The following is a 278,689-nucleotide window of genomic DNA, read 5'->3' on the forward strand; positions in this document are numbered from 1 at the left end:
ATAATAACATGTATAATTTATTCATAAAAAATAAATATTTTTTACGAAAACAGTTGATAAAAGATTCAAAGAGAAATAAATATGACTAGTTTATTTTCTTATGAAAATATCTAATATACTCATATTCATCCAATATTTTATTCAACTTTAAAACTATTTAAATTATTTTATTTAACCAACCAACATAAGTAGAGTAATAATAAATTCTAAAAATGTTATTTATATTATATTATGACACGTTTAAATACAATAAAATAAATGTTATTTTTAATAGTATCACATATAATATTGTTATATTGTATTAGAAAAATTTGGTTTTAAAGATAATTCTAGTTCATATGGTATTGATTTTCTACCCAGTACCCATTATAAAATGTACAGTATTTTAATGTATGTTTTAAACATGATATTTACTTACAGTTCTTACAAAGTAAATTTGAAAAAACAAATAATTTATTTAAAAAAACATTCTTAGTATTATTTTTGTATAATTGATGAATAATGTGTTTACCTAAGGTTTTTTTAACATATTATAATATAGTTATATGAATTGGATGCTTTGTTTTTCGACCATAAACAAATATTCGATGTGAATTATACATATAATTATATAATTTATATTACCCCAAAAACTAAAAAGTAAGTACGTACGTAGATATTCTATTAGTAAATCATGTCGTAATAATATTATAGCCAATGGAACCTATTTGAATTGAAATAATTTATATTATAAATTGGATAAATTATCTTAGTTCATATGCGCCCTGAATATTAGTCTAAAAATCTAAACAAAGGAAAATTGTGCAACATTTCAATTTGTTAGGTACGTACCAAACTACAAAATCTAAAATAATATTATAACAATTATATATAAATAACTATTTATGAAAGTAGGTAGTATATATAATAATTAATAACATTATACCTACTTATATATATATTGAACTTTTTATATATTACAAATTTACAAGATACATAGGCAAATTTATTTTTATTTGTACGAATACACAATGAAGAAATTTTAGTTTTTTTAAGAATATACAAGCAATTTTAGAAGACAATTTTTTTTCACCACCGTCACCAGATAAATAGTTAAAAAAAAGTTTTTTGTATTTTCACTATAGAATTTTTTAATGAAAAAATACTTACTTTATAAATTCATAAATTATGTATAAAATATTCAAATTTTAGGTAAGGTACCTTATCATTAAGCTTTTATTATTTTTAAATTTTCGTATGCATACATTTGATTAATATAGTTACCTATATTTGAAATTAGGATGTTAAATAAAAAGGAAAATACAAATTAATTATTCAAAGCTGAGTTTATGACTAAAAAATAAAGAAAAGCGTGCAATACAATGGAAATAATAAAAAACTTGAAAATAATTGTTAATTATTACAACGATCTTTATAATTTATATTGATAAATATAATTATAAAATATTGACATAATAATTATAAAAGCATAGTCGTTTAGGTACTATTTAAGAGGGTATCTCCGTTGCTTCATATTTGAAAATACATCTACAGCTTTATATAAATCTACGCATTTAGCTTCTTTTTTCTCTAACGATTTAACCATAGAACAATAGTTAACAATACTAAATTATACTAAAGAAAGTAAAGATACTCAATAATATAATAATAGTAATAACCAATAACCAATAACCAATAACCAAAAACCATAGACAGTCATAGATAATAAAGAAAATAATTATTTTTTTAGCTATGTACCTATATAGAAAGATATTTTTATTTACGCATAAACTTTAGAGGATGTTGCACCCACATGTTGTCTTTATCTTCCACATGTACTACATAGGCAAAACGCACTTACATGGTTTGAGTAGAACTCACTCAATTTTGGTTATAGATTAAAATGATTAAATATACTTATAGTTATAATAAAATTGAATTGTGACAATATTTCGTGCGTTTTTTTCATTATCCCCAATATAACGTTCATTATATCGTTTAGAAATAGCGAAAATGTCAACATTTTTAAATGACTTTTAACTATTTTAAATTAAAATTTTTTTTTTTAAAACTGCCCTCAAAAATATTGTCACAAATCAATTTTACAATAAGTACTCGTACTCTAGAATCAAAGTTGAGCGAGTTCTACTCAGACCGCGTAAACGCGTTTTGTCCATGCCGTGCGTTCGGGTGTACGGGAGACAACACGCCATGTGGGTTCGACGTCTTCTTATATAATGTATATTATTTATCAGTAATTATTTACCCAAGGTGGATAAAGTGATACTGTTATAAAATTTAATAACACAATATTTTACGTAATATTATTTATGATTAGCAGTGAATAGTAATGCATGCACAATTAAAGATTGGTAAACTGAAGGCCAAGGTAGTAAGGCTATAGTATCAATTAACGCCTAGGCCAGTTGTAGATAAAAAATTTTCAGGGTAGGTATGGATCCTCACACCCTGTTCGCCCTTCCCACCAAAATGGTGCCCTTACAATTACAATGCACCAACGGTTAACGACCTTATATATAGTATAATGCGTATAATGTTTAGTAGTTTAGTACCTGTATATAAATAATATATTGTGTGATACAGAATGATTATTTGAACGTACCTAAGACCATAATTATTTCGTAAATTAATAACTTTTTTCAATTTTTTCTTCAACATTGACTGATGGCAACATTACATGCTGGATACGCTCATAAAAGCGTATCAGGTCATCAGGATATAATGTTTTATTTTTATTTTAGGCACAAATGTCCACAACGGTCGGGACAACCTTTTATAATGGGCATTATTGTTATACATATAAACAATATTTATTTAAAATTATTGTTCAAATTTCAAACAAAAATGTTGTGTTGTATAAGTTTGATACATATGTCATATTATTATTCTAGATTAATAGACTATAGTTATTACTTTTTAGTTTATTACCTAATGAAAACATAGAAGTATTAAAATAATTGTTATTTGATCTTTCTTTTATTACGCCAAAAAACATTTTAAAAAGTATAAATAGAAACTACAATTTACAAGACATTTTATCTTAATGTTTAGTGTTATACAATAATGCAATATATAATATAATACGATTTTAACTTTTAATATTTAATTTAAAATTGGCTAGTATGCTTTCTGAAATTTGATATACAAATAAGTAATGTTTTTATTAAAAATAAAAGTAAAATTATTATAATATCCATTTATGTCTATAATCTTTTAAATTAATATGTCAAAAAACATTATTTTATAAAAATTTATTTTAAAAGGTTGTTTCTCCATATAAGATGAAACTATCATTATTGAAAATGTATTACTTATTAAATTTTATTCGTGCAAAATTGATACCTATAGGACCATATATTGAATATTTTCTAATTAAAAACTGCACCAATGAACTATAATAATATACTGTTATTATTAAGAGCGTTCATTAGCCCGAACGTGATGTTTATTCCGGCACGGAGTTTACGAAGAAACAATTTTCATTCTCGTTGCCGGAAACTCGTTGGTGGTTAATTCTATTTAACAGTATTCAATATATTTTCTTAACACTGCCACTCATGCAAACAATACAAAATAGAAATAAAAATATGTAATAGGTAGATATTTTATTTAAAAGACTTTCTCATATTATCCAAAATAAATGATAGCTAATGTATTATAGTATAATTTATTAAAGTTATGCATTTTAATCGTTATAGAAAATGTATATTAAAAGTATTTATTTATAAATAAGTACTTAATAAAATATACTTTAGCCTAATAAATACCTCCTTTTGTCAATTTATGTCAATAGAATATTTTTTTGTTTTTCAGCTAAAAAGCATGACAATACAGTTCAAGGGTTCCTATTTGCTTCTGAGTTGTTTTAACAGCTGTTGAAAGAAGATGAAAAAACATTTTACTTGAAAAACAAACATTCCACTATTACTTATATTATCATATTCCATACACGAATTAAAAGTTTTTAAATATTTATATTTCCAAATTTTAAGTTATTTGCCTATACTATGGTCTACAAACCTTTTCACATAGTTCTACGGTACATCGGTGTTGAATTATAAGCGTTATGTGATATTTATAGCAATGTTCAACCTCCTAAATTAAGAAAATATAAATATTAATAAAATAATATCTGAACTATCATTTTAAATGGTTACCAAATTACCAGTTTTCTTCGTTCAATATTGAGTTTTCATATATAATTATTTATCAATTAATTAAAATATAACATATCCATTTGTTATAGTGTCCTACTCAATAATGTGAGGTAAATACACTTAAAACCTATCATACAGTAGACAACGCTCCATTTTTTTCATATAAACATTTGAAATAATTTTAAATTGCATATGAAAATAATACTTCCTTGGTTAAAAATGTAAAAATGTATCACTAATATTCAATATTATAAAATTTATAATATTGAAAATTTGTGTTACAACATTAAATATATGAGTAAGTTGTAAGTACCAATAGATATATTAGATAATTATTTTTATAATTTTATATATTTGTTAGCTATCACTTTCATATTCCTAATTTACATTGCTTTCATTTCATTATAATATGAATTGTTTGATTAGTATTTGCTTACAATTTAAGCATCAGGTACATGTTGTCTTAAACGCCTTTACATTATGAAAATATATTCTTCAGTTTAAAAATAAACCGTGACAAATAATATTGGGTTATTTTTGAATGATTTTATTCATAAATATTATGTAGGTAAAGTGTATTATTTTGAAAAAGGAAAAAGTCTATTGAAAACTGTTTATAGGAGAAAAATTAGTGAACTAATAAGTAATAATACCTACAAATTAAATCGTTGGTATGGAATGAATTGGAAATAATATAAAAATAATAATTTTTGTTGTTTTCAATAGCTTCTTAATATATTTTTTCAATAATTGTATAAATCTTTTAAGAGCCTAGTTAGTGGAATATCTTGAGATATTTTTGATAGTTTTACTACTCATATATAATATAATTAATAAATAATTGTAAAATTATATTGTAAAGGTATTTTTCAATTATTAAAATGATTAATTCAGCATTAATACACACAGTTTATACACCATGTCACCATTATGTACACCACTGATATGTGCATTAACAAATTAATAATGACAGTGACATGAATATTTATAATGTATATTAATTTAAAAATATATATTCATTATTACAACAAAGTAACAAGAATACCTATTATGTAAAAAAATTTATGATTGTAATATGTTCTGAGTGTTTCTGAAGAAAAAGGACGCGTATATCATCATTATTTTTAAGCAGTATTTATTGTCCACTTTTAAAAATTAGTTTCTTTAAAATGCCACCAAATTCTCAAACACATGTGTCTAAAATGACTAAAAACATGTTTATTGTTACTGAAATTGGCATTTTTCATACTGATTGGATCATATATTATATAACATAAGAACTTATGAAAAATGTAAATTAAAATATCATTGCACTATGTGGTAGTTATTTTTAACAATAATATATTTTTTATTATTATGTGTGCTGTAGAATGTACATGTGAATGTTAATGATAATAAAAAAACCCTTATTTATATAAATACATTCATTAAGCAAGCTTTACGCCATTTTTTTTTTAAATAATGAATTTATTCAAATTTTGATTTTTGGAATTTTAGGTATATACAGGACTATATTTTAAAATATTTTATACCATTTGAGGAATGTTACATAGTATAAATATTAAATATATATATTATAATAGTAATAAAATAAATTCAATATTTTTGGAACAAATTATTATTATACGTATATGTATAATGTGTATAAATAATAATAATAAGATATATACACTAAACAATTATAAAATAATAGATGATGTCACAATCATAAAAGTAATGAATTCACTATAAAAACTAACAAAGCTACCGGTCATAACAACATAATACATGAAATACTAAAAACATTATCTTTTATTTCCCATGCAATATTTCTTAATACATTAAAAACTATCAACCTGCTCTAACCCTCAATTTTTTTTTTTTTTTAAGGGAATTATCTTAGTATGGAAAATTATAAAAGCGATATTACTTAATAGTTAATACGTCAAATCTTGCAAAGATTTTTGAGAAAATAATAAAATCAAATTCATAGGATCATCTTGAATCTAAAAATCTTATATCACCTAAATTTTAAAGTTTTAAACCGAAACGAGGAACTGACTATAAGCAATATTGCCAAAGTGGATGGTTCAATTTGTAGTGCCTAGTCCTGGTGCACTATATCAAAATAAAAAAAATGTGTTTCAATATATTAAGACCTAAAAAAAGCGCTTAACACTGTCAAACATAATGTATTATTATCAATATTAGAAAACATCAGAAAAAAAAAATTGACCTTAAAATTGATTGACTCTTATTTATCTCACACAATCACACAGACATACAATACAACTTACAAATGGGACAGTATAAGCATAGTGGAATATTCAATATATCAAATATGAACTCTTACAAGGCACTGTACTATCTCCATTACTATTAAATTATAATACTATTACATTACACTTTAATGTGTATATAAATGAAAACACATTACTAACACTAAAAAGGAGAACTTATTTGCTGTGCTAATATAGCACAGCTTTAATTTTAATAGGTGAGACCTGGGAAGAAATTTTCAAAAATCCAAACTGATATTAAATATATACTTTGTGACTATAAACATAGTTTATTTTTAAATATATAAAAAAAAAATTATTTTACCACCCTATCAACAAAGATTTTGCTAATATATATTATTTATTATATAATATTTTACTACATACCTATTATTACATTCAACTGATTGCACAAACCAAAATTCACATTCCTGCAATAATAAATTAAAAATAAATTTTACTTTCAAATATTTATGTACAGAAATATCACATAATCTAAAACGGATAGAGCTCATCAATTCTTTGTTTACAGAAATAAGGAAATTATCTTACATTTTTAAAATACTTAGATCTATTTAAAACAAATATCAACACGAAACAGTTAGGTATTATAGTAGAATCAACATTGACTTATGATGTAATTGTATGGGGCGTGGCAAATAAAAGTAATTTAAATAAATTACAAATTACACAATATAATATTCTAAGAATAATTTTAAACAAAATCTGTGACAATCGTGTTAAAACTGTACAAGAAATTAAATAACAATTGAATAATATAAACCTACTCTAACAGAAAAAACAGTCCCTTTTTTAATAAAAAATAACTTATTAAAACCCATTTCTTATAATTTTTGCACCTAAAGCAAATTTATAAATATTATTGCACCCAAAGTACAAAAAGCCACGACTCGATGTTTTTTTTTATACATTAATTTTTGAATTGGTATAATATATACCTACCTTATGATAATTATGTATAATTATAGAAATTATTATTTCATATTTAAACCAAATTGAATAAATTGACTCATACAACACGCTGCTGAGTATTCACCTTTATTTTAAATTTCAAAATTTAATTTTTTTCAACAATATTCCAACCGTTTTATATTTTTAAGTGTTATATATCTTAGTTATAGTCTAAATTAAATTAATGAATATATAAATAAAACTTGTAATAACTATGACCCATAGGCTCCCACACAAGCTTGCTCAATGGGGCTCATTATACTACAATGTATTATATTATGTAATACTTTGTAAATAAATAATAATAACCCTAATGTAATACTATTATAATAAAATAATTTTAAAACTAAAATCAACAAAAAAAGCATACCATAAATTATTTGTTGATATTATAGGTTGATATCGATGTTGATATAGACCATCTACGTTCGGAATCACTTTTTATATACGATGATATATTCCTATTATTGAATACAAATTTAACATTTTTGAAAATAAATTTTTTAAATTTATTGTAGTGATCCATTCTACACCTATTGTACTATTCATACTATACCCACTTGCTCAACTTTTTTATTTATTAATATTTATTAATTTATCAAGTTAATAGAATTTTTTATGCATAAATAAAATTATTAAATAAGTTATAGTCTTAGAAATTTATCATCATTAATACATTTGTACATTTTAACTAGGTATCACAAAATTCTAATTAAAACTATGGTGCCTGATATTTCAATAAAAAAGATTTTTTTCCAATTTCTTCTTCGAAATTATATAGTACCTAACTGGGATTATGAGCTGGCTTAATGTTTTTAAACACACTATATACTAAACTGCAACAGCTGATAGATAATAGTTATTTTTGTTTTCATATTAATATGTCTTCACTTAAACTTTAATCATAAGACAATGTTACAATAAATAGCGGAAGTATGTGTTGTTTATGTATTAAAACTAATAAAGTTAATGTATTAAAAAATTCTATTTATTACGGCGCTTGCAGGTATCTAGGTATCAGATATTATGTACCTACCTACCTAATTAATACAAATTCATATCTAACACATGTATACGTCAAAACAATACTTTAAGAAAGTTTTTAATTTTAAAATTCATTAACAAAATTAAACTTTGGTAAAACTAATAATACCAATGTATTTATGAGGTTTCGGTTTATTTTATAATTAAGATTTTAATTAAATTTCATACCATAGGTACTAGTTTTTAAATCGAATGAATGATTTTTCATTATTATCAATTTAAAAATCAACTAACAAAATTTAAAATAAATATAAGTAAATGTTTAAACAAAAATAGGCATGTTTTAAAAAAAATAGTTTTTGACACACATAAAAAAATAAAGGTAAATAAATCATCAGAATACAGAATATGGATAGTATGAGCACTCGTCACGTTTCGCTTGCTTCATATATTTTACGACTAAATGTACTTATGAAAGAAAATATATTACAGTATAATGTAGAGACTGAATAGAGTAGGTATTTAATATTATATATACATACGATTTGGAGGTATTTCGATTTTCTCAAAAATTTAGATGTCTAGTCATTGTTTATCGTAAGCTATAAAAGCCCCCTCATGTCTAAACTCGACATGATATTTAATTGATATAAATGTTGGCCAAAGATTGTGATCCAATGCGATCTTATTAACCCCGAAGGTCCGATTTCGACTACGGAATACCAAACAGAACAGTTAGAAATCAATTCCTTTTTTTTTTTTTGTTATACGAATTCGTTGATTTATTTTTAGTGTTTTATTAGTATATATCATTGTATTTACGTAACTTAAAATTCTCATTAAAATTGTCCACTTGGGAATGTATTTTATATATTATTATTATTGTGTTTTTTACTTATTTTTATTTTCCAGTAGAAAATTGTCAGTCATTAAAAAAAATTCTAAATAATACTGAGTTGTTTGATGAGATATTTATAACTTATTACTCAATTGAAATTGTATTCCGATTTTAAATTAGTTGGTAAGTACTGCTTTAGAACAACAATTAAGACAAAATATCCATTTAACAAGTATTTAGATATTTAGTATCTAATATTAATATAATTTAATTTACAATGTCAATTTACTTTTATTTTCATGAGATCTATATTTTCTTATAAATACATAATTTATTTGGTAATTTTTAACTACTTACCATAAAAATAGAAACAACCTTATGTTTTTTTCATAAATATATTGTCAAACTAATGGAATAATTTATTCACACTGGTTCAGGTAGTTAAATGATAGGCAGCCGATTACTGTTAGTTTTCTTATAATCCAGTTTCGTACCAAAAGTTTTAACGTATAACTAAAGAGACATATTATATATAATAAGAACTAACAGTATATAATAATTTTATTAAGTTTAAAATATTCTAATCAACAGAAATAATTTATAAAATCTATATACCTAAGTATAATAAATAATAATATTGTATGATAATTCTATACGTTTTTAGGATTGAAAATCTAATTAAACCGTTAAAAAGTTAGAAATAAATATTAATTAAATACATTTAATTGGTGATGACGATAAGCAAATTTAAATATAATATAATTTATCTATTCTAATTGACAGTGTATATTAACTTGGCTCTGTTAAGTCTACGGGGCTTGAGAGATTGAGATGTAAATCGATAAAATAAAAAAAAAAGAGAAGAGAGAGATAATTTCAATGACAAGAGATTTTTTATACACATCTATAAAGTAAACCTAAAATCTAGAATTATCGATGAATTTTTAAACTACTATGTATAGTCTCTCACATTAACTCCTTAAAATAATTCTACGAATCCTGATTTTTAACGAGGGATTTTATTTACACACTCTTCATCTCCGTCTATGACTAAATTATAAAAATCTATGAAAACGTCCATAACTGCATAATAAATACTATTAAAGTATTATATTATTATATTTTTATAGATTTATTTTTATTACATAATATGGTTTGAATTCGATATTATGTATTATATTGTATTATATTATATTATAAATGTCTTTCTGTAAATGTAATTGTTACACAAGCTACTGTTTAAGTAATAGTTTTGTTTATCATTTTACAAAACATCTATAAATTATAAAAGGACATAGGTAGTACTATATACGTAAAATGTAATATAATAATGGATTATTAATTCTCTTGTTGCTTGAAATCATGTTGGTTTAGACGTTTAGTTATCATACAAGTCATTATTATTTATTACTATAATATTTAAATTTTTCATTTTTTTATATAGCTAATATTGATGATAATATATTTTATTTATTTGTATTGGATCCTTTATAGATAGGTAGTTATATAATGTTTACTATGCATGCTTAGTGCTCACTGCCCATTTTTCTTTCAATTATATGAATTTATTCAAATTCAAATTTTTATATTCTTATATTTTTAAATCATATCTATATAAAAAACATATATTTTCAATTACTTAAATTAGTTATACTATTATAAGAGTTCTATAATAGTACAAACTTATAGTTTTTCAAATGCTAATCATCCATTATACTATTATTTTCAAAGAATATAATGTTACTGAAAATATTTATTTATCTAAATTGGAATTTTAATTCAAAGTTCTTGAGTTATGCAATTCTATGGATAATAATAATTGATCTAGAAAATATAAGGACTGTGATGCTTTTAAAATTGTTCAAATAAAATTTTATATACTTTTAAAAAATGCCCAAATATAGTAAGTACTTGTTAAAATATTACATAACATGATAACATAATTTATGTCTTATGTAAAACCGTTATTAAAGAATATTATTCTTAACGCATGTATCTAAATAATATAGAATAATTTCTCATGGAAATTTTGATTTAGTTACGTTATTAACATTATCTAAAAAAAAAATTATTAGTTTATAGTAAAGAAAAGGTGCCTCACATTGTTTTGAAAAGAGAAGTTTGTGTCGACACAAGTTACTCTTTAAATATGGTTTAAAAAAATATCAACTCAAAAATATGGTTACGTTAAGTAAATATAGCCCTAAAGTATACTTTAATGGCCAAAAATTATATCGTGAATAAATGCAGTATTAATGGGTAAAAAAGGGTGAGCATGCTTGGTAATATATTATATAGGAATACTTATACCTAAGTATACCTGTATTTTGAATAATAATTTAAAAGAAAAATATAAAACTATTTTATCTTATTATTTATTCCGAAATATTATTTAATTATTTCCTGCAAAAATATTACTAAATCAGAGTAAAAATCTTTATTAAGTTTTTGGTTGTTGAATTTCAATCAGAACACTTATAAACTTATTGAGCCGTACGAAGACCAGGTACTATAAACATTAAAAGTTCAATTATTCTTGTGTTATACTTAAGCTACCTTACCAAAATATAAATATAAAACCCAAACTCTAATATTTAATGTAAACATTGGTGAAAACAAACATTTAATATCGTGTAAACAGAATATAAGTGAATTGATACTTTTAATATACAACAATAAAAAATCTTTTCTTTAATAAAAGAAAATAAATGACACACCTTTAGTGAGTTAGAAATACTTATTAAAACATTATGAAGTATAGATGTCACATTTCTCAATTCGAATCCATCTACATAAGTACCAGTTATATTACTTACATAGTTTAATATTTCAATACTTCTATTATTGTAATAATCTCAATATTTTTTTAGGAATAGTTATCTAAAATATTCAAAAATAACATTATACTTATAATAGCTATAATAGTAACGGCTATAGCTCATAAGCGCAAAATATGACCCAAAAGCGCAAAAGTAAATATCCCATACACACAAAAAAAATATTACTTTTTTAACAACCCATAAATGCAAATCAATTTTTTAAAAATGAAGTATATTTTACTAGAATAGTAGTTATTATTAATATTTAATTAAAGATTTACAGTGATATTGGAAAAATAAATAAAAAAAAAAAATTATAATTTTGAGTGTTATTTTATAATTGTTAATTTATGAAGATAATTGTAACATGTAAAAACCTTAAAATTAAATTTGAATTTTGAAGACAACAGTTTTCATGTATTCCAATCTGGAACTTTTTTTCTGTATACAAGTTCTATTTTATATTTTAGTGATGACTTTAGATTTGTTGCAAACGTCATCGTAATTTGTTACAATAAAACATAGACAAATGTAATAACCGTCGTTGCAATCTATCGTGAAATGAGTAAAATACTGTATCAGGTAATACATTTTTTGTGCTTTTATCCTACTACCAATGTACAAAAGCACAAATTCTTTTTACGCTTTTGCGTTATCGAAAATAAAGGTCAGTTTGCGTTATTAAGTATCACCGATAGTAGCGTCTAAGTTAAATTTACAAACTTATGGACCATTTATTCAACTCAAATAATTTCTTACCAAAAAGAATAAAGAAGAAAAACACAGACTCAGTATAAAATTAACACATTCTTTACTCGGCTCAGAATTAAATAATAAGCGAATACCTTTTACACGACATTTAATCCCAATGTTTCGGATATGTCAAAAGGATAGGCGTGTTATCATATTAAATTTAAAAGTGAAAGCTGTCGTATTTAAAAGATATTTCTAAAACGAGACAAGGCATTCTATTTATAAAGTTTTCAATAAACATTTATACAAACAAATACAATCTAACATATTTTTTAGTCGTTGTCACAACTTAAAATTATACAGAAAATTAATTTTATTATATTTTTATATTTTTTAATATGTTTAAAGTACTTTAAACATCATTTAATTATTTCATTGACATTATTTTCAAAAATATTTAACTATATGTAATATGTATATGAGATTCTCTTAAAAATGTTGTTCTTATATTTTCACTACTAAAAAAAAGGGTGATCAATTGGGTAACGCTCTGCCAGGTATCGAGTGGATCTCGGACATACAGTAGGTTATTATAATAGCTATGTCAAATTTGAATGCAATGATAGATATCATTGTATACCGAAAACGATTCTGAACTGAGATGATTTGTCAGCTTACACACAAAAAAAAAACACATTATTGTAAACTCAAATATTCATCACTTCATCAGGAAATCTAAAATATAATACAGACTACTTCTATAGGTTATTATTTTTTTTTTTACTAGCTTTTAGTTATATTATTACAGCTCAACAATTATAAACAAAAAAAACAACATATATAGATAATAATAAAATATTTAGAACCAAGCGAAGAGTTAAAAACAGCGAATATCTTCTATAGGTTATTATTATCATTAATAATAACAATATTATATGTTCCTTTTATATGGACTATAGTACTATACTATTATTTTATTAATTTTTATGATTATACGTTACGTATATTATATGTGTGTATATTATCATCTGGGTTGATTATGACCAAAATTAAAAATATTAATTTAAATTTTTAGACGGATTCCAATTTATGAGTGTTTAAAATATTTGCAACACACAATTCTCAATCAATATGTATTAACTATAATGTAAATCGTTATAGGAAATTAAATGGTCCAATACCTGTTTTAAAAGTATAGTTTAAGTGCAGTCAGTGTATAAGAGAGTGCATATAATATATTAGCAGTTATATGTATGTGCGTATGTATTTTTACATTAAATTTATACATTTTTTTCAAGAACATTTCTTTACTAACATTAAGTCAACAATAAGAATTTTCTACTTTTTAAAATAAAAATTTGAAATATACATTAAGTTTATGATTTAAAATATTATAAGATTCTTTCAACGTCAGCACGTAATCAACGTCAACAATTCAATTCTGGTTTATTTTGCTAAAGGTCAAAGAAAATATTGAGGGACCAACAAAGATAATATAATCATGTTCATCATACACAAAAAAAAGAAAGAAAATTGAATTACAAGTAGTAGTGTACAAGACTTTGGCACATTTCATCTGTCATTATCAGGTTTTTTTCTTTACATTTTCTTTGACTTCGTTATTTTATAATAATAATAGAAACATGAAAATAATAATATAATACATTTTATTCAATATATGACTGTAATAAAAGACAAAACCATTGAAATCGTTAAAGTACTTTTGATTAATGCATCTTACAGGTGGAAAATTCTTTTAACTTGTTGGTGTTGACAACGTTTTAATACCTAAACTTATTAAAGTACGAAAAAGTAAAAGGAATAACGTACATTATATAAAAAAAATCTTTACTCTTATACAATTTAATCCTCGAATAGTGGTTTTATAATACGATATTCTATGATTATTATGTATAATTAATTTAACTTTGCGTAGTATAATATTAAAAAAGTGGATTATGGTCGACTCCAAAAATTAATTAATATAATTTTATTATAAATATCAAACTCTTTGAATCAGCTGGTATGATAGAATAAATGAATAATATATAATTTAGTTAAATAACTTCATATTGCATTTTATAGTTATTTACATTAATAACAGCCTAAGTATTGAATTCAAAATAAAATTATTCATACAGTTATTTAAGTCTTATATTTGTAATTTACAAATATAAATTATAAGTTATTATATTTATTACAAATCAAAGTTCAAAATATTATATCAAGGAAACACCTATCAAAACTTTCCTAAATTATAACTGTTTGAGTATATAGGTACTCGTACATCAATATTTTATAGAAAAAATTAAAACAATTAAAAATTCCAATTGATTCTAAATAGCTTAACATTAATTTAAATATTTTGAACATTTATAAATCTACAGTTAATTTTTTTTGAATTATTATTAAATAACAAAAGTTATTTGTAGGTAAATCATTGTTATATATGTTTTAATATCCTATTTTGTAAACATTTGAACTTCAATTGCTCATAAAAATGTATGTGGTTTTACGTAAAACCATTTTTTTTTTGAATTTCAGTAATAAATACTATGAAAATCTTATATCAAATGTTGAGGCTTTAGGCGATAAAAAAAGTGAACTAATACCCATAATTTGTATATTTTATTAAAAAAAACACACACACACTTCATTGTTAAATATTCATCGCTATACTCTTAATTTAAAAAGTATAAAACTTATAATTTATTTGAAAATTAAAGTAATTTTTGTAAAACAAATCTATCCTTATAATATGTACTTACCAATCATAATATAGATGTGGAAATTTGAACATTTTTATTTACAGAATATTTTAATTACATTATTCCTCTTTTATCATTGAAATTGTATTAAGTATATATTTTATTATTGTTTATATCTGCTTGGTAAATTTGATAAAATTAGGATAATATTAATGGTTATTTAGGTATAGTTCTGTTTAAACACCTACGGTCCTTTTTTTACTGACAATTGATTATTAATTTATTTAAAGGTATCAAGATACTTGAATTCTATCAATAAATAACGTTCAATAGTTTTCATTCATGGATGTTTCAATTGTTTATCAAAATTAATATTTTCAGTTTACATACTTCAAGGCATAATGTATAATAATAATAAAAAAAAAAAATGAGGTATAAGTGGCAAATTTAATGTATTTATAGTTAAATTTTATTTGAATTTATAGAAAAATTATATAGGTACTTGTATCAGTTTACCTATCAATTTAATAAAAACTAAATTATTTTTACCAACATATATTAGTTGTAATATTGTTTAATTTATTCTCAGGTAAAAATTTCCTATGTAAGATTTGTAAATATTATATTATATGACATATGTTATATCATAATATAATTTACATACTTACTGATTAATTCAAAAATAACGTACCTATACATAATAGTATTTAATTAGTTTATTTAATTTTTAATTACTATGACTTTTGTTACAGTGCAATATTGCAATTTAGTAACTATATACTATGTAAAATGTGCCCTATTATTGCACCTAAGTTACCTAACCTTGGATTTCTGGCTGTTTGCCATCTTATCTTAAGTTGTCAAAATAGGCACGTATTTTATTCATATCTATTGAAATATTTGAGTAATAAGGATTATTTTTCATAAAAAATGAAATACCATTTTTCTTCACTATTTATTTTACTCCACACATTTTTTTTTTTTTTGAACCATAATTATATTTATTTTTTACTAAATTTTATAAATATATATTAATTTTTGAATTTTTGAATTATTTAATATTTTTATTTTATGTACGAAATTATGCAAATTATTAGATTTGTGTTATTATGTACAAATATATTAATTATAATACGTCTAGTATTAATAATGTATCGGTAATTCAAAGATTGACAAAAATGTGTATACCTTATGTATTTTAATTATTTTGACCTTATATAGTTCTAAATTATTATAAAAATAAATATTTTATCATAGTTTCATTACAATGTTACAATGTTTGATGGTTTTACCCTTATATAAAAGAGATATAATAAAATTTTTGATAGAGAATGATAGGTACTTATACTGATTAATAAGATGGCAGTAACAGTTAAAGAAAATTAACAGTGATAGAGAAATACGGTATCTCATTTTTGGAAGAAAATGACTATGATCGTATCAGCTATACAACTTTGGTTATAATAAGAGTCTTTTAAAATACTTATTTATAATAATATAATAGTTTTCTGGTAATATCAAACAATAGATATATGAAATGTTAACCTAGTATACCTATTATACTTAGAAATCTATTTAAATCGTTATAACATCGGCTTTGAAACTAGAAATTATATTATCTAATTATTATAATGTAATATTAAGAATATATTATAATAAACATTAAAGATACACATTGCTCAATATTAGACATGTTTTAGTGTCATACTACATTAAAACTTTGATTAGTACCTATGTCAAAATAATGAGGTCATACTGAAACATATATTCATTCGAATTTGTTTTATATTACGTGCAATTTTTTTTTTTTGTTTTATAAAGAAATCGATTTAATGTCATGGTTCAGTAATGCATAAGTAATCTTATAGTAATTAACTATACATATATGCTTCAAAATGTTTTTCAATACTGCAGTCTGTCTGTGAATTAATTACTGGGTATAAGTACCTATATATAGTATATACTCACATGTTTAATTATCTGACCCTCTTTCTTTCACAGTTGACCTTCTACCATAGATTATATTATTTTTGTAAAGTATATTATGGTTCTAATATAAATAATAATAGACTCAAATTCCTCATACCTAAAACTGTCTTTTACTTTTTTTTCTTTCACGAATTATTTGCAATGCTACTAATCTCGATTTTAAAAACATTATATATTTATTAACGTGGCCATTTTGATGTACAAAGAAGTATTCAGGTGGTATCAGCAACAACAAATCCCTATATTTTCTCATTTCAATACATCGTGAAACCGTATCGAATACTTATTTGAAACTGTTATTGCTGATAAGATTTAAAGTATTAAAGACGATTGTTATTTACTCTTTCCATATCCATTTGAATTACATAAACTGCACAGTCATGGCTTAGAATTAATAACAATAAACAATAATGATTGCGGATATACTCTTACGAAGTACGAACTATTACAATTTAGTATTTGGTACTTTTCTAGAAAATTACAATGAAAGTGCTTTAATTCAAACAACTAATATTTTCTTTGAACCATCAAAATGTCTAAATTATATATCATTATACTTACCAGATGAATACAAGGTGATTCATTTAAAGGTACAATCATTATCTCGAAAAGAAACAAAGATTTCGGAAATATTTTATTTTACGTAATTTGAAGTAATTACAAAACAACAATTTGTTTACCATTTACTTTTAATAAAAATATAAAATATTTATTTTATTCATAAAATATCATAATATGTAATCAATAACAGGGGTGGTCAATTTTAATATACTTGTGATCGACGTCTGAGTTTTTCTAGGTTGTCTCGATCAAAAAAAGTGTTCAATAATTAAAAATATATTTTGTTGTAGTCTGTTAATTTTCAATTTTTTTATTTATTTTGAATATTGATAAAATTGGATTTAATAATTTTACATAACATGTATTTTAATTGATAACGGAATATTTAAATCAATTTCTAATGAACAGTTAATTAGGTAGGTATAATAGTATTTAAAGTTTTAAGTAATTAACTATTTTATATTTTTGACATCGAAATACTCCCATAAAATTGTTGTTCAAAATATGAAATAAAAAAATATATCCTCATTTAAAAAATAATAACTTAATTAATGATAAAAAAAAAAACAATAAAAATCTAATAATTAAATATTTAGTGTCTTTTATTAAAAAAATAATTTTATATACTATATATTTTGATCTACCAGATTCCTGTCTACTCTTCAAAATGTAGATTATTATTTGAATACTTAATGGACTTAATTCAACTTTTAAAATATTAACATAAATTACCTATTTCAGATTTTAAGTATTTCTTAATTAATTTTAAGTAATTTTTATAATAAAATGAATAGAGTTATATTATTATTATGTATAGTAGCTATGCTACTTACTATACTACCAATCGTTATTTTCAAAGTGTATATTTTAAAAATATTACCAAAAAAAGCTAAGCATAATGCGATACTTTGTAACAACAGTATGATTCTTTTAGCGACTATAAAACTCATTACCTCAGTAAAATTTGTTTAGATAGTTTAATATCTACAAACAGATATCACGTTTGTTGATCACGTGTTAATCGATATTTTTCAAGTTTTTTTCAAAAAAAATTTTAATTCAATCATTCTATGTATGCCTATACTGTATATCTATACAACAATAATTGGAAAATTGTTGCAAGCGCTTTAAAGTATAATAAACCTATTATATTACATAAAAATTGTATATTGTAACTAATATTATTATATTTTTTATACGAAAGTATAAGTAATATTTTATGTATTTATATTTTATACTGAATTAATTTTTTTTTAGTTTTCACCCAAATTTTTATTTTTTCCTGTATTATTTATGTGAAAAATATGAAATATATTACATTCCTGAAAGTAATCAGTATTTTTTAATATCAAAACAATAATTTGAAATCTATACTTTAACTATTCTCATAATTGGGATTGTATACGTATAAACTATAAATTACAAGTTTTACAAATATACTTATAAATGTATAACAGTAATGAAGTAATAATTTTAGAACTATTTGTTCATTGGTGTTATGTATAGAAATTCTATGTAATAAATTAAAATTCAAAAAGCATTTGCCTACACAATATTACTCAAAGAGAAAATTATTCTAAAAGTATAAAAAAATACATTTTTCTGTGATGCATTTCACACTACACTAATCATTGATAATAACTATGGTAAAATGTGTCTAATTTTCTCCTAAAATATAAATGTAATAAAAGTATATTGTTATTAAAAGAAACTAACAAATGAACTTAATAACATAATATGTTAATACATAAATAAGAAAAACTTATAAGTATTATTCATTGTATAATATGATAATTTACGGTTATTATGAGTAATTTATTAAAATATTTATATGCGCGTTTTATAAAAACAATAATTACAGTTATAATATAATCGTATGATAAAATAATTTAATTATACTCTGCACAGTATTTTTTTAGACTATAATTAAAATGCATTTATAGTTTTCATTGATTTCAATGTCTCTTTAGCTAATATTATAAGGATCCGAGGCCAAACTATTGCAAAACCATGACGCGTCATGCCATTTTTTGATAATTTTGAACGGGAAAACCACGTGAGAGAAAAAATTTCATTCGTATTCTCATACTTTCAATGTTGGCAATTCGGAGGTCATATTAGGCACTAGACATTTTACGAATTTTCTGTAATTTATGTATCTTTCTGACATATCTATAATAGTTGCAGATTATTATACAATATATAATATAAATAAAACATCATTCATATTATTATACATTGTCATTTGTTTATTATCTTTATAGAATATTTAAACTGGTGTTATGTTTAGTATTTAATCATTAAATATTTTATTTGAAAAGAAAATATTAAACGCGATTAAATTTCAAACAAATAAAAATTGAGCGAAGAAAATATAATTACTCCTATTGATTTGTTTGATTGTAATTATTATTATTATTTTTAACTTGAAGAGTTGAATAATAAGTACAAAAAAATAACAGTTATATTAATGTTATAATGAATTAGTTGTTTCATAAAAACTGAATATCTTAAATTTGTTTGTATAATTAATTGTTGAATAACGCCAAAAACCTTATGTAAGTATAAAGACAGTATAGTTCACATACACAACTTATGCCATGCTATTACACCTATAAATATTGTGTCATAATAATTACAACGCACTAAGATTTTCATAAATATATCTATTATTCATTACACTGCTATTATTATATCACAATATTATAGTATCATAAATTGTTATTGTAATTTCTATTGGCTAATATATACGTCAACTTGAGAATTTTAGTATAATACCACGGTAATTTTAATTTATAACCTGCCTAAGTGTAACTATATAGTACCTATATGCACATCGTACAACGCTATTTATTTTGTATCTTTAGGACAATGAATAGATAATTAAAGGATCGTATCAAATGATTATTGTTTACCACCACGGTAGTTTATAATTACAATTCTGGTACATTCTGTCAATTTTGACGATGTCATTACCTATGTAATAATTTATCAATCAAAACAACGACGCACGATATACTCAATGTTTATACGATTAGATTATAATATTATATTATATTAGGTACCTATGGTAATTTATGTTCCCCAAATTCATCATCTGGATTCTGTAATCCTATGTTATATGTATTTGGAACTTGATGAAAAACCGATTTTCGAAATGCATAAACATATACTCCTTAATTTACCATAATTAATACATTTCTATATACGTACTGTATATACCTATTTACTTTGGATTTAACATTTAAAAAAATTCTATACTAAAAGTATGTAGCTTTTACTTACATAATACTAACATAAAAAATAGTTAAAATATTAATTTATATTAATGTAGTTCAATAATTCGATTTAAATATGAATAATATGATTTATTTCAATGTTATTAAATTTAATAAATATATTTTATCGAAACAGTAATTAGGAATATTTAAAGTACCTATACGTTATTTTAACTATAACAATTTTCGTATAATATATTCATTACAATAATTACCTAACTTACATTATTTGATTAAATTAAAATAATTAGAATTAAATTATGAACCTATAATATTATATATCATTATTCTATAATACTACTATAATTATATCATATTTATTGTTTAATTGAAAATATTTCAAAATAATAAACTTAAATGTGTAAGTAATTTTATTTATTCATTTTGATTATTCTGCAAAAATTACAAAATTGTGATGTATGCGCCTAAATAAAAATAATAAGTAATACTAAAATACTAAGAGATGTCGAAGCAGATAAGCACATCTCAATGTAGTTGTAAGTTTAATTCAATTGAAAACTAGATGCATATCAGACTTTAAAGTTAAGAGAATTATAATCAATAAATAAATTCTGAATTTCTTAAAAATTGAGTAAAGAATTATTTTTAAACAAATTAATTATTATTTACTGTTATCATTATATTTTATATATATATTATAAGTGATAAATTGTTAAAAAAATTCTTATAATACTTATCCATATTTTATTTTAGATTCTCAGCGGCGAGATGAATGTATTGATTTTACAATAATGTTTTTTTGTGTCTATGCACATGATAAGTAGTCGATAAAATGTTTCAATTTTCACTTTGAGGGTGTTTTTGTATAGCAAGCTTGATCTAGTTTTTACTTAAGAGAATTAAAAAAATTAAAAAATTCTCAGTACTTTTTTCATAATCAAGAAAAACAAACAAAAAAAAAAAAAATAGAATTTTTACACAAATCAATATCATTATTAAAATAATTGTTTTTTAACCATAGTTACCAAAATTTAGACAATCTTCACTCACAATCGTTTTTCATAATATATTAATATACAATGAATTATCATTGAATTCAAATTCAACAAAATCCATTATAGTGATGTATTCAATAACGAGTTCTACTACACACCTATAATGTACGGTAAAGCAGTATCCACCTTTCTTAAAATTTATCATGACTTATATACAAACAATTTTTAAAATGTTTCTTAGCAATGCAATTTCACATTTAAAATTATTATAGGTAGATTTTTGTTTTATTATGTTCTACGAATAAGAAATAACCGTTAAGTAAAAAGTCTGTAATATAAAGTTTGTATAAATTGTATTTCTGGCAGTAATCGATTTTTTTCGCTGTTATTCTCATTGACGGATACCTTCCGGATACATTTTCACGTTACTATGGAGTTATTGTGTTACATATTTTATGACGTAATTAAACAGTCCTGGTTTCCTCAAGTATTGGACAATATTTCTCTTGTTTGAAAAATAAATTAAAATATTTTCATAAAAAATATCTTGTTATTATATTAGCATTAAATTTCTATTATTTTTATACTTATATACATATAAATATAGATATTTTCTCTTAAAAATAATTTCAATAGATATTTTTCTGTTCATATTATTTTAGTTGGATACTAAATACATTCATCTAATTTAAATATAATATTATACGTATGTGGTATGTCGTATATTTATGTATAGGTTATAAATATTTCTAAAAAACATGATATGTACATTTTTCAAAAGATTTTTTAAATAATTAATCACGTAAGATATAAACGACTAATAATATAAATAAAAAGTTGAGGAATTGTTTAAATAAGAATAAACAAATTGAATATATACTTGAGATATTTTATTTAATATGATTATACATTTAGCAGTTAATGAATAGGAAATATCTATCATAGGTATTATTATATTATTATTGTAGGTTATTATAATATCAAAATATTAAACTTGCGTGAAATTACGTAAACAATGATTTAGATTACTAAACTTCTGAATTCTAACTTAATTAAAGTGAATCAAGTAAAAATTAAAAATATATATTGATTTAAACTTCAAATAATAAATGTGTATACAAATGGTTTTGATTTTATAAACAAAAATCAAGTGATAATTGTCTCTAAAGTATTATGTTTGAAAAAGTTTTGCTTCTTAATCTATGGGAGCACAGTATTCAAAAGTTAAAAATATATTTTGCAATACTATAAGATCTTTTATTAAAATCTCTAAATTAATTTTGGTTTACTTTGTTTCTAATAACCGAAATTCTAAAAATGACATTAACTTAAAAGATACAAAGTTTTAGTCGTCGAGAAGACGGTAAAGTTATAACATTTATTACATATTAATTATTGAATGATTTGACAAAGACAATCTTCAAGTGTAAGGATTAAACCTGTCCAACATCGGCCTCGACCTCAAAAGACAAAAATGCATGTACATGATTTGAAATAATTTTAAATTTCCCAACATGGCGCAAGTTCTACATTTGTTATAGTTATATTATTAATAACATTTTTTCTTTAATTCGTCAAAATATACGTTTATGACAGTTAAATATTTTTCGTGCGTCATTATTTGTGAATTCATTGTGAGTGTAATAGCTTGTATTTTGTAGTCCTGCCGATTGGCCAGCCGGAAATATTTGGGGTATGCGCGTCCCAATAAAATAAGCGAACAAGCGCTCAACAAGTGCCGCGGAGTGTGCGTGAGTAGGTGTTAGTTCCGGAGCTATAAGAGACTGCATTCGGATATCCCGTCGTCTTTTACCATCGCGCACTTCGACTACTCGCGTTCGGTACAAGCTCGATCGTTGTTGATCAACACTAAACCAAAGGTAAGTGAACTTTTATTTTATACATACACATTAAATATTCATAAATAAATTTCTGTACGGTTCATATACATGAAATACTTAATAAATTTTTTTCTGTGTGTAAAAGATAATTAACTATGATATTTAATATTATTATTTCGCGTGTAGTATATCACTAAAAAAATAAAACTTTTTTGTTGATAGCAAAAATATTTTTTTTTATAAACATTTATACAAAATATTTTCGATTTCCATTAATTTTAAATTAATATAATTTAAGTGTTTATTTTTGAATAATATAAATTTTTACACACTTTTTGCGCTTTTGACAATTGATTTTAAATAGTTTAATTTAAAAATAAATCTAATAAAAATTCCTTCTTCTTCATGATGGGAAATTATAAAAATTCTAAGTGTAATAAGTCTAGTTCCTTCGTGACTATCGATAATACGTTTTCCATATAATTATACTATTCTATCATTGTTTATTAGTTTATTAAATTTGGAAAACTAATTTATAATATTATATCTTATTTATTATACATAATTCCATACTATTTATTCGTTACATTTATTCACATTTTATTGTAAATATTTTAAAACAATGTACTATAGTATGATTATTTAATAAAAAATAATTAGTAAATTTATTTTAGAATGTATATAGACGGATTAAAAATATTATAAGATTTATTAAATTTGAGTAATGTTAAATGTGATTGTTATTCTCAAAGTTCAAAGCTCAAAAAAATATACTTTTATTAATTTCTTAATATATACATAAATAAATTGTTATTGAAAAAATACAATTTAATAACTATTAATGTATAAATTAATTTTAATTAGTTATATTATTTTAATAATAATCAATAAATTTATAAACAACTGATGATCAAAAATGAATATGATAATACAAAATATTAAATTAAATTTCGTGATTTTATTATTATTTTTTTTCAATGAATTAATACAATAAAAGTTAACTCGAAAATAAATTACGTTCAGTAGCATATTGATTAAAAATATGTCATGCTTTTGAGACTTTAATGTTTAAATCCAAAATAGTATTTAATTTGCGTTAAATTTAAATTAAAGATTTGTGAATTTTGATATTTAGGTCGATAATAATAATGTGCTAGTTAAGTATTATAAAGTCTGATAGCTGTAAAACCCGCATGAGACAGGTGGCATAATATCATAACGTCATACGTATATAGCCATAAACCCGTGTAATTTACTATAAAACTAAACTTATAAACAACTAAACAAAATCGTTATATTATCATAATGTTCAAATTAAAAAAAAAAACATAGTTAGGTATATACAATATTTTTCTACTTATAGTAGTAATAATTAAAAATGAATGAAACAGTTCTCTTAAATTAGATAGTTTTTTTACCTTATACGATGTTATTTTGTGTGTACGAAATTTGAACGATAAAACGTCGCTTACTTTCTCTGAATCTTACGTCATTATTAGCCATGTCTATCCGAATTTTAATTCAAACTTCATTCAATGTTAAAGTTACACTTAAAAATTATTTCTAAGTAATATTTATATCCAGAATATCAAATTTATCGACAGTCATTAAACCCATTATAACAATATGTCTTTGAAGATTTCAATGGTTTAAGATAGTTGGCCTAGTTTCATATGTGTTTATGAAACAGCTCTAGTCAAGGGCGCCCGCAGGAAATATTTCTAGGGAAATAACTGGAAAGACGAAGGACGATGATTTGTTTATTATTCAAAGAATTTTATGTATGGATATATAGAATGAATGACCTTTACCTTTATCTTATTAACAAGAATGATGCGTGTCAAAAATGTGTTTTGTGTTTTCCCCAACTCTCTTAAAATCAGAACGCACGTTTTCATTTAGAATAAACTATTGCAGTATTGCATAAAATAATTTTAAAAAGATTTAATTAATTTATATAAAAATTATTTATATCTAATTATATTCAAAAGCTGCATATTAATATCAAATTTGATTGAAAACATTATTATAATGGTATATTGTATTAATTTTATGCATTTTCATTTTTTTCATTTGTACCTCTAAAACAATAATATAAGATATTAATTAAAGTTTAACAAAAGTTAGTGTATATTTCATACATTGTGTTAGAAATAATACATTTTATACATTTCAATTAAAAAGGCAGTTGTAACTAATACAAGCCACTAATACAGTAAAATGATTATTCAAGTATAGCTTTCATTAAAATATATAGATGATACTTATGCATTTCAATAGTTATTTGTTTAAATATATAGATAATTATAAAATACAGTATATGATAACAATCTTAAATTAGTTACGTAAATGATTTCGTAACAAATTTTTAGAATTCTCATTAAAATCTAAAAATTGATATTTAATATTATTTTTATGGTAATTATTAATTATTTATAACACAAAGAAATATTTCAATATATATTTTTGTTAAAAATAATCAAGCTAAATTAGTAATAATTTGCTTTGGAAAAAAAATTAAAAAGAGCAGCTCTATTCTTAATCCCATAAACATTATCAGAAAGATAAAATCATATATATTTGGGATTATATCATTTTATAGTTTGTTTAATATTATATAATTACGTTTTACCTCGAATATTTATATTCGTTTAATAATAGCTATGTCAATTACCGTTCAAAGAGTATTTAACATTTAACATAAATGTTTAATGTTTAATATAACCATGAACTTTTCGAAGTAGTATTCTGTTGTTTTCTAAAACGGTTGTCAGTGTCACTTACTAAAATTGACTATAAATAATAATAAAAAGATCGAAACACGTTCAACCATAAGAATTTAATAAAAATCTAGTTGACATATAAACGCAGTCAATGTCTGAAAAATAATCTAGTATCCAGCTTTTTAAAGTCAGTGTATATTTTTTGTGTATTATATTATTATATTTTAGAAAATAGTAGGACTTTTATCAGATTTTACGAAAATCTATCTTTACAAAAATATTGATTAAAATTGTTTTTGATATTTTATTCATTTATTACTCAATTGTCAACACAATATTATAATAAATGGTATATATTATGTACCTACCTACAAAATATTGAAAATAGATTAAAAATCTCAATACAATAAGAAAATATAGTGTTTATTGTAAATGAATGTATATTTTGTTTAAAAATTAGAGATTCAAATAAAATGTGAATTTATAATTGTAATATAAATTACCCTCAAAGTAATAATAAAAAATCATAAATATATATTATTCATAGTTATGTACTACATAATAATGATTTCATATTACATAATCGTTAAGATGTTTAACTAAATAATATAGCTATAAAAATAAATAAATAGTAAAATTACAATAGTTCAATAGATATAGGTGATTAAAATTAAATTAACTAAAATATAAATGAAGTAACAGATTAAAAAAAAAAATATTTTTATATTTTAATCCACTCAAAAATTTTTAATCGATGTCATACAATTGTAATAAAAACTAGTTGAACTTTTTAAAACTAAATATCGACACATGATTTACATTGGAACTAAACTATTAAGTTTACACTTTAAATATTTCAAACACATTACTAAACTTCAAAAGTATTACATTAAACTTAAAGAAACATCATGTTGGGTGCGTAGTTAAAGTTTAAAAGTGTTCTTATTTTCCCACTTCATAGCTACATAAACGTTATACTGATTACTTTTCAAAAGTATTGCAATATATGATGGTCGATTTTGCATGTTTTAAACGAAAAATGTATTCATCATATTGAACATATCGTTGTAGGTATAATAGGTATATATTGTACATAAAAAATAATAGTAAATTTAAAAATATGTAAAATAAGTTGTTCTTTATTGGTATTTTGAAAGTGTTAAGTTATAATACGTACCTACTATATACAATATACTTAAATATTTCTATTTTAAAACTCTCTAAATGCACAAAAACTAAAATACAGTTTTTATTAGTTTTCCACTATGAAAATATCAAATTATAAAATATCTAGCTTTTATTACTTGTAATTGCCAAATAACAGACTGTATTTATATTTTTAAATTCACATAAATTTGTAATGTAGAAAATAGACTCAATACTACATTTTTTTTTTTTTTGTTATTATAAAATTCCAAATTTACTTTTTATGTGTAAATAAACATTCGTCTACACGAGATTATAATAGGCCACTACAAATACGTTTTTAAGCTATATGAAGTAATCATTTGTCGGTTCTGTCAAAACTAAGTCATACAATACATGACAATTGACGATTGACAAGTAAATAGGTACAATACATACACTTTAACATATTGTTTGTCGATATGACAATATTAAATAAAGACATTATTTTTATACGTATATGTTATGGTTTGTTACATTATATTATACTAAGTATCAGTCACCATCAATCAGTTAATAGTATAAGTAGTATTATTAGTAGTAAATAAATAGACATTTTTCCATTTCAATAATGTCAAATTAAATATAATTAGTAAATTAGGTGGTGAAATATTGATTAGTAGTTAGTTTTAAATAAATTTGCTTATAAAAAACAGATAAAATAATATTAACAACAGAAATCTAAGATGGCTTGTAAATCATAGTGTGTATTTTTTAGATCTATAAATAATATATGTATGTAAAATATAACTTTAAAAAATTGAAAAATATAAAGGTTCTTATTTTATGCTTAGAGCCAGTAGCCAAAGTTCATTTCAAATTATGTTGCGAAATCATCATTTTTCCTCTTGTTCATTGTTATTCATAATATATGCACCTATGATTAATAATATAATATTAGTACTCGCTAAGTTTTCAATCATTATTAATTATTAATTATAATAATAAAGCTGTTACGTTTTAAAAATGTTTATATTAAGTATTCATTTATAATTACGAGTATTAATTCCCACGTTCGTTTTATAATTTGAACACGTGAGTTATCAATAGGTTAAAAATTAAAACCTTTAAGTTCATTCTACCGATCTTGTTAACGTCGAATTGTAGTTCGCTGTTGATTATTTTACTTAATTGTTTTATATTATTTTACATATTTATGGTATGTTATTTAGGTTTTGCGTATTTTATTCTTCTTATATGAAACATTTGAAATTATTGTTCAAGTATGGTCGTATGATTTTTAATTGATAACATGTAATTCATTATTTATTTTTCTAACACAATACGAGTATTCATATTGATTTGTTTTCATAAAAAATACAATGATTTTATTAAGCCTTTCAACTATAAATAATGTTTTTTCTCTAACCAATTTTAAATATAAATGAATAAAAAAAATTATAATTTGATGTATGTGATTGATTTTAATCATGAAGACCATGTTATGTTTGTAAAATTAAACAATGTTCTACGTTCCACATATTTTGCCTTTTAATTGTTGAACAAGTTAATCTATACAACATGTATATATTTCATCTCCCATTTTGCATAAAAAAAAAAAAAGAGAAAGACTTAATCCTTTGTAATCCCTAATCTCATCAAAAATTATAAAATATAAAATGCATCCAGAAAAATAACTCGATATGTTTTATGCAGTTTACAAAAAAAAATATATTATATTATAACATCTTTACCTATACAGAAAAAAATCAAATTTTATTCTTTTTTTATTATATACAATAAAAGTTTTAAAATGTGTTAAAGTTAGCCTTTACATAATTTAGTTTAAAAGATTTACCTATTTTTTTTTTTTTTGTTAGATTTATTTATAGGTACTTTTTGAATAACAAAACTTAAAACTTTTAAACTAAAATAGATTTTTATTTTGCTGTAACTTATCGTCATAAATATATAAATATATATATATATATAAATAGATAATTAATAGATAGATACATATACAATAAATAATAGTGCTCTACGCCTCTATATGTTTATTGGTTACATTAAATATTTTAACATTTAGGTAATACGGTCATTGGATAAATTACTATCATAAAATATTGGTAATTATTTGTTAATAATAGACTTTTTTTTATTTTTATTATTATTTTTTTTTTTTATGAATGAACATCGTTTTACTAGGTAATGGTAAATAACATATTGTACTAAACTGACTAGTGACTATGTAACATTTATTCTAGTACATAAAACCATTAAACAAAAATTCTATAATTTATTATCAACATTATTAGTTGTACGATAGATACATTATTATAGTTAGATTAATGTTTTATTTTATTTTATATCCTATTAAAACATTTAAAACCGTTATTTCACTTATTTTAGTAAACTACTAAAAGTAGTTTTTTTACTAAAACTTTAATTCCACGTCATCTAATTAAAATGTGTACAAATCACAAACTAAAAATACCTTTCAAGTGAGCCACTGGAGTACCTACCTACCTAGTTAGTGCTTTTGGATTAGTTTTTTTTTTTAAATAACATTTGTAAGCAGATCATATTTCTTAGTGAAAGCAATATTTCAATCAAAAGTTTTGTTTTTACTTTTTAGTCTGTACATTATATAAATTAATTATATTATAAAATACAAACTGTTTAAAAAAAATATTTTTAAATAGTTTCAAAATATATTATATCATACATGATACATATCAAAATTATACATAAAAATCTATCGAAATATTTTTTTTCAAATAAATCTAGGTATGCATTTCGATTACTAAAATGTCAGTACTTACATTAATTTTAATTTTTAAATATTTTCTTAATAGGTTTTGCATTAATATAATTTTATAAAATAATAAATCTTCATAAAATTCAGTTAATTAAATTTAATTCTGATGTTAGAAAATTTAATTTACAACAAATAATATATACTTATGTACAATATACATCATAGTCATTATACCTTAATTAAAGCTTTTATATCGGACATCTTAAATTCGCAAAAATTTTAATAATGAATATTGTTTAGTATCATATTTTATACATAATGACAATTTCTTTTATATTTATCGTTTAGTTGTTTAATAAATCACGTTATAAACATTTTAAATATCAATCAAGTTAATAATTGAAAAAATACATACTTATTTATGACATTCATGTGAAAAAAATTACGTGGCTTATTATAAATTTTAAATAAAATAGTAAAAATAATAAAAGAATTATAGTTATAATTGCATTATACTTTATATTTTAATAATTAAGTGGATAAATAAATAATTAATACATGAAATAATAATAATAATAAATATTACCTAAAAAATTTAAAAGGCAATACCTAAGTAGCTAAAAAACACGAACGTGCAATAAAAAATTTAACTATGATAATACTAATTTCCGACATCTGTTTAATGCTCACACTTTAAAATCAATTTTTAAAATGTTAGATTTGTATTTTTTTATCTTATAATATTCTAATGAAAAACTATTATTTTATTATCATTAACAATTAACTTATAGTGTGGCTTTTGAATTTTTTTTAGAATAAAAATGTATATTGTTAATATTTTGTAGTGCTTATGTTATTCTAATTAAAATGGTAAACTACATTGTATAATTTATTATTAAATAAAAAATAATCAGACAATTTGTTTAGCTTCAAGTGATAATTATAATTGTAACATGATGTATAGTGCTTATGTTTAATATTTTCAAAAGTTTTCTTTGATAAAAGCCATTCAATGAATCTGACACTCATTCCGTGTTCTTAAATTTCAATTACAATGTGTTGTTTTTTATTATCAAGTGTGTTTCTTCTTCAAGTATTAACTATATTAAATATTTAATTTCATGATTACAAATTTTCGAAGCACATTTATTTAAAAAAACGTACAACTTAATATTATATTGAATCCATGCTTTTTATTTTATTTTTTATTGCCTTTAATTTATTAAAATTATATACATTGTATTATTTTGTGTTAAAAAACTTTTAAAACATTATTATTAAGGGTAATACAGATGTTTTCATATAGAATCAAAATCACTAAGTATTAGGCTTTAAAATATAATTTAATTTTACAATTATTGGTGAATAATTTAACATAATATAAACAATTAATTTTATGCCCAACTATAGTTTATTATTAAAATATTGAATTTATATTAACATGTAGTTTTTGTTAACCATCAGCATAATTTATGGTAACGTTGTACTAATATTTCAAAACTAGTATTACATCCTTAACAAGTTAATTAATATTTAATTAAAATATATTAAGATATTAGTTAGATATAAGGAAATATAATGTATTTATGTATTAAATATATTATACCTATGTCCTATAGGTATATCGTTATTATAAATGGTTTTAAAAATGTACTATAAATTTCGAATAAAACAAAATGATATTTACTTTGATACTAATTATCTATAACAAAAATTTTATTTGATTGATTTTTATAAAAATGTTTTTCTTTTTACGTTTTCAAAGTTAAAAATTTTAGACGTTAAATGTATTCTATTTCAAGACTTTTAAATATGAAAATTATACACTTATAAGTTATAATACTATTTCAAATTTAAATTGCTTTAAAAAAAGTTGAAATCATGATTATAATAATATTATGGATACATATTAAGATGAGAAAGAAGATTTATTTTTAAAATTATTTTATGATCATACCTCTCAGAAAATAAAAATATACGCACGACTGTACTTGAACGATTTTGTTGCTATTCTGTCGTAACCGTACTTTCACGATCAATCATCTAACCAATTTTCAGCTGAAAGAAATTCCACCAACGTTCTTTACAATGTTATTTTTTTTATTATTTACATCAAAACGAACAGACAAATTTAAATTATTTCGGTCATAATACAAAATATAATATAATATTCACATATTAAAAAAATGTTTTAAATTTATTCATAAAAAAATCCCAGGAGTAAATAAATGTAACATACATATAGTTTTGTAATAGTATTTTTTTTATTATTGCAATAAAAATATTGTACTTATTTAAATAAGCAGTGAATAAAGCCAACCGGAAGAATATTTAAATGATAAATCATCTTGATTAAATAAATCACATATTAATATTTTATACATAATTATTATTTCAATTTCAAACAATTTCAATTGTAGAAAATTAAATTTTTTAAAACCAAATAAACTGAATAATATTCAATACGTTAATTGTACACTTTTATAAGTAATAATTTTGATATTGATAGTCTGAGAAAGTCTCATTAGTACTATTTCAAAAGAAAGTAGTATAGGCTGATGGCCAAATATTTAATTTCCTATTAATTTAGTAGTTGAACATTATTTAACAAAAAGTGATATTATCGAATCATGTAGTGTAGATTGTTAAGTTTATTGGTATTGCATAGTTAGAAAGTTGAACAATAATGTATATTGTATAGGTATAGATTGGATAATTGTTTTTCTTTTGTTATTTTTAAAACAATTGTAAAATCGAAATCATTGATTCGTCTTAAACTAAATACATATTGATATAATATTTTTAACTTTTTTTTTTAAGTTAAAAATTATTTGACTTTAAATTTTAAGTGAAACAAGAATATAATATTGGTTTGGCAATGAGTGTCTCATAAAATTATTAATATTAACTAGTATTACCTATTGTTTTCAGTGAACACTTCTTCATTTACAAAGAGTTCTAACAAAATATTATGTTACTGTCGATTTATAATATAATCTAGTTAGTTCTTTGAGAATAAAATATTTTAATTTCTTGAAATAGCTTCTATACTTCTATAGGTATAAAGAATACTAATAAAGTGACAACTAGAAATATTTTGAAAATTTTTTATCATGTGCAGTTTTAACTAAATTATTATTTCTTTAAGAATATTTCACTATACATTATGTTATTGATTATTCTATACATTCAACAATTATTATTATTTATTTCAAACTATAGGATAACGATTGCATCTCTTCGAGCTTTTATAATAATATTATGTAAGTTGGTCATCATTATTATATTTTTTTATTTTTTTATTATTTGTGATTTAATCTTAAACACTTGATAAAACAGTTAATACTTTTCGTATAAAAGAATATCTTCGTTTTGTTTTTATTATTCAGTGAAATTTGTTGGAGTAATTTTAGTTTAGTATCTTAAACGTATTTAAATCTGTACGTGTCTTTTCGATCAAAATATTTTGACCACTCCAGATATTTTAAAGTAGTATTTTCTTTTATAATATTAAATATATATTTAATACCTACAGTACCCATTGTTCTTATAACTTTTGAATTTGTTTTAAAGATAGTTATCGTTATTAAGACTGTAACAGCAAATTATGTTTTATTCAGTTTTTATACCAGAATTAAAAATAATAACTGCTGAATAAATTATAATCTTTTAAATAAAATACACTTTACTATTATATTATATTACAAAAAGCACATGGTCACTATAGCAGCATATAGTCTAATTTTGAAAATAGCTAAATTAGACCTATAATATGAATTCCCGACCAATAAAACCGACCGCAAATTTAATCAAATACTATTACAAAGCATGAAGGAACCTATCGGGACTAGTGTGGGTTCTATCTATGAGAGAGACTATAAAAACTCGTAAAGTAATGAGGGTGAAAATCCAAATTGTATGAATAGGTATCTATATTTCTTTATATATAATTTTGTGGTTTTACTAATTTACTAGAAATACAATTAATTAAAAAATATTAAAATAATAATATTTAAAATATCATCAATAATAATATTAAAGATAAAATTTCAGCTATATAATTTTTTTTGATTTATTATTATTTAAACAATTTTAAGCCCCCATATTTTTAACTCCCGTCAGTTATTATTAAGTTCTGAGTTTTTGATATCCTAAAATTTTCAATCATTCACATAAAGCTTATAGGGATAATAGAATATAATATAATAACATTTTTCGCTAATCTTAGATAGAATTGATAGAACACACTATACAAAATTAATTTTACAACAAAATATATTTTGTAGTAATTGTGACATCTTTAATATTTAATCAGTGCTATTAGGAAAAAAATAACAAATTATTCTCAAAACTTAATTTTATACATTTGAAATATTCTGTATAAATAACAATTTAAAAGTACTTATTAATATATTTTATTTTTTGGATTAAATCTAACCGTATTATATCTAAATGTTATCGTATAACAACAATAACTAACTTAACCACATTATCACAATATGCAAAGATTAATTGGATAATATGTACATTATATAAAATATAATAATTATTGAATAAAAACTAAATCATTTTAGACTATTTTTCTAATACTAAAAGAAAATGTTTATGATTATAATCAAAAAGTGTTAGATATATTTTTAGTATAAAAACTTAAAAATATTTTATTTTTATAGACTTTTAGCACATTATAAAAACATCATCTAAAGTGATAATTTAATATGGTAATAAATTATTAGAAAATAAATCATATAGATAATTTAAATGAATAAAATCGTATTATTTCTGATATTTTTCAAGATAATTTTAACTTTACTATAACAATATAATATGTTTTTATGCCCGAGGATATACACAAGTATCGTGATTATTCAAAACCAGCTAGTTTAAAACAATCAAATTAATCGTTATAAATTCTCAGTAAGAAAAAAATTTGTTATTTTATCATAGATCTCATAGATTTATTAATTATTTTAAATTATATTTAAATATTTGACAAATTTGTTTAACATCAAAATAAGTACATTTTCTTCCATATAGTTGTAATTTTTTTCTCAAATACTATCTTTAAAAAAAAAATGTTTAATCAAAACTACAGTTTATCTAATTGTAACGGGATTTAAGGAATTATCAGTATAAAGAGCTTATGCGGGTACAGGATGTCAATATATCATATCGGTATATGTAGAGGTTGAATTTATACATGTCACCGCCATTGTCAGAACCCAGTAAATCAAACGTAAATGTTAAATCCTCTGGTGACAAAAAATAAATGTCTATTTGGGAATATTGTCACCAATTTTATCTTTCTCCTCATCAGGCCTTAGTATAATATATGAACTTTCTAAATTCACATTATCGAGTAGTAGGTATTTTAGTACACACTTTTACATTTACAATTTAAAACAATAATATCATATAATGATCATAATTGTATAAAATGAATATTTTGTAATTTATTAATCACTTATTAAAAACATTTTAAATTAATTTAAAAAAAAAAAAACATAATTTATCTCAATATAAACTATATTCACACGTCATTTCATCATTTAAAGTAAACAATTTAATTTGAATCTAATTATTCCATAGAGAAAGAAATTAAATTGTTCTTATACAGCTATCATGCTTATGGTTTTTTGTATACAATTATTTATTATTGAACTAAAATAAAATAATCTATTGTAATGACTTAGTAATTGACAAGGACAATTTGAAACCTATAATCCTACATTAAAGCACAACGAGCTTTTCAATTTAATTAAAGATTTAATCAAATAATAATAAAACCTAACAAATATAGTAGTTAAGTTATTTTTAAAAAATAATTATTTATTTTGACATGTGTCAAGAATAATAAATACTCAACTTATATTAAAGAAGTAAAGATATTAATTCCATGCGTGAGAGGACTGAGAACATTCAAATAAAAGATATAAGATTCAAATGTATAACCATAAAGTAAGATTATACTGAACACTCATATTATATTAAATGTAATACATTAAATATGGTTGTAAAAAAAAGAAAAGAAAATTATTTTATTGGTAAAAAATAATTCTTGACAGTTATTAAAATATGAAAATAAGCATTATGACAAGTGACAAATAATTATTATTATATCTAATAAATACAACTCAATAAATATCATATATCATAATAATCATAAACATATTATATATATAGGTACTATCATGTTTCAAAAAGTTTTGCTTTGTAATTTGTATTATTTTAAATAAATACGATTTAACAGTTTTATTAAACTCAATTTCATGTAAAACTCACTATTCAAAAAAAAATAATATTATTTTAACAATAATAGAGAGTTATCACTCCAGAACGCAAACATTTAAATGATTTTAAAATTATATACTGATCAGAATTAGGTAAAATTAAATAGTCCGAGAGACAATACATACATATTTATACAATAGTAAGTATACCATACATGGCTTATTCTCGTGCTGATGATAGATAGTAAAAATATAATCGATGTAAAATCTTCGTCGCCGAAATACCTGAATGGTTTGAGGAAAGTGATAGATGCAAAAGCGACTCGGATATGTGTATTACAAACAAAACGAGAGGAGAAAAATAAAATACTCATTATATACCCATCTATAATATTGGTTTAGTGAACGTCAAAAAACCTACAGTCGTGTACGAATAACGTAAACGACATTGTTATAATATATTCGTCTACAAAAACAAACAAAATATTATGCAAAGCATATAGTTTTATTTTAAAGGATCGTACTTCATATATCGATAAATTATACACTGCATGATCAATGATTTTATTTCACTTATCTTACCCAATGCAGTACAGAACTCGAATTTTTATAAACTTTATTATAATTGTTTTTCGTAGAAAGAAAAAATGTCTACGTACAGGACGATGCTGACTAGCGCACTTGTGCTACTAGTTGTGGCTAGCGTAAGCGAGTGCCGGATAAACAACCTACCCACGCGGTGTATGCCAGGGCTGCTGGAGGATGCGCCGCCAAAGGTGCGAGAAGCGTGTTTGACTTTGTCCACCATCCGTACACTTTCAAACGCCATCGAAACATTTATCCAAGATAAACAATATCCGGTGCCTATGCCTTGTGAGTAAACTTATAAAGCGTATATATCCAACACACTATGTATATATAATGATAATGTACTTCACTTTAAGTGCGTATAGAATATTACCATATTAAGTAGTAAAGTATATACCTACGTTAAAAAGAAAAAAAAGTTAAAAATTAATCGCTATAATTATTACATCAATCGAATAATTAACAACTATAAGACTAAAAACCAAATCGGAAATGCGCTTTTTTGGGGGTGTTTTTTAATGACTAGAAAGAAAATTTCCAGTAATGGAACTTCGTTGCACATTTTTTAATTTTATAATGTTAAAACTATAACGTAATGAGTTCGACATGCATAAATTAAAAACACCACCAACTATAAAAAAAACTATAAAAACAGCATTTTGTTTTTACTTTTCCTATATTATAAAAATCCATAATTTCATGTATTGCTTTACATAACTATTATGTATTATGACGTTACATTGTACATTTATATTTATTATTTCACTCTTCTAAAATAAACAATTCATGTATGATATATTTAATATTATCTAAGCGTTAATAATTGTAAACCTAAAGCGTGTGCGTCTTATATAGATATTATTATTATGTTGTAAGATACAACTTTATTTTCCTATTTGCATACAAAAAGAATTTATCTAATCTCTAAAAATATCCTAATAAAACGTACGATATTTCTACATATAATATAAATAATATATATATATATAAATAATTTTACACCAAAGGAACAACTTCTCTTAACAAATATCTTAGCAGCCAATTATTCGAAAATTGTAATTAAACTCTATTTAAATACAGATACAGAAAATTAACTAATCTATTGATAATAAGTATAGCTGAAAAATCATTTGTTTATTTTATATACATGTTATTATACATACTACGTACATTGTTAACAATAATACTCAGGTGATTTTTTTTTCACAGACACCAGAATGTCTGATGGATTGGTTGATACAGCTATGCAAAATGATAAGCGCCAAGATTTGGACCACGTATTCCTCAGATTCGGTCGCAGAAGACGTTAAATGCGACGTCTTTTTAAAATATGCTTAAGATAACTTCCTTCTTCTTCTCTTAGATCCTAAACAACTTTATTATATTTGTGTGTCATATATAATAAAAATATATAGTTATTGCAAATAAAAACGTAGACTACTATCTACACCATAAAAAAGAAAACTATACTTTAAGGTTAACATTTCATCATTTGTTTGTATTTATATTTTATTTATTACTCGCGTAAATTGTTTTGATTTACATAGCATACCCAGCAATGTAGAATTTTAGTACCTATATCAATAAGTTCAAAATTATTGTGAACACATTTTTTAAGACTTAATTTATTTTTATTTTTAATGTATTATTTGTTTACCTACCTCGTTAGGATTGAATATCTGCTCATGTTTACTTAAAATAACATACTAGTCTGCTGTATTTTATTTATTTGTTTATTTATTTTAGTAAGAAAACATCTTAAAATGTTATATATATATTATTATTCTATAATTAATAATATTAATAGGCCTTATTTGGTACACTATATAGATTGAATTACTGTTAACCATAATTATTATTACGATTATTATTATTATAAAACTATACAAATATATTTAAATATAAATATAAATAAATAAAATTACTTAAAAAAACTATACACAATTACTTTTTTTCTACATTATATTTTTCTCCATTCCATTATAGCATAAAATTGAAAATATTGAAAGTTTTACGCAAGCAAATACAAATCATCTTGTTTTCCTTCATAAAATACTGTTCATGACAGATGGAATGAACTATTATCTTATAGACAATCCTACAAAATAATTGATTTTGGATATGAATAAACTTCATTTATTTAGATGAATACATTCTTATGATTAAAACATATTATTTATGTTGTATTACTTTGTAAAATATTTTAGAAGGATCAGAACAAAAATCGTTTTAAGGTACGTAATTTACATTTAGGAGAACACGGTAATTACAAGTAATTATCAAATAATATAAAAATTTGGTATATAATATAGTATTAACAATATTTTAATAGAATAATTATGTGATCGGGTGATTATAAATGAAAATCCAAACTTGTAACACATGCCTATTAAAATGTTTCATAGGAGTATACTTTGTATGATTAAATTAATTATTAATTATCATTGATTTGCTTGGATAATCAAAAATGTTCTAAAACTTGTTATAAAAAACTACATCGGTTAAATATTATATTTCTGAAATTATATTTTCCTTGTCCAAGAAACGTATATCTATAACATACATATACCTATATACATAATATACACAATATGTAGGTGTATAGATAGAAATGTTAACTAGATATTATTTTTATCTCGCGACGATTATGGTTAGACAGGAGATGATGGCAAATGTGTTGCTAAAATTTTCAGATGGTTACTCATCCGAGAACTATATAGAAATTTACCTATAATAATATATATATATATAGATATATGTGTGCCTATATTATAGATATATTTATGCATTCTGAGCGTAGATTTGTTCAGAGATATACGTTGAAATTCTTTTCCAGTGAGTTAATGGTATAAATTAACAGCCCCTAAAAAAAATACTTAAAATCTCTTGTATAATTATCATTTCAATTGATATTTAACTATACAAGTAATATCAAAACTTATTTACAAGGAGATGGAGTATAATCCATCAATCGCCAACCGTCTACCGTCCTCATGTCCTGTCACTAGGTGCAGATTTAAAAGAGGACTGAAATAATAATAAAATGTATATGCGTATAGTATCTATTTTACCTATAATATTAAGTAGAATTCTATAGTATTGGATAAAAAAATAATTATTAAAATTACAATAGAATTATTTACTAAAATCAAATATAATACTATTGTACGCAGTTAGAAAATTAGCTAAATAATTCCACATAATAAGATATTTGAGTTTATTTATGTAGTTTATTTAATTATAATAAAAAAAAAATTAACTATTTTAAAAATAAACTTATCGATGTAAATATATTATAATATAGTGCTTACGTCATATTTATATTATAATATAGTTATATCCAAGTAGTTTAAACATCGTTAAGAATTAGGGTGGAAAAATATCATAGGTATATTCTATAGTAAAAGCAGTAAATGGTTTTTCAATTCAATAGTACATATCGTATTGAACATTTCACAACGTCAATCATTCCAAAATAATTGATTTTGTTATCATTTGTATACAGGTTTTTCGAGTTTACTGAATTCATCGTGACATTATACCAACAAATATAGTATTATACCCGTCGGCCATTGGTGATTGTATTGATACAAAATTGATTTAAAAAGTATTTTATTTTCAATAAATTAATAAGTAATAAATTTTTACAATTTACATCATGAGTTAAGTAAAACAACAATATTAATTATGCCTTATAAAGTTATAAATTTAGATCCATTAGTAAAACATAGAAAATTTGCTTTCAGCAGAAGAAATTTTGTATTTTCAGCTTATATTATTGTGAATTTACTTATGATTAAACTAAAAGTTAAAGCATTATCTATGTTTGTATGTTAAACTTATTATGATATTGACATTTTTCTACGATACATGAGTATTTTTAAACTATAATATTTTACATATAGGTAGGCACCTCTATACACTATTCATAAAATCATAATTTAAATAAAAATTGAAGTATCGTAAAATCACACATAACGTTACAAAAATTAAATTTGATAATCAATAAATTTACTGTGTAGATAATAAAGATTACATCACAATAAAATGGTTCTGATTAACACGATTTTGCTACCTATGTTGAGCATGTGTTAAAGAGATAAATTAAATAGTATGCTATTATCCTCTTCAAATTTTAAATATGATATTATTTCTATAAAAAAAGTTATATATCTACTATAAAAATATTATTTAATTTTACTAAATATAAAATTCTATAACAGTTACTTCGTTTAGTTTAAATTTTATATCTATCTATATACTTGTGTGATTACTTAGTCGGTAAATAATATAAAATAAGCGTCTTATTTCATAAGTATAGTAACTAAGTAGGTACCTTTATATAAGCTTTAATACTTTTAATTTATAAGGTTTTATTTTTTTTTATTATTAGTAGTATAAATATCAAAAGGAAAACGTACATGGGTGGTATAGAATAATGCACCTAATTAATAATTCTGGGATGCTGCTATACTTGGTGACTTCCCCAATTATGGCTCCTGATTCCTTCCCTAAAATGTACTTATTGTATGTATTGTATATTTTATACAGATTATTTATTTTCGTATTTTAAATAATAAAAAAAAAACTATTCTTATGATGTAAAAGTGATTTGAGCACAGTAGTATTTTAATTACATGTATTATAAAAAAAAAAATTAAAAAATAATAACAATTGATAATATTATGTGTCGCATTAAATCATTAAAATATGTATTATGTACCAGACGATTATATTCTTTCAGTCTATATTAATTTATTATGTATTATAAGTGATCAATATGCTGTACATTTTGATAATCTCTATTCTCTAATACTAGGATTTATTAACCAATGGACATTTTTCCGGCTTTCTAAAAATAATTCATGTTATATCTATATGCATTAATATATTGCATAATATTATATTTTTGCTTCCGAAATTCGACGTAGCGATTGTTTACATTATTCTCTACCACGTTCGAAAAACATTTACCCCACGCTTGTGAACGTTTACACTGGGGTTTTTTTATACTGGCACGTAAATCAGTTTGCTTTCCAAGTCTGTATATTATAATATTTTCAATATTTCGATAAAATTATTATTTTATTATTTTATCATAACAACGTTTTGAGGAAAATATTGTATATATTTTTTCTCTTTTGGAAAAATATCTTTAGCCCTTCTTTGCGTTCGCGCGCAAACCACGGCAATTGAAACCATGACGTATAATCTAAAGGTGTAATATATAAAATTGTTCAAATTCATCTACGTATTAATACACTATAGTACCACGATGATACACAAAAAATATTATTTTCTAGTATAGTATTAAATAATTTGTTTAAATGTAAGTATGTACACGTGTCTTTGTCGAGTACCTACCTATCATAAAATAAAGAACAGGGATCTACTTATGACGCATAATATTATAAACACTTTACGATATTATATTGCATAAATAATAAATATAGTTACTAACATAAATATAAATGAAATTACGTGGCAATAAAGAAAATATTTGTTTATTATACATATTGTTTTATACTTAGTTTACCTGCTTTTATTCTCGTATTATTACAATATTGTTTAAAAAAATATATGGTAATTTCATGTAAACTTTCTACAGCATTGTTACATATAAATATAATATATAGGTATTATGTTAGAATATTTTTCTAAAACTAGAAAAATACCTACCCAATATCCATTTAACTTTATTTATGTAAAATTACATCGATTTTCAATGTATTTAAGATAAACGATGTATATAAGACTTACCACACTTTTAAAACCGTATAATTCCTCGTAAGTATTATCCTATTTATTAGTACCCGTGTGAAAAGTTTTTATTAATTAATTATTAAAAAAAGTATATATATATTAAGAATTTATAATAATATTATAAACTTGTAACGGTTTTAGAAACTCGATATTTAAGAGTTATAATATCTATATTAATAATATCTGATATTTACATTATTCATCACATTTAACATGTTTATAAACATTTATATTACATAGTCTCTATACAAAAATAAAAGTATTTGATTGGTACCCAATAACATAATATTATGGTGTATATAATATATTTGTATTTACGTCTTATAACTGTGTAAGTATTTTATATTGTTGACCACATATCAATTCACAGTTTACTGCTTTAGCCTTTACAGTTTGGTAAACAAAGAAAATTAATTAAAAATAAAAATAAATTAAAAGTACTGTAATGTTCTCACACTTGCAAATAATAAGTGTTCTATTTCGTTAAACACACTTCAGCACTGACAGTTTAATAATATTTATCCAGCCAATGATAATAATTGATGTAGGTTAACTACCGCTCATACACGTGCAAAACATTTATACACTGACGTTTTATTTGTATTATTTCAACATTCGACCACATATATACCTATAAGTGTCAAAGTATTATCTCGGGAAAACGATTGTAATCTAAAATAGATAGTATCAATTGTACAACATAGGTACAATATTTGTATTTGTATTAAGTATAAATGATTAAGGAACTTTAATTTAAAAAATATACGAGTAGGTAAGTATTAAAAAATTAAAAAATATAAAAATAGTATCTACCATTATGTGAATAATAGACATTTATTCGTTTAATATTAACACGTATTTTGAGATTTATTTTTCATTATTAAATTGTTATTAGACACACACAATCAAAGCACACTATCATAAAAATAAAATAAAAGCTAGAGATCATCAAATATATTCCATTAAATATTGTAACATTTAAAATGCCTACAAACATATTAAATTTTATCACCGAATTTCTAAATTCCCTTACCGTTTCACCATACCTAATTAAAAATAAAATGATTAAAAATCTGAATAGGCATTACTAGTAATAATAAAAAAAACTAATGACTCATTATTTATTTATTTAGTAAGTGACATTGAACATTTATATTTATTGTAGTAAGTAAATTATATTAAAATTCATAATATTTAAAATTGCGAAAGTTTAAGATACATAATTCATTTGGTTTACCTATCGTAAATTAATTAAACCTTGGCATGATCATCGACCAAAATAATCATTAGTAGGTAAGTACCTAAATAATAATAATAACCTACATCTTGAAAAAAATCTTAGTATAGTTATTTAATATTCTAATCCGTTAAAAATAAAATTCAAGGCGGATAACAATTTATCTAACTTTAATAATAATTGACAATGCACAATTAGTTTATATCTTCCAGTTTGACACTATTAGTATAACTAGTAAAGTACAATCGAACTATATTGTAAAAAATAATTTACACTAGTAAATAAATTATCAAACTCTAAAATGTCTCCATACATCAATCATTTGTGCAAATTTAATGTAACATTTATAAGTACTTATTATAAAAAATCGTTATGAAAATAAGTTTTTACAAAAAACTTTTTAACAAAATTAGTTATGTTGTACACTTTTGCCTATCAGTTATTAAATATTAAATTGTGGTTCACTGCATAGCAGGTCGTACAGAAAACTATTCAAAAGTAACATTATGACTATTACTCTTACTGTGCCTGAGCCGAATTGAGAATGAATAACAGTTAAAGAGCGTTATTCGACAGCTTGTAGCTAAACGAAAGACATTTTTTCTGATCATGAATTGTAGTTTACAATTAACATAAGGATAAATTAAAATTGGGACACATAAAAATCGAAGTAAAACAAATGGCGAGAATTCATCAGAATTGAAAAATGACTAAATCAATATTTTACAGGAATCCAAAATTTTTATTGAAAAAGGCATTTTTCTAGGAATTTACTTTGTATAAAATAAAGAATAAAGAATCAATCAAAGTGGGTTTCCTTCACACAGTAGGTATTGTTATCTAAAGCGGAAGAGTCGATGAACAGAATTACAATAATTGCCAATTACACAAAAACATCATACATTCATACTTATACACTACTATTGAATTTTTGTTTCTATCTTGTTACTAATTTATTTTTATGAATTTTATAGATTCTGATATAACTTTTTTATGTCCCTGGTATTGTCGTTTTCTGTTAATACATTTTTCAAACGTTATTTTTCATAAACTCGTCTTTACCGAAAATTATGATTAATTTTGGTAGAACTGATGATTTCTATAAAAAAAAATAACAGAACTCGAAGATATTTAATTTTCTTGGTCTAAAATTTGAAAAACCCTAAAATTTTAAACTCTGAAAGATATAAACATTAATTTATTAATTTATTATAGTGGTGTGGATTTTTTTTTTTGCTATAGATATTATAAATTTAAAAAAATAATAATTAATAATGATAAGTGATCAAATAGTTAATATATTGTATGGATTTAAACTTCAATCAACAAATATAATACAACTTATACAAAATAACTAATTGTAATAATTTTACGTCAATGTTCAATAATCATAATTTTAAAAAGCGTAGGTATTACATAACATTTATTATTCTGTTATAACTTATATTGTTTCAAAATAAATATTATTTCAATCATTTAATTAAATTAAATTAAATATGTTGTCGATTCGTTTATAATAATATTGTCTACATAAAAATACTTACAATTTAAAATAATTACTATTTTACTAATATATACCTATTAATTTGGCTTTATGATATTATTTTGTTTTCTTAACAATAATTACAAATTAATTAACACAAATATTGAAATACAGAAAAATTAATTATATCATTATAGTTGCCAAAACTAAAGATTATTTACCGAAATATTTTGTTGATTGGAAAACAGCATGGTACCAAAGTGGAAGGTAACAAATAATACTACTCATCAATTATTTGTACAAATAATACAAAGGGCCATTTATAACTTAAATAACTAGTTTATTACTGTTTACACAATTTTAAAATCTGATCTGAGCGATGAATGTATTGATTTTATAATTATGTGGGTGTGAATATGATTTTTTAGTCTTGAGATATTTTATAGCAAAAAAAATGCTTCTATCTTCAATTTTATTATGAGTTATTTCTCAGATTTGTCGTAGAAAATTGAATTTAGTTTCTACTACTGTTATCGAGTTTAAAATAAAAATACTAATCATAGAAAAATAGAATACTTACATTTTTTTGATAAATCTATTTTTTTCAATTCAAAAATAAATAATTGTAAAAAATAAACATTTGACTAAACATTTATTTGTGTATTTTCTATGCTTTATAATTTACAAAATATTTAGCTTTTTGGTGCTATTAAAGACATTTTAAATTGTCGACTTAAGTTAATTTACGCTTTGTCTTGATAAAATATGTTAAAAAACACTAAAAAATGTACGCTAGGTTGTTTCTAAATTCTTACTATCATTAAAATTCATCCAAAATACATAATACACAAAATGTGTATTCATTATGAAAGCTTAAATTTTGACGAAATTCGATAAATATATTAAAGAATTCTAACAATTTTAGTTAGTTTATTTTATTGTAATTAAAAACACATTATTCGTACAAACTTAAAACTTTTTCTATAATGTTATGCAATGAATATGTACCATCTTCAGAGCTGGATTTAGGGAGATACACAGGTCCGGCCCTTACAAGATCCAATATATATAGGTAAAAGGCCTCCCACAAAATAAGTATCTTTATTACTGATAAATGTCGTCGTACGTTGTTTATTTTTAATTTCTCTAGTTATCTGGCAAATAATATAACAATAATAATATTTTATTTGTCTATAAGCTTAACAAGTGTAGCCTTAAGTGTGTGATTAAATCAATCATTAGAATTTAGAATATTAGATTGAGATTGGTTATTTTCTACTATTTCTGCTTGATTATAAATAAGATTACTTAACAACAGTCAACTGCAGTGTCGGGTAATGCATCGTAAATCGTAATAATTCTTTTTATTTCAAAACTAGAATTGTTCCGTGTGGGCTGTATTAATTATTACACTACATTCAAAACATAGTTTTTATTAAATTTACCAGCAAAGATATTGTCCAATGTCTAAAAATAATGTTTTGTTAGTTACTATTTATGTTTTTAAAGTTTTTTTTTCTATAACAATGATTTATATAAACCGGATAGTACTATACTTCCATCAACCTTATCACTAGTAGCTACCTACAATAACACATTTTTTCTCCTAAAACTTGTGTAAAACATTGCATAGTGACAAGCGGTGGTTAGATCATATAATCTAAAGATTTGGAAGTATCTCTGGAGAACGAATTACTTCAGTTGAATAGTTTGGTTAATTTACTTCAAAAAGATTGCAGAAAAGAAGAATCGTGGTAATTATTTATGTTCAGGATACTCTAAGAAGACAATCTAAAAGTTACCTTTCCAAATATAGACATTTTTCTGTGTATGTACTAGAATACTAGATGTTAATAGTGTTAAAAATAGTGGAGAACACTTATTTTAGATTCTGAATGGAGTGATGAATGTATTGATTTTAAAATGATATATGTTTTTTTTTTTGTGTCTGTGTACAACATAACTAGTCGAAATAATGCTTCAATTTCAAACTTCGGGGGTGGTTTCCGATGGAAAAGTTGATATCCTTGGTGCATTATAGAAGTAAAACGTAAACATTTTCCAACAGTTTTCAAAAAAATCGAGAAAAACAAAAAAAAAAAATGACGGAAAAACGGGAATTTTTAGGCAAAACCAGTTTTCGACCGAATCGATTTTTTTATATGGTTGTAATTCAAAAACTAATCACTGTAAATACTTGAAATTTTCACCAAATGTTTATGTTAGTGTTATCTAATGTTAACCCCTAATGTACAGCAGAGCGGTACCCACTTGCCGACTTTTTTTTAAATGAAACTTATAAAAAATAGATTGAGAACTACTATGATCCAAGGTCGTCTATTCAACTTAATCATTTTAAGCATCGAAAATTATATGCACAGGTCCTTGGAGTTTCAAGATACCATTATACAATTTTCTATTAAGAAGTCGAGAATAGTATTTGTTATAAATAACTTATATATAATATTTTTATTTTATTTTTATATTTATACATTATAAAATAACGTTGTACCTTGAATGGACATACTAAATATTATATACCTATCAAATTTTTAATTTAAAATAATCTGAAGAGTGTATTTTAGTTTTAATAATAAATCATTCAATGGTTTTTATATACTGAAAAAAGAGTTGATTTTTAAGGTGACTTATATTTACTTTAATTTTATTAACATTTTCAGTCTGTATAAAGCACGGTCTTATATACCTTATACATAAGATCGTGGTATAAAGTAAATTAAATAATTAAAATTTATGTGATAAGAAAATAATGACGTGATAATCTTGAGTGAAAGAATTATCCATTCGTAGCATAATTTTCAAGTATAATGTTTAAAGCATATAAGTCAACTAAAAAAATTGTTGGCTGTCAGTCTTTACCTTATATGAACCCTGGGGTACCCACAACCCTAAATCCGGCGTTGACTATTTTATATTAAAACACCTATCAAGACCGAAGAAATTGAATAAAAAATAAATTACTCAGAATAATAAATTTTTCGTATGCCATGATTTATCATTGAATTCAAATTAAATTAATCCATAATAAGATAGTAGTACTCAAAAAACCTAATAATAGTATACAGCAATCAAAATTTCTCATTATTATTTATTTTATTTTAAATTTTAATAATAGAAGATTATGATCACACGGCGTCTTGAATAGGCTATTTAGCTACTTCACTATCGTGTGTATCTATGTACAAATACTAGCTGAATAACATTTCCCGACTTCACCCATATGTATTTTTTTTTTTTTTTTTGCTTTTATTGTATAATACATATTGGCGGTGAATAATTATTATTAATTAATCCACTTAAACGCAACATTTTTTAAAATCCTTTCTTATTGCATGGTTAATGTATTAGAGGAACCACTATTTCAAATTTCAAGTTTATATGTTATGTAGTTTTTGAGATACAACGATCAGCGAGTGAGTGGAACTTGATTTATATATATTTATATATATATATATATATATATATATAGAGAGAGAGAGAGAGATTTTTATTTATTCGATACCACTATATTTTCTACCAGAATAGCCCAATTATACCTATGCAAATTTGTATTGATTACTATGACTTCCTAATAATCATACAAAACTGGAAAAAATTTAAAAATATTCCATTGAAATGTAAGTCTCTGTTTTTATTTCTTGATTATTTATAAAAAAAATATTGATGATTTTATAGCAATTGTTGCATAAAAATATTCCAGTTTTTCATCTTTTTATTTGTTGATTTCTTTCAATATTATTAAGAAAAGTAATTAACTAAAATGATTTAAGTACTATTATAAAAAAATAAAAGCACCGGGATTTTTATATTTTTGTCTCTCTTAAAATAAATACTAACTATTTTACTATATTAATCAAATTTTTAATTTGTTACCCAAAACTATACTCAAAAGTTAAGCAATTTATTTTTCACTCCAAAACCTGATGATGGACACACAAATTTTAAAAAGTTAATTATATAAATCATTTTTAAAACCAATACTCATGTATAATACAATTAATGCAAGGTTGATAATCAATAATATTTAGAGTAATATACAAAATAAATTACCAACATTATTATACATAATATTATATAATATTATATATATTAATACATCTATTCAATATTTTGATATTATATTTGTTCTTAATTTTATGATATCCAATAATCTTATTCATATAAATCAAAAACATTATTTTACACTAAAAAAAAAAAATTAAATGTCAAAATATTAATTAAAATATATTTTACATTTTGAGAGAAGTATCTTATAGTTTTGACATTCTTAAAATTTTTTAGAAGAATATTTACAAAAATAAAAATGAAAAATGAAGTACATAATATCAACAAATAATAAATAATTACTATAAAAACAAGAGATTCTATCTATTATTTTAAAAATCTATAATAATTTTTTAATAATTTACTTAAATTGGCAATGCAAACATTATTAACTAAAAATAAATTTTAAGAATATTACAAATAGTTTTTTTAATTAAGTACATATTATCTCTATTAAATTATTATTGTCAACTATATAAACATAAAGTAATTATTATATTTAGTAATAATTACAATTATTTAAAACAGATCATTATGAATTGAAAATATTAATGATTCATAAAAATCTATGTACAAGTATACAACCATAATCTAATAAATAATAACTAATCTAATAACTAATCTTCATTAAAGTATGATACTTCAACAACATCACCTCCAACATTTAAAAGACATTGCCCCTAAAAATTAAATGTGTTAAGTATTAATTATTTATTTTTTCTTGAATAATTAGTAATGATCAATATCTATAATATTGAGTTATAGAAAAGTTATAGTTATGTAAAAACTCAAGTATCAAGTATTCTTCTTTTTTAGCCAATGTGGAGATAATTAAATTGATATTTTAAAGTAGTATTATACAACTTACTTGATTTTTATGAGGATTATTAAGCAAAATACATTCATTCATAAAGTAAGCAACCATTGCATTTCCGCCAAGTGCAGTTACATGTGCACGTACTATTGCCATTACTTCGGCAACAAAACAATGAACAAAGCCACTTAGACCCCCACTCTAAATTGTAAATAAATTAGAAACAACAAATTAAATTACTTAATTATGTATCTATCATGGCAAAATAGATAGGTATGATCATATCGGTACGTGTTCTCCTCTGATCCAGCGCACCATGCCTACTTCTGTTCTTGTGAACAAATTTCAATAATCCAGTAATATGAACGACCAATGAGATGCGAAGAACTAAGTAATAGATGGGGTCCGGTGAAGGGAATGCGTATTAGTAAATATGTGATCATACCTATCTATTTTGTCATGGTATCTATTTACCTCTCTAATGCATGTGCTTTCACGTATGAAAAAAAAATTTAAATTTCCTAAATATCGTTCGATCTTGGCACCAGGTATATAAGTCATGGGTGTAATGTCCACACCATATCTATCTTTTGGAGCAGCCTGTAATTATATTACATATATATTATTAAAAATAAATGTATAAAACTAATCAAAAAGTAAACATATTAGTGTATTAAATATATTTTAGGAAATTTTAACTTACATGTGTAGACAGTCTATTTGGACGAGGTGCTCGTTCAAATTTTCTTACTTTTTTTTCCCCGTGACTTAATGAAACATCTTCCTCTAATTTAAATATAAGTTCTTCTATATAAAACAATTGATAAAATTAAAGTTTAATCTTATAAATAATATTGTATATGTACATATATGATAAAGTAAATACATTGATTAAGCTAATAAAAAAAAAGTATAACAATAATTAACTGTTTAATGACTGGTCTAATTAATTATAAACATACCAGTTTTTAGCTCAAAATCTTTTAAAGGTAATTGTCTTCTTTTTAAAATTTGTTTGGCAGTTGTTTTGTCAGATTCGCCAAGACCTAATGCCATACCTAAAATCAATATTCAACAAATATTTAATTAATAAAAATTGTTTAATTTGTCTGACGGCACAATTTTTCATCTCATAACCTCAATTTTTTTTTATATAATACCCAAATACCAAAAGTATTTAAAGAAACCAACCTTTTCAATTTGTGGATTACATTCAAAATTTATATTTATACTGAGGACTGCACAAACTGGTTCATTTTGATAAGATATACAATAGATATATTACTATATATAATTATATTATAGTATAATAATATTAATTATACTTATCAAATTTATGGCTAAAATATTCTATAATCTAATATATTTATTTATATTAAAATTAAAAATTGTAAGATATTTTATTTTTATTTATACCTATAGAAATGTCTAATTTTATAAAATAGTCACGAGACAGTTGGAATACTTCTGCAGCCTGTATCTGGACAGTGGGCTGCAGTTTGGGCATGCCTGATTTAACCAAACTAGGACACAATGCTTTTGGTTAGGAAAAAGAAGAATAAAATATCTGAAAAATTGAAATCAGAACTACTACTTACAACTTAAATTTATGATACGAGTAACAATAGATGGAATTTATATTAATCAAGACAGATTATAAATAAATTAACACCAGGAAGCTACCTAAAACTTTAATAGCGATAGATAATATTTGCTAGTCAATGAAAAAATAAAGACAACTAACCAACAATTGATATTTGCAATTCATCAGGTTCAGGAATATCAATCTTAAATGATAGTTTTCCCAGTCCACATGGTGTCATCCTTCTCAGTTTGAAAAATAGTCCCTAAAAATTATAAATATACAATATATTATATTATAATACAAATATTTTTCTATTGCTTTGTATAGCAAGTATGACTTACTTGAAGCATTCGTTGAAGTTGTTTGTCAAAGTTACCATTAGTGTAATGTGCTTTAGATCTCCAAACTTGAGTAAACATTTGGAGATTACATACAGGTTCCATAGGGAAAACTTCTGAACCAGTTCCAGGAAGAACATCAGTATTGGACAGCAAAAATGAACCTGGAGGAGTTGGCTCTAACAATTGAGATACTACATCTAAATCCTCTGCATCATCCATCTAAAAATAAAATTGAGTAGACTTATTATTTGATATCTTAAAAAAAAATATGGTTAAGATAATTTATACTTCTAAAATACACGTGTCTCTATTTCCATAACTTAAGTTTATATCAGGTAAAGTAGTTTTTCCGGTACTGTTAGAAGACATATTTTCAGATTCATCTTCCTATGAATAAAATAATAATAATAACATTTTATTGTATAATAGTATACACTAATATTACTTTTTGATTAAGATGATAGTGTTGTCTATTATTAACCACAGCATCGTTTAATAACTTTTGAGCTCGTAATACTTGTTGTTGATCTGGGTGAGCCCAAGATTTACCAGCTTTTACTAATGGTAATGGCGGTTCAGGCAAACAAGTAATATACATAGCAGTACCAGTAGCATGCAAAGAAACCACTCGTTCACCAAGACATACTTGAATCTAAACAAATAAAGAATTATTAACCAATCAAAATAATTACAATTTATTTACTTTGAGTCCAAAAATGGCATTCATTCCTTTCACTCGTAACTTATTCAATAACTGACTATGTAGTTCATACTCGAGAAATGGTAAACCATCTGATATTTCTTTAGCATTCATCTCTCCTTTTAGTTCACGTTTATTACGACAAACAAACGTTTGCAATAGAGTTCCAGTACCTCGAATAGTAAGTCTTTCCATAGGTTCCAATGAAGATAAAAGTATATGTGGTACTTTATATCGTCTATATATACAAAACTAGTTAAACAGAAAAAGATTCAAAAAAAATCTTAGTTTAAATTTCTTACTTGCACGTTGAACAATACTTCATATTCATGGAAAATGGCACACTATGCTCATTATATGGTATGTGACACATAGAACATGGTAAAGAATCTAATTTTTCATGGCTATTACTTGAAGAGTGTTTATGAGTTCTGCTGTTACACGACTAAAAACAAATGATTCTAATAAATTAATTAAATAATTGTAACAATATAAAATCATGAAATTCTTGAGAGGACGATACACCCGCATATATTGTCTCTGTCCTACATACACATTATTATAAAGTAATATGGTATAAGTATATGTATTATTATTATTTAATATAATAAATACAATATTTTCAGTTAATAATATATCGATCTTCTATAATGCTAAAAGTAAATAAAATTACTTTAATAGCTATATTAAACAATAATTATCACTGGGCAATATATGTAGACTGATAGACCGTTTCCGCTCAGAATCGTTTTTCATATTCAATGACTTAGGTATCATTAAATTCAAATTAAACATAAAACATAACTATAAAAATGACCCACTCGACACCTAATAAACAGCAAAGCGGTACTCACTTACCTACTTTCTTTATTTTAATAATAGACTTTAATTTAGTAGTTATGTTCAAAAGTAAACATTTATGAACTCACATATGTACTTGAGATTGAAGGTTCTGGTATATCTGCAAGAGGTACATTAGGATAAATTCCAGAAAAATATCCACCTGGATTTACTGATGGCATAAGGTTTACAACTGCAGCTGTTCCCATTGCACTCAATACACAAACATCATCACTATAAAAAAATCATAAAAATATATTATAATTAATATTTATGTACAATCTTACATAGTATATACTATATAATATACCATATTGAAGTATGTTCTGAATAACCCAAAATTACATTACAAGACAGAGCTCTTGCATGGGATCTCATTTCAAGTCTTAATTCACTCCACCAAGAGTCTCTACTTTCTGGTTCTTCCATGTTGGACATGCGTTCAAGTAGTTTAACTGATTTAGCATTTACCATACCACCTAAATATTTTTTTTGTTAAATTAATTTATATTTATACGACATAATTGTAAAGATTTAATTTAAAACAATTCATTTACCTAAATGAACAACAAAACCAGGAGGATATTTGGTCATTGTGAGAAATGGATATTCCATTCCATCCAAAGTATCTTTGCTTAAAATTGAGCGATGAAACATTGTGTGTCCATGTGATCGATGTGAACTAACTGTTGAACTTCCACTTCCTGCCAAACTGTTACCTTAAATGTATTCAATTATTGTTAATATAAGTAATACACAATAAATATATACTATGTTGTAAATAATGTAATTATATGTGCTTCACAATTTTAAAAAGTATGACAGTTTGATATTCATATATAAAATTATAATTGTTCTGGTTATACTAATACTATATTAATGAAATATACAATAATTCTGTGTTATTCTTTAAATTGTAATATATATATATAAAATAAAATCATTTAGTATGATTAAATTTTTAACAATATTTTGTAAATAATACTATACTATAAGATCATTTAATTTTATACTTTTAATTCTAAAATCTAAATGATAGTGTGGATACCTCTACTATAGATTTTTTTCAATGTAATTGTAATAATGTTTATGTGTGTAGACAGATTTCTTCTAGTAAAAAAAGTTTTAAATATTATAACTATGGAAGATAATGTAAAAAATTATGTTAATAGTATGTTTTATTTTATGCATGCATGTTGCAACCCTCCACCCCCACAAACTAAATAAAATCCTTGCCACCATACCTATTGTAGCATATTTATTTGTTTAATATTAGCTAAGATTTTGTGAAGTTACGAATGTACATTTCACCATGATAAAGAGCAAAGAACAGACTGCAAACCATATTATAGAATAAAAATCGGGATATGGTAATATACTAATTTACTTTTACAAATCCCTTATACAAACAATACATTTCTTAAGAAAAAAATTATTTTTTTAGAATATACTTAATACATTATTAAATAATTAACCAAATCGTGTTTAGAGAAGTAGCATTTATGTAAATATTTTATTTTATACTTTGTATAAAAAATGGTTATTGGTCATGATAATCAACTTTAAAGATTAACAAATACTTAATTTTAAACATATTGAAATCAGATGATAATCTTACTGAATGGTACAGAAAAATGGGTTAAAAATAGTAACTTGAAAATATATTCTAGGAAAAACATTTTTTAATATACCACTGATGAATAGTGCAAAATGTAGAAGTGTGTACACAACATATTATTGTTCTTACCTGAAAACTAAAAATGTACTCGTGACTGAAAAAAATTATTTTATATAATATTTATTATATTTTAATTTATTAGTAAGTACCTACTACATCTGAATAATAAAATTATAAAAAGTTGAGAATTTTATTTGGAATTAAATTAAAAAAGAATAAAATATAAACTGAAAATTTCACACATACTAAAGTTATCAAATGTCATCTTTATCTCAAGATAGAAAAAATAAATAAAAATATATTAATGACAAACAAATAAAATATTATAATAGGTAAAAAAATATATTAATATTCCATTGTTTTAAAAAACGAATAGAATATATATCATAGTAAATTAATAACTATAAATCTAGTTTAACACTTAACATCTTAAATATAATGACTTTAAAAAAATTCCGAAAATCATAAACTTTTGTTAATAAAGTAAAATAACTATCTATTAACACAATTGTATTCATGACTATAAGTTATAAGTTATAACATATCTAGGAAATATACATATACACATAAATTACCTTTCGGTGCAGTATTGATTTCTGAGTCTGATGACCTTCGATGCATTGGAAGGTGTGTGACTTTGCTAGGTGACTCGGCTGTTTCAATGTTCCTGTCATCACAGTTAAAAGCATGCGAAGAACACTCGGATGCAGTTATATTATCAGAGAAAACAGGACAAACATTTTCTTCGAGTTTTATTAAGCTGGGTTCTTTGTTAATTATACATTCTACATCAGAATTAGAAACCAATGGCAAAGGCGGCGTGTTGTGTAAAATTGTACTCTGTGAATTACTAAAACTACTAGAGTTATAAGGTGACACGCTTCTGGATGCACATACATTTGTTAAACGATTACTTAGTACACTCGGTTTAATGTTGCTTAAATGGACAATTTTAGAAATCGGAGGCGTATTGGGTCTGTCTGTACATACTATTCTTGATAATGGAGGAGTATTTGGCTTTTGAAATAAAGATTCTGAATTTGTGCTCACAATATCAATTGAATCTGAACCAATGGAGTCTGAAGAGTCTGAGTAATAAGTAGGGTTATCAGATATACAAGGAGATGAATCTCGTACATTAAGTTTTGATACTTCAAACCCGATAGCCATTTCTGATTCTGCTGTAGAATCAGAAATCGAATTTAATGAACTTGAAGAAGGTAAAATTAAATCAGGTACTGATTTTTCACCCCGATCGTTAGGGTGAAACAAATATTCTAAAGACAATTTAGAACAATTTGTATCGATACTAGGTTGTCTGGTTAATTGACTACGTGAATTGTAAGGTTGAGTTTCTTCAGATTCTGAAGGTAAGTCAAATGATGAATTAAAATCCAAAGTAGCTTGTGCTAAGAATGCTAAAGCAGAATTACAAGTATTATAATGCCTATCATGATCTGATGATGAACTAGCAGATTCTACTGAAGTAGAGTATATTTGTTTTTTTTTGTTTTTTTGTTGAGAATTTTGGAAAGTAATAGCTTTTAAAAATCTATTTTGTCTTTTAAATGTTGATGTACGCATATCTTCTTGATCAAATAAGCTTTTCATACTAGACAATTCAGCAAAATCCACAGTGTTTGATTTTAGAATTTGAGGAGACATTTTACGGATAGAATAGGTTTTTTTGTTTTTGTTATTAAATGAACTAGTATGGTTAGTATTATCAGATTGTACAAATGAGTTATGAAAATCCAAACTTCAAACAAATAAAAACAAAAATGCAAATAGTTAATATTTTTTTGAAAATATTTACTTACAATTACCTAATACTTATTTAGTATTATACTATATTTCTTTCAGCTACATAAATGTATGAAAAAAATATATACATTGATATTTTAACCAGTCACGAGGTGACAAAATCTCAAATTCTGGTGACAATTTTGTAAACAAAACTGCCTACCAGCTACCCAGACTCAATATATTATTTTTAACTAACATTTGTAATAAGGTAGGCTCAACCACATCGATTAAACACTGATTCTAAATAAATACTTATGTTTTAACATATTCTTAAATTAATCATTCAGTTAAAAGGTAACTGTTTTCGATTTATCGAGGATCAGTAACATATCAATATAGATATAAAAAAATATATAAATATAAAAGTACTCAAGATTTGTATATCTATTATTTTTTAAAATCAAATATAAAATAATAAACATAATTAGATATGAATATCGTAATATTTGAAGAAAATATTTAAGTTATTTATTAATTATTTAATAATAATTTAAAAACAATTTACTTACTCGTCAATTGTTGGTTGTAAATTTAAATTTACTGATGGTAATGTCAAATGTCTTACTAATGTAACTGCAGTTCCAATACCACGAACAACAATTCCAGATTCTCCTTCTAAATCGAAATATTGATTATAGCTAAAAAAATATATATATATGTATTAAATTATTTTGAAAATTGTATAAGACATTTATTATGTTTACACAAATTTACATAATAAACATGACGTATTAAAAGTGAATAACTTATTTTAATAAAGTAGAACAAAGTTAGGGTTTATTTTTAATTGTCTTTATCATTTGAAAAGCAATACATTATCTTTGTGCTGTAGATAATAAAACTCTATTGCATTAGGTAACAATTTGAGGTAGTTTCATTTTGTGCAAATTAAAAAAGGGTAAAAAAAAATACCCACAAAATTCAGCCTTAGAGTTAAAAACTAATATTTTATTTTTAATAAGGCTGACATTTTAGAATATTTATTGTATTTTTAACATGGTACTAGATAAAATAACTAACCCAATTACAGCATTTGCTCCAAGCTCTAAAACCTTTAAACCTATACGTCTCTGGACTTCATTAGAAAGCTTTAAAAATATGGTTTGTCGTGCTTCATTAGTAGCACGAGGTGTACGAATTTTATCAAGCCACTGATATTCAGGATCATCTTCAACTACTAACTCTTCAACAAATCCATGCACCCATTCTGTATGTGCTGTTATTCCTGCTCCAGCTATTAAATAATAAAAATTAATTTAAAATTAATACCATAAATATATTAATATTATTCACCAATATGTACTTACAATAAAAAAATTGAATTCCACATGAAGATTGACGAAATCTATTAAAGTCTGAAAATAGTTCTACTTTTATAATGATATGTACTTCGCCTCGAATACCATGCATTGTATCAAAAACAGGAAACCATCCAGATACCACAGATCCTCCTAAAACAACACAGTATGTTAAGGAAAAATGTTTTATGCACTATAAGTATCAAGAATATGTATAATTTATACCTGTAGTCTGACTCTGGTTTGAAATTAAAGTATCAGATAAAATTTGTTGACCTGATAATTGAACAACTGTCGGCTGGGGCAAAAGTAATGGATTTAAATTAAAGTATACTTTTCCAATTGCATCATTAGCTGAATAAGTATCATGATCCATAATTCTAATTTGGAGAGGTTCATCCTGAAGTTCTATATCATCTAACTAATATCAAAAATAGATTCATGTTAATATATTTTTTGAACAAAGAATTTATAATTACATACAACTTACTTCAAATTTATACCAGTCAGAATTCCATTGAGGATTTAATGACTTCCTACAAACATCAGTCTTGTATGTTGTACTTCCAAGTTTTACTTCAACATAAGCATCAGTAGTATCACTTGACCGATCCATGACTGGCAAATTTCGGCCAGCCAATACACGTACTTTTACTTTTCCTGGCATCTTCTTAATACTAGTAATAGCTTATAGCATATCACTAATGGACAAATACATTATACATAATACACAAAATATGTTTTATAAATTAAATTAAATGTTACCTAACATTCACAACACTTATTGGCTATTAGACAAATTTAAATTAAAAAAGATTTATTGAATTTTAATGATTTTAGTTATTAAATGTGAAGAATCATTAACATCAAGATTTTAAATTACAAACGTAAAAAATATGTTTACCTATCCGCACTAGAAAAAAAACTGTTAATTTCTTTAGGCACTTATAACATAGATGTACATACTTAAAAATTAAGGTATATAATATCTTACAAAAGCTTATGTCTACTAGGATATATTTTATGGGACCTCTTTAACATATATATATTTTGAACTGATGTTATGAATTATAAGAATGTGATAGTAAATTTCAGATAAGATACTAATAAAACCACCTACAATGGATAACACATAATGATTAAAGTTGTATAAAATAGAATACAGTGTCTTAATAGGTTTATTGTCATCAATGCCGGCAGAAGGCATATGCGACCTGTACAACCGCACAGGGCGGCAAATACATTTTTTTGGTATTTTAGGGATGGCATTGTTTATAAATAAAAATTATAAATTATATAAGGGTGGCGTATTATAAGTAATTGGTACAGGGCAGCAAAAAACATAGCGCTGGCACTAATTGTCATTGATATATTTATTAATATTAATGACTAAAATGTTTGATAAAATTAGATTTCTAAACAAGGAGATATGTTGCAGGGTATATTTTAATCACCTAACATGGCCAGTCTCCCAGTCGATAGATTTATAAAGTAACCTAGGAATCGTTATTTGTTGCTGTCAAAACATAACTTTTACAGTAGTCAGAAAATGTTATTTCTAAAATCAAATAGCAGTAAATTACTCATAAAATGTAAATCAAATAATCATTACCTTCTATAAGTTATTAATGACACGCTTTACAATTGAGGTCAACTCTAGATGTAAATTAAGTGTTGAAATTAACATATAAGTAAATTAGATTATACCATAAACAATTTAAAAATATCAACATTTAAAACGACGTATAAAATAAAAATCATAATAGGGATAAATCGAACATTAATAAATTAATTGAACATTTTGAACCGGTTTAAACTTCAAAAAACAAACTGATAAAAGATAACAGAATAAACAGCTGTTCCTTAACATTTTTTAACATCTTTTATTCAACTAGACACCGGTCCAGTCCGGTACACCGTACACGGACTTCTATACTAAACATTACTATATACCTACCTATATAAAAAAAAAACTATAACTTTATAACTGTTACTTGTTAGTTGTTACTTCATACTTGTAACTTGTTAGTAGTTAGTTTGTTAGATAGTAAAGAAGCGCGCGCACTGGCATAGTATAACATACTACGTAGGTACTTTCAATCACAATTCACTAATTCAATTAATCCACAGAATTACAGAATATATAAATATAAAATAAAATAGATGACACTTGTCAGTTTCTAGCTTTTTACCTCTTGTTTATATTGTTAATACTAAATATATTTTAGTATTTAATATAATGTTGTGATTCTAAGCATAAAGTATAAATTAAGATAATAAATTATTGTTCTTGAGCTTTGGTTTCTAGTCTATTTTATTATTAAATATTAATATTATTTATGACTTAGTTCACACTTAGTGAATATAGCTTCTATTATAGTAGAGATCTGCAATTCATGTTTTTAGTTTAAGATACTATCGTAATACTTAAACCATGGTCTGTTTATTGTAAAATTTATTTAAAAAATAAAATACTTCATTTATATATATAATATATATATATATATATTATACTTACATTATAATATGTACTTATGAAGTAAGTACCTACATACCTACCTAATACTAAATATTTACATTAAGAGTTGTTTTCAATTAATAAGAACTAAAAAGTTTGAAGTATCAAGTCAATAATGGTTGCTAAAAACTGAATCAATCCATTCGATTACCACCGTTTTCAAAGAGTTCAATATAAACAATTTTGAATTTTCTAGGTTTGAGCTTGCGGGTCGTGCAAATTCGTGACCATAAATCCATAAGTATTCAGTATGTGATTAGTTGATACTTTGACTACTAATTGTACATAAAAGTTAGTCTTAGTTCATGGTTAAAAGTATCAATCTACGTAGCATCAATAACTACAAAACAAAAATAATTTAAAGTTTTATTTTAATATTTAAAATTAGTGAAACATTATTTTTATAAACTACATTTTCCCATACTTATTACAATGTACTATTTTAATCGTTAAATCGTAATTCATATACAAATACGATCTAAAACTTAAGAGACCAAGAAGTAAGAAGTAAGCATTTTAAGAACGCGCGAATTTTAAAACATTCTAATTATATTGTCGCAATGTCGTTATGAACTTCATAGGTATGAAGTTACGACATATAAAACATCACTCATAAAATAAAGATATTAGATAGGTACAACCGGGAGAATACATATTTCAGTACCTAATTGATTTTAGTTTATGTTGTCTTGATATTTTCATTTTTCAATTCTTCCATAGTTACATTAATAATTATCGTGTTATTCTGTTTCCGTGTTTCAAGTCTCATAATTACATACTCGAGGTCACGTACTTAGTTACGTCGCATGATCTTATGTAATTAATCATTATTCATTAGATCATTATTACTTATTAATACGAACGTTTTAACCTGAGAGTTAAGGAATATTTTGGAACGTGTTTAAAAAATAATTTTTTCAAAATGGTAAAGGCAGTTTGTGTTTTAAATGGTGAAAATGTCAAGGGTACCATTTTTTTTTCACAAACTGTAAGTACACAACCATAAAAATATTATACCTAGGTCCCTATAACAGTTGTTTACGTTATTTATTAATTTATTTTTATTTTTAGGATGAGAAATCTCCTGTAGAAATAACTGGTGAAGTAACTGGACTATCTAAGGGCCGCCATGGATTTCATATACACGAATTTGGCGATAACACTAATGGTAAATTAAATAATATATTAACTATTCAAAAATTGACCAAAATTTCTAAATATTAATCTTTTAATTTAGCTTGTTATGTGTTTAATTATTTACTTATTGTTAATTTAAATGGGCTAAAAATCCAATACATGTTATACAAATGACATGTGTTATAATCATAAAGCAAAACTAAGAAATAGTAGATTTAAAGAACAAGTAAAAATTATAAATTACCAATAATATCTAGTAGAAGAATTACCAAAAGACTCAATAGAGTTAAAATAAAATAAATCAATTTGGGAATCATTAGCTAATAAGTGCATCTATTTAAAGAAGCATTTATGGTATAGTTCAGTGCAAATTATTTTTTTAATGTATAAGTAGACTTAATTTGTCGTTAAGCCTAAAAATATATACAATAAATTAAGCAATTCTGGACAGTCTATCTAACCATTGGACATTGACCAATCTAAATAAGAATTTTAATAATTTTAATATTAATCATACACGTTTTTTCGAAAATCAAGACTGCTCATATTTAGTGAGTCTAATAATGGCTTATATTGTGAATGTGATTGACGTGAAATACTACATTTGTAGAACATAAAACAAAGGAAACAATTCTAAATAGCTTCGTGGAATTGTATATGAACATTATCAGAAGATGAACTGGACTATAGAATTATATTCAAGAGTGGAGTATACTAGTAAGAAGTATAAAGTTTTTAAGGTAATTCAGTTTGAAAAATCATTACATGACGTCCTGATAATAAATCTAAGATTGGATGATGATTTTTTTTAAATAAATAATACCTGTTAAAAGATAAATTTGTATCATACATAACACCTAGAATCATGATTTTTTACTACACAATAAAGTAGAATTAAATTTTAATAACAGTTAAGGAGAATTGAAACACGTGACCTAAAAAAAGATATATTTTAGCACTTTTTAATGTTTAACAATAAATGGTTTTGCTTACACCAAATTGATAAGGTATTTAAGTTATCTTGTAAGTGAATCTAATATTCTAATATCACCATATTGTTACTGACAAGATGTTTTTAGACCAAAGTTATGCTAAAGAAGTGGGGGCAAAGAAAGCAAAGTCTTAAGACATAGATATTTTTATGGGTATTAAGTTAATTGATTTTATGTTTTTTTGTTGTTTATTTATTTGTAAGAAACCATTTATTTAACTCGTTGATCGTTACATTATTAAGTATGCAAATCAATCGAGATTCTAATGTTCGAGTTTTTACAGTCTAAAAGTTTTCTGCCAAATTTAAATAAGAAAATAAGGAATGTTATTAAATATGACATAAAAAAATTGGGAATTACCAATGATATAAATTATAAAATAATTAAAAGTTTTATTTCTTTTATCTTAGAAATATCTATTCAACAAAACTTTGAAGTCTTCAAATAGTTATTATTGGTTTCTGATTTGTCATGTACCTACTCATTTGTGTTATTTTTTTTTCTAATTTATAATATAGAAAATACTATACAGTAGTGACACTTCCATATAAAAAAGTTTCGTGGGTAACAAAAACAAATTGTATTTAAAGGAATTCGTTAAATAGAATTAATACATGATAAACAATGAAGACCATGCTTCTCTAAAGTAATTAGTTACATGGAAGTTTCAAAGCATTATGATTATATTATGTTAACCTATGAGTATAATTATCGACCTATACCCATTAATAAATAATACATTTATGTATTTAAATAATTCTTATTTTACCCGTAATATATAAACATAATCAATTCTTAATTTAATTAATAATTGATATAATATTATGTTGTTTTTTAGGTTGTATGAGCTCGGGTCCACATTTTAATCCTTTTGGAAAAACCCATGGAGCTCCTGATGATGATGTGAGACATGTTGGAGATTTAGGTAATATAGAAGCTCCTGGTTCATCTGTGACAAAAGTAAATTTCAATGACCCAATCATATCGCTTACAGGACCTCTTAACATCATAGGTCGTACTTTAGTAGTAAGTATTTTTTTTAAATATATAATTTAAAATTATATAATAAGCATTAGTTATTAATTCCAATAATAATAATTCATTGGAATTAGGAAATAAAAACATTTGTATACCTAATTGTTTTAAAATTATAATATTTTAGTATTTTATGATTGTTTGATTATAACTAATTTCTTTATTTAAAATAATTATATTATATAATATTTATTATGCACACTTATTAATTTTAATGTATATGACAATTATAACTCCTCTGTGGTCATATGATATTCAAATCTGGGGCCAAACTAAGCTCTCTAACATAAAGTCAATCCAAACCTTCCAATTCATATAAACAAACCACTGGAACTCCATAACCAACAATTATCTACAAATACTAACAGTTAATAAAGTAGCAATCCATCATTACAAAAAATGTTATTTCAAATTATACTCAAACCTAAAGCTACTAGTCTCTTGTATGTCATCAATCACCATTCCTAGAAACCCACTAAAAAAACTTAAAAGAAAATGGCCTAGAGATGTCCTTATATAGTGTCGGCCTAGCCCAGGCAGCTAGAAGGCGATCGCCTCCGAGGCCGCGACCTGTATTTCTCAAGAAATAAATGAAATTATTTACCAAAATTTACCTACTATACATATATAGCCCAGTGGTATGTGTTTGGATCCATTAAATAATTTTATAATAATAATACAATATACATTTTATTTACATAATGATGATAAAATCATAATATCTTAGTCCGTGGTAGTATTAAATTATGTGATAATTTTGAAATCTATGATTAAAAAAAAAAAGATAACCCGATGAAAATTGTCAAGATGAACCCAGAAGTGTTGGTTCATTTGAAAAATTCAAACTAAATTCTTTTAATGTTTTGGATACCATACTTAATAGTATTGAAAAGAGATTTTTTTCAAATGAAAATTTACTCAGAGATTGTAACTGGTTAGATCCAAAATCATTTTCCAACATTCAGTCAGTGAAACATAATGATGCATTAAACTCTATTTGTGAATTGGCAGGAGTAGACTGATAAGTAATATGATTGAAGCTAAAACAATTTGCTTCTCATTTCAAAAATTCCCTTCCAAGTTTATCTTGTAGTGAATTACAAAAATGATTCAAATTATCAAACTGAATCATCTAATGATACTGAGGATAAAGATGATGTAACAATCAAACCGCATTGTAGTATATGCAGAAATTGTATTTATTGTGCTTTTGTAATAATTTGAGAATTATTTTTTTAATCAAATCTGTTTTGTAATCTATTCATAGTTTACAAATTTATATTAATTTTACCATCTACACAAGTTTCGTGCAAGAGAGTTTTTTCAAAATTAAAGATTTTATAACAAAATTAAGATCAACCATTAAACCAGAAAATTTGGGCCAGTTAATGATGATGGCTATAGAAAAAGATATAGAAATTGACCGAGAAAAATTGATTGACAATGTTGCTCACTCATCAAATTTATTAAAAGATCACTAATATAAACTGTACCATACTAACAACCTTGTTTTGTTCAATTATATAGTTGTACATATTAAATTTTATGGTTACATATTGTATAAATATAGATATCTTTAATCTCTAAAATTTTTTTACTTAAATGAAAGCTGTCAATAAAAACTATTTTTTTGAGATATGATATTTTTGAGAGGCCCTTTAAATAATTTGCCTCCTGGGCCCTTTAGATCCCAGGCCGACACTGATAATATATATGTGTATGAAAAAAAAACAGTCTTTCCCTGAACCAATCTTAATTAGAAGGTACTGTTGCAATACCTTTCTCAAGTCATTCATGCTTACTTTATATTATATTCATGCCATTTAGTATTTACTCGTGTTTTATATAGATTGTAAATTAAGTTTTAAAAAAAATGTATATATATATAATATATATATATATTTGCACACTTAACTAGTTATCATTAAATTATTTAAATTTAACTGTTTTAGCTATGACCATTACTATTACATGAAAAAATATAATATGTAATATTAATATTGTATTTAATTCACTCAAACTAATGAATTTTATTTATTATAAAAAATATTATTTTTTTAGGTACATGCTGACCAAGACGATTTAGGTAAAGGAGGTCATGAGTTAAGCGCTACAACAGGAAATGCTGGAGCCAGAATTGCTTGTGGAGTTATTGGAATCACCAAATAAATAATATTTATTTAGTATAAATTGTATTTGATATTAAATGGATTTGTAGACATATTATAGGAAACAGATATTTATGTATTTTTGTCAATAAAATACATAAATAAAAACAAATCAGTACACATTTTCATTTATTATTATTAATCATAAGTAGGTAATTTGTTTTATTTTTTTACTGAATTAGCTTCTAAAATAGAATCAAAAATGTGTTACTAATAAATATATTTGGTGTGGTTATTTGGCATTATTATGTTTTTAGTATTGAAATTTTGATTATAAATAAATCCTTATTACAAAAATATAAAGAAAGATTTATTTGTTTTGTTTTTATTTTAATAAAAATTTTAAGTATTTAAGAGTGGATTTAGTATCAAACAGTTACCTAGTATAGCAATTTTGGGTCAATATTTTCTTAAAAATTAAAATTAATCTTAATTGCATGGCTTCAAACTTTAGGAATAACCTTTAATCTAGGTAAGTGGTCATGTACCTATAGCAGATTTCAAACTTTGATGTTAAACACTTATTATTCCTGTACATATTAATTGTGTCACAAACTTATGTTTCAAATTTTCATAGTTTTAAAACACTACTGGGTGCTAATTCATCTAATTCTTGAGTGTGAATCGATTGTTTGGAACCCTCACACTACTTATGATTCTTATATAATAGAATGAGTTCAATTAAGATTTTTGCTACTTGCAGATTTTTTATTGAGTGTTCCAAATCTACCTAGCAACTATGGACCAATTGCAGATCTCCTTAACCTTAACTCACTAGCAGACAACAGAAGAACATTAGAACTTAAATTCATTTATGGCTTATTAAGTGGTAGTATTACTTCTTACCTTTTATCTCTATTGAACTTTAAAGTTCTTATAGTATCTCCTTCAAAGACACAAGATCACATAGAATGTGAGATCCATTCTTAATTCCAATCCGCACCATCAACTATATCTATTCAATGAACCATAGTCTTAACTCAAATGTCAATGCAAACCCACTTTTTGTTTTTCTTTAAAATATTTTTAATTATCATTCTGTATTATTTTATACTGTAAATGTTATACTACTTTTGAATTACCTATATATTAAAATACATATAGTAGTTTATACAAAATTCAATTAATACAATAATATCAATACTAGTTAAAATAAAAAAAAATAATAATTATAGAGAAAATACTATGCTATAGTTGTGTTTTTTTAATCTAAAAGTTTATTTTATTTTGTCAATATTTCTATTTAGTAATTAATATTTACCATTATTCAACACAAATTAATATTATTTTTATTTGCTCAAACATAAAATCATTAAAACTTAATTATAAGCTGTAGTTACTGAGATTTATATATACATACTTAATATACAGATATAGAACACAGAAATTATGTATATAATTGGTATAATTATGTTTATTTCTTTTTTAAAGCTGATAAAAACTTCTTACATTCATAGTTAAGACAAAAAAATGTGACTCTTAACAATTTAAATTGAATTGAATTGATAAATAGAACAAAATTTGAAGACAGGCACAAATGTTCACAGAAAAAAAGCAAAACAAATTAAATAGGTAGTATTTTATTTTTTACTAATTTAGTTTTATACTTCCATTATTATATATTGTAAATAATTGGGTCAACTTGGAGAGCTAAATTATTTGATTGAATTGTTGCAATAGATATGTTATAAAATAAATACATCAATTATTATTTACTAAATACAGTATTGGTATTAGCATTTAATTTTCTCAAAGAACACAGACATAGTTTAGAAACCTAAACAATTATTGTTTAGTATCAGTAAATGTTTTTTTATATTTTAAGGCAAATTATTTTAAAAATTACTTAAAAAATACATTTTACTCATGGATAAGTTTATAGGCAAAAAAGTTTACCTCCAATCAGTAGTTTTATAAATCTATCTGAGATATTTAATTGTTGTATCTAGATTCTAGGTACATTTCATGATTTTCTCTTAAATTAATTTAACACAAGAAGTTTATTTCTTAATTTATTTTTAGGGAATCTAGTTGGTATACTTGATTTACTACTAGTAATTTTTCAATATATAAATATAAATGAATGAATCATATCAATTTTGTGTTCTATTTTAGTATTTTACTTCTAACACTTGTGACTAAACACAAATGCAATAAACACATAAAAAGTATTAATTGTCGTACAAACACTTTATTACTTTAAAAAAATGAATCAGATAATACATATTAAATAAGACAATAAATGTTCACTGGTACATAACTAAGCAAACAAAAATTTGTATATGAGAAATTAAAATAATTATAATTGATCAATACTCGTTAATACAATAGATACAGTAAAAAATTGTTTATTTATGTTTCTTTTGAACTTTCAATATTAACTGTAAGTAGTTTTAACTTTAAAATAATATATAAGTTTAAATAACGGCACAACTACTTTTCTCTCTGAATGGATTAGCTTTCTGTGATGAAAAACCAACCATTAGACAATCTTCCATTTCTCGTTCCCTGATATACTTTATAATGTCTTGTATAGCTTGTGAAACAGGTATACGTTTCACAGCTGCTTCTCGACGAAGCTGTTCCGTAATCTGCCGCTGCTGTTGCAGATTGGAAATCATCATGTCCATGACTGCAGTATCGGATAGGCCTATTTTCGATGGGTGTGGTCACACTTACAAACAGAAATACAAGTCCAATGTAAGGACTTGAAGTGACTTGAAGTGGGCGGATATTTGTTAATATATTAATTAACAAATATGTTTTGAATAATAATTGTGTAAACTGTAAACAAGATTAAGCTGCACTTTATTATTTAAATTACAATTGAGATAAAATAGTTAACACTTCACTTTAACAGTTAGTAATTGCTAAAGATTAGTCAGTACTCAGTATTGGTAATCGCATTGAAAAGTTGTGAGTTGGTATAGACGTATAGTTAAACAGGGTTCAACCTTAGAGTATACTGTATATACAATATTATACTGATAGTGTTTGTCGATTAAAAAATGTTATCACCGAAATAGCAAGTTTATCACTATATAAATATTTTTGTCATGGAGCAATAAAAGCGGCGACCGAGGTGCATTCTTTTCTTGGTGAACGAACTATAATATCCATAGATAATCTTTATTATCTATGATAATATCATATTTATAATGTAAAAGTATAGACCACGGCACGGTCTTAGAATATCAAGATTAAATTATTAAACGAATATTTTATTTAATATAATATAATATTATATATGGTTATACGTTAATACGTTATACTCGTTATAGATACCTATTTCAAAAAACGGTTACACAATTACCTATTGGTAAATTGTAAAATTTTAAAAAAGTGTTATGTATTTAGTCGGTACGGGGCTTTTTTTTACCATATTTTAATTTTGAGGATTTATTTTCCTAGATTCATTACCCGGCTTCGTCCGTGTATATATTTTTTTGTTTTTTTATTGTATTATATAAATATTGGTTTAGGTGCAATGCGTGAGATTATTTTTAAATTGCACGGTTATAGTATTCGCAGAACTACTATTCCAAATTTCTAGTTCATACAAATTACAATTATACGATATATATTTATCATTTATGTAGGTAGTTTTTAACTTTTTAAGATGTAGCGATCAGTGAATGAGTGGTATTTGACTATCAGTTTTATAATATTTACGAGTATAGATTATGAGTTATGACAAAAATAACGCAATTGAATAATAACGAGAAAGCAATATATTATTTTTATTTTTAGGTTTCATTTTATTTTATCTCAACTGAACATATTTGCAACATTGGAACAATTTTAATAATTTTTTTTTATTTTTGGGACAATAATTTTGAGATTTACTTAATTGGACAAATCGTACTTGTATATGTAATTAATTCAAAATTTTAATTGGAAATATATGCTGTTTGAAAATTATGGCTGTAACAATAATCATTTTTAATTATTTGTTAGATTATTAGGATAATCGTTCAAATATTTTGATAACTAAATAACAATAAAATTATTTCAATTATATTCATATAATATAATAACTATTGTAGGTAGTATCAAAATTAGGAAAATCGTTCATGAAAACAATATTTTGGGAGAACTTGCCCACTTTCATAATAGCAAATACTATAAATTATTCATAGTATATTTTGATAATACTAATGGTAGCAACTAGCAGAAGCAAGAAACAAATAATAATACAAAAGTGAATAAGTGATGTATTGAGTAAACTCGAACCAAATTTGGACCAAAGAATATTACCACAGAACAAATTACCATAGATTATATTATCTTATAATATTATGCATATTTTGTTCTGTGATATTACGTATATACCACGGACTAAGATATTACCTTATGGGTATATACCACCATGGACTAAGATATATTGTTCTGTGGTGGTTACAGCTTGCTGTAGATAGATTACAGTCTACAGTATATACAGCGGCCGTGGTGGTGGTATATACGTCCGTGATTCTGATTAATAAAAAACAATATTTGGTCTTATCTTGTGGTTAAATGTTAAAATTAAATTCCGATTTTAGAATTGTTAATTTTCTATTTTTTGATATGTAAACATCCAGGTTTTTCCGTTTTCATTCGTTCAGTTCTTCAACTCTTTGTCCCCTAACCATACCGCATGTCTGCCATATTGCGTAGTCGGCACTATCGTAGGGACTTTGTGTTAGTTGTTATTCATTACATTACTTCATTTATCATTAGTCAGCAATCAGCATACGCCGTACTGCTACCACAGAATTGATAAATGCTACAGTCGCATTCCCTAGTGCAAATCTTTATTCAACAGTATTAATTCTTCACCAATTTTCTCTAAATAACGTCAAACCAATAATCATTAACGTCAATCACTGCCACGCGGATATAAGATAAACCGTTAAATTGTCTTCGTGTTTAAAACATCAAACCTAACATACCTATACCTATTTATACATCCATTAATTTTTCGTCCAAGTTAATTTAATAGTTATTGAAATATTTTGTTAAAATAACTAACCGACACAAACCTGATCATGTCTAACGTTTTTGTTACATTTAACATTCGCTGTGAAAAATCATTGATTGAACTTAAATTAAAAGAACCTACTGAGATATCTGGATTCATTGAAACGCTGGTAAATAAATGTAGTTATTCATGCTTAACAGTTGTATCATTATTAATCAAAAATTTTATTACTACTTTTCGATTTTACTTTTTTATTAGCTTTTACTGTTTGTAGCATAAACAATAGCTTAACAATTTATTTACCTAATTTTAATTAATTTAATATACTATTTTATAGAAAAATGAATTAAAATTAGAGGAAACAGATGAATTAGTGATATTGTGTCCAACATTTGAGGGAAATATGGTAAGATAATTCCAATACATTTAATATTTTAATCTGTTATTTTTAGTTAACCCTTTGACCACTGCATTAAAATATGACTTAAATAACATATATTTTTTTTAGATGGAGCTTCAATCAGATGATGATATTGCATTTTTAAAGGTATTTTATGTATTATTTGAATTATTAATATAAAATTATTTTATTTGGCTCATAAATTATTAAAGTTAAGTTATAATTTTATTTCATACGAAGCTAATTGTTCTCATTATTTTTTACCAGTTTTTTACTACTGTAACTGATGAAGTAGATTGACATAAACGTTCTTCTTTATCTCATCTACTTCTTTTAAAAAATTGTTAAAAATTAATTTTAATCAGATATTTTGCATTCAATTTTTATTACATAAAATTGTTATATCTTTTTGTGTTTATTTATATAATATAATCATGAAGTATTAGTTATTAATTTAAACACTATATTATTATTATTATTATTATTATTTAATTTTATTTAAATGTTTTGTAACTTTTTATAAAAAAAAATATAATTACCTGAGTAACAGAAAGCTACCTGTTAAAAGGATAATAAAATTTGTATGCATAAATAAACTAGTACTAGGTATAGAAGTATTATATTATTATAATTCATTTTTATAAAGAATTTTTAGAATAATTGTTTTATATTAATAAAAATGTAATATGATTTTATGTAATTATATTTATATAATTATGTGCTTTACACTGAATTATTTACTAATTAACAGTATAATATATCGATTATAGAAAACAAAACTCTCATATAATGCAATAACCAAAGAAGTTTACTGCAATGTAGAACTTGTAGTAATTATAATTCATAAATTGCAAGATGACACAAACTCTCAAATTATGGTAATATAGAATTTTATTTTATGACTGTTAATATTAATTATAGTTTGATTTTCAGAATTTATCGAAAAAACTTGACAATTTAGCTTCTAAAGTTGATAAAGTATTAGATGAATTTAACAGTAAAATTGATGAAAATTCAAACAGTATTTTTTCCACTCTAAGGTATTTTAATAAATAGATAAATACTAGCTAATAGTTTTTATAATCAATGATACACTTTAAAATATATGTGTAGTTCGATTTTGGCTGAGCACTTGCAGATAGATTCTAATTCCAGAATTTCAAAGAGTTCTTTAAGTAAGTTTGAAAAATCGTATGTGGTATGAAGTTCAAATGTTTAATTTCTTAAAATAAATGTAATAATTATATTAATTTAGATGAAGGAGACTTTAAAGAATCAAAGCCCAATGTAGAAAATGTACGTCAAAAAAAAATCAAAAAGGATAAGGAAAAGTTGTCATCACCAACTACTTCAGGGTCTAATAATGTAAAGTTACAATATAATTTCTACAATAATTAAATTAAAATAAAAACTCTTATTAAATATTTCAGAATTCATCAACTGTGTCCGAAAACATAAAATCAGATACACCCAAATTGGCCCCACGTCCTGTACCTAAAGATATTGACGTTTTATTAGAGATGTTAGTAGCAGATGGATTTACCAACACAATACAGAATATTATAGTATTGAAGAGATTTAATAATGATTACGAAAAAGCCAAAAGTTATTTAAAATCATCTAGTGCTTGAAATCAATTGTTATAATTTTTCTTATAAATTGTAATTCATTTAAAAAAAATTTTAAACATTTATTTTATATACTTATCACCTACTTTGTACAAGGAAAATAAAAAAATCTGTGACTTGTTAATGTTTTTGAATCTACAATCTTAGATGAGTATATTATAGTTGACAAATTGTGTTGTGACAGCTGCACTATTTCCTAAATATCTGGTTGACACCTGACTAGTGTTGTGACTGTTGTCAGTAATGATAATTAATTGATTCTGTGATCTTATTATAGAAATATTTTTTTTTTTTTGCCATGGCTATAGACATATCCATTATTATAGCTGTGCTATTTACTCATTATCTAATAACTAAAAAAATACTTCATTCTTATATTTATTCTTTATGAATACTATGTTAATTTGTGATATCATATGCATTATTATTTATTTTGGAGTATGTTTATGGTCAAGGTTTTCTAGTGGTATATCATTACAGAAATTCCATAAGTTAGGGTTTTCTGTAGTTATAAATTATAATTTGTTTTTATAATTAAATATTTGCATTTTTATTTTTTATGCCACTTATGACTTAGGAATGTAGGAATTAGATAATCAATGAATTTGATGTCTTAAAGATCCTTTTGCTTTTATTTTTAATACATAGTGGTGCTATGTTTTATTAATAATTATAATTGAAATATTAAAAGAATAGAAATTTCAATGTAAACGTACTTTTAAATATTAAATTAATTTAATTTCTATATAATTTAAAGTTTATATTCGGTAATGTTCCAATATTCGACCTACATCATAAATTCCTAAACATAAAACAAATTAATTTCATACATTTTTAACTTCTCAATGTTGTCAATAGCCATATTGTTTCAGTCTTCAGACAATTAACATAAGTTTGTCAATATTTGTCTATACTTAATACGCTAGTGGCTAATAAAAAAAAAATGTCTGGATTTATTTAAAAATTAAAACTCAAAGTTAGTTACAACAACAGTTGTGTTACAAAGTAACACCTTTCTTTGAATATTTAATCTTGGGATAAATGCCAATTAGTAGGTACATTATGATAAATGAGCATGACCATTACCACGATTAAAGATAATCTTATCTTTAATCGTGACCATTACTCATACTTTGGAGTCAGCAATCGCCATGACTCTTTAATAATATTAGTGTAATTCATAATCTCGATAAGAGTATTTAGTAATTAAGTAATTAACACAAAATAGATGCAATTTCATCTATTCTATATTTCTATGAATGTACATTCATGCTCAATCATTTTTTCCATCTTAACGAATTTGATATTGTTATCAATGTTATCACCGTTAATGTTATCTTTCGTATCAATAGCCATGATAATAACTAAAAAAATATCTTTGAACACGTGCTCCATTAGTATTTTTTTATCTATCGAAGTATGGACTATTTACATCTTTTACATGGTGGCAAATTAATTTTATTTCAAATTTGTACCTGATCGTAATTATTAACACTAGTTACTGTTATAATTGTTTTAAATTTTTGTGTATTGTTATTATTTTTTGTTATAAGAAAATGAGTACATTTGAAAAAATTAAAACAGTGTATGTGTCTTCAGCTATAAACAGCACACCAAATTGCTTAGATTGGGGTGTTAATGGATTGGTTATTTATGGTTCTTGTAACGCTATTCATTTATATGATCCTCAAATAACAGTAAGTATATTGAAAGGATAGTTAAAGTTTTTATTTATAACGTTCACTCACATAGTTTCATAACTTATAGCATAGTGTGTTTGACGACTATATTACCTATGTAACAAGTAATCTTTTAGTTGTATAAAAATAGGTATCAAAAACAATGACACTTAAAAGCAGTGACGGACTATGAAAAAAATGCATTCTTTGAATTTCTTTTGTCTAGGATATGTTGTTTTTTTTTTTAATATAAAAATGAATGCTTAATTTTAAGTTTTATAGAACATATCGCACTCAAATTATTAATTACTAAGCATAACTAAAAAAAACTCATTATACTCATATTTTACACTTTAAAATAGAAAATAATTTTTTATTTAAAAAAAAAATATATGTTTTTAGTTTTGTATCAAATAAATCACTTCTTTAATAATGTTAATAATATCTTTAACATCAATATTATTCAATACATTTTTTTCTACAGTTTAAACAGGAATGCCTCTAATTATTATTTGTATGAACATCCTATGATCTTCTAGAAAAGATCCCTGTATCCCGTTGACATAGTTTGTCACTGTTGATAAGTTCTTACTACCTAAATGATTTATTTTATTTAAATGTATTTTTAATACATATAGCTTATATTTTAATTGTTGAACACATTATTGGTCACTTCAGTTTAATTAATTATTAGATTGTTTTGAGTACAATAGATAATTAATTTAAGCTGAATTTTTAAGAAAATTAAAAAATAAATATAGTATTTAATATGATTTCAGAATGAATGTGACGGACGAATTATTTCTTCATTTGTTGCACATACAAAGCGTGTAAATAGTGTTAAGTGGGTACAAAATATAGACAACTGTTGCCAACAAGACTTTGTTTCTTGTTCAACTGATAATACAGCTATATTGTGGGAAGATATTCTTCTTACAGGATCTTATAAAGCCTATGAAAGACTAATAGGTAATGTTTCTTATAGCTAATTTATATAAAATAATAGATATGGAAAATGGACAAATTATCCGTATTAAAAAATTAAGTTTATAGTGGTATTATGAATGTTTATTGATTATATGAACCTCTTGTTTTATAAATCAGTTAAATATTAGTTAATTATTGTTTAACTAAGTTAGGTAATTGATTAATATATATATATATATATATATATAATAATTTTAATAAATATGATTGGTTTTATTTTATTTATTGTAATGAAATTTAATTTTTCAATATTTTAATATACAACTTTTTAATAATTTGTATTTAGGACATTCTGATGTCGTTACAATAAATGATGCCATAAGACTTGCTAATCAAACACTTATTATTGTAACTGCTGCTGGTGATTGTACTGTTAAAGTTTGGATTAAACACAAAAATGAAAGTAAGTTTTCTTATTATTTAATGTTCTCTAAAAAGTTCACTTCATCATTAAAAAATCTACAATTGTTTATTAAGATTTAAATGTATCACTTTTAAATATATGTACTGATTAATTTTTTTTTTCAGATACATCTCAATGTGTTCAGACTATTGATTTTGATAGTATATTATGTTTGTCTCTAAAAATTACATTGTTACCCAACACAAATTGTCTTCTATTAGCATGTGGTTTATCAAATAGCAAAATACAGTTGTATATGAATGATTTTAGTAATGGTGATTCAGTGTTTGTTCCTAGCCATTATTTAATAGGCCACGAAGATTGGGTTCGTTCTTTAGATTTTATATCTGAAGGTAAGTACTGTGTTTGATTTACAATTTTATAAAATTGTTATAATTGTTTTGGATGTATGATCAAAGATAACCATTTACGTAATATATATATAATATATAAAAACATGTTTTAGTCTAATAAAAATATATGCCCTCTAAATAGCTTAAATAAAATATATTTTTAGGTAATTTAGGGAATCTACTTCTAGCAAGTGGTTCTCAGGATTCTGTAATAAGATTATGGAGATTTACAATGGAAGAAAGTTATAATACTTGCAAATCAAATAAAGAATTAGATGATACATTAAAATTAGAGAGTAAAACATTTAATGTGACTAAACAAGATGGTTCTGACTGTAGTTATGTGATTCAATCAGAAACTGTTATATCAGGGCATGATGGGTGGATTTATGGAGTGCACTGGAAACCTAATTTTTGTACAGGTAAATTAAAAAAAAGTAAATTATAGTTAATTATGCAATGTTTCCCAATTTATAATTCACTCATAGGAAGTAAAAGCATATTATAAAATTAAAATATTTAACTATATATTATGATTCTTTCATCAGACAACTCAATTTTATTTTTTTGAATGGCGACATATATTTTTAAACAAACTTTTTTTTAAAGTATTCCAATAAATGAAAAGTTAAGTAAGTGAATATCACTCACTATTCATTACTTCCTTAGGTATCGAGTGGATCACTTTTATAGGGTTGTTAAATTTGAAATCAATTATATAATATCATGTTTACAAAAAACTATTCTGATTTAATATATGTAAAAGTTCTTAAGTTCCCACGAATACTTTTTTTTAATCGGAACAAAATAATTAACATACCATAGTTTATCGTTTAATTTACTAATTTCATCCAAATTGGAACCGATTGGAACTTAAAATGTTTAATGTCTATAAAATATATTGTCTTAATACATTTTGTAGATCTTACGGTTTTAGTATGGACTATTTAGGAAGAATCTTGTATTAAATTTTCAAACTTCAAATGCACATAAAAAAGTTGTTCCTTCGTGCTTTAATATTTCTATACAGCTATAAGAATAATTTTTGTGGTATTTCATAATAAATTCTCAAGAATTTTGACCTAGTGAATAATTTTTTATTTACATTTATAAGAAAAAAAAACTAAAAAAATTAAAAATTTCTTATGCTTATAAATAGCTAAAAAAATATTTTAAATATTTTAAAAATTGTATGGTAAATAAAATAATAATATAAACATTTTTGATCAAAATTTCACGTGTATACGGTTATTCGTTTCTGAGTTACCATAAAAAAACTAATTTTAATAAAACTATATTGATTTAATTGAAAATTGAATTTGTATAATAATTCTTATTTTCCCCAATTATAAAAGTAAATACTAGGGATTTTTAAGTTTAACCTCCAAAGTACATACTAGATCCAATATATCCAAAACAACCCCCTTTTTGAAAATCGAAGCATTTTATCGATAACCTAAAGTACATCCAAAATACATACTAGATCCAATATTATATCCAAAACCACCCTCTTTTTGAAAATCGAAGCATTTTATCAATAACCTATCATAAAATCATAGAAAATAAAAAGTACTTATCATAATTAAATCAATACATTCAACATTATGTTCAGAGTTTAAAATAGACATTTGGATGAGTAGTTACTGAGTTATAACTTATAAGTATTAAAAGCTTAGGTGAGCTGAGTAGTAAACTTCCAAAAAATATTTAACTTTATAATATTAAATTTAAAATGTATGTTATAGTTGAAAAAAATTTAACAATTTTAACAATAAAACAAAATCTGTTAGCCAGGAATTTAATGGTCATTTTCTGTTATTCTAATTAAATATTTTTAGTGCCAAAGCTTAGTGTACATAATAACATAATAATTATCATCATGTTAGTCTATACAGTTAAGGCATACAACTTCAAAATCCATTTTTGAAAATAGTGAAATCTATAAAAACTAAATTACTAAATAAGTTTCAAATATCAAAGAATGTTATTGTATGAAATGACAACAACTTTTTTTTCTCAGACATAACATAATATTATACATATTTGATAAAATAATTTTATTTTCTTATTTTCATTATTTTTTTTTTTTTTTTTACAATTTGTTATAAAAAATAAAGAAACAAATTGATTTTCTTAAGAAACAGCCAAAGAATGTTACAATTGTCTTTTTATATGAAACCAGTAGGACACTAAATATATTATGTTATTTTTATTATATTTCAGAGAAAAAAATGGAGTTACTTTCAGTTTCTATGGATAAAACATTGGCAGTTTGGGCCTATGATGAAAACAGCGGACTTTGGGTTGATTTAATAAGATTAGGGGAAGTTGGCGGTAATACATTAGGGTTTTATGGTGGGAAATTTTCTCCTGATGGCAATAGTATTTTAGCTCAGGGACACAATGGATCATTTCATCTATGGACAAAAGTATGCTATGAAAATAAATAGTGAAAACTAGTTAAAAATTTTCTATTTATTTGACTACTTTAAACTCTAGAATAATAATGGCAGTTGGACTCCTGGAGTCACAATTGGAGGTCATTTTGGATCCGTTGAGGATATTACTTGGGATCCAGAAGGCAAATATATTGTTTCTGTAAGTTCTGACCAAACTTCTAGAATCCATGCACAATGGTTGAAATCAAAACCAGTTGAAAATGTACATTCTTGCGTAAGTTATTTTATATCCAATTATTAATTTATTTCATATGTTACAAGTAAAACACATATATAGTCTATTCAAAATGAGATGATGGTTCAGCAGCGACCAGTTTTGATCAGCTGCAAGTCATACTCTCCCCATAAGCATCGATCACGTCAAGTGCTACCATGGAACAAAAGCCATGCCCATGCACACAACTTGGCCGCCGAGTCATAATCTCATTTTGAATAGACTATAGTCATATTATACTTGTACATCTTTATTAATTATGTGAAAAGTGTTAAATTCAGATAAAAGACCAGACTAGTGGCTCAAACATAGAAATGATTAGTATTTATAGATGTAATCATAAGCGTGCGCACGGAGGAGGCAGGGGAGGCGGTGACTGCCTCCCTGCGAGATTTTCTGTTTCACCACTATCTTATAATATACCTACAAACCGGGAGGGGTTGGAGTCTGGACCTCCTTAGCTAAGGTATTGCCTCCCCTGCCAAGAAGACCTGCGCACGTTTATGGATGTAATTTATAACTTACCAGAATTTTCTTTACTTATACCATTGAGTATAGATAGTAGACTATCTAGACTCAGACTAACCATAAAACTTGTCCATTGTTGTGTATTGATCTCCTTTCCATTTACCAAATCATATCAATCAGAAGTTGGTCCACAATGACCACTGGGAGGTATCATTGATAATCTTGTTTATTTAGCGATAGTAGTGATTTAATCTAATACATAATTCAATATATTTTTTTTATTCATTTAATCAATGACATATTACATTATGTTAACAATAAAAAAAACCACTTATATGTACTATACAATAATATAATCAATGCGACGACACAATGCATTTGTTATGTATTTTTGTGAGCCACTGTTTCATACATAATCAAGGAATAGGAATGGAAGAACACTCAGTATCGATGTGCGGATTATGTCGTTCTCATGTAGGCTTGATTTTATATAATTTAACTTTCTTATATTGCTTAATGCTTATAAGCTTTAACTTCTCAATAGAATATTTTTTAGCTTTACATTTGTGCTACTAAAGAAACTAGTCTTGAATGAATAGTACAATCAACTTAATTCTTAAATTACATATATAAGAAGTTTTGACAAGATAAGTTCTCAACAATTTAATATAATATTTGTTTTAGAATTGGCATGAAATGGCACGACCTCAAGTTCATGGATATAATATGTCTAGTGTTGCTATGCTGTCGAGTTTAAGTTTTGTATCTTCAGCTGAGGAAAAAGTTATTAGAGCATTTCAAGCACCTTACAACTTTTTAGAAAATATGAGTCAACTATCTAAAATTAATTTTGACTCTGTCGGTAAATATATTTTTATTGTTCAAAATATGAATCTTTTATTTTATATTAATATTGATTCAGTTATTTATTTATTTTATTCAGTAAAATAATATTGTACATTTGTACTATAAAATATTTTTAAGATATCACAAAATGTCCACTTGGTGCTTCTGTTCCATCACTTGGGTTATCAAATAAAGCAGTGTCCGAAGATGACTGTAAAAATAATACTAATCAACCAAAAAAGAAAGATTATCCTGAACATTATTTTATTCCTTTGTCTTTAAATCGTAAGTATCTTAAAAAAATTTAAAATATACATGTATTTTTTTGTGTCACTTTTAGTCTTTTACTATTATTACTATTATTTTGTATTTATAAATTAATGTAAATTATAGTTGATTGTATTTTTTGTATTATTAGTAGTAAGAAAGAATACAAAGATATTTAATAGGATTTGAGTTATTAAATATTTATAATTAACAAAAAACATAAGTTTTAAAATAATATTTGAGGGGGATTGATACGTCTTGATATTCTTCAAAATATATAAGTATACGCATAGATTTATTAAAAAATGATTTATTTTTTATATTAAATTTAAGGACATAGTTCATTGTTATATCCCACTCATTTCCAATATAACTTGTAGTTTTTATATATATTTTAATTAATATTTTAAGTAAATTAAACTCATTTTATACAATATTATTTTATATTAGAACCTCCTACTGAAGAAGATTTAATTCAAAATACATTATGGCCTGAAATTCAAAAACTTTATGGTCATGTTTATGAAGTTTACTGTTTAGCATCTTCGTCTAATCATAAATGGTTAGCTTCAGCAGCAAAAGCAACATCTTTAGAGCTGGCTTCTATTATAATATGGTAATTAAAATGAAATTAATTATATAATAATTAATTATATATTTATATATAAAATTAATTAGTACAAAAATTAAGAATATTTTAAAAACTTATAGAATCTAAATTTTATTCTTTAGGAATACAGACAATTTTCAACTGGTACAAAAGTTAGAATCACATAATTTAACTGTGACTCAATTGGCTTTTTCACCAGACAGTAAAAATCTTCTCTCTGTTTCACGTGATCGTACTTGGTCATTATTCGAATATGATGTAAACACAAATTTGTTTATTATCAAAAGTAAATCAGATAAACACACTGGTATTCATACAAGAATAATATGGTGTTGTGCCTGGACTCATGATTCTATATACTTTGCAACTGGATCCAGAGATGGAAAATTAGTAATTTGGGGTCAAAATGACCAAAGTGTTGACAGTAAAATAACTTATTGTGCCAAAACTAATCCTTTAATAGTATCAGAAAAGAGTTTTACAGCTGTAGCCTTTGCTCCAACACTAATTAGTGAATGTAAAAAAACCTATTTTTTGGCTGTTGGTGCTGATTGTGGAAGTATTAGTTTATACAAATGGAGTTTGGAAGAAAAATCTGTTACACCTTGGCTTAAAATTGCTGATTTAATCAATGAGTATCCTTTTCCATAAGCTACATGCTAATAATTCATAGTATACATTTTGTAAATCTGTTACTTAAAATTCATATTGTTTCCTTAAAAACCTACTATTTTAGATTTGGACATCATTTAACAGTAAAAAGAATTAAGTTTCAACCATTACTGTGCAAGACTGATTCAAGATACAGAGAAGGTGTTCTACAAATGGCATCTTGTGGTGCAGACATGATGGTTAGAATTTATGATATATTTTTAAAAGATTTTCTTTAATTGTATTATTATGTAAATTAAATTAATTTAACAGTTAATCAATTATTGTTATGTGTGTATATATATATTATGTATGTCTCAAATTAATTAAATATTAATATACCAACTTTTTCAACAAAATTGTTTTACTTGAACTTGGGAGTTTTTGATTTATAGTTCTCAATTTAAGTCATAACTTTCATGTAATAAATTTAGTTTTTGTTTAATAGCATGCCATAACATAGACGTCTATAACTTGTTTGATATATGTTTCTGTGTTTGTTTATATTTTATTTACAGTTAAATTTATGAATATTGCATATTGCAAGTAATATGTGTTATTTAAATAGTTGGTCTATAAACTATAAATGAGCCCTTTCTTACCTCAGGGAGTCACAGAGTATGTACACCTATGTTCATTATATTATATAGTTTAATGTTCCATTTTACTTTATCTATACAAGCTCTCAGACGATTCATTTTCTGAGGTTTTATTTTTGATTTGAGACCAGATTTCACTTAAAACCACACTAAGTTATACTTTATCTCCATTCTTACAATTATTGGTCATACTCAGATTTTATGAAACAAGCACTTTTAAAGTTATACAGGTAGATGAAAACAATTAATTTTTATTTTATATTTAGAAAATATGTTTATTAAAATTATAAGCAATAACTGGAAATCATACATCCACAATAGAACACTTTGAACCCGAGAACCTCCTCCCCCCGTAAATATGCCACTGACTCCGCGCAACACCTTGCAATCAACTATCGAATATCGATACATCGAAGAATTCGGGATTCCAGAAAACATTTTTCGTCGAGGCGGGACAGAGAAGAGAAGAAAATTTCCCAATCATTTTATTTTACACTTTTAATTTCTATAACGAATAAATTATAGATTAGGTGAAAATTATTTATGTAAGTGACCTTTTATTAGCAATAATCGTCCCAGTAGGAACTTTTCTTTAGCCCTTGCCATGTAGTTCACACGAGTTGTCAGTACTCGGTTGTCACTGACGATTCGTTAAGACGTCACACGAGCACTTGTTTCACGCAGATGGTGGAGTTATGCGACTCGTCATGTGTTATGAGTCAAAGGGGACAGACGTACTCTTTTTTTTATGTATGTCCTGCTGTTCTTAAAAATATTGTTAAGTAGGTACATGAAATTGTACTTTTTTTTAAATTGTATAGGTTAATTCATGTAAATGATTTAAGATTTTCAAAATTTGGTTATTAATTTATATTTTATGGGTTGATGGCGGAGGCCGGAGGTTGACCTAATCTAATGCATTCCAATTGATCGGTGGCGTGATAAAATAATTTAAATATGTATTCTATAGTTTAAGTTTACTTTATATTGCTTAAAAATTTCAAAATATTTTCATTATAAAGACACACCAAATCACGTGACATTATAATTTAAAATAATTAATTTTTATAGTTAATAATAATAATAATAATAATAAAAATAAAAATAATAGATTAATCATATGAAAAAATATTTAAAAAGTATAATATTATGCATTAGACAATTACAAAGAAGGTGTTAAGTTATATAATGTATTTTTTTTATACTTTTTATTTGGTTACCATAGGGCATAGTTATGATTTATGATGGTTATCCATTTATTTATAGCTTATAAGTTATAATATTCTTATATAGTTTGACATTTATATAAATTTAAATTGTCACCTATTGGTCCAACAGAAAAAAACATTTTCATATATGATGTATAACATATTAATGTTTTGTATTTATGTAACACGATTTGGCGAATTGTACTATTTCAATTACTAAAATTAGTTAAAATAGTTAAATTTTAATAATTTAAATGCAAGTTTAATAATTTAAAATTAAAATTAACTTAATTTCATGACAAAGTAGATCTGCTTTGTCATGTTTAATTTAGCCAATTTAGGAATCCCCATCGTTATCATAATAGTAACAACCATTACAGGCTATTTCAAAATAATAAATTTAATATCTATTTATATAATTATACAATCGTCAAACATAAACATTACTAATATGGCAATATAGTATAATATTGTAGTTATTGGTTAATATAATAATACTTAATGCTTAGTTGGCAGTTGCATAGATATAGATCAATCGCCCATCAGTATATTATTAAATTATTTAAACTGTATACAATATTAGTAAATTACATTTCAATCTTGCTATTGTCGAGAAATTCGTATTCTATGCTTACTATTAATTACTACTTTGTGGTATTTATTTTTATACATTATACATAAAGTACTATAAAATCCAAATTCCACCAAACTTCTAAGACCAAAGTGGTTAATTGACATCGTTTATCCCTTTATAGGGCATAAGAAAAATATGAAAAAAAAAAAAATAATAATATTTTAAATCGTAGAAAAAAAGCTAAATAGAGAAAAAAATTTAAAAATAAAGGAATATATAGTATACAAAATTCTGAGTTTAGTGATATATTGACATTTTCTTTGGCGCGCTCTATTGGTGAATTACTGAAACAGAACCTTCAAGATTTTATTTGTTTTGGTGGTAAATATATATACCGCTGACCTATAATGGGTTATGTACTTTTAAAGAACAATTAAACATCTACTGACTGTTCTGTTTGTATTGCTCCTTTGCATCTCAAAATATTAAACTGATATTGGGTACGTACATTAAATTTATTTTTTAACGACATTAGCCATTAAGTATAAGTATTTACCATATCTATAAGTTAATACATAATAAGTAACTTTATTGTAGTTTTTTATTGAATATGGTAGGTGTAGCGTGACTACTGACTAAAGTGGGTATGCATTTCGGTATATACGCAAACTAACATAATATGGTCACAAATCACGATATAGAATATGACTTTTGTACATTGATATAGTACTAAACACATGGAAAGAAACCTTATTTTAGTACTATAGAAGTTAAATTTCTAAAATGCTCATGTAGGTACCCAAATTCGACTATTGCAAGTATTCAATGTGTTATTTTGTTAAAGTATATGGGTAATTTCAGTTTAATATCCCATTATTTTAACTTAGCCTTATTTTTTTATTTTGAGTTTCCTAACTCCTTGGCCTAAGAGAATAATATTCAACCATAGAATATTACTCAATGTATCAATTTGACATGGTATAAAGAATATGCTTCAATCAAGTTGAAAAAACAACCAAATAAGTGTAATTTTTTTTTTATTTATAATTTACTTGTGAAGAATTTTATTTTATTTTGTGATAAATATTTAATATATTATTAATCCACAGACACGCAGAGAATTGATATGTTAAAATAGTATTGTGTTAATCATACAAAATTGTTCTGTATTTTTGAGTATTAATTTAATAAATAAATAATGTTATCAATCTATTTTATTAATAATTTAATACCTAACAGGTTTTTAGATATACGAAAATATTGAATTAACACTTGATTATTTTTTGCATGCATTCATTAAATTTTAATTTTGGTTTTATTATGAGCAATGTTAATTGTAGCTCAATCATGAATGATTATTCTATTGAACCAGTAGTTGATTCAGAATTGTACGAAGTTGAAGAAATTAGACATTTGTATGATCTTTTTGATGTAAGTTTTAATGACAATTTATTTCACGTATATTAATGGTGTTAATGAATCAATTAATTGAAATAATTTCAGGTTATAAGTGTTCATAAAATACAAAATCCACTGCTCTGGGGCTTATACACATTAAGAAAAAATGAAATGGAAATAAATAATAAAAATATAATAGTAAATGAATGGCTTTTATATCACGTTACAGCCACTAAAAATGTTCAATCAATTGCTGAAAATAATTTAGACTGGCGCTTCACAAGTCGTTGTCGATATGGTAAAGGTGTTTGCTTTTCATATTGTCCTTTGTATGCCAACAGATATGCATCATGTGCTCAAGGTAGATAATTGATACATTTTGTTTAATGTAACCAAATTAAATTTTGTATTTTCATTACGATATATTTAATATCAAACCAGGATCAACTTCTGCAGTAGATTACGATGAAAATATAATGGATATACTTATTAATATGGGTTTTCCAAGAGAAGCAGTTAAACGAGCATTATTTTATACTTACAACCAAGGCTTAGAATGTGCAATCAAATGGCTTATGGACCATATCACAGACAGTAATTTTGCTGAACCTTTTGTTCCATCCAGACATAATTTTAATAGTGGTGAGTTAATTATTATTACTTTTTATAGTGATTAAAAATGTTATAATAATATAATTTTGCTTAATAGTGTAATATATTGTTTAAATATTTGTTTATGCATTTATTTTTTTAGTCATTCTTGTCTTATATTAATTTATTTTATGATCATTTTTTCTTTTTAGAAATTTCAATTGAGCGAGCATTTATAATTTGTCGAGTTTTAGTCCAAAATATCAAAGATGTCAGTGTCAATTATCATTTAAATGTTATACCTAATATTTTTGATACTGCTAAGTCAACAAATGGTATGGTTTATGTAAAATTTAATGATTACGAATTTTATCCTCAATATATTGTGTATTATAGAGAACATAATTTATCTCAATATTCTGATCCATATTCATGTAATTTTAATTATAACTATTGTGTTGATCAATGATACTAATATATTATAAATTAACCATTTCTAAATTTATTTTGTATTAATAACTGTTATCTATTTAATTTTAACTGTATTTTGACTTATGCATATTAATAGCAGAATATGTATAAAAAAAAAAATCATGTATCAAGAAATTTTTGTTTTCATTATGATGTACCTATCATAGTTTATTTTACTAATTTATACTGAATAACAAACTCTAGTTATTAAGTGATGTATGATTTAAATTAAATAGTAACAAAATAAAAGTAATATTGTACATTTTTATGGTATTTTTATTTGTAGAAAATGTTAGAATAAGAAGATTTACTATGCGTATGACTATTAGGTAAAAATACCCTGTAATGACCTTGTGAATGATGGTTCATGTTATTAAAATATTAAAAGATTTATCAAGAAATTTATCTACATTAAATACTAGTATGAATTGAGTATCACGTAAAAATAGGGAAGGTGAAAGGTAGAAAAGATTTAAATAGTACATCAAAATATTTTTTACAAATTGCTGAACAATCAAGAACAGTTTATTAATTCATCATAGATAATAATATTATAATATTGTAAAGCTATAAAATAAAATATGTATATTCAAAAAAACAATAAATTAAGTGATAATAGTATAATATAATTTAGACTAGATTCTTGAATATTAAAATGTAGGCACATATGTCACATTTATCATAATAATGTGTTATATATTTAATATGAAAAGTAAATATTAAATAAATAAAATCAGTCTTTTTTACCAAATATAATATTTGAACAAAATTTATAAAATAATTAAAAGAATGATGGTTATTATAATAATACCAACTAAAATTCCAATTGCCATCCATTGTCTTCTATCTAAAACATTAAGTAAATTGTTAATATTATACATAGTAGAACAAACAATCGAGATAAGTAATTGTCTAACAATAAAATAATATATTTTATTCTAATCAATTATTATAATATTATAATACTACCATTAATTTAAAAAAATAATACTTTAAGCTCTAACAAAAATATGTTATTACATAGCAAGTTAATTATTTTTGTTACACTACAAACTGCCCTAATTAATGATTTAGTGAAAGGCAGTATCTACAAAAATGTAAATCTTGGGAAAGATTTTTTGCTTTTTAACAAAATTATCCAACTATATATTTGTATCTGTAATTATTGTAATTTACCGCATAAATCATTCTAGAAAAATTTCTTTATGTTAAATCAATTATTTTTATCTTTAATTTTTTGTCCACATTAAAAAGACAATGGTTTGGGATTTATAGCATTTCCATATTCATCATAAATGCAGTAAAACATAGGGGGATAATATATAGTAATACAATTTATAATACAGAGAATTCAAATATTTTTTAGTTATGGTTTTGGTTTTGGTTATCATATCAATGGCTCACAATTTGTATGGGAGATATATAGGTTGCTATTAATATTGAATTAATATGCAAATTTATGATAAAAATATATTTTGTACATTTCAATCACATTTTACATAGACAAATGACCTAGCCATAATGACCATGTGTGACTAATTAAGTGATGTGTTTAGTACGACTAACGTAGTGTTAGCATAAAAAATAATAATATTTAAAGCTCATTTTAACAGTCTAGTGCAGTGGTTCTCAACCTTTTTTGGTTCACGGCACACTATTATGTATCACAAATTTCCACGGCACACTCATGCACTTGACAACCATAACTTCGCCGAAAACTGTTTTCAATATTTAATAACATTTCTCGCGGCACACCGGTTGAGAATCACTGGTCTAGTGTTAAACTGCAGTGAAACCTGTAATGGACACTTAAATATCTCAGTTAAAAAATATGTTCATAAAATACCAGTACCAAAATTATCTCTTCGTGGACATAATATACTCGTATACTATGTATCTACTATCCAAAATGTTTAAATTAAAATAGTATATTATCTTTTATTTAATATATTGTTCATAGATCTTTATTTTAATTGCTTTTTTATTTGATACTTAAATGAAAACTTATTGAATAGATAATATGAAATCAAACGAATGAAGAAGTGTAGAAACAAATAAATAAAATATAAAAAGATGCAATTAGGTTATCCATGTTAGCATGATTTCCATTCTGAAAATAAATGTGTTATACATCATATATAATTAATTGAATAAAAGGATTCAAGAAAAATGCTTCAATTATAAGGCATTTGGTATTGTACAAAGCATTTTGATTAGTCAAGGTTTATACATTCCCAAAAACTTATGACTTGGTAAGTCAGAATTACTCATCACATTATTATCAAAATTATTGCTTTGGTTATGTGTTATTGCAAGCTATGTTGCAATACTTTTGGGACATTCGAAAAAAATTAATTTAAGTGTAAGACATAGCAATATCTCTATTTCCACACCAAGTGATACCATATAATGAACCCTAAGACCTACATATTTCTTAAGATTTAATGATGTACTTATAATTTTTTTTAAATTTTAAAAGTGAAAACCAAAAAACATTTAATAAAATACCTAATAATATACTATTATAATTATATATATATTATTAAAATTACCATCAGACAATTGTAGAACTTGTGCTACTTTTTTCGATACCATATCTAATCTTGATTCTGTTTTATCTAATTCAGTGCTTAAATTTTCAAGCATTCTAAAAAAAAAAAAAAATAATAATAATAATAAACATTAATTTATTAAATAGTTATTTAAAAAAATTTTGTTTCTATCAAAATCTGAATATTATGAAAATGTAACAATATTAAAACAATAGTTTATGTAAAATTGAAATTTAGTCCAAGTCTCACTGAGAAATTTATAATTCAAAATTTACTTACACATTTTGATGATCTAACTCAACACTTATATCTTCTGAAACATTTTTCAAAGTTTTTACTGAATTAGATATGAGGTCAAGTTTATTATGTTGATTGTTCATCTTATGAGAGTGTGAACTGAGCATATCAGCTACAAATGTTGATGTGCCTGGGCGGGATGTAAATAACACATCATCTGGATCTTCAGTATCTCTTTCTAGTAAAGGCTAATACAATAAAAAATGATTTCCAAATAATACATTCAAAAATAATGTACACTGAACATTGCAATGTTTTTATAAAAAAATATATTAAATATAATAGCTTGTTTTAAATTTGATATATACTCTATCCAGCTAGAAAACGCGCCTTGAACCGATTAAAATTGGTTTTTCTGCGCATCCCCAAACGTCACACTGCCGCAGGGAAACCGGTTTCGATAGCAGGGAGGTACAGGAGGATGCGCATAATTGGTGCGTTCTCTCGCTGGACAGACTATAGGTACAGTCATTTTAATTGTTTGATGTAAGTAAATAACTTACATTTTCAAACATAATTTACTTATCTATTACCTAATTGCATATATGCCATATGGCTATACTTTTAAGGTATTTTTTTTTATTAATGAAAATTTTTTGAGGAAATAAATTATATTCTTGAATAGTATAAGAAAACAGCAGACAATAATTTTGTTGGAATGTAAAATTAAAGTGTCTAATGAATGTTGACAAATAAATTTATAGCCATTTAAAGATCATTAATTAAATTTTAATTTCATTATTTTGTAAAATAGAATAAACTTAAATAAGTTGTCTTTATTCCAAAGGTATTTATATTAGCTTACACCATTAGATCAATCATCTTTGAAATAAGTTAAGTTTTTATGAATTTAATCTTACCTCACTATCTTGAGTTCCTGAGTTTAATTCCCAGGAATAACCATTTTTTCCTCTAGGCATCATATTGTTTTGTATGTTATTGTAATTGTTGAGGAATTTAAAATTTAAAAAAAAAATTTAATATTATCAAGCCGATAGATTACATAAACTTTTTTATATAGAAATGTTAATTAGAGTATGTGATGTAGATTATCGGTAGTAAGTACACACAAGCGAATAGTAGAATTATAATGATGGTTTAACTATAAAACAAATAGATTATAAAATATAGAGTAAACTACTCACAATAATAGTGACAAAGGTTAATAATTGACAAAATGATTAAAGGATAAAGGAAATTGTTCGAGAAAACATATTACATAAATGTGATAAATTATGGAAAAAAAAAACGAGAACAGGTGGTCAATATGTACACTTAAGGAATAGTCTATGATAAAAAATATCTATTATCATTTATCTGTAAAAATAAATGCACCACATATTCACATCATATTAATGTGAATCTGTTCTCTGATATCGTATCATTGAATAAAATTAACATACGGCCCAGCATCAGCTTGCTGCAGCTGCTGCAGGCTGTAGTTGTAGACGACGTGAATCGTGATGTATTTTTTTTGTAGTCATCGCTCTAACATTGACCGGTTGTACTCGGATATTAAAATTTAAAGCGGTAACAACCTAATAGACCATAATATAGAATGAATGGTAACAACAATAGTACAATGCGCCGTGCAAGCGAACACCGCACAATAATATAATATTCCGAAACCGAATATTTGATAATGTATAAATAAATATTTAATATCATAAAAACTTGTTCATATTTTTTTTTTTATATATGTATATAACTAAAAACTAATGATGTTGCGCTGATAATTGTTGTTAATTAATAGCTAATAATTATTATCATACAGTGTTTATTAATAAGTTGCGCGTTTCATAATTCGTTATTATTGGTATAGATTGAGAGTTGACAGAGTTCAGTTCACTCGTGTGCACTGTGCACTATAAACGGTGTGTTCGGCGTACGTGGTTGATGATTGCTATTCATAATAATTGTCCGTGAATCCGTGAAATAATAATAAAATATAAATATGTAATTGTTTTTTGTTTTTTTTTTCTGTTTTCTTTCAACGAGTATTTTAAATTATTATTATTATTTTTTGCGTAACTTAATTCGTTATAAAATGTGACATTTTCTCCGATGATATTACCAAAACTATGAATGAAACGAACGTAGTTAATGTAGACATACTGACAAAACGATTCGAATCTTTTCAAAGTTCTAAGAAAACCGGATTGGATGACAAAAGACGACACGAAAATAATGCGAACAAAAGAATTATTAAAAGAACTCCCGCGTTTAGACGGGATGTAAACATTTCGAGAAAGCTAGTAGTGGATCATTCACAGGCCGTGGTGGTAACTAATAATGTGAAACAATTTAGTAATATAATTATTTCAAATACTAGCGATTGTAATAAAATCTCATCTACTGATTCTCATAGTTATAATAAGACTGACAGTTTAAATCAAAAATTATACCTAGACACATTTGTAAAAGATGATAAAAAAAAACCTGTAACTGACAAAAAATCTCTCATAAATTGTTTGAAAAAAAAACTAGAAAATAACAATACTACTGGTTGTAAACCAAAAGTACTTAAAAAATTTATTGAACTTCCATTAAAATCACAATTACCAATTGGTCCGCCTCCTAAAAAGCCACCAAGAACATTTGCTCATGATAAACAAATAGATTTAGATCTTCCTAATAATTGTACAATGGAATCTCATAAAATTTCTAAATCTGATCCAAAAGCCATGTTGGAAAAGCTAGAAAAGTTTGTAACTAAAAATGCTCATACATATGGACCAAAAAATGAAAATATTACTGGACAAGATTGCAATTCAAATATAAGTTCTAAGAAATCTAATTTATTCAATTTGGCAAAGTCTTTGAATCATTTGGAAAGTGATAAAGTTTATAGTAATTCATTAAAAATACGTCATACAGATGAACAGAATTATTTAACTAGAAAATCATATAATGAAAATGATACAGAGCACATATATGATGAACCAATATTCCTAAAGCCTAATTCAAGGCTAAACAATGATAGTGTTAATAATTGTAATACGCTTATTGGTAATGATCGGGTTTGTGATTCCGATAAATCTAATCTACATTATATGGTAAGTTCTGAATAATAATTAAAATAATAATTGTCCATTTCTAAAACGTTTATCATACCTATAAATAATATTAAATCTATATTTTTATATGTTTATCTGTAGTCCACACCAATTAAAGATTACAATTCTGAAATTAATTTGAAAGAATCTGAACCATATTATCAAATCGATACTACAGATGAAACTGATTCAAAAACAAACACAAATATGACTATGAGTCATAAGAGAAAAGTATTATTTTATAAAAATGATTTAATTAATATTAGTTTATATTTTATAATTTGTACTTAGTTAAATTAATTTATAATTCTTTAATTAACCGTTAATACTGTATACTTTTCTAAGATTCAAATGTTAATGAATGAAGCTTATGGTACATTTGTTAAAACTCAAGATGAAAGTGATTCAGAATCAATTTCTAATTGTGAAGACAGTTCTAGTGGTTCAATAAATAATCTAACGGGTAAATAAATAATTTTATAATTATTTTTATTCCTTTATAGATATATACATTTTCTTTTCTACAGAACTAATTTTTAAGATAAATAATAATATGAATCCTTAATAATTATGTAAGTTAACTATAATAAATACATATCTTCAATTTATTAGACATGTGATTATAATAATATTTATTGTTTAATGTAGGTACATCATTTTATTTTTATTGGGCCCCTATTATAGGTCACATAATAAGCCGCCTAAAGAACTAGTAGATTACATTAATGTTCAATAAAACTGCTTAACTTGGTATTATTGATCCAATTATAATTTATAATTATTCAGCTTATATAACTTGACATATTAACAATAAATTTCTATATGAATAAGCCCAATTGATTTAGAATTTTTGTCTTTAATTTGTATGTATAAATAATATAATGCATAGAAAGACATTTACATTGGGTCAAAAATCAAAATTGCTAATTACACTATCTATTTTATCGAAAAATCAATTTTAAAATCTACAAAATAAAATTGAAAATTTTGTATTTGAATTTTAATATCATGTTTAAATTATATCACAATTTTAAATTGAATGTTTAAAAATGTCATCATATATTTTTATATATTACTTTGCTTTTTAGCTAAAAATATATTATATGAATCTGTTACAAGGTTATCATTTATTAATAATAATTTTAAAATTACTTTAAAATGTTAAGATATGCAAGATTTTTAATGTTACTTTGATCACAAGTATTAAAAATATAATATACCTTGTGTAAAAATTAGTTTATGATTATGTTCATACCATCTATAAATTTTATTATATTATTATTTAGAATAGATTGTAACATAAAAATGAAGTATTCTACTTCAAAACTGAATTGAATGATTTTTACTGCTACAGTTTCTTTTAAATTATTTACTAATTTACAAAAACATTTTATTAAATCAATATAAATATAATTAGTTCTTAAATTATATAATTTTTCATTAAAAAAGTATCTTAATGAAATTTGAATTTATTTTGTAATTTAATTTTTAATATTTTATTTACTAATTCAGGAACTATTCTATAGTAAATTAAAAGTGTACAATTATTTACATAATTTTACTTTTAATATAAAGTTATGTATGTATATATATTTTTTTTAGATAAGAATATTAGTGAACAAACATTAGAGCGTAAAGGGTATCTACGGAGAGTTGCTAAACAAGTAGCAACATCAACATGTTCAACTATTGTTCATGATAAAAATCATCTATTTCAAGCACTTCTATTAATTGGACTAGACTTAAGTTCAACTAAAGAGAAATTACCTTATATAAAACACAAATACCCTGTACAAGTAATTGTTGTGGTTAAATAGACTATAATTATTTAAGTGTTTTTTAACAAATATATGATCATTAATATTCATTTTATATGCTCAGGCTGAAATACCAGACCAATTTGAGAATTTGTGTTTTCCTGATGCACATGTTTGGCCATTTACTGCAGATGATTGTAGAACATATTCTTTAACAGTTACCGATGAAAATGGCCGTCGTAATTATGGGTACTGTTATAGAGTACAGCCTGAAGGAGCTGCCTATTGTTTACCATTAGTGTATTGTATATATTCTTCAATTAAAGCCAACAGTTTTTACTTTAAGGCATGTATTTAATATTTTCACTGTATATTTTAATTAGATTATTCAACAATCTAATTTCAAACAATATCCACCAACCTATATGATATAAATATTTATTTATTTATTTATTTTATAGATATTACAAGAAATTGAATCAAGACATGGTTTATCTGAATTTAATATGAAAATGTTTATAAAACTACTATATGACCAGCCATTTCCTGAACCTGGTTCTACTATTTATATACCTCTTGAACCTTCAAGTTACAGTACTGAGCTGTAAGTGAATTAATATTTAGTAAAAGCTATTTTATTTTATTATTTTAAGATGAACAAGACATGTCATGTTTTGAAATATTTAATAACTTAAATAAATAAATAACACTTAAATTATAATTTTTTTTAGTTGATACAAACTGTTTTTTTTCTATAATTCACTAAAAAATTTTAAATTATAAACTGTTATCTCTATTTTTAATATATAATTTAAATAAATAATAGTTTGCTTAAAATATTGGATATATTATGTACTTGGTGGCTTATCTCAAAAAACTCATTAAGTAGTTAGATGTATACAATACTACACAATTTTTATTATAAATTCTTCATTTATCTGAAGTTTAAACATTTATTTTATTTTCTGGGCCTAAAACTAATTATGCTAAATTTTATAAGTATTAATCATTGTTTTAAAAATATTATTGATTTAAATTTGATTTTTTTCAAAATACTCTATTATTATTATTTTCATTTTTAATGTTTATCTGTTAAATATAATGTATATAACATATACATATGCATATATATTTTTTTAAGTATTGAATTTATATTTTCTAGTTCTATTAATGGAGAGCTTCATATACCATTTGATATTCTACATGATCAAGATGATTTACTAAAACTTTTACACATTATTAAACCAAATACATTTATACAAATGTTAGCTACTATGCTATTGGAAAGAAAATTGATACTTCTCAGCAAATCAATAAGGTAATTAAATATATTAAATAATTCAGAAATGTTTGATGTTTGAATATTGATAAATCATGTATAGTTACAAACTTTTTGAAATCTTGTATTAAATATTTATATAGTATTATATTTAATAAAAAATATTAAAATTCAGTTTTAAGTAAATTTGAGTAACTTTAATTTGGTTAGTAATTAAAATTTACTAAATATATTTTTTAATGTGTACCTAATACTTGATTTTTAAATTTCTTATTTAATTATTTTTTTTATAGTTTGTTATCAAGTAGCATTGAAGCTCTTACATCTTCCTTATATCCATTTACTTGGCAACATACTCTTGTATCAGTTCTTCCTTCTCAAATGGTATCAGTTGCTGATTTTGTACAAGCTCCAACGCCATATATCATTGGTTTGTTGAAAACAGAAAATCAATCAGATATATTCTCTCAATTGAGTGAAAATGATCAAGTAAATACTTAACTTATATATAGATTTTGTATGTTTTTTTTTTCAAATAATTATATCATTTAATTAGGTTTTCATTTTTGATTTGGATGCTAACAAAGCGTTGCGTAAAGTAAAAGACGAATATAGTGTCCTACCATCAAGAATTGCAAAAGGTTTGAAAAATGTTATTGGATTAAAGGTGGAGTTAGATCAATCAACTAAAGCAGTTCTAGCATCAGAGTCTCTTATAAGATTGTTTGTGGAACTAATTGGTCATTATAAATCTTTTATTCTACCAAATGCAGAAAATAAATATCATTTTCAGGTATTGTTGATAAAATATTTTTCTATTTTTACTTATTTTACGTATTTTCTTTTCATTACCTCCTCCGAAAGAAACTATGTTAATAAATCTTGTATTATAATACAAAACATTGAAATAATTATTATTGCGATACATAAAATAATTCTGAGAAAAGTTATTCTAATCGTTGAACAAATTTTAAAATAATAACTGTTATTATTATTGATGATTATTGGTACTAGATACATAATGATGGTAATAAAATTAATATTTTATAGTAAATTTAGTTGTTTTTCTTAAAATAAAAATAGTATTATCTACTCTTAATTTATATATAAATTATATTTTAAAAACTATATTTTTAATTTATATATTCTTTAAACATGTTTTTTAATTAAAAATAAATAAATTATTCAATACAAAATAATTTTGATCATTATAAATTTTAACAAATTTAAATCCATAATTCTTCTATACATTTTGAATTATTTAATATACATTTTGAATTAGAAACAACTTGTTACTTTCCATTTAGAATGTAATATATGTCTTATTATGTTCCAGAAACAATTTTTCATTGATGCTGGTATTAATACTGCACATAGAAATTTTTTGGAATGGTTTACAGAAACAGCTATGTTTACGACATTTTTAAATAATAAAATGCATAGCAATATTGACAAAAAAGATGTGTTTGAGTGCAGATGTGATGAATTTTCTAGCGAACTCAATAAAATCAAACGTAAATCAAAAACTCTTCAATCTATGAAGGCAATAGGTGATCGCATTAAAGAATGGGCAGTTTCATGAATCTATTGATACTATTAATTAATTGCCTTACATCTGTTTTATAATGATAAATTTTAATTTAATATAATTATATATATTAACCAAAGATCAAGATTTTCTAAAAAATGTTATATGTATAAGAAAAATAAAAACACTGAATAGTATTACTAAAATATTGATAATTTTTATATTGTTTGTATTATATTACCATTCATTTGTTAAAAATATTTCATTGATATTTATTAAATTGTATTTTTGCTCATATGATTAACATAGTGTATACTATATTATATTAATACACTATATTATTTTGTGTTCTTTTTAAATATGTGATTTTTCTTACTGATAGTTAAAATTAATTATTAAAATATCTCCAATGATATTATATTCTGTATTGGATATAAAAGTTAACCTTTTTTGCAAAAAGTTATAGAATAATGAATTAACTACAGTACCAAGAATGATTTTAAAACTATTTAACACAAATTGAACTTCAAACTTGCCCATTTGGCATTAGAATAATTTTATTTTAAAAAACCCATCAATCTATATTACCAAAACCATTTTTCAGGAATTTATTCAAATTAAAAAAAGTTAGTTATAATATTCTGATCTAATTTTTATAGTACGACCATATCTTGGAATTTTTTTAAAATTTGGTGATCTATAATTATATTAATGGACCTTTTTTAACACGTCTTTAAAAACATGTATTATTTAAAACTAATACAACCATCACAACCCACAATTCGGGAACCTCTGGTCTCAATAGTAAAACTTTAGTTATTTAATTAGATACTGCAAATATTCTTCTGAATTATTCGTTGCTTAATCCTCCTATAATGACGTGTTATCATACATTTAACATATAACATATTGTATACTAGATTATACTAAGATTTTTTAATTTGTTATCAACCAAAATTCATCAATTGGATCCAATTTATCGAATTTCTTGTTTTTGTAATTGACCTGATTTCTTCAATCGGCTTTCCATTATTTTAGTTTATCTTCAATACAATATCTAATTTTGGTAATCGACTCTCATTTTTCATCAAACCAATTTAATTTTCGAATCCCGGCTCATTCCGGACCGTACCGACTCGTAGTTGAATTTACGCAAGTGCATAAAATTGTACAAAAAATAAAAATCTATGCCACACAATAATAGCTTTAGGTATGTTATGAAATTTATGTACCTATTTTATTTTATTTTTTTCAATATTAAGGACATTGTATTAAATTTAGTGCCTTAATAACTTTGAAGTTCGATAGATATTTCAACATTATTTATATGATTATTTAATTTAATTTATAATATATAATACAATTTAACCTAAATACACTTAAACCGTAACCGTTACGCACTTACGCCACAGGTGTATTGCCCGACTATTACCGATTTACACTAAAGCAAGGGTGAATATAGATATCATGAATGGGGGAAAAGTAGTGGCAGTTACAGATACAGTTACAGTGTACACTATTTATTTATAGTCTGTATAGGCTCAAACACTATATAAGATATATAACAAAAATAATACGGTATGTATAGAAAAAATAAAAAGATCTATATATACTACATTAATCGACTTAATTATATTATATATTTAACATTTGTAATAAAAATAATTATAAATACAGAATAATGTACAAATATAGGCAGATAAGTATTTGAGAATCATAATATGATTACTAAGGGATTTAGGGATGCCACTATGCCAGATTTTTTGTGTTGAATGTGTCGATATTTATTAAATTATATGTATTCACTCGAAATATGGTACGCAATTAGATTATTATATCCATATGATGTTCGGTGATTTTTTTTGTAAAGAAGGTAGAACAGTAACGAGATATATATTAAATGACATGGAATTGTTCTAGTTCCAGTCTTCCAGAATCTCAGGGCATTATGTAGGCAGTTTCGTTTAAAAGTTTGAACATAAGTTAATGTCGTTACTTTGGCGTTTAATATCCAAACATTCCAAGTGTAGACTCTCTTGAAATATTTTCAATGGTGTAGAGTGTAGACAAAAAAGGAAGAAAGAAAGTCACCAGTAATAATAGCTGTGGTTTGTTGCCAATACGTCGTAAAAATCTTCTTTGAACACGCTCAAGTGATTCGTTTAGACCTTTTGTGACGAATTCCATAATACTGAACAATATTCAAGTATTGACCTGACAAGTGAAAGACATGATGTTTTGAAACAGATTTCATTCTTGAACTCTTTTATATTTCTAATTAAAAACCGATAATTTTAGGCTTTAAAACAGACTTGTTCTATATGAGATGAGACATGAGAACATCAGGTTTTGCTGAAAGATCACCCCGAGATATATCACCAAGAATGGAATATTCATATTCTAATTTTCTTCGAGAACGGTTAAACGATATTTTGACAAATTTCGAAGTGTATAATCTATAACGAAAAAAAACGAATAGTAAAATTATTAAATGCATACAATATCATAGTGTTACCTATATTTTTTTGCCAATTTCACCTTGTATTAGCCTTTGTACAATTACACCAAAGGTTTACGTAAAAAACACAAAAAAAAAAAATAACCAGAAATACGTCGAAACACGGCCACAAGATACCTATCCGCTGAGTGTTCGATTTTCCTAAGGCCACCGTACGTCCCGTTTTTAAACATCATCTTGTCCCAACTAACTTCAAACGGGGCTCTTTTTGTCCCATTAAATATACATTATTATATACCCGGTTATCTTGTATAACTAATTGAATTTGTCGTATTGTATTGATTGGATCATTATAAAATGTACATAATATACACTTATTGTACCTATTGTGTATGTATTTATCGATATCAAGATGACAATATTATGTAGATCACGTAACTAAATAAACTGCTAATCTGTCTTGTGGAAAAAAAACTCAAACAACTGTAATAGAATGTGAAATTATCGCAATATTTTGTAAAGAAAATAGATAATCTAAGGTTGAGTACACTGAGTACAGATCGGAATGGAAAATTGGAAAACATAATTACAAAAAACGTATACGACTGCGCCGCTTAGGTGCAAAACAAATCAGACGATCATTATTCACCCACACGATGAAAAGTTCAAGCATCTAGCGGTAGATAGCGCTGCCAATATGATCCCGACGCGTGGTAGTGGTTGACTAATAAATATTATAACTCTACAAGCGTATAATACATGTAATGGTACGCAAAAGTATACACACGAAAACCTAGAAGAAATTGCCGTGTTATTTTACAATTTAACGAAACACAATCGGTTATTAAAACATTTATTCGCATAAACAAAACTATAAATAAGCACACATACCTCTTTATATATTATATAAACATTGCTGTAGTAATATAATATTATAAATACAATGCGCTCCAATATTATAAATATATTAAGTTATCGACGTTTTCTCTAGTATATTCTATGCAAACTGTTTTACTCAATTTTTAAAAACAGAATCATAAAATAACGTACATAGGTACCTACGTATAATTTATCGTTAAGAATTCCTTTATCGTGTACCTAAACCTGGATATGAGCAACAGCCATTTAAATTTATTTAAAAAAAAAATATTTATATTTAATAATAGTCGATATTTCTAATGTTTTTTAGAAAAGTTTTTCTATTTGTTTTTATATATATATATATATATATATATAATATTATATAAAATAGCAATATTGCGTACACATATTTTCATTACTGATATTATGTTCAGCGGCGTTTTGGGTAGGCAATTCAGGTACACCACTGTCTTGCAATCATTATTATTACTATTCTTGTCATTTTGTAATTTATTATCACAACTAGTGGCTGGCGGAAACTCAATTGCTGGAGTTAGGAAATTTCCTCGGGTGCCTTCAAGTTGGTCGAGTGAAAATCGTTTCACCGGATCAGTGAGGTTTGAGCCTGTAAAAAATATGAATAAGTCGATTGCCATGTCTAAATGTCTAGCAGTTATCGTCTGGTGTAAATAATTATCCCGTCGCTTTTCCCGGTGCTTATTGTATACAAAAAAAAAAAATGTTAGTTGAGTGTCTAGCTACCAGTCAACACGTCATGATGTAAATCGACATCGGACAGTGCAATCCGCCTACGGTGGATTGTCGTGCCTCTTGACGATGACGTCGAAAGTGTAATGTTGTATTATAGAATAAGACAAGTTAAAATCGAATAACACGTGAACATTCAATTTAATTTGTCTGTTATCATTGGGAAAAATCGAATTAAACGCAATTAAACCCACCATGTAAGCAAGCCGACTGCGTCACATCGTGGACAATATGCGAGTAGCAAGTGTAATTAAAATGTTGTGTAAACTCAAGCTTCAAATAGTATATATTTCATATACAGACAATCTGTTGAAATAAAACATGTGAATTATATATATGAAGAATACAGTGTAGTAGTTTAAGCAAGTATATATATTAATATAATATAGTGTATATTAATAAGCGAGCTATTTCAAAACAAGAATTTGTTTTAAATGTTTGTCTCGTAGCTTCTCCGGTGTTTTTTGCACGTTTAAAAATAAATATTTACAGAAAATTATACCTAGTTGAATATCTAGATATCAGTCATGTAAAGATATAAATCGATAAACGACAGTGTAATTTAAAGTTGTCATAGATTCGTACCGCGATCGTGACAGCTACAAACACAAACGACGAAAAACACGTATACGTACGGTCTTCAAGAGACGCGAGCTACGCAAACAACGAAGTGAAAAACGTTCGGAAAAATTGAAAAATCCGGCGAAAATTGTAAAAATCGTTTTCAAAAACTCGTGTTATTTACCAGAGGAGAACCTTTTGTTTTGATAATCGCATTATCGACGGTAGGAGAACTATTTGTTTCGATAACGACGCGGCCACGGAGCTATACAGAAAACAGCGATCGGAAAAAAATCTAATTTTCTAATTGGCGTTCCTTATTTGCTGCGTCGCCAACGTCGCGAACTCCTTCACATTTCATTATACGAGTATAAGGATAAAGGAGAAGATTAATTTTATGGAAAAATATAACTTATAAATAAATTAAACTACTTATTTATTTTATTTTATTATTTTTAATAATAATAATAATATAATAGATACTTACTATAATATTTATTTTTTCATCTATATTTATAGTTTGATTATATTTTATTTCGTCGTCCTGGACTACGTTATAGGAATATCAACAAAATGCATGTTATTTATTTCATTGTGTTTAATTCGTTCACTTTATTAACAATTCGTTTTCTGCCGTATTTTGATTTTGAATCTGTAACAAGTATGTGGTTCAATAGCATGATATCCAATAATTGGAAAATTAGTATTACCATTGGCGGTATTGCGGTGGGCTTTGCGGGCTTGGCTGCTGCTTACAATAAATTGGTACTGAATATAAACTTATTAATTATTTAACATTTATTTCATATACCTAATTTCTTAAATTATTTTTAGTACAATAATGAGAATCGTCAAGCTAAGTATGAAATCATACCAGTATACAAAAAAAAACTAGAAGAATTAGGAATGGTTAGCAATAATTCGACCATAGGTCCAATATTTTTATGTGGTATATTTATTTAGTTTCTTATCTAGAACTTAATAATTACTCAACCAGACTTCTTTTTTCTAATTCTTGAAAACCTTTACTTCATATAATTAGAAATTGTATTTTTTTTTATCTTATTATATTTTATTGTGTTTATTACCATACTTTAATGCTCATGTAGGAAAAAAGAACAATGACGACTTCGATTTGCCTGATGAAATCATCATTGAAAATTATTTGAATTCTTTTAGCGAAGATCCATATAACGATAAATTTTCTCGCACATTAATGGAAACGGAAATTCAGTGAGTTTATTTTAAATGATTCTTACTCGATTCAGCCAGCCTTTTTATTTTTGAAAAAAAGTTGTATTAATATACAGCATAATTATCTTTGAATTATAATTATAATATATTTATATATTATACACATTGCAGTATTACATTTATAATAAAATGTGTTATAACTTACAACAAAATTTTTAATGTTTGTTTTTCGTCGAATTTATTCAGAACTGGTCTCGCCAAATCCTTTACATGCCTCCGAGAAAAAAAATATGAACTCGCTGAGGAGGCATGTAAAGAAGAATTGGCGAAGAAAAAAAATAAAAATAAGAAGAAAAGGTTGATGAGACAACTTCGAAGAACATTGGCATTAAATCTGCTTGGTACTTTTGCCATACTACGGGGAGATTATGTGACTGCAATCGAACATCTCACTACTGTTGTAGAAACACCAAGTGCTTCTAAAAAGGTATAAAATTAAACTATATTTAGTGATGTGTGTATACACACTTAAAAATGTATGGTTTTATCATGTTATTACTCCCTCCAACAAATTCATAATTTCTAAATATTTCTTTTTTTCTTATTTCAGTTTCAATAAATAAACATCTTCTATCATTATTTTATATTTAAGATTATTTATTTTGTAACCTTAGTATAGATTGTCAAAAGAGATTGTTTAAAGAACTGTTTATTTATAATAAGATTATCATAGTGGTATTAGTAAATTAGATATTTGTTTCATTAGAATAATTAGAATAATATAATGATTATATTAATAATAATAATAATATAATGATTTCTCAGATTTATTTATACAATTGATTAGGTAATAAAACTCATTAGATTTAAAGTCTAAAATACTTACACGTGTATATAACATTTAAATATATACTTATTTTTATATCTCCAATAAAAGTATTAATTTTATCAATTATTTAATACACGAAATAAACCCCAAAAATTAGGGATAAACATTGACTAATAAATTTGAAATAAATTATACATTGTTAGAAATTCTGGTTCTCTTTACTATATTTTTACATAATCTCCACTGTGATCAATGTATGTATTTTTGCATTTTGAAGACCTTTTTTTTTAATAATTTTATTATAGAACTTTTTCCAGATAGCCGATAGGTATGATTTCAATGCAGGAATAGGGATGATTAACACTTGGTACTAGGTTAAAAAGCTTTTTGAGGATGTTTAATATTATTCTGTCCATATTGGTTGATTAAGTATATTGTTTCTCAGGCAGTGTGAGGATGAGAATATATATGAGTCATAGGGCTAAATATATATTTTTTATAATTTAAATTATTTCAGTTTTTAAAAATGTTAGTTTTACTTATAAAACCAGAAAGTTTAATTATACGAGGTATAAATAATATAAAATATTTAATACCATATAATAATACAACAAAACTGACCTATATTTTTATAATTATAAATTGTTTAGATATAATAATTTTATGTTGTTTTCTAATAGTTGGTGATAAATTCGTTAATCAAGAGATCTTCAATTTTGTATCAACGAAGACAATTTAAAGAATCTCTTGATGATTTAAAACTAGCAGAAAATTATATTCATGAGATCAAGCGATCAGATGAAATATTTAATACCACTTAATTATAATTGCATGAGGTTTATTTAAATCATAATTTATCTATTTGTTAAAAAAAAAAACAAAAAAAAATGTATTTTATATGATAAATAATATACTGTTAATACTGTTATGTATTGTGTTATGTTACATTACTTTTGTAAACAATATTTATTTTTATAATCAATTTGTTAACTATTTCAATTATAAATAATTATAATGAAAAGAATAAAATATGCATTGTACCATTTATTGAATGCAAGTTAAAAAAAAGATTTATAGAAATCGGGCAAATTCTGCAACATCAATTGTCTACAGGTTACAAAAAAAAAAAAAATTAAAATAATCTTACTTTAATAAATTGATCCTTCTTAATGGTGTCAACAGTAGTTTTTTTCACAATAATTTTTATTTTTGCAGGACAATTTACATTTTTAAAATTTCCTCTTTTATTTTGTGCTGCTTCAATTTTTCTAAAATTACTGTGATAAACAACATAGTTTTTTTCTGAAATATATTATAGTTTTATCAAAATGTAAAAATTGTAAACAATTTGTATATAGTATATATAGGCATACATTTATATGAATATAATATATACCTACATAAATATAATATTAACTAATATTTTTATAAGTAGGTTATATTATCGCTTAAAGAATAAGTTATAAAATTAGTAATTAATTTAAATTAATAAGATGTTATTGAATTTAATTAAGTATTTATCAAAAGAAAATATTAAAGAGATAGATGATCATATATTTAAAGTACCTAGTGAGATTAGTGACAGTTTATATGAGGTTTAAAGAAATGTAAAATATTGTATTCTAATATGGGCGTTTATCTAAAATTTACAAGCACCATGCAGTCATATATTTATATTTTGATTAAGAGCTACCTAATGCACCACTTGCCACTGCAAATTGCAGGCATGCAATTGCTGTTTTAGCATTTGGAAATAAAGTACAACCTTTACCGTTCAATATTTAAATGAAATAACACCAACACCAAAAGAGAATAGTTCAATAAAAACAAACATTAAACAAGAAGGTACAAAGACGAAAGACAATGAGAATAAAATGAAGTGTAAAAAACATGAAGTAAACTCTGAAACAAGTAATTACGAATATTATGATAATGTAGTATAATCTACACATCTACGTAGAAATGATGCTTCTGAATTCAATAAAGAAGAAGAATTTCAGAAGGTCATTGATTTTATGACTAAAAACCACTCTAAATATGGATCCTCAATAGCATCAACACAAATATTTTTTAAAAAAGTTAAAAAACGTAAAAACAAAAAATATTATAATATCCGCCCGGACGGTAAATCGGACATTTTTTTCTCAATTTGTATTTTATTTTATGCATAAACGATGGACACAACAAAGTAATTTTTATTTTTTGACCACTATTTCAACAGTGTTTGTGACTATAATGAATTTTATACTAACTTGACAGTATTCAGTTGTCGGTCATGTTTAGTAGAAAATTTGATGATAAGGATTATATCTATAGTTTAAAATGTATAAATTCCAATAAGTTCACATTCATAAAATAATTTTTCAATGCATACTAATATACTATAAATTATAATATACGTATCTATACCAATTGGACGATATGAGTTTACAGTAGGTAATTTAAAATATATTTTAACTAATAACAATCACACCAAAGAATATTAAATCATAGATATTGATTGCGTTTTGAACCATAATGAGCATGATTAATATTTCATTAACTTTATTTTTTCATTTTTGTTTAATTAAATAGTTGTCAATTTTTCGTTTGCAAAACAATATGAATTTCCAATTCATTACCTATTTATATTTTATAAAAAATTTTGGCTATTTCTACTTAGGTGTTAGTTATCCATTAACATTGAGGTGAGGCTTAAAAAAAAATTCGATCAAGAAATAACGTTTTCTGTTTTTATTCCTTTTAACCCCCTCAGGAAATTAATTTTGGAAAATCCTTTCTTAGTGGGTCTCTACATCATAAAACGAAACTAATAACTAAATTTCATACTCATATAGCTTTAGCGGATCCAGCTAGGCTATGATGAATCAAAAACACAGTAAGTGTTATTTTATGTATTTTTAGATGCAATTTAGGTAGGTTTAGGTACAAGTAAGTAAAATATAATATTGCATGGACAAACTAGCCACTAAATATAAAAAGCTGGTACGATGTAATTTGGGACCTATATTTTGTGTGATATCTAATAATAGCTAGATAATTTGGTCAATTATTAATTGAGTAAATTTCCTGAAACCGATTTAGGTATATAGTCCCAGTCCAACACGGATTGGTATTATTGGTAACTATAAAACTATGTATCAGTCATCAGTGACAGATTTTGATAGTTATACCTATTAGCTAGGTATATACTTATTTTAGGGATATTAAAATAGTATTTAAAAATTATTATTTATTTTATTTTACTGATGACCTGTTATAGCATGCATCTACGGGCTGTGGCCTGTGGAGCTAACGATGAAACAACACTATACTTGATTCGACTATTCGACATGCATATTTGTAACGGGCACAAATTATCATTATAACAAATTTTTCTAACTAATCAAAAACAGTTAAATGTGCCAAGGGAGACAAATAGGGTAGCATTGCCTCCCCCCCCCACGAAACCCAACATGTTTTTTAAACTCGGCCTAATGCTTAATGATAATTGGGTCCTCTATACCTACATACATCATTATTCTTCAATGAATAAATAGAATTTTCACTATGATTAAAAATAGATTTTAGAGATATCACTTCGTAACACTGTAACACATAGGCGGTAATCACTATAGGTACCTAGTAGGTATCCGATATAACGATTTATCGTTTAACTGTCCGTGGTCGTAAAATCGATCCAAACACCCTTAGTCGAGTTTCAATATCCCCTAGTGGCCTAGTATCCGAATAAAAGACCAATTATGGTACAGAGTTAACGTATTTTTGGTTTACCGAACGCGCGTTTACAATTGACCCGAGTTACAGATAAACATAATATTATAATTTATAATGAATGAGACACGAGTACTCATATAAGCTCGGTGTATAAATATAAATGCGTAATATGTGTCGTACTGCCGTAGAATGGAAATTTTATGAACACGAAAGATTTATTAATATCATAATAAATAATAATGCATTACTGTCACTAACGCTACACTACGTACTCTATAATCAGATTCAGAAATCATGGCTGAAAACTTGTAGGCCAGTGGGCCAGTCCGCCTCTGATGTGTAGTATAAAACTATAAAATTATAAAATTTAGTTACAGATTACCTACGTCTTGTATCATACTCCCATATTATCTATTACTTTACCTATACTTCGATATTATAAAAGAATAATGATACGTAGTCTTGCAATTAGACGCATAGAAAAGAATAACTAATCCAGAGGTTCCCAACCTTTTTTGACTCACGGCACCCTTAGTCATTTTCTAAAAATCCGGAGGCATCCTATCAACTACTTCGGTTTTATCACAGACTATATGAAAATATAGTATAAATTTCATATAGTCTGTGGTTTTATTTAGCAGTGCATATGTATATCAAAAAATAGTAAGATGTAGGTTGTAGGTATATAATATGTACACATATTGCATTTTATAAAACACATTTTTACATTGAAAATTAACTTTTTATATATTTTTATTTTTAATTATTATTGCATAAATAACATAATAAAAAATATATTTCAAATAATTTCGCGGAACCCTAAATAAAGTTCGAGGCACCCTAGGGTGTAGCGGCACCCTGGTTGGGAATCTCTTATTAGTTACTATATTAGTTTCTATATAAGTTACTAGGTACTTACTAATCAGACGTTGAGACATCAGTTGTCGTCATAATAACTTAACTGTCTTTAATTTTTAGTTGACTGTTGACTAGATAATAATATATTATGTAACTATTATTTTATAATTTATTGTTTTTTATGTGATATTACAATATTATATTATTATGTTTAATGTTTATAATGAAAATTCGATGTGCTGTTTATTCATTACCTAGTTATTGAAATACCAGATGAATTAATATTTTTGTTTTATAAAATAATATGTTCTAGTATAAAATTTTTGTTCTATAATATAATAATAATAAATTAATTGTAGGTACATATATTATTTTTTTTTTTAATTATCTATGCGTTATACTTTTACGTTGGTACATAGAAAATAATACTTGTTCAAAATCACAAAAATCGAAAAAGAAAAAGAAATATCATCTTATGGAAATTTGTTGTGTCTTTGGAATAATATCTTTAACTAGATATTATCTAGTTGTGTGGTACTAAAATATGTTTTAAATGCCTCCTTGTTTTTAACGATCTCATAACGCGACCACGATAAAGTAAATACTAACTACTAACTACTAAGGCTGCGGCCGTGCGGGCATGACAAAATCTATTTCAAGATTACAAAATCTGACTGGGCCGAACTCTTATCACGGGGCCGAACTGTACCCATCCCGCAATCAGGTATATTATTTATTATGTGATAAATAGTAGTTCATAGTAAGTGATAACAGAGAGAATTATTATTGTTATCAGTTTTGTTATTTATTGAGTTGATGATATTAGTTTTATACTTACCGACATTTATTATAAGAAAAAAAATAGCAAACAGCTTCAGCTATCGACTAAATTTGAAATACAATTACATAAGAAATAAAAAATAAAAATGAGCAATGTAAATAAAATGCCAAAAACAACTATTAACTTGCATGATATTTCTAAGAAAAATTCAAAGATTCCATTTACAAATCATGGATGCAGTAAGTGCTTTAATTAGAACAGTTTAGATAATATAAATATTGCTACATATCTGTACTTTATATAAAAAAGCTTAAATTATTTAATAATAATATATGTACTAATAAGGTAATACCTCATGAATTGACATTACTTAAAATAATAGAAATTTAAAAACTAAACTAATAGTTTCTTGTTTTAATAGAATCAAACAAAATAGATGATAAACTGAAATCTCTTGAATTATCGACTATACAATCAGAAGAAGATACTAATGATTCATTAATATGTTCTAATATATCAGTTCCATCAACTGCTACAGAGTTAATAGGTGATTTGAATTTTAAATATAATTGTTCTTTAAAACAATAATTTTACTGTTTATATTTTTTAGAAAAATCATCTTTAGATAAATCAAATCCAGCTGAATCATCTTCATTGATATTAGATACATTCAGTCAATCATCAGGTATAGGTAACATAAATTTGGCAATTTATTATATAATTATAAACATTAGTTTAGATTAGTCATTTAAACCTAGTTGAAACAAAAAAAAATGTTAATTAATTATTGTGGTCAGAATCATTTTTTTAATATTATGATTACTAATGAGTTATTACTATTAACAAATTTTAATATCATTAGTACATTTTGTGACTTATTGTACTAAAAATCCTTAAAGTATGCAATTAAAATTACCAAAATATGTATAATTTTAAATTGACTCTAAAAATATGCTCTTTTGAGATTCTGATCAGTGATAAATGCTTTGATTTTACAATACATTTTTTTTTGTTTAAAATCACTTTTTATAATAGTGAAATGGCCTTACTGTTAACTTAATTAGAGGTTTCTTGTAGAAAATTGAATCTAGCTGTTACTTTTGAGAGGTCAAAATTGAAAATTCTCAGTTTATTTTAAAATAATGGACAAAAACTGTTTTTGTCATCAAAAAGTTGGTGTTGTCTTAAAGCATTGTTGTTTGTCAAATACTCCAATGATTTATTAATGAATTCATACTTAACACACATCACAGTGCCTAGTCAATTATGAGGTATACTCGTACTTTTACTGTATAGCAAAGTGGCTACCTACTTTGTCCTTTAAATATTATTTATGGGTTCGCTTTACTGTTATTTGTTGTCTCTATCAAAGTGCAAAACATAATTTATTTATTTTTAGCAATAAATTAAGGTCTTATATTGTTATTTTAAATTTTAACACTAGTATTAACTAGTGTTTAATTATATATATACCAATTATGATTTATATTATTTAAAGGTAGCTAATTTATTTCTGTTCTTTTAAAGAATTTTAACAAGATTTTTACTTAAATGCAAGTAAAGTTAGTAAAATATAAAATACTTATTAATTGTAATACATCACCTCAAAATCTAAATATTGAAAATAAACTTACAGAAGAAACACAATATGTTTATCTTATAATACAAGTAACAAAGCTTAATATTATCTTCTAATTACACACTTATAAAATAATTATAATGTATAAACAACAAAATCTCCTTTAGTATTAATAGTTATATTTTTTAAATTTATTGTTAGTCTTTAATAATACTCTCATTCAGCAGCTCTAGTAATATAACATATTTTACTCTAGCCTTTTTTACTTTTGTCATCTGAACATAAAAATTGGAATGACATACAATATTATACAGACACAATAACTGTAAAATTATGATTTTAAAAATATATATATATCTTTTGGATATGGTAACCCAAATATCTCAAACCCCACCTAATAGTGGTGCCACCATTTATATTGTTATTAAATGAAACTTGTAGACTTTTTTTTAATAAAATATCCAAGGATTCAATTTTTAACCGATCCATTTAAAATTGCAGTCACTATCTCATTTCAATTAGAAACAATTTTAGTGAAATAAATAAAATCTCTTCTGTTATCCTGTACAAGTCACAAGTCAAAATTTTTAAGATTTAATATGTTATGTATATTTCTATATATTCCTTATTTGATTCAAATATACAATATTAGCCAAAAAAATTTCTAATTGATCATAAACACCTATAGGTTTACATATAATTTATAAATTATCATAGCACTTAAGATTTATAAAAATCAAGATTAAAATAGACAATACCTACTATTTTTAATCATTAAACTAGAAAACATAAAATGAGTGTACATTATATTTTAGTTAGGTACATAGTTATAATATAACAATACATTTGCTTAAAAAAATTAAACAATTATTAATAAATAATAATGTTGCTATTTAATAGATAAACATTTTACTAACAAATCATATTATGTGTACAATATCAGCTTTTTTTTGAAGTTGCTTCATTAATAATATTATATAGTACACCTATTCCAATGATTCCAACAGCTGTTCCTTGAGCTGCTAACCTTAATTGAATAAGGTATAAAGATGTACTTCCCTTCCGAGACTTAAATTTATAAAGTCCATACGCTGCTACTAATCCAAATCCCAATATCCCTAAAATTCAAAAAAAATGCAATCAATATAAACCTGAAGTTAAAATAGATTTTTAAATTGTACATACCAACAGGATATAATGGCATTTGTTGAGACTTTTTGGTTAATCTGTTAGAAAAAGAATTGTCTTCCTCCATAATTTTGAAAATTCAAACTTAAAATTTACTGAAATATGAATTAATATAAATAAGTATACAAATTAAATAATTACTTAATTAATAATCGAGTTAGTTATATAAACTTTCAGTTTTTCTTTTTAAGTGATTATTTCTATATATTATTATGTTATAATTATACCTACAAATTAATGATATTAATTATTAAGAACTGTTGTAAGTCTTTTATATTGTGTAGATAAGACTATTTTAATAAAACATATTTATTCTTGATGGAACAAAAAATAATGTTGAGCAGTTTATCTAAATTGACTAAATTAACAATTTCATAATTTATCAAATTTACATTACTTTTTTTTTAATTTTTCACTTATATGAATAGTACTTCTTTCATAGTTTTTGAATCATACCACCTTAAATTTAATATTATCTCGATCAAAGTGGTATTTCTAGTACCTATATGTTAAGATAGGAAACTTTTTTTACCAACAGGTTGTCGTTGAAAAAGTTTTGTTAAAGAAATAATTAAAAAAAAAACATATTTATCAGTCAAGAGATATTTGTTATAACTTACAAGTTATATTATATATAACATTCTTTTCTTATAATTTACTATTTAAATAAACAAATACTATTGTGGTGACTAATTGATGGTTCAGTTTGTAGTTTAATTAATTTATTGGTTTTAATAACGGACTAACAAGTTAACTAATATATGTTAGTCTAGAGTTCTAACTTTAACTATGATATCAAAAGGAAAAAGTATATTACCTATGAAGTTATAAGTGAAATATGTCAAATAAATAGTAGAAGGATAAAAAATGGGAACAATAAAATAATTTTTACCTCACTGCTCACTTATAAATAATTATACCGACCAAAATGTACAAAATGTAAGAACTAGAACAGCCCCTGCCCTTGATGTTGGTAAACTTAATTCCTAATTGTTTAATTTGTTCTTAAAGATTACATCATTTATTTAATAAATGTGTTTTAAATTAACTTTTATTTATTAATTATTGAAAAAATATTCTATATCTATTTACCTCTGACCTAAGATAATAGATATTTTCATGTAAATGACATAAAATTAAAAATAACAAGAAAAACTGATATCTTAAAATAAAATAGGGTCTGAGACTCACGCTGAACAAAAAAATTGAATTAATTGTAATACATTAGTACTCACCAAAATTTGTTCTTCGAAAAAATTAACCAATTTAGTGGTTCTAATAATGTAATTATTAGGAAATAATATCTTTAAAAGTACTAGTTGTACTAGGTCATAGCGTTGAAATTCGTGAACTTGAAACTTCAGACTTCACAACAGCAATCAAACCAATGGACTAATGTTTAATACAGTGTCGTTTGACCGAGGCGCATGACTCATTTCTATTTGCCTGATATTGTGCAAAAATTGATAATAACTATTAAATAATCTATAATGTTCGCTGTTATCACTTATCGTTGTTCTCCGATTTTAGGGCGTATCAGGTTGACAAACATTTGCATGTATACAGCAGCTGCTGCCTGCTGGTGTGTGAGGAATTACCTGTTGCGATATCTCCTGAAATAATGGAGAAATCATAATTCTGTTTGATTTATAAATGTTTTTATATTTTATTTTAATTTTTTGGTAAAAAAGGAAAAAAAATATAATTTTTGTACTGTAATGCAGTGGTTCCCAATTAGCATTGAACCACGGACTCCTAGGCCCTAGCTAAAACTTAAATTGGACGGGGGACCCCTTATTTGTGATTACTTACTTTTCAATTTTGTTTAACTAGGTATACAAATGAAAAAAAATCAGTGTAGCTTTACATGGATGATAATGTAAATAATATATATATAATACATTTATTTTTTTAATAATTTCACTAAAATAAAATAAAAATATCACTCCCCTGGGGCTGGGGGTCCGCAGACCACCAATTGGGAACCAATGCTGTAATGGGACCCTATTACTTAGGCTCCGTTGTCCGTCCGCCTGTCACCAGGCTACATCTCATTAATCGTGAAAGTTAGACAGTTGAAATTTTCACAGATGATGTATTTCTGTTGCCGCTATTACAACAAATACTTTAAAAAGTGATAGGCCCGACCCTGGGAGGTGCTCAATGCTCAGACATTTTGAGGTGTACGATGGAAATGTTAGTTATTTGATATTTTAGTTTGGTTGCTATTAGTTAGGTACAATAATAATAATAATTATCGCGTAAGAAATATTTGAATTTGTACACTCAATTTATTTGTATAACTTTCGCTGAAGCTCTACAACAACACAATCGTATCTTATCGCCACGTGACCATCGATTCAAATATACGTTTTTCCAGAGTACCTATACCTATTAAACAGAATACAGCATGATGGACAAGCTACATTTAATATCTAAAGCTAAATTAGTTTGTTCTTTGTAAGTTGGTGTGTTTATATTGGCCTGGAGGAAATTAATTTTCCTGGCCTGGATTTTTATTTCCCACTCATGGTACGGAACTCTTCATGCGCGAGTCGGACTCGCACTTGACCGGTTTTTATTTAATTATTTAAAAAAAAATTAAAGATATAAGTATTATACTTTTTTAAATTTATTTTTCTGAAAATGTTGGTATTTTAACATTTAATTTTCATTAATTTCATGATTTTTAATATTTTTTCTAGTTTCGAGAATTATTGTGAATTATTTAACTACCTACAGAATATAACAATTTAATAATATTGTACCAGTACAGAATAAAATAAATTTTAGTTATGAGTGATATGAAATATCAAACATGGGATAAAAAATAAATATGGCCCGTAGGCTCGTGCGATCGTTTAAATATTCTCAAAACTAAAAAAATATATTAAAAATCACAAAGTTAATGAAATTAAAATATAGAAACGTCAATATTATCAGAAAAATAAACTACAAAATAGATATCTTCAATTATTTTTGAAAATAATTAAACAAAAAATTATGTTTTAACATAATTAAATAATTAATTAATTATGTGTTAACTATTTACCAAAACATAAAGTAAATTAAAATATGAAGTACTTTTAGTACTTATCTTTGCAAGTCTTATGAAAAATACAGAGTTATGATATTTTCATTATTTCAGGATATATCGCAATGGGTAAATCCTTATGGGACACCTTCTATATTATCTTGTGTAGGTATATTTATTTATTTATTGATTTTAAATACGGGGCGTGCCAAATTAAACAGACAAAAATAGTACTATGCACATTGCACAAATATAAAGTATGAACTTGTTACCTAATAGTTTATACTTCATAAATATCTTTAATATTGTGTCTATGCATTCTATATAATTAATACATGCTTAATAAGTTTTGCAGCACACAGAAAATTATTAAAAACTGTTTATGTCCTTATTTTATGGTTTAAATTCTAAATACTAAATACTAATAATGTATTAAACGGTGGCATTCTAACCAATAAACTTAATAAGTTATAGGTAGGCGCCAACTAATAGAAAATGTTCAGCTGGTTGACCATTCTCTTATTATCTAGGCTCTCTAGTTTTAGGTATATTATGTCCATGTTCAAGTATTGAGTGAACCGATACTTAGAACGTTAGAACTTTCTCCTACAACAAAATTAGTCTTCTAAGTTATTTGCATTTTGAAATAAAAAAAATAAAAAAGAAGAAATTAGTATTTAAAAGGGCTCGGATTTTAAAGCATAATAAGCAACTAAAAAAATCACATGATTGTTTTAAAAAATCAAAAAAGAAGTATATATTTTATTTTTATAAAAAGCAAAAATACATGACTCATAATTAACACAAACTAGTTATAAAAATCAATAAAAAAAAAATTGAAAAATTAATTTAAATTAAAAAAAGAATTACCTTGTATTTCTCTAGATTTGTAGTAGTGAAACTGACTGTTGTCTGACGAAATATTTTTACATAGAAAACGACTGTTTACATCCACTAAATACATACTTCATACAAGAAGATTCAAATTACAACACTAAATCTTAAATTTTGAAATGGTCCATATCGATGTTATAGGCATACTGACCGAATAGGTACTGCTTGATATAATATATAGATCGATAATCTATTGGTAAGTTTAATACATTTAATAAACTAGCCGATAACGAAAACAATAATAATCCAATACAACCATTTAGGCCCCATTCTGCGTTTTTACATTTCAATTTATTATTATTATTTTTTATTAATATATAGTAGCATAATAAACATATAAAAATCCTACAGCTGAAATAACTGAAAAAAGCAAAAATAAATTGCCTTATTTGGAATCAGAATGACGTGAAACGAATTTATATATAAAACTAGATTTCTATCTCATATAATATGTATAAAAAAAAAAGAAGCATACTATGATTTAAAACCCGAATCCCTAGTATTTACTTTCATATTTCACTGATTTCTCTACAATAAATTCGTAGCCCAAAAATAATAAATCTTTCCAAAATTTGTTTAAATTGTACTTTTAAAGTTTAAACTATTAATGTAGTCAAAGTATAATTCATCATTAATTTGTTTTGTTTTTTATGCACTTCTAATTTAAGTGTACAATTACTATAAAAGGAACTGTATACTTTCTGTTAGGATATAAAATAACTGTAATGAAGATGCCTTTGTCATCCTACATCCATACTCCTAAGTTATACTTGTAAGAATGGATAATCATAAAACTGTTAAATTTTTCAAGGTAAAATATTAAAACTCTTAATCATGCCAATATTGGTACTAAAATGCGATTAAATGTAAGGATACAGGTAATGTTTTTAATTTAAAGCTTAATAATAAGTGAATCTACAGGATGCAGGTTCCCAAAACATGCTAACCTCCTTACTTTTTTTCTGTTAATTTTATATTCAAATTATTTTATACTCATTCAAATTTTGAATTAGGTATATATACATTTTTTTTTTAATTATCCTCTAAATAATTGATTGTGTAAACATTTATAGATTATTCATATGAAAGAGATAATATTGTCTTGAACAAGTTAGATAAAATCCTTAACAATATTTTTGTTTTAATAAATATTTAAAAACTAACATAAGTACCTATATGTATATTAAATAATTATCCAGTTTTTTTTTTAAAACTATAGCAAAAATAAATTCATTGCAGGTGGTAGTGATACATTATTTAGGGATATGTCAAGGTCTAGTTTTCTCTATACATTTTTTGTGCTTTAAAACCCGTCACCTTTAATAATTTTGGGTGATTTATTCTACTGATCTTTAGTGTTTACGTTTTAAAACATAGAGCCATACCAATAGTATGATCTACAAATGTATACAATAATAACTAAATTGTATATGGTGCAAATTAAATATAAGTTTTAAGATATAACCAGTGTTGGGGAGTAACTTAACTTAAGTTACAAGTTACTACATCAAAATTACTTTTTAAGACATTTGATGGTAATTTAATTACATTTTATTGTAAGTAATTTATATATTATTTGAGTTACTTTTTTGTAGTAATTATTACTTAATTACTCGTTACATGCACTAAAAAGCGATCTAAAATTAGTGACTGTAATTTTGAAAATGCACTTTTGTTTAAAATAAATTTGAAAAAAAAGTTTAATATTTAATGTGTAGCAAAATGAATATTTGTTAATAATTTTATATTGTTAATTGTCATTGTTTAATACTTAGTTTATGTATTATTGTATTGAACACGTGGTTATATTTCAGTGATATTTTTGAAAAAAAGTAACTTCTATTGTAATTGAGTTACTTTTTAAACTCAAAAGAAATGTAACTTGACCAAAAACTGAAAAATAATTTAGTTACAATTTTGATAAGGAATTACCTTCCTTAACACTGGAAATAACGATTATTATAAATATGAAGTAAATCTTTAAAAGGTTTATAAAAAATATATCGTATATCTATAACAATAATAAAAAGCTAATAATTATTTTACTTCATACTTAAAACAAATATAAATAGTTAAGTGGAATATAGTTGTGTCCTACGTGACTAAGGAGTAAAAACGAACAACATTTTAAATTGGACTTTTATTGTCTTTAAGTTACATAATTATGAGTGATGGGTATTTAAATACATTTATATTAAAATATGAAGTATATGATATATTTTTAAATTATTATTATATTGTAAAATAAAATTTGTCGAAAAAAAAAGTAATGTTTATTTGATTTTAAAATTAATTTGATTTTCAGCATCAAAATTAATACGCAGGAAAATACCAAGAGCCGGTCACTTAATGACTCCACGGCACCTATGGATCCAATCTATTCCGCCCAAAGTAAATAAATTTAATATTAGTCCATAACTATCTATAGAAAAATGCATGTAAAAATTACCAACAATGTTATAAATATATATTTAGTCATTATAGTTATCTATTCTCATAGTATAAAGTCTCATAGTAGTAAATATTTTATAATATAATGATAAATTATAATGTTTAAAATTAACCATGTCTTATAACGTTGGTATAATATAGAGTGTGACAAAACATGCTCCCTATAGTTATTTAAAATCGAAGAATGATGGGAATTAAGTCTTTTTATGTAGCAAGACAGGAAATTGATGTTACTATTGGTTTCAGTTAAAAAATATATCGTGGATTAATCAGCAATTTATGGTTGCTGTGGAAACTTATAAAATTAAATGTTTTTGTGGCGCTTGATTTCCTTTAGAGACTGCCGTAGAAGCAATATTCCGTAACCCTTGCACTCTGCAAAATGCAGATTTAACACCATGTGATTTTTTCCTTTAGGGACAGTTAAATCTTAGGTTTATAAATATTGTTCAAAGAATCTGGAAGCTTTAAATGAAACAGAAATTCGTCATATATCTCAAAAAATGCTTGAAAAAGTTAAGCCCAAAAGTTTTCATTTTGTTTGGAATAATGTACTGACAATAAAGGAGGGCATCGGGCACCACTTGACAGAAATTTTATTTAAAACTTCATTAATTGAAATAATATCACACAATAAATGTAATATATTATGAAAACAAATAAAAATTGATAACTAAAATTGTTTTTTTTTTATTTGTCTTCAAAATTAGGGTGAGTATTTTACCGCACTCTGTATAATTTATATTGAAATAAGAAGTAGTTCATAGAATAAAGTAGTTTTTCCTCCTGTAGTCGTGTGAAATATACCTACTATTAATTTATCAATTAAATATTTTTGATAAGTAACATTTATTATTTTATTTAATTAATTATAGGCTTGTGATGTGGTTTTAACATTCAATAAAACTACTGATTATAAAACTATTGAATGGGTAAAATCACTGATAGTAGACGAATCTAATGGTTTCAGTTTATCTGTGAATGTCCAATATCATTCATCTACAGACTCTTACTGTTTTTACTTAACAGCTTCCTTCCATGTGTAAGTTATTTATTTTAAATGATCTAATAATATGTACCATAACATAATTCTATTGTTATTATTCAGTCTTATGAAAGCTGCTCAAGATGTACATTTACCAAAAAAAATTATTGGCTGTGGTGGCCTAAGAGAATTTATACTTTCTGAAATGAATATATTTGAAGGAATCGAGGACCATTCAAATTTTTTCACTATGCAAGAAAGACAAACATTGATTTTATACATCTTAAATACACTTAGGGTACAAAATTGTGATTGGATCACTGAACTAGTTGAAAGCCAACCATTAAGTAATGCTACATTTGTTATTTATTTTGTTTCTCATAAAATATATTTTATTACTTTATTAGTCATTATATAATTTATTATATTATATTCATTGTAATACGTTTTTATTCAGTTTCAGAATGTATGTCTAATGGGATAATTGAACATTTATTTCCAGTTCATGAAAACAAGACATTAAAATGGTTGCGTATTATCTGGGTAAAGTCTTTTTTCAGCTTGCAGCCTTTAGATAAAGTTTGTGATTATTTTGGCGTCAAAATTGCCATGTACTTTGCATGGATTGGACACTATACCGGTTCATTAATATATCCAGCTATTGCCTATTCTACATTTTGGGTAAATATATATATTAATATTATTATAGATAGGGGAAGATGTTCTCAAATAGTTCATATTATATTATATATCTTATCAAATAGTTTGGATTTGGAAGGCAATTGGATCAATGGACGGAAGGAGTATGGTTTGTTGTCTTGGCCTTTATGAATGTTATCTGGCTGACGGTATACTTGGAAACATGGAAACGATACTGTGCTGAATTAGCCTATCGATGGGCTACACTAGATCAAAGACATCAGTTTTTGTTACAGCCTCGCTTAGAATTTAAAGTGAAGTTTATTAATGATTTTTATTCTATAATATTGTATCAAAATATTTTTTCAATAATTTTTTTAATTTAATTTTTTTAAATTGAACCCATTTTTAGGGGCATCCACGAATTAGTCCAATAACTGGCAAAGCAGAACTATGGTATCCAAATTGGAAACGAAGGCTATTCAGTTATTTTGTCAGTGCACCTATCATAGGTCTTTGTTTGGCAGTAGTATTTGCTTTAACAATATTACAAATAAAATTTCAAGTAAATTCATTTGTTTTTCTTCTTTGATTAATTCTTAAGTGGCAACTACATTTCTATAAACTATAATTGTATGTGGTTTACATATTTTAGGACTGGTGGGACTTATATATTGAAACAAATGAATATCCAACATATTTAAGTTATATTTCTAAAATTATGTTAGCACTTATCATCGCTGTGCTTGATGACATTTACAATATAATTGCTGTGTGGCTTAACGATTGTGGTAAGCTGATTTTAAATTGTTTAAACATTGTTATATTGAATTTTCAACATTCATCTTTCACACGTGTCACAAATACAATTTACAAATTATAATTAAAATTAAACTTGTTCAACGAACCATTATCAAAAAAAGGTTATTAAAAGAAACCGACTGGTTTTTATTGAATTTGAGTTCACTGTTTTTGTATACATGCTGCGTTTAGAAAACTATAGGCTGGACACTGAATACGAAAACCAGCTGATTATCAAAGTTACACTGGTTCGTATACCTGTTTGAAAACTATTATTGTAATTAAAATAATAATCAGACAATAATATAGATGTTCAATCTATATATCATTCATCATGGTATTTTATTATTGTTTAATTCGTTTTTAGTTTCAATTCGTCAACTCGTTCCTGTCTCTCTTTTACATCGCTTTCTATTTGCAAGACCAGGAAAGACTTAGAACGGTAAAAAAGAGTCCATTTATTATTTATTATTTTTTATTGTACCTACTGAATTATTTTTACTTGATTGCTTGAATAATGTTACGATTTAACACATACAGCAATTAGCCGTGCTTTTAATCACGAGACAGCTAATACGCAACATCAAAGAATCGGCGCTCCCTTATGTGCTGGAACAAATTCGTTTCGCGAAAATCAGTTTTGACTTGTTCGGTGCATTGACACCATCCGATGGCCCGGCCAAACCGAATGGTGAGCGTGTCGTGTCACAGCCGGAACTCGAATGTTCAATGTTTAAAGTAAGATATTTTCCTATACATGTTGGCCCGATGTGCAATGTATTTAACTAAAAATAATATGTCGTACCTATACTTTCTAAAACTATATTTATATTTAATATTCAATCTACAACACAACCTTCCTCATCACAGGGGCGTCTTTAAAAAATGGTGATAGACGATAGTGAAATGAGCAATTCAGCAGTTTCCTCTCATACCTTATTCTTGGTTTATGTATCGCTGTATATCATGTACTAGATATACGACTCTGGCTGCATTAAATATACTTACGGTTATACGAAGGGCATTCTACTACTTTTTCAGTGGCGTAATTGCCGGTTGGGGTAGGATTGGGTATCGTATACCCCCTTGACTTTTTTCTAAAAAGATTGGGTAATTACATATTTTATTAACTGATATTGTTTTATAATATTGAATATTTTGTAATTATTTGTTACCTTGTACTTTTTTGTATAATATAATTAATAATGTGGATTATATAAAATGTACCTACATTAAGAAGATATTAATATAAATATTATAAGACCCCATTCAATATTTATAGCATATTAACATTTGACAGTATGTGTTATGAAGCATGGGTTATTGGAATGCAATTCAGGCTATGGGCTATGATAAAATTAATAACATTATATCGTTTGGATGTGTCCTTTTGTGACTTGGACTTTGGTTCTGATTGTATATTATGTAATTCATGTCTTAAGTGGTAGGTATTATATGAAATATTATAGTTTAAAAAAACAAACCAAAATCATATTGGTTTTGTAAAATATATACTACCAATCAACATTTTAGTTGTTTTATTTATAGACGTATTATTATTTTAATAACTAATTAATTTAAAGGGATCATGATATTATTATATTATGAGTCTAATATATTTATCTAATACGTCTATGGCCAGGGTCGTGTATATACTACTTAAATGTCGTGGATGTATATATACTTTTTTTATAGTTTCTGCTACTGAGTACTGGATCGATTCTAATTACATTAATATTAATAACCTGTATATGAAAACTACGATACTTAATCCTGATTGTTAGTTGATAGAGACAGAACTATTATAAAACTTAAAGATATTTTATCTATATTTTTTCATGGGGTTTTTACGATGTTTTAATTTTGAATTAAGTTATGACGAGTACCGAGTACCTATTTTAAAATATATAATAAAATACTTGATATTATAAACTAACTAACTTATTTTAAAATTAAAATGTTGTCAAATGTATATATTTTATATAATAATATGCTAAGACTACGAATTTCAACCTTTGATTTTCACTCTTCTCTCTCCCTAAAAATGATTGATTCTATATTAATGCTTCTATCCCATTATAGAAGAAAACTGATATTTCCCTCTCCCAAAAATCAAAATTCTGATAAATAAGAGCTTTTTATTCAGTGGGAAAATAGTAAGGTGTGAACTTCTATAAATTTGAATTTTCTAAGACAGGGTAAAAATGTCAGGAAATAGAAGTAATTTATAGTGACACAGAAAATGTCCATTTAGTGTGTTAATACCATGGTTAAAACCGTTAACTTTTTGTTTTATTTACACAGTTCGATGGTACATTCTCCGAACACTTGGAGATTTTCATACAGTTTGGTTATGTGGTAATGTTCTCGTCAGCGTTCCCGCTGGCCGCATTGTGCGCGTTCCTCAATAATCTGATTGAAATACGTAGCGACGCATTTAAAATGTGCTATGTGTACCAAAGGCCGTTTGGTCAACGAATCAAGGACATCGGAATGTGGCAGGTACGAGGCTTTTTCATCTACCTATGTATATAATGTTTTAATTAATAACATAATATGTTAATATATGTATATTATATTATTTATTATGCTATAATTGATAAGCCTACGGAAAATTAAAAGTTTTTTTTTGCGCAGAACATCATGGAAGTGATGGGATTCATCGCAGTGCTTGTTAACTGTGCATTGATTGGTCTTAGCGGTCAAGTTCACCGATTGCTGCCTGATATGACTGCCATTCAAACTGTTCTATTGATCGTCGCTCTTGAGGTTAGCTGAAAATTTATGACATTATATAATATGTATAGTATAACAATAAGGCGTTGTTAACTTAGAAATGTTCATAGAGCCTATTTTTATCCATACAATATATTAGGTAAGTCCTCAGTCTCACATCACCCCTAACTACATGTATGACGTATCTAGTGCAGTGGTTCTCAAACTGTGGTAAGTACACGATAGACTACTTGGTAGCTGGTACACGGAAAGCTGCATGGTGGTAGAATGGAAAATTAAGAATAAATATTCGATTCTGATCTCATTGAAAATTTATTATTTAATTCATATCTTATTTTAAAAAACGTATAAATAAAAACAATTATATTGTAGTTTTTTACTCTGCCTTATTATCTATAATAAATTTATTTAACTAAAAATATGGTACGCGACTAATTAATAATATACTCAAGTAATACGCAAAAAAAAAGTTTGAGAACCGCTAGGTAGTATATAATGATACATGGGATACTGACTCCCCAAGTCCCCATTTTTATTCTCTCTTATTATGTAAGTAAATATACTATATTTCCATCTTTCTCTAAATCTATACGCGATAAACTCGTTTCCCTCCTCAAATTTCAGAGAGGCGTTGCTGACATGTTCGTTAATTGTACGAAATAAGCCATTTAACTGGCCATATTTTAAATTACTTTTATCAATTTTTATAAAAAAAAAAATAAAATATGTTTATAACTATAATATGATTTTACAAAATAATTTAATTTTTTTTTTTCAAAGAACCAAAATGTTCACGGTATGACCCATTTTTGAACATTTTTAAATTTTAGTGATCCACAATATTAATGATCTTTTTTTGTTTTATTGTTAATCACTATCTTTACGATAACTTTTAATTGTTGGAAACGAACAATGATAAGACCAAAGTTGGACAACAATAGAAAGTAATAAATTATACAGGTACAATATTTAGTTACTCAAAAATATTAACTGAATCATATACTTCTATTTATACATATAATATGCAATGTATATTATTTATGTATTATAGGTACGTGTTATCAAAATCAACATTTTTAGTGGCTCTAGTGCTCTACCAATGGTAGCAAATCGCTTATTCGGCATATCTTTCAAATTTTCAAGAATATCCATCATGAGTCATGACTCATGACTTATGATTTCAAATGTTTATCCGTTCGAATATTAACGTATTTCCCCATTAAACTGTTTCGCCATTAAAATTAGTATAAGTCGCACGTATAATATTATTATAAACGATGAAAGTTGCCTTAATCTATTACACAGAATCAGGAGGTATATACCTCCTATAAGTATAGTACCTACGCGATACGATAATAAATACACCTATTATAATCGTGTGTAACTTTACAGCACATAATGTTAGCGTTCCGATGTGCATTGAGCTGTCTGATTCCGGACGTACCGCAATGGATTGCCACTGAAATGGCCAAGACTGAGTACATCAGACGCGAAGCGGCGTCTTCCAAATCACAGTGATAAAGAGGGCTTATACAATCGTCGTCAGCACCGCAACGCGATGGATTAAATAGATCTCATCGGATTTGTTTTTATCTAATTTTTGTTTTAAACTGATATCGAACGCTTTTTAGTCATCGTAATTTTCAATGGTTGGGGTATCGTTACACATATTATATTATTGTTTATATGGATACAGGACACCGGACATTCACACGTCCTATAAAAACGCTAGAACAGTGTTCGCTGTAGGTACCAATATGTCAGTTATTAATTATTATTTAAATAACTGGATATGCCTATTATAATATTAATTATGGTATCACGTCAATTGTTCGCCGAGAATAGTTTGCTTGATGGTTTTCGCGTGACAACTAGGTATTTGCAGTAAAATTATTCGAATACGACAATAATATTGTTCACGCATCACGCATAAATTGTTAGAAAATTTGTTGTTGAAAATAATAAGACTTTTGATTGTCATGTAATATATATTATTTTGTAATCTATATACATCAGTATGAATATTAAAGGAGGTATCTTTACCTATTTGACCTATTTTTGATTTAGTTTACCTATTTGATTTAGTGTGAAATGTGGTTTATTGCGAGCACCTTTTAAAATCTTATCGATAACTTATTGTTATAACATTGAACTTTACATGGATTGTTTAATGGGCGCAAAAATATTAATGCTAATAATAATGGGTTATGCACTTATGCAATAGTACCTATTAATAATGATACCTGCAATATACTAGCACACACTTGTCACAAAAATTAAAAAAAAATTATGTATTGGTTGTAATAACCGTACCTATACTACAATTGATTATCTTCGTAGTGTTGTATACGATTTTTAATTGCAACTATATATTTAAAAATTATATGTACCTTATATTCTTACTGATGCCCACAAACGTTAATCTTAAAATGTATACGTGTAAAACTATTTATGAAAAAAACTAACTGATTGAAATGATTGTTAGCTATGTAAACCTATCTTGAATTAATAACATAATACATAATATACCTACATTGAACTTGCGAATAATTTATGCACGAACAATTTCCGCGCGTACAATTGACGAATAATATGCATATTCAATATTTATTACCTCGTCGTTTTTCATCCACCATATTGTTTTCATAAACTTTATTATCTTATCACTGCGTCATCGTTTTCATTCATATTTGAACATTTTCATTATTTTTATATCATAGACTTTATATGAGTATAATATAACTATGGTTTACAATAATTATTGAGTGACGTGAAACTGATATATATATACACAGTGTACTCAAATTATTATTATTACGAATATCCTTATTCGGTATTTCTTTATTGTACCTATAATTAATAACAAATAATTAGTCTAATGCGCTTTTTATAGCACTTGTGGCCATTTTAAAAAAATATTTTAAATCAACGATTTCCAACCTTTTTAGTTGTGCGGACTACAAATTTTGTAAAAAAAAAAATCTTTGAAACCAACTAATAATAGCACACCTATTTTATATAATATTAAATAATTGTTTATTTAAAAACAACTTTATTTAACCTATTCAAAAGTAAAACAACTTAATGGGATGTTTGACATTACTTATAAGTTATAAGTTATAAAAGTTGTCAGTTATAACCTACGAGAGAATTAATATTTAGATTAAAACTGAATAGTTTTAGCCTTAAATCACTCTAAACATTCAGTGTATTTACTGCCTAATTAAAAAAAAAATATAAAGTGGAAAAAGCTCCATGATTTTTCCATTACTGGTTTAGTCATGATAAAATTTCTTATCTTGATTTGAAAAAAATCTCGATTTTCCTACACGTTCAGGATGTTTGGTTGATAGATGTCTTTTAAGTTTTGAGAATTCTATATATTATTTAGATTGCTTATCGAAAAAAAATCATACACTAATGAGACAGAGAGGTCTTCCTCAGTACTAGAATAAACAAACTCGCATTTTAAGAAATCATAGTTATATTTACAAAAATATATTTTGATTTTCTTCGCTATATTCAACATTAACGATTGACATATTATTAACAATCTCACTAGGTACTATATAGAAGACTCTGCAGACGTGGAAATTCCTTCGTCACTTGACAGCTTCGTGTTTCGTCTTATAGGTACGACAAGGGCCGGTCCGAAACCAACTATCCATATTGACATGAAATGGTTAATGCTTAAAAAATAAAAACTTAATAACTCACTATAGACACAGTATAAACTGTCGCGGAAAAATCGGTCAAACGATTTACTAAAACGACTAATGCACATGAACGTAAAACTAAAAACAATACGCACTGCACGCTCCATGCTGTTTGTTCATAATAAAACACGATAAACATAACAATTAATAACAGATATTAAAAATAAACGTGTGCAAATTACATCAGAAAAAAAAATATTATATTCAATAAAATTGTTCCATAGTGTTTAATTGTGTAGTTATTATTGATTAAATATAACATTGTATCATACAAATATAATAATTATTAGTAATACCTATTATTTAAATCAGAAATATAGACTATCGTCTGTGTTACTAACGTAATGTTAGTGATATTATATAATATGGTCCACGGCCCAGTCTCACGTTGTCCGCGGCTTTGAGGTTGGGAATCGTTGATCTAGGTACCCTATTCGATTTTTATTTATTTTGTCTATGACATTGTCGGATTATAAAAATACGGTACGATGGTGATAAAGATACTAAAAAATTATAAGATAATTACCGACAAACTAATACTATGACTATATATATATACTATATGTTAAATTGCATAGCTAGGTTATAGGTAGGTTAACCATTAACCTTACCCGCTCGATGTGCGGCTCGTTTGTAATTATCTTATATTTTGTTTTTACGTTTGTTTAAAATTTTAAAATTTATTAAATTTAGATGTACGTTTTATTTTCTAGTTTATTGAATATAATAGTAATGTTGTTATACCTTTTACATTAAGCATTGCTATTACAAACAAAGCATTTTTAATTTTTAATAATGATCAATGAATTGCTGTGACTTTTCGCACCCTCCATTACCTAACTTTGTTCGCAAATAAAATAATTCATAGTTAGAAGTTTCTCATTTATTTGTTCCGCGTTTGTATTTATAAAACATTATCATTATATTTTATTTATATAAATCGTTTTATGTCTCGTGTGATATATATATATAGGTATATTAGTATATTACGTATGTTATGACGCACTTATTAATTATTTTACTACTTATACATTATATTTGGTTTAAGTTGTATTTATTCGTATTGATTGATATCTATATTGTTATTTTTAAAATTAAATACAAGACTGATATCTTTATATCGTTTAATGTTTTGTAAATTATGGTTTCTCTTGTAATTAACTAGAACAACCATTATCCACTAACTACCAGCATACAAAATTAAGTATTTCACAACAAGCTAATTTTACTTGGTAACTTATTTTATAAGTTAAATTCATGAAGTGTGTAAGGGGTACAATGAGATGTTGGACACATCAGGATATGATGGCTAATCTCATAATTATTATATTAATTATAATTTGTATTATTAGGTACATTATTATTTTCTCATAACTTGTCGAAATAATGCTTCAGTTTCAAACTTCGAGGGTGGTTTCCGATGGAAAAGTGAATATCCTTGGTTCATTATAGAGGTCAAAAGTAAACATTTTCTAACAGTTTTCCTAAAAATCGAGAAAAACAAAAAAAAAAGATGTGAAATAACGGGAATTTTTACGCACAACCAGTTTATGACCAAATTGATTTTTTTAAATGGTTGTAACTCAAAAACTGATCACAGTAAGTAAATACTTGAAATTTTCAAAATATTTTGACTTTTTGAGCTATTTATAGACAACTGAAATTTTTTTTTTTTTTGAAGTGTCGATAAATTGAATAAACAATTTTGGACGACCAAAAAAACTTGAAAATTTAATACAAGGTTCCTTATGAATTATTCTTATTGTAGTAAAAAAAAATCAAAAATTGTTAGTCACGATTTTTTTTATAAGCATTTATAGTCCACATTTTTACGAAATATGTTAAAACCGTGAAAATTTGCAAGTAATTTTGTAGTTGAAAAATCAGAAAAATTTTTTGTTTATATCTAAGGTTAAAAAAATCTACACTACGTTTTCTATAAGTTAAAAAACAAGGAATACTAAAATTTATGTTTTATAATATATAAAATAAAGTTCTTTATTTTGCAATAAGGTTGGGCGTGTATGTATAATATATAATACCTACATAAATATGTATATAAAACAATAATAATAAATATTTTTTATAAGTGTTAAGATACCGATACCACCGATTATAAATAATTATACATAATAAAAGTTTTGTATAAAATAAAATAACTAATATAATTTTACCCTCAACATGTAGTAGATTAATATAATCGCATAGTTAATTTAAGTTTTACGATGTAGCAATAACATAAAAAAAAAATACAATTGTTATATTCTTAGATAAAAATAACTCATGTTTGACATGATAATATAATTTCACAACATAATAGGATATAATAAAATAAACGCTTATCGCAACAAACATTATGGTAACTATGAGAATTTTAGTTCAGTTGTACATTTATAATTTATAATTAATTATTCAAATATACAGATTAAAACAGAAAAAGAAATAAATCACAAAATATTGTAACAACTTATTGTTACTTATATAAGTCAAGTTATACGTGTTCATTGTTTTTTGGTCAAATCGACCGTTAGTTTTTAAAAAAAATAATAAAATACAAGAATAAAATTTCATGTCATACAAGAAAACATTAACATTATTAAAAATAATAACTATAATAATAATACAAATATCACATTATTTAAAAAAAATTATCAAGCATTATATTGTTTGGCAAATAAAATTGGTAAAATTCACGAAATACAAATATATTATGTATATATTATTTCAATAGCTAAATATAGTGCACCAAACATTAATACTTAAACTTCTTCTACCACAGATTTTTCTGATTTGTTATCACCACCATCCCATTTTAATTCCGCTCGTTTAACATCATTACTGTTATAAGCGTCGTCCTAAAAAATAAAAGACAATAAATCTTATTTGAATTGACATGTTAAAAAAAAAAATAAAAAATAATTATAATTAAATTGCCAAAGTATTGCCAATGGCCTTTTCACTCAAAACCTATCTAACATCAATATCAACTCATATATTATTTACATTCAATTATAAAAAAAATTATATTAATCAGAGTTCAATTTTAAAATATGTTTCAATAAAAGACTTATATTAAATAATTGTTATAATAACAATTGATAACTTACTTGTTGAGTGGTGAACCCCGAAGAAGTGGTACTTGACCAGATACCATCACCCCAAGTAGTTATTGTGGCCGTTTCAGAATGCCATTGTGTCTTAAAATAATTACAAATCAATTAAGTATTATTTTGGATACAACTAATTAAATTATTAGTTTAAATTTATAGATAACAAACTTAAAGCATAGAATCTAATTTAGCAAGTCTAATAAATCTAAATTACTAGTGGTTTTATCAGCGCTGGATTGGCAAGATATCGGTCTACCGAGTTTTTGAATTTCTAACATTAGATCACAGCTATGGCTACTGTACGGTTTAAAGAATTTAAATCAATAATATTTTCTACCAATGTTTGTACTAATTTATCACAGAAAAAAAAATATGACCACACTTAAAACTGGCCCACTGAGTTTTACTTGGTAGCTCGCCAGACCAATCCGGCCTTGAGTGTTATTCTACATAGATTTAAAGTTTTCAGAACTATAAAAATGATCAATGTCAGACTAATTTTATCATAATATTAAATATTATGTATTTCAACTTAAAATCAAAAATAATACTCACCAAAAATTGCTGCTCTTTTGTTTGAATGTCTCTTTCAATTTGTGCCAGTTCTTCAGATAATTTATCAGTTTCTTTAGCAGCTACATTATGAGTGGCAAGCTATACAAAGAATTGAAAATTAGTATTAAATCAATTTAATTATTAATATAAATGTAAAAAAATATTGTGATAAGAACATTACTTTAAGATCATTGATTTTTTTTTCCAAATTTTTTAATTGATTCTTCATTTTTTGTGACTCTGCCATTAAACTGAAATGATAAAATATATGGTCATACTCTATAATAAAAATACCAACAACTATAAATATTATTAATACTGTCAACTACTGACCTTTTGGGAGCCTTATGACTACCAAAAAAGTTTGGTGGTTCCATTATACCAGCTGGACTATGTATAGTAATGTAACTTTGTCCAATTGCACCAACAGGCGATGCGACAATATGTGCAGCGGCTGGGTAACCTTGAGGTGAATTAAAGTACCAAGAAGCAGCTACTGGACTGTTACGTGCCCCACGAAGTGTGCCTAGTGGTGTTGTTATCGTCGTGGTTGTTGTAGAACTAAAAAATTGGGCCTGCGCAGCAGCGGCAGCAGCTGGTGTAGGTATTGATAAGGTACAAGGTCGCCGCAATGACTTGCCATTCTTCGCACCAACCGTCTGGTTGTTGTTAACCACTGCCGATGATTGCTGAGGTGGAGGAGGTGCTACAGGGTTACTACCATTACCCCCAATAGGGCCATACTTTCCATTAACTGCCAACTCAAATGGCACAAATTCATCTGGATCTGCCAAAATCGAATCGGATCTGTCAAAACCAATTAAGGATTTTAATATTTGTTTACAATTATAATATTAAAAATGTTATATAGTTTGTGGTATATCAGTTAATTTTTTCAACACTGTTAATTTATTAATAAATTTTTTAATGGCATTTAAATAATATCAATATGGTTTTAGGATACTTAACACCCTACAACAGACAAATTTTAATTGTAGGATAAAATATTGATGCCCAAAGTTGTATACATGATTTCTAGTAAAATCTATTAAGTAATTAATCATGTCTGAATAAACTAAAATTATATATGTAAAATAACAATTTATTAAGTTATCTGTGTATTAAGTGATATAAGAAAGGAGTACCTATAACATTTTCTTTTCTTTTTGTTTTAATATTTTGGCACACCCGTACGGCGTATTATTATAATTAATATGACATTATCATAATATATTGAAATCTTTAACTAAGCCACACAATTTTTGTAATACTTTTGCACCTTTTTTCTATTTTTTTCAATATTAACACTGACAACTAATGGACTTAAAATTAATGATTAATTAAGATTTATGACCTAATGGAACCCAAAACTTTTAATTTTTAATAAATGATACAAACTTGAAAAACTGATTTGGAATATATAGCTGTAACAACTAATGAATCTATTTTACACGCTTACATGCATCTTATTATAATAAATTAGTAACAGCACAAATTTGAAATTATTAGGAAAATAATATTTCAAGAAAATTCCATTATAATTAATTATTATTAACAGTATAGAAGCATATACGGTCAATATAAGTATACAATAAGTACATAATATAAGACAATCAGTGCTTTATTTCAGTACTTAACATTAAAGATATAAAATTTATCATCAGTATTTGGTGGTCAATATTTATTGGTAATAATAAAAAACAATGACATTTTTCACTTTACCATATTTGTAAAAACTATTAAATTCCCCCACACAAAAAAAAAAAAATAATAATAATAAAATAGATTTGATTTCTCATTATATTGATACTTTAAATATATTCTATATTTAAATGTAAATAATTATATAATTTTTATTTGTTGTAAGTAAATAAAAAATAAAATATACTGTCTGTTACTAGTAGCAACATACATTTATTTTGTTTGTTATTGACATACTTAATAATTGAGTTTAATATTCTACTATTTCTTTATAAGTACTTTATTATTTTGAAAGAAAAGATGAACAAAACATGTGGAACAAAACCATCACCTTCTACAAAAACTCGTCTGAGTGAGCTAATTTCATGGCGTTTACTCAAGAAAAATCCATCAGGTGCATTGATATGGGGAATATTTGGTGCATCATTAATAATGGATGGTTATTTTTGGGTTCATTTTCTAAGGCGTAAAGAATATCAAGTAATTATAAAACAAAGTATTTGTTATCAAATACCAATTAATTTTTGAAAAATAGGTTGACCACAAAAAACGAATGTGGAACGAACGTTTAGAAATGCTCGAAAAGCCAATAAAAATGAAATTATATTATTCATCTGATGAAGTAATGCCAAAACCATGTCAACCACTGATTGATGTTTATAAGCAAATGCTAGAGGCAGAATCTGGCAAATGTAAGATAGTTCAAGAATGTATATGTGCAGTTGAAACTACAAATGAATAAATAATTAATTATAACTTTTTATTACCTGATTAACATGGGACGTCCAGTTTGTATATTGACTGGAGAAGGTAATCCAGTTTTAGTGTGAAATAATCCATTATCCCACATTGAATAACGATCAAAATCCTTTTATACAAAATAAGCATTTAATAATATTATTTTAGTAACTGTTTGCTTCTCTATTGTGCCTATACAATTTGAAAAACCTACCACTTGATCAGGTGTAATAGAACATGCTGTCATTACTCTGTCTATTTGACCCATAAGTTCTTGTTTACGATTCTGAAGGGACACCAAACTCGATGATAAATTTTTCTAAGACAAAATAATTATACATCATTTTAAACATGAAGTATTATAATATACTATTATAGTATAGAGGTCATACCATTTTATTAGAATGACCAGGAATGTTTTGATCCATATACATTTTATTGTTTGGATTTATTAGCATTCCGTGTGGATGTGGTCCAGCACTAGAGAAATATTTACACATTAATTTTATTTTGATATTCACACTTATATTACTACAAGCAGCATCAATTAAATATTAATAACACTTACCCATATATTTCATGACCATATTGTCCTACAGGATATATTTGTTGTTGACTATTCTGATAATAATTTTGTCCAGTTGGTACAATATATGAATGTTCTACAGGAATAGGTGTCAAATCTTGAGAATCTAAAAAATGTATAGGCCAATAGAAACAAAAAATTTAAATTTAAAATTAAAATATTTAAATGTCATACTTTCAGGTAACATTAATGGTTTTTTATTATGAATAAAATCAAACTGTTCTTTTGGCATAAAATTAGGTTTATTTGTTAAATATTCATGATCAACAATCATTGGTGTCAATCGATTATTCTTTCGATTTTTATTTCTGTACCTAAAAGTAAAAAAATGATTAAACGTAAGAATTAAATACATGGAATAGCATTTACTTTTCTAATTCTTCTTCTGAATGAGCAAATGTACAACCACCACCTCTTGGACATGTTCCTCGTATCATTAAGTCTCGACATAAACTAACTTTATATCTAGGTACATTTGTTTGATTTTGTATAGATTCATTCTTTAATCCTTTATTAGTATTTCCATGGGACTTAACAAAATCAGTCAAACCTGCTACTACTATTCTAGCACTTTCAAGAATTGAATGCAATTTTTCCCAAGTACACCATTCCAAACCTATGTTGATTAAAAAATTAAATTGTGGTGAATTTAATTATTCAAGATAATAAAATTATAAAACTCACTAGGATTAGGGTCAACTGCAGCCAAAAGTTCAAAATTTGACCTTAAAGATGATAATTTAGCTGGATCACCAGTCCGCTGTAAAGCTATAATAAGTTCCTGAACAGATTGTGAAAACGACTGTGGGCTTTGTAACTTATCCATAATACTTTGCATATGTGATTTATGTGCTGAATCACCATAAAGAAGTGCTGACCATTGGTCAGGAGCTATACGCAGTCCCGCTTCAGTAGCAATTTCTACAATTTGGGCATCATGTTCACGTCTTAAACTCTCATAAGTACGAAACTCTTCTTTTAACTGCATTAATGAAGAATCACCATCACGTTTAGAAACCTAATTAAAGAAATGTGTTCAATAAAAATTAAAAAGGTAAACTAATATTATAAATATACACAAATAACTCAGAACTTTAATTTAACACAAATAAACTCAACAACATACATAGAAAGATCAATAAGTTCCCGGAATATTTTTTTAAACTCAAGACTATTTATTTTGTTAAAAAGTAATAAATATATTCATGAGAGAACTCGACAATAATAAATGAATAAGTGTTACAATTATTAAATAAAGAAACTTTTCAATATAAATATAGTAACTAATGCTTTCAATAAAATATATTATGATTTTCAAAATATATAATAAATTATTTTATAATAAAACATATTATTTAATACCAAGCTACAAAGGATACTAATTTATATTGAACAAAATATTTTTCTAGTGATCATAAAGTTAAAAATATGGTTCCAAATATTTAATATTGGATACAAGTTATTATACGTATAATAGCCAATAGGTATTAAAAATTTAAATTTTTACTTTAAATAATAATCAATTAACATACGCATACCTTAAAACATGAAGCTCTGTAGAGTAGCTGAACTACATGGCCAATACTAGTTTTAGATGCTTGAGGAAAATGTGGTTCTAATCGTTGAACAACAAACATTACTAAAACTTTTCTGGATAAAGCAGAACCATCTTCTAAAGCTAGTAGGACCAGTTTTAATACTTCTTCTTGCATGGCTGGTCCCAAAAACTGACAACCACGAGCTCGAACAGCAGCCCATAAATTTGTAGATAATTGTTGAGCACTTTGATGATGGAGTATAAGCTCTGTCATACTACGCTCACCTAGAGATCTGGCTGCTCTGATGGCTCTCATGCGGCCTTCATTTTCTAAAAGTTGACAATTCACTAATGTTACTAATTTACGTTGCATAGGCCGCGATAGTCCAGCACTTGTTGATTGACCACCACCTAATAAAGATAATAAAATATTTATTTATCTAATTGTACAGTGTATCAAAAAATAAAAAAAACTACCAGTTGCAAATGATTTAAGGTATAATGCGAGATGTTCTACACATTTTTTTGATTTATTATATAGAAGTCGTTCATCAGATGACATATTCTTTAACACGGATTTTGGAATGTTTTCATTATTTGGTATTGATGCTCCCACCAATTGAAGTAAAGCATAATTGACTGGAAGTTGATCAATTTCTATGTTAATTAAATTCTGTAAAAATGATAAATATGTAGGTTAAACAAATTTTAACTAAAAAAAAAAAGAATCAAGAAAAAAACAAAATAATATATTTTACCTAATTACTTAAAATATCATTTTTTTTTTCTATTGATATAAATAAAAAAAAAGTATTTTGTATTATAATAATTTATTACTTATTTAATAAAATAAAATATAGAAATGTATTAAAGTTGACTTTCAGCAACTTGAATATAAAAACTCCTTCCTCAAATGTTAAAAAACTAATTTTTTTTTGGATATTACAAAATTATATCTTTTTTTAAATTAACTTTAAATTACTATAAGTCAACTAGATTATAATTTCATTAAAAATAAATAACTAATTAATTAATGACCTACTTTAATATCCAGGAGCAAGTAAAATAAAAGTTAATTAATGACAAAAAAGAAGATTTGCAGAATACACACAAATTATACAAAATAGTTTTGGGATAAAAATAGTACTAACTATTAATAATAAACAAATTAAAATTTTTAAAATTGTGGATTAAAAAAAAACTTATTTAAAATATAAATTTTAGTTTTAATTATGTTTGATATAATTAAATTAATTGAAATTTAAAACATCAATAGTTAAATTCTTTAAATATAAGTAATAAATTCTGGAAAAACATAATATACCTAATAATACTAACTTATTTTCAATATTCATCATTATTATACTCAATATTAGTCGACATAATACTATTTAAACAATAACTTTATCTAGGATAACATTTTGATTACAAAGAAAAATTTCCCTTATTTTAATTCAAATTTTTTGTAATAGCATCTTGCAGAGGAACAGTTTACACAGAAGTTTTCACTATGTAAACAAAAATATTTGGCTACATAATATTAATAATTAAATTATTCTTTTTTTTAAGAAATTTGATGCATCTGCCATCTTTGAGCAACGTGCCTTATCTGATATAACTAACATCAACACAATTGCTTTTAATGTGTTTCAAAATAATAATGCATTGCTAAAAAGTTTGATTTAATAGTAATATATGTAAACTGAGGTAAATAAAGGGTGGCTTTTATTTACAAACTACCATAAAATGTATAACAAACAGTGTATCATCCATCATACCTATTTCTTTGTAAAGTATGTGTTAAATAACCCTAATAAAATCAAGTACAATTTATTTAAAACTGATGTCAAGGTAGTACAATTAATATTTTAAACTCTTAAGTACTCAAAATCAATAATATATTATTAATCAATATTACATTAATACATATTATCATTATCTAGGTAGGTAGGTACTTTGGTTCATTAAACTCGAGTACTATTGTAAAAGCAATAAACAGTAAGTCTCAACTGCGATATTTCGAAATCGTTAAATAAATTAATCAATTAGTTAGTATAGAAAACAAGTAAATCAAAAAAAAATATCGATTATAAATAAATAATTGCTCACTCACTTGATCAAATGGGCATTGTTTTTTAGGTAAATTTGACAGGCATGATTTGCACACCGTATGAGCACATCCCAAACTGATAGGATGTCGGGTCTTGACGTCGAAACCATTACAGCACACCGGGCACGCCAGAAAATCGGTCCACTGAGGAGCTTGGATCGGCATAGCTGCGAACAAAATCATATAATAAGGCACACATAATTATTGAGTACCTTTAGAAATATCTCTTACCTGTTGTTCACTTAGTTGTCTTGTCTTGGGTTTTATATCGTGACCGGACTTGTTACGTTCGATCATTAGAGTCGCAAAAAAACAGAACGAAACGGCATCAGAAGCGACGGTCGATCATGGGTGATGGTGTCGACATTATAGACTTCAAATAGTGTCGTATAAGGATCCTTGGGTAGGGTTTAGAAGTTAAGAACGCAGACAGCAGAAAGGCTTCTTCTCTTTTGTCCACCAACAACGACGTGTTTATTTTTACACGGGAAATACGCAATTAACACCGACAAACATCCGTCCGAAGGTAGGCGCGATGAAAGGTGCAAAGGTTTTTTTATTATTTTATTTCTTCTCTCCTTTTATCTCGTTACCACTCACCGTTAGAGGCACTAAGCGTATGAGTAATGACAACAGTAATTGAACAATATAATCACTATCACGTCGTCGAGTTCTATTTACACACCGTTTTCGTAGTTTCGTATGTATTTTCACATTATGTCGTCATCTAATGATCTCACGACATCGTCGTCGTCTTGGACGGACGTCGTTATCACGATCACACACACACGCACACGCAAGCACGGCTCACCAGGCGATAGGCACCAGCTCAGACATCAGGTGGTGTTGTACAAGTGGGGATGGAACTAGCGGGAAAGCGGTGTGTTGCGTACTACCGTAGTAGACTAAATAGTAAATATTACTATGGTAGTATTATAGTAGCGTACCTACTCCGTAGTAAATCTTACAATAGATGCTGGTCGCCAGTGTTGGTACGTTTTCTAATATTTCCCGTGGTCTTTATTATGTAATACATGTTATAAACTTATAGTTTTGAACTTACAACTGACTCATAACATTTTGATTGTATACTGCTCCGTGCTAGTGTGGCGTACTTGGTGTGTGCCAGTGTGCTATATACACCGGCACTGCTGTTGAGCGATCAAAGGGCCACAGATAATAATATGTTATGACGAGGTACGAACTTTCGTGTCTACCAGCGATGACGACGATTCAGTTTATGCCTTGACAGTTGTAGATGGTTGTTGCCTCGTCGGCTGTGGTCGAGATTCGAGACTGCGAGTTGTGTTAGTAATGTTACGTGACACGTATGGGACTCGTGGGAGAGAGATCGACGGGGGCTGAGAGAAATCGACTGGCGGATTCGAGAACGCACGTTGACCATGGTGATCCGGAAACGCTCATATTATGTAGGCGGAGGTCCAGTCATATATTTTTTTTCAAAGGATTGTGGACAATAATATTCCTTTAGATTTATTTGAACGAAGCTTAAGTTTTTAGGCAAACAAATTTGCACAACAATATCACAGTGGTCGCGAATACAAGTGATAATAAATTGACAAACTCTAGGGGGTACCTACGCTAAAATGGCATCGATAATAGAAAGCCGTTTTTTTCGATCGGTTAAAAATGTGATGTATACCTAACCTTGATACGGATTTTTTTTTTTTATGTTATGAAATAATAATATTCGTAAAACTTGGAAATATAAAATTCATTTTGACCATTTTATGGAGATTGGGACTTGGTTCAGAGTTAACGAACTTCATCACTCCATCTTGACTTCCTCTAACTATCGTTCCTTTGAATGAAGAGTTAACATAAATAATAATTAACCTAACCTAACCCTATGTACAGACAATAATATTATTATCTTATATCATATTTAAGAATCTTTTTTTTTTTTTATAGTACGTTTCCCCCGAGCTCAACAATTTTCCCACGAAAAAAAATTAAAAGTAAAAATATTAAACAATAATATGCAATGCAAATCAATAAATGAACAAATTAATTATATATGTAAATTTTATTATATAAATTATATTAAAATAATACATAAATATAATTCGATAATTCCGAATTCGTCATAATTATAAGTGTAAATACAAAATTTAATAGGTAATAAATTATAATAAATACCTAACAATAAAAATGTACAAATTACAAATGCAAATAAATACACTTGATATTAAAATGCAAATTAAATAAATAATACAAATCAAAAAATCTAATTAATATTTTTTATTCTGGTAAGATAAAATGGAAATTTTAAAATATTTGAAAAACTTTCACATAACTTTTTTAACCTATCAATGGCTGTCATCATTACCCATTAAATTGGGTTATAATTATTAATTAAGATATTCTTAATTCGTAGTCAGTGCCCACGACTGCCAGAAAACAATCGTTTTTTGTAATTACAAATTACAATAGTTAAAGTTATAGTATCTAATAATTATAATTTTAAATTTATTACAAGCGTTAGAAATCGGCAATCACGTTTACCTCTTCTGTGGAATTCGTATTGATAGTATTGTTATCAACTCTGATAACAGCTTCAGACCGTTCGTGTCACAGATATCTATATACCATGAACATTAAAGCATTCTTATTATAATATTATGTTCATGCATTAGAGTACTCTAATGTTCATTCTTTAATGTTTCATATACCTATTTATAAGTTCTATATTGAAATCTAGTGTGGTTCGTGTTGACAAGTATATAACCTTATCTGTGCGGACGACTGATTGAGTGATAATAAAAATAATTAGTAATATAATATTTATTATATTTTTCACTACAAAATATTTAACTGTAAATTATTATAATACACCTTATTCATAAATCATTATTAATTTTTTGATAAGATAAAATCTTAATTTATTCCATCAGTTTTATTTATTCGTAATTATTAATTTTTACCTTCAATAATTGTCGGCTATATCTATTATATTATATTATAGAATTCTTTCTAAGAATTACAGTTTTTTAAATGAGCGCAACGAAGAATACATTTTAAACAAATAGTTCCATAACGACTTAACAACGATGGGAATATACGGCGTGTACATTGTGTCAAAATCAGGGGGACTAATATTCAATTATGATTACACTGTACCAAAAATTGAAACCGAACAAACATTTGGCTATCCGTTAGATCTCAAATTATCTTGTGAAAATAATAGATTATTGGTATCATTTGGTCAACGAGACAATATCAAAGGTATTATAAACTTTTCAAAACATAATTAAAAATTAATTTTCCAACATGTTTTCAAATTAAAATAAGCGGTTTTATATTTTCAGTTGGTCATGTATTATTAGCAATCAATGGAGTTCCTGTTTCTGGTAGAAAACTAGAAGATGGTAAAGATGCAATAGATATGTTGAATGATGCCACCAATTATCCACTTAATTTGAAATTTGGCCGGCCAAAAATGACTATCAATGAAAAGATATTCTTAGCCAGTATGTTTTATCCATTATTTGCCATTGCATCACAATTAAGTCCAGAACCTAGGAGTTCTGGAATCGAAACTTTAGAAGCTGACACATTTAAACTTCAATGTTTTCAAACTCTGACTGGTACTATGTACAATTATCTGATATAATTCATTATTAAACTAACAATTATATATTTTAGGAGTGAAATTTATGGTTATTGCTGATCCAACGCATGTAGGTCTTGAACAACTTTTAAAGAAAATTTATGAGATTTATGCAGACTTTGCTTTAAAGAATCCATTTTATTCCTTAGAAATGCCTATTAGATGTGAATTGTTCGATACTAATTTACAAGCACTATTGGAACAAGCCGATAAAAATGGTATTAATAGTATTTAATTTAATAAGTACTTTATTTAAATTTATATTTTACCAAAATGTTCTGTATTTAGTGTCAGATCTTAAAAAATCCTATTGTATTTGAAACTTAAAACCATAGGAAAATATCATATTTATAATAGCAGTATTTTACTGTTTCAAATTTTTAAAACACAGTAGTTTAATACTATGATTCAATTATCCTCATTCTAAACCTTTTAAATTATAATTTAAACATTATATTATAATTATAAGCCTAAGCTTAATATTCAACATTGTTAAATAGTTATGATTTACAACATAAATTATAATATTCAATATTGTAATTTATGAATAATCTGTATGTAATTTATTATATTATTGTATATATTGTAAATAAAATGTAATTTACCATATGCGTTTATACATTAATTTTGATAGTTTAGTGATTTTGTTACTGAAAAATAATAAGTCAATATATTGCATATTTACTTGACTGTGAAGTTGTATTTCCAAAGACTAGTATTATATTACTTATTGATACTACAAAATAATCAAAATCTATAATAAGATAATATCTTAGTTTGTGCAAATAATTTCACCACATTCAAATAAAAATATATATAATTCATTTTTATCAATTCTGCAGCATATATAATATGTAATACTTCATTTTAATACATAAATTACCTATTAGGAAAATTTAAAAATGGCGAAGTCAAATAATAATATATTTTTAGATTTGTAATATGCTAAGGATTTCTATTTTTTTAACCACTTTAAGATTAATAATTCAACCAAAGTTTATACTTTTATAATATGTTAGTTATTAGTTATTATAATCTCAAATGTTAACTTTAAGTCGCTAGTTTAGAAGATGAAAAGGATAAATACATAATACATATTTAAGATTCAAAATGAAATAAGATAGATTTATAGACTTAAGTATTATATATGTGAAAGAGAATTATCTAAAAAAATAGATAATGAACATACAACAATCAAGTTTAATGTAAAGGATAAACGGTTGCAATAATAATATAATTAATTATATATATTAGTTTTATATAAAACTGTTTTTATTAAATGTATACAATAATACAATACCTACATAAATTTATATTTCATTTAAGATTAAGACTGCTTCGAATAGTACAATAAATTAAATTGTAAGTATGTAATATGTTGAGGGTGGAAGACGAATATCATACTTTTTTGTTTTAGACTTTAAAGGATCCTATTTACGTCCATGATAAACAGTTTAATAAATATTATGCAATGTGTAATTTTTACTATTTTTAAATGGCAAAATCAATAATCAAACTAGAATAAAGTTATTTTTAAAATAGTTTAAATAACTTGTGAAACTATGTTAATATATTGTTAATGTATTACTATTATATACTTAAAAAAATATATCCTATTAAAATACTTTAAAAACACAGAAATAATTACATTTTCAGTTTAAATTAAACTTCAATATGTATAATAATAGCTAATTGTGCTAGCAGAGGCGGACTGGGCAGTTGTGTGTGATAGTGGGAATAGATCTAATAAGCCTCAGTTCAAACATTTTCAATATAATAAGTTCGTATAAATACCTAGTAGAAATTTTAAAAACTCATGGATAAATTAGTTTATTCAATAAACAAATGAATTGATAAATTAGATTACTGATTAGTTAAAAATTAAATATAGGTAGGCATATAAAATATACATCATACTATATAAGGTTGAAACAAGACTATTTAAAAAACTTCTATTACAAATGTTACTATATTTGTTAAATAGTCCTGGTACACTCTGTATATCTAATAACCTAATTTATTTGAATAGTACATGCTATGTATTCTATAATAATTTATAATATTGATTTGAGATTTAAAAAAAATGATTTAGTCCACTTATAATTAGGTCAATTAAAACTGCTATTCTACTGGGTTGGACATTTGTTTGCTACACTCTATTCACTGAGAGAATAGTACTGCGCAGTGGACGAAAACTCGTTATTTTTACCACTACAATACAAAATAGCTGGGCTCACCTATTACCACCATTTGCTCGAGAGTAAGGACAAGTAATTTCCATTAGTCTTATATGTGAAATGGAACTATTCTCTTAGTGAACAAAGTATAGTCTATTGTAGCACATTGGGTCAATTCAATATATAGGCCAAAAGGACTGCAAAATTTAGATAATATTACATATCATTTATTACTATTAGTTTATCATTGTAAATATGGGGATTACCTACCTACACAGTAAAACAGGGGCGGACTGGCCCACCGGGACGCCGGGAAATTTCCCAGTGAGCCAGTGGTCGTTGTTGCCAAAATTAAATAAAAAATAGTTTTTTATGTGCAATCAATAAGTATATAGATGTGGCCACTCTAATTCTAAATCCCAGTGACAATTTTAATCCCAGTCCACCCCTGCAGTAAAATAATATATAGAATTTAAATTTAAAAACATTTTAAACTGGAAATTACTTTTACATTTTTTGTTCTAAAGAATATACAAACCAATGTATAGTACATATTCTATATTTCAGATTTTAATGTAGTTGTGTAACATTGATGATTCCAAATCGAACCAGACTTAGTCCATTCATTATACTCTACTTTTCCATCATAATCTATTAGTATTATTGTGTGTGTTCTAAAATCAAATTTTTCAAAATTAAATTACCTTATAGAATTAAACTATATATTCATAAGAATTTACCGAGTTCCATACTGACGAGTTGGCATTTCTACAAAAATGGAACTAAATTTCTTCTGGTCATCAGTTCCAGGATATTTTGGAGTCCGTTTAATCAACTCATCATCAGGATAATGTCTACAACAGATTTAAATTATGCTTTGATTTTTGGCATATTTATTTGCTTTTATTATTCCTTACAGCTTATCCCATTTTAAAAATCCTAGCAATTCTTTAACTAGTGTATCCTTATGATAACTATGTCCATATTTCTTAACAATGTCATTGAAAAGTTTCTCTCCTTCAGCCACTTTTAAAAAAGGTCCATTTCCAAATCCATGTACACCATTTTGTATGTGCTTTAAGGCTGGTCCTCCATCTTGTACAAAATTGGTAAACAAATGTGTTTCTAAAGATAACTTGCTTCAAACACAGGTATAAAAAATAAATACAATATTTTAATACATACATTTTTCAATTTATTAATGCTAACCTTATGCTAATAGTAATTAGTTTAAATCCATTATACACATCTTGTGATCTTTGCAATTCTTGCAAATATTCTAGAGATGAAGTACTGCCTTTCACAAAGTTTTTAACCAGATGACCTCTAGATATAGCATTTGGTCTTTTATCTAATTCAAACACATTCAATAAAGCTGCCAACTTACCACGAATGTTTAAAGCTAACCAAGCGCCACCCTCATTTGAAGACATCAAATCGCGTCCTGTAAATTAAACCATTGAAATAATTAAAGTTTACAAAAATATTTCTATGACAATTTTATACCTCCAATGATGTTCTGGTCCTCTAACCAATAGTTTGCTGGTAATGTCTGACGATTATAATATTCGTCTCGGTTGGAAGCAATAACCAAACGGTATCCATTTTTTATGTGTTGTACACTACTTATGAATATGACACACATAACTAAAATTTATGTCTAATCGTTGATTTAAATATAATGTGTATTTTTATATAATAATAATAATAATATTAATAGATACAATTGCAATATTATATGCTATGTCAAGAAGGACATTAAGGTGTCTCATTGGCTATAAGCACTAAAATGCAAGCATAAATCTAATTCGGTTTATAATTTTATATACAGGTAACTAGTATAATAAAAATTAAACCACTCTTGAACTGTTGAGTGTTTTTTTTATCAATTGTTCATTAGCTGTGATAAAATTGTAATTTCTGAAATTTATAAAGGCGATGAAGATGTTATTAAGTAATTATTAGTAAAATCATATGATACCTTTTCTACCTTTTTTATTTATCACAAATTATGATTACTATTATGGCAATTTTCATTACTCATAATTTATTATAAAACAGTAGTAAGTATTGATAACAAATACTCATTAATGATATTTATTTAAGTACAATTTTATAATAGTATTACAATATTAGTACCTATTTAGGCTCCATAATAAACTAGGTACTAAAAATGTGTTAACACTTTTACAGTTAACAATACACAAATTTGAATCTGTGTTTAAGGATATATTATTATTAATAAATAATCAAATAATTTTGAAATATAATTGATTATACTTTCTACAAAGCTTAGATATAAAAGATATTGCAGTGAAAATAACTATTTTTGTTAAATTAATTTTATAATATAAAAACATAGAAATCTTTAACTATTTTTATTTATTTATTCATTATTTCTTGATCTAGGACCAAAATTTACAAATAATCACCTTTGAAGTACCAATTTGTGTCTTAACCACACAACTTTGTATTAGAGTGTCTTCTTGATAGTAGCTTGTGATACTAAATTAAAAAAGTAAGAAACAAAATAATTTCTAGCAATAACTATTAAACAATAAATTTATTTCTGACAACTGTCATCTGGTTTTGAAAATCTCTACATTTAATACTTGTATATAAATAGATATTATATTATGAAGTATAAATGTATAATATTAGCTATAGTACTAGTAATAATCATCAGTATGTATGTAAATAAATATAAAACTAATTGCATTTAGTATTGAATGTGGGAAGGACAACTTGACATAGTTAAAATACATTTAAAAATTAATTATATTTTATTTAAGAAGAATATTATAGATAAATGCATAATAGTTTACATAGATTTTGTTTCTTACATACTATTTTATATTAAACAAAATTAAAAATTAATAAAACTACTTGATTTTATGTTTGAAATTTAAACATCTATCTTTTCTTTCACTAAACATATTAATTACTTTTGTATTAAAATCTATATCATTTAAAATCATTTCATTTTCAATGTTAATCATTGTTAAAGCATTCAACTTTTCTTTGAACATGGTGTTTTCTAGGCACGTCTTAATCATTTTCAAAGTTGAATAACTGTTATCATTTTCTGCAGTTATTGGAGGAATTGTTATTAATAATCTTAATAATAAAATAACTTCTTTAAAAGTATCAATCATATCGTTCTTTAAAATATATCGATATGTTGGAATAATACCAGACAAATTACGAAAATCATCTCTATAATATATAACTTGAAGCTCAGTTTTCAATCTATCTTTATCAAAAAATGGATAACAATGAAACATACACTGAAATAATTGAGTTGGAAATTTTTTTGAATACGCGGAATACTTTTCAGCTTGAAATAGCTTAACTACGGTTAAGTGATTAGTGAACTCTAAACGATCTTTCGTTGTATCTACTAAAGTATTACAAATTTCAATAGCTAATTGTTTTCGGGATTCATTGTTGTAGTTGAGATTATTGCATTGCTCATCCTGTTTTATTCTAACATTCACGTCCGGCAAGTTAGAAGCAATTTCAATAATATTAGTCACCTTATTACGTACTTCAGATATTTGTTTTTCGAATTGTTGAACCAAAATCGGGAGACATTCATTGACAGAGTCTTCTGTAGAGGTGGTTTTCACACTATTGTGGAAACTCTGGATATTTGGCATTATTTCATAGAAGACCGACAACCATACTACAAAAACCGAATCACTCAATAAACGTTTTATTGATTTTGCCTGATTAATTGTCGACGTCTGTTCCAATGTATCTATTATTATGTCCATGCAATGCATTATCTCGCTTCGATATAAGTACACAGTCTTCAAAGTGCCGCCCGTCCCAGTGAAATCGCATTTGGACTGCGACGACTGGTTGTTTATTAGCCCGTCCAGTACAGTTACCTTTTGAGGCGAGTTCGAAAAAAAATCAGTTATACCCGATAAATCCGAAAAGAAAATTTGTATTTCTTTATTCGTAGAAACTGCCTGTGTCATCTCTACATGCAAATGATGAGAGTGACAATGCATATAGTGGGCGTAAGGGTACAGTTCTTTAACCCCAACATTTACTTTGCTGATGATCGCTGTACCGCCATACGATTGAGCCACTAATTTATACGACGCGTCTTTTACAATCGAGTTAATTTCGGACAATATTGTTTGCGTCAACGATACTACATTGTGTCCATTGGTGGCGTTGAAAAATCCCCAAAAACGTTCCACGGGAAAACCATTTAATTCATAGCGAAACAGTAAAACAAAATGAACCGTGCTTGAAACATCGATGGTCCCGTCAACAATTATTGAAATGAATTGCGCCTTTTCGATTTCTGATAAAATGATCTGACGGGCTACAAGGAACATACAGTCCAACAAATCGTCGTGGATTGTCATAGAAGTCCAATCTATGCTAGTTGAAGTTTCAAAATAGCAACGTAGTTTTACATCAGAACTTTTGCATAGTTCAACGGCGCCTAGCAATACGCTGTTGTTATTACTGGAGGTCATTACATTATTATTACCTTGATTCTGCAACGAAAGATTATATGCCCCACAAAACTGTACACATTTGAGATATATTTCTAAAATATAACGGTTTTTTTCGATTTGTTCATTATGGCGTTTTATTTCTATTTCGTTAAGTTTATCAATTTCATCATTTACATAACGATTGCCGAGCACTTTAAGGTTAACTTCACTTTGTAAATGATCAAATGAATTTTGATGTATTTTTATTTTTGATGATAAATGGCTCAATTGTTTTATACCACATTCAGTCCACGAAGATGTATTACCAAAACATAAACATGGAAAACAAAATACTGCTTTTTCGACTTCACACCCACACAACCACGTGTGGTTTTTGTAGGTATCTGCATGAAAATGACGTGTGTATTCCTTGTTGCATTTTTTCGATTTTGAAATGAAACCTTTCAAGTCTGGAGTCGGTCGTCCTAGTTGCTTTATTTCCATTTGTTCTTCATGCGTTAACATAGAGAATGGATTTCTGATTAAATTTTGCACGGAATTTTTTTTTATTGACGGTTCCATTGTACTTTATACTGTTATAGATTATGTTATTATAATGTAAGATTAGGTATACATAATATTAAAGCAAATTAAAAAATAAATAATATAACATACCTACTTAATAACTACGTCGCATCAACAAAACATATTAAACTTACAAGAAAATTTAAAGTTATTAATTATTGCAATATAATAATATATAAATATATAAAAGTATATTATCGATTCAAATAAGTACACCGTACAGATACAAGTGGTAACAGCACATTTAACATTGACGACTATAATTCACCTGATTTGGCGGATAATATCCATGTACGTACGATATCCTTTAGTGATGCAGGTAGGTTATACGGGTAGTTGTTTAATGTTTAAGTCGATTCGTCGGCCGCGTTATTTACAATAGTTTCCCCTTCTCATCATTTTTGTATTTTCATCACATCGACATCTGTATTATGTATCAGCATGACATTATTTGAGTAACATAAATTCGGTCTATTTATAATTTATAATACAGATTCTATATTATAAAAATGAATATGATAGAACAATGAATTTTATAATATTATTACAATTCACAAAAGACACATATTGTTTGATTATTTCATCTTAAGTAAAAAAATGTCATTAGAAAGAATAGGTACCGATAAATTAACCAAAAAAATTACTCATTAAAAATAAAGACAGTATATCTTTTAGTAGCTGTTATATTGATTATCATTCTGAATAAATATTCATTCTCCATTTATAACACAAAAAAGCTTGGAGTAGCTTCAGAAGCAAGGAATGATCTAGCTATAATTTTTATTTTCGTCTTTTTGTGTTTTTTGTCTAAATTGTGCTTAATTTAAAATTTTAAAAATAATATTTATACTTCATCAAATACAAAGAATTAAAGAATTAAAAAAAAATGTCTTTGGTCGTTTTCTTATAAATATTATGACGTAGAATAATATTTCAGAATAAAAATCGAAATAACTATTGTGACATTTTATTAGAATTAAAATCGTCTGTTTTAAAATAAAATATTATATTATAGTCACGGAGTAGATTATTAACAATATTTGGTATGTACCTATGCAGTGTACGAGAATGCATTAAATTGCTCATGATAGTAAGTTAAAAGTTTACTATACCCGTATAAACTATAAAATGGATAATCTCATTATATATAAATAATGATCATCTACGTCCAGTGCATAACATTAATTAGGAAATGGTCTGACATGTTTCTTAGAATCTAGTAACTACAGGCAGTGGTGGCTTGAAGAACTGTATTTATTTAAATAACGTGATTAAAAAAGAAAATTTGGTGGTAGGTGTCTCTTGACAAGTATTCTGCTTAAACAATAAACCAATTTAATTGTTTTAAATTTTTTATGTCAAAAGAACCAAATAGTTTTTGACAGTAAAATGTATATATTATTAAATATATTAGATTTGGGTAAGATATTGTATAGCATATACCTACTATAGAGCTAAGTTTTATATGTAATAAAAAATTATAAATTTAATGTAAGCATTTGGCTTATTAAAAATATGCAATTAATATTATATACGACAAAATATTATGAGATTTACAGTAAAAAAAAAAATACTTAACACGTTTTAAAATAATGAAATATTTTACTTAAGTATTAAAGCAACTCAAATGTACTACACGGTGTTTTAAATTTTCAAAACTGAACGATCTTCTGCAGTTAGATCTTAATTTGTTCTAATAGTTACTAAAATCCGTTCGATATGACATGACATAAAAAATTTCGCGCTTATTATCTAAGCGAATATAAAAATGCCTTTTGTCCAAAATATGCAAAAATATGAAAATTATAATCACCACCATATACATCATTATGAGGTATGGCTCGTGGATAATACTGATAAAAGCAATAATCAGAAGTTGCAAAAAAAACTTATTGTTACACATCACATATCAAATATTGGTAGATTCTAACTTTATAGAGTTATAGATAACCATGATTATCTACTATAGATATTCGGGTATACAATGTATAACACAGATATAGATAATTATTATCTATATCTATGACGTATAATAACTCATTTGCACACAATTTCCGAACAATAGAAACCTTCGTAGAAACCTTTTTTCGTATAAATTTAATTACGTATAACCGTATAGGGTGTATAGTGTGTATACTGTATATCTGTATAGGGTGTACATAACCTGCATACCTCTCCAAATTTTAAAAGTGGTCATTAGGCAAAAGACTTGTCTAATCATAACCTAACCTTTTAGAATTTTAGATTGATCGACAACTTTTTGTGTACTATTATTATTATTTATTCACAATAACACTAAAATTACAAAATGTATTAATACATAGAAAATTAAATATTTCTTTTTTAAATTGTCTGTATTTTCAAAATTTGTAATTATTTAGTAAACAAGATTTTCTCTCAGTGTTAAACAAAATATAATAAATATAATAAATATTATTGTAAATTTTTTTATGAACCCCCCCCTCCCGATTTTTTTTTGTGTACGTGCCTGATACGAACAACGAATCTGAATGTAGATAATTTGTCAACCTAGGATATGCCAATAAATAACCTTAAAATAAGCGAAATATTTTGAAAATCAATGAATATCATTTGCAAATATTCATGATTTTGACGTATTTAGTCAATATTTGAACTTCAAAAGCTAGTAAAAAAAAAAATTGTACTTATGTATTCTTATAATTTTTGTATTACTATAAGAATAATTCATTGACTTACCTAAAAAAAAAAATTATCAACATTTATAAAAATAAAACTAAACAAAAACCTTTAAATAAGCGAAATATTTTGAAAATTAAATCATGTAAAGAAAATGCCAATCTAAATAACTAATGAAATTTTTAAATATCTAAGACTTATTTACTTTTTGAATAATAATAAATATTTAAAATCGTTATCATTACGCGAATTCATGAATATTTACAAGTTTACAACTCAAATGCTCATAGCATTTTTTCCTATAATGACGTTCAAGTTATTTCTATGGTTATTTGGAGGAAAACTTGTGGAAAACTTTGTATTAAAATTTTCAAACATGGATATAAATACTAAACTTTTTTAAAATTTAAAATTACAAAATGACTTGCAAATTTTCTCGATTTTAATGTATTTCATAAAAAGTTGGGTACTTTTCGGTTATCGTACCCTAACGGTAGGCCGGCCGGCCGGCGGCGGCGGTGGTCGAGATTCTAAACCTCTGTGCAGGCGATGCAATATTTCCAAGTGCAAAGATACTACAGGTATTCGTACAAACACTTGATTATATAATTGTAGACTGCCGTTTTTAAAAATAGTTAAGTTTATTTATTGGTGGTCTAAAGAGTTGACATCTATATAATTTTGCGAAAACGAACTCGGTATGAACCATTCTATCACCGTTGATTGGAACAATTATTTACGGGTAGTCTATACCGAAGTAATAATGAATAATTCAATTAAAATAGGGAGACCAAACTTAACAGTGGAAATCGACGAATGGTTGTTTACAAGGCGTAAAAATAATACTGGAAGGATTTTTCATCGGCAATGGGTTTTTGGTGGGATATGTAGGGATAACCGAAAAATACCGTAATATTGTTATTAGAGAGGGGGTTTGAAGGCAAAGGCGCAAAGCCCCTACGATTTGTTTTGCAACGAAAGATTTAAGCCTTCCCCTAAAATTCAATCAAATCTCCGCCTATGGCTATATTTTTGCCTCTAGTTAGCATTACATGTTACAGATAATATATAATAATAAGCAATAACACTGTTTATACTATATAAACGATATATATATATATATTGTATTTACGATACCTTACAATTTCCATTTTAAACTTTTATATAGTGTGCTTTTGAATTTTTATGCGTTTTGCATAATATTGTATGCATTGAAATGTTAATGTAGTCACTCTGTATAATCTATACAGAGATTACATCGATCGCCAAAAGATTAATTGACAGTGCCGTTGCGGTGATATTGAATTGAGTCCAGCTTATTATCTTAATATCTTTGAATTGAGTCCGTATAGATAAAATATTATAACTACCTACCGGTGGCGACCTTGAACTTTGCACATTATATATTATAGCGTAGTATCGGATATGCAACGATAACGGATATTCGTCAATCAGTCGTGTCGAATAATTTGTGAACACATAATATTTACTTTTAAATAACCTTAAGCTAAATTATTACGACTGAAAAAGGATATAAGAATTATTGAAGGGTTTAAGTTTCGTTTCCATAAAATTTTTCAAGGCGAGGTTCAACGGTGGACATGTTGTAAAAACTCGTGTATGTGTTTTTTTTAAATTAACCTCTAATAATGTTTTGTCCGATACCTACAATGAACATAATCATGATAAGTGTGACGAACAAGTACTTACTAGATAGAAAATCAGTAATGCTGTTAAAAGAAAAGCTTTGGATGATTTCTGTCCGGCCATCGAAAATTTTACATAATGAGTTTAAAAATTGTGATATTTCAACTCTTACAACAAACAAGTTATTTTAATCAAATAAAATATTCACTATGCTCGTTCATTGCTTCGTCCAAAATTATCGAAAAGTATACATGAGACTCAAAATGCATTGAAATCTATGAATATTGTAACAAATAAAGACGAAAACCTTATGTTTTTGAATGATTTCGAAAATTCGATAGTAGGTTTTTCAACAAAAATAAATTTAAATGTTTTGTGTGTAGTAAAGAATATATATATATTAACGGGACGTTTAAGAGCTGTCCTAAATTTTTTACTCAAATTTTTACGATTCATGGTTATTATAAAGATTCATATGTTCCTCTTGTGTTTTGGCTGTTGCCCACAAAAGAGTCGAATATTTATGTTAAAGCATTTCAACATATTATTAACTATTGTACATCGCTCAGTTTAGCATTTCACCTTACAGAAATGTATGTTGATTTTGAAAAGGAAATCCACAAGGCAATCAAACAAGTCTGGTCCAATGTTCGAATTAAAGGGTGTCGAATGTCGATTCCATTTGGGTCAAAGCTGGTGGCGTGCAATACAGAGGTTAGATCTGTCTAAAGAATACAAGTCTGATTCGGAAAAAAACAAACATCTAAAGTATTTTTCGGATTACCATTTTTAAACGAAACTGACGTAATCCAATAATTCACGGAAAATTTGATAGCAATAAAACCGTGTGATGACGAAAAAATTGATAATTTCACTGATTACATTTTAAATAATTATATTGACAATAATGTTGCACAGTTTTCCCCCAATGTTTGGAGTGATTTTTCTGCAACAACAAATCGAACGACTAATAGTTGTGAAAGTTTTCATTCAAAATTAAATGCATTTTTTCATTCGGGGCATCCAAATATTTTTAATCTTGTTGATACTCTTTTGGGAATACAGTCTGATATATATATTAAATTCAGAAGTAAAACAAAAAGACCATGCAAATCAATATTAGAAAAAGAAAAATTTTTACGGGAGCAGACAAATAAATACATTAATAAATAAATTTGCAAATTTGATTTTTTTAAATCTGTATTATTTAAATTTTTACCAGCCAGTATATAATTATTAACATTAATTTATTACTACTATTATTATTAAAAAAAATATATATTTTATTATACATGACTATTATTATTTAAAAAAAAATCGTTTTATTATACATAACAAACTATTATTATTTTTAAAAAAAATTTTTAAATATATATAACTAACTATTATTATTTTTAAAAAAAATTATTTTATTATACATGACTATTATTGTTAAAAAAAATATATTATTAAAAACAATGAAAGCAAACATACATTTTTGGGAGACTACTGCCAACCTTCACTTGGTGTCTCCTGGGTAATGCTAATGGGCTGAAGGGACTCAACTCGAATAACCTAACAATATTGATCGGACTTAACTCCGATAACCCAAAAATATTTGCAGGACTCAATTCAACGTCAGCCTTTCTTTTATGGGATATTACATAAATAACATCATATAATATAAATGGTACCCCCCCTAAAATCGAATTCTGAGTACGCCACAGTTAAGGGGATGGTAAACTGAGGAAAACTTTACCATTTTCTAAAACTTGATTATCATGTAAACTGCGTCAAAAAATTAAGATTATATACAATGGAGCAATTTATTTTATATACCTTTTATAAATTTTATATATAATACATATCAAAAAACCAATTTTAAAATTAAAAAAAATATTATAATTATTAACAATTATTTTAAGAGATTGTTATGAACGTATAATCAAAAAAAAAAAATTTTATTTAAAAAAAAATAATAATACAATAGGCATCACTTTATTTCTTTTTTATATTATCCCTTCTTCTACACTTCTAATTTTTATATAATATATAATATGTTGTTTTGTATTCTGTAGAAAATGTATACACATATATACATACACATTTATATAGTGATGGATGGTGATGATAAAAATATGCGTTAAATTTTGAATGGAAAGATTCATATACATTATTTGTTATAACATATTAACATCAGATTTCGATGCTCACAAAAAAGAAAGGAATATATGTCTTAAGTTTCTGTTAAATAATCGCAACATTTAAAACACTAAAAATCATCACATCTAACACTTGTAAGTAGATACTAACTAGTATTTTTAAAAGCTAAGGAACTGATATAACCAACATGTTTTGTTAAAACTTAAAAATACATTTGGATTTACCTTACCAATTTGTATGCAAGACGCAACATCACATAATTAATTAAACGATATAGGTATACATAGGTACACATAGATAGGTATAAATGAGCATGGACTCATCTATAGATAGAGCATCTTATTTTTTATTAATTTATACTATGCACATCGACTTTAATAAAAAGGTAAATTATGCCGAAATTTACATACAGCCACTGTTAATTGTTATAGTGTTGTGGCATATGATTTGTATAAGGTAAAGCGTTTTAAAAGATTATTTAAAACCTTCAGTGAAATGAGCAAAGAATTAAAAAACGAAATTTTAGACATTTTAGATAAACGAACTCGCCAAAATATTTTAAAGAAAAATTAATTAAAAAGATAAATATTTATATATTTAAACTTCTATTATAATCGTAAAAAAGTTGTTAAACAGTAATAAAATGTATAATTATAATAAAATTAATAATTAATAATAAATTATAAATACGTGCATTGCTATAAGTGTTGGGCGCGAAGATTAGGCGAAGTTAAGGCACTATATCTTTATACTAGATAAATTATCTGGACCCTTAAATTTTCCTAACTATTCCTGAATACACATGCACGCCAAATAAAAATTTAAATGTCTAAAAATGAAACTAATTACTCATCTATTATAATCAATAATGAGTTAAGAGTTAATTTAATGTGTTAAAAAATAATTATAAATCCACTGTAAAATATTTCACAAAGTACTATTTATGTAAAAACTTACAACTTTATCATGATAAATTAGAATTGTTCAATCTTAAATAAATTATTCGATACTAACCACAAAATTATTAGTTAGGTACGCGATTTACAAAGAAATAGTACTTATAGTAGTAATTACCTGTGTTTATCTAAATATTATATATATATATATATATATATATATATATATATATATATTGATATTTAAATATATAACGAGTTGAAGTATAGTTAATAAATTCACATATTATTTTTCTATTAAACTAAATATACTTGCCTCATGCCTGTATGGAAATTGTTCATATTTATATTTGTTTACCTATGTGAATGAAAGAAATGATCACTGCCACTCTTTTCTCAATATTATCTTTAAGCTCTAAATATTAAGTAATATCAAATATAGAACACGTAAAACTATTGATTATAGAATGTATTCTAAAACGATATCATTACGGCATAATAATTTATTAATATGTCAAAATGGTAATTAAATAAAATTTGCCATGTACCTATTTCCAGTTTTCTAAATAATTCAGTTTATCACATCGTAATTAATATTTGGGCATAAAAATAAAAATTAGAAGTAATGTAAAATGTATTGTATACACTATTAATTGAATATTAAAGTATAAATGTATATTGTAAATTGTTTTTCGATTTTAGAAAGATATCGCTTACTTGGTATATTTCATACGGAGAACAGAAAAAAGTTTCGGGGAAAAAAAGTACAAATTGGAATATTTTAAATAAAACTTGTTTAATCACTCTGTATGATATATAATTATGCACGGGTTTTAGGAAAAATAAAAAATTTATTTTATTTTATTTTTTTTATAATTTATTTTTGTAAATTTGTAACGTTTATATCATAATTCATAACATATCATGCAGTGACTAGATATATTATGTTTTTTTTAAAACGAGATTTAAAATATTCCAATTTGTACCCCCCCCCCCCAGACTTTTTTCCTATCATCATTTCGTACATGTGCGGGAATAGAATTTTGTTTCATTTAATGAAATTCATTATTCAGTTATTGCTATCGACGTGCGTGTATGTGAACCTAGCCTTATTCGAATATTTTTCAAATAAATTACAGTATTCATAAATTTCATAATATTAGAATATTATTAATATATTATACTAAATATTCAGTTGTTCATTTTATACAAACATTATACGTATCGAATTAAAATAGAAAGTAGAAACTAAAGGTGGAAAAAACCTTTGCACATGATAAATAACAATGGTCATTATTTCGTTATTATATTTATTACTTATAATTTAAAAACATTATTCAGGGAGGACTTAAAACGTTATTATACGTTGCATATTATATTACTATGAATCTTATTGTTCAACATATGATATTTTTAAAATAATATATTAATTAATAACACATTATGTAGAATAATTTTTAAGATATTAAATATTTTCAGTGCCGCAACTAGACATCATAAAGTGGGTGTGTAAACCTTAATTTAGGACTTAAATATTATTTTAACATTTTTAACACACCGATTTAAATATATATATACAGCCTTATATATACTTATAATACTACATTGATTTGGGGCCGATGTGCAATGCACACCTTGCACACTCGGTAGTTGCGGCACTGTCTATTTAGTATTTATACACGAACTTAATCACATTGTTTTACGCTAAGGAGGTATCGACTCAAAAGTTAACTTTGCTATTAATAACAATTATATAATATGGTATAAATATTTAATATATATTACTATGAATTTCAATAATAAAACCAATGCAATATTTTCGGCAGTGGCGTAGTTACAGAAGGGGAGGTGTAAGGGGTTTCCAACCCCCCAAACCAAAATCTTTTATACAATGGTTAGAACAAAGTAAAAATGACGTTTAGTTCGATTAATAACTTACAATTTGTATCATAAATATATTTAACCCCCCCCCCTAGAAAAAAATCGTATCTACAATCTACACCACTGGTTTTCGGGGAAATTAAATTAAATCTACCTACAACCTACTGTAATACTAATAAGTACCTAGTTAATAGTAAAATAAATTATGAAATGTACTTGGTGTTATTAACTTATTTTTATAGTGTCGTTAATGATGTGGGAGTGTCAGACCATTTCCACTTTTGAATTATTTTTCGTGTAGGTACAAGGATATATTATTAAATCCTAATTTAACACATCCATTACGTGTCCTATTGTCATAATCGAAATTTAATGTACATCAGAGCGGTACCCATCTTTTTTTCATTGAGTTATTGTTATATAATAAAAATTATATTTCATTAAAGCACATTGTATATTAAGACCAAATACTGTACCGACAACGAAGTCTTATTCTTCTTCTAATTCTCACAAAAATATTTAAAAATATGTATTAAAACGTATCTTACCTACATTCAACGATTTTGCTAGTGCGTTACCGAAAATATATGCCGTGCCGCTGTCACTATACTCACTAATATTAATAATTGTAATTTATAGTATATAGTTGGTTTCTACCTACAATGTAATAAGTATCAATATTTAAATTGCTTGTTTTATCGAAAGATTATAATATTTAATCTATTTATATTCAAAACATGTACGTTTTGACTTTTGTGGAACACGAAGCAGATTATATTATTATAATAATTAATATTATTAAAAACATGGGGATCCGGGATTGAGCGATTCGCAGGTACTAAAGTCTAAAAACTACATCAGCTGTACCGTAGATACTATATTATACCGTATGAGTATAATACGGCATTACGGCAAGTTCAGTTTTGTTCAAATAGTAAATACCAAAGAGGTTATATACAATGTTGCTTATAATTTCATTCCAATAAAATTATTATTATATACCTATATCATTGTTTTTGCTCACACAAAAGTATAAACAAGAATTTTGTTATCAATCAATAATAATCAACCATTTCAATCATTCCATTAATTTATTCAAGTTCAAAGTGCCAAAGTGCAATTAATAGGCAATAAAATGATTTCTTTTCGCTAATTCCCTAATCTTTAATATAGAATAATTATTAGAAGTTAATAACTTATGGTTTTACACTTTGCTTGTACACTTATTTCGCATTTTTGTATTGAAATATTGCTAAACTATACTACCTACTTAACAATTTTCATAAAATGTTTCATTACCTAGTGTCAACATAATGTACTTAATTTGTTTCATATATTTGGCTAGTTACCTGAAAGGTAAATAATTAAATGATTGATATTTAATTTTTCAAATTATTTATGTATTATTATTTTGTCAGGTATTTTACCAATAGTTTTATCCAGTCATGCATTTAATCCATACAGTTTAATTCGCCTTGCTCGAAGTTCACAGATACACAGTTTAAAAACTGTCCCTTCTAGTTCTGGACTTGTCAATAATGTTCAAGTAAACAATAAATCACAAATTGTTTTGTTAACAGAAAATTCTACAGAATTCAATGATAATTTTGCTTTAAAAGAACAATATGAACTTCAGAATGAAACAGGTTTGTATAGGTATTATATTTAATTTACAGATAAAATAAATAATTGATACATTTATTTGCAGATATAATTGATAGATCAAATGACACATATACAAATATCACATCTTTACCTGAAATTTCAAGTTATATGAATTCTCATTTTGTTTTGATATCTGGAGCTTCTCTTGCTGGCTGTGTGATTCTCCTATCATTTGGTATTTTATAAATAATTCTAGTTAACCGTTCAAAATCAGTTATAATTTAGTTTATTGATTTCTTGATGATAGTAAAAACATGAGAGTATTTAAAATATTAAGATAAAAGTAATGCATGATGTTTTTTATGCATATTTTTCCTAATATAATACAATATAAGCTAACTGTATAAAACTGTACCTTGATTAAAATGATTATTTTTTTTTTTTAACTGATAACTAAATTTATTTTTCTGTTAAATAATTCAATACTGAAAAGTTAACTTAATATTTCTGTTGGCTATTAAAACGAAATCAAATTTTAGAGTTGCTATTATGTAATATTTGAAATTCAAAATCAGATTATTGTGAAATATTAAGGAGCAAAAAATATTATATTTTTTGATTATTAACTCAACTATTTTAAGTATCTAGTTCTAAGCAAAAAAAAAAATCACTAAATATTTAATGAGTATTTATTATAAATAGTAGGCCAAAATCTTTTCAATATGATTTAGTGATTAATGATTGATTTATAAAATTACAATTTTTTATGTAATTAGAATGAATATTTTGAAATGACATTATGAGTAGATCATGAAAATACCAAGTACCACTTATTTTTACTTTAGTCTAATTTCTAATAAGTTTTAGAAAGACTACTAATATATATAATCCAGTAATGTAAAAAATACTTTTTAAAAGTATTTATTATACATTTAAATACTTATGATTATTATTTTGGAGGTTTGTAATTAGCATAACAGTTTGTCGTAATCTATATTTGTTTATTTAATAATTATTGCACTTCAGAAACAAGATATTTTCTAAGTTATTGTCCATTGTGTTGACTCTTTTATTGTCATGTTCACATATGAATACTTTTACTCAAATATGTTAGAATACAGGTTGACAATGCACGTCTATCCCTGATCTCTATTACTGGTTTAGTATAGTTGCTTCTACTCATCTTTATTAGAAACAATTGGCATATTATTGTTGCCGACTTATGCATTAAGGGGTTTGAGCCAATGTAATATTAGCTCATTTATTATATGTAAAACTATCCATACTATTTAATTGAATAGTACAGTTACAATACTTATATATTTTAATATCAAAAATAAATAATTATTTTTATATTTTAATGTTGTATACATAATATGACATTTTATGTTTTTTTTTTTTTAGTTATTTTAGGATATATAATGTACAAAAAAAGTAGATGGAATACTCCTCAAGCACTTGATCATTGTAGCAATGCAGACTCTATTGGTTATTTAGATGACATGTTCAAAGTAAGTTAACTCTCTTGTATCATAATTTAAATTTATTATTGTAAAATTGTAAAAACAATATGAGTGTTGACACAATTTATTCAATAAAAAAAAAATAATAATAATTTTAAATGGCTAAATTTAGTTTAATTTATTATTATGTGATTTGTTCTTATGTTTATGTTCTTCTATAATACCAAAATTGTACAGGTTAATCGTTGTTAGGAGCACAATATTTTTAATAGCAATTCTATTTTAATAAAATACACTTAATATTACAGGAAAATTCAGATGAAATGTACAGTTTGGACAATGATTCATTTCTAAATAGCTTGGAAGCCATGACAATTCAAAATTACTGGACAGAAAATGTCAAACATACTAAATTATAAACTTGGTAGAAAATTATCTTATTATGTAATGAATTCATGTAGTTATTGTTTTACCCCATATCAAACTTCATAAACATACCATAAAACAATTATATTCAATATATTCCAAACTAATTTTGATCCAAGTTAACATTGTTATGCCTATGGTCTATTCTTAAATGTACAGAAAATATTTTTTATATTTAGTCTTTTTTTGATATTTTATTTTAAAAGTTTATGGATAACATTATATTATATTTTTTATAGTTGTATTGTATATTGTTAAAATATTGAAAACAATTATGACTAAATCTAAAAAATAAGCTCTAATTAGAATTGTATTTGTTTATACAATCAAATATGATGTTACTAAAGAATGGAAGGTTTAAGATACAATTTTACTGTATACAGTGTGATGAAAAATAAAAATTGATGTGTAGTATATTCTTCTTATTAGAGTAGATAAAATGTATACTTATTATTGCAGAATAATTTTATATAAACTAGCCTAATTATTTTTTTTATGAACAAAAATACTTAAGTATAATATTCAAATTTCATTCCTTGTTCTCCATTTAATATTATGTATGTTTCTAACTATTTAGGCAAATTTAGTATTTTTAAATTTCTTGAATAATTTTATCTTTACTTTTATTTCAGATTTAAATTAATAATCAATGTGTAAAACTTAATTATTATTTATGTTTGAATTATTTTTCTTATGAGTGATGTATGTTTATTATTAATTTTCAGCGATTTGTTACATTTTTACACTTCAGTATTTGTTTTAGGTTGTTAATAGATATAAGTTCCTAAGATGTTGTGATTTCTTAATTAATCTGTACTAATTAAAAATATGTATGTATTATAAATATAATTTTATTAAATTGTATATTAATTCATAACAAATTTATGAATTTTAAATTGTAGCAATAATGACACAAATAATGAAACCCAAAGTATTAAATTAAATAAAAATAAATTAAAATGATAAAGCAAAAGTTTTTTTAATTACTTATAAATTTAGAATAAAAACCTGTACAAACTTATTAGTTCTTTGTAAGTTCTAAAGTTTTTTTTTTTTTACTTAGTATATAATAAAATGCGTCTTCAGGAGAATATGATTCAATTTCATATTGAAGCGAAAAATAAAATTTGACTACATCCACTTCACTTTTAAGAACTGTTAATACAATGCGTTTCATCTTATAATGAAATGCCATGGTTTCCAAGAGACTCATCAAGTATCTTCCAAGACCTTTACCACGCACATTTTTTTCAATTTGAATTTCATATAGATATAAAACTTCAATCAAATTTTCAACATCAAATCGAAAATGCACAAATGCTGCTAGAGAGTTATCACTTGAATGCCGAACCAAAATGTACCTACAATATAGTATAATTTTTTTAATTGAAATATTTATTTCATATAAAATTGTTATTTACCTAGCATCTTTGTGGAATAACTCTGCACGTTTGTTTTTTCCATTCCATCCCCAAGGGCACTTCTTATATGTTTCCATCATATTGTCTTTAATCATAGAAAATACCTTATCTTTGAGAAAGGTAGTCATGGCAGGTGCTTTTATGAAATGAAATGTTACTTCGAGATCATTTTTATTATATTTCATAAATGAAGAAAATGGTTTAGTTGGATCTGCTAAACCATTCACTTTTTTTGCAGCTTGAATACTCATATTTACTTTAGGGCTATTCATCGTAGATAGCAATTATACTTACCAGTTTTAAAAAAATAAGTATAACATGAATTAATCAAAAACCTATAAAAAAAATAAAAATGTAATTATAACATGCATTATGATTCATGAAAGGTATGAAAAACAAAAATATTAACTGATTTCTTCATGCAGTTTTAGATAGACAATGATTTGTAGTACTCGTTATGTTGGTAAATTTTTGTTTTTAAAATGAAATTTTATTCAATTAGATATTATACCAAAACTGTTAAGAATATTTTGTTCTTAATAAAAAAATTATTAATTAATATATGTATACACGAATATGTAAAAATTATCAAACAAGAATTCTGCTTCAAACTGTTAAAAATATAGAACAAAAAAGAAATACCATGTATATTGTATGGTAACCGGATAATTTTCCCCCTGACTGTTTTCAGAGTAGTAGGGCATTTTCCCCCTGAAAAATGTTTCCATGCGGATATTTTCTCAACATTTTTTTTTAAGTTTATTATAATTATTTAATTGAATATTATTTATTATTTAATAAGAAATATTTTTTTTTCATAAATATGATAAAACGTAAAAAGTTATATAAAGTAAAATAGGTTAAAAATTGTAGAAACTTATTTTAATAGTCTAAATCATATAATTAAGATAGTTTTTGACAACCCAGCAATTGATTGGGTTTTAAATAGAATTTTAGATTTCAATGTTACTAGCGAATAATACAGTATGTTAGTACTATTATTTTTTATTTAGACAATCTTTTAAATATAATATTACTATTATTTTATTGTTTCAAGTAGTTGAATTCATTAAAAATATACATCTACTATACTAGGTAATTATAGTAGATATCAGGGGTGGACTGGGATTAAAAATGTCACCGGGATTTGGAATTAGAGAGGCCGCATTTATATACTTATTGGTTGCACATAAAAAATTATTTTTTATTTAATTTTGACAACAACGACCACTGGCCACATTAGGTACTGGCCCTGATAAGTATAATTGATTATATTTATAAAAAAAAAATTTTTCTTATTATCTAGCATCTAGGCCTGTGTGGCATGTGCTACTGTACTTTATGATCACTCTTAATTACAACACTATATCGAAAAGTCTAGTAAAACTTAAAAATATAATAACAAGCAACATTTTATAGATTGCAACCAATTGTACACACTACTTTATTTGTGAGGGTGTTAGTCAAATACATAGATAAAAGATAACTGGTCAAATACTTAACAATTGAATATTTTTTAATTACTTTCGGTCAGCAGTGTGTATCATTCATTGAAATTAGCTGGGAAGTAGATTATAAATATTTATGTATTTATTTAAAAAGTTCATATATTTTAATGACATTAGTTTTAATTTATTATGTATTTTTAAAATATGAATACTATATTATTACAATTATTACTTAAGACAAGAACAAATTTAAACATTTTGCCATTTGATAACCTACCAACAACTAATTGGTGACATAAAACTTATTTTAGACCTACAGCCTACTTATTAAATCAAATGGAAATTACTTCATAGTATTGTAGAATGTAACTAAAAATAAATAATTAATTAAATTCTCTATGCAATTGGAAATTTAAATACCTGCCAAACACATATTATACTAAATACTAATTAAGTAATAAATGATTTAATAAAATTATATTTTTTAATTTTTTAAATAATTTATAATACTTAAATTTAGTAATAGTAGTTATACACAATACATTTTCGTTTTATAACATTTATTTTATTTACTTATAGACATGACAAAATAGATATAATATATATTATATATATCTATTTTGTCATGCTTATAGACTTCTAGATTTTTTACCTATGTTTATATTGTTATTTGCTTATCAGTTTCTTTGTAATCTTCAATCTTTGTCCTTGGATCTATCACAAATTTTCAAAATGATTTAAGGCCTATAATGAACATAATGATATTATTTAAATATTTATTTAACTTTTTAATTATTTATTTAACGTTTAATTTATAAATTTGGTAGAATATTCTGATTTATAAATACGTCTGGATTCTATTATCTTAACTTTTAAAATATTTGCGAAATATTTACCCATTTTTAACATTTTCATTTGTCAGTGGCATGTAATAACTAATAAGGGTTCTCGATTACGGACTACGGTATTGATTTATTCACGAACACGACGCCAGGATTTAAATAAGATCCTAAGATAATCCTGAATGTATCTGTATCGTAGTTCTACATTTTACGGTTAAATTCTTTGTTATTTTTTGGCGGCAAAATATGTTTTCCCTTGATTAGATAATGAAATGATAATATCAAGTTTATTTAACGTGAACACACGAATTAAAATTAAAATTTTGTTTTTCTAAATTTTGAATTTTCAATGTTTTCATTTTATCGTTATTTTGGTATTTGCCATTTGGTCGTAAATCTGTAAAGCAAATTACTTTTATTTGTTATTTAAAATATAATATTGAAATTTTTTTAAATAAGCTACACTAACATATCATTTACTAAATTTTTATTGAAGTTTATTATATTTAAAATATAATGGAAACGAAAATTATTGTTGAACAACTTGAAGACAAACAACAAATAGTAAGGTTTTTATATTTAATTTAAAATTTTTTGTCTAATTCTAATGAATTACACAATGATACATTACCTAGTACTTCATATGGTTGCAATAAGGGACATACCTATTATAATTTATAGGAAATAATTACAGTGTACCAGTATCAGTACAAATGTATTTTAATTCCAGTACAAAATATATTTAAATGAGTATTATTGAAGTAATAATATAATTTTAATGTTAAATTTATGATAAACACTTCTCTAAACCATAGTTTATATATTATTAGCTGTAGATATATCTTAACTTTCTTGAGAAAAATTGGACAACCATAATATACTGTGCCATATACATCAAGTTTTAGTATAATGTACTCAGTTCACTGGTAAATTGGTGTCTGTGTACTTTGATACTAATTCTTTTGAGATGAGAAATCAGTATATTTTTGAACATGGTTCAAATTACTCTCTAAATTTTCCTAATAGCTCTTATAATAATACTTGAAACTTTTATCAAATTTAGTAGAACAATTTTTAGAGACTATATAAGCTATTATTAGGACATTGCATTTGTGAAATGTTGTAAGTGTTAACTATAGCACCAATAACGTCGAATACGTACTTGAGGTGGTGCAAATGCGCCACCTAAAATTAGGTATAGGTGGATACTGGGTTTATATAATTTTGAAAAACTTATACTTAAAACTAGGTACCTATTTAACATGAACATAATAATGCATTGATAGTTGAAAGCCAAATGGAAATAATATTTTTAAGGGTATCTAAGTAGGGATGAGTGATTAAAATGTGTATTTGCACCACCTACTAAAAAGTAGTTAGGCCTCACTGTATAGCACTTACAATCTGCATAATTTCTGCTCCTACTTACTTATTTAATCTATTAAACATGACTTACTTACCTAATTACTTTGTATGACTGTAATTTACCATATCTTTAGAATGTTCTTTATTACAGGCACTAGGCACCATAGATTATAAAATTGAAACATTTAACATTTTCTAAAAAATTATATTATGATATTTAAACTGTTCAAAATATAAGAATTATAACTATATCTACATTTTTTAGTTTTTTTTAATTTTTTTTTTTATTACTTTATACATTATTTTAACAAGTTGGGAAAAGTGCCATGCAGTAGTTATCTTAATAGATTTAAACAGATATTTTACTCTAATTATAAAAATGTAGTTAATAATATAAATATAGATATATTTTAATGTAATTAGTAAAGTATTTAAATCTGTGTTATTTGATCAAATTATAACATTTATTCTAAATATCATTTGTTCGATTATGTATGTGTCACTAATAATTTTTCAACAAGAAATTTTAGTTTAGGTAATATATTTATATATTAATACTATATATTGTATACTTTCAGGTTACATATAAATATTTGACTGAAAAATTAAATATTCATCCAAATAAAGCAAAACAGTAAGTAAATAGCTTATAAATAACTTTTTTTTAAATTATTTTTTGTTTTGTTTTTCCAGCTTGTTAAAAGAATATGTTTCTAAACTCACTGATGATCAAAAATACTCCATTACAGTTGTTATTGGAGGTGTACTTAAGGAAAATGATGGGTTTAGTATTGTATTGGCGTATGATGATCATGTTGATACTATGCGCCGACGTTTTAAACAAATTGATTTTGAACACATTTATAGTATTCAACCTATTAGCAGATTTGACGATATAAATAATGCTTTATATTTAGTAGATAATTCATCAAACAATTATACTAACTTGCCTTCAAGTATTAAAACAAAAGAAAAAGGAAATGATTCAATGCCTGAACAAACAGATGCAATTGAAATGGAAATTAATTTACCTTTAACCGAACAGACAAACTTGTCACCTAATAAAATTCAAAATCTTAAAAGTGAAATAATTACCAATACAAAATTAGATAAAACACAGAAAAAAGTAATTTTTAATATTTATTTAAGTTTTTTAATTACCTAGTTAGTAATCATTAAGATTTATTTTATAGAAAAATGGATTTGATTTCTTTAAAAATAATAATACCAATAACACAAAACAGGAAGAAATTGAAAAAAAAGTTATTACAAACAAGGTAAGTCAAATAAAACCAAAATGTAAAAATGAATAAATATAACATGACAAATTTAATTCTTAGGCCAATTCAAATTTCTTCACAAAATTCAAAAGTTCCAATAAAAGTCCTTGCACATCAAATGGTTCTACTGATTCCAAAAACAAGGTTACAGCAGAAGAAACTACAAATGTGGATTCTAAAAATAAGGTTACAGCAGAAAAAACTACAAAAGCAAATTCTAATAACAAGGTTACAACAGAAAAAACTATAAAAGCAAATTCTAAAATAATAGATTTAGAGCCTTCAAAAATTGTACATGACAAAGAAAAAAATCTAAAAAAAGAAAAGAAAAAAAAAGAAAATGCCAATAAAAGTAAAAGTAATCAAAAAATTAAAAGAAAGCGTATTCAAACTTTCGATAGTTCAGACGAAGAAATAGATAGCGAAGAAGAAGGTATGTGTAGAAAATTAACTTATTTATTCCTTGTCTCATATAATAAGTGTAACTCTAGTCTCGGATTTCTTTGCACAATAATAAAAATGAATGCAGCTATTGTGTGCTGAGCTCTTAGAAGCATCAATTCATTATTTCAATAAATGCTTAATTTCCATTTTGCTGGTTATTTTGATTTCCCTGATTTTAATCAGCAAAAACTTAATCTAACAAAAAGTGTGGTCAAATGGATACCGCTCTGCTGTACATTAGATGTTATAAGGATCACTGTTATATATAGGATTGTTAAATTTGAATCCAATAATAGGTATTATTGTATAATAAAACGATTCTGAACAGAGATGATTTGTCTGCCTACGATATATATTTTTAATTGAGTGGTAAAAAAGGGTGGTTTATGTTTTAATACCTGAATACCCTAAAATTAAATCTTGTACAAAAAATGCCAACAAAAACAACTGGTGTATGTTTCAAGTTTCTATGACTAGTAGTTTTTTACTAAAACGAAAATCTTTAATTATTTGATTGTAAATAATTGTTATTCTACTCATGAATATTTGATTTCGTAAAAATTTAAACTTTAGATAATTTTTTTTTAATTGGCCAATGCTCAACTTCTTTTATAATTATTGTAAGCCAAACTTATAGAAAATCTTATATTGAATTTTCAAGTTTTTTTGGGCACTCAAAATAAAATAAAATAATTAGAAAAATCGAAAATTTCAGTTGTCTATAAATAGCTCAAAAAAAGCCATAATATTTTGACTGTGTTTAACCATGTATAGATAACACTAGTATAAATATTTGGTGAAAATTTCAAGTATCTACAGTGATTCGTTTTTTAGTTACGACTTACAACTATATAAAAACTTGATTTTATCGAAAACTGGTTTTGCATAAAAATTAGTTTTTCTGTCCTTTTTTTTAAAAACCACTGGAAACTTCTTACCTTTAACCTCTATAATACACCAAGCATATTCACTTTGACATTGGAAACCATTCCTGAAGTTTTAAACTGAAATATTATTTTGACAAGCTATAGTGCACACTCACAAAAAATAAATAAAAAGATACTAAAAATCAAATTAATTGAGAGGTATTCTTAACAAACCGAACAAAAATCAATCGGCACCTGAAATTACTTTAATATGAGACAGTGTACAGTATTATACTTTTGATTATTAATATATATTTTTTAGATATGAAAAGATCTGAACATATGGATGTTGAGGATGATGTTGATTTTGTACAGCCTACTCCACCACGTCCAACACCAAGAGAAAATCGAAAAAAAGAGAAACAAACAACCACATCCACATTTATAGATGATGATGGTTTTGTCCGTAAGAACACATTTTTATTATTACCAAATATTTTAATATTTAATACTTCAATGATAAAATAGCTAATAAGTCTAATATTATTATTGGCTTATTTATGTGAATTTTTTTCTTTTTTTGTAGATACTACAAAAGAAGTTAAAATTGTGGAAACAGAATGTGAATCATTTTCGGAGTCCAATGGAAACGACAATACTCCTGAACCTAGAGAATTAAATATTGAACCAGTTGTCAAGAAAATTAAAGTTAGTGAATCAGATTCTGCAGATAAGAAAAAGAACAAAAATAAAAAATCTAAAAATAGTTCTAACCAAGGCATGAAACAATCTTCATTAACTAGTTTTTTTAAAACAAAATAATGTATTACTACAATATTTTATTAAACACACAAATATTAACATATAAATTAAATAGTTTTAATGTACCACCAGTATAATAAATTATAATATATAAATAAATATGAAGAAATATTAAATTGCTATAATGTTATTTTAATGTTATAAACATATTATATTTCTTTTTTAATCATCTAAAGTACATTGTTTTTCAACAACACAATTTCGATCACAATCCTTCAAGACTGACATTATATTGATATGCCATCTGAAATAGTGCTTTCAATGAAGGCATAAAAGTTGATATTTTTGAAAACTCTGGGCCCGAAACCAGTTGTGTATGTATATTAAAAGCACCATTGTAATCTCGCTTCAGTACAAGATCGATCATCATATGAAGACATTGAATCAAATAAGCTGACAACTGTAATTTATGATGAAATTGATGTAATAGGTTATAATAATTTAATAATTTATTAAGTATTTCATTAAATGTAAAATGATAACTCTAACACAAATCTTCATATATTTAAAATTAAAAATAATAAAAATAATTTTTCTGAGTATTAGAATGACTATATTATAACCTTAAATTTATTAAATATCCGTAAGGAAATGTATACATTTAATTACAATCAAGTCAATTTCAGACTAGTTTGGTAAAGGTTAAATTAATATTTTTTATGATGTTACTTATAATTACTTTAAACATTCATAGAATATATAGTGTCAAATTTAGGTTTGTGTCAAAATTATCAATAACATATTTCAGTAATTATTACTCTAAAAATTGGCACTGGTTTGTTATAGCCTCACCTTGGTGTGTAAAAACTTTATAGCCCCACCACTCAGGTTTGTTATTGCCCCGCTAACCACATAACAATAAATACATATTAATCTAATTAATATTAGTTATCTAATTAATATATATATACAATTAATCTAATAGTTCGATAATTTATTGATAAAATATTTAAAAAAAAATTAAAATTAATAAATACAATGTTAAAAAAAGTATAAAAATTCATTTTCAACACGGACAAATATGTACTGTGATATTTGATCGATATTATACATTATATTGATTCATATTATGTGATAAATATCTACGATAGGTAATTTATAGTAATAATGGTATGTTTTTTATGTTGAATTATTAGATTATTTGTACGATGTATATGTATTTATTGTTATATGTATGGCTGAGCGATAACAAAACCTGAGTGGCGAGGCTATACAGTTTTCACACACTGCGGTGGAGCTTTATTAAACTAGTACCTAAACATTAAAACATCTTAAGATAATTTTAAGTTAATACTTACAGAATTTTCTCGTAAAGAATCATACAACAACTCTAGTTTTTTAGCAATATCTAAAACTCTTTTTCTGGTTTGCTATAAGAAAAAAATGTATGCATATTAACAAACTTTACATAATTAGAGTAAAACTAGATAAATTTAAATGTACTCAAGATATAAATATAGATGAAACAATCACTTAAAAAGTTAAAAATATCTATTACTTACAGCCGTGGGTGCTGCTTCTAATAGTTTTGATTGCAATCCCTCCAATACTACTTGAATTTTAACATGCTCTTGAGGAATAGGTTGCTTTACTAATGCTTCTACACCTTGTTTTATATTATTGTTTAAATATTGTTCATCATGGGTGTTTCGAAGTGGAATGTAAGTTCCAATTTCTTCAATTGGAGGTGGATTATTTGTATACAATGGATGTGTAATTGGGATTGATGACACAGGTGTTGGTGGTTTCTAAATGTATGATTAAATTACATATAAAATAATTATATATTAATATTGGACAATTCTAAAAACTTAATTTTTAGTAATAAGTTTTAGCTAATTTCTCTGTGATTTAAAATTTTATTTGAGTATGAAAATGTACGTATACTTTAGGAGTAATAAAATAAATATTTCAAAATATTTTGACACATTTCTCATAGATACAAGTAAAATTATAATAAAAAAAAAATAAATAAATAGCCAAATAAGGTATATTTAAAAATTTTATGAATCAAAATTAAAATTTGAATAAATTATTATTAAATTAAAAAATGGTTATAATATAAGCATGCTGCATGCTTGATGAATGGTATTATTTAATAGTATATAATGGAATTATTATTTTAGTAAAAACAATATTTGAAACGACCACTTTTGTTTTAAAAACTATATTTTATTTTATTTACAATAACATATATAATAAAATATATGATATTTATTTTATAAAATTTATATTTATTAATTATACTTCATATAAAAAACTTAAATTTACACTAAAAACTGTTGGGAAAAATTCAACTGAATAAGTTAACAGAGGTAAATGTTCTACTCTGCCTCACTTAATATTGTAGCCGTTTTAGTATTCATTGTTTTACCATAAATCCTATCTTTTAGATAGTGAATTCATAAAAAATGCTTTTGTTAACCGATAATGATTAACAGATTTTTTATCTTTATTTATAAGGGTTGTTTCTTAGTGAAAAATCACTACCGGGGTAAATTAATTTTTTGTATTTAATTATGCCTAACCTCACACAATGATATTTAGTGCAGATCACAGAGTTTTACTCAGTAACTTAGTTCCTCAATCAGGCACTAATATCTGGGAATAACTATCTAATTATCTATAATAAATTATTTATAGTCAACGATGAAAATAAATGATTATTACTTGAATTGGAGCAGAAGTTGATAACATTGGAGGATCATTCCAACCAGGAGTTGATTTTTTTGTACAATTTATTGGTAGAGGTTCAACTAGAAAAATAACAAATTATAAAAATGATTTATAATAACTAAATTAATATTATTTACCTGATGGAGTTCTTTGATTGTAAGTTGATGGTGACTGATTAAAATTTGGCGATGGAGGAATTGTTTGAGAAAAATTATTTAAATGACTTTGAATAGGTTGAAATGTTGGTTGTTGATTCATATTAGGTAATTGACCAAAACTTTTAGGTTGATTAAAATTACTTATTTGAGCTGAAGCTGGATTATAAATATTTGGTTGTGTTGGTTGGTTTAATTGTTCATTGAAATTACTTGAGTGTCCCAAAGGTTGATTTATAAAATTTGACTGACCCATTGGTGGATTAAAACCACTTTGTTGTCCTAATGGTTGGTTTAAAGTATTTGATTGGCCCACTGGTAGATTAAAATTACTTTGTTGTCCAAATGGTTGGTTTAATGTATGAGGTAGTGGCTGTCCCATCGGTGAATTAAAACCACTTTGTTGTATAAATGGTTGGTTTAAAGTATGTGGTTGTCCCATTTGTGTATTAAAACCACTTTGTTGTCCCAATGGATTTGCCATAGATGAAATTCCTAATCCATTGTTATAACTACCATAAATGTTATTTCCTTTCACAGAAGGATCAATAACATACTTAGGCTTTCCTATAACAAGACATAAAAAAAAGACAATTTATTTTGCAGTTCATTAAAAAAAAAAAAAAAAAATTGAAATTAATTAATTAATTTAATAACATTAAAAATTTAACAATAAAGTGTCATAATTGGGCAGCTTCTTTACTCAATATTTTGTATTTATCATGTATGTTTATTATGTCTGTTGATATAGATTGTATATTTTGTATTAAAATAAAAATAAATTTTGCAGTTCATAATATTATATAAATACATTATAAATATAAATAAATACACCATCTTTTAACATTTAACAATTTTTTAAAAAAGACAGTGAATACAAAGATAACAGAAGCATGAATGCAGAAATGCTGGCTAAAAAAATAACATCAAAATTAAGTTCAAGAAAACCAGAAACAAGGTACTTGGGAATCAATATAAAAGAAAAAACAATATTATGCGTTATGAAATTAGGATGAGACTAAATGTGGCAAACAGATGTAACTTCACAATGAAAAAAATTTTTTTCTTAAAATTATTGTCCAGGTGTACAAAGGAGTGCCTAAACTGTAAATGCATACAATTCATATTGATTTACGCACATGGGACAAGTCTAGTACTCGGAGAGATGAAGAAAAAATACAGTTTTGAGAGAAATATATTGACCGGTGTATGAAAACCTTGGCAGATGTACAATAAGGTGGACAAGCTAATTTTACATTAATTATTAGTTAGAAAATTTTGGAATAGACTAGATATATGTCTGGCAAGCCAAGGGCTTCATTAAAAAGTCATGGAAAATAAATTAATGGGGAAAATATCAAGAGGCAACTTCAGCAGAGATAGTACAATACGGTAGAAAAAGACTTAAAAAAAATCAATCCATTACTGAATATGGGAGTGGCGTTAAATAGAGAGGTGGAGAAGCATTTTAGAAGCAGCGATGCTTCTAAACTGTAATAATACTTATAACTTATAAGCCTAAGCAGAAGTAGAAAATATATGAAGAAATAATTATGAAAACTATATGCATTTTTTAAAATATTTAAATTATAAGATATTTAGATAAATATAAAATAATAACTAAATAGTATGATAAATACAATATTGAATACATATTATGTATACTATAAGATTATATACTTGTATCAAACTATTTTAAACAAAAAAATTGTAATTTATTGAACAAGAAAGTAATTATTTTATTTGTAGAATTTAAAATAATATTTTTTATTAACTTTTTAGTTACATATTTTTAAACTATTTTTCTATTTATTCATGATTAATATTGTAGTATTGTTATTATTTTTATGTACCTGGCTTAATACTGCTAGGAGTCATGCATCTACTGCTAGAATCTGGTGGTGGTGTTGGTGGTACTGTTTTTTGCATATTTGTTTGATTAATATAACTATTTCCGTATTCTGGTGTACTATTAAGGTGATTATTATAAATAGACGTTGGCTGATTATGTATGTTGTATGTTGGTTGAGATTGAATATTAGGTGGATAATTTGAAGGAAGTTGTCTATGATTTTGATGTATATCATTATCTTGTATAAATTTATTTGGATAAGATGGAAAAGGTGGTTCTGGTGTTACAGTTCCTGTAGCACTTGATGTTGAGTATTTTCGTAAATCTTGAGTACTAATATTGAATGTTTTCTGAAAAAAAGTTTATAGTAATGACTTATATTTTTAATCAATAAAATAAATAATATATTATTACTTGTACAACATTATTTGAATATTCAGCAGTTTGATTTTTTCCAAGCGCTTTATATAATTGATTTTTTAATTCAATATTATAATCCTAAAGTAATAATAATTAAATAATTAATAATTATATTACATAAAATTTAAATACAACTAATATTCACCTTATTTGTAAATTCTAAATATCTTAAAGCTCCTTCCAGATCACCTTGAGAAATCAATGTTTCACTATACATCACTAAAAGTTCTGACAACTTTTGCCCAACTTCCAAATGAGATTTACTAGACAATTTTGATTGATGCAACATCATTGCCATTTCTACACATTCTTGTAACTTTTCAACTGTTTTGATATCTTTTTTATTATTTATAAGAGCTTCAACATTTCCAGAACAGATATAGCAAAGCTGTGCATATTTTGACAAACTTAAATCATCACTAGTTGCAAGACGATTGCCAAGTTTTTCAAAAGCAAAAACTAAGTCTGATCCATTAGTATGAGTTAGAATGGCTGTCATTATTTCTTTCCAACAATTTAAATTGCAATTTTCAATCAGATTACTCCAATCATTAGTAACAATTGCATGTAGTAAAGCAGCAGTTGGTTCTTTTGAATTCTATAACACATATTTATAGCATTATTACTAGGTTTAGATTAATAACAAGGTTAATTTACCTTGAGATATTTATTTTGTATCCTAGATAATGTCTTAGGACCAGCGATTATTCCGAGTAATAAAGCTTCAACTGGCTTTCCACTATCTAAATACAAGTCTGCAGCCGTTGACAAATTTCCAATAAGAAGTGATTGATATATTAAGTCTTGTACATCTATATTTTTAATATAGATTATAAATTAGTGAATAAGAAAATAAATATTTAAAAACTGGAAAAGTTTACATTATATTGTAAAATAGGTGTCAAGTATACATTGATCACTGTAATCAATTTAGCAAATTTGAATTGAATGATTAATCATTGCAAAAAAAATAATTTTAAACATAGATAGCCCTGTTATTTTGTTATATATTTATACTGATAATAGTTATTAATTTTCAATTCAATACTGTATTAATGTACTGTGAATTAATGAAAATAAGTTAGTTCATGGTTAGATTGGATTACTTGAAATATCTATAAAAAAAAGTATCAATTTGTTTCTGTTGATTTTTATCTTTTTGTACAAACAACTTATGGGTATTGAAAATGTAATACATTTATTTTTACAAAACAGTAGAATATATAGATTATAATACAAAGGCATTATTAATACAATGATATTTACAAATTGCTATAAGTACTACTTAACTTGTTTAAATTTTTTAAGTATTTTGAAGGAATAAAACATTTTTATTAATAATTATATGAAAATCTTCAACAATTTCAAATTCCTCTAAATAGTTAATAAATAATAATTAATGTGGAATGATTCAAGTTCCTTTGATAGATACTATTTGAAAAATAAAAATTGTTATATGTTTGAGTATTCAATATCATTGAATTTTGAACTTCATTTTAGCATATAAAGTTTATATGGTTTTCTACCCAATATTTTTTCAACTACCTCTATCTATCCAAATACTAAATAGATTCAATTTGCCTAAGCATCCAAAACATTTTTACTACTATAAAGTGTACAGAGACAAAAAGAAATTACACATGCATAAATTTAAAAATAATACATTCAGTGTATCCTGCTCAGAATCTATTAAATAAAGACCTAAAATTGTTTACCGTTAGAATTGGAAGATTTTAAATTGAAATTATCAAACTTAGCCACTATATTGTTTTCTTCTTGAATGTTTGAGAGATTTGAATGAAATTCTTCATTTTCCTCCTAAACATATAAATTAAACTCATCTTAAGAATTTATAAATAAAATAATAATTAAAAGCTATACTACCAACTTTTTTAGTTGAATATCCAAGTATCTCCAATTGCGCTTTCTTAGGATTATTTTGAAACATAGTTTTTAAAAACTTCCACACTAGCTGAAGATTATCATCAGAAGTCAATTCACTTTTATTATGACAAAATCCTTCATAATTTCCATTATTTAAGATTTTACTCAGATGATCAGACCAGGCCAATAAATCAGATTCAATCACTGTCTTGTTTAATTGAACAGCTTTAAGTGAACCATCAAATGACACCAAGTAACCACCAAACTATATAAAGATACTTAAATAACATAGCTGGCTTTAATTGTTTTCATACAATTTTTTTCTTACTGCAAATGATGCCCCACAGTTTCTCTGAAGCCACTTAGGAGCGTTTGTTAAATTAGATACTGTTGCCAATTGAGAATTAGAATTAGAATTTTCACTACTTATTTTCTAAAACAATATAATAATTAAAGGATTTACAACATTTATAAGTAAAGTACCTAAAAGTATAAATTACAAGACCGTTCAAATGTAACACACTACTTTCATGGTCAGTTTTATTAGAAATTAATATTATTAACTATAAATTATGATATAATATAATTATAATTATTATTACCCGATCATCAAAATTCTGTAAATCATTTATTGAATATACAGTTGTTAGCCCATCAAAACTAGATGTAGCTATCAATAATGGATCTTTTGGACACCAATTTATCTCAAAGTTCCATTGGTTGTTATGTTCTAAATCACATACTAGTAAATTTTCCTAAAAAAAATATTATATTTATAATATGAAATTTTGACATATCTAATATAGTTTCTATAAATAGAAGGTACGGAGAACTTCAAAAAATTAATCTAAGAATCCAGTGGCGTAACTGAGGGCCCGCAGACCCCGCGTTGCGGAGGGGCCCATGGTAATTTGGGGCCTTTGGTTATAGGGTTGTAGGTATTTGAATTCTTTGATATAACAATATGTTAGGGGCCCATTCTTAGCATTTTTATTTTTGCGGGGGAGCCCAAATTTTTTTATTACGCCACTGTAAGAATCATTAACAAAAATAAGAAGAAAATGTTATCTCTATATAATATAAAATAAATTTAAAATTACATCATTCTCACTACTTGGATTCCATATAAGTAATCGATTGTCTTTTCCACAACTTATTAGTAAATCTGGATCCTCAGAACACCATGACATTGATAATACACCCCTAAAAATATATAATTAGCTTATAAGTTAAAATTAGTTAATTTAACCATAACAAGATTTTAAATTATTTTATAATATTCACAGTATTTGAATATTAAAAAAAAATAATCACTTTTGATGTCCCAATAAATTTTTAACAGGTGATGACGCATATCTTAAATCCCATAGTTGAATAACTGGGTTTTGATCATCTTCTGATGCTATGCATACTTGTGTTGCCACTTTAGGGTTCCAAGACATTGCTTTCCATTTAACCTAAATGAAAAATGTTTTTTTTTATATATTTAAATAAATGAAAAATATATGTTTGGTATATCTACTTTTGAGTTGCTGTCTGATAATTTAATGATTGGTTCATTCTTACGTAAATCCCATACAACAGTATACTTATGAAACAACGAACCAAGAATGTGCTGAACTAAAATAAAGTTTTTAAAAAAAAACACATTAAATAATATTAAGTATAAAACATAGATTTTTAATTATTACGAAAGTACCTATATTTTAATTATTTAAAATAAATGATAATATATTTTTATGATATATTTTTGTATCATTTAATACACATTAATGTGTTAAAAGTAAAATACATAACAAAATCTAATTTACATTACTCATTATTCACCCTTTAGTAAATAAGAAATCAAATTGTTATATGATAATGGTACATACAAAAATAGTAATTTTATACCTTCATTATTCCATGCTAAATCAATTACATCTTCTAAAGTTTCTGATTTAGATCCTGGAGTCATTGGAGTACTCATACTGTTCAAATCCCAAATGAATATTTCTGATTCTGACGCACCAGATGCAAATAAATTTGTCTAAAAAATTAGGTTATTTATGTTATAAGTAGTAGAGGAAATTCTAATGAATTTTAATAAAGGAATATAATTATACAATGAAACCAGTTTTATATAATCCTTTTTTTACACAATTCAGTAAATATAAGATTTTTTATAACATTATAAATCACAAGTATTTTTTGATTTTAATACATTTTTAATAAGCTTTTTTTATTTTGATTTCTTAAAACTAGATTTAACTAAGTACTATGTATATATAATTATATAGATCAGCGGTTTTCAACTTTTTTTCATTCACATACCCCTTGACCTTTCACCACTATTTCATGTACCCCAAATATAAATTTAGAATATAAATAAACGAAAAATAATTTTTTTGCTTACTCCTTGAGATCATGTCACATACCCCAGGTTGAGAACTACTGATATAAATTATTATATGATGTATAATAGGCACCTCTGAACTAGCTCATTTGGTTTTTACAAATTTTACAATTTTACTATTAAAAAAACTATAATTTGAGTATAAAGAAAATATAAGTAAAATATTAAAAAATTCAATAATTAAATGTTTAAAAAAATCAAATTACCTTATTATTATTTATATAGAAATAGTAAACTACATTATATCCTCATGATTAATAAGTAATAAAATAATTTAATACATACTTGAAATAAATTAAAATCGAGAGCTTTGACTGATCCAACATGACGATCATTTTTAGCTAAAATACTATCAACATTTCTAGCTAATTTTGAAGCATTATATAGACAAATAACACCATTATCACAGCCTGCAGCAATGATGCCAGAATCCCATTCTTCATTATTATTAGCACCACCCCACACTAATTTATGAAACCTTTATATGTAATTATATAAAATAGAAAAATATTTATAAATAATTATTATAATAGTTTATGTTTAGTGGTAATTTAAGAACTCACCGACAATCAGTGGAAATTGATGCGTTAAGTGTTATATCATTAGATTTTACAGTATACAGTTCTAATGTTGATGATGTGTTAAATGAAGCATCTAATTGTTGGGCAGCAGTACCCATTGCAATATTGATTGGATAATTTGATTTTGGTGACCATGTTGATACAACAGTCTTTTGAAACTGTTTGATTTTCATTTTGACTTTTCAAGAAATAATATTAGATGAACAATAAAACCTTTAAATTTCCTCGCTATATAAGTAAATTTAACAGATATTTAGATTAATCATAAGCAATAATAAATGATAATATTTAAAAATAAATATAACATAATTTGTTGTTTATCTTACAATATTAATTATTGTCGACTTACAAGTTACTTAAAAAAATTCATAAAATTAGTAATAAAAAACACCATAATAAAAACGATAGAACGAGTAAAAACTTCTCAATAACTTTTTATTTGAAACACGTATAAGAATAATATGACTATAGGTAATTTTGCAAAAATAATTATTATCTTTTATTTTAAAAAAGAGGATATATATGAAGTTCTAAACGATTTGTAATACTCCAACGTGGCTAGTGAATCAGTGGTTCTTATTTTGTAGTTATTGAATGACATTTGGTATTACATATTAATTTATTACGCGTGTTTAAGTACTATAAGTACAAGCAGTAAAGCAATATAAAATTTCAAGAAATGTTTAACTTTAAAATTATAATTGATTATTTCTATAATTTAGCTACATTATCATTATCGGATATTTTAGTATTTTATATATTATAATTTACGAATTTTTATAACTGTTCATTGCTTTCAGTAATATTGTAGATGGGACCATCTGCCGAAAAGTGATAAGCGTAATAACAAATACTCACGATAAGCTTTTTTAGGTATTTTCATGTTTTATAATGGATTTATTTAATGTAGGTACTTAACCAACCATCTCACGATTTTTTTTTCAACAACGTTTTTTTATGCTTAAAACGATGGTGTAATTTTTTTCTGGAAACTATTAGTTTAGAAGTTATAGCCTTCCAAAGTTTACCGTTACATACAAATTACGTATTTAGGTTTAACGCGCGGTGCGCTCTTCACCTAACAGTTAACACAACAGCCAATAGCGTAAGTATAATAAAAATTTTATCGGTAATTCCGAGACCTAACCAAGATGATTTTACATAACGAATTGAAGGATATTTTCGATTTTAATGTATCAAAAAAGCGCAAGGAAGCGCATCGAGTAAGTGACAACGCGGGCATCCACTTTTTTCGCAACAATTCTGTGGTTCAGCCGATGAAAAATGTTGCATAATCAGTATTTAAGGATCAAAACTGAAAACTTAGATTACCTATAAGCTCAAAACTATGTTCGTGCGCCAAATTCTAACTTCACCAACACTTTTTTTTATTCAAAAAATAACTATGTCCCACAGGCCACAACTAATTAAAATACGTAAAAAAAAATTTTATAGGCACTGCTCATTGCAGTCAAGTAGCGTTGTGTACAAGCACATAATACATAAACGTAAAATCACACACTTTGGAAGGCTATATGCTTGTATAATATAACTTCTAAAATAATAATTTTCGGTAAAAAAAATTTTAATCGTGAGGGGGTTGGTAAAGTGCATTTGTTCCTTATAATGTTCGCGTATTCATATCATGATAATTATCATGATTCATATGGCTATGTATTTATGTCAAATAGATTCGTGGTGAGCAAAACTTAGGGACCTTGACGGCTTAACCTACCTAACGGCATCCACAAATTTGTTTAGGTACACCACTTTTTATTAATAAGGTGCATTGTTATTGCTTTAAGATACTTTAAGATTGGCTATTATTCAGGATTATTTAAAGAGTGAGTTGTCCACTCATAAACAGTATACAAAATATATATATATTTTTACAATACATAAACAATTAAATAAGAAATAGTGTTAGCTATAACTAAAAAGAAAATAATCAGTACCTATTTAACTACTACAATGGAAGATGAAATGATTTAAAACAATATAGGTGCCTATACTAGTATACTACTACTGATTATATTATATTATAGTATTATACACAATAAAATATAATATATTATAGTATTAGTTATTACTAATGGTACTAGGTATTATAGTCTATAGTACTTAACTTACCTACTTGACATATATGTCAAGTTATCGAGAAGATAATATCAGCGGGCTATATTTTACTTGTTTTCTGACCAGAAATGGACTGTTGACCCCAACATTTTAAACTACCTTTTCCGCCAATTTAAAAAAAAAGGTTTAATCCCTGTTTTCACCAATATTATTCATATGGTAAAACTAATATACTTATATTTCATATTTTTCTAATATACTAAATTACTTATATTATTAACAAAAATAATAATTAGTAAACAGTAGGTAATACAAATATAAGTAGGTAGGCTAACATAATACAACATTGTTATAAATATATTATTAAAAAGCGGGCAAGTGGGTACCGTTCTGCTGTACATTAGGGGGTGGGGTGGACCTCGGACTAGGGTAGGTTAAATTTGAATGCAATGATAGGTATCATTGTATACGAAAAACGATTCTGAACGAAGATGATTGGTCAGCCTAGGATATAATTTCTAGTAGTTGGTGAAAAAGGTGGTTTATGTTTTAATGGCCTGAATACAACAAAATTTAAGTTCTTTTATAATAATTGTAAGCTAAACTTATGAAAAACCTTGTATTAAATTTTCAACTCTTAGCTACTTATACAAAAATTTTTATGAAATATACCTACAAAATAATTTGCAAATATTCATGGTTTTGACGAATTTTTGTCAATATTTAAACTTCAAATGCTAATAAAAAAAAATTGTGCCTATGTATTCTTATAATTTTTTTATCACTATAAGAATAACTTATGAGGAACTTTGTATTAAATTTTCAAGTATTTTGATAGGGCCAAAAAAATTTTATCGACACTTCAAAAACATTTTATCAGAAAAATTGAAAATTTCAGTTGTCTAATAATAGCTCAAAAAAATTCAAAATATTTTGAAAATTAAATCACGTAAAGAAAACGCGAATCTTAATAACTGGTAAAATTTTCAAGTATCTACGACTTATACTTTTTGAATAATAACAAATATTTAAAATCGTTTGGGATAAATCGTTGTCGTTACGCTATTTCGTAAAAATTTAAAATTCAAACGCACTCAAAATTTTTCCTATAATGATGTTATGTGTTATGAGTTTTCTCTATAGCTACTTGAAGGAAAACTTATGGAAAACTTAGTGTTATAATTTTAATCCTTAGTTATGAACACAAAAAATTTTATGATTTTTCAACTTCAAAATTACTTGCAAATTTTCGCGTTTTCGACAGATTTCGTAAAAATTTAAACTATAAACGCTTATAAAAAAAAATTGTGACAAACGATTTTTAATTTTTTTTAGCTACAATAAAAACAACTCATAAGAAACCTTGTATTAAATTTTCAAAACTTTTTGGTCATCTTAAAATTTTTTATCGACACTTTAAAAAAAATTTCTCAAAAAAATCGAAAATTCCAGTGGTCTATAAATAACTCAAAAAAAGTCAAAATTTTTTGAAATTTTAACTATATACAGATACCACCGACATTAAAATTTGGTGAAAATTTCAAGTATTTTCAGTGATTAGTTTTTGAATTACAACCATAAAAAAAAATCGATTTGGTCGAAAACTGGTTTTGCGTAAAAATTGCCGTTTTTCCGTCATTTTTTTTTTGTTTTTCTCGATTTTTTTGAAAACTGTTGGAAAATGTTAACTTTTTACCTCTATAATGCACCAAGGATATTCACTTTTACATCGGAAACCATCCCCATAGTTTGAAATTGGAGCATTATTTCGACTAGTTATGCTGTACACAGACACAAAAAAAAAAAAACACCCATCATTGTAAAATCAATACATTCATCACTTCGTTCAGAATCTAAAACGTAGCCAGAAATTTCGGGTTTGAAAACTTTTCAATTTTTTTCGAGTTTTGGGTTTCCAATCAATCTGTGAATATTGAGTCCATTCTTCAATCTTTTGATTACACAAAGAATATCGGCTATCGAACGATTGAGAACGGTACCATTGAGAATATTATTTTTGGCAACACGATTGAGAACGCTCGAATTTTTTTTTTTCAACGTTGCCAAATGTAATCGATCGATAATATGAGCACAATAATCTGTTGATATTTATTGAATAAATAAATATAAATAATAATATTAATATTAATTTAATCGTATTTTACCGAGAATATCATATAATTCTGATATAAGAGATTAATTGGGCATCCAAGAAAAATTAACATCCAGAACTATATGAACTAGCACAAGTGACACTTATTGCCATACCTGCAACTCAGACAGTGTGAAATAAAATATTCAGTATAAATATTAAAAACTAACCATTTCAAGTAAAACGATTTTGTATTTTTTTAGGTAAGTAAGCGTTGAAAGAACCTTTTCCAGCCTCAAATTTATTTTAAGTGATTTAAGAGGCAATCTAACTCTATCTTGTTAATCATGTATCATGTTAATTAGATGTAACAAATAATTTATTATAAATACATAGATTTATGTTTGTTTTATAAATTTATAAAATAAATGATAATAATTTATGAAAATATAATAAGTATTTATTTATTATTTATTATTATTTTTTTTTGAATCACAAACAAATTAAATATGTAAAAAGCATTTATTAAGTATTTTAAGAATGAGACTTTTTCGGGTTTTTGGGTCTGAAAACGGTTTCAATTTTTTTTGGGTTTCGGATTTTGTGTCTGAAAACGGTTTTGATTTTTTTCGGGTTATCCGGTTTTCAAAACTGTTTTTACTCCTTGATTAGTATATATCTGCAGTGTTATAATAGTATCTGACTTCACTTTTTTATCACAGTTTGCAATTTAGTTTATAATCTATATCTGTGATTATGGGTTATACTGTTATAGCAACGCCGTGTCCCACTCTAATCTTGCATTTTGTAAGTAAATTATATTTCTAATTTTATAAGGGATAATTAGGGGTCAGCGTTGCCACTCATTCGCTGCGCTCGCTTGGACATTAAAAATGAAAACATCCCTCGATGCTCGATACCTAAGGTTAGGCCACAGGGTTAAAAAAAACGATGACCATAATTTGTTAACAACATTATCAATAAATACATTGACATTAGCTTTGGATAGTTTTGTATTATTATACACGTATTAAAAAGGCGTGCATTGCACGCCGTGCGTTCAACATCAAGGTAGTCGCGACGAGGCTACCTCGATTAGGCTAACCTAACGATTCATGTTTAGAAAATGAATAATAAATATTTGGCGAACATTTCAAGTATATTACCTATTTATGGATGTTCGTTTATAAATTAAAAATATAAAATCAGTTGATTTTATATACCTATCGGCTATCACCTATGTCAAAGATTGATGTTTAAAAAATATTCCCGTTTTCATCAATTATTTTTAACTTTTATAATTTGTTAGAATATAAGATTTCAAAGACATAATTTTTATTTTTTAATACATTTTGAACATAAAAATATAGTTTAAATGATCTGTGGGTAATAATTATTATTGTTAAGCTATTGAGAAAATGTACCTCAATATAAGTATTATTACTATTATACAACCATATATTTTAATTTGAAAATATGGTTTTAAGGAAAGAGGAGATATACAACATATTTCTAACATTTATACAATTGGTATTTATACAACATTTTATATTTTATGTAGGTAGTTTACATCTGTACGCATGCGATCCAAAATGCCCACTGTTGGAAAGTGACAATTATTTTAACATTTATTATCGGTACAGTAAAATCGAACTAAACTCTTAATTCTTAAATATCAATTTGGTGATTTTTAATTTTTATATATAGTATGAAGTTGTTAATATTATTCACAGTAATTTGTTTGTGTTGTACTAGTGTATCAGCAACGATTAATAGGGATTTACAAAATTTAATTTTACGTATTAGAAACATTTATAAACATGAGTTTTGGATCCAAAATTTTATACATGAAAAAATACTAATCGAAAACGAAATTATAATTACTGCAGATACTCTGAAAGAAATTTATGATACGGATATTTTTAAATTAAAAATAAATGTTGTGTTAAGAGCTTCAAAATTTCTTTACACTGCTCAGAAATGTAAATATTCAAACTTAGTTATCGATGCACTTCGTGTTTTTTTTAAAATCATTTCATCGTGTCAAAAACTACCTGTAGACAATTTAAATAATAATGACGAACAACTGTCAATAAAAATATCATCTTTTAATGAGATTATAGGACGATTCGTTGAACTTAAAATGTATATTTCAAAATTTATATTTAATATATACCACTTAATGAATTTAAGTCCAACATTAAAGTACACTGATCACACATTAATAAAATCGTTATTATCTATTAATTTATATTTAGAAAACTTGGAAATCAATAGTAATCAATACAAGCAGGGTGATGATGAAAATGAATCAATCGATGTCAAAAAAGTAATTGCTCAAATGATAAATTTAGTTGAACGTTTTAGGTGTAAACATTGTTATATTGAAAATTATTATAATGATTTAAAATTATTCGATAATAAAATAATTTGTGTAAAAGTAGATGATACAAATTATGCCAGTTTAATTGATAGCACATTTAAAAATTTAAAAACGTTTCATGAAGATACATCATTATACACAATTTTGCCGAAGTACAAACTGTTTTCGCAAGATTTGTATAATCAAAAATACATATTATTAGAAAATATATTCGAAATTAGTATAGACAAATCGTTCATTATTCCTGATTTAATTGTTGAATGGAAAAATGCTACTCAAAGGCAAACATTAAGAAATGTGTTTAATGAAGTTAAAAGTACTTACAATCTTCAAAATATATTTGAATATCAGGTATTATTAATTGAAGTAATAAAAAGTGTTTTTTACATAAAATATATGAATCCAAAATTAGTAACTTCTAAAGATGACATTAAAAAATTATTAAACGAATTTGATGAATTTATTAATAGAATGATACCCAAAAATTATCCAACAAATATGTATTATCTGATTATGCAATTTAGAAATTCACTATATAAGTTAATATTAACGAAAACCGAATCTACTTCGGTGTTATCAATTTTTTCCTTACAACAATTACGTAAAGTTTTTATTGGTACAACATATGTACTAAGTGAAAATTGTAAAACATCTCAAATAAATACAACAATAGAAAATCTGCCGATAAGTAAACTAATATTAGAAATAATTGAACTGAAAAATTTTTTTATATTTTTTACTATTTTTGAAGAGCTCTCGTATGAATCAGATACATTGAGTAATTATAATTTACTAACAGTAAATTATTTAGAAGCAATTGAAAATAATGATAATCTAACAAATGCAATAATATGCAAACATTTTTCATTGCTCCGAGAAAAGTTACTGTTATTTCAAATGCTAATTATTGGATTTCAGTATGATAGTACTGTTCAAAGGAAAAATTATCACGAATATCTCATAAGCGCAAAGAAGATTATTTTTAAAAATCTTATGCATTTATTCCAAACATATATAGATCATGATAAAATTAAAAAAATTATTGTACCTTTAACTATTCATTTTAAATATAAACAAAAGAAAAAAGATAATTTAAAAATATTGCTTCAAGTTTTATATTTGTATATTAATATTATAGAATATTTTGAGTTAAATAATTGTAGTTCAACAACATATAGTATTGATGTGTATTATAATAAAGTAAATGATGTTTTAAAAAGTTCGAACTCTCAAATTTTAGAACAGGAGAGAGGTATAATTAATGAATTGAGTAAGTTATTTTGGGATAATAAACAAATGATATTGGATGACTATATGATCGAATCAAGTGAAACTTTTTCTGATATGGATCAAAAACGAAGAGATCTTAGTTCAATGGTGGTAGATCAATTTATACTTAAGGTAGAGTCTAGTAGTTATTGTAGCATCGAATCCGGTCATGATGTTTCCGAACAACTTTTTTTCTGGAAAGGGCCATTAAAAAGTGATGAAACAATTTCAGCAATAACAATTGCAGGTGTAATTGATTATCAGTCTTTAGTCAGATATCAATGTTCGATAGTTAAATGTTTTATATCACAAGTTGTTGAAAATGTTTTTAAAATAATTGAAAAATATTATATTATATCGAAACACCGTGACAGCAGTAAATGGATGGATAAATATATAAATGAAACTAAATATTATTTAACGGAATTTGAAAAAATTCCTTTTTCTAAGTCTGTAAGTATATATTTACACAATATTTTTCATTTTTTTGAAGTATTATTAAATGATTTTCCCGGGAATGATGATCTTATGGAAACACCTATAGAAATGTCAATATTTTTTAAGAATAATGATCAGATTAAATTGAGTCAATCATCAAACATAAAACATACCTATAGCCAGAGTTCCAATACAGAAGTCCTGCAAATAGAAGAAAATGAGCTGATAAATTTAAATACAACAATAAATAATAACATAAATCTCTTAAAAAGTATTGTAAAAAAATTAAATGATAGTATATATAGTTCTGAAGATGTACAATTTTCTACATGTATTGTATGAAATTATCGATATAACACGCATAAATGATATTATACTCATATTATGGTAGTATGGTACCATAATATAATGCATACTTTTCATTTTTTTAAAGTTTTAAATTTATAAAATACATTGTATATCATTTCAGATGTATTATTCATTAGCGATTAGCCATAAAGGTCATAACATATTATATACATTTTACATTTATTGATTAATCAAAATCATCAATATTTTTTTTATTCTTTATTAATTATTGTTATAATCATATCAATTGTAAAACACATATAACTTCTGATTTTATTAATTAAAATATTATATTAATATTATGTAAATTGTAAATACCTAAATGCTATCTATTTGAAAAATAAATGTAGGTAATTTATTTATTTTAATTAAATAAATTGGACCAAACTTGTTGGCTGTATTGCTGTAGAATGTATGTACAGTATAGCTAAGTTAGCCCAGTAATCTTGTACAAGATTTAAATAAATAATAATATTTATTATACATAATAAATTAGCAGGCCCGGATTAAGATCTACAGTGCCCATAGGTTGTAAAAAATTTGTTGCCCCTATTTAAAAAATAATATTTTACACATTTCTCTACTCGATGGTACTTAATTAAATAATAAAATATTATTTTAGGTTTATTAGCCATATCAATATGTACATATATATAATATGTGAAAACAAGAAAAAACATAAAATTAAAATTAAACAAAATATATTTTAGATTTATAAAAATATAAAATAAACATATTACAAAAAATAACGAACCATTAATTTGCTTTTTGATGGGCAAATGTGTTAATAATATCATTAAAATCTAATTTTTCAACCAATTCTGTTTCAATGCTAAATATTGCTAATGCATTCAGCCTTTCCTCCTTCATGGTTGACCTCAAATAGGAATTTACACTTTTAAGGATAGAAAAACCCCTTTCACCTGTAGTAAATCAAAAATGATCGTAGTTGCGCAATACATATTTTATGTTATTAATTCTTTAGTTATAATTATTATTGATCTTTTAATTTATGTAAGATTTACCGTTACATATTGCGCACACAATCTGAATTACTACCCCCTTATGTATATATCTGCACACGCATGTAGATACATATATAAGGATTTGTATTATAAAGTAAATTAACTTACCCTTGTCTGATTGTCCGGTATTTGATGAATATACTTAGTATTAATCAAATGAAAAATAACAAACTATTGAAGATATTATAACACATTTATTAATCACTAATATAAACTGATTCTACTAATTAGTACATATTATTAAAATTCTTAACGTACATCCACTGCCAAAGGCGTACGCAGGGAGAGTAACGTTGTGCACCAGAGCCTGATGGTTGATGGGTGTCTTTTTGAGCCGGTGGTGTAATAAAATTATATAATGGTCAAAGGACATAACAGTGTCTGACCACATATGTTTACTATTGAGTGAATAATTTACTGAACATATGTGCGACTATGTACATGTAAGGGATTATGATGATGCCACTATTATAGCGTTATATGTGGCTATCATTACACACCTGAGCAATTGAAATTGCTGCACTAAGATACATACACGTTACTATTTCTAAATTTGGAAACATAAACTGTAATTCTTTGGTCTGATGTACTTAAACATAGAGAGGACAGATTTTACACTTTTATCCGTGGAAATTAATTTTGAAAAAAGAATACACTAATCTTTAAGTAAGCTTGAGTTTTCAACATCATCAATAAAATATTTTGCCAAAGTTTCACATGTGTTTCTTACAGCAACAGAACTAGGTGTTTTATACAATGTGGGTATACACCCATAAATATCTGATATTTTTTCATAAGCTTGTCTTCTCGAACTAAGTTGACATTTAAGAGTATCAATGATCACATAATATACATTTCTATTAAAATCTATTTTTCCTGTGATTTCTGTGAGAGGTTGAGATCTTAATTCATCAGCCATAGCCTAAAAAAAAAAAAAAATAGTTTTAAATGTTGTTAATGTTTATGACTTTTTTCAAATTATTTTGTGTATATTTTAAAATTATTAAGTTAAATATACCTTTCTCTTTTTTTTTCTCTTAGAATCTTTGGCATACTCGGAACAACCAGTAATTTCTACAGCCTTATTTTTGAAAACATCAAAATCATCTCTGATCTGTACTAAGTAACTTTCAAGGCCATTATATAGGTCTAATACTGTATGAAGATTAATGTCAGTCGATTGTAATTTTTTATTTGTAGCATATTAAAACTAAAATCATATTGAACTTTATATAAATTTATTTATATATTAAACTGATTCTATTAAAATAAAATAAATTGAAGCATAATTTATTATTTAAAAATAATTAATTTATAGAGTAAAAGATACCTGTTTAATATTGAATTCCATATGCATATCATTAAACCAGTTTCTAAAGTTTTTAATCTTGCAAGCAACCCATTAGCTTTTACTTTATATACAGTTTTTTCTTTCTGATTATCAACTATACTATGCAAATTTTCAACTATAAATACATAAGAATTAAATGAAGCATGGCAAGCGTCAAAACAAGCACTCCAGCAAGTTACTAATAAATTTTTACACTAAGATTTTTCTTCAAATATATTTTTAAAATATCCCAACGAGCAGTAAAACTAGAAAAAAACATTGTATAGTTCCTGGAGAAACATAAAAAATGAAGTAGTAGAACTACAACTTTCTGCTGCACACGTTCCGACCAAGTTTAGAGAATGTGCGGAACATGGTACATACTCTGCAAATGAATTAAAACTTTTAATTCTTGATTGCAACCCAGAATACTGACCTGACATATTCCTCACATTGTCGTAGCTCTGGCCACGAACATTTTCAATTGGTATATTGTGTGAATCAAGAAAATCCATTACAACATTGCTCATTTCTTCAGATTTATGACCACTGTTTAGAATGAATATTAAAAATCTTTTTGAAGGTACACCACTAGGAAACACATATCTTAATGCAATAACAAGTTGATCGACGTTTGCTATATCAGGTGTAGACTGTAGAATTAACGATTAAAGAATAATATTTGGGTATTTTTAATTCTTTTAATATAATTTTAATTATATCATTCTTCATCAAAAGTAAAAGATCTTCATAGATTGTGGGTGACAAATAAGACGGAATTCCTTTCCCTTTATTCCCATACTTTTCTATATGTTGAGTAATAAAAGGGTCAAATTTAGCAAGTAACTCTAGCGTTCTCAAAAAATTCCTATTGTTAATTTTGTTAAATTGTTCATTATCCCCTCTTAATGATAAACCTTTTGCACCGAGAAATTTAATTACTTCAACAACTCGATGAAGAACAGCTTTCCAGTAATTTATTTCATCAGTGACTTGTGTTGCCTATTGAGTTTCGATTCTACCTACATCACTTTTCAATGTAATAAAACTCAAGGTATATTATTTTTATATGCCAAAAAATTTTCGTGCCTGAAAATAACTAAATGTTCATTTTTCCAATCATTAAATCCAGTATTTCCCAGTTGAGTACTGCATCCAAATAATTTGCATGGAGCACAAAATAATACAAATTTTGAAATTTAATAAACAAGCCATTTCCGTGAAACATTTTCTCCGTTTTTCGGTTTTTCGTAAAGATTGATTTACTACAATAACGATCATCATCAGAATAAGTTCGTTTTGATGAGGTAAAATCTGCATCAATGTTCTAATCATATACCCAAATTTTGCAATATAGTTACGACATATATTACTATTTGTCCAATCGGTTGGATCTTTAAAATTATTTGTATTATTCTGTGTAAAAGGATTAGGAATGACATTTAGCTCGGATTTTTCTGATTCGTCATTTACATCAACAACTGATTGATCTGAAAAAGATGCAGTACATTGAATAGAAGTAGAAGTAGTAGAACAATTATTAGTAATAGTTATATCATTTGAACATTCTAATTTATTATCTTCAACACAACTAGGCATTGGCGAAACTAGGAGGGTGCACAGGGGACTTGTACACCCTCCAAAAATAAAATCTATTTTCTAAAAAATATTGTAGTTATCATAATGTATATTAAGAAAAATAATTGCGTATTTGCTATTATGTTCCCGGGCATTCATAATACATATACAATATTGAATATACATATATATTTTATACACTATATAGTCTCATTTTATAATTTACTAATAAATAATAAGTTTTGACTTATAACGTCTATACGTGTCGCATAAACGTAGTTATTCGTAATTCATGGAACAACAATCATAATGATACTATATTATATTTATATTATAATTATATCAGATTCTCTCGATTTTGATAGGCGTGAGCTCTTCACTATTTGTGCACCCTCAAAAGTATTTGCGCCTATGCAACTAGGGGTAATGTTGTTTATTTGTTTGAAAAAACATCATATTTGTTGTGATTTGACGTTCCCGATATACCTATAGTCATTACCCTTTCTAAGCTAGTCTTCTCCATTATTTATTATTTATCGGTTTAATAGAGAAGGTCTAAATCTGCCCAGGGTCAGGGTCTTGCTATGACAAAGTCGTATCGAATACTGAATGCTTCTGTTTTTGCTTTTGCTTGTAGGACGCCTAGTTTTGGCTTATTTTCCAGTTTCAGGCGCGACTGCGCGAGCCTATGACTAGTATGACTGGATGGATTAGCTGTTGTAAGTGATTGTTAAGGATTGTTTTATGGCGATAGTGCCCAGTCGAGGTGGTTAGTTGATCGGATGATCAGGGGGTTCATTTCAGAACGCCCTAAGTTTCTAATATGTGGATATAGAGAGAGTTGGTTTTAGTGAAAGAGAGTTTTGGCGTTTTTCTTTAATATGTTATGTTTGATTGTCTGGGTTTGGGCTGAGTTGAAAATGGTTTTGTTTGAGACAAACCAAAGTTGAGTAGTTATGGTGCGTAAGCCTATGTTCTGTATGGCTTTGATTTTTTTGCACTTTGAGTTCGATATAAGTGGTCCCCATGCGGGACCAGCATATGAGGTAATTGAGTTAACGTATATATGGAGGCAAGTGATCTTTGATCTTAAGGGGATGGGACTGCAGTGGTTTAGGATGAGGTAGAGCATGCCTCTCACGGCAGTGACTCGTTTGGTTTGAGCTTGTACGTGTTTATTAAAGTTAAGATGTTGATCAAGTGTTACACCAAGGTATTTTGCGTGAGGTGATCATAGTATTGTCTGTCCACTTATGGTGATAGGTGCAAAGTTGACTCTAGGACGGTTGAACATTACTGCTAGAGATTTGTCGGTGTTTACTCGTAGTTTCCACTTGAGGAACCAGGCCATCGCCTTGTCTATTTGATTTTCAGTTGAATGGCAGCTCTGGACGGGTTCTTGTTGGCGGTAGTTAGTAGGGTGTCATCCGCGAAGAGAGAGAGTGTGGAATTTTGATTTAGTGGTTTATCGTTGGTGTAAACCGAGTATAGTATTGATGAAAGACAGGAGCCTAGGGGGACTCCTGCCTGTATACTTCTTGGGGTAGATGTTAAGTCTTCGACGCGGGCGACGAAGCTGCGGTTCGTGAGAAAAGAATGTAAGATGGATATCAGATGTGCTGGCTTTTTGAATTGGTGCAGTTTATAGAGTAGAATCGAATGCCAGACACGGTCGAATGCTTTCTCTGCCTAGAAAAATTGCTGCAGTTCTTAGCCTGCTTTTGGCATTGTTTGTAAGGTGGTCGACTAGGCCCAGTAGTTGATGGGTTGTTGAGTGGTGGCTTCTGAAGGCAAACAGTTCCGGTCTGATTTTAGGGCCTATTACTGCGGCTAATTTCGTAAGAATGACCTTTTCGAACACTTTGCAAACTAATGCAAATTTAAACACAAATGAATATGATCCTGCAAATGGCTAAAAACAAGCTTATGTGTGTTTATTTATGAAATTGGGTCCATATCAGCCAACAAATATCACATTTCTTCGTAGTTAAAATGTATACTAGAAACTCTACTTTATTGTTCTAAACAAGGTATTGCTAAATTGCTAAACGAGGTCATGACGAGGAATCAGAATCTTTAAATAAAGGAAATTTTCTTGAGTTATTAACTCTTCGAGCCAAAGACAACAATATAATTAAACGTTTTTACATGGAAAAAGAAAAAACATTTAATTATGTGCATCATTCATACTTAAATATGTTTTTGAATTATATGAGTGATTATGTTCTGCAATCTATTACATCAGAAATTCAATCTGCTAATTTTTTTAGCGTTTTAATTGACAAAACACATGATTTGTGTCGACACGAACAAGTTACTGTGTTTATAAGGTATACAATTGATTCAGAGCCTAGATAAGTATTTTTAGGCTTCCATCGAACCAAGTCAACTGATGGTGAATCACTTGTTGAGTTACTTAAAGATGTTTTGTAGTTTAGAAGACTCAAAATGGAAGACATCAGGGGTTAGTGTTATGATGGTGCAGCATCGATACGAGGTGCCTATAAGAGTGTGCAAGCATGAATAAAGGCAGAAAATAATTTAGCAATTTACCTACACTGTTATGCTCACGTTTTAAATTTATGTTTGGTAGAATTATCAAAACAAGTACCATGTGTAAGAAATATGTTTGATACTTTACAAAAACTTTACAGTTTTATTGGAGCATCATCTAAGAGGTATGCTATATTTGAACAAATGTTAAGTTTTGTTACCGGTCCTAAAACACTTAAATCTTTAAGTGATACTCGCTGGAGTTGCTGCTGTGAAGCACTAAGGTCATTAAAATGCAATTTATCTGCTACAATTGATACTTTGGCAGAAATAGCAGAAATTGATGCTGAATCTGGGTTTGATGCTGCTGCTTTACTCAATTGTATTCAGTCATTTGACTTTGTATTTTCTCTCATTTTAATGGAAGATGTATTAACCAAGACAAATGTTCTGTCCAGATACTTTCAATTTCCATCTTTGAACTATGGATTGGTCATCAAAATGGTTAAAGAAACTATTATCAGTTTTAAAGATTTAAGAACAGAAGACAATTTTCAAAAAGTATGGGAAAGAGTTGAAAATATTTCAAAAAGTTATAGTTTTAGTGAAGCTAGGCTACCTCGATTGAAGTCTGTACCATTAAAATTAGGTGGTGTTACCAAACAGTCTGTACAAAATGTTCAAGACTATTATAAAATTAATGTGTATTTCGGTATTTTAGATAGTATATAGTAATGTGCATGAACAACAAGTTCAAAAAAAACGATTTATCACTTTTAAATTCTATGTCTGATGTATTATTTAATGAAAACCCATTAACTGAATCAATATATGAAGTTTGCAAGACTTATAAATTAGAATTTGAAGATTTGTTAAGTGAGATTAAAATACTCAATAAGCTATTTATGAACCAAGGTTACGATTCAATTATAAAAAGAACAAATTATGTAAAATCTAAAGATATACAGACGGGATTCCAAATTTACACAGAAGTTTTAAAAAAATTTTTAGTTGTACCTACCTATACTGCTTCTTGTGAGCGTAGTTTCTCTGCTCTACGTCGATTAAAAACATATTTAAGAGTCACCATGACTTAATAACGTTTAAGTAATTTGGCATTATTACACATACATAATGAATATAAAATTGACTTTGAAAAAATTATTGATAGATTTGATGTAGAAGTTTTAATAAAGGGTCGACGTTTAGCACTCAAGTAAATTGTTTTGAATTTGAACATTGTTTTGTAATTTACTGTTAAGTTATTCTTTAAAAAATATATGGATATAATTATAATGTGAATTATTATTCAAAATATTTTATTATAGTATAATATAATATTTAATATGCATACCCCGAAATACAATAGGTAGTTATTAGTTTGAAATATTTCCTAATATTTTAGGTTATATTTTGAAATTGTTATACTTTATTTTAGAAAATTAAGTCAAAAAACTTATTTACTGAAGTCAAAATTGATAAAAATACACTAAAAAAAAAAAAAAATTAAATCAAGGTTGAAATTTTTTTTAGGAAAATTGGGTTATGAAAGTCAATTAATTGTTTGCCCCCCTCCCCCGGAACCATCACCCAAGTGCCGCCTATTCCTATTGCCTAACCTAATGTTTCCTAATCTACTCAGTAACTAGGTCGGTATACAATAATACCTATTACCTATAATAATATGTATTCAAATCGATTACCTATGTCCTATACTATGCTTGGTTTTTTATTGCAGGACTATTTTATTATTATTATTTTTTTATTTTTTTTTTATAATAATTTATAAATAATTTATTTAAATATATACTAGGTATAATATACGTATACAATATTCATATTATTATGATTTATTTTACTATTAAATTTGATTTCTGGATTAATTTATTAAAATAATAATGAAATATTTTTTGTAATAATAGTTTTATTTTTAAAAACGAATATTTAAATAATTATAATAATTTTATTATTAAAGAGAGATAGTATAATTAGCTCATGAGTATATAGATAATAAATAATAACCAATGTTCAATAAGTTACAGATATAAAATTAAAATATAATATTGTTAATATCTTTAATATATTAATAATCCCTTCAGTATGTACTAAAACTAAACTAAAAGAATATAGTAGAAAACTGTAATTTTTCGATTAAATTATTATCATTAATGACCTTTAAAATACTTTTTATTTTTGTAATGTTCTTTTCTAACATATCAATAAGTTCTTTTATTTCATGCCCATTAATTTTATTTTCATAATATTCTTCAGAATAATCTTCTATTGACATACTTAATATTTTAAGTTGCTGGTGTATTCTATCTTTAAATAATCGCTTAGTTTGTGTATCTTGGTATGTTAATGCTATTAAATATTGATGTAGATAACTCTGTATATATGAACGTATAGATTCTGTATATGGAAGATTTCCGAATAAACTTATTTTATTTTTGATATCATTACCATATATATTTTGGTTTTCATTTTCATCTATACTAACATCATTCTTTAAAACAATAAAAAACAATTGCTCAAAAACATTTGTAATAATCCATTTAATTACAAACACTTGAAATATAACTAATTGCTGATAATCTACTACTGCATTAGCAGACTTATAAATATTCGTACATACTTCATAAATAGAGTTTTTGGACCCATTCCATATTATGGAATTCATAATTTTACTATTATCAATGGTACTATTGTTACTACAAATATTAGATAATTGTTTTATGTATTCTTCAACACTTGTTAAATAAACCACTTTTTGGTTCTCATCAACCTGATAGTTTTTTGTTTCATCATGTATCGCAGTTTCTATTTCTTCTTTGTAATCAGACCTAAATACAAAAAATGGATTGTTGTATTTTTCAGCATTCTCAACTTCACGTAACATTACCCGATTAAATTTCATCGATATACAGTTATGTAATTCATAATATTCAAGTAAGTTTAAAGCTAATACTATATTTTGTCTTAAAATAAAAAAAATATTAGTATTTACATTAGTATTGTTCAATTTGGAAAAATTGATTATTAATGGTAAAAAAATTTTATTGAGTTGATCATTAAATAAAAACTTCTTAAAATACCAAAATGTATAACTTTTAATAATCTCAATTAAAGATAGATCAGTTGGTTTTATTGTTTTTGTAAAATTTTTTAAATCATTTTTTTTTAAATTAATATCCAGCCATTCTTGGAACTTGACAAAATTATAACGAAGTTTTTCAATGCTCTCATTATGTATTTTTGCATTTCTGCTATTTTTATTTTTTTCATCGAAATTCTCTCGAAACAAATAATAATCTCCCAAAGTATTTGATTCATGTGAGAGCAGTTCAAAAATCTGAATGAAATGATCAAAAAATTTAAGTTCTAAAATATCTTTTAAAAATTCAGACATCACTATTTCATTTATTGATTCATTTATTTTAATTGATTCGTCCCAGGTTTTTATAACGGGAGTTTCAACTAATAGTATCAAAGTATCATTTGTAAGAATTTTTTTATCAGTCAAATGAACATCAATGTAAAGTAAATTTCTTAATTTTATAATCGGACTATATAAATTTGTTGGATAATTATTCGGTATTATTTTATCTATGAATTTATCAAACTCATAAAGTAGTTCAACTTGTTTAGTATTAGTATCTTGATAATTGTTTAAATGTATATTGATAAATTTTACATAAAAAATATATTTAATTACCTCAATTAGTAATATTTGATAATCAAATATTATTTTAATGTCATCAGTATTTTTAACTTTATTATAAACATTTTGTAGTTCATCCCAGTCATTACTATCTTGCCACTTAACTTCAAGAAAAGGAAAAAATGAATATTTATTTTTAATGCTGAATATATCTTCTAATATCAAATAGTTAGGATCATAAATATTATATACTATTTTTTTATCAAGATTTTTAATAACATCTTCATAATTTATGGGTAGAATGTTAGAAAATGTATACAACTCGTTTTCTACGGCGGTTTCCAAAAGTTCTTGGATAATTTTATACATATCTTCATTTTTTGAATCTAAATCTTCAATATCTTTTTTTAAACGTTCATTAAATTTATATGCATCCTGAATATAACAGTGTTTACAACTAAAACGTTCAATCAAATTTATTATTTTAGAAAGTACTAATTCTATATTAATGTTATAGCTTTCTTTTTCAGAGACCTTATTTGACTCATATTCTTTCACATATTTATGCGCATGTTGGTTTAAAAATAAATTTATGGAGATTAAAGATTTTAATAAAGTGGGATCAAAAGATCCCAGATTTGGATGTATCTTCTTAAATTGCATTAAATCAATTATCATTTTTACAATATAGTTTTTTAGTGTGTAGGCAGTTTTAATAATACTTGCTACACATTGTTTTCTTTTACAAGTAGATAGTTTATCACATGTATTTGCGCAGTCAAAAAAAATAGTATATGTTTTAATAATTAAATCAGAATACTTACACTGTAAAGCCGTATACACAGTCTTGGAAACTTGAAGCATTGTTTCGTTAAATGTATAGTTCTCCTCGAAGTCATTTTCATCAATAGATAATGCAGATACACTTTCTAATAGTTTATTCTTATCTATAGATTTTAATTCGTTGTCTATAATAATTTTTTCTGACAAAATATGTTTCTTCCAGGAAGAATTCTTAAGAAATTTTTCCATTATTTGTTTTCTTTTTCCATTAGTAAAAATTGATTTAAATTCTGCAATCTCACTACACACCTCCCAGATAATTAAATAAATTAATAACTTCATCTTATACGTAAAATAACTTTATATAATTATCTTAAAATTATTTATTGTTAATTTTAATCAAAATAACGTTTTATAGTGATCCTCAATGTTAATTTGATTATTAAACTTGTAATAAAACTACAGAAAAATATATAAAATGTAGTTAACTCGTATTTTCTCTCTCTTTATTATTGTTTAAAATAAGTGTTTAGATTATATTCATTATTATAATATTTCGCATAAATCTATCATCAAACATGTATTTCAACAGTTGCTTTTGGTTAAATATTTGGTAAATACCATCTGTTTTAAGTTTTTTTAACTCGATAATAAAAGTTTGAAAAAATGTTAAAAAACGTTTTAAGTAAGTATATAATTTTAATTTGTTAAAACTCATGTTAAGTTTAATAGAACATTCTTTTTTAAAAATTAAAAAAAAAAATCATATTAAACAATTTGAACTTAGTACTTCAAATCCAGAAAAAAAAATACAGTTGAAATTTTCAAAATATATTCTCAAATTCTAACACTAGAATAAAACAAAAAAATCTCATAACTATATTAAGTAGATTTTGAGTATAACTCACTGTATAAGATATTCTGTTACTAATACACAGCAGAGTTATCTACTTGCCCATTTTGTCCTTTAATTATTTTTTTTATATTCTAATTAGTAATTATTGTTGGAAGTATACTTAAAGATTATATCTTTATATTTCTTATGTTATTTAATGAGTGTCTTGCATTGGTACCAACTTATTTTAGTTACTCAACAGATGTGGTTTTTTTTTTAAATGTCGATGTAAATAAATGAATAGTTAAACTTACTTGTTTTATAGTTATGAAATTTCATTTAATAGTTCGTAATTATAAATTTAGAAAATAGTACCTATATGTATAGAAAGTAATGGGTGCACCCGTCACATGTTAGGTATGACTTGTAAATTAAAGTTAATTTTAATTTGATAATATTTTATAATTATTAATTTCTATATAAAACAAACTAAATATATATATAAAGTAAGTACTAGATTAAATATTATTTCTATTTTAAATGAAATTATGTATATATTATCATTGATACGTAAAGTTTGAAAATTTTATAAACTACTCATTCAAATTTCAATTTATATAGAATATACGAGTAGATGCATCATAATTAAAAACGTATTGGTACGTGTATATTTATATGCTATACATTTTGCAATACAAAAAACATTTTTCATTTAAAATTATTATGTGCCTATTTTCAGAAAACTCTTTACCTAAATGGTAAAAAAAATGTATTTGATTTTGGAGTATATACTTTAAATTTTTAAGTATGAGAATTTAAAAAATCCATTATTAAAGAATTAAAAGGGGTGACTGGTGGGCAGGCTATTGCCTATTGGTGTATCACATCCTGAATATTTCATGACGAAAGTATAGCGAATAAGAAAATATCTTATCCACAATGATATTTATAATAGTATATTGATAAATGATGCCATAAAAACATAATTTCAATATTTAAAAGTATTATGATTTATTATATCAATATCATAATATAAAAAAATCGTGGTCAAGTGGATACCGCTGTGCTGTACAGTTGCTCACTATTATTTATGTGTTAAATTTGAATCTAATGATAGATGGTATCATTGTACTCGATTGTAGGTACCTATACGAAAAACGATTCTGAACGGAGATGATTTGTCAGCCTAGGATATAATTTCCAGTGGGTGGTGAAATTTGTGGTTTATGTTTTAATGACTTGAAAATTTAAAAAATAAAAATAAATCATGTAGGTACAGAAAATGCAAATTTAAACAAATGGAGTTTCAAGTTTCTATGGCTAGTAATTTTTAACTGTAACAAAAATCTAAAACTATTTGATAGTAAATAGTTATCTTACAAATGATTTTTTGACGAATGTTGTCAATATTTGAACTTCAAACGCTAATAAAAGAAAAAGCTATATTAAATCTACACCACATGCAGATACATCGGTACATGTATATCTTGTTTCTATTGAATGCAGTTGACATAAGAATGGCAATGTCGATTAGGTATTAGATACAAGGAACAGAAGATTAAACTGTAGATAAATTAAATTGTCAAATATTAAATAGGTAAAATAATTTTTTTTTGTTATTATTTTTTTATACATTTTTACACCAGTTGCTATAAACAAACACCATTTCGACTGGTAATATTCCCGGTGTCGGACAGGTGTCATTAACAGGATGACCCCCAGCCATAAGACATATACATGTCAAAATGTGCCTTTGTGCTTTTATAATTTTTGAATCACTATAAGACTAACTTGTGAGAAACTTTGTATTACATTTTCAAGTATTTTAGCCAAAAAAATTTTAACGATATTTATAAAAAAAAAAAAACTAAACGAAAACGAATATTTCAAAATTTCAAATGCCTATATAATCGGTCTTAAAAATAAGCGAAATATTTTGAAAATTCTATTATGTAAAAAAAATGCCAATCTAAATATCTGGTAAAATTTTCAAGTATCTACAGCTTATACTTTTTGAATAATAAGAATTATTGAAAATCGTTTGAGGATAATTCGTTATCGTTATGCGACTTCATAAAAATTTAAAATTCAAACGCTCATAACATTTTTTCCTATAATGACGCTTCGAGATTTCTCTATATAGCTGTTTGAAGGAAAACTTATTGTTGAATTTTTTAACCTCAGTTATAAGTGTAACAATATAAAACATTTTATGCATTTTTAACTACAAAATTACTTGCATATTTTCGTGATTTTGACATATTTTGTAAAAATTTGAATTTTAAACGCTCATATAAAAAAAAAAGCGGGTAAGTGGGTACCGGCTACCGCTCTGCTGTACATTAGATACCGTGTGGATCACTATTATATATTATAGGAGTGTTAAATTTGAATCCAATGATAGGTATCATTGCATACGAAAAACGATTTTGAACGAAGATGATTTGTCAGCCCAGGATATAATTTCCAGGAGTTGGTGAAAAAGGTGGTTTATGTTTTAATGGCCTGAATACACCAAAATTTAAGTTCTTTTAAAATGATTGTAAGCTAAACTTATGAAAAATCTTGTATTAAATTCTCAACTCTTGGCTACTTATGGAAAATTTTTTATGAGTTATACCTAGTAGTTAGTACTTACAAAATAATTCGCAAATATTCATGATTTTGACAATATTTGAACTTCAAATGCTAATAAAAATCACTATAAGAATAACTTATGAGGAATTTTGTATTAAATTTTCAAGTGTTTTGACTGGGCCAAAAATTTTTTATTGACACTTCAAAAAAAAATTCTCAGGAAAATCGAAAATTTAAGTTGTCTATAAATAGCTCGAAAGAGTTAAAATATTTTGAAAATTAAATCATATAAAGAGAATGCCAATCTAAATAACTGGTGAAATTTTCAAGTATCTACGACTTATACTTTTTGAATAATAACAAATGTTTAAAAACGTTATCGTTACGCTATTTAGTAAAAATTTAAAATTCAAACGCACTTAAAATTTTTACTTTAATGATGCTTCGAGTTTTCTCTATAGGTACTTGAAGGAAAATATACGGAAAACTTAGTGTAGTATTTTTAATTTTGAGTTATAAACACAAAAAAATTTTATGATTTTTCAACTTCAAAATTACTTGAAAATTTTCACGATTTTGACATATTTCATAAAAATTTGAACTATAAATGCTTATAAAAAAAAATGTGATTAACGATTTTTAATTTTTTTTTGGCTACAATAAGAACAACTCATCAAGAACCTTGTATTATATTTTCAAGTTTTTTTAGTCATCCAAAATTTTTTATCGACACTTCAAATAAAAATTGAAAATTTCAGTGGTCTATATAAATAACACAAAAAATTCAAAATTTTTTGAAAATTTAACTGTATGTAGATAACACTAACATAAACGCTTTGTGGAAATTTCAAGTATTAACATTTATTATTTTTTGAATTACAGTAAAATAAAATTATCGATATTGTCAAAAACTAGTTTTGAGTAAAAATTCCCGTTATTCCCGATTTTTTTGAAAACTACTGGAAAATGTTAACTTTTGACCTCTATAATGTACTTAGGATATTCACTTTGTCATTGGAAACCACCCCCGAAGTTTGAAATTGAAGCATTTTTTCAACAAGTTATGCTGTACACGATACAAAACAAACACACATCATTTTAAAATCAATACATTTATCAGTTTGTTCAGAATCTAAAATACAATGCCAGAAAAATGGAATCATAAAAGTTATCTTAGATGGCGTGTACATTTAATAAATTAATTGTGATTGTGAGGTACCTCATATTTTGTTTATATTACACTTTTGGCTACGGCAGAAAATTCAAGTAGTATTTTGGGAAGTGTATAATTAGATAATCTGACAAACTGACAACTAAGAATTGTAGACATACATCATTCCATCATTCTAGCTTCATCCATTTGGAATTATTGGAAATTGTTTCCACTAATATTTTAGTACAAAAATTGTATGGATTTGTGAGACAACTTTCAAATGTGTACAATTTTCGTTTTCCCGTTATCAAAAAAAAATAGTAAACAGGGCTGGAAGTGGAAGATATATTACATGTATTATGTAGGAATATTATATTATTGTTTATTGTTATGTATATATAAAGATATATAACTCCATCCTTAACAAAATTTTATTTTATTTTAGATTCTGAACGGAGTGATGAATGTATTGATTTTAAAATGATGTATGTTTTTTTTTTGTGTCTGTGTACAGCATAACTAGTCGAAATAATGCTTCAATTTCAAACTTTGGGGGTGGTTTCCGATGGAAAAGTGAATATCCTTGGTGCATAATAGAGGTAAAAAGTAAACATTTTCCAACAGTTTTCAAAAAAATAGAGAAAAAACAAAAAAAAAAAAATGACCGAAAAATGGGAATTTTTACGCAAAACCAGTTTTCGACCGAATAGATTTTTTATATGGTTGTAATTCAAAAACTAATCACTGTAAATACTTGAAATTTTCACCAAATGTTTATGTTAGTATTATATATTTGAGTTATTTATACTTTAGAGATCACTGAAATTTTCTCTAAGTGTCGCTAAAAAAATGTTGGATGACCAAAAAACTTGAAAATTTAATACAAGGTTCCTTATGAGTTGTTCTTATTGTAGCTAAAAAAAATTAAAAATCGTTAGTCACAATTTTTTTTTATAAGCGTTTATAGTTCAATTTTTTACGATATCTGTCGAAAACGAGTATATTTGCAAGTAATTTTGAAGTTGAAAAATCATAAAATGTTTTGTGTTTTTAACTAAGGATTAAAAATACAACACTAAGTTTTCCATAGGTTTTTCTTCAAGTAGCTATAGAGAAAACTCGAAGCATCATTATAGGAAAAATTTTAAATGCGTTTGAATTTTAAATTTTTACGAAATCGCGTAACGATAACGATTTATCCTCAAACAATTTTAAATATTTGTTATTATTCAAAAAGTATAAGTCGTAGATACTTGAAAATTTTACCAGTTATTTAGATTGGAATTTCCTTTACATGATTTAATTTTCAAAATATTTTGAGTTTTTTTGAGCTATTTATAAACAACTGAAATTTTCAATTTTTCTGAAAAAAATTTTTTGAAGTGTCGATAAAATTTTTTTGGCCCAATAAAAATACTTGGAAATTTTATACAAAGTTCCTCATATGTTATTTTTATAGTAATTAAAAAATTATATGAATACATAGGTAAATTTTTTTTTTATTAGCATTTGAAGTTCAAATTTTTGACAAAAATTCGTCAAAATCATGAATATTTTCAAATTATTTTGTAGTTCAAAATTCATAAAATTGTTTGTATTTATATCTAACGATAAAAAATTCAACACTAAGTTTTCCATAAGTTTTGCTTCATAAAGCTATAGAGAAAATTTGAAGCGTCATTATAGGAAAAATGTTTTGAGCTTTTGAGTTTTAAATTTTTATGAAATCGCGTAACGATAATAATTTATCCTCAAACAAGTTAAACGAATTTAAATATTTGTTATACTTCAAAAATTATAAGTCGTAGATACTTAAAAATTTCATCACTTATTTAGGTTGGAAATTGAAAAATTGAAAATTTGTTTCAAATTAGAATATATGGCAATATTTAAATATAATATATCCTAGACTGACAAACCATCTCCGTTCAGAATCGTTTTTCGTATACAATGATATTTATCATTGCATTCAAATTTAACCTACCGTAGTCCGAGGTCCACCCTACCTCCTAATGTACAGCAGAGCGGTACCCACTTACCGGCTTTTTTCACTCTTATATTTTAATAGCTGTAGGTACAATGTACATAATATATGCGTTTTATTGTTTCGCCACTGTTTGGTTCATTATGCGCTCTACCGTTCAAAATTAAAATAAACTAAAGTAAACAATTTATTTAAATTAAATTAAAAATCTATAATCATAATTCTAATTTTGTTATTAGTATAATTCTTCTGTGAGTACTTATCAAAAATTGTAAAAGCTGCCACTCAGAGTTTCCTTTATTACCGTTGATTATAAATTTAACAATAAAATTAAAAATTAAAAATCCTACAACAATGTTTCGATATTATTCAGTAGACGTAGCTAATTCTAACTCCTGTTTTACAAAAAGGTCAATTTTCAAACGTCTCTCGTCAATTGTTTGATTATTTCCAAAGGGTTCCCGTCAAAAAAGGTTTAACAAACAGATTCATTAGGAACATCATTGATAAATTTTCGTCGAGTGAAATATCACGTATGAATTAAATAAAAATTTGTACCATTTGGGAGAATGAAATTATTTTTACTTAGGTGAGGTAAAAACCTGGTAGCCGTTATATGGATAATATTACGGATATATGTTGATAATCATTACATTGTTCATTAATTGTTGAGTACCCATATATTATGAGCATTTTCTTACATATCCATTAGCTAAAAGATAATGTGCTTTAAAATGCACTAATTATGTTGTATGTAATTTTATTTATTACTTTTGACTGTAGATTACTACCTCCCTATATTAAATAATTTAAAAATCTAAAATTTTACGAGCTTTACATTTTTAAACTTTTTTTAAATTTTAGAATTGGTTTTTGTGTAGTTGTAAATATATTTTTTTTGTTTGAAAAATTATAAATTAATAAGTATACCAAACCTAAGTACCTATCTATAAATTTTTGGGGTCGAAATCAAGTGTACGGTTTTTGGATACAAAAATTTTAAAAATTGTACGGTTTCAACCTACCAAAAATGTTGGTACAGTTTTGTTCTGTATTTTATCGATAGAGTGAGGTTTTAGGAGTCGACGGTTTTGAGGGGGCTAAGCTCCCTCAAGCCCTCCCCCAATTTTCGCCTTTGCATAGAAACAAAAAAATGTGTCATTGAAAAAAATGTTGAAGTTTATTTTTATTACCTATAGGTATCTCAGTATCTGTGTAATAAACTTAACAATTGTTTAAGTTGTTTGAACTAAACAGACCAAACGGTGGATCATGGCGTTTGACGTTTACAATGTTTGCAGTGGTGGCGCTAGGAGTGGGCGGTGTGGACCATTGCCCACTGTCTCGCACCTCAAAGGGCCTCGCGTTCTTTGTTACTTAAAAAATGTTTACTAAACAATTTTTAAAAAGAGCCTCTTTAAGTTTACTTCGCCCACATATAAATTTTAACTTGCCCTGCCACTGTTAGCAAATGTTTACTTCGTCGTTTAGTAAACACCACGAATTAAAATATATTTTAAACGTTAAACAGCCCACGGTCCGAATTTCTCTATTATCACAGAACAATATTCCACTATTATCAACATAGATAATTATTATCTATGATTATCAAACGTTTACGTTTAATACATTTCATGCTACTATTTTATGAACCACTGTGTCAGTCATTACCGGTGATTTTGAGGTTATGATTGATGTGATAATGAAAAAAATTTCGTTTTCTTCATAGACCTCAGGACTCAGGACTTAGGAGTGAATAAATTAAAGTTTAGATTTTTTAAATAATAAATTATACAAGGCTCTAAGTATGGACAATAAAGTGAACGACTTTGTCAACAAAATGGGAGCGGCCAAAGGTCTGAGTTTAGGCATGAAACTTGTCGCTGGTGTTGGACTCGTTGGATACGGTTTGGCTAATTCCATGTTCACAGGTAACATCATGTTGGCAAATTTAATTTTATTAAAAGATTAACATTTAATTTATTAACAACAATTAATTTTGATTGTTTATGTAATGTGATATTCTTTATTTATTTTATAGATCTTTATTACAACTCAGCAGTAAGCCCAGTAAGGGCTATTGCCTGTTAGTTACAGTATCTTAATTACTAAGCACGATTGTTTAAAGTATTTACATAATGTTACATTCATATCAGTGGCGCAACTAGGAATTTTTCATGGGAGGGGTCCAACAAAATAAACTATCTTAATTTTTATAAAAAATACATGTTTATATTAACAATATATTTTTTAATTAGTATTACCTATTACTTTAAATATTAAATAAATGCTAAATGCTAATATAGACATTTCTCAAAGAAAAACCAAAGTGGTGTTTTATTTATTAATTAATAATATAATAATTAATAATACGAGCCAAGGGGAGGGTCCGGACCCAGAGTCCACCCCCCTGGTTGCGCCACTGATTCATATTACCAGTGGCGTAAGGCGTAACTAAGACTACTCTGCAGGGGGTGATACAGATATTTTTCATTTGTAAAAAAAAGTAACATTTATAGGTATCTCACAAATTCTAATTCATTATATTTTAAAAAAAAGGTCTAGAGGTGATATATTTCCTACATCACCCCCTCCTCCCCTTAATTATGCCACTGCATATTACTATTCAATTATATTTTGTTGATTATATTTTTAAAATTTAAGATTTTTTTTGGTTGATTCTGAGTTAGGTCCAAGAATGGTGTCATTAGTTTTGGTCATGTTGGGGTTTAAATTTATTTTAATTTTATACAGACACAGTTCATTTAATATTTAGATAATAGTGTGATATAATATTTAAATTTATCAAATTTTTTGTTGTCGTTATTTATTAATTTGTGCTAATTACACATCGGGACATTATAATTCAAAACAATATTTTTAAAAATTGCTTAACCTTTCATAAATTATACTAAAAATTATATGTTTTAAAAATAATTTGATATTCTCAATTACCTACATAATAGCTAGTAATTAGTATACCTACTAGATGTTTTTTTTTTTTTTTATTAACTATCAAAAACTACCTATTAACATTTTTTAAAACAAAATAAGTCTTAAACATAATGTTAGGTTTTCAGTGTTTTGTATAACTATATTATTTTTATAGTTGAGGGTGGTCATCGAGCCATCATGTTCAATCGTATTGGTGGTATACAAAGAGAAGTCTACCCTGAAGGATTGCATTTTCGTCTTCCATGGTTCCAATACCCAGTCATCTTTGATATTAGGTCAAGACCTAGAAAAATCTCTTCACCTACAGGTTCCAAAGATTTACAAATGGTATAATTGTAAACATAATATACTGGTGATATTGTTTTTATATTAAGGTTTTATTTTTATTTATCAGGTTAATATTTCACTTCGTGTATTATCCCGACCAGATGCCATTAAGCTACCAGATATGTACCAACATTTAGGTATTGATTATGATGAAAAAGTTCTGCCTTCAATTTGCAATGAAGTTTTAAAATCAGTGGTTGCCAAGTACAATGCATCACAACTAATTACACAAAGACAGCAGGTATTAAATATGTTGCCTATTATTTTTATTATAATATGTTAATTATACTCAAGGTAATACTCTGCCTAGAAAAACTGGTTAAAATTAGTCTGGTTTGCATAATAGTCTATCATAATGTCTTTATCAATCATTTGTGATCAGTGGCTAGAGTGGTACTTCTAATCGGTCCCATGAATAGCATTATCAATGCTGGGTGCCAAGAATCATTTTTAGCACTCCCACCCCCTCTAAAAAATATCTTTATATATTCAAAGAGACTACATAAAATTAGGAGAGAAAGATTCATTAGATTTACCTTTTTTATATACTAAAATTTTTTTTGACACGTACATACATTTTTAAGGAAGACATAGATAGTAGAGAGCCTTTTTAGAATATATTTTATGTATTATATTAACAAAAGCAGTAGTAATAATAATACATTTTACTCAACTCACTGAGTGGAACTCAGTAAATCACCAAATCTATATATTGTAATAATTAGAAATATTAAATTATATGAACATGTTATTAAAATATGTGAAAAGTTAGGAAAGAAATAATCAATATAATTTTAGGTACTTCTGACTAGAACTGTATACGAGGTGGATGTATAGAGGTGTAAACACTGATTATAAATTGAAAAATGTACACCGCTTGTGATTTCCACCGGGATTTCTGCCTACCCAATAAAAGCTCAAAATGTTTATATTTCTATACGAAAATATGATGCACGATGCTTACAAAGCCATAAAAATATAATATATCAATTCAATTTAAATAATGAATAACATAAATCTATCTTGCTGTGAATGTGTACACTCATCTCTTAAATCCTCCTAGACATGGCACTAATGCTAACAGTTAATGATAATGAGTAGCTAGGTACCTTAAAGAAGAAAATTAGGCCTTAGCGAGCATTTGGCCATCAGTGGTTGGTCTATATGTTTTAACAGCGTGTTCTCTTGATGGATAAGGTTATATATTTTAATTTTTTTTTTTTATTAAATTTTCTATTATGGCTCGTAGTACATGATCATTAAAAAATATTGTTAATTATTATTAAGTATTAACTAAATTTTTTTTTTTTATAGGTTTCTCTGCTTATTAGAAAACAACTTGTTGATCGAGCTCGTGATTTCAATATTATTTTAGATGATGTTTCTATTACTGAACTTAGTTTTGGTAAAGAGTATACTGCAGCTGTTGAGGCAAAACAAGTAGCACATCAAGAAGCGCAGCGTGCTGTGTTCTTTGTTGAAAGAGCCAAGCAAGAACGTCAACAAAAGATTTTACAAGCCGAGGGGGAAGCCGAAGCAGCAAAAATGATATCCTTTTATTATTATACATTTATAATTTATAGTACCCTAATATGTATGATGTTATTTTGCCTTAACTGAAATATCTACTTAGGAGAAGCTGTCGGTAGAAATCCTGGTTATTTAAAACTTCGTAAGATTAGGGCAGCACAAAATATTTCCAGAACGGTATAATATGAATGATAATTCTAAGAATAAATTTGACTAATAATCTACTTGTTGTTTAGATTGCCACTTCACAAAACAAAGTTTTCCTCAGTGGAAATGGCCTCATGTTGAACATAAGTGATCCTTCATTTGATGAACAAAGTGACAAATTGAAAAGTAAGAAGTAGACTGGGTGCATTTATATCTCCTGTAGTACGAAATTATTATGTGAACTGCTTTAATATATTCCATACACAACTTTGTATAGTTTAATCTAAAATTGAGATATAATATGGTTCTGTTAATTTTTTTTTTTTTTATTTGTAATATATACTTTGTTAAAAGTGTATAAATTTAAAACTAATAAAAATAGTGTATTGAAGACATTTTTTGGGTGACGTTTTTTGTGATTATTTTAGGCGGATCATATAACATAGTATCAAATTATGAGACAAAAATTAAAGTTCAATCCGATCAAAGTGTTGGTAGTATTGCAAACAAAACTGTAACCAACTTAATTAAACCGAATAAACAATAATAAAGATGAATTTTATTATCACTCTTTATTCTATATACTATTTTGTACCTTTTTAATTCTATTTCTGTACAAGGACAAATAAAGAATTCATTATATTTTAATTTTAAGATATATTGTATTATGTAGTAAATGGACTTAATGTGCTAGATCCTTGATGTATAAATTAGTCTATATCACTTAATATAGTATACTACAATTAATGGAGATAATAACTTTAATCTTTATTTAATGTTTTGTATATTAATACATTTTATTATTTTAATTTAACTCATAAAAGTATTCATTATTTTATGACAAAGCTTAACAGTTTAAACTTCTTAAGTATTATTATAATACTTACATTGTTTCATCCACATACTTGAATTTTCATCTAATATGTTTTGATATTGAAACTGAAAATTTCAAACAGGTATTTGATACTATATGAAATCAACTAAAAAAAAAAAAACATAAAACACTATTATCACAAGGTTTATTCTATTATTAAAAAACATGTATAATTTATATATAGCTCAAATCTGAAGTGATAATAGTACAGGTGATAAATATACAAATTAATAATTATTATCCATCACAGTAAAAATTTTAATAATTGGTACAAACTTATATTATAACAAAAATGCTAAAAAAACATAATATAGACAAGCTAAATATTTATATATATTATATGTAAAAGGACACGCATTAAATCTTCTGCTATAATATGTGTAATATACAAATGTGCTTAAATAATAATAATAATGGTAAATTTATTAGGAACCAATAAAAATCAACATTAAGGTAGGTATTTATAATAGGTACGGCGTTTAAAAATCGTATGCGTAATTTACATTGGATGAGCATTTTGGTCCCCCAAACAAAGTGGTAATTTGATTGTTCGTCCGAAATAGATTTTTTTTTTAATGTAAGTAGGTGTATATTATACGTCACATTTTAATGCATTTGTATAGTAGATATCTCATATTTATTGAGTTAAAAATGTGTTATTATAACGCCAAATGCCTGCGATACCGTACCGCGTAGTTATACAGACCAATAGAATATCAATAGCCAATAGGTATACACGGTCGTAGACGATATTCCGCAATAAGCAAATACAGAGAGAGAGAGAGAGAGAGAATAAATGAAACTCGGCCAATATGCGAATAGGTATGCCGTCCGACTAAGTCGTCGTCCGCGAGAAAATACTTAATAACTATATTATATTATAATTAAATATCTTATATATAGATAGGTACGCGCGATTATTCGACTGCGCCGTGGAGATTTCCACCGTTCGGCAAACGCGCAGTGTGTACAGCGTGCTGTTGTCGCAGATAAGACGGGTCCTGCAGGACACGGTCCTGCGGTCTTAGTTTGGCAACGAGTGAGAACGTTCGGAATCGTCGTGGTTGCTCGACCGCCAACCGCTGGTGGTCGACCACGGCAATCATACGGACGTGGCCGTGGACTTGTACGGCGAACTGGTGACGGACGCCGTGCCCGAACCGGCGGCGGTCACCATCGCGACGCCCCCGCTCAGGACGGCGGACCCGGCGGCGGCGGCGGCCGTCAGCTTGCCGTCCATGTTGAAGCAGTACAGCAGAGCGGCGCCCACCGAGCTCCGGCGCGTCGGCATCGGCGTCGACATCGTCCACCTGTTGATCCGGGGATCGTACCGCTCGGTCGAGTGCAGGCTCGAGTTGCTGTCGTTGCCGCCGAGCACCAGCAGCCCGCCGTCCAGTTCGACCATGTCGTGAGTGGCCCTGCGACACACGACAAAACCGCACACATCAATATAATAAATAATATGTAATACCCGCACCTGTTATCCGCGAACGGTATGATATTATATATATGATTTAGTCGGGTACGGGCGCAAGCGTCCGCTGTAGACGGAAAAAGAGTCTATATACGTTTGAGTATTAAGTATAATATATGTAAAAAAACATATTTTAGCATCGGTATTCAATAGCATCGGTCGGTTATATGTTTTATGATGGCCTTAATGTCGAATCGCGTGTGATAGCAGTTATAACTCAGTCGGGCCCGGATGATGGATTAAGACCTTCGGGGGCCAATACATGGTTAAATACATAATTTAATTTTCATAGAACATATTAATATTTTTATATTTTAATAATTATCATTTTATATAAAGTTAATTAACAACGCATTTAAATAGGTACTGAAAGGATACTTCATAATAATTTTAATTACCTGTTTTTAATATTTTTATAATTCTTGATAATAACATGAACTACCTAGTAACTAGTTAATTTTAAAAACTATAAATAAGAATTTGAACTAGTTCATATTTAATGTCTTGCACTTGAATTAATTCATTATTAAAAAGAATTTTCTCATCACTGTCGTGATCCAATTAAAAGACAACCGCTAAACTGCGTGAATAAGAAATTTTAAATTTTTAGATGTTGATTTTATGTTGTAGACACCGTTTAAGGAAGGTTCTAAATTTTAACTGTCTTAGAAATTCAATCATTAAGGTGATTAAAGGGTGTGACAACATTTTTACGAGAAATCCTATTTTTATGGTGAAATTTACTTGTAAATACTTTGTATTAACTGTGCTTCTTGACATAATAAGTCATATTTTTTTATGTAATTTATTTAGGCATGACTTACACGCTGTCGATACAACATGTAAATTTAATTGTCTACATTTTACTCCTTAATAAATGACCGACACCAATACCCTAACCCTATTTAATTATCAAAGAAAGTCCACGTTTTTCTTAGTAACCAACTAGTTTCCTTGAAATAAATATTGACTTTTCAAAAGATATTTGGCATTATGTTATTTTCTATTTCGTTTTTAATTAATTTAAATTGCTAAACATGTTCTATAATGTGCAATATATTTACTAGTTATTATTGTACTAACTAGGTATAGTTTGGGATACATACATTTATCAGTGCATTATTGTATATGCAGTTGCACTAGTTGCAGGTTTACGCGTATAATATATTCACCCCTCAGGTCTAACACACATAATATTAATATGTTCAACATTTATTTTTGAACTAATAATGTTAAAATAGCGCACAATGTCATGATTCGACAGTGAATTTAAAAATAAGTGGATATGAAAATCAGTAGATAAGAACTACGAACATCACGAATTCACGAATTACTCAGATAATCAAATAGTACCTACATCTATTATTGTAATGGACGCTAAAGGTATAAATAAATTATATCAACTCCTTGGACTCCATTTAAAATACACAGAACCTGATAAATGTTATGGAAATACCACAGATATAAAATACCATTTAATAAAGTATTTTATATCTGTGGGAAATACTCTCTTAGTTTCTCGGACGTTCAGTTACCTGCGACACTGCATGGTAGCTATGGGCTCCCAAGCGTTCCGTCTGACGTTCAACCGTTCGCCGCTCGACATGCACATTGTCCCATCATTGCCACCCACGCAATAAAGCATATCATCCAACGTGGCCACGGCGCAGCTACTACGTCTGCTACTCATGGCCGGCACCGTCATCCACTTGCTCATTCTCGGATCGTACCTCTCCACTGTTGACTGGTAGTTGGTCGAGTCAAAGCCTCCCAAAGCGTACAGACAGTTGTCTAGAGGGCAACCACAAAACGAAAAGGTAAATTATAATTACAAATTCTAAGATGTTTTAATTGTCTTAATAAAATAAAAAAGTTGATATGGGAAACTTTGAAATGGATAGTTGACAAAATCAAGGTAACCTAACCTAACTAGCTCTATAGTGTCGTATATTCACTAGGAAATTATTACAGTTATAAATTAAAAGATAGTGGTATTACATTTAGTACCTGTAATATATCAATATGTAGCCATGTAGGTACCCATATAGTTATTAATTGTACCGTGTGTGTCTAACCCTAACATATCTTTTGAGTTTAATAATGTTTCACCTCAATACTTTTTTTATGAAGATGACAATCCTTGAAAATTGTAAAGGTAAATATGAATTTTTAACTATAGATCATAGAATCTAGTAGCTACACTGGACATATATTTTATATTTATGTATTTATAAAACGTATGAGATTAATGGTTAGGTAAAGAGTATACATATTGTAATATAAATATCAAGTATATAACTTTTGGCTATTTAATATACCTATCTATATAGACTATAAAATTATATTAATTAAAAACATAATGTATATTGTATAATATACACGCAATACATGTAAATTAAAATCCTTAAGACCTTAACTTAGTGGTCTTACCGACGACGGATACGCGACAATATCGCCGACGGGTTGTCATGCTAGGACATGACGACCAAACGCCGGTCAGTGGGTCGTATCGTTCCACACTGCTCAGGCAGGATGCACCATCAAAACCGCCGCACACATACAGTAACCCGTGGTTAGCGCTAATTCCCAAACAGCTCCTTTTCGTGCCTAGTGACGTGACAGCCGACCACTTGTTACAGTTCGGGTCGTAACACTCTGCCGAAGAAAGGTCCACAATGCCATCGTATCTAAAATATAATATAAACGGTAAACAATATAATATCAAAGGATTAAAAGTCGTGGTATGAAGGATAATCGTTTGGTATATTATATGATATTATGTATGTATCATTGTATCCATATTATATATGACATATTTATAAATTTATTCTTTGAATATATGACTTTGAACTGAACTGAGGTATTACTCCGAAAGCGGAAAGTAGGTAATCAACATTGACTTCCTGCGTGAATAATCACTAACCAAAATGTAAAAACAACCAAGTCAAATACTGAATTGGCACAACAAAAAACTACTATCTGGTACCCTTTATAATATACATAAGTAAGTATAGTATTATGTGGGGAAAATTTCGAAAAATGAATAATATGATTATATTGTAATTATATAATTGTAAAAACAATGTATAGGTACTGTACTAGTATTAATCCAATCTAACTTAACTTTTTTTTATTAAATTCTTATTTTTACGATAATTTTTATTCATAACATTTTAATGCATACATTATATTATTTTATTACAGTAAAAATTAAATATTAATAATATAGGTATTATTGATGTGTGAAATTGATTCTCGCTTAAGTGTAATTATAACACACGGATACATATATATTTTAAGTAAGTAACATTACGTAGATACTTTATTTATTTTACTGTATGGTATAAATTAATTTCTTTGATAAAAACATAAACATAACATATTAACATTATATCTATCCAAAATGACTCATATATATGTATACATATAAACTTGATATTTGCTACAGATAGTTAAAAAAAAATAAAAATATATATATGTAATAATACGGCAGAAGAGTAAAGTTACCCTCCGATAGCGTAGATCAATTTGCCCAGTGACACGATACCCGCGCGACTTCGACATTTTGACATGGGCGCGATCGGCAGCCAACGGTCGTGTCTAGGGTTATAACATTCACCAGCGCTGTGTATAGTGAACAAGCTACCACCTCCTTTTGAAATTCAACAATAAAATATAATATTATTCGATTATAGAATAACGCGTTGAACGATAATAATTAGATGTATAAAATACTATGGATATTTATTATTCATCAAACGCTCACCAATAGCGAATATGTACGGCATCAGTCCGTCCGGGCTCCGTTGTTCTGTCTGCTTACTAGCAAAATCGGACCTCTGGTCAGGCAATAAATGGTACTTCATGGCACCCAACAACAGGTCCTTGCAACTAGGCTCACTGCGCACCAAAGGTTCCGTTTCGACTACGTTCAACAGGAACATCTTTGACATTTGGGCTAGTCGCACGTGTCCCAAAAGCTGCAATATAAAATACGTTTTAGGCGTTATATATTTTTTATCAACGGTAGAAATTTCTCTAATTTAGGCACCTATAACTAGCAAGTGACTAGATCTCCATAAAGTTCAATTAAATGTACCTAATAAATAATCATTTGTATCTTTGCTGCAAGACACCAATTGCATCGTATTGCATATATATAGTGTATACGATTATGACTGCAGATTAATGATTTAATCAGTGTCCAGCAATATAACTTATATCATATATAAGTTATATGTAATGACACACGACTTAAGATATTTATATAATTTTCTGGGAGGAGAGGAGGGGGTAAATTTGAAAAAGTTATGCCAAAACATACTATTCCCTATGATTTTTACAGCTTACAATAGGTATTATGTTTACATAGGATTTTATTAATTCATTTTCAATATTACTCAGATTTATCCCGAGTTATCTTTAGGAGTTATCAACCCCGCACGTTTCCATTTTAGTAGGTATATATATTATATAGCATACGTGATGTGCATATCTATTCAGGAACTTAACATCCATATAGGTACAACAAAATTGATTATACAATATAGGTACCAAATAAAAAAACACTAAAGAAAAAGTTCTAACTTAAATCCAAAAAAATAACCATTTATGGATGAAATCACGATAAAATTTTATTTGAAAGATGTTTGTGTTTTATTTTATTTTTTCCCTCTGATCCATACTTAACATAGCAAATTTGCTTTCAGCTGAACCAGATTTATGTGCAGGTTAGCACATTTATTTATATAATATTTAATATTAGAATGCATATTTTACATTATTTAGAATTTAAAGTTAAAAAAATAAGAACATGTAGTAAGTCTGGGTTTATATATGTAGACATTTTTATAGTATTTCAATTTTATGGTAATTTTATGAGCATTTTTAATATTTTACATAATACTTATAATTTACGTAAAAATTGAAATATTGTAAAAAGAAACCAAACACTTTATTTACAGATAATGTTCTTTAATCTTAACTGCGGGTAGAATAATACATATACCTAAGTCAAATAATTACTCTAATATTAAAGCTAATAACATATGATTGATTCTGCTGAATACAAATGTTTTTTGTTGCACGTAGTTAAAAAAAGGAAAATTAAACAATTCATATTATGATTATTATAAATTATGTATGAAAAAAATATTATGTGATTATATAAATGATTTTATTTTTCGTAGTCATATTAATGTGGTATGAAGAGCTAATCCTCTATAAAATAGTTTTTGTTTTGCTTATATGCAGTAGAAGTAATAAAAGCAATTAAATGGGCGGGGAATTAAGGCCAAGGAGGTATAGGCTACTCTGTATAGAGCAATATCTCGTACTCTGTTTTTATCGTTTATATAATATCATCATAATGCATGTACAGAGTGCACCGCTAAAGTCTTTTGAATGTCACGTGTCGTATCAAAAACATTTTATTCAGTTTCGTAACGATACACGTGATTATTATTATAGGTATGCGTCTTAAATCTGAAATAGCAACCGTAGCATATTTACGGGAATCCGTAATCCGTACGCCGCCGCATATAATACATATAGGTACTGCTTATAATTGTGCGTAGGTACGGTCCCGTCGTAAATATCACCGTGGTCGCCCGTGGATACAAAAAAATGTTATAAATTTAAAATAAATGCATCGTCCCGTAATTCGAACCAGATAACGAACAATTATTGTCGTGTAATATACCGTTTACATAATATATTACATATATTATTCATTTCACTGTCGTGATCCGTTCGACAGCAATATGGTAGGTATAGCCACCGACACAAATATAATGATTATTATTTATTTATTGCCGTATAAATGCGCAAGCGGTAAATCAAAAAATATACCTAGGTACCTATGGGGCTATAGATAATATGATAATTGTTTAGTCTGCAACACGGAGTTACGAACACCTACATGGCCATATAATGTAATAACCTAACCAACGTATCTATAGATATATATCTATATTATAATAGTAGGCGATCACATCTAACAAGTTGTCAGCTCCACTAATTTTACCGATCTTGCCATTAACGGCTCGAGTATCTCACGTGCACTCGTCAGCAGTATTGTGTACTTTATGAACTCGAGTCGAGTATCCTGTATTAGGATTTTACAAGAGTTTATTGTACGAGAAATTCCCTAGACATAAATAAATAATTTCGATAGTTTTCGAGAAGTATATTATATTTTGGTAAGTATACTTTAGACGAAATTTGTAAGTACAAGAAAAACATTAAGGGCGTCTGGTGATTATAGTATAATAAAACATATATTATTTACTAAGCATACTCATCCTCATATTTTTCTTTAACAAAGCAGATATGTTTTATTGGAAAGTATTAAATGACCATATTTTTAAATACTTAGATTTTGTAAAATATTATTTTATACAGTGTTTCTATGGTGATATCATTTTTTTTTTTCAAATGAGAACCACCCTTAGGTTAGGTTATAATTAAATATAATTATCATCCGTTAAATTGTCGAGTGGGTGGTATTTTGAATATGCTGACGATGTATATTTAAATCAAAATTCGAACGCATAGTTTTTTGAGTTAATAAGATGTATTTAGCTACAGTATGTATCTACCAAATAATTTACCAAAAAAAGGCAATTTTTACTTGAAAAAAAGAATTTGGTATCGACATAGGATAACTATTTAAATAGTGTCGAAGTATTTGAAAATAAGGTCATCAGGTTTACTAAAAACTCCAAAAAATAAAATAAGAATAAATTCATTATTAAATGAAAAAAATAAGAGTGAGTATAGTTGGCAAATCACTGTATGTTATAAGAGTCGTTCATTATTGTACCTGAGCGATGTATTGCGATCGTTCGGAGGGATTATGTTTGATCCAATCCATGACAGCCACGAAAACCTGCTCTTCGGACACAACGTTCAATTTGTCGTTAGATACTAAATTTTCAACCTGAAAATCACACAAACGAAATGTTTTATACTGCAGTTTTTTTTCGTCTTTGATAAGATAAGTCTAAATTGTTTACATTTTATTTTTAACCGGATGACATTATATTATTACCCATATCCGTCCAGGCGGTCGAGTTATACAAACCTATATCGCTATACTCCAGTTAACCTTATACTATGATTCAATCTATTTAACCACAGTCTTTCTCCTCATGCGTAGATTTTTAATCAATTTTCCTATCACGTGTAACGATTTTATATATATCACATATTAGTTATTACAAAAAAAAACACTATACAGGTATAATGCATATATAAACCATTATACGCGTCGCCGGAGGCAGCTGGCTCACTGTGTCTACTGATATAATATAAGTTTGTGTATTATTTTATTCAATCGCCTTCGCGGTGGAACTTTATCCTGTATTTTATCTCCGTGTCCCATTGATTTTCTACCTGGTATGTGTATAATATTGTTTCGTTCTATGTGTACCTATTATATTAATAAGATGTCTGCCGCGGGGAAAAAGCCACGTACGCCTATACGTCGTATATATTAAACAGACGCGTGGAGAGAGTCTTGACGAATAAAACGACATAATTTTGTTTCATGTTTGTCAGACGACCGATATCAAATACACAAAAATACGCATAATAGATAATATTAAAAATATAAGTCTGTGTTGTAGGGGAATTTAATTAACATTTAACTTTATGGTGTACAAAGTGTAGTCGCAATGTAGCCGTAATAAAAAATATGTCTACGGACTAAAATTTGAAAAATAAACTTAAGTTTAATAGTGCGATATTATTAAAAAGTGTATATATTTTGGTTGTATTAAAATCATATTACTCTTCCTGATTAAAAAACAATTTCACGCGGAGTAAGTACAATATAAATAATTGTAATAATAATAATAATAATGATAATATTTTGTGGAAAGGTATAGTAGCAATTTAGCGTTCACGCGGGGTGAAAATTCTCATTAGTCTATACCAAGCGCTGTCAAGGACCCGACGGTCTGTGACGCCATATATAATCACCCCCCTCAACCTATGTCAGCGAGGTTTCGCCCTGCACTCATTACAAGTTTCTACCCCAGTCCGTCTGGGTTGACAGACTGCCAGCCCACCGCGCAAAGGACCGCCAAACGTCGACGACCTTTGTGGGAATCGCTGCAGCAGTAAGTTCTATAGCAGGTTTATATTAATATTATATTTGATAGGTACGTAAATAAAATGTGCTACAGTAGCCGCAGCCCGCAGGTCGATTACCTCGGAGTACGATAGAAAAAGAAATTCTTCGGTTTTCACCACTTCTTCAAAATTTTGCAATGCATAGCGGTGTGACCGGGTCCTCAGTTCGTTGCACGAATGCGTCTCTAAAACAAGCGAAAAATAAATACTTTATTAATTATTCCAAATCATTTATTGTTCCTTATGAGAAAATACTAGTTTTATTTATATTTATTCAAATCTATCGTATTAAAGATCTCCGTCTGCCAACATTAATATAATATAATATTTAATATCTAAAGATATATAATGTATATTGTCGAAAGCAGTTTACTTTTGGTTTTATAGCTAATGCACATCTGAGGATGTACGAGTACGTCACCGCTACTTTATAGAGTTAATTTACTTTTTGGATCGTTACTTGTTAATCTACTGGGCTTCCAAATGGCTTAAAGCCAATCGCCTCTAGTAAATGGAAGTTCTCTACGTCGACGACTTTTATAGTTTTATGATAGGATATAAGTATTAGTGATATTATTGAAGAGGTTATTATTTGTATTTCGTTAATAGTTTTCTTGTGAACAAAATTCTTTTGAGAAAAATATCGAAAACCTTCAAGTATTTATAAGGAAATGTTAACGAGTGCAATCTGCTTCGCAGCTCAGTACGGAGAGAGGAATGGACAACGTTCATAGATCACGTTCGACATTTTACATAATAATATATTATATTCACAAAGTATATATAGGTACCTATAAATAATATAAGTTTTATATACGTGTGTACAACGAACTGTCCACCACACATTCGTAATCGGTATATTGATTATTGTCGTGAATAAATAAACGCGCGACACGCCAGGCTTATACTATACCCCTGAAGTTACATAGTCATATATTATTTGTATTATATTCGCATATCCTCGAGTTAAAATATTATTCAACTCGTATTTTGTTTATACGTTATGTTTAATTAATTAAAACTCAATTGTCAATGTATAAATTATGTTTTAATTACATTATAATTGGTGTGTGAGGACACTTACCGGCAAATTGTCTGATACCCAGACAATTGGTCGGGTGTAACTGTTTCATCAGGAACGTACAGCATGCGTCTCGGACAGAGTTTATCTGGAGCAATGAAGAGGCGGGTAAAAGTACCTGTAGAAAAAAATGCGGCATCGTGAAATATAATATTTTCGTATTTTTCGTATATATTAAAATATTAATCCTGCGAATAGTGGAAAAGTTATTGTCCGTACGAAAACTCACGGCGGCGGTAATGTCCTTGGACGTACAATGACACCACCACTATACCGTGACATCACTACTTGTTAGGTATATATTAATATATATCTAATAATATGACGTTAAACTTCAGCCCTTAAGCACGTAACGTCTGACCTAGTTATGACCGTGCCGCCGCGGCCGCGGGCGAGAAAAACGGATTGTTGTTATAAGGGCAAACAAAAGTTCATAATCAAATGCCACGACCGATGAACTGAGCTACAGCATGTGTAATAGACCGAATAAGGTCAACGACTAATTTCGTCTAATTTTGGATCCCGATAGGATATTTACAATCCATTTCACGAAAGTAAGATCCCTAAATGGACAACTATTTTTATCTATTCGATTGAAGTAAAATACAATTAAAGTCGCAAAGTATAAGAAGTATAAGCTACAAAATTGAAAACACGATAAATCAGATTAAAGAGTATTAGTTTTTATTGATGTAGGTACCTATGTAGCTATTATATATAAATATAAATTATAAACTAACCGATGTGAATCATTAATAAAAATAAGGTACGAAAATAGAGATAGAAATATTGAATTGTTTTGGGAGAAAGAGAAAACTTGCGTCGTCTTCTCTCGAGATTGATGATGATAGGATTATAGTTGGCGTGTGCGTGTATATATATATTAACTTTCGGTTTTCTTTCTTTTCTCGTTCCTTTCCTAACCCCCTGAGGGCAGTTTCGAGTATATAATATTTCGTACGTGCCTTCACGAATGCCCTTTAATCTTATTTTTTTTTTTTTTGGAGATGCGAATCTGTATTTCTTATATAAGTACGTAACGTACATATATACTAGTGTACTACATAGGTTATGTCTTATGTGTGTCATTTCTAGTTAGAGAATTGTTGGTGATCGTAATTCTTATGTTGCCAGAAAGCAACTAAAAATATGTTACCGTAAAGCCAGAACATGCAACCAACATTTTTGTGTCAGATTTTATTTGTTATGTTTTTCTGATAGGTCCTCGGAAAGGACCATATATTTTCATTACGATTGAGTTACAATAGTGGTCATTTTCTTATTTTAGTCAAGCACTGCGTTTAGGATGTCAGTGTACTAACTACCAACTACTAAACCAATTCCAAACATAAAATATACCTACAAAACATAATTTCGAAAACTATCGTATAATTAAATTTTGCCTTTTTTCACTTTTAATAACTAGAAGTGCTTTTAAACAATGTAATACAATTATTAAAATTATATTAACTATTTACAAGGTATAATATTTTTCGATCTAGAACAAATATATGATGGGACAATTGGGAGTAAAAAAAAAAAGACATTAGTTAAGCATAAAAATTCAAATATAATGTCAAAAATAGTTGTTCATATACCTAACGATAGCCAAAAATAGATCAATATTCAAATATTCAAAATGTTAAAGCTACTATACTTAAAATGTTTTACACATAATATTAATTAGGTGAAATATTTTGGGTGATTCCACGTAAATGAAGTAATATGTATAAAAATATATTTTATAACTTTCAAGATTTATTCTATTTTTAACTTTGTATTAGAACTCGGACGATAGTTGGTACCAGTGGCGTGCTCACGGGGGGATCAGGGTGTCATATCCCCCCTTTGGATGTTTTTGCAATGATTTATTGTTTACATGAAAAAAAATTTAGGTTTAAAATTCAAGATTTCGCTCGTAGATCAAAATGAATATCCCCTCCCATTCAAAAAAGCTGTGCACGCCACTGGTTGGTACAGTATTACGATAAGAAAATTTGTATTATGAACAAATTGATTATCGTATAAACTATGAAGTAATAACTTTCATTCGGTAAATACGAACCTGAACATTTTCGTCTGTTATGTGTACTTGGCCAGTATATGAATATTCGATTAGAAGTTGTAGAGCACCCAAGTCTACGTCATGTAATTCGACTTCGGATTGTAATTTTTCAGCCATGTCGTCTATTAAAAAAAAAAAAAGATTATGTTTTAACGAAAAAAAAAAAACTTATTTTACTCACCGTTGAACATAGCGTAAAAATAAGGACTAGAGGAAGCTAACACCAATCTATGAGCTTTTGTTACACTATCACCGACTCGAAGGGAAACGTCGCAGAGCTGTGAATTATATTGAGAAAAAAATTAATATAACATCTGATAACTTAATACAAATTGGCACAAAAATCGTATATTTTTTAATTAAGTTATTCACCTGGATATTGACTCGCATCTTGTTGATAACGGAAAACGACGACATAGGATGGTCGGGATCGTGGTGCAAGTAACAGGACATCGGTTCCGGGGATTCACAAGTGGGTGGTTCTTCGATGCCGGTCTCTTCGTGTTCTGAAATATGTTTATCATACACATATTATTGAAATATTCTATTACAGTGTAAAGGGCAAATATCTATACGTTATTATAATATGTTGTTTAATAGTTGTGAATTACGATCTTAAATTTAACATAATTTAATTAATAATTATGATTCGGTCGTGCAACTATATTTATTACAATATTTTTATGCCAAGTGGGATAGGTATAAAATTATACTTGTATATATAGAATTTTATAATATTTCACTACATATCATAAGCGTTTCCCGAATAAATATCGTATAATATAGTGCCTTAACGTACCAGACATGGTGGGCATTGGCGCCTTCACCACCACTATCACTGGCGCCGGCAAAAGGATTCTGTCGATAACTCGAATTTTTGGGGGAAACACAAATTATGTGTATACTAAAAACTTTTTTATGGTTTAATCTGTTTTATATGTTATACGCGTATCCCGGGCCTTTATTTTGTTGGAGCGTAACTATTTTATTATTTTTTTTTTTTTTAATGATTTTGAGCGAATATTTATAATAAAAATTTATTATGTGGGTTTACAGAAAAGTTCAAAAATAATGCTACACTCGTATACATAAGAATTAAGAAGTTGCACCAATTAAAAGAATAACCTTATCAACTTACATAATATGAATCCAATGATTGTTCTCAACATCAAAATTCTAATCTTAATCAAAAATAATAAATATAACCCTGATTTTTGTGCTCGTCCAGCTTATAATTATAATTTAGTAACGATCATATAGGTTCGCAATACTCATTAGCAGGGTTTGGGACTTATAGCACTTAAAAACATCAAAATAAGCTCTAAAATATACATTAAAAACCCACAAAATATACGTACAAAGTTTAAAAATATTTATTTAAAATAATAGTAAAAATAAAAAAAGCGATACGCGGGCCATAGTTATTTAAAAACATAAAAAAATATACGATTGAATTACTATTTTTTTTTTTTTAATTCAGGGATTCACATTTCACTTTATTTTTCTGATCAGTTGAAGTATGTAGATTTGGTTTTTGTTTAAAATTTGAAGAATTTTTCAAAATATTAAAAAAAGCGAGAAAACCCCCCAAATAAGCACTTCTTCCAAATCCTACGAAATATGCAAAATTATGCACAATCAAATTTCAGTGGATATCATGGTATTGAGAAATAAATTTATTTCGTACACTTTTATGTTTTAGAATAAATGAAAAATATGTAAATGCTATAATTCTCGAACCCTGCTCATTAGGTTAGGTTAGGTCATGTCTTTATTATAATACTATAATAATAATGCAGAAATATATTTATATTTTTTAATAGGTATTGTAAGTTTTAATCGTCGATTTTTCAATGATTTCGGGAGGTTCATTAAAAATTCAACCGAAGGGTTATTGTTATTAATGTTATTTGTTAGATAATAACAAATTTTAAAATGTTTAAATGGATGCTAAAGTTCGCATAATTTACTATTTATGAAGGAAATGCCTGATAACTATAGATAAGTTAGGACAGAAACTGACATTGATAAATATTTATAGTTGATGGTAGTACTTACTACTTAGGCGTTTAATTTAGTAATAATATTTTTATGGAGGGTTACTTATTATAATTTACAAGACGCATGATTTATATTATATAATAAATTATAAAAATAAGTTCAGCGAAATTTGTATTGAACACAGAATTTCATTTTAATGTTGTGCTTTATGTTATAGGAATGGTAATAGTTATTAATAGTGATAAGTGAATACGTAATTAATTACAATATTGAACTTTATACCACAGTCAAAAAGTTTTTTATTTTATTATTGATGTAAGTAATAAGTATACATATATATATTATACACTTAATAGTTAATATTCTTTAATTTTGTTTTGCGTATTTGACGTAAAGGTACATCACGTTTAGTCAACGAAGTATGTAGTACCTAATTCATGGTTTGGCAATTATTATATTATGTATATAATTCACGTAGGACTTAATTAAGACTTAACATATTATCATCTGCTATACGTCTGTAAACTCTATTAAGCAGGCGGGGAACAGAAAAAAAAAGAAAACTGTAGTATAACGACTACAACACATAATATACAGTATACGGTATATAGACTGCAATGTATTATTATTATATTTTAAATGATGACTTTTCTAACGATTGGCATGTATACGCACGGCAGTCGCGTGTCTTGGGTCAATTGGCGACGACCCGACCGACCGGTTTAATCAGACTTGACGAGCGCCCACAAACGCACGACGAGCCCCCTGGCCGGCGGCAGTGGTTAGAGCTACGCATACACGTCGAACTCTAAACGACAAGCTGATGGATTACGTGAATGGGTTTGACGGAGTTTCCCGTCTAAATCGATGGAATAATAACTAAACGCAATATATATAATATATATATATTATATATAACGAAAAAAGTTTATTTATTTCCCTCGTGTTGTACGCAATATTTCCAAGGATCCGTCTTGCCTGCAATCTATTTATGATATATAAAAAAATATTATATATAAATACGTATTTGTAATCGTGATTTATATTATAAAAAAATTCGTCACGTATAGGCAGGACCCCTTTATAGCGTGTTAGTACCCGAAAACTGGGTTGGTACTGTGGCAGGCGAGTGCACGATAAAAGTTCTTTTGAAAATTATTGTCTTACATATTCACATTAATTATGCAAATACCGAATTTGGAGTTAAATAGCGCATTAATAAGTCCACTGCGATTTTGTAGATGGACCTGTTTAGTGTTTATACGATAATAGTTTTCTCGAAATGTCGAATTCTACTTTTCCTCGTAAGAATGTTTAATCATAAATTAAATGTATTTATATTTTTCTTATAATATGTACTAACTAGAATTTGATGATCTATATATATTTTATTTTTAATGTATTTTAAACATTCCGTGAATTAGTCAAAATGTCGAACTGCATTCGGACTATTTTACAGTAGGTAGTACTATTATTTATTAATAATAATAAAGAACGCTGCAATATTGACAATCTATTATATTCATATAAATCATTGAATCGTTTATTGGTAAACATTATCATTTGTTTTCATTCCTCAATTTCAAGAACTATCTTCTTGACTGTTTTTCTTGATTACACATTTATTATTTTTAATAACGATCAGAACAATTTTGTCTTTTCGAAGTACCTATACAGTTCTCATAGTTTCTATATCTAATATGGTTTAATATAGGCACAATAAAGTCGGGGTAACAGTGAACAGTTTAATCCTTTTATCGATTTGATTTCGTATTAAGTATTAACTCAATGCTTGAACATTTAATAATAAGATGAAACACATTTTATTCAACTTAATAACCCTATAAGTACTATCATACATTTTTGATTATCAAGTTTTAATTTTGCAATGTACTTTTCTACATTCAAATTATATGCATAATCCATTTTTTGTTGTGAAAATATGTATAATAATAATATAGTATGTACTTGGATTATATAACGTATTTTTAAAACGAAAATATATGTTCGTTATTATTGTTTCTTTTAATTATTATTTTAATTAATTTTTAATAAAACCAAATAACTTTCTATCTATACATTTCATACACAGATTTTATTATACTACATTGCGGCAGCATAATATACTGAGATAATAATAAGACAAGTAATTGGTAATAATAATAGGTAAAACCTATTCAAGTTAGCCTTCTAACCGTTAATTATTGTTTTGAGTTAAACGTTTAAACTTTATATTTCATATTACGATATAATGAGATGTGCGTGCAATAGAAGCGTTAAACATATGAAATAAAACTTAATTAATTTGATAAATTTTGAATACTTTACAGATGCCACATCAAGTCACGTGCGTCTGGATGCATCATGTAGATATAGGGTTTTTACTATTTTCTCAGTAAATTCTAGTGGTTTTTTTAAAAGTTAAAATTAAATTTAATAACTATTTTTGTATTTTTATCCTTACCATAATTATCGTAATTTTATATTTTATTTATCCCCCCTATCTCTCTTAATTAAAATTAAAGGGTATTAATTTTCAATTTTCTTATTTAACTTTGATTATTTATTAGAAATATTATTTTTTTGATCATTTTAATGTACACAAATGATTAGTTTAAGTTTTAATATATTAGTTTAATGATTGAATTCATTATTAAAAGTTAAATCTAGCGAAATGACGATATACATGGATCTAAAAACCATTGAAAAGTAACTATCAATATCTCACTTCTTATACTAAACTGTCTAAACTTAAACATTATAGGTTATAATTTGCTATAATTTTTCTAGTGAACGTTTAAATAATTTAAATAAAATTGTTATTAGTTCTAGCCAATAGGCATTTAAGATAAATAAAAAAAAGGTTCAGCGGAAAAAAATTGGAGAATAATTCATACCATAAATATGTAAAAATAAAATAATATAATACTTTGTACCTACTTGAGTTTGAAAAATAAGAATGTAGGACCGAAATAATAGACTAGCAGTATAAAAAAAACACCCTGTATGTGCATGATCGTGTATTGCGCACATTATAATAAATTAAAATTAATATTACAATAACCGCATGTTAGTATTTTGTTTTATCCGAGATGAAACTAAAACATCTGATAGGGTACTTATCTGACTATCTACGTATACGAAGATAACTTATCAGGCTTATGCGAAAATAATTGATATTTTAAACGAGAAAGATATTTGCAGTAAGTATAGCGCATACAAGTGGTGACAAGTAAGTATATTATATAAATACATTACACATGGTAATATAATATAACTAATTGTTATTTACTTATATGATTGTAATGAGAAATAGACAATAGTTGATTATTAGTCGATCGCCGACAAACGTATTGTTTAATTTATTATGCACACGAAATGTTGGCAATTATCATAAAAATCATAATACTACGATATTTTCATATTATAATATGCCTTATGCGCATCGTAACTCGGAAGCATTATAGTAATAGTGTACAGTCGATGTAAAAATAATCGATGATAAATCAAAATATATTCTATTTTTTCCCAAGGGCATACAACATTATTTCCAATACTTTTGATTTTCTAAATTAACGATACATAATTAATATACAACAGAAAAGGCACACCAGCCAAACGAAAATGAAATGGAATCAATGCAACAAGTAATAAACATTCGTTCATGATTCATATCTATATAACTCATACAAATTCTTAATATAATTATTCATTTATAAATATTATAAAAGGTTACTATTTATTCTTATTATCAATCATTCTGTGGACGTCAACATAACATTAAACGAAAGAATTCGATCTATGCAGTCGCGTCTTTAATATGGTAATTAATTTTCTCGTTTCTCGTATGTAAAGTACCGTTGTTGTCTGTTTAAATGAGTACCTAGAGTACCTATATACATTATACTTAATAGTTAATACTTATTACTTGATACCTGTCATAGGAGTATAGGTGATTTACCGTTGACCGATATTACACTTTTTTTACTACAATAAAATGTGCAAAACAGATGAGATAGTCCTCGTATTAAATTTATCTTAGTCACGTACCTGACGTATGTACCTCATAATAACGCTGCGGTTTTTTGGAGAAAAGTACATTTTTATAGGTACCTATATATACCTATATACACACCGTCAATATAAAATATAATATAGTATCATAATACGCTTAAAAAATAATAATAAAATAAAACCGTCAAAGTTATAATAATATACTGTTCTTTTCGATATCGTTTCGATCGCCGCTCGTAAATGCGAAGGTCGTAAGTTATAATAATACGTATATGTGTACATTTTTTTAAATTTCTTTTATATCTCACGCACATACAATATTTATACTATACCTACATGAAATATCCACTTCCTTCACTTCCTTATTTCTAATTATATATATATAGGTACGATTAAAAATACGATAACATTGGTGCGGGTCAAAGTATTGATAGGCAATATGGAGTTATATGGATTAAGGCGCCCGAATATAACTATAAAAGTGCGTTGTTAAAAAGTCGAATTGTATTATATGATAATAATTATCATTGTTTATAATAAAATATGTGCACCCCGGATACGTTTTAAAATTTTTAAATAATTTTAATAAATCGTACAACAAGTGTAGAAGTGTAAGAAGTGCCTAATCCCCTCGTATCTATAGGTACCTAAAAAGTAAAAATACGTCTTCGCGGCGCATAACGTATTATATTATACTGACGGATTACAGCCTCGTAATGGCTAATCGGAAAACAATCTCACTGTATCAAAACGAGATGAAATCGTGGTAATTATTTTATATTATATATTATTGAATAGCATACCGAAAAAATAATTAGACGTCTGTATTGTATGTATTGAGTTTGTCGTAGAACTTATCTGTGTTGAGTGTTTTTGAATTTATTGTATACTTATAATAGTTGCGGCCGAAAAGTTTAAGCATATTTTTTACGGTTTCTGGTAAATGTTTTTTAAGCACGGCCGTCTCAAAACTCACAGCATGTACGACGTGCAAACGTTTTTATCAGCGCGAATCGCATTCCGTCGTGTTTGATCGCAAACAATCGCCCGAAATTCGATCGTTTACGCCGACCGTGCTGTGTTGTATAAAACAAGACTGTAGTGTTACTGTAATGTGCCAACTCACACATATGAAATATACTATCGTACACAGCATTATTATACATTTACACGCCTTGTCGAAAATCAATTCGTCGACAACAGTATCTCCGACGACCAACACCCCCGTCGACCGCGCCGCCGAGTTTCCGCAAATTCACGATACTCGCATCATTAAGTATCATAGTCGAATTATTCCAATATTATGTCTACATAATATTATTATAGCACAGCGTTTATACAGTTCGTGTATGATGTGTGCGCTAATTTTTATTATTAACGCGCGTGGTTATTTTTTCACACCCGTCAAAATCTTCGTGATAGTTTTATTAATAATATAATAAGCTGCTCTGAGAACACAATAAATATATCGATGCAACGCAAATACGCAATATGATAATATTGCCCTTCTCCGATAATACGAACAAAACAAAACTATTATATTTAAAATTACTGTGGTGGCCGTGGCGATGACGACTGCTGCAGCAGCAGTACCGCGAAATTAAAACGTATAATATACTGACATTCAACAAAAATCGCCATTCGAATCGCCGCCGACTAGCTGGTGTGTAATGCATACGTGAGCGGATGTTTAAGTTTTCATAATTAATATTATTTCTTGGGTTTATGCAGCTCGAGTAAAAAAAAAAAAAATTCACGATTTGTCGATGACAGAATTAGTAGGGAAAAACGTCGTTTTACACGTTTGAGCATATTTTAGGGTTAAGAGCATTTTAGGTCGGCAACCTTTTTGGTGTCAAGGGCGCCGCCATACACCTTATTTTATTTACAGTTTAAATTTTTTTATCGACTAACATAATAATATGGTATTCCATATTTTTATACTAATTATAAATTGTAATCGCAGGCCCTATAAAATCGTTACACGGGTCGGGGGTTGCCGACCCATGATTTCTAGAATACCTATATATATTCAGCCTACTATACTCATATATTGGAATATATTATTTTATTATATCGCCTATTAGGTATAACACAATATTTTAAACTTTTAAGAACTTAATAATCCGATCTCTAGTCTCTAGCACTATTGCACTTTAAACGATTTCTTTGTTTTGGAGTGTATATTTTGTATACGTATCGGGGCATGGCGTTTAATTCCATACTTCCGCGTTTGGACTTTCGTCGACAGTAGGACAAGGCATACTATATTAGGAGTATATACGTGAGATTTACAAAACATTTGTAAATAGGAAATAGGAAAACTTTGTGTACAACATGCACACAAAGGCGTTACACAATAAAATCATATTATCAGGAATAGGCACGTGACTACGTGAGTAATATATTTATCGCACCTATACATATGCAGTATGCACGATATGGCACTATTCCAAAACTTGCAGGTGTACACCGGTGTTTAAGTATTTTATGTACACTGTACAGTGTACACATAGACTAAATCGCAAGTATAACTCAAAAACAAAAACATTATTAAGCAAAATAATTATATAATTATAATTTTTCATTTACGTGTTTTTTTTTTGTTCTAAGCGTTTATTTTGTACTTCAAAAGTATTTTTTATTCCAGTCAACGTTTGCAGAAGAACATTTTACATCAACCATTTAAAATTTAAAGTGAAATAATAATATATTTTCTATTTTTTCCTTTTTTAACGTTATGTATAAAAATGAATATAATATGAGTAGGTATACAATTTGCATATACCTATAGATTAAGCTATTTTGGGTTGAACTATGTTCACCTACTGTATTCGAACGATTAATCGACGATTTTCATTATTTTGTTCATGTAATTTGATTCCTCTAGGCTTTAGTTTGGTTAACCAATAAAAATAAGAAGGTAATCTGATTTTTAATAAAGTTCATATCAACGATAAAAAACCATCTAACCGTATTTGTAGCAAACGGATTCATGTTTAAAAGAAAATGTAAATAAAATAATATGCTAAACATATACATTGAGAGACATAAAGGTACTCTAGTAAATATTGATTCAGCAAATATTTTATTCAGGACTGGTGGCACTTGAGGATAATATAAAAAAGTTATTGAATATTAAACAATACATGGATTTAATTCAAAATATCATTACTTACAATAGAATTTTCTGGAAAAAAAAAACGATTATTTCCCAGTTAATGCAGTTATAAGATATGTATTATTATTATTATAATTATTCTGTAAATATAATATAGATATGTAGATAGTTAATTTTATTTGTTAAAAATATAATGTTTTTGATTTGTTTGTTTGTTAGTTGATAACCTAAGATTCGATATGTATAATAAATTAATGTTTGTAAGTGTGATAATGTTCAAAATAATGAGTAAATTAACTAAAGTACCTAGGTACTCATGTGGCCATGTGATGTTACTTTTAATTATACTCATAGGGTTAATGCACCGCAAAGGTGTATTATGAAAATTATTACATACATAATAAATTAATTTTCAACAAGCAATGTTCAAAATAAGTATACATATACATTTTTTTAAACATAAACGATATGATCGTTGCTAACGCCAAACAAACAAAATAAAAATACTTTGAAGGGTTAAAGTCAAATACGAGAATTTTTAATATGGGTTTTTAACATGAATATTTAATAATTATCATTTTTGACACGGGTTTTCACTTAGTGTTTACAAAATTCAATTCAATTCAAGTAAATTATATATAATATATACGCTGCACATTTGTTTATCGTCGGTTGATAGCGTTGTATATTTTTCTTTGTAGGTATAATCATTTAAAAGTTAAACGTCAACCACTATTATAAACCTAATACTATTATATTTTGAGGATAAATTATTTAATCTATGTACATCGTATATTATACAACTCTACGAAGGACTCCTCAATAGTAGTAGCATTAAATTGTTTTTCACCCCTAATAATTCAACTACAGAAGCAAACGCAGAGGAATGGTAGTTTATTCCCCCTCACTGAAATATTAGAAAAACAAAATGAAAAATAGAAACCATTAATTTTCGACGATATCAAATATGATATTTTTTCAAAAATCACTCCGAAATATTTTCTAGCGTTCATCCCTGTTCAACCAGGGTTTATAAATCACATCACTTCGTTTTATAATGATTTATATTTTATATAATATTATTATTATATTATATTTATATAATTGTATTGTTATTGTTTTGTTTTCACGACAGAATTGTGTCCATTGTCGTAGATTAGAAAACCAAGAAGTATAAATGCGTAATCATTCGAATGTATTTTTAAAAATCATATATTATGCACGTGCACAGCTGCGCTGTGGTGAAAATGTTCTTATTTTTTATCTATTCGTACTACAATAAATTCAATGACACGCAACGTTGTTTAAAGTATTTATAAAACAAACCAAGTATTTCATTTAAATTTTATTTCATAGAGCAGTCATATTTATTCCAATGAACTATGTAGGATAGCGTATAATGTTATTATTGGAAACAAAGTCAAATTCATAGTATATTTAAGTTTTTTCTTTTGAAACAGTTAGGAAGACAGAAAATCTATGACGCATATGTTTAAATGCGCACTGCAAATTATAATAACTTAATCGTTACTTTATTTTAAAAATAACAACAAATAAATATTTTTTTATAGTTACTAGTCCTGTATGTTACGCGTGATATATGTATGTCGTTTATCGTTGCAAAATCGAATTATAACTAAATCAGTTTAGGAATTTATTATATTAATACAAGCATTGTGTCACGATTTAAATTTGAATATATTAAAATATATTTATTTTCATTTATAAATTTGAATTTTCAACAGTTTATTATTCTGAGAGTTGAAATCAAATTCAAGTTTTATTTATTCAAGTTTTTTGTAGGTACAATACGACATCGAAGAAAAAGAAATCGTAAATATTCTTTTATTCGATGAAAAGTGACAAATCGCACGACAAATCGAGACAAAGATACATTTTAAAATTGTATTTTAATAATGAATGTCAACGTAATATTTTTAATTAATTATCCATTGATTATCTTTTGTAGCTAAAGATATCATTATATTAATAATTAAATAATTATAAATTATACTAAACTATATTATACATTGCGTGTGACTGCAACACGTGTATACCTGCTTCGTCGAAATAATCCACGTTTTTTGTTCCATACGATTACATATCGCCAAGGTTTTTCACGCTGTCGTGAGTATATTATACATATTATGGTGTCATGTTATAATGTATGGTAATATACTCGACTACTGTTTTAAGACGTAACAGTAGTTTTTGTCACTAAATAATTCGTCTTTATCTAATATTCTTTTATATAGACAAAGATTTATGTATTTTATATTTTTATAACTATATTATAACATACAGGCATTTTTTTTTATATTAAGCGACTAATAAGTTGTAACTCGGAACTCCGCAAATGATACTTTTTAATTCTGGAATCCATAAATTTCTAAACATATAAGTACAATAACCTACAGCAGTACTGCATGACGTCGTATTCACTACGGAAACGGAAAACACTCTACAACTCAGAAACTGTTTTTGAATTTGGATTGCGAAAAATTAAACTATTTGACTTGAAATTTTATCTCATGTAATCTGTGCATATGCAAATTGCAAATACGATTTGTATATGTTTAATGTAGAATAAAGATAATAAAAAATTATCTAACTAAGATAATAGTATTTAATTTATTGAAATTTGATCTGGATAATACATCATAAAAGATGACTACATTCACGCACAACACTGTAATTGAGTTATAATAAGTTTAATAGAATACTTAACTAACTAATATAATATGTATATTATTTTAATAATACAATACATAGCACGTGAAAATATAAAATTTAAGATAGGATTGAAAATCATAATTGTGTAATACGTATTCACACCTATTTCATAGACTATTGTTAACAATTTTATAACGTATATTATATATTATATATTTATCAGCAAATCAGCTTCTCAGGGATATGTTTTTTAACACAATAAAAGGTATAACAAATATCTAAATTTATATGTAACGTGTTTGTATTAAAGTTAGGTAGGTACTATTATATTGTTTATTCCATTTGGTTTTCATTAAATCACCGTTAAGTAATTTACATTTTACGACAGGAAATATAGATGAAAATGACACAGATCATTTACATAAACATTACAGTTTACATAAGGAATTAGAGATAATTCACATTTCACAATCATAGTGACATTTACGATTTACGGTCATCGAATTTAAATCGCTGTTACATTTGAAATCTTCCGTAAATAGTCAGCTTAGCGATGCATATATTAATGTTTTATAAATTTATGTTTAAGAGAAACAGAATTTTCGAAAAGTTTTTCTTTCTTTTCATTTATTATTATTAATATTGTTGATATTTCGGAAATATGCGACTTTCGATTTTAAAGTATTATACTATAATAACTATAATATATAATAACCAATATTGATAAATAGTACCTACATAATATACAACACCCACTGTTACAAATAATAACACTTAATTAGCCATATAGGTGTACGTAAATATTCTAACTTCGATGAGATTAGGTTACAATAAACATAATATACCTACACATAATAAGACAATATAATATTAACGACGATAATATATGCCCGAAAATGATCTGATTTATTCATAGACTTGAGAGTATATTAATATATCATATTATTGTTGTAGTAGATATATTTACAGCAATAACGCAATGCATTTTAGTGTCTGAAATTGTCTTTTAGGTATCAAATGAGTAAATTTAATTAAATCGTAGTCGGCGTGTATATTTAATAAGAAGTTATGTCGCTTAAAATTAAAATGTGAAATATTAATGACAATGATGTATTTAAATAAACGCTCCCTCGTGATAGGGAATATGCAGGTAGATTGTAAATGTAAACGTAAGTTGTACTGTGTACACCCATAAAATATTACTAGGGTTACTGAGCACTGTGGGACTCACCAGCAATTTAGTTACAAAGGGCCTCAGTAACGTCCATGATTAATAATTTACTTCAAGAAGAATTTTTTTCACCATAAATGCTAATAAATAAACTTTTTTATAATTTATAATACTCAAGTTAACATATTTATATATGTTTATTGTTTTCTTTATTTACGAGTTAGATAGTTTAAGTTTTATTCATTAGTAATTATCAAAGATCGGTTATTAACGGATAATAATTTAAATTATCAAAATTATTGATATATAATTTGAATAATTATTAAGAAATTTATTTATTAGTCAACTGGAATTTTTATGTGACTCCGATTTTTGACAAAATTAATTTTGTTTTTTTGGTGTAACTTGAGAACGAATAACCGTAAAAACTGAAGATTTTCACCAAATGTTTATATTATATTTTTATGCTTGCGATAAATTTTTCAAAATCAAGCTCTTTTTGAGCTATTTAGAGGCACACGAAATTTTCGATTCTATTATTTTTTTTTTTAGTTTTTATTCTATAAATATACAACATTTCTCACAAGTAGCTTATATTAAAACTATAAAATCTATAAAATATATGAAGGCAATTATTATAGATATTTTAAGTTAAAATTTTGATAAAATTAGTTATTTAATATTTAAACGATAAATAACGATGTTAATTATTTAATATTTTGTTATAATTTAAAAACATTATTCGGCTGGAACTTTAAACGTTTTTATGCTATCTTATATTATAGTATCATAAATCTTACTATGTGGAAGGAAATTTTTAATTTAATTTAACTTTATGTTATTATCTATATTTATACTATGAATCTATTTTTAATGTTTTACGTTATTTAAAAAAAAAAATATTTTATTACATTATCAGTTACATATAAGTTGATAAGTTGCTATAATGTCATATAAACTATTATAATAATTAAATACTAATAATATATAATACATAAAAGCAATATTTTCAGAAACAATATTTTATGAACCCAAACTAAAAGTAAACTTCAATTTATTCGTAAATTTCTATTTTCGTGCATCTCCGCGCGATATTTCTTCCATTAGAATTTGATAAGTCACAACTATACGGTTGAGTGCCGGGCTAACCACGGCCTATAGTCAATACTCAACCACATAATATTTAAATCGGATTCGGCCGGAGGGCGGAGGCCCGTCTAGTGCAACAGCCATTGTTTCTTAGACATGGTAATGGCACACGCTGTACAGGGTGAAGCACTATAAAAGCGGCGGTTTAGGATTTAAAACTTTTCGGATTAAATTTTTCAAAACGGATAAGATCACAGAACTCAGTGTATAATATAGGTAGGTATTATATGTATAACCGCAGGGGTCAAGACTATTTTCACAGACCGAATAAACTTGTTCGAATTGTTTCGCTATTCAAAAAAATATTTTAAGACAAACAAATGTATTTATATATTATAATATAGGACAAAATGTGATATTATTCAGTGAAATAAAATTTCGTAACCGATATTAATATTGGTTTCTGTTACACAGTACTATATTATGCAGTCTGTGTTTCCTATCTTTTACATTAAATTGTGTATTGTTTGCGCCTGAAACTTTCATTAAAAATCATGTTTATTATACTCATAAATTGCACAAAACAGAGACGATACTTAAACATTTACATTGGCGACACGATTAAATTGGTCTCCAACGAGACGGTTTTCCTCGTAGTACTTTTATTATTCGATCGATAACTTGCAAGAGCTTTATAGTTTACAGCCGTCATCAATACGGAAAAACTAAAAATGCCCGATAAAAATGTAAAAATGTATGTTCATAAATATTTAACTTTTAATTATTTAATCGTTATCAAAAACTCATAGCATAATATGTATACCCTGGGTAATTACGAGAATCATAGTGAATACTATTATGTATATATTACAAAATCATATAGTATACCTACTATGAAAAAAAGAAAAATTTAATATATATAAATCATAAGCAATTACAGTTTTCATAAAAAATATTTTAGTTTCTAATTTAAAGTGTTATTCTAAAACCCTTAAGATATACATTTTAACTGAACTCAATACAGTGTTATTGGTTGTCTATGGAAATTGACTTTATTGAGGTAATTATTGTGCGACATAACTTATGATGATCATTATGCGTCCATAATATATTAGTTGGCATATAATATATAGTAGATAAATTATATCTATATATATATATATATATAATATATATAGTACCTATAACTAACCTACCTATATATGTAAGTAAATGAAAGCAAGGCTGGACCAGTCAGCTATTTTTTTAAAATTGTAAAGTTAAGTTGATATATTATATACATAGTTTCTATGCAAATGTATACACAGGTGATCTTTAGTGCAATCCAAAAATCATTCCACACTCGAAAGTGTCTAAAACATTTATTACCTAATACTTTCAAATAATAATGCATTATATTACACTTATTACTTATATTCGTGTAACATTATAAATAATATTTCTGTTATTATTTTTTTTTTTAACAAACTATAATTGTAATGTATGAGGTTTATATTTGTGAAGAAAATAAATTAATGTGCCTATGCAATGAATTAATTGATTATAATAATTACATATCATGGAGAACTATTCAACTCATGAATTTAGAATTTACTATTAAATAAAAAGATTTTTGACTCGTTAATTATCAGCCTTGACTTCAAGAAATATACGTATAATTACATATATAGAATGGATCTCTGTATAATATTATACACGTATAATATAGTAGGTGCATATTATTATTACGGTAACATGTATTTAATAATTATTATTTTGAATAACAAGTTTGTATTGAAATTCATTCACCTCGACGAAATTTAGTTTTAAAACCGATTTTAAAAGCTTAGATATATATAACGAGGGTCGCAAAATACCGCGAAACGGTAGTTATAATATAGTATTCATGTCGGCAAAAAGTAGGTATACCTACCCTTAAACCATTATGATATCCTAATACGCACGATCGAACTTCAACAAAACTCTTTTCTTGCGTATACCATCAGTAATACACGCAATATATTATTATAAAGTATAGTGCGAGTATGCGATGTATTAACGTGTTCGCAATATTATGCACTTTTTAATACAACATCATTACATACCTGTACTCCGCGCTAAAATGGCTGCGTCGTGGTATGATCAGTGATTTATTTTTCAATTATCGCCATATACATTATAATACTATATACTTATATCTCACGATTCAATAACGATTTATCGTCGTCAATCGATGCGGTCCACTGTATTATAATATTTTTGTATGTATCTAATAAAATATTTAGTAATATAATATAATAATAGATAACATAATTATTATTTAAAGAAACTCGTTGTATTTTAAGCCGCTAAAATATGTAGATATTATATTATAGGTACCTTCTATGTGCAGCCGTTGTCCGTTGATCATAATAATATTATATTAATCCTTTTAGAATATTTTAACGACTTTGAGCGATTGTTTTCTCTTATCTTAACGTTTTTCTCAGCGACTTGTTTACAGAATTGCAAGTATAGGTACTTATAGTTATTAAATATATTATGTATCTAATCTCTCGTCAAAATTAATGAACAGAACGTAATTCTTAACTATTATATTTGTAATCATTGTTATTCGTTATAATATTCATGTAAGTAATAAAATTGAGGGTTCTATTGTTGGATAGTGTTCTATTCCTGATTCCTCACGTTAATCATGTCAAAAAAAAAATATATATACACGTACCTTTGTATTGTCAGAAAATCTACTTATTTTATGTAAAGGTATATTATAATTTACAGTTTTTAGATCTTCTAAAATTAAAATTAAATATATAATAATGTAAATAAACACTTACAGATGAAAATAATATCCGAAATAACTTGGTATTATTTTACGTTGAATTTGTTATCTGGATGTATTCATTCAATATAGTAGTTAAGTAAAGAAAACTATAAATTGTAATATAATAGGTAATGATATAACATATTTTATTAATTATTCATATTGAAAAATTAAAAATTCTGTATTAAAATAAGATTAGTAATTAGGTAAATTATTTATATAAATATTACATAAAAATGTACAAAATAAATTATTGTAAGTACTTAATATACATTTTATAATTACGTCGGAATTCATATTAATTTATTATTTAAATTTTTAACGAATTTTTCATCTTTTTTTTCTCCAAAAATTAGTTTTAGTATTTTCTTATAGTTCATGTAATCATTTGTTAGGAAAAAATAGTAATTTTAAAATTTCAATAATCCATAAAATCCGGATAATCCCCAAACTCTTGGTTCAATAAATTATTTGGATTACAACTCTCTGAATTTCTAATCCCCATAAAAAATAAAACAAAAGCTACCAGTAGGTATTAGTTAATTGTTACCATCGCAATCGTAATTCATTGCGTGTTATATTATATTAAGTATAGTACTTGACGTGATAAGCTTGTTAATATTGTCATGAATATTTCATATACTACACTTACCTATACTGAAGGTGTCGAAAACTATCTGTTTGCAAATATTATTATATTATTATGAATTAGTTGTACTAGTTCGTGGAATTTAAATTTAAAAGAAATGTTTGTGTTGTAATAATCACAATATAATTTGTTATTTTATTGAAATTCAAATAAAAAAGTAACACAGTTATGATGTAGTTACCCATTTACAATCTATAAATACAGAGAAAGTAATGTGAATTTGATTTAATGAAATTTCTTTAACTAGTATCAAGTATATTTGAATAATAAATTATGCTCTTGGGGACATATTTAAATAGTAATCAAACGCTATTTTCAAGTCTTAGACGTTTGCGTATTGCATGTATAATTATTATTGAAAATTGATAATTCTTGTTTAAAAAAAATAAAACGTTATTACTGTCAATGTTTAGTTCAATATTATTATACGCATAAAAGTATTTTATTCTCGTAAACCATCGACTTTTATAGACTATAATAATAATATATTACATTATATTTTCATTCGTGGCTACAAGTAATAAATAAAAATAGACTCGTTCAATAACAGAAAACAACACTTTCAAGTTTCAATAGTATTGCAGGACAACTTCAACTTGAATCGTATGAACATTCGTAGAAGATGTACAATATACATATATATTATATTAAACGACAAGTAGCGAAATCAATCAAAAAACTTACACAGTTACACAAAACTTATTTATAATCATATACGACTTTATTTAACTCTGTACATATAAATCCCACGTAATATTTATGTGTGTGTTATTATAGTATTTCTTTTTGTCTTGGTTAGCTTCAGCACCCTTAATATACAGTCATACAGCCAGTTACACCATAGGTATATATTTCATAATAACAATATACGAGTAGCTACACAAAATACAAGCCAGTGCAGTGTTTGTAAATTAATACGACTTAACCCTGAAAATAAAACCACACATATTTCGCGAGTACATAAAATATATTAAGCTATGTATTATACTAATAAGTAATAAGTAGGTATATTTAAACTTTAGAAACGGCTGTCACGGATATACGTACAGTGTATACATAGTTAAAATGTAAAAAAAAATGCATAATTATCTATTTATCTTTGATCCGTAAGAATTCATAATAATTATGTTATAATACATACGATAATACGTGCATCTTATAATAACGGGTTGTGATCACATTTATGTCTCGGTGTTAAACGCAATGCGATGTTTATGTAAAATAATTATTATGATAACATTCAAACGTTCCGCGTTTAAAATGGGTCGTTAACGAGTGACATATACTTATTATTATTAAATTAGGTTAAAAAGTTGATTATAGATATTATATATTATTATACGTTCTAATATATTACATCATTTATTCATTTAATATTGATCATTCGACATTCGTTTTTAAATATCATTGATAATATATACTAAACCCAAGTCCAGATACAACCTTTAACGCAGTGTTTCTTTAACTTTTTGAGATCACGGAACACCAAACAATATATAATATTTTTTTTATCGAATAATGATCTTCAAAAAAGTAGGGTACACAAAGTCACAACACATGGCGATAAACGGCAATATTAACTACACGCGGAATCCTTAAAAATGATCTCTGTGGAACTTCAGGATTCCGTGGAATACAATTTAAGAAACACTAACTGAGTCTTAACGTCTTATGGCTAAACTGATTGTGTTCGATATCTTCAATCCCGCTTATGTAAATAGAGAAAACGGCGCCTATACAAAAACACCGCCACCCAGTGAATGTAAATCATAGATTATCGGTACACGCTATACAATACGAGACGGGTCTAATACGGAACAATTATACGACACACGTATAATGCGCGTGTAGCTTTCAATACCTCCATCGTTTCGATCGCCTTCTCAACTGCCACTGTGTAAGCTCATACTTTTATGTTGTTGGTTAGGTGGGTAGGTATATTTGCGATGGGAAAAACAAATTCAATAAACCGGCCTGTCGACGTATAGGTATCGTGTCAACGCCCTGCAGCGAGTGTGGTATATATACGTCGCCGAACAATCAAAACTTCCGGTCGGCGCAGGTCACGAAAATATATTTTTTCTCTTGTACAACGTCATCGTGGATGAAATAATATGGGCAGCTGTATTCAGAGTCACAGTCATGAGAGACCGCTAAGGGATGCTCGATCTTTCCTTTTATTTTTTAGATACCTAAGTACAGGTATGATAAAATAGCCATTTGCGTGAACTTACGTAAAATTAATTCGGAATAGATAACAATAAACGTTAACAAGTAAAATATTATTGTGTCAACGAGTATATATATGCACATATAGAGAGATAGAGCACGCGGAGGAAGGTCAGTGTCAAGGTCGGACACACAACGATCTATTATATTCGTATTTGTTTTTTGTTTTATAATTTATTTTTGCTTTACCGATGATAATTTCTATTCAGATAATGTTTTATTGTGTTGATTTATATGGTTCAGAAAACTACCAATACCAGTTACCAGTATACCGCACTCTCCAAGAATTAATAATGATTGCGTTTTTTATTTTATACTACTATACTTATTAAATGTTTTATTACAATAATACATAATATCGTGACAGTATGATCGTCAAGGGTTTTTTCATACTTTTTTTTACAACAGATGTAAGTATTGTGACAACGTTTTTTTTGCCCTCGATATAGCGCTGTACCTACTTCTTAAAGGACCGTTTATATATATAACACGAGTATATCACATGAGTTATATTAATGAGTTCTTTACTTTATGTTCTTTTTTTAAATTTGACATCATGTACCCATATAATATATTCTATAAAACGTACATGAAGTGCCTAAATAAAATGTTAATAGTAAATAAAAGTTTCTATAAACTATTAACAACTAACAAGCCTTATTAGGAAATTTTTAAATAGTTTTTATGAATATGTATATACTATATACAATATACATATATACATATATATAGGATATAGGTTTAGTATTTAGTATAGTTACGGTATGGTTTGAATGGAATAAAAGTTGTAAAGTTCAAAAAAGTAATAAACGATGTATTTATTTTTAAATTTAAATTATTAGTTGTAAGTGTTTTAAGTTATAACATTATTTAAATACCTAAAATAAAAGAAATACAGATATACAGTGAAGCCTTGATAACTCGAATTTTTTTTCACCCCCAACCGATTTGAGTTATCAAAGTTTCACTGTACCTGGAACTGGACCATCTCGTAACTCATCCCGTCAAAATCAGGTGATTTAATCATTATAATATTAAATTTAAAAGCAATGATAAATCTCACATTAAAAAAAAAAAAACGATTCTGAGTGGAACTTGATTTAATAAGTATAAATTAATACTGAATGCTTGGCTTGACGGTCCTTATACCTTACCTTCGCTTTAAAAAAAAGAAAATTTATCTCTTCCTGCAAGTTTAACTAAACTAATTTTTCCCTAAAATATATCCGCTGAAAATATATTAAAATAAATGTTATTGTATAAAAATACCAATACTCCTCGCTTTACATAATTCATTCCACATTCAGAATTAATATTTAAAAAGAAAATCGCTTCTCAGAATATTAAAAATCATATTCAACGGTATGTAAAAAAAAATATTAATAAAACAGGTAACATAGAGGGTAAACAAAAAATATAAAATAAAAATAGTGATGAAAGTTACACTCGAGTGTTTTTTCTGATTTTTATATATTATACCAACTATTTTATTAAAATCGATAAAAAATATGAAAAACAAAAAACAAAAACGAAGCTTAAAAATATGGCACTTTATGTTTTGTTGTATAACATGATAGAAAACCAAATGTAGTGTTTTATTATTATCTATATAGACAATCTAAAACCACTACAACGACAAAATGTATTCTCTCGAATGTGCGTGTTTGTCCACTTAGTCCAATGGCATCCTATAACCGTATTATTAGTCGTAGCAGTAGCTACTGTAAAGGAAATAACTTTACCATTGGGCGCAGTACTGACCAAAATAAAAATTATTAGGAATACACGCTGTTCTTACTATCCAATAAATCTTCTACGTTGATTAAAACTTTTGCATTTTAATTTTATTGATTGAAGTGTGTTTTAATTATTACGAATATTTCATTAAAATATCATTAGTACTTTATTGATCGTGTAGGTGAAGTGAAAGTAATTAATTTAATTATATATTCGATGGAACTTAAGTAGATTTAAACTTTTTAAGTAAATAATTAAGTTTTATTTTATACGTAAATAATCAATGTAATCTAAAAAAAAATTAAATATTGACGGAGTGGATTAAAAAAGAGGGTTCAAAACCTATATTTTAATGCTGGATCATGGATTGGCAAAATTATACGATATTATATACATGATTTTATTAATATCTTGTTACACTTGAAACAACTAACAAGTGTAACTGCGTATGTCATCATCATAATGATAACATAATAAATAACTAAATAGTTAATAAAGTCGACACTCATCGACCATCGTGAACGTACAGAACACATTTAGTTGAAAACACCATTATATGAATACGCATGCAGTCCAAATGTCCAATCGATACCGTACGTACACAATTTAATAATATAGTGTATATTGTCATGTTTAAGGTTAAATCGAAAGCCTTTTAGAGAACCGACGTCAATCGAACCTGAATCTGGATGTACTTATGATAAATCGGTACCAGACAGTACCGTAGCCAGACATATATTTTGGTGAGGGTGATATTAATTTCAAAATTTATAATTATTAAAATGATAAAACACACATCTAAGTAACTAATATGAATTTTTAAAAATAGAATAATAATCAAAATTAGTTTACTAGATAAAATCAAATAAATACCTTAACATTAGAAAATAACAACTATTATTATTATTATCTATTTACTTTTCTATGAATAACATTAAATTGAACAAGTCGTGATAACATAATAATAATAATCAAGATAGGTACATTTTGAAATCTAAAAGCCATTATTTTTCCATAGGTTAATAAATTAATATTTATTCAATGTCCCTATGGATACTCTTAAATAATTCCAAACTATAAAATTGGTTTTCACTAATATAATTTATCAAAAATGAATATGCTTCAGACTTTTTTTCGGCCAAAGCTAGTTTTCATTTAGCATATAAATTGAATAAACTAGAGTGATATTTTTTTTTTTATGAGGAAAGATATCTATCCAGCACGACATATAAATACATGCGATGGGCTATGTTTTATCCATCTTTAATTTTGTTCATCACAAATTATAACTCAAATTTTCTTTTTTACATGTATATAATGTATTGTATAAATGCAGTTTAATTTGAAATGTCTTTAAAAAGTCAGGTAAAACATCATTAAAATATATTATACTACCTACTGCATACTTTATATTTTAAAGTTCAAAAGGTAACAATTAAGACAGTGAAATAAAAATGTCTGAGTTTCATTTAAATCTTCCATTAAAGAAGAAAGTAAATCATCTAACTACAGATAAAAAAAATAATCCAGGAAGTAAGTGTGAAAATCAAAATGATAATGATAATAATGAGGTCTGTGTTTTTGAGTTCCCACTATTCTTGGAACTGTAAAATGTAAGGAAAATATATTTTCTGCAGTTTTAATGAAATGATCGACAATGCTCAACTTAATTTTTTTTACTTTTTAAGACAACAGTTGAAGTGTAAATATTATTTATTTAAGATATATAATCGTGGTCGAGATGATAATGTTTCATAGTTGTAATTGACAATGTAATTATTTTAATATTATTAATCTTAATGTTAGTTATTATGATATTAAATAACCAATAATTAAAAAAAAAAAAAAATTCTAAGTGGTCACAAGTTTGCGCCCTCATCCCCAGGTTCACCGCTGATTACGTCACTGAGGTACCATATAATAAAATTCAATATCGAACAACATGATGGTTTTCTATTTTACTGCCTATTTCATATTTTTTCTTCTTCTCTAACAAAACATAATCGATACGAATATTGGCAACGAAAACACCGTCTGTCAGTATAATATGTTACACAGTCCAGGCACGTACGAGTGTACGACTATATATTATGTTTGTTGAATGTGCATATATGTGTATGTGTGTGTGTTGGGTATGTATATGTGTAAATGTATATATTACATAGATACCTGTGTAATATAATAGGTATGTTTCATTTTGCACGAATACCTACTCGTCTTTGCCGACTCTTTCTTCAGTCTGTGTAAAATACTAAAATGTCAATTGAAAAAACACAAATAACATAAATATAAGTACCCATATATGAGCCTTTGACTAATGCAAGTATACAACTAAGACTAACCCTAACAAAATCCTAACCATGAAAAAAATATATCCGTTTGATTACTATACGCCCTATATAATAGACACAAATAAAATTATATGTATGTACATAGTATACGCATACCGTGTGTATTTTAAATAATGTTTAATGTAAAAACTACCATTAAGTCATGTAGTGTGTAAAACGAAAAAGATACTGTCAGTCCAGCACGCCCAATAAACTTTGATCGCGTGATCGTTGCCTAATTTATATATACGCGTTTATGTAGTAGCAAAAATAATGTTCGTAATTATTATACAGGAAAATGTATACCTCTGTGGTCTACTGCAATTTCAGAAACGTTGTTTATTCAAGTAGATGTTTTAAATATAAAATTACATTTTTGAGTTAGATATTTTCAGAAGTAGAAGTTTTGCCAATATTTTCGCTATAGTTTTCTTATACAAATTACTTCTATTCGACATATTATTATAAATCTAAAATCAAGATGAATAATACGCATAATAATAAATTATTATAAGATGTTGATTTATTATGAATGATATACTATTATATGGACGTATAGTAGATGCATCATACACGCGGAAAAATAATAAAATAAAGTAATGACCAATGACCATTATTAGAAAATAGACGTGTTTTAGTATACTTGTAATACATAACTTAACTAATTATTTATCCGTAGTTTCGATTATTTGGGTAAACTCATTTTAAAATCCTTTGTGACTTGCTATTATAAAAAAAGATAATATAGTATAATACAATATGTACACTGTACATAAATCTGTCATATACGGTTTCAATAAGAAGGAATTAATAATGACAAGATATTATTTTATTTAGTTGTTATATTATATGTTTATGATTTATTAATTGTTATTAAATTGTACATTACTTATTTAACAAAGAGATTGTATAATTTATTATAATAACAAATAATTGATACGTCATTTAATTAATGTCATTAATGCTATTAATATTATTCTCATGTTAAAATACGTATTAAAAAACTTAAAGACTATATAATTTTATATGACTTTATATACTCAAGTTTAGCTCAGGAATACGAGGAAAATATATGTAATTTAAAAACGATCAAACGCAAGGATTTCGAATCTAAGAATATTTAATATTTATATTAGTGCTTTTAGCGATGACATAGATCTATTCATACATTATCAATTATCATAATATACACTACGTGGTGCCTACTATAATGACGAGGAGACAGTTGTATAAATTGTATAATAGATATTTATGATTTTACATGAAGATTATATTCACTATATTATATTCGTGAGGTAAGAATGAACAACAATAAAACTAAATCCATGTTTCTGAACTGGAAATCTTTTTAAAGTTAATTTTAAATTCAAAGCGTTTTGCGATCGGCTGAGAAACTTTTTAAAACACTTTGACAGCCCGAAGTTTTATTTGCCTTTGTGGCTTTGTTCCGGTGAAATTAAAACGACAATAAAGTTTTATAAAAATGTTATAACGCGTATTGTGCGGCTAATATAATATTATGTTGTAACTTGTAGTTATACGCTACACGTGCAGTAACAATCAAATTATTACTATTATTAAACATCATAATTAGATGTAAACGTCAGCGTAAACGAGACAAAGACGGAGCTTAGAATTTATCCGGAAAAGTAAACGAAATATAATATATAGGTCGCGTAAAAAAAAGGAAAAGAAGTATAATATTCATGTTAAAACATAATATTCACACACACCATCGTATTATACGCGCGGATTTCTACGGGTTTTCGGGCGACGAAAGAGACGCTCGCGGGATTCAACAATATCGCGATTCGCTGCGCATTGAAATATTATAATGGGACGCGCTTTCGTGAAAGCATTTAATAGTTTATATGCATTAATACATTATTATAATATATTGTTGTTCAAAACATCACGCCGTCTCGACAATATTATATATACTCGTGTGATGAATGCAAGCCGTCATGCACACACATATAGGCTATCCGCGAGAATCGAATGTCCGTCTATACACACGACATTATTATAATCGGTAGAGACGACACTGCGCGCGTAATTCGTGTACACCTACCTATCCATATACTCGTATAATATATAATGAATATTGAATAGTATCAACTATTAAGTACAACAGTGCCGGTTTGCCGCGCAACGAAATATATAGCTGAAAATTGTTTCCACCTATTAAAGCGATGACCGACTTCCAATAACGATCACCTGTTGTCATCTCCGTTGTTTATTGTGGTTCCGTGTGATGTATATAGGCATAATGCCGGTATATATATATATATATATAAATACATGTATATCAATAGTTCAATGGAAAACGGAACCTTAAAATAACGTTTTTGCAGAAGCGGTGGATAATAAGAGACGTCGAAAATTCGGCACGGACCACATTTTCGGCGATTCGTCATGTCCGCGTTTTTTTTTTTTTATTAGAAAAGTGATATAAAAACCAGCTGATAAAAGAATAAAAAACTGGAAAGAAACTGTGAAAATCCGCAACTCGTAGCGTTTATAATAATTGTTCTTTGCTATTGTTTGTTGATGTCATCGGAAAAGCAAAATACCATATGTATAATATTATATATATAATATATTAATACAATTATTCTTAAATAGAATAACAGCACAGAATCGGCCAATATCGATAATATTTACATTACAAACATACACAAGCATACGTGTATTTTAATTAACCTAAACAATTTGTTAGGCGTGATATAACTGAGTTTATTTCTTAGAGACATTGTAAAGGTTTTTAATTTTTATAGTCACCGGGAAGGCTATTTATTTTTATAAATTAAAAATAATAATTTTATTTCATTATGAAATTATTACTATAGTCTATAACTATATAAATAATAAATATAGTTAAACACTACCGCCTACTTATTTTTTGTTTTTGATGTATTTTAATAATTGTTTCATTGGAACAATTGAAAATTTTTAATTTGTACTTAGCAATACGTAAATTATTTTGGAATATATATTATAGTAAATATTAACGTTTTATGATATTAATATACAATTTTAAATTCTTTAAATAAATAAATTTCATGAATGATGATAGAAATTACCTAGATAATATGAATATAGAATACATATTTTTAACTTTAACGAGAGTAGTGTATAAAGTAGGATTGAAATCAATAATTTAAACTAAATTTAATATAAGCGATGTTCATTCAAAAACATTAAAACAAAAACATTACATAGTTTTTTTTCCAAATTTTACCGTTTTATTTTATAACTATATACGAGACAACGTGATTTTAGTATTTTATGGTATTTTAGAGTTATTTTATTTAATTTTTTTATAAGGATAATATTATAAAACGTTATCTTATTCGCTAAAATCATGAAACAGATAATAATTAAAAAAAGTATATTAGTTATATCTATTATTTTTATACTATATGATTTTAAACATAAATAATAATATATATGATTTACCTACACATATTTTTTTTTATACATACCTACAAAATTTTACAATCTGTATAAACTATACAATAAGACAATAAGTACAATAAGTAAATAAGAAAATTTGAATTTTGAAGGAAGAAATCAAGAGAATTATGTGTACCTATAGTTATAATGTGTAGATTATAACTAGTTGCAATAAATATTAACCATTGTGATTTGATGATTAATTATTATTTATTAGTTATTATCAATCATTCATTTTTCCTATTTCTGTATTGAAATATTTATACAAGGTAAAATCAATTAATTAGGTTATAATTATCATTACACAACGGAATGAATAAACTCGAATAGTAGGTAGGTATTATCTAATGCATTGCTATAAAATAAAAAAAGCCAGAATGATATAATTATTAAAAAAAAATATAATAATATATCGAGTATATTGATGACTGAATTCAATTTCCTGGAGTTCATAAATTAATACTTAAATACCATTATTTAAAGGATAATGATTATGATAAATAAATATATTTAAAAAAAAGAAGTTCTATTATTATCCAAGTGAAACGTTGAAATCAAAATAACAAAATAAAGATGCTACTTTTTTATGTTTTTTAATATTTTTTTTTATTGATTATGACAATTTAGGTACAACGAGTTTAAACTGAGATTTCTATACAAACTGAAACTTATTGTTTCAGAATAAAAAATATTAGAGGGATAGAAACGTTAAAACAATGAACAATTGAATTCATCGAGTACCTATACTAAAGAAAAAAAATGGGTGTATATACTTCACATATTACAAATGATCAATTAAAAAAATATATATGTATGCGTATTGCATTTTTATTTTAGTATTTAATCACTCAAATGCAATAAAAGAAAAAACATTTTCATAGTTATACAGAGTACTTAAATATATAACAGACTACAGACTGATGATGCTGTACAACGTATACGCGTATGATTTCCGTTCCGTTCCCTTATTGTCATATTTTCACTTAGGAAAATGGCACATGCGTGAGTGTTCTAACTATAGTAGGTATCTCTAAATATAAATAATAATACGTAACATGATGCATATTGTATGTATATTTTACGAATTCTGGAACATTAGTTTTGTCATCGAAACCAAATCAGAAAAATAAAACCTGTCCCCGCGTGCTCGTGGTATCCGGTCATCTTGCAGAAACAATGATCAACATTGTTATACACGCACGATAATTGAACAAAACCACCAGGTGCACTCTAGAATGCAGTCTAAAATGTAAATTGCACATTAACTATAGTTGCACAGCAATTGATGCAGCTGTGCTCGTGCACAACAGTAATATATTACTGGATACTATAATATTATCATGTACTTAGGCATGTATATATTGTATACGATGGATTTAATTTCGTGTATAAATCATAAATGTATAAGCAGGTAAAGCGAACTTGAGTTTAAACGTCTTTATTTCGAGTTTAGTGGTCCATCGTTTCTTTTTTAAATTTGGTTTTCGTTTTAATTTAAATACACTTGTATAACATAATATTGTATGACGTGATCTATCAATTTTATATATACAAACGATGCATGGTATATTATTGGTATACAAAATTTAATCTGGCAATTCCGAATCGGAAATTACTAAGGTCATAAAATCCCACATTTCCGGCCTATTGGTCGTCGGGACTTTAATTTCCGACGTCCCGAATATACTGCAGTTTATACTTTATATTCTTTTCTCTAAATTACATTGATCAATGTTGTAGAAGTATCTTTGTACATAAATAGTCTGAGCACAATAGATTTTTGAATTGCATAACCGACGATGGTACAGAATTGTAACGGAAATGGTATAATATCAAATAAGTCATTATACTACATGATAATTGACGACTAAATATGTAGGTATTATAGTCTTTATGACTGTCAACATATTTATATAATAGCCGATTAATTATTAATTAAACACACTAAATTGGTGTGTAAATAGTTATAGAATAGCATCAATAATAGTTGACCCGTGGGAATAAATACATTTTGGACAAGTACATAAAATATCAATATTTATATTATTATATTAGACTATAATAAAATATAAATAAATTAAAAAAATTATACATTTTTAAGAACACACATTTTTTTTTAAATGATTTAGGTGTTTTGTAAAAATATAACGGATAGGGAATAGTATATAAAATTTAGAAAAAAACCCAAATGTGATAATTGACTGTAATTAAGATATCAAAAATATTATAATATATTAAATTACAGCTAAAATTATAATAAATGTATAAAATATCGTATCATATAGTTATTACTTTCCTAATAAATTTACAAGTTGTGTTATTCATATATAAATATATATATATATATATATATAAATTATGGACTATGGTTATAAGTTCATAACTCATAAGATCATATTCATAAAAAATTAACCTTTTTATGTGAAGTTATGTACTATAATATTTCAAATAATAAAATGGTCGATATATAGGTACCATCTAAAATTTAAAAATCAAGGCCAATAGTACATGAACCGATAGATTTTATGTTTGTTGTAGTGAGTAGGTATGAGTTTAAATGTATACTATACAGAATTATATTATAATTACTATATTTTTTTAGAAATTAAACCTTAAACGATTAAATCTTTACAAAAAATTTAACAAAAAAAATTATTATCTTTCATCTAAATTAAATATCATAGGTATGGTATATGTTTAAGATCATGGTAGGTATTTAAAAAAATGTTCTATTTTGTTTCGTAATATTTTAACCAAAAAAAAATGATTTGTTAATTAATTTCTTTAAATTTATTATATCCGTGTAAAGTGAAACAATTCTTATTTCTTAACAAGCCATTGCGCGCTCGCTGTCTATTATTCTTTAGAAAGCTAATAAAGAACAAGTCAGATGTGGAATATTATTGTATTTCACTGATAATAAAAGTGAAATAAAATGTGTTATTTTTCAAAATGTTATACTACAATAAAGAGTTTCATTTACAAATAGGTGTATTTTAGCTTTCCAATCTTTTGAATTGACGAGAAAACCTTCGTCAAACCAATAAGTCTTAAGTGTATAGATAAGGCGCGGTAACATCATCATGTATTCAATATAAAGATATCATGCAGCTATTTATTAACGGTAGCCGTTTGCGAAACATATGACTTTATTCACTACGAAGGCAAGAATTGATACAGCTATATAGGTATAGGTAAGTACTCTCCTCTGAAAAAAATAACCATGCGACTTGCAAGGACTATGAAACAAGTGCGACTGTGCGAGTACTTATACAATTCTAATCAAAGAGTATTCTTTTTTTAACTATTAGTGCCATTTTACCATTACTCATTAGGTGGATTTGATGTATAGTTAGTCGTTACAATTAAAAGATTTTATATAATTTAGCCAAGTCATAAATTAGAATCATAACAAAAATTATGATAATTTAATTATATTTTACGTTCTCTTTAAACGTCCATTTCAATAGAAAACCATCATGGCGGTACACATGCTACCACTGACAGTACACTAATCGAGACAGAAGAAAAGTATAATATAAAATATTATAGTACAATTAATAATCAGAGCGATAGCCAACTTACAAATCCGTAAAAATAATAACGAAACCAATTAGGTATATATTTCATTATATTATATTTCTTTCCTTGTTTTCGGTAGAAATTCAAAGTAGAATCATATCAAAACCTAACCTGAACAGACAATATAGTGTAAAAACCGAAAAAAAAAAGAAAACCGAACTAAATAACACCAATATACGTGTTTCATGTTTCATTAATTGCACCTCAGATCGTTAATACAAAGTTTCAAGTAAATTAGACCATATTATAAATATTTTATTAAACTTTACCACCTCCTTCCACCTCTATAGTGGTTGAATTTCTAAGTAAAATCCTTCTTAAACGATTTCTGTACGATGTATAAAAACATTACCCTTTACATTTTCTAAATTTCAAATTTATATTCACGTAGTTGACTTTCAATCACATTAGAGTGGTTATTTAGTTTCACCCTTCTTTGAGGTTGAATGAAAAAAAAATCCTATCATTTCTTAGGATTCAAGCTACTTTCATACGAATTTCATCAAAATCGGTTCAACTGTTTAACTGTGAAAATGTACCTAATAGACAAACAGGGTCACCTTTGCTTTTATATATTACCTAGTATAGTAGTAATAGTATATACCTATTGTTTATATATATGAATTTATAATGTACTTACTATGCAAAATATTTACAGTCAATCACTGTCGAAAATTATAATTTGTCTTGTCGTTATTAATAGGTAAAGAAATATTTTTAGCATTAAACGGCTGTAGGTACCAACCGAAACGTTAAGTGAACGAATTATCTTATAAGTTACATGCTGTAACAGCTACCTAATATTAGCTAACTAAATCAATTTATCACAATACTTTATAGTTTTCATTGAACGAGTTAATGTGCAAGTTTATATTATTCTATACAGTTATACCTATATTTAAATTTTAAATATTACAATAATTATTATTAATATGATTATATAGCAACTATACAGTCTTAAACTATGTTTAACATAGATATAACAATAATACTGCATAATATTGTATTTGTATAAGATGTAAGTAACTATCTACAGTGGCTGATCCAGGGTAGAATTCTAAAAATAAATACTAGCTATTAAGTATAAAACTAATTGAAAAATTAGATATGTAGGTACAATTGTACAAAACATATTTTTAAACAACATTATGCTTAGTTTACCATAGTCTACATGACACAATACTCCGTTTTATATAATATTTTTTGTATAAATGTCGAGAGAAATTTGATGTCAATGGGTCCCCCTGGATACAACACCTCAGGTTTCCATAAAGTGATACGTCAACCATCAACTACGAATAAAGGTCCCCACACACTGCAGCAGTGGCGGTAAAATTGTGTCCGAACTCATTTTAACGCTACCGCCATCGCTGCAGTATGTGGGCACCTTTAATAAATAATATTATGTAGATAATGTATTAAGTATTAACGTATACAAAAATGTAAAGCTACACTTAGTACTAAGTACGTAATATTATACATAAACTAAAGTATTAAAGGCTAAACCTACAAAAATATATAATATTATAATAACATCGAAAAACGTAAGAAAAATCTGGTGCACTCACTTTGACTAGTCGAAGACGTCGGCCACGAGCCCGAAGATGTGGTGGCCATGTCCGAGGGAAATTCCGTTGGCGATAAACTGGAAAAGCGCCCCCGGTTGAAAATTCACGAAAATCTTTTAGGAGGGTGTGTATGACGATCGGTATAGGCAGGTGGTCTAAACGCGTCTGAATATCTCGTCTATCGTCTGAACAGCGACTAGTAGTACTCGGCGGCGACACCTCTACCCCGAATTTTTTTTTTTTTTAAATAACCCTTTTCCGCGGTGGCGCCTAACTATAAGCACGAACACTATTAACTATAATGTAAACTAGTACTGCACCAACGGTAGAACGGTCCGGACGACGGCCACGCGCTCACAAGTCACAACAGGCCGCGCACACGAGCTCGTCGGCGGTAGACGTCGGCCGCCGCCGCGTCCCTTGACCCGTGTTCGATTGAGCGCCGAGGCGATCGCATCCGACCGTGGCCGAATGGATAATTCCCCCTTCCACCCGACTCCCGTCAACACAACGCGAAACTTTTCCCGTTCGAATGCGAATTTTCTTATTTCTATACCTCTGCTAGTCTGCTAGCACTCTAGTAGTATCGGGCATCGGCCCGTGTTGTTATTATACAATATTGTAATAATATTTTTTATTAAAATAGGTACTATAAAAAATTAGTTTTTCATCGTCAAATGCACCCCAAGAAAAATGTTCATTTTGAAAACCATCCGTCTAACGTGTATCTTTAGATTCATTTAGATGGTTATAAGTTTATAACTTAGCCTAAGAAATGAAATCATTGCGGTTTTGAAGGAATATAAATATTTTGATTTTCATAAAATATAGACTGTATAGACTATAGAGTAGCTACTGACTAGCTAATGAGACAGATCAGGGCCTAAAATTGTGTGCAGTAGCACACACTATATGCAGCAGCTAATATTAAATGTGCAGTAGCAAATTTAAAAGTGTGCATTACTTTTTGTTCTTTAATCGAAGCTATTTTGTTTTTAATTTTAAGATGTTTAAATATATAGTTATCAACTATCAAGGACTTTTATAGAAGAGTGTCTTAGATTGTATTAATTATAACTAATTATTAATAAATACCAAAAACTATTATGCTACGAAGTTATATGTGACATGTTTACTACTAAGTCTATGTTTATTATTTAAAAACATTTTGAAGTATGGAATTATAGGTGTGCAGTAACAAAATATCCTAATTTTAGGCCCTGAGACAGATAATTTGGTCATACACTTATATATTATATGTGGATGAATTGGTGAAATACCCACTCACTTATATTACTTAGATCTTAGACTATTGCAAAATTTAATAGCAAATTAGAAGTTACACATAATAATTATTTATTTATTAAAATAACAGATATGACTAATTTATAAACATAAAATACAAGTAATGTACATGCTTTATCCAGAATTAAGTTGTATAAAAATATAAAAAAAATATAAAATTATACTGTATCAATATAAATACATGTCAGCTTAAATCAGAAATAAAAATATTTTATACATTTTGATTAGCTACATTATAATTTAAAATAATTTCAATAATGTGCACATTTAATTTTTTTTCCATAAAAATATAATATACCAAAATAATCAACAGTAAAGTATAAATTAACCCAATATGTAATGATCAAAATATAATATTATATATATTTATACATTTGAATATTTTGAGCACCACAGTTTGAGATTCTAGTCATAAATTTATAATAAATAATAATATATAAAAATCATAGGAAAGTCTTGTCAATTGTGAGGTATATGCATAACTCAACATAATTTAATAATAATTGGCACTTTTATACTATATTATCAAACTATAATTAATTTTACTAAAATATTTATTTAATAATATACTGGAAATAGAAGTTTGCTGACCATATTCTACCATAATAAACCAATAACAATTATAACTAACAAATAATAAATAATATTTTTAAATATTCAGCAACCCCCTTCTCCTAACCACCAGAACTAATGCATTGATTCAGCCCAGTATGTTACAGAGAACTGGTATATAATGACCAGTTTTATCTAAGAATAACACAACAAACAATTATTTTATTTATACTTAGTATACCTAGTTAGTACCTATAGCAATTCAAACTTGTATTCAAAACTTTTAACTTTTTTTTTTAATATTTATTATTTTAATTAGTTTTTTTGTAAAATGAGGTTCATTAATATGCACACAATGTGAAAGGTTATTTTCCATGTTATATATGATAAAATCAAAATATAAGAGTACATTAATGAATGAATTTAGCGCTACTTCTATTTGATTAAGATTAAAATACACTAATGCTAATATAATATCCAATGATAAATAAAAACACTGAACGATTTTTAAGTCTTTGATCACCCCAATTTTTTTTATAGGCACTAACATATTACTGGCATGGGAAATTTTCTTGAAACTTTGTGCCCATGCAATAGGTCAATATTGTTTTAATTTTTACAATTATAAATACTAGTTTTAAGTATTTTATTTATTAATTTTGTTCTTCTAATTTTTTTTTGCTTTGAAGAATTGAGATTTTTGAAACATTTTTTTTTCGTGATCTTCATTTTTATTTTGGTTCTATTTACTGTTTTTTCTTTGATTACCTTAAAAATATATATATAAATAGAAAATTAATTAATCAACTATAAAGGAATGTAAGTTCCTGAAATGTGATTATTAGCTAAATTATTGTTTATAAAATAACCTTATTAAATACGACTGTTATTACCTGTTTATTGTGATTAACATTTTTCATAACATATATTTTTGGGTTACTTTCAATGTTATTATTGACTGGCTTACTGTCCAACTAAAAATATTTACAATTACAATATTATATGATTAGAAAAATATTACAGTTATAACCTTTTTCTATTTCAAAATTTTAAAAAACTAGTATTTTAGAATCTAAATTACCTTATTATTAGATTCTTTTCTGATACAATTATTATTGTCTGCATCAAATGTTTTTGATTCAAATATAGGACATCCACAAATTCTATTATTGTGTACATTTTTTGTTTTACTAGTCTCTTGAATGTTGTATTCATGGTTGACTGTTTTACTTTGTATCTAAAATATTTATAATAAGAAATACATTTTTGTGACCTGTAGAATTATAAACTATACTGATTTGACAAATCCTTAGTAAGTATATATTTTTTTAAACAAGAACATTTCAAGTAATATTTAACCAATCTCTAGGTAATTGTTTTTTACAAATCAATGGAGTTCATCAAGGATCAACAATTCCCAGTTACTCTTTTCTTTATAACCATCAACATTATCCCAAAGAGTGTCCTTTTGATAATCTAATCCATTCTCTATGCAAATGATTTCAATATTTAATACCGAAACACCAAACAAGTAACCATTCAAATCCACTTACAATAAGCAATTAACAATCTAATATGGACACAGCCATTAGGTTTCACTTTCCTCTCTGAAAAATCACAATATATAATTTTAACATATTATAAACAAAATCATAATCTACTAAACATAAAAATGGGTGAATAAATAATAAAAAATAATATACCAAAATATTTGTAATATCACATTCTACAAAAGATGTACTTGGATACAACACAGTAACATCTTGAAAACTCCTATTACTTAACATCTCAATGACATAAAAATGTTATTCCAAACGGAATATATAATGAAAGTCCAGAACTCATCATGTTTTGAATAAAAAAATATCAAAACTTGATTACAGATCTCTTATTTGAAACTGGGCATCCAAAAATAAATAATTTTCAATCATCCAAAAAAAAAATCTAAAAACCCTTCATGTCCAAAATATATTTTATTTATAAGTTTGTAGAATTATAAATTTCCTCATTCAACCAATCTCTAAATGAAATAATAATAATAATAAAATAAATTTATAGTTACCTCATTTTTATATTTTTGACAGTGCCTTAGAGTTTTTTCATCGATCCTAATTAATTTTACTGTACATTCTTTTAATGGAATTTGAGATACATCATTTGAATTTATAGGAAACGTAGGATTTAAATTATTTTCCTGTTGACAAGTTTGTGTTTTTTCTAATTTATTTTTGAACTTGAATGGATCTTTATTAGTATGTTTACTAATATTATTTTCCTAAAAATGTTATACATTCAATAAAATTAAATATAATAATAATTAATAGTCTATTTCAAAATCATTGATAATACTATTAAATCAATCATTATTATCTTAAAAAACTCAATATTTATTGATATTTTGGACAAAAATTGAATTAGCTGTTTCATATTTACCTTCTTTAAAAAATATTTATTTTCAATACTTTTGTCTAGTTTTTCTAATAAAACAGTACATTTTTGATGCAATTTGTTTTTTGTAAATTCTATTGAATTATCTGGACTAGAGGAATCTTTAGAGAATTTGTTTGAATCATTATCAGTATTTTTAAACAACATTCCACTAACCAAAATTGATTTAATTTTGTTATTTAATGATTCAATAATTGTATCATTGAACAAACATTGGGAATCTGATAAAAGTGAACAAGTGTTCACTAATATTTTTTCACATAATTCACCAAAGTTAATAAGACATTGTTCAATATTTTTTGCTTGTAATTTTTGATATCCATTTATCAATGATCCAATTTTTGAGTTTAATAAATTACTTAAATTAAAAACTCTAATTTGATAAATATCTTCTTGAGTAAAATTTTCATCACATGATGCTGAATTTATTATGAGTTCACGTAAATTTTGTTTGTTTTCAGACTCTTCGCCATTTAACAGAAGCCTAGTACCTCTAAAATCATTATTATTTATTAATAAATAAATTATACTTATTTGTACCAAATTATCAACTAATGTAGAAATAATATATTTGTTTTTTAATACTAAGATTAAATATGTTTTATTTTTAAAAGTCTCATATTAAAATATTTTTGTATACAGAATCATAAATACATTATATTATTGTGGTTTAAAAGGTCTAAATATTTATAATTTAAATGTATGTCGAAACAAAAAAAAAAAAGTTTAATGCATATAATGACATGAATGCTAAAATATAACATTTTAAAAAACAAATCATTGTTTAAAATTTAAAAAAATTAAGTTTCCTTTCTCTAATGTTGCTCAAAGTTGTATTGTATGTTTCTAAAAATTTTAATTAAGATTCAATGGAGGAACTTATGAAGGAATTTAAAATTCAGAAGTGCCATATGATACTTGGAATCCCAGGTATTATAAATGATTATTTTAGTTAGTTATTGCTTTTTATACAAATACATAATACATGTAATTCAACAAACATTTACCATGGAAGTAAATATTAGATAAAAGTTATAGCTCTTATACAAAAATTTATTGAAGTTTATTTTTATGCATTTTCAACAAATTATTTTCTAAATGATTACCATATTATGTTCAACATTTTAAAATCAATGTTAATTCAACCAATGAGTATTGTGAATTTAAATGTGTTTTAAATATACAAAGGATATTTTAAAATGATTAAAAATAATTGTAACTTATTAAAACTAAGAATTATTATAAAATAATAGTTTGTTTGTAGTTAATAATTTGTATTTAATATACTATTTCAGAAGTGTGCTGAACAAATTTAAGATATATTTTCAACTTACAGTTCCGGTGAAAAACATTTTAAAACTGCAGCTGCTTGAGATCTAAGACTCCATAAAACACTTGATGAACAACCTAAACAACGTTTTAAATTCTTTGAAGGTTTTGACTTTATACAGTAATTATCTATACATCTCTAGAAAATAAAATAAAGTTCAATATATTTTTTGCGTACAAACAGTTTATAATAAATAAAATATTTTGTAGTTGATTAAGTCAGTGTAATTTATGGATAATGCTATAAAGATCTAAGTACAATTGGAGACAATTATTAGTACTTAATTGAATATTGAAAGAAATTTTCTTGGGCATATTCAATTAACATTTTATTATAAAAAAAAACAAATTATTATTTGTTGTTTTTGAAATACCTACTGTACAATCCATAAAGGTTACTAACGGATTATTATATCTATCCATATCATATTAAACAAAGGATATTTGGATGTATTTTTATAGTTTAATAGACTTATACGTACTTATTAAATTCTGAATAAGTCATTTTGAAATTGAATTTGAATAGATATTTTTACAGTTTCTTCACTTTTAGATTATAGTGTACTGAGCATCTATTAGTGAAAATATACCTTTTTTTACAATTGCATTACAACCAGGAATAGTAAATAACTAATGAAGTAACATCAATATTAAATTAATTTTTCTTTTCGATATATCAGCTTCAATTAATCAAATAGTTAGGAAAAAAATGGAAGATGAATTATATTCAACAATAATGATATCAATCATGGAATTGTATGTTTGAATTTTGAGCAAAAATAAAAACAATTTCGAAGTATAGTATACAGTTTAGTTTAGATTTTACTCTGACATTCGTCGAGTCAATGGGATTACCAGAATTACTAATGTTATAAGCCTATGACTTATATCAGTATATTGGGATGTATAGTAACCCTAGTATAATGTTAAAATATATATTTTTCATACATTATAATTTATATTGAGCTTTTTAATTTTAAAAGCTTACAAAGATTTGTTATGAATAACTTAAAAATTATATTCAGCTTTTAGCATAAAAAGAGAAATAGACAGTTCACAATCAATTAAAAATTATTACCTTGCACATATTGCTATTACATATTTTACATGTCTTAAGTTTCGTTTCGAGTGAACATAATATACATCCATTTTTTGAATCTGATAATTTTTCAAAACAATCCTAAAAAAATTAACATAATTTTAAAAAACTATAATTAATTTACTTCTAACTATCATATTTTTAAAATTCATTCAAGTAATTTACATACAATAATACTTCAAATATTAATGAACATAATTATAGATAATTCACTGTAGACACACTTACCTTGCAACAAAGACATAAAAACTTTTTATGAAGCAAAATTTTTTTATTCATAATGATATTCAGTTTCAAGTCTGAATTACAAATAGAACACCAAATAATACTATTGAGTACATCTTGAGCATCTGATAAATAGGGCAAAAATTGTAAACAGCATTACTCAATTATACTTATTATAATACTTCAATTTTTTTAATACTTACGTTTGTAATGATTGTTTCTATAATTTATTTCTAGATTATCAGGAAGTAGAGTATTGTTCATTTTGTTTTGATTTAAAGTTCATGTATCTAATTTAAATGAATTTAATCTAGGACAAAAAAATTGAATAGAATAAATTTTTTTATAGGTAAATAATGATATATATTTTTAATTCACTCTATAGTATTGCCAACCAAAATAGCGTTTTTGTTTGATGAAAGTAAGCCTTCCAATCCTCATTGTATACTAGCAGATTAAAAAAAAACTAAAATTGTTTCAAAGCTTTTTTGTAGATTATTTTTAATGTTTTTGACTCTAATGCTAATTTATGAAGATTTTGTCTGTCTTTAAAGATTGACTTAATAATACATAATTATACCATAATAAAAATTGACACGAAAAGTCGAAAAATGAAGAATGTACTAATGTACATTATAATTTAGTATTTTTTTTAATAAAATCATTTAATTTGTAAAAGAACAGAATATTAATCTATTTTGGTTTATCTATTAATTATAAATCTATAGATGTAATGGTAAGTGGAATTACCTATATGGCTATATATTATCTATTTTTTATTTTAAAAATATATTTTATTACAAAAATTGTTAATTCACAGTGATCTCACTACGAAATCACCAATAAAATATAATATAATAATTGTTACAAAAATATATAAATGTAAGCAATAAATTATTTACATACGTTTTGTATAAATTGTCCAAGTTAATCAAAATTAAGTAGACTTCTTAGATTTATTTTAATTATATTCAAATCTTTCAAGTGAAAAATAAAATGAGATTACGACGATTACGTGAAGGCACAGATTTCTTTACAGAACTATAGGTACTAGGTAGTATAGATAACTGCGCGTGAAGGTAAACAAAAAAAAAATATTGATATCTTATTCGTGTTGTGATAAACAGAGAACAAAAATATAATATCCGCGTCTGTCAAAATTTTCAAAATTATTTATATTATGATAATAATATAATATACATTATACACCGCAGAACTTTTAGGAAAATAATAGAAATTATTATTAGGTACTATAAGTATGACTTTAGAAAAACAAGTAACAACAAAATAATATCATTATAGAACACATTTTTATTTAAAAAAAATGTATTAGGGTTGTTCTAGGGTGGTATATTTAATATTATACAATATACATCTCCATGATTATAACATAGATTCATCCATGGTCTTAAAAGATTTTCTAAGACTGTGGATTTATCAATAATCTGTGATAATATGAAATGATAATATTTTTAAAATTTGGCTCCAAAATCCAAATTATTAATGATAACTTGACATTACGTTGAATTTTTATTTTTCTAGTCTGTCTTCAATGAAAGCTAATCTATGATTTTATGGTGTGGACTTCAGTAATATTGTAATAAAATGTAGGTATTTTATTATTATACCTATCACGTGGAAATATTGAGTAACAAAATGTATAGTTTTTTATTATTAATATAATTCACGTTTTTCTACTATAATACACTGTTGTTTAGAGACAAAAATCAAGATCAATACACGACCGCTTATAATTTATAATGACTGGGGTAAGCAAAATTTGAATACCTATTTATTAATAAATTAATATACTGATCTCACAGGTAATCCATATTTTAAGAGCATAAATAAGTATTGAATGTATAGACTAAAGTATAACATCTTATTTAAGATTATAATTTGTATTATTAAGATCATTGGCCCCAACTATAGAAAATTATGTTTGTGTGATATACTGATTGTTGCTAGGTATAGGTACTTCATTGATGTCGCCTACCTAATATAAAAGATATACCTACCTGTTATATATATTATATTTTTATTTCATTTTATCACAAGTACCTGTGACTGAAGTCATTATCATAAACAACATTATTTGACAATCATACCTACAATACTATAATACTCATTTTAATAACTGGTACACAACAATAACTTACTTTTTCTAAGATGGAGTAAAAACAATATAAGTTTAGGAGAATTTTTTTTTTCTAAGAAAAAGTGCTCCTAGCCTATAGGCTATCTACATCTAAAGATATTTCTAGATTTAGGTTTGATAGTTTTAACACAATACCTATAAGTAATATTATTAATTTGATGATTATACATAACAGAAAGACATAATGTTTTATCTGATCAGACATATTATACTGCAGTCAACTTAGATTATGGGAATGACCCTGTTTGATTAGGTTTTGATGAAGTGATTGTGAATATAGGTTATAGTATATTTAACTTTTTGAACTGAAGAATAAGCTGTGGATATTATTAGCTAGAATTTTGATGTAGTCTTGTATTTCTGGTATCAAGAGAATTAAATTATGTAAATTTTATATTAGGGTTATTTAAATTTAAAGCTTAAAATATTATCTATGACTTAGGTTAGGTTTATTTCATATTTTAATTTTAATCATAAACTTTTTATAGCATAATTTTTTTTCTTCATTAAGCACACACAGTTTTTGTATATTAAACTAAAAAGATTATTATTAATGTTTGAATTTATATTTGAATAATATAAAAAAAATTCTTGTTTTTACTTAATTTATTTCTTTTAATAGTGCTAATACTTACACCATTGTTTGTAATAGTAACAAATAGTTTTATACCTTAACATTAATATTATTTACTGTAATGTACAAAACTGAGCATTGTTGTTTTTTTTTTTAATTTATAATTTCAATTAATTATTATAAAAAAATATAACAAATTCCTATAAATTGAACTTTATCTAAAAATAAATAATTATGCATGTTAATGCTATTATACCAGATAATTTGTGTAATTAATAGATGCTTTATTTTGTAGATTAAACAAGATGGACAAAAAATGAAGAAGAAAAAGAAAAAAACCAAGGTGTCTTAAATAATTAAAAAATATATTCATAAAACTAATATTCATAACCAGTATATTATATATTTTCTTTATTTTAGCTACCAACTAGAAATGAAATTGAATCTAATTATTCTACAGCCTATCCATTGAAATGTAGTGTATGTAATTTATTAAATTTTTTAAATAACATTCATAGAAATATTATAGGTTTAATGTTACTACTATATAAATATGTTTTAATTATATATTTTATACTCAGTTAGTCCCCGTATCACCAAAAAAAATCCTGTATTCAGAAACCAGTGACAAATATTTGAATTGTGACAAAACAGAAGATTCTTATTTACATAAAGGTCTGCTTTTATATAACTTCATATAATGTTATGATTTAATTAATATTCAATGTATTTGTTTCAATTTTTAGATAGATTTTCAACTCATATTTCTATTGCAAATATTTCAGAAGTCGAAAAAGGATTAACATTGTAAGTATTCTCATTATTATTCATTGAATAATTTATATTATGTTGTATAATTAATGATAAATAGCTGAATTTTATTATTTATTGTTTAATTTATACACAATTATTGTTTTAATAAAATAATTTTTTAATTATTTTAAATTTAAAAACACCTATTCCAGCTTTTATAAACTATTAATTGTTGTATAGTTATTTTTATGATCAACGAATTATTATTAATGTGATATTTTAAACACATTATATTAAAGTTTTTAACTTATAATGACTTATGACTTATTCATCCGTAAGTTCTTAAAAATGAAAAATTATGTAAGAATATTAATTTATAGATTAAAAAAGAAAAAGAAAAAGAAAAAGGAAAAAGGAGATAAAAAAAGGGTTTGTATTATTTTAAAAATAAATATAAATCATTTAGGTATTAAACTATTACATCTTTTTTAGGAACAAAATAATAAAAAAAAGAAAAAAAAGAAAGTTGCATTGAAGTCAGATGAGTTTAATACTGAGACTTGTAATGATATTTCCAAGAATATAAGTAAAAACATAATTGGTGCTACCAATTTAAATAAAGGTCAGTGTGTTTTTCTGTAGTGTTGTCATTGTGAAAATCATTATAATGAACATTGATTAGATACTACTAAATACGAACAAAACGCTAGGTCCCAGCACAAATCTATATAATTTTACATTATGTTATAATGTTATTTATATTTAGAGTAAGATTTTGGCTAAAATGAGCAAAGTATTATTTATATAACCTACTAATTTTGGTGGCTGTAGCCTATAAGCACAAAATATGGCCCAAACGCAACACAAAAGCGCAAAAAAATAAATATCCTACTAGATAAAATCAATTTTATTAAAATACCTTGTAGTTATTATGTTAATATTTAATTAATGATTTACTGTTGTATTAAAATTTGCAATATTAAAATAAGTACCAAAAAAAGTTCCATGTTTGTATTATGGACATAACTATAAATTTTCTTTTATTGTCATCGTAATTTGTTATAATATAATGCAGACAAATGCAATAACCATTGTTGCAATTTGATGTAAAACGGGTAAAATATATTGTATCAGGTTATACATTTTATTTGGGCTTTTATCCCATTACCATAGTTTAAAATCACAAATAAATTTTGCGCTTTTGAGTATTACCGACTTTTGGTTACTACTAGCAATTCTTTATCTTTTAATGTGTAAATAGTATTGTGTAGTCATAAATTATGTACATCATATACATATATGTTTAATAATATATTAACATGTTTCTATGAGTACTGGTGGTTTCAAGTTCATATTATATTATTATGAGTATTGTCACTTATGTGAAAACTACAGTCATATTTCGTTATCAGTTTATGAATGGTTTTTTCCAGTATCAGCCAAATTCAAATTTGTAATGTTTTTCAACATAACACTTGCAATGAGTACTTGTTCTAACTGTATAAAACTAGCTTCTAGTTAAAATAGAGAAAAAATGTTGGTTCTTGGTTCACTTGTCTGATTTCTACTGTATTTCATTAATATTTTAATTTTGATTTTTAGATGAATTGACAACTTGTATATCTATTTCGAATGCTACAGAAGGAGGTGACATAGAATTTATATCGTAAGTTTCTATGAAAGTTAATATATTTAATACTAACATTGTTATTTTATTCATTGTTTAGAAGAATAAAATGTTATTTCATTAACATTAAATTATAATGAAGTATTTAGTTAAATTAATAAATTTTTTAGCTCTTGTGTTTCAATAAATAATTTGTTTATTTTTATATTGATTATTTTTGTTAAAATAAATATTTTTATCATTTTTAAGAAAACATTGATAAATAGATACCTATTTAAAGTTTTTTTTAATCTAAAAATGTGATTCTAGTTATAGCAAAAATTATATTTTGTAGGGTTTATTTATATGTGCTCGAAAAACAAATATCTAAACAATTAAAAGAGTTTTTTTTTTTTAAATAAATCCGTTTGTTTTTTCAGTTTTAATTTTTTAGTCGCCCATGTAGAAATTAAATAATTGATGAAATGAGTGTTATAAACTTATAATATTTGTTGTACCTATGTACTATGTATTTAAACAATAATTATTCATATGTTATTGTATTTGATTTTTATGTTAATTGTAGAAAAAAAAAGAAGAAAAAAGTGAAAAATAAAAAAAAGGTTTGCATTTTTGTAAAAAAAATAAATAATTTTATAATATTGTTATGTTTTTTTTAGATGCTTAATAATAATTATTTAGATTATAATAAAGTTATATTGAAGACAGAAAAAAAACAAAAGACTCAATCAAACAAGGATTGTAAAGCGGATTTTGGTTTGAATGAACATAAGAAAAAAATTCGAAAAGCTAATAAAGGTAAGTAATTTTACTCGAATATGATGGTGTAACACCATTTCTTTAAAAAAAAAATGTAAATTGATTAAAAAGCAAAGGTTAATGGAGCGAATGAGGAAAAAAAGACAAATATATATTATATTATATATATCATATATTATGCTGTATTGTTTAGTTAAAACAATATATATTTAAATATATATACAATTACAAACTACTAAAAAAAGTCTTCTATGATAAGCTACTGTGGTTAAAAAATCTTCAATAAAATTTTTATTTTATCGTAAACACAATAAAAGAACATTTTTCTGTATTTTTTCATACATTTTTTTTTTGTTATATTTATTAATTAATGATTTAAATTTTTTTTCTTTTAATAAATTATAATATTTGATTCAAATTGGTCATCTTTTAGACCAACAAAAAAATTATCTTAGTTTTTGATTCTGGTGTCATTTGACCCATAGACTTATAATATTATAAGTCTATGACTTGAACTTAAGTTTGAATTTTCAAGTTCTTTACAATAAGTTTCAATTTTATTTGTCTATGTAGTTTCAGCCTTTTACTTCATATGCACTTAACATTTATTGACATAGACTAATTTTAATGTATCATAATGTTTTGTGTACATGTGTTAATTATAACCTAATTTATCAGTATTTTTATTAGATAATAAAAATAAAAATATATAAAATAAAAATATATAAATATTTTATTATTAAAAATACTATAATTTTATATTATTCGATATTGCTTGGAACATGAACACAAACTAAGACATTATGTAATTTATAGATGTTTTTAACAATCTGTTTTATTTACTTGCTTTATTGACTTCTGTTTTTCCCTGATGCTTTTTTCCCTTAACCCCGTTTTTGATAGTAAATTTGTACTAGTTTGTACTTAGGAAATTTTTAAATAATTCTCTATATTTTTAAATTACTCAGGAAAAACAAACAATAAATAAAAAAACTTGACTTTTTTTCTTTATTTGATTCTATTTTTAGATAAAGCTGTTACTAGCATTACTACGTCTATTACATCAATAAATGAAGATGAGTATACAAGGTATTTATAAAATTAACAAATTATGTTAAGTTTATTTTATATGTATTGTTGTAAGTTAAATGAAATATAAATAACTATCAAAAAATCAATGAAATAATCATTTATAAAATGATAAAAAAGAAATTAAATTTAAAAAAAAAAAGTTTTTTCTAATGTCAGTGATAATGATATCTTTTGTGTTATTTTCTACTCTATATTATATAAAAAAAATTATACAGTTATATAGTTATATAAAAACAAAATATTTTACACACAATACTATTTAATGATCAAACTAAATATGCCAAAATTATATAATATAAATAAAACAAAAATAAACATCAAAACAAATAATAAATAAAGTCTATAAAATATAAGCTGCAATTAGCTGTTAGATATTTTATTTTAATGTAACTTATTGCTTACTAAAATTAGAGTTATTATATAAATACAATCAATTTCATTAATTATTTTACTATCTATAATATAATAAAAATGTAATTATGGTTTTTTGTTTTGTGAAAATATATGTACATACTAAAAAGATTTAACTTTACTTTTAAGCATAATTATCTATAACATTTTTTTTTTTTTTAGATTAAAAAGGATAGTAAAAAAAATTAAAAAGGAAAAGAAAAAAAATCAACAGGTTTTAATGTTGTCCTTTAATGTTTTAATGTTTTATTGAATTGGTTTATTAATTTTTTTTTTCACATTAGATTCAACTTATAAACAATTTAAAAAATGAAAATGATCCGATTCATACAAAGAAGAGAGCTTACAGTAAAAAAAAACTAGATGAGTGCAATGAAATGCTTTTGGATTTTAATAAACCCTTCAAAAAAATGCATAGTTAGTAATTTAACAAATTTAAATGGATAAAGATAGGTAATTTATTTATCTGTTTCTTTTAGATTTGGCTGCTACTTCCTTGTATACTGATTATATTAATGTTTTGTAAGTATAAAATAATAAAAAAATAATATGATCATATACAAATATTGTAAATTAACTTTATTCACTTGTACACTATACATAAATTATTGTTTTTATACACAGGTATAAATAATTTAATATATAATTTGAATTTTCTTCTTTTTCAATGACTTATATACATTAAAATAACAATTAACATACATGCTTTTACTCAATGAATTAATGAATTATTGTTTTTTTTTTTTTTTGTAGAAAAAGTCCATCAAAGAAATTTAATAAATCTAAGGTATTTACTAATTTGTAATTATTTTAAATTAAACGGTTTGTTGCAAAAACTAGCTATCCGCTTTATTAAATGTATGTTTTTGGATGCATTTTATTTTTCTGATTAATCATAATTTTGTCTACATATCAGTGTAATTTTTCAAATTAGGGCTGTATAACCGCTTAGGCTGTATAGGCTAAAGCCTAGGGCAGCAAATTTTACCTATGTAAATTAGGTGGTAAATTTATTTTAGTCTATGGGCAGCAAAAACATTAACTCGGCCCTGATTCAAAGTATTTCTGTACTTTATGTAGGCTAATATGTTATAATAAAATGTTTATTTATCATCTTAATATGTAGTTAAGATATTTTGGATTATTTGGAGATACCTATTTGATTTTTGCACTTACCATTCGATTATAAAAAACTTTGTCTATTTTGGATGTAGGTACTATAAAAGCTTTTGACATTTTATTGAAAGAAATGAACCTTCTTATAATTGGATTTTAATTGCTAAATAATCTGTTTCAGTTAGCAACTGAAGAAGAAACTGAGATGTCAAAAGATGAAACTAAAAATAAAAAAAATAAATATTCGAATGAAGTTATATCTGATGATTGCTCAAAAGAAATAAATATTGGTAATATTTAAAACTTGAAAGTGTCTTTTCTATAAATAGTGATTTAAATTTCATTACTCAAAAAATTAACACAAGAAGTCCCAAAAATTTCTCATTTCATTAATAAAATTGTATAACTATTTAGAAATATTATGTTTGCCCTACAAACAATAGATTATTGTCAAAGTTTTGTTTAAAATTGTTTTAATCTAAATACCATATATATTATGTAGGAATTTAAGATACGTATATTTTGTACAATAATTTATTTTCTTGTGAATTAATGTTAGTAATATTTTTGAAGAAAATGTATTTGTATTTATCTAATTACGAAAATCGCGTATTAGACAAGACATAACTATTTCTTTGTAACTAATTGGTCAAATTTATGATTTTACCTAATTTCAATTATTTTATTTTTCTTAATTTGTTTTATAATTTGGATTACTAATTATTCTATTAAATCATATCTTATAATTTGAAGTAGTGGTAAAAAAATGATTGGCATGCAATGAAGTCAAAATAAAATGTTTAAATTAATTTTTATATCAAGTAATTTTTTTATAAATAAATAATAACAAAAAATATATAATATTATAATATTACTTATAATAAAAAGATTTAATTTTTTTTTTTAAATTTGATATTATATTTTTGTATTTTATTATATAGATACTGAAATAATTAACAGTACTCATGATTCAAGAACTTCAAAAGACCACAAGGATCCCTCCAAACTGTTAGTAAAAATACTAAGTAAAATAATCGCATAATTTTTTTCTGAAATAATGAAAGCAAATATAAAAGAAATCATATTGCATGCATTTAATATATATATATATTTATTTTGTAGGTTACATAAATTATCAAAGAAGAAGAAGAAGAAGAAATCTATAAAGGTTTATATAATTTATTATTTTTTATTCTAATTAATATTAATTTGATTAATCATTATCAATGTACTTTAATACTATAAATCATATTTGTTTAAATACCTATATAATATTATATAATATATCAAAATATAATAGCAAAATTCAGAGGCGTCATTTGGAGTAAAATCATGGGGTAGCAACAAAAGTAGCCCAGAGAGAGGAGGCTAATGAGCTTTAGTCCTCCTCCTAATGACCATGTGAAATCTAAAAAAAACTTATCTACATTAAAATCTTAGGTAGGTACAGCTCTGGGTAGCCATCATCTCAAACAAGATTTCTAATTCAGTTGAGGTCTAATTAATCGATTAATCCTTGTAAATTGGTCATAAAAATTGATAAAAATACATAAAAAATATCATAATTTATTATTCAATCAAAACATTACTTTATTTATTTAATTTAAGTTCAATTTAATAAAGAATCGTGCGACATCTATTCTCTGTAGCATCAAATTCTTTTATAACTTCATCTTTGTTAACATCTTGATTTCTATGTACATAGAGTATTGCTAAATTGTTTAAATGATCTTGTCCAGTAATACATCTGATGTAGATTTTTATAAATTTTAATGAAGAAAAAGTTAGGAAAAAATTGTTAATAAGATAGCATAGCTATTAATTTGGTATCCAATAAAAATTGTAGGGTAGCAGTTGCTTCCCTTTGCTGCCCCAGAATAACGCCTATGGCAAGACTAAAAGTGATTCAAGGGGTCGGGTTCTTTTTTGACCTATTATACTACAAATTTTCAATACCATGTCAACATTGGCCCTTCTCCTGTTTATTCCAATGAATAAAAACATACTAGGCTTAAATATCACTTATCAATATTCATTTAATTTTTTTTATTTATACCCATTAATTAAAAATTTAAAAATTTAAATTAAATTGTTTAGGTTATAAATAAGTAAAATGTTAGATTGTTTTGTGTAAATCTGGTTTTGTTTGATTGTTTTTTCTAATTATTTTGAAAAACACTGAAAATTTTCTATTTTAATGTCTCTAAAATGCAAGCTAGATTCAATTTACTATCAGAAACCATTTTCAAATTTGAAGATAGAAATATTATTTTAACAACTTATATCTAGAACCTATACACAGCAAAAAACACATCACTCTGCTGACACTCTCTTAGCAATGAGTGTCTAGTTCAGTGTTCAGGCGCACGAATCGTTATTATTTATAGGTTAAACATAATAATTCCGTATAAGTAATTTAGTTCACTAGATGTATAATGTATTTTCTTGGTTATTAACTTTTTTACAGGCCGCGGAGATCAGTACAGAAAAAATATTAACGAACAAATCGAACAAAAGTAAACGACAGACGACTGCTAAGGAATATTCGGCAAACAGTTACCCCAGGTCAGCGGACATGACGGATAAGAGAACATACGATAATAATGATCGTGTTTCTAGAGAAGACGGCATCATAGCCAACACAGATTTATATTTCAGCCGACATTATGGTAAAGAGTCAAACATTGCCAACAGCTCATCAACCAATCACGATAGTGTTCATGTAGGGAAATCTTCTCTCGGTTGTGACGTTTGCTTTAAAACGTTTATTAGCAAATATAAATTATGTGTACATTATAGAACGCATACCGGTGAGAAACCATATGCGTGCGACATTTGTGGACGATCATTTGCGCAAAAAATCGCTTTAATTGTACATTATAGAACGCATACCGGTGAGAAACCATATGCGTGCGACGTTTGTGGACGATCATTTGCCCGAAAATTCACTTTAATTGTACATTATAGAACGCATACCGGTGAGAAACCATATGCGTGCGACATTTGTGGACGATCATTTACGGATAGAAGCAGTTTAGATGTACATTATAGAACGCATACCGGTGAGAAACCATATGCGTGTGACGTTTGTGGACGATCATTTGCGGATAGAAGCAATTTAGTTGTACATTATAGAACGCATACCGGTGAGAAACCATATGCGTGCGACGTTTGTGGACGATCATTTATAGCAAAGAATGATATGGTTAAACATTATAGAACGCATACCGGGGAAAAACCATATGAATGTGGCTATTGTGAAAAGAAATTCTCACGTAGCTCTCATCGTTTAAACCATACACGAAATATTCATTTCAAATGTTTTTAAATTATTCATTATTATTTATATCACTATCAGCCATAGCTCATAAACGAAATCAGCCTTCAATCACACCACTGATCCAGAGCAGGATATCACTACATCATATGCATGAAGCTCACCGAAACGCTTATAGGTACATTTCGCCGTTCGGTAGTTCAAAACGAACAAGAAGCAAAACCTTAAAGCTAGTTCTGTCAGTAACGAATTTCCGTTGTATTTTTGTGAATAAAAAATTGTTTACAGCTGAAATGTGGTACCATTAATCACTGACGTCGTCGTTTGTTTCAACTCGTTCATCAGTACCTAAATATAAATTCACAGCACACCCATAGAAAGTGTGCTTTACGTTGTCCTTAAGTACATTTGAAAAATCACTTTAGATTCACGTACCTGCAGTGACAAATCTTATTCATAATATGACATCCGTTGCCCTTGTCCGTGCAAATGATCAATGAGTATTTTGGTACGACATTTCAAATCGCACACACTACGTATATAGCTATCATAATACAGCATAATATACCCATGACACGCTGATAATGAACTACAAATAGTTATATTATTAACTCGATATAAATTTGGATAAAGCTGTGGACAAATACTTGATATGTATATGAACATATTATTTGGACTCCATCCACAATGTACTATCAATGAAAATTGTCTATATTCAAGAAGGCGTTTATACACTATAATAATCAGATAGTGGTTTGACTAAAATTAGAAAATAATATAATGTACATATTTAAACAGTAGTATAATTTATTTCATAAAATAAATAAAGATAAAATTAATTTTTTTAAAGTAAGATTATGTTTGTACATATTAATATATTTTGTTTAATATCTATAAGAGCCGTTTTAGTTGTATAATTTAAATTGAATGTAATATACTAATATAAAAAATATACACTGCCCATTTGCAGTTTTTTATTTTACATATAATTTTTTTTTTATTGGTTTTTATACTTCAGGTTGTATATTTTAAAAGAATTTAAAATTTGTTAAGTTTAATTTAATTTACAAAAATAAATTACCATATACTATACATAATAAAATTATACACGTATAGATACCTTAAATAAATTTCCGGTCGTTCTATTGGCGTTATTGCCTCTTTATTTTTTTTTCCATACGGCATGAATTCAAAGTCTTTTTTGGTTATTTTCTTTTTGTCTAGTAACAAGGCTAGTACTTACAGCGAGTTATTTTACTTGATCTAACTTATCAGTCACATATTCACTCGAAAAATTTATAATAATTAAAAATTTAAAACAGTAAAAATAGGTACGAAAATGAATTATAGCTTAATATAAGTTGTAATATAATATTAATTATTACAACGAAAAATCAAAACTATAATTTTGGCACAAACACGCACTTCAAAGTAAATTAAGTCGGTATTGAAAAACCAAAAATAGTTTTTACTGGTGTCTAATAGTGAACGGACATCACAGATACGAATCGGTTAAGGTAATATGCATGTAGCCATTGTGAAAAACTTTCTCAACAAGCAGTTATCGTAGGTACAAGACTTACACGCAGAATTCATAAAAAATGTTTTTTTTTTTTTATGTCATTAATACACCTCATGGACAATAATATCAAGCATATTTGTTTAGTAGAAATTAATTAATTCGATAATTTGAATTAATTCTAAATGCTTAATTTTATCTTAAGTTAAAATTTTTACAAAATCAAAAATTCACATGTAAAATATCAATTTACTATCAAATAATTTTAGATTATTGTTATAGTTAAAAATTATCTACTAGTCGTAGTAAGTCCCAATCAACAAATTATTATATCTTAATATGTTCTCAAAACGGAACCATATGGTCTATAAAATAAATATTAAGGATTTTGTTAAGGCTTCAAACACCAGATATTGGTCATTTTGTATTATGTCTTTTCAATTGTATTTTGTAATATTTATATGTCTACAATGATTATTGTTATATCTGTAGTCTCTGTAATAATCTAATAATCTTATCGACTATCTTTTCTGCACTATCCGAGTTCAGTCGCAATTACATTGTCACATGATGAACACGCTAGTGCGAGTGACTCACATTATATATTATTATTATACAGTCAATATATTAAAAGTGCATTTTAATTAATTTAACAATATCCTAATTAATACAGTCCACAACAAGTCGAAACATTGGTCCTACGATCCGGATGAGCAACCAGTCATTGCCATCAAAGATCAATAAAAAGTGCACTCATTTGTGTCTAAGCAGTAATCACGTGTAAATTTATAGCTTTAACCTAGTAAAGTAACTAAATTACCGTGTA

The 278,689-nt window shown here is 25.8% G+C and overlaps 26 protein-coding genes and 1 long non-coding RNA gene across 48 annotated transcripts; 14 read left to right on the forward strand and 13 right to left on the reverse strand.

Moving 5' to 3' along the window:
* The first annotated feature begins 23,930 nt into the window (after positions 1-23,930).
* On the forward strand, positions 23,931-39,415 carry LOC114132176 (myosuppressin). The gene is made up of 3 exons (XM_027997566.2): positions 23,931-24,093; positions 37,529-37,763; positions 38,688-39,415. The coding sequence occupies exons 2-3, from the start codon at positions 37,538-37,540 to the stop codon at positions 38,786-38,788; spliced, it is 327 nt and encodes a 108-aa protein (XP_027853367.1). The 5' UTR covers positions 23,931-24,093; positions 37,529-37,537; the 3' UTR covers positions 38,789-39,415.
* A 10,910-nt stretch (positions 39,416-50,325) lies between these two features.
* Positions 50,326-60,891, reverse strand: LOC114132168 (C2 domain-containing protein 5). Of its 5 annotated transcripts, none has more exons than XM_027997553.2 (21): positions 60,701-60,888; positions 59,579-59,789; positions 59,314-59,509; positions 59,098-59,241; positions 58,811-59,024; positions 58,300-58,428; positions 56,560-57,743; positions 54,864-55,025; positions 54,617-54,785; positions 54,396-54,540; positions 53,769-53,911; positions 53,470-53,704; positions 53,212-53,418; positions 53,055-53,153; positions 52,767-52,985; positions 52,585-52,687; positions 51,803-51,898; positions 51,544-51,647; positions 51,315-51,440; positions 50,895-51,041; positions 50,326-50,706 (listed from the first exon to the last, which is right to left on the reverse strand). In XM_027997553.2, exons 2-21 carry the CDS (start codon positions 59,753-59,755, stop codon positions 50,644-50,646), a joined length of 4,062 nt encoding a protein of 1,353 aa, XP_027853354.2. In that variant the 5' UTR covers positions 59,756-59,789; positions 60,701-60,888; the 3' UTR covers positions 50,326-50,643. The 5 variants fall into 5 exon arrangements, 4 of the variants coding, with proteins under 4 accessions (XP_027853354.2, XP_027853359.2, XP_027853358.2 ...); XM_027997558.2 differs by having other exon boundaries at positions 56,560-56,651; positions 60,701-60,885; XM_027997557.2 differs by having other exon boundaries at positions 56,560-56,834; positions 60,701-60,885.
* A 1,351-nt stretch (positions 60,892-62,242) lies between these two features.
* On the forward strand, positions 62,243-67,173 carry LOC114132179 (superoxide dismutase [Cu-Zn]). The gene is made up of 4 exons (XM_027997570.2): positions 62,243-62,594; positions 62,678-62,774; positions 64,574-64,761; positions 66,832-67,173. Exons 1-4 carry the CDS (start codon positions 62,529-62,531, stop codon positions 66,937-66,939), a joined length of 459 nt encoding a protein of 152 aa, XP_027853371.1. The 5' UTR covers positions 62,243-62,528; the 3' UTR covers positions 66,940-67,173.
* Positions 67,174-69,109: 1,936 nt separating this feature from the next.
* Positions 69,110-69,911, reverse strand: LOC114132169 (guanine nucleotide-binding protein subunit gamma-1-like). Its single transcript, XM_027997559.2, has one exon. It carries the CDS (start codon positions 69,566-69,568, stop codon positions 69,356-69,358), a length of 213 nt encoding a protein of 70 aa, XP_027853360.1. The 5' UTR covers positions 69,569-69,911; the 3' UTR covers positions 69,110-69,355.
* A 1,451-nt stretch (positions 69,912-71,362) lies between these two features.
* Positions 71,363-74,050, forward strand: LOC114132185 (uncharacterized). The gene is made up of 8 exons (XM_027997576.2): positions 71,363-72,067; positions 72,236-72,304; positions 72,407-72,445; positions 73,069-73,176; positions 73,232-73,338; positions 73,412-73,473; positions 73,554-73,663; positions 73,729-74,050. Exons 1-8 carry the CDS (start codon positions 71,966-71,968, stop codon positions 73,927-73,929), a joined length of 798 nt encoding a protein of 265 aa, XP_027853377.1. The 5' UTR covers positions 71,363-71,965; the 3' UTR covers positions 73,930-74,050.
* Positions 74,051-75,323: 1,273 nt separating this feature from the next.
* Positions 75,324-83,222, forward strand: LOC114132180 (elongator complex protein 2). Its single transcript, XM_027997571.2, has 12 exons — positions 75,324-75,623; positions 76,385-76,574; positions 76,879-76,995; positions 77,121-77,348; positions 77,513-77,770; positions 79,572-79,777; positions 79,848-80,021; positions 81,174-81,351; positions 81,474-81,620; positions 82,053-82,218; positions 82,335-82,847; positions 82,949-83,222. The coding sequence occupies exons 1-12, from the start codon at positions 75,483-75,485 to the stop codon at positions 83,100-83,102; spliced, it is 2,472 nt and encodes an 823-aa protein (XP_027853372.2). The 5' UTR covers positions 75,324-75,482; the 3' UTR covers positions 83,103-83,222.
* A 92-nt stretch (positions 83,223-83,314) lies between these two features.
* On the forward strand, positions 83,315-87,958 carry LOC114132177 (uncharacterized). 3 transcript variants are annotated; one of them, XM_027997569.2, is made up of 6 exons: positions 84,883-85,411; positions 85,657-85,744; positions 86,585-86,675; positions 86,748-87,003; positions 87,084-87,284; positions 87,446-87,958. In XM_027997569.2, exons 3-6 carry the CDS (start codon positions 86,592-86,594, stop codon positions 87,700-87,702), a joined length of 798 nt encoding a protein of 265 aa, XP_027853370.1. In that variant the 5' UTR covers positions 84,883-85,411; positions 85,657-85,744; positions 86,585-86,591; the 3' UTR covers positions 87,703-87,958. The 3 variants fall into 3 exon arrangements, with proteins under 3 accessions (XP_050066849.1, XP_027853370.1, XP_027853369.1); XM_050210892.1 differs by lacking the exons at positions 84,883-85,411; positions 85,657-85,744 and adding an exon at positions 83,315-83,481; XM_027997568.2 differs by lacking the exon at positions 84,883-85,411 and having other exon boundaries at positions 85,658-85,744; positions 86,484-86,675.
* Positions 87,959-88,207: 249 nt separating this feature from the next.
* LOC114132171 (syntaxin-10) lies at positions 88,208-91,908 on the reverse strand. Its single transcript, XM_027997561.2, has 4 exons — positions 91,414-91,908; positions 90,536-90,741; positions 90,257-90,351; positions 88,208-88,551 (listed from the first exon to the last, which is right to left on the reverse strand). Exons 1-4 carry the CDS (start codon positions 91,474-91,476, stop codon positions 88,475-88,477), a joined length of 441 nt encoding a protein of 146 aa, XP_027853362.1. The 5' UTR covers positions 91,477-91,908; the 3' UTR covers positions 88,208-88,474.
* Positions 91,909-91,998: 90 nt separating this feature from the next.
* On the forward strand, positions 91,999-98,532 carry LOC114132170 (DENN domain-containing protein 2A-like). The gene is made up of 10 exons (XM_027997560.2): positions 91,999-93,609; positions 93,712-93,840; positions 93,955-94,072; positions 95,212-95,405; positions 95,491-95,712; positions 95,828-95,970; positions 96,529-96,684; positions 96,939-97,134; positions 97,202-97,438; positions 97,982-98,532. Exons 1-10 carry the CDS (start codon positions 92,635-92,637, stop codon positions 98,225-98,227), a joined length of 2,616 nt encoding a protein of 871 aa, XP_027853361.1. The 5' UTR covers positions 91,999-92,634; the 3' UTR covers positions 98,228-98,532.
* A 513-nt stretch (positions 98,533-99,045) lies between these two features.
* On the reverse strand, positions 99,046-109,803 carry LOC126549392 (uncharacterized). 3 transcript variants are annotated; one of them, XR_007603517.1, is made up of 8 exons: positions 109,481-109,803; positions 105,992-106,146; positions 103,532-104,094; positions 103,309-103,473; positions 102,455-102,566; positions 101,897-102,117; positions 100,486-100,629; positions 99,046-100,387 (listed from the first exon to the last, which is right to left on the reverse strand). It is a non-coding gene; the product is annotated as an uncharacterized LOC126549392 (long non-coding RNA). The 3 variants fall into 3 exon arrangements; XR_007603515.1 differs by having other exon boundaries at positions 99,047-100,629; positions 109,481-109,801; XR_007603516.1 differs by lacking the exons at positions 105,992-106,146; positions 109,481-109,803 and adding an exon at positions 104,221-104,316 and having other exon boundaries at positions 99,048-100,629.
* Positions 103,395-105,763, forward strand: LOC126549391 (uncharacterized). Its single transcript, XM_050198455.1, has 5 exons — positions 103,395-103,586; positions 103,656-103,770; positions 103,931-104,054; positions 104,262-104,502; positions 105,525-105,763. The coding sequence occupies exons 1-5, from the start codon at positions 103,395-103,397 to the stop codon at positions 105,663-105,665; spliced, it is 813 nt and encodes a 270-aa protein (XP_050054412.1). The 3' UTR covers positions 105,666-105,763.
* A 414-nt stretch (positions 109,804-110,217) lies between the features above and the next one.
* LOC114129174 (anoctamin-8) lies at positions 110,218-128,989 on the forward strand. Of its 3 annotated transcripts, XR_007603514.1 has the most exons (17): positions 110,218-110,439; positions 110,622-110,747; positions 110,811-110,891; positions 119,201-119,286; positions 120,222-120,388; positions 120,455-120,678; positions 120,789-121,012; positions 121,096-121,284; positions 121,383-121,535; positions 121,626-121,761; positions 121,964-122,019; positions 122,139-122,213; positions 122,312-122,509; positions 124,076-124,273; positions 124,409-124,540; positions 124,647-125,467; positions 125,900-126,035. XR_007603514.1 is itself a non-coding variant. In XM_050198454.1 (16 exons), exons 1-16 carry the CDS (start codon positions 110,346-110,348, stop codon positions 126,023-126,025), a joined length of 2,265 nt encoding a protein of 754 aa, XP_050054411.1. In that variant the 5' UTR covers positions 110,219-110,345; the 3' UTR covers positions 126,026-128,989. The 3 variants fall into 3 exon arrangements, 2 of the variants coding, with proteins under 2 accessions (XP_050054411.1, XP_027849626.2); XM_050198454.1 differs by lacking the exon at positions 124,647-125,467 and having other exon boundaries at positions 110,219-110,439; positions 125,900-128,989; XM_027993825.2 differs by lacking the exon at positions 124,647-125,467 and having other exon boundaries at positions 110,219-110,439; positions 110,811-110,885; positions 125,900-128,989.
* On the reverse strand, positions 112,528-114,391 carry LOC114129175 (HIG1 domain family member 1C-like). Its single transcript, XM_027993828.2, has 3 exons — positions 114,203-114,391; positions 112,965-113,062; positions 112,528-112,897 (listed from the first exon to the last, which is right to left on the reverse strand). Exons 2-3 carry the CDS (start codon positions 113,032-113,034, stop codon positions 112,719-112,721), a joined length of 249 nt encoding a protein of 82 aa, XP_027849629.1. The 5' UTR covers positions 113,035-113,062; positions 114,203-114,391; the 3' UTR covers positions 112,528-112,718.
* Positions 128,990-130,238: 1,249 nt separating the features above from the next.
* Positions 130,239-140,050, reverse strand: LOC114129172 (roquin-2). Its single transcript, XM_027993823.2, has 16 exons — positions 138,792-140,050; positions 138,564-138,727; positions 136,928-137,123; positions 136,452-136,861; positions 135,598-135,931; positions 135,283-135,529; positions 135,088-135,227; positions 134,896-135,019; positions 134,720-134,807; positions 134,542-134,646; positions 134,357-134,457; positions 132,222-132,695; positions 132,070-132,139; positions 131,889-131,987; positions 131,331-131,420; positions 130,239-131,078 (listed from the first exon to the last, which is right to left on the reverse strand). The coding sequence occupies exons 2-16, from the start codon at positions 138,723-138,725 to the stop codon at positions 130,983-130,985; spliced, it is 2,736 nt and encodes a 911-aa protein (XP_027849624.2). The 5' UTR covers positions 138,726-138,727; positions 138,792-140,050; the 3' UTR covers positions 130,239-130,982.
* Positions 133,773-134,366, forward strand: LOC114129173 (uncharacterized). The gene is made up of 2 exons (XM_027993824.2): positions 133,773-134,069; positions 134,125-134,366. The coding sequence occupies exons 1-2, from the start codon at positions 133,890-133,892 to the stop codon at positions 134,329-134,331; spliced, it is 387 nt and encodes a 128-aa protein (XP_027849625.1). The 5' UTR covers positions 133,773-133,889; the 3' UTR covers positions 134,332-134,366.
* A 1,108-nt stretch (positions 140,051-141,158) lies between the features above and the next one.
* Positions 141,159-142,800, forward strand: LOC114129178 (trafficking protein particle complex subunit 4). 2 transcript variants are annotated; one of them, XM_027993831.2, is made up of 4 exons: positions 141,159-141,353; positions 141,547-141,806; positions 141,890-142,168; positions 142,227-142,800. In XM_027993831.2, the coding sequence occupies exons 2-4, from the start codon at positions 141,632-141,634 to the stop codon at positions 142,424-142,426; spliced, it is 654 nt and encodes a 217-aa protein (XP_027849632.1). In that variant the 5' UTR covers positions 141,159-141,353; positions 141,547-141,631; the 3' UTR covers positions 142,427-142,800. The 2 variants fall into 2 exon arrangements, with proteins under 2 accessions (XP_027849632.1, XP_050054414.1); XM_050198457.1 differs by having other exon boundaries at positions 141,560-141,806.
* Positions 142,801-143,655: 855 nt separating this feature from the next.
* Positions 143,656-146,346, reverse strand: LOC114129182 (transport and Golgi organization protein 2 homolog). The gene is made up of 5 exons (XM_027993835.2): positions 145,875-146,346; positions 145,578-145,812; positions 145,286-145,507; positions 145,109-145,222; positions 143,656-145,042 (listed from the first exon to the last, which is right to left on the reverse strand). The coding sequence occupies exons 1-5, from the start codon at positions 146,011-146,013 to the stop codon at positions 144,925-144,927; spliced, it is 828 nt and encodes a 275-aa protein (XP_027849636.1). The 5' UTR covers positions 146,014-146,346; the 3' UTR covers positions 143,656-144,924.
* Positions 146,347-147,132: 786 nt separating this feature from the next.
* Positions 147,133-159,564, reverse strand: LOC114129183 (uncharacterized). Of its 3 annotated transcripts, XM_027993836.2 has the most exons (3): positions 159,186-159,564; positions 149,504-149,837; positions 147,133-149,421 (listed from the first exon to the last, which is right to left on the reverse strand). In XM_027993836.2, exon 3 carries the CDS (start codon positions 149,408-149,410, stop codon positions 147,251-147,253), a length of 2,160 nt encoding a protein of 719 aa, XP_027849637.2. In that variant the 5' UTR covers positions 149,411-149,421; positions 149,504-149,837; positions 159,186-159,564; the 3' UTR covers positions 147,133-147,250. The 3 variants fall into 3 exon arrangements, with proteins under 3 accessions (XP_027849637.2, XP_050053180.1, XP_050053182.1); XM_050197223.1 differs by having other exon boundaries at positions 147,133-149,837; XM_050197225.1 differs by having other exon boundaries at positions 147,133-149,884.
* Positions 159,565-159,739: 175 nt separating this feature from the next.
* LOC114129184 (uncharacterized) lies at positions 159,740-162,663 on the forward strand. Its single transcript, XM_027993837.2, has 5 exons — positions 159,740-159,993; positions 160,056-160,283; positions 160,346-160,477; positions 161,647-161,753; positions 162,014-162,663. The coding sequence occupies exons 1-5, from the start codon at positions 159,951-159,953 to the stop codon at positions 162,122-162,124; spliced, it is 621 nt and encodes a 206-aa protein (XP_027849638.2). The 5' UTR covers positions 159,740-159,950; the 3' UTR covers positions 162,125-162,663.
* Positions 162,664-163,091: 428 nt separating this feature from the next.
* Positions 163,092-166,106, reverse strand: LOC114129180 (N-alpha-acetyltransferase 40). Of its 2 annotated transcripts, XM_027993833.2 has the most exons (4): positions 165,897-166,106; positions 165,653-165,744; positions 163,553-163,887; positions 163,092-163,492 (listed from the first exon to the last, which is right to left on the reverse strand). In XM_027993833.2, the coding sequence occupies exons 3-4, from the start codon at positions 163,822-163,824 to the stop codon at positions 163,153-163,155; spliced, it is 612 nt and encodes a 203-aa protein (XP_027849634.1). In that variant the 5' UTR covers positions 163,825-163,887; positions 165,653-165,744; positions 165,897-166,106; the 3' UTR covers positions 163,092-163,152. The 2 variants fall into 2 exon arrangements, with proteins under 2 accessions (XP_027849634.1, XP_050053196.1); XM_050197239.1 differs by lacking the exons at positions 165,653-165,744; positions 165,897-166,106 and adding an exon at positions 163,962-164,441.
* An 86-nt stretch (positions 166,107-166,192) lies between these two features.
* On the forward strand, positions 166,193-170,755 carry LOC114129179 (origin recognition complex subunit 1-like). Its single transcript, XM_027993832.2, has 7 exons — positions 166,193-166,406; positions 167,786-167,841; positions 167,901-168,333; positions 168,401-168,484; positions 168,548-168,920; positions 170,120-170,263; positions 170,384-170,755. Exons 1-7 carry the CDS (start codon positions 166,359-166,361, stop codon positions 170,617-170,619), a joined length of 1,374 nt encoding a protein of 457 aa, XP_027849633.1. The 5' UTR covers positions 166,193-166,358; the 3' UTR covers positions 170,620-170,755.
* Positions 170,655-181,073, reverse strand: LOC114129177 (protein transport protein Sec31A). 2 transcript variants are annotated; one of them, XM_027993830.2, is made up of 20 exons: positions 180,932-181,073; positions 180,565-180,810; positions 180,287-180,479; positions 179,500-179,635; positions 179,129-179,226; positions 178,921-179,063; positions 178,707-178,809; positions 178,209-178,361; positions 177,935-178,039; positions 177,611-177,871; positions 177,438-177,540; positions 176,380-176,534; positions 175,868-176,320; positions 175,717-175,800; positions 175,304-175,652; positions 173,433-174,017; positions 173,290-173,375; positions 172,122-172,367; positions 171,918-171,989; positions 170,655-171,019 (listed from the first exon to the last, which is right to left on the reverse strand). In XM_027993830.2, the coding sequence occupies exons 2-20, from the start codon at positions 180,753-180,755 to the stop codon at positions 170,825-170,827; spliced, it is 3,711 nt and encodes a 1,236-aa protein (XP_027849631.1). In that variant the 5' UTR covers positions 180,756-180,810; positions 180,932-181,073; the 3' UTR covers positions 170,655-170,824. The 2 variants fall into 2 exon arrangements, with proteins under 2 accessions (XP_027849631.1, XP_050053173.1); XM_050197216.1 differs by having other exon boundaries at positions 180,909-181,053.
* Positions 181,074-189,944: 8,871 nt separating this feature from the next.
* LOC126552717 (uncharacterized) lies at positions 189,945-193,142 on the reverse strand. The gene is made up of 8 exons (XM_050207501.1): positions 193,109-193,142; positions 192,810-193,033; positions 191,980-192,196; positions 191,232-191,368; positions 190,944-191,135; positions 190,714-190,794; positions 190,472-190,646; positions 189,945-190,111 (listed from the first exon to the last, which is right to left on the reverse strand). Exons 1-8 carry the CDS (start codon positions 193,140-193,142, stop codon positions 189,945-189,947), a joined length of 1,227 nt encoding a protein of 408 aa, XP_050063458.1.
* Positions 193,143-208,299: 15,157 nt separating this feature from the next.
* Positions 208,300-212,141, forward strand: LOC114129387 (prohibitin-2). The gene is made up of 7 exons (XM_027994107.2): positions 208,300-208,538; positions 209,717-209,889; positions 209,957-210,130; positions 211,204-211,437; positions 211,519-211,596; positions 211,656-211,752; positions 211,995-212,141. The coding sequence occupies exons 1-7, from the start codon at positions 208,415-208,417 to the stop codon at positions 212,111-212,113; spliced, it is 999 nt and encodes a 332-aa protein (XP_027849908.2). The 5' UTR covers positions 208,300-208,414; the 3' UTR covers positions 212,114-212,141.
* A 427-nt stretch (positions 212,142-212,568) lies between these two features.
* LOC114129384 (kelch-like protein 17) lies at positions 212,569-257,769 on the reverse strand. The gene is made up of 12 exons (XM_027994103.2): positions 257,620-257,769; positions 225,569-225,702; positions 225,378-225,474; positions 225,197-225,318; positions 223,135-223,249; positions 222,129-222,235; positions 220,738-220,854; positions 217,681-217,894; positions 217,422-217,566; positions 216,345-216,601; positions 215,450-215,705; positions 212,569-213,858 (listed from the first exon to the last, which is right to left on the reverse strand). The coding sequence occupies exons 1-12, from the start codon at positions 257,666-257,668 to the stop codon at positions 213,543-213,545; spliced, it is 1,929 nt and encodes a 642-aa protein (XP_027849904.2). The 5' UTR covers positions 257,669-257,769; the 3' UTR covers positions 212,569-213,542.
* LOC114129391 (MATH and LRR domain-containing protein PFE0570w-like) lies at positions 257,620-265,890 on the reverse strand. Of its 4 annotated transcripts, XM_050198553.1 has the most exons (10): positions 265,484-265,870; positions 264,781-264,887; positions 264,581-264,702; positions 264,332-264,433; positions 263,259-263,392; positions 261,910-262,417; positions 261,539-261,751; positions 260,558-260,713; positions 260,370-260,450; positions 257,620-260,244 (listed from the first exon to the last, which is right to left on the reverse strand). In XM_050198553.1, the coding sequence occupies exons 2-10, from the start codon at positions 264,839-264,841 to the stop codon at positions 260,086-260,088; spliced, it is 1,536 nt and encodes a 511-aa protein (XP_050054510.1). In that variant the 5' UTR covers positions 264,842-264,887; positions 265,484-265,870; the 3' UTR covers positions 257,620-260,085. The 4 variants fall into 4 exon arrangements, with proteins under 4 accessions (XP_050054510.1, XP_027849915.1, XP_027849914.1 ...); XM_027994114.2 differs by lacking the exons at positions 257,620-260,244; positions 260,370-260,450 and adding an exon at positions 261,030-261,083 and having other exon boundaries at positions 260,571-260,964; positions 265,484-265,889; XM_027994115.2 differs by lacking the exons at positions 257,620-260,244; positions 260,370-260,450 and adding an exon at positions 261,030-261,083 and having other exon boundaries at positions 260,574-260,713; positions 265,484-265,890.
* Positions 265,891-266,021: 131 nt separating this feature from the next.
* Positions 266,022-277,193, forward strand: LOC114129392 (zinc finger protein 248-like). 4 transcript variants are annotated; one of them, XM_050198549.1, is made up of 20 exons: positions 266,022-266,184; positions 266,296-266,346; positions 267,605-267,652; positions 267,730-267,789; positions 267,891-267,984; positions 268,056-268,116; positions 268,443-268,491; positions 268,555-268,684; positions 269,665-269,728; positions 270,255-270,291; positions 270,349-270,487; positions 271,477-271,537; positions 272,114-272,165; positions 272,236-272,368; positions 272,431-272,473; positions 272,705-272,738; positions 273,249-273,357; positions 274,009-274,075; positions 274,190-274,235; positions 275,535-277,193. In XM_050198549.1, the coding sequence occupies exons 2-20, from the start codon at positions 266,338-266,340 to the stop codon at positions 276,393-276,395; spliced, it is 2,097 nt and encodes a 698-aa protein (XP_050054506.1). In that variant the 5' UTR covers positions 266,022-266,184; positions 266,296-266,337; the 3' UTR covers positions 276,396-277,193. The 4 variants fall into 4 exon arrangements, with proteins under 4 accessions (XP_050054506.1, XP_050054509.1, XP_050054507.1 ...); XM_050198552.1 differs by having other exon boundaries at positions 266,050-266,346; positions 275,535-275,853; positions 276,190-277,193; XM_050198550.1 differs by having other exon boundaries at positions 266,052-266,235.
* The last annotated feature ends 1,496 nt before the right edge of the window (positions 277,194-278,689 follow it).

This window comes from Aphis gossypii, chromosome 1 (genome assembly GCF_020184175.1).
Source record: "Aphis gossypii isolate Hap1 chromosome 1, ASM2018417v2, whole genome shotgun sequence".
NCBI classification, from domain to species: domain Eukaryota; kingdom Metazoa; phylum Arthropoda; class Insecta; order Hemiptera; family Aphididae; genus Aphis; species Aphis gossypii.

What these genes read in the sequence shown, in the direction of transcription:
- LOC114129391 (XM_050198553.1), bottom strand. Translation starts at nt 264,841, where the DNA reads ATGAACAATACTCTACTTCCTGATAATCTAGAAATAAATTATAGAAAC. An exon ending in ATAAATATTTTTTAAAGAAG is followed by an intron (nt 261,752 to 261,909) that starts GTAAATATGAAA and finishes TAACATTTTTAG; the next exon opens with GAAAATAATATTAGTAAACA. An exon ending in GTCAAAAATATAAAAATGAG is followed by an intron (nt 260,714 to 261,538) that starts GTAACTATAAAT and finishes TAAATATTTTAG; the next exon opens with ATACAAAGTAAAACAGTCAA.
- LOC114129182 (XM_027993835.2), bottom strand. Translation starts at nt 146,013, where the DNA reads ATGTGTGTCATATTCATAAGTAGTGTACAACACATAAAAAATGGATAC. An exon ending in GGACCAGAACATCATTGGAG is followed by an intron (nt 145,813 to 145,874) that starts GTATAAAATTGT and finishes TTTAATTTACAG; the next exon opens with GACGCGATTTGATGTCTTCA. An exon ending in CTAATTACTATTAGCATAAG is followed by an intron (nt 145,508 to 145,577) that starts GTTAGCATTAAT and finishes CTGTGTTTGAAG; the next exon opens with CAAGTTATCTTTAGAAACAC.
- LOC114132179 (XM_027997570.2), top strand. Translation starts at nt 62,529, where the DNA reads ATGGTAAAGGCAGTTTGTGTTTTAAATGGTGAAAATGTCAAGGGTACC. An exon ending in CCATTTTTTTTTCACAAACT is followed by an intron (nt 62,595 to 62,677) that starts GTAAGTACACAA and finishes TTTTATTTTTAG; the next exon opens with GATGAGAAATCTCCTGTAGA. An exon ending in ATTTGGCGATAACACTAATG is followed by an intron (nt 62,775 to 64,573) that starts GTAAATTAAATA and finishes GTTGTTTTTTAG; the next exon opens with GTTGTATGAGCTCGGGTCCA.
- LOC126552717 (XM_050207501.1), bottom strand. Translation starts at nt 193,142, where the DNA reads ATGCCTAGTTGTGTTGAAGATAATAAATTAGAAT. An exon ending in TGATGATGATCGTTATTGTA is followed by an intron (nt 192,197 to 192,809) that starts GTAAATCAATCT and finishes TTAATTCTACAG; the next exon opens with TCTACACCTGATATAGCAAA. An exon ending in AAACACCTAGTTCTGTTGCT is followed by an intron (nt 190,795 to 190,943) that starts GTAAGAAACACA and finishes TAAGTACATCAG; the next exon opens with ACCAAAGAATTACAGTTTAT.
- LOC114129175 (XM_027993828.2), bottom strand. Translation starts at nt 113,034, where the DNA reads ATGGAGGAAGACAATTCTTTTTCTAACAGATTAACCAAAAAGTCTCAA. An exon ending in AATGCCATTATATCCTGTTG is followed by an intron (nt 112,898 to 112,964) that starts GTATGTACAATT and finishes TTTGAATTTTAG; the next exon opens with GGATATTGGGATTTGGATTA.
- LOC114129183 (XM_027993836.2), bottom strand. Translation starts at nt 149,410, where the DNA reads ATGGAACCGTCAATAAAAAAAAATTCCGTGCAAAATTTAATCAGAAAT.
- LOC114129180 (XM_027993833.2), bottom strand. Translation starts at nt 163,824, where the DNA reads ATGAATAGCCCTAAAGTAAATATGAGTATTCAAGCTGCAAAAAAAGTG. An exon ending in TTATTCCACAAAGATGCTAG is followed by an intron (nt 163,493 to 163,552) that starts GTAAATAACAAT and finishes ACTATATTGTAG; the next exon opens with GTACATTTTGGTTCGGCATT.
- LOC114129387 (XM_027994107.2), top strand. Translation starts at nt 208,415, where the DNA reads ATGGACAATAAAGTGAACGACTTTGTCAACAAAATGGGAGCGGCCAAA. An exon ending in AAGCCGAAGCAGCAAAAATG is followed by an intron (nt 211,438 to 211,518) that starts ATATCCTTTTAT and finishes TGAAATATCTAC; the next exon opens with TTAGGAGAAGCTGTCGGTAG. An exon ending in CACAAAATATTTCCAGAACG is followed by an intron (nt 211,597 to 211,655) that starts GTATAATATGAA and finishes CTTGTTGTTTAG; the next exon opens with ATTGCCACTTCACAAAACAA.
- LOC114129178 (XM_027993831.2), top strand. Translation starts at nt 141,632, where the DNA reads ATGGGAATATACGGCGTGTACATTGTGTCAAAATCAGGGGGACTAATA. An exon ending in TCAACGAGACAATATCAAAG is followed by an intron (nt 141,807 to 141,889) that starts GTATTATAAACT and finishes TTATATTTTCAG; the next exon opens with TTGGTCATGTATTATTAGCA. An exon ending in ATGTTTTCAAACTCTGACTG is followed by an intron (nt 142,169 to 142,226) that starts GTACTATGTACA and finishes TATATATTTTAG; the next exon opens with GAGTGAAATTTATGGTTATT.
- LOC114132180 (XM_027997571.2), top strand. Translation starts at nt 75,483, where the DNA reads ATGAGTACATTTGAAAAAATTAAAACAGTGTATGTGTCTTCAGCTATA. An exon ending in GAAACCTAATTTTTGTACAG is followed by an intron (nt 77,771 to 79,571) that starts GTAAATTAAAAA and finishes ATTATATTTCAG; the next exon opens with AGAAAAAAATGGAGTTACTT. An exon ending in TTGAAAATGTACATTCTTGC is followed by an intron (nt 80,022 to 81,173) that starts GTAAGTTATTTT and finishes TATTTGTTTTAG; the next exon opens with AATTGGCATGAAATGGCACG.
- LOC114132168 (XM_027997553.2), bottom strand. Translation starts at nt 59,755, where the DNA reads ATGCCAGGAAAAGTAAAAGTACGTGTATTGGCTGGCCGAAATTTGCCA. An exon ending in CTGACTGGTATAAATTTGAA is followed by an intron (nt 59,510 to 59,578) that starts GTAAGTTGTATG and finishes TTTTGATATTAG; the next exon opens with TTAGATGATATAGAACTTCA. An exon ending in ATAATCCTCATAAAAATCAA is followed by an intron (nt 50,707 to 50,894) that starts GTAAGTTGTATA and finishes TTTAATTTTTAG; the next exon opens with GGGCAATGTCTTTTAAATGT.
- LOC114129174 (XM_050198454.1), top strand. Translation starts at nt 110,346, where the DNA reads ATGAGCAATGTAAATAAAATGCCAAAAACAACTATTAACTTGCATGAT. An exon ending in TTGCCTATTCTACATTTTGG is followed by an intron (nt 121,013 to 121,095) that starts GTAAATATATAT and finishes CTTATCAAATAG; the next exon opens with TTTGGATTTGGAAGGCAATT. An exon ending in AGGACATCGGAATGTGGCAG is followed by an intron (nt 124,274 to 124,408) that starts GTACGAGGCTTT and finishes TTTTTTGCGCAG; the next exon opens with AACATCATGGAAGTGATGGG.
- LOC114132171 (XM_027997561.2), bottom strand. Translation starts at nt 91,476, where the DNA reads ATGATGCCTAGAGGAAAAAATGGTTATTCCTGGGAATTAAACTCAGGA. An exon ending in CAGGAACTCAAGATAGTGAG is followed by an intron (nt 90,742 to 91,413) that starts GTAAGATTAAAT and finishes TTATTGTATTAG; the next exon opens with CCTTTACTAGAAAGAGATAC. An exon ending in GAGTTAGATCATCAAAATGT is followed by an intron (nt 90,352 to 90,535) that starts GTAAGTAAATTT and finishes TTTTTTTTTTAG; the next exon opens with AATGCTTGAAAATTTAAGCA.
- LOC114129184 (XM_027993837.2), top strand. Translation starts at nt 159,951, where the DNA reads ATGTACTTAATTTGTTTCATATATTTGGCTAGTTACCTGAAAG. An exon ending in TTTGGCTAGTTACCTGAAAG is followed by an intron (nt 159,994 to 160,055) that starts GTAAATAATTAA and finishes TTATTTTGTCAG; the next exon opens with GTATTTTACCAATAGTTTTA. An exon ending in ATTTAGATGACATGTTCAAA is followed by an intron (nt 161,754 to 162,013) that starts GTAAGTTAACTC and finishes TTAATATTACAG; the next exon opens with GAAAATTCAGATGAAATGTA.
- LOC114129179 (XM_027993832.2), top strand. Translation starts at nt 166,359, where the DNA reads ATGGAAACGAAAATTATTGTTGAACAACTTGAAGACAAACAACAAATA. An exon ending in AAAAAGTTATTACAAACAAG is followed by an intron (nt 168,485 to 168,547) that starts GTAAGTCAAATA and finishes TTTAATTCTTAG; the next exon opens with GCCAATTCAAATTTCTTCAC. An exon ending in AGATGATGATGGTTTTGTCC is followed by an intron (nt 170,264 to 170,383) that starts GTAAGAACACAT and finishes CTTTTTTTGTAG; the next exon opens with ATACTACAAAAGAAGTTAAA.
- LOC114129177 (XM_027993830.2), bottom strand. Translation starts at nt 180,755, where the DNA reads ATGAAAATCAAACAGTTTCAAAAGACTGTTGTATCAACATGGTCACCA. An exon ending in ATTTAGAATTTACAAATAAG is followed by an intron (nt 175,801 to 175,867) that starts GTGAATATTAGT and finishes TTATTACTTTAG; the next exon opens with GATTATAATATTGAATTAAA. An exon ending in TCCTAGCAGTATTAAGCCAG is followed by an intron (nt 174,018 to 175,303) that starts GTACATAAAAAT and finishes GTCTTGTTATAG; the next exon opens with GAAAGCCTAAGTATGTTATT.
- LOC114132176 (XM_027997566.2), top strand. Translation starts at nt 37,538, where the DNA reads ATGTCTACGTACAGGACGATGCTGACTAGCGCACTTGTGCTACTAGTT. An exon ending in ATATCCGGTGCCTATGCCTT is followed by an intron (nt 37,764 to 38,687) that starts GTGAGTAAACTT and finishes TTTTTTTCACAG; the next exon opens with ACACCAGAATGTCTGATGGA.
- LOC114129392 (XM_050198549.1), top strand. An exon ending in AGAAAAAGAAAAAAACCAAG is followed by an intron (nt 267,653 to 267,729) that starts GTGTCTTAAATA and finishes TCTTTATTTTAG; the next exon opens with CTACCAACTAGAAATGAAAT. An exon ending in ACTGATTATATTAATGTTTT is followed by an intron (nt 272,474 to 272,704) that starts GTAAGTATAAAA and finishes TTTTTTTTGTAG; the next exon opens with AAAAAGTCCATCAAAGAAAT.
- LOC114132169 (XM_027997559.2), bottom strand. Translation starts at nt 69,568, where the DNA reads ATGGACATGATGATTTCCAATCTGCAACAGCAGCGGCAGATTACGGAA.
- LOC114129384 (XM_027994103.2), bottom strand. Translation starts at nt 257,668, where the DNA reads ATGGCCACCACATCTTCGGGCTCGTGGCCGACGTCTTCGACTAGTCAA. An exon ending in TTTTTACGCTATGTTCAACG is followed by an intron (nt 225,319 to 225,377) that starts GTGAGTAAAATA and finishes TTTTTTTAATAG; the next exon opens with ACGACATGGCTGAAAAATTA. An exon ending in GCTACCATGCAGTGTCGCAG is followed by an intron (nt 213,859 to 215,449) that starts GTAACTGAACGT and finishes CGTGTGTCGCAG; the next exon opens with GGCCACTCACGACATGGTCG.
- LOC126549391 (XM_050198455.1), top strand. Translation starts at nt 103,395, where the DNA reads ATGCATGTTATTTATTTCATTGTGTTTAATTCGTTCACTTTATTAACA. An exon ending in CTGCTGCTTACAATAAATTG is followed by an intron (nt 103,587 to 103,655) that starts GTACTGAATATA and finishes AATTATTTTTAG; the next exon opens with TACAATAATGAGAATCGTCA. An exon ending in TTAATGGAAACGGAAATTCA is followed by an intron (nt 104,055 to 104,261) that starts GTGAGTTTATTT and finishes GAATTTATTCAG; the next exon opens with AACTGGTCTCGCCAAATCCT.
- LOC114132185 (XM_027997576.2), top strand. Translation starts at nt 71,966, where the DNA reads ATGTCTAACGTTTTTGTTACATTTAACATTCGCTGTGAAAAATCATTG. An exon ending in ATGATATTGCATTTTTAAAG is followed by an intron (nt 72,446 to 73,068) that starts GTATTTTATGTA and finishes TATCGATTATAG; the next exon opens with AAAACAAAACTCTCATATAA. An exon ending in ACACAAACTCTCAAATTATG is followed by an intron (nt 73,177 to 73,231) that starts GTAATATAGAAT and finishes TTTGATTTTCAG; the next exon opens with AATTTATCGAAAAAACTTGA.
- LOC114129172 (XM_027993823.2), bottom strand. Translation starts at nt 138,725, where the DNA reads ATGCCGATCCAAGCTCCTCAGTGGACCGATTTTCTGGCGTGCCCGGTG. An exon ending in AACAATGCCCATTTGATCAA is followed by an intron (nt 137,124 to 138,563) that starts GTGAGTGAGCAA and finishes TCATTTTTACAG; the next exon opens with AATTTAATTAACATAGAAAT. An exon ending in ACCATTAATGTTACCTGAAA is followed by an intron (nt 135,020 to 135,087) that starts GTATGACATTTA and finishes TACATTTTTTAG; the next exon opens with ATTCTCAAGATTTGACACCT.
- LOC114132177 (XM_027997568.2), top strand. Translation starts at nt 86,532, where the DNA reads ATGCATTCATTAAATTTTAATTTTGGTTTTATTATGAGCAATGTTAAT. An exon ending in ATTTGTATGATCTTTTTGAT is followed by an intron (nt 86,676 to 86,747) that starts GTAAGTTTTAAT and finishes AAATAATTTCAG; the next exon opens with GTTATAAGTGTTCATAAAAT. An exon ending in CAGACATAATTTTAATAGTG is followed by an intron (nt 87,285 to 87,445) that starts GTGAGTTAATTA and finishes TTTTCTTTTTAG; the next exon opens with AAATTTCAATTGAGCGAGCA.
- LOC114132170 (XM_027997560.2), top strand. Translation starts at nt 92,635, where the DNA reads ATGAATGAAACGAACGTAGTTAATGTAGACATACTGACAAAACGATTC. An exon ending in TTCAATAAATAATCTAACGG is followed by an intron (nt 94,073 to 95,211) that starts GTAAATAAATAA and finishes TATTTTTTTTAG; the next exon opens with ATAAGAATATTAGTGAACAA. An exon ending in CTTCTCAGCAAATCAATAAG is followed by an intron (nt 96,685 to 96,938) that starts GTAATTAAATAT and finishes TTTTTTTTATAG; the next exon opens with TTTGTTATCAAGTAGCATTG.
- LOC114129173 (XM_027993824.2), top strand. Translation starts at nt 133,890, where the DNA reads ATGAACAAAACATGTGGAACAAAACCATCACCTTCTACAAAAACTCGT. An exon ending in TAAGGCGTAAAGAATATCAA is followed by an intron (nt 134,070 to 134,124) that starts GTAATTATAAAA and finishes TTTGAAAAATAG; the next exon opens with GTTGACCACAAAAAACGAAT.